This window comes from Salvelinus fontinalis, chromosome 4 (assembly GCF_029448725.1).
Source record: "Salvelinus fontinalis isolate EN_2023a chromosome 4, ASM2944872v1, whole genome shotgun sequence".
Classification (NCBI taxonomy): Eukaryota; Metazoa; Chordata; class Actinopteri; order Salmoniformes; family Salmonidae; genus Salvelinus; species Salvelinus fontinalis.
Window position 1 is genome coordinate 66739964 of NC_074668.1, and position 234071 is coordinate 66974034.

Here is a 234071-nt window from a genome sequence, read left to right on the forward strand (position 1 = left end):
GGGTTTGAGATAACAGCTTTTCAAAAAGGAACATCCTGTGAAAATGTCCTACATAAATGGAAGATTGTAAAGGGATGAAATGGAGACAAATGACTGAATGGATTAAATGAATTTAATTTATACATTAACGTTGGCCTTTCATCATCTCTAATGAAAAATCAACACTTTTCTAGTCTATCAAAGGGAAGATCATTTGAGTGTTCCAGATACAGTTAAAGTTGTAAGTTTACATACACTTAGGTTGGAGTCATTAAAACTCGTTTTTCATCCACTCCACAAATTTCTTGTTAACAAACTATAGTTTTGGCAAGTCGGTTAGGCCTAACTTCAAAATCAGTGCCTCTTTGCTTGACATCATGGGAAAATGAAAAGAAATCAGCCAAGACCTCAGAAAAAGAATTGTAGACCTCCACAAGTCTGGTTCATCCTTGGGAGCAATTTCCAAATGCTTGAAGGTACCACATTCATCTGTACAAACAATAGTACGCAAGTATAAACACCATGGGCGCACGCAGCCATCATACCGCTCAGGAAGGAGACGCGTTCTGTCTCCTAGAGATGAATGTACTTTGGTACGAAAAGTCCAGCTCAATCCCAGAACAATAGCAAAGGACCTTGTGAAGATGCTGGAGGAAACAGGTACAAAAGTATCTATATCCACAGTAAAACGATTCCTATATCAACATAACCTGAAAGGCTGCTCAGCAAGGAAGAAGCCACTGCTCCAAAACCACCATAAAAAAAGGCAGACTACGGTTTGCAACTGCACATGGGGACAAAGATCATATTTTTTGGAGAAATGTCCTCTGGTCTGATGAAACAAAAATAGAACTGTTTGGCCATAATGACCATCTTTATGTTTGGAGGAAAAAGGGGGAGGCTTGCAAGCCGAAGAACACCATCCCAACCTTGAAGCATGGGGGTTGCAGCATCATGTTGTGGGGGTGGTTTGCTGCAGGAGGGACTGGTGCACTTCACAAAATAGATGGCATCATGAGGCAGGAAAATTATGTGGATATATTGAAGCAACATCTCAAGACATCAGTCAGGAAGTTAAAGCTTGGCCGCAAATGCGTCTTCCAAATGGACAATGACACCAAGCATACTTCCAAAGTTGTGGCAAAATGGCTTAAGGACAACAAAGTCAAGGTATTGGAGTGGCCATCACAAAGCCCTAACATCAATCCTATAGAAAATTTGTGGGCAGAACTGAAAAAGCGTGTTCGAGCAAGGAAGCCTACAAACCTGATTCAGTTACACCAGCTCTGTCAGAAGGAATGGGCCAAAATTCACCCAACTTATTGTGGGAAGCTTGTGGAAGGCTACCTGAAACGTTTGACCCAAGTTAAACAATGTAAAGGCAATGCTACCAAATACTAATTGAGTGTATGTAAACGTCTGACCCACTGGGAATGTGATGAAAGAAATTAAATCTGAACTAAATCATTCTCTTTACTATTATTCTGACATTTCAAATTCTTAAAATAAAGTGGTGATCCTATCTGGCCTAAGAAAGGGAATTTTTGCGAGGATTAAATGTCAGGAATTGTGAAAAACTGAGTTTAAATGTATTTGGCTAAGGTGTATGTAAACTTCCGATTTCAACTGTATATACCAATATGAGTGTCCTGAAATGAAATACCAAAGCTGAGATGATACGTTTGCCTATATCTTCGTTGTCTACAGTGCACATTTCCTTGTACTTGTAGGAGCAGTGATTTAAGCCTACTGTATGAGAACACTTTGATCTTACACTATGTACAAAACATTACAGCAGAAACATGAACCACGGAAGAGGATAGAATGTGCTCTTACAGTGTGTCAAATCAGCTAGTAAAATGGTCACATTTCAATCTAACCAAACTTTATCTCCACTCCTGTCCAGTGGCATGTCAATAGAATCCACAGATGAGGAATCAAAACCTCTGTTCCAGTTGCGCAATGCTGCCATGATTTACGGTTGCTTTGCTACCTGTCGTGGTCACTTAGATGAGAAAAGCAGCTGCGGTAGGGAAGCAGCTTACCAGTGGTGGTATTAGGCAAACCGGACAAAATCCTGTAACTGTTAGATGTTAGAGCATCATGAAATTATGAAATATTTAATCAGTTTGTTCTGGAGTCATCAATGGCCTTATAAGATTATGGAAACTTTTTCAACAATTGACATGAGTCACCATATGCCTAATTATGTAATTACATATAATCTATCATATCATTGGCACAAGGTAATGCAGTTTCTTATGCCAAATAAAAAAAAATACTTTATTGCAATTATTTAAAGGCCCAGTGCAATAAAAAAAAAATCTGTTTCTACTGTTTTATAACATATTGCACAACAGCTGATGAAACTACAGTAACACTGTAAACGTGTGGAAAAAAATATTATTTCTTGATAGTTGCTGGTTGAAAATACAATCTACACAGGACCTTCTAATCAGCAGGTTTGCATGGGCGGGAGTTTCGCCTTTCCATGGTGACATCGGTTTATAGACCAATAAAAAATAGAGTTCTAAACATTTCTCCCAATAACAGCTAGTTTTCATTTCCACCCTCCCTACTCAAACCACCCCAGACAGTCTTAGCAAAAATCTTGCTTGAGAAATAGGTTTTTGCTAAAAAACAAACAATTTTTGACCATTTTAATGGAAATCTATTACAGTAAGGTACTTAATTCTTACCCAAAAATGATTTGATATTGATGTAAAATGGCTGCATTGAGCCTTTAATGAGCATGATGGCCAATAATGAATGTACTGGTCAAATTACCAAATGCATAAAGAAAATGTAAACTGTTAGTAGAGATAGATATGTTTAATTTCCCCTCTGTTATGGGGCTGATGTTACATTTAAATTCTATGGTATTAGGCCAGGCCTGATCTGTATTGAGACCCAGGAAGGCAGTGGTATGGAAATAGGTGTCTCCCCCTAGAGGGACAAAGTGGTAAAGCTTCTTCTGATCTCTGTCCATTAGGTGTTAACTTCTCTGTCCCATCACTATGGAAAAGAAAGTGCTCGAGCTCAGGCATGGGTAAGGTCTCCTCTAAGCTTAATGAAGATAAATGACAACATTTAAGACTGCAATGTCACATTCTCATTTAGGTTCTTACGGCTTAAATGACACGTTTCATTCGTCTCAGAATCTATGTGGCAAACCACGTAAATGATCCATAGATCATTTAAGTAATTTAATTCTTTGGAAAGTATGTCTCGTTGGTTGAATTTAAGAGTTTTCACAGCAATATTGAATCTTTCACCCTATTCAATATATGTTAAGGTTATATGCAAATGGTTTTCATAAATCAGTTGAAGGAGCAAAGGGTAATGGTTAGTGAATGATACTTATCAGACACCGTAAGTGCTATTTCCAATAAATACATAGAGCGGTTCATTCATATGGGGATTCAGGTCCTGATGGATATAGGATCATCACCTTGGAGTGATTCCAAGACAGCGCTTAAATCAACCTGTACATTGTCTGTCCCATAAAGGCTTGACCAATCTTTGAGGATAACACTTCTTAATGGAAAATGTATTTTATGTTACATTTTAGACTTCTGGTGTCACTGATTCATTCATCATGAAGATGTATTCTTGACAAGGCATCACAGTGCCGTCTCAGTTAAGCAAGCTTCTAGTACATGTTTTTTTTGTTGCTTTTACAAATTTGTAAAATGTGTTGTTCTAACATTTACATTTAAACTCAGTTTTTCACAATTCCAGACATTTCATCAGAGTAAGAATTCCCTGTCTTAGGTCAGTTAGGATCACCACTTTATTTTTAAGAATGTGAAATGTCAGAATAATAGTAGAGAGAATGATTTATTTCAGCTTTTATTTCTTTCATCACATTCCCAGTGGGTCAGAAGTTTACATACACTCAATTAGTATTTGGTAGCATTGCCTTTAAATTGTTTAACTTGGGTCAAACATTTCAGGTAGCCTTCCACAAGCTTCCCACAATAAGTTGGGTGTAATGAGGTGCGTACTGGCGGGAGAGAAGTCAGGCGCAGGAAGCAATAACTGATTTACAACAGTGTCGTTTAATAAACATAAACCACCGTCAACAGAACAATACATGAAATGGGTCAAACAAAACCCGGTAATCACCAGCATACCGTGCACAAGCACTACAAGAAACAATTACGGACAAGGACATGGGGGGGAACAGAGGGTTAAATACACAACATGTAATTGATGGAATTGGAACCAGGTGTGAATTTGTAAGTCGCTCTGGATAAGAGCGTCTGCTAAATGACTTAAATGTAAATGTAAATGTAAGACAAGACAAAACCAATGGAAAATGAAAAGTGGATCGGCGGTGACGTCGACCACCGAACGCCGCCCGAACAAGGAGAGGGACCAACTTCGGCGGAAATCGTGACATTGGGTGAATTTTGGCCCATTCCTCCTGACAAAGCTGGTGTAACTGAGTCAGGTTTGTAGGCCTCCTTGCTCGCACACGCTTTTTCAGTTCTGTCCACAAATGTTCTATAGGATTGAGGTCAGGACTTGTGATGGCCACTCCAATACCTTGACTTTGTTGTCCTTAAGCCATTTTGCCACAACTTTGGAAGTATGCTTGGTGTCATTGTCCATTTGGAAGATGCATTTGCGACCAAGCTTTAACTTCCTGACTGATGTCTTGAGATGTTGCTTCAATATATTCAATATATCCACATAATTTTCCTGCCTCATGATGCCATCTATTTTGTGAAGTGCTCCAGTCCCTCCTGCAGCAAAGCACCCCCACAACATGATGCTGCCATCCCCGTGCTTCAAGGTTGGGATGGTGTTCTTCGGCTTGCAAGCCTCCCCCTTTTTCCTCCAAACATAACGATGGTCATTATGACCAAACAGTTCTATTTTTGTTTCATCAGACCAGAGATCATTTCTCCAAAAAGTACGATCTTTGTCCCCATGTGCAGTTGCAAACCGTAGTCTGGCTTTTTTTATGGCGGTTTAGGAGCAGTGGCTTCTTCCTTGCTGAGCGGCCTTTCAGGTTATGTCAATATAGGACTTGTTTTACTGTGGATTTAGATACTTTTGTACCTGTTTCTTCCAGCATCTTCACAAGGTCCTTTGCTGTTGTTCTGGGATTGATTTGCACTTTTCGCACCAAAGTACGTTCATCTCTAGGAGACAGAACGCGTCTCCTTCCTGAGCGGTATGACATGGTCCCATGGTGTTTATACTTGCATACAATTTTTTGTACAGATGAATGTGGTACCTTCAGGCGTTTTGAAATTGCTCCCAAGGATGAACCAGACTTGTGGAGGGTCTACAATGTTTTCACGAAGTCTTGGCTGATTTCTTTTCATTTTCCCATGATGTCAAGCAAAGAGGCACTGGGTTTGAAGGTAGACCTTGAAATACATCCACAGGTACACCTCAAATTGACTCAAAGGATGTCAATTAGCCTATCAGAAGCTTCTAAAGCCATGACATCATTTTCTGGAATTTTCCAGGCTTGTTTAAAGGCACAGTCAACTTAGAGTATGTAAACTTCTGACCCACTGGAATTGTGACACAGTGAATTATAAGTGAAATAATCTGTCTGTTAACAATTGTTGGAAAAATGACTTGTGTCATGCAGAAAGTAGATGTCCTAACCGACTTGCCAGACCTATAGTTTGTTAACAAGAAATTTGTGGAGTCGTTGAAAAACGAGTTTTAATGACTCCAACCTAAGTGTATGTAAACTTCCGACCTCAACTGTATATGCTTTATATTGTAGGTCTGTGGGGCGTTGTGGCCTCTATTTTGATATTTTGGTATGTTTTTACAGTGCACACAAAAGATTGTCCACATGGAGTATGTCTATATTTAATTTGCCTGTGGAAAAGATGTGCTAAAACCTCTCCTCCCTACTGCAGAGGTTTTATGTAATTAGCGCTACCTGTACCATACAACTTTCCCATTCATAACAATTAAAATCTGTGTATTCACATGAACTTGTACCCATTTAATTTGGAGAGGGAAACATGAGGCTTTGGAGAAGTGATTGTTCACTGAGCTTTGGCTCATTCTCTGCTGGAGTGAAACGCCTGTATAGAAACTGTTGCACAACATTCTAGTGAGAAGGATCAGACCTTTCCTGCAATCTCTTAGCTCTACGCATACAGTCCTCCCTCCTTCGTGAGTGTTCATTACACACACAGTGCCGCAATCCATCTCACTAAAGCTAAAGCATACCATGGCACAGTAGAGGCCTGGGCTGAAAACAAAAAACAACCTTTCAGGAGGAAAGAAATAGAAGAGGACCATCCTGAAGCAAACTCTGAGACAAACACTGAGACAGAAATAGATTGATTAGGTATGTGAGCACTTTGAAGTTGATAAAAGGAATATCTTCTCTACTATGTGAGGGATGACAGACGTCCAAAACGTGGTGCTTGAGAGATAATGAGCTGTCTGAACAGCAGGTTGAACGTCCCTGTTAGTGTGGTTTGTTTCCAAGCTGATGTCCTTAACTGGAGGTTATGTCTGTGTGTCCCTGGCCTGCGCTGACGTTCCCCGTTGAGCTAACAGAGTGCCGTGATAAGACGATCACTTTTTCATCATCCCTTTGGAATGACTACAGATACCGACAGGCAGAAGGATTGTGGGAAAATCCACCCTGACATTTCAAAAGACAATTGCCAAGGGAAGGCTTCAGCGAAGGGTGCTCACATCTGCACAACTCCTCTCCTCCAAGGCGGCCTCTCGCACACACTCTGATTCTTAATCCCTTTCATTGGTCCCTTGGCCCTAGATCTCTTATTTTCATTGGGTCTTTGGCATATCAAATAGCAAATCTGTTTGCAAATGTATATGTGTCCAGAGAGCAAAGTGTTTATAATGCTCTTGTGCAGGAGCTGCATGGAGGGACCTAACCAGATGTATTGGCCTGTTATTGTTTGTGTTTTATCCTCAGGCCTACGTACTGTAGAAAGATACAATTGTCTTTCATGGTATGAATGTTAAGATAAACACTATTATTCAGGACATTGTAATAATCACCAGAAGAGCATCTCTGTTAACTCTGTTACTGCAGTTGCAGTTTAGTGTCTTCCTCCTCAGACATAACATAATGCTTGCACCAGATGCCTCGTTAAGAGAGTAAACTCCTCTTGTTTTTCACCATGAGTTACAACAGCAGCCTCGTCTTCGTCTTGCTGATAGTTAAATATGAAACGAGACTTGGGGCCTTCCCTGTCTGCCCTCCTCAGATCTCTGGCCAGAACGGAACTGTAAATTGTGCGACCTCATGAAATATCTGAGCAATATGTCAAAGCTGAGATAGCTGAGGCATGAATGTGGAAACTGAGCTTTGATGCAAGTGACTGCACAATATATTACTTCCCATGGCATTGAAACAAACACAGCCGAGCCAGGTTTTTGAGAGAAAAAAACTTTTTTTACTAAAAAAAGCTATGGTCCATTTTTATATCTTATAATTTCATAGTACATAATTGTATAAACATGAACATAAATGGACATCAATAAGAAACTTACATTATGATTAAAATACATTACTCCTCTTCTTAGCAGGTATGACTAAAATGTTTTAAGAGGTTAACCATTTTTGTTTTCACGTTTACATTGGTCATACGTTGACATACAGTGTTAAGTGGTAAAAGTTCAAATAAAAACATGAACAATTAGATATCAACAATTAAAAATTCTAATTAACAGTTTCAATGGACTCATCCATTAATTTCTGAGGTTGAGAGCTTCAGTGGTTTTAGAATGAGCTGATATGCTTCCATGAATGTTACCTGGCAAATCAAAGCAATGACACAAAGCAATGACACATAATAACATACAGTATGAGGTTTGACAATGATACCCCACAACACGACCACACTGCCTCCCAACACGCTACAATGATTAGCTGACATGGGGCAAAGCAGGGATGGAGGTGCGGTGCTTAAGTCTGTGAGTGTCCAACTCCTGGGGGTTAGGGGGGTTTTGGGGGGGACGTGAACAGAGTAGCCTCTCCCATCGTCTCTCCGAGTGCTTTAGTGTGGTTAGTGGAGGAGGTGGGTGATGGCAGTAGGTGGAGTAGAGGTTTGGTGTGAACTTGAGACCGCCGGTGTACACCGGGCTGATGGAGACAGCTGATGTTGATGTGAGGACTGCCCATGGGAGGTGAGGGAGAGGAGTGGGCAGGGAGTTCACAGCCAATAGAGTTAGTTGCCCAAGGTCATGGCTAGTTGGGATGATCAGTGTGTTTTACCACCACAGACAGACACCCAGAGGGTCAGTGGTGCGCCTCAGAGGAAGTCCTCCTCCACTACGTGTGGTGTGGCCGGCCGCCTTAGGAGTTCTTGGCTGAGATCTTTATGGTGATGGTCTTCACCTCTGAGTATTCCTTCAGGCCACAATCCCCCCTGCAAACAAACACACACAATGTCAGTTGAAACAGATTTCTAATGAACTGTAGCAAGCTTATTGTGTACAAAGCTTAATTTTGGAATATTTTGCAACCAAACTTTTCTCTATTGTAAACACAGTTTACAGGAATACTTGCTTGGCTTTAGTCACGCACTTTCAGACAGTGGGCTAGGAACCAGAAAATAATACTTACAATTCACGCCCGTTGCCAGACATTTTATATCCTCCAAATGGACACTGCGTGCTCAGCGCATTGAAACAGTTTATCCTAAATACACAAAACATACATCAAACATCAGCTTTTGATTCTTCTGCATTGTTTAAAAATCATGTTGAATGGTAATGCTGTCAAGACTGGTTAAATGAAGAGCATGCTGAGGGGAGTGTAGTTGAATACTGTATGAGCTATCATTTAAAAAGATACAGTAATATGAGTCAACCTTTTATGCGATCTATGGGGTTAACCAGGGACACATAGATCGCTATGACGATGAGAGGGTCTTACCAGACGGTGCCAGCCTGCATGGCTGTGGAGATGGTCATGGCTTTGGTGATATCGCTGGTGAACACAGCTGCCACCAGGCCGTACTCTGTGTTGTTGGCCCTTTCAATCACCTCATCAATAGTCTTGAACTTCATGATCTGCTGAACTGGTCCAAAGATCTGGAGTGGACAGTCAGCAGTATGTGTAAGATGACATGTTGAAACATTCCATGGTGACATCCTTGCTTAGTCACACCATTAAGTATGTGGGGGGCGAGGCCATTAATAGACATTTTAACTTATTTGGAAACCACCTTCCGTAAAATCATAGGGCATGGAAAGTCATACTGTGTTTCAGTCATTCTGGGAGTTTTAGTCATACTTTGTATCAGTCATTCAGTGTACCAGTCAGTACCTCCTCTTTTGCGATGCGCATGTCATCTTTGACATTGGAGAAGACAGTGGGCTCAATGAAGAATCCTTTCAGGCCCAGGGCTTTGCCTCCACATTCCAGCCTGGCTCCCTCACTGATGCCACTTTGAATAAACTCCAGCACGCGGCTCTGCTGCTCCTGGCTGATCTGGATTAAGAGAGAGATGGGGAGAGGAGAGGAGAGGAGAGGAGAGGAGAGGAGAGGAGAGGAGAGGAGAGGAGAGGAGAGGAGAGGAGAGGAGAGGAGAGGAGAGGAGAGGAGAGGAGAGGAGAGGAGAGGAGAAAGAAGATAGAAAAAGGAGGAAACAATAAGGAAAGCCAAAGGAGTATATTTAACATACAGTAAATCAAATACATTATATTTGGTCATGCACATATTGAGTCGATAGCTGATATGTTTTGTCATAGAGGGTATTGTTTGACTCCTCCTTCCTTTGCAGGGTCTATGGCCCTCTATCCTCACCTGTGGACCCTGCTCCGTGGTGGGATCGAAGGGGCTTCCTACTGTCCTCCTCTTGGCCCTCTCCACACTCCTGCGCACAAACTCCTCATAGATGGGCTCTTCCACGAAGATACGAGAGCCTGCAGTGCAGCACTGGCCTGCATTGAAGAACACTCCCTGGTGGGCCTGCTCCACAGCTAGATCCACTGAGGAAGAGGAAGAAGAAGAAGAGGGGGGCTCAGTATACAGTTAATTTTAGCGGTATGTGGTAGAATATTATAACATATTGAAAAATGTTGATGAAATTCCATATGGTTCTTATAAATTACATTAATTAAAAGTGAATATCATTAAGGTACATACACTACAAATGCACAAAATGTATTTTCCAATCATGGTCAGAATGTTTTCTACCACTGTGCAGCTATTCTCTGTGCTGTGCATTTGCTATCTGACACCTGAGAGACAGGCCCCTGCCGTGGCACGCAAGGGGTTAACGGAGCCTAGTGATTTATGGGTCTCGGGCTGATGCAGGCGGCCGCGGCAGGTTCCATTCCCCTGATTTACGGGCCTTGGGAGCCCCTCTCGCGGCTGCTGAAAGCATTTGAAAGCCCCGGCATCCCCAGTTCTGTGAGACACTTAGAGCTAACATGAGAGCCATCCATCCATTGGTTTTCACAGCCCTGTGAAGCCCAGCGGAAGCTTTTGAAGATGCCAGAGCTCTCACTCCATGTGGACATATCCGCTGTCTCATTTTGCATGTCAGACTAAATTATTGGACAAAACATTGTAAATATTCCCCCTCGACCCTCTATCAAGACAATGTCTTTAAGGCAGGGGTTCCCAAACTTTTGTCCTGCGACCCCATTTTGACATCAAAATATTTTTGCATCTTAAAAAAATCAATGGCCAATGTTAACTTTTTTAATTGGGGCTGTGACAGTCTATTACAAATCAGTCTGACAGTGCTTTTGACAGTATTTCAATCTGAAGGAAGTATGGTTTAAAGTTACTGAAATGCATTAGAAAGATATTGAAAAGTTCAGAAGATCATCAGGCATTCATTTTGTATGATCTTCTGTGTAGAGAAGATCTTCTTCTTCTTTTCCCCCCCAGTCTGATTTATTGCCTGGTCTTGTCCACTCTGTTCTAATGAGTCCTGCACGGCTTGTGGGCATTGCAGGGAAACAGTGACGGGCTCATAATATTTTTTGGCAGCTTAAAAGGTTCAAAAGATCGAGCCAAATTTTTTTGAAAAATATTTTGGAAAAAAAACTGAAATGGCTCTGTTTATTACAACTCCAATCTAGCTCATATTTTATATCATCGTTTCTCTCGCGACCCCATTTTCAAATCAGGCAATGCCACATAGGGAACCCCTGCGTCCATCTGGACGACCACCTATGGGGAAACGGGAAGAACTAATAAAACAGTGTTGTCAAACTTACAATCAGCGTCTGCAAAAATAATGTTGGGATTCTTTCCTCCTAGCTCCAGCGTTACTCTCTTCAAATTACTCTTCCCAGCTGCTTCTTGGATCAGCTTGCCGACCTGGGGAGGAACCAGGGCTTGGGTTTAGTTTACTCACGCAGACACAAGCAGACCTGTGGCCGGATCACTAAATGGATGCAGCCATTAAATAGCTTAGCAAGTTGGTTAGGCCCAAAACAAGGGACGCACCACTGGGCCCGCTGAAACACGAGTGTGCCAAACACACAGCCAAAATATCTATTACAGGTTCTGGGAGGCTTCAGCAGGAAAATAAAGTGATGTTTCAGCAGCGAACAGCATCTCTTGTTTAATCAAGCGCAGGAAGAAGCAACCACAGGTTGTGTGGGTGGCAGCAGCAGCCTGGGCTTGTGGCAAATTGAAGTACCTAACTGTGAAAAGTTGTAAAGTGGTGCCTGTTTGGTGCGACGTGGGCCTACACTGCCCTGGCTGGAAGCGCTGAATGCTGAGGATGATCTGAGGAGTTGGGAGTGTTTATCAAATAGCAGCAAGAGCTTTCCTTTCGACTTCTCTGTTCACAATTTCCCCCTCATCAAAAGTGCTGTTCTCACCATTATCCAAATACGGCTGAATTCCACAGCCCTTCCCCGTCTCCCTCCAGACTCACACAGTGGAGACGTGTAAAAACAGTGGTTCTCTAGTAATGCATGGCGTGAGCTCTGTGAAAATGAATCCCTTGCAAGTATTTGAGTCTGCCCAGCTGCTCTTATTATACTGATGTATTGTATTGACCCCAACATTATTTCTCAACACCATGAGATGAGATATACCCTTATTACATAGAGACAAGCCTGAGAAAGAGAGTGAGCAGCATTCATAACCATAAACTAACAAGCACACTTCCTGTCCACTGACACACATGATTTTATTTTCCAGGAGATAGTGAGAAGACCAGCGCTGGGAGAAGGTAGAGGGAGTCAAGGGAGGAGGAAAAAACACTTCTGAGACCCTCCCCAACAAAGCCCCCCCCCCCCCCAGTGGAAAAGAATGATGCCTCATCTCTTCGCACGAACAATGCTTAGCACTGGAATGTCTCCCTTTCCCAATATTGCCAGACTGCATTATTCTGTGTTAGGAAATGAGCAGGGCAGCCTGCTGAGTGTTCTGGTTGGAGTGGTAGAGCAGCTGTGTGATAGGGACAGCAGGACAAACCTTCCTCTGGCAGGCAGGCGGCAGGCAGGTAGCACGCTCTCTAAAGCCGTCCTGGCTGTCGCTGTCTTTGAAGGCGGGGCTCAAGGGGTGCTGACTAACATGACGTTAGCGTGCATTCACTGAAGTGCAAAGGAGACACGCTGGGTTGGCTCCCACTTGGGCCGCTACTGTGGAGAGTCACAGCCCTGAGTGTGTGTGAGAACAAGGATGAGGCACCACTGACGCAATGGCCACCTGAAAACACCCCCCCCCCCCCCTCCCCTACAAGCCTCTACCCATCCACCCCCTCTACCCCTTCCAGCCTCTCAGAGGATGCTGTGTCCACTGTCCCCTCTCGCCCGGTGTGACTGAAACCCAAGGTGACTCACAGTCTGGGCATCTACATTCTCTCACAGCAGCGCTTCATCCACTCTGTAATTGACTCCAGATCACAGGAAACAACAGAGAAAGCAGTTAAAGACAACTGGCCACTTTTTGGGGAAATGTTCTGGAACCGCCAATGGTAAAAAAAAAAGGGGAAGGCTCGTATGTGTGTGCTGCCTGGTAGCATGTAAAGTGATGGTGGAGAAAGCCCTGTGGATGTTCATTGGTTAGGTAATGGAGCATTGATCAAATGACTTAAGTTCAGGCTGCATGAATGGACTCTGAGGATCAATTGAAACCCTATTCACTCTCATTAACTTTATTACTGCATTCAGGTTCTCATTAATAACCGTTCAGATGATTTGGACATCTGAGTCTTTGTCATCCTTACAGTGCTTGACAGAGATGTTGCAACATTGATGTAAAAAAAAATATACACTGCTCAAAAAAATAAAGGGAACACTTAAACAACACAATGTAACTCCAAGTCAATCACACTTCTGTGAAATCAAACTGTCCACTTAGGAAGCAACACCAATTGACAATACATTTCACATGCTGTTGTGCAAATGGAATAGACAAAAGGTGGAAATTATAGGCAATTAGCAAGACACCCCCCAAAACAGGAGTGATTCTGCAGGTGGTGACCACAGACCACTTCTCAGTTCCTATGCTTCCTGGCTGATGTTTTGGTCACTTTTGAATGCTGGCGGTGCTCTCACTCTAGTGGTAGCATGAGACGGAGTCTACAACCCACACAAGTGGCTCAGGTAGTGCAATTCATCCAGGATGGCACATCAATGCGAACTGTGGCAAAAAGGTTTGCTGTGTCTGTCAGCGTAGTGTCCAGAGCATGCAGGCGCTACCAGGAGACAGGCCAGTACATCAGGAGACGTGGAGGAGGCCGTAGGAGGGCAACAACCCAGCAGCAGGACCGCTACCTCCGCCTTAGTGCAAGGAGGTGCACTGCCAGCGCCCTGCAAAATGACCTCCAGCAGGCCACAAATGTGCATGTGTCTGCTCAAACGGTCATAAACAGACTCCATGAGGGTGGTATGAGGGCCCGACGTCCACAGATGGGGGTTGTGCTTACAGCCCAACACCGTGCAGGACGTTTGGCATTTGCCAGAGAACACCAAGATTGGCAAATTCGCCACTGGCGCCCTGTGCTCTTCACAGATGAAAGCAGGTTCACACTGAGCACATGAGCACATGTGACAGACGTGACAGAGTCTGGAGACGCCGTGGAGAACGTTCTGCTACCTGCAACATCCTCCAGCATGACCGGTTTGGCGATGGGTCAGTCATGGTGTGGGGTGACATTTCTTTGTGGGGCCGCACAGCCCTCCATGTGCTCGCCAGAGGTAGCCTGACTGCCATTAGGTACCGAGAGGAGATCCTCAGAGCCCTTGTGAGACCATATGCTGACACATGCACATTTGTGGCCTGCTGGAGGTCATTTTGCAGGGCTCTGGCAGTGCACCTCCTTGCACTAAGGCGGAGGTAGCGGTCCTGCTGCTGGGTTGTTGCCCTCCTACGGCCTCCTCCACGTCTCCTGATGTACTGGCCTGTCTCCTGGTAGCGCCTGCATGCTCTGGACACTACGCTGACAGACACAGCAAACCTTTTTGCCACAGTTCGCATTGATGTGCCATCCTGGATGAATTGCACTACCTGAGCCACTTGTGTGGGTTGTAGACTCCGTCTCATGCTACCACTAGAGTGAGAGCACCGCCAGCATTCAAAAGTGACCAAAACATCAGCCAGGAAGCATAGAAACTGAGAAGTGGTCTGTGGTCACCACCTGCAGAATCACTCCTGTTTTAGGGGGTGTCTTGCTAATTGCCTATAATTTCCACCTTTTGTCTATTCCATTTGCACAACAGCATGTGAAATTTATTGTCAATCAGTGTTGCTTCCTAAGTGGACAGTTTGATTTCACAGAAGTGTGATTGATTTGGAGTTACATTGTGTTGTTTAAGTGTTCCCTTTATTTTTTTGGGCAGTGTACAAATGAACAAATCCTGTATATTCAATAAAGTTCTGGATTTGATTCAACTACACAATTTAAATAAATATTTTTCTCCATAGTATGCGAGTTTGCTTTGGTTACAGTGTTTCTGTTTGTACCCTTATCACCAAGAGCAATCTATTATGTCTGCACATGCGTAGCAGTGTTGGTGGGTGCTCAATTCCACACACAAACAGTCACTCTCCTCCCTTTCTCTCCAAACAGATCCCCAGAGTCAAAGCAAAGACACTATAAACTCTAGGGCTTCTCTAAACACTACAAAACCCTGTTTCATTTACGACAGATACACGTGAAATATACACAGGTCATTTCAAAACATATAAAACCCATCGATTTATGGCGCTTCATAATTATGTTAAGATTACTGTACGTGCTCTTACTGCCTGAGGGGGTACATTTGTGGTTAGCAATAACAGATGTTTACAAAATGATCTACATGAATGGAATTGGCTGTCATTCTGACTGATCACACAAGACGGAGGAATGCAATCCAACCACAACATCTCCTAGTGCTCACTGCCTAACACGGTGTGCCCTTGATCATTCCTAGTTTTCCATCAACATTTTTCCACTATGAAGGCGGCTGTTTTTCCTAGGGACCTGATAGACAACTCAATGTCTGTAAGGTACAGTAGCAGGTTGTCATTACACTGGCTGGGACACTTATGAACCAGTTTGTCTGTGACTGGTCTATGTACGTCAGTATATGTACAGTGTGTCTATGGTGTGTGTGTGTGTAGTGTACAGTGTATAGTGTACAGTGTGTACGTGTGTGTGTGTGTGTGTGTGTGCATGTGTGCGTGCGTGTGCGCGTGCGTGTGTGTGCGTGTGTGTGTACATTAGTGTGTCTGTGTGTGTGGTAAAGTCCAGCAGCAGACTGCTCACCTCTGATCCCCCTGTGGTGAGAAGTAATGACAGGGCACGCAGCTTATGTAAGCCCCCGTTTGTTTGTCATTTAGACTTCAATACAGGAACCCAATGTCCCCTAATTACACAGCCCTCCATCTCTGCTGCTCTGCACATGTTGGTCACTGTGTCACTAAAGAAAGCAATAGGGACAGTGGATTATCCGTCAATCGTTTTGTTCAGGGAAATTACCTCAGTTGATCCTGTGAAAGCCACTTTGTCTATGCCCATGTGCGAAGCAATTGCAGCTCCTGCCGTTGGCCCGAATCCTGGCAAAATATTGACGACTCCCGGTGGAAACCCGGCCTGTCAAAACAATATGAGAGGAAACAAGCTTTAGAGGAGAGGACAGGAGAGCCAAGCAAAACCACAGGCAGTGTGGGGGAATCCGGACCCAACCCAACCTCCCTACCAGCAGACCAGAGAAAATGGACAGAACATCAAAAAGACAAGAGGCGAGAGAGACACACTGTCTCAGAGAATGGGAGAGGCCGAACACAGAGAGAAGACATGGAGGATGTGGATAAAGAGGCTCTAAGGATTGGGTTACTGTGGTGATTGTGCTGTACTGTACCTCTTTGACCAGAGATCCGATGTACAGGCAGGTGAGGGGGGTCTGCTCAGCAGGCTTCAGGACCACCGTGTTCCCACAGGCCAGCGCTGGACCTAGCTTCCACGCAGTCATCATCAGTGGGAAGTTCCACTGTAGACACAAACACCCCCCACACACACAGGACATCAGACTCCTGACAAAGGGCGCTCACTCATACTCAATAACTCATCACTGCTTTCCCTGCTCTCCCACACATTCCGTCGCTTACTCACTCAGACTCTCACTTTCACTTGCCCAACATAGTCATGACAGGAAATGTTCTCTCGCCCTATCTATTCTCTTCCCACATCACTGAGAAAACAAGGAAATTGCAACACATGTGCAGTACTTAGAACGTGTCATGGTACTGCACAGGCTGGTGTTATTTCTACTTTACACTGAACCCCAGTAGGCCTCAGCACAGACCCACACACGCTTCCTCAAGCTCTTGCACAATCAATGCTCTGTTCTTACTTCTGTCCTCCTATCCCTTGTCTCTTTCATAGTGCCCCCCCCCCCTCTTTCTCTCTCTCCCCCTTCCTCCTCCCCTCTCTCTCTCTGAGCTTATACTGACCTGACAGTCTCTTTCTCAGCCTGCCAACAGATTTACCCAAATATACACTCACTGATAAGCATGTCAGAGACTTCCAGGAACCTGCACAATATGTTTTAACAAATGGGCTGACTCTGTCCCAGACCTCACAACCACCACCATCCCAACACCTTTCCTTCTATCCACCTCTCTCTGCATATTGAGCGGGAAGCTTTGCAGATGTGGGAGAGTGACTGTTTGATTTGTCCTCTGAGACTAGCCATCTGAATAGAAAACAAACTGGCACACTCACAGGGATGATCTGTCCACACACTCCTATGGGCTCGTGTCTAGTGAACGTAAGATAGTCTCCATCTGTAGAGGAACACACAAGAACAAGGCTCGTTACTGGGTTTGGGAAATGAGCTCTAGCTGGGTTTGGGAAATGAGCATGTATGAGACATTAGCAGAGCAATGACCGGATGACACATCATAACACCAGGTGTCCTTGTTGTGCTTTTTACCAACACAATTCATCTTGATCTAAAAAGGCAATACATCACACAGTAACATTCTTTTGTTACGCTACATTGAGCAAAATGATACGTTGTAATGATACTCTGTTTAAAGTCAGAAGAAAGCAGTGGGTATTAAGTTGGAAGGAGAGTTTCATTCCTCTTACATTACCAGAGTAAAGGAAGATACTCATTGAGGGTGTGCCATGTTTATTCGTTCCCTACAACAGTAGTAATAACAATCGCTATTTAGTGGTAGAAAACTCTATTGTAATAAACACTGTTCAGTTATGTGATGTTCATGAGAACAGGATGGCTAAGGCCTCAGCTGATGAAACATTGCTCCAGAGAGGAGGAGGAGGAGCTTGGACCTGGAACTATAGCCCAAGGGTGGACTGGCCAAGTGCTTCATCTTCCCTGGTGGCCAAGATAAGAACATCGCTGACATCTCAACATCATCCAGGCCACAGAAACAGGTCTGTTTGTTTGTTCTGTAACACTACTGCACATTGGAATAGTGCTCAAGCCAAATTCTGAACTAGCTGAGGACTGGCTGGGTTTGGTGAAGAAACACAGGAGGGGCTTGAAGAGCAACCAGACCACAGTGCTACTCTCAGGAGGTTGTCAGTACTAGTACTGCTTTCTTAGGTCCTCTGTTTTCTTGGCTACTAAACAATGACTTAACATGCCTGTTAAAAGAATGTGGATGACTTATATAGGCTTCCTAATGCCAGGCCCTCAATGACCAGACCCCATCTGGTCCTCAGGTGGGTCCCTGAGAACCAACTACTACCCCAACACCACCCCAACCCACCCAACCCCTCGCCCAGCTAATGGCTGCTCTATGAGAGAGCTGCGGAGTGGCTGTCCTAACTCCTATAGACTCCCCGTCGCGGCGTTTTCAAACGGCTAAATTAGGCAGAACAGCCAGCGGCCCTCGCTCTTTAGTCCTGTCACTGGGCTCCACTGGTGGCAGTCTCAACAGGAGGGCGACCATTAAGGCTCAGATTTACAACTGGCCAGGGAGCAGCCATGTTTACCCTCACATCACCTCTGTGCCCTCAGCACAGCTCATCTCCTGTCCCGCAAGCCCCCAGAGAGAAGCCTGGTGCTCCGCTTATCTGCTGCTAGCTAACTAGTAATCTTCACCTGGCATTGGCATCCACCACATACCTCTGACCTGTAACATTCTGCCTGGGTTCTAGTTTGTTGGAATTGAAGAGAATAAGAATTCAATGTGCTTTTCGCTACATAACCCACAGTCAGGAAGCCTGAGTTGGAATAGACTTACCCATTGGAATGGACGTTCCATGGATCTTGTCTGCGTATCCAGCATAGTATCTGAGCGTCTTTATGGTTCCCTGGAGGTCCACAAACAGGGTGGGCAGGAAAGGCTTCCCACTGTCCATGGATTCTATAGTCTGGAGAGAAATATATATTAAAACACAATCTGTCTTTTTGTTTTTTCCAAGAAACAGTGGGTCTGAACATTATCTCCGGGGGGAAACGTGATACTAAAATAACATAATGCTACAGTGCCTATAAGTTATAAATCATCCTTTAAGTCTTAGGCTTATTAGGTTGATTTAACACCATTATAACCACATGGGTAAAAACGTAATGCTTTTTTCCGGCATCTTTTAAAACACTCCCCTTGTTTTGACATCTCTCTTTCACAATACGTTTGTTTTAAATCTTTTTTTAAACATTAATTATTGGAAGCATATGCTTTAAATTGAAAACATCTATGTTAATGTAAAGTGACATAGGATGTCTAGAAAGGTGCCTAAAAGATACAAGTTATTATTATTAATATTTACAGTAAAACATTGACACATTTATATTTTAAGGGGGTCTGGTATTATGAAGATCCTTCTCTGATCTTCCGTGGTACATTACATGGCCATTAATATGGAGTTACTCCCCCCTTTGCTGCTACAACAGCATCCACTCTTCGTGGAAGGCTTTCCACTAGATGTTGGAGCATTGCTGCCGGGACTTGCTTCCATTCAGCCACAAGAGCATTAGTGAGGTTGGGTGTTGGACTATTTGACCTGGCTCGCAGTCGGCGTTCCAATTCATCCCAAAGGTGTTCGATGGGGTTGAGGTCAGGACTCTGTGGAGGTCAGTCAAGTTCTTCCGTACGAATCTTGACAAACTATTTCTGCATGGACCTCACTTTGTGCACGGGGACATTGTCATACTGAAACAGGAAGAGCCTTCCCCAAACTGTTGCCACCAAGTTGGAAACACAGAATCATGTAGAATCTCATTGTATGCTGTAGAGTTAATACTTCCCTTCAATGGAACTAAGGGGCATAGCCTGAACCATGAAAAACAACCCCAGACCATTATTCCTCCTCCACCAAATGTTACAGTTGGCACTATGCATTGGGGCAGGTAGCGTTCCCCTGGCATCCGCCAAACCCAGATTTGTCCGTTGGACTGCCGGATGGTGGAGCTTGATTCATCACTCCAGAGAACGCGTTTCCACTGCTACAGAGTCCAATGGCGGTGAGCTTTACACCACTCCAGCAGACACTAGGCATTGCGCATGGTGATTTTAGGCTTGTGTGCGGCTGCTTGGCCATGGAAAACCACTTCATGAAGTTCCCGACGAACAGTTATTGTGTTGACGTTGCTTCCAGAGGCAGTTCAGAACTTGGCAGTGAGTGTTGCAAACGAGGACTGGCGATTTTTACTCGCTACAAGCTTCAGCACTCAGCGGTTGCATTCTGTGAGCTTGTGTGGCCTACGACTTCGCGGCTGAGCCGTTGTTGCTTTTAGAGGTTTCCACTTCACAATAACAGCACCTACAGTTGACTGCGGTAGCTCTAGCAGGTAATAAAGTTGACGAACTGACTTGTTGGAAAGGTGGCATTGTAACGGTACTCGTCCTCGTCTGATGACGAGTATGAAAGATCGGACCAATGTGCAGCGTGGTAAGTGTCCATTTTAATGAAATCCAACTGAACATGAATGACAAAACAACAAAAGAGAATGAACGAGACTGAAACAGTTCTGTATGGAAAAAACAGACACAGAAAACAACTACCCACAACCCATAGTGAAAACAAGCTACCTAAGTATGATTCTCAATCAGAGACAACGATCGACAGCTGCCTCTGATTGAGAACCATACCAGGCCAAACACAGAAATACAAAACCTAGACTACAAAACATAGAATGCCCACCCCAACTCACGCCACACAATACCCCATAATGTCAAACCAAAAACAGGTTTTTCAGAAATGTTTGCAAATTTACATAAATATTCAGACCCCTTACTCAGTACTTTGTTGAAGCACCTTTGTCAGCAATTACAGCCTCGAGTCTTCTTGGGTATGACGCTACAAACTTGTCACACCTTTATTTGGGGAGTTTCTCCCATTCTTCTCTGCAGATCCTCTCAAGCTCTGTCAGGTTGGATGGGGAGCATTGCTACACAGCTATTTTCAGGTCTCTCCAGAGATGTTCGATTGCATTCAAGTCTGGGCTCTGGCTGGGCCACTCAAGGACATTCAGATGTTCTCCAATCTCTACAGAGGAACTCTAGAGCTCTGTCAGAATGACCATCGGGTTCTTGGTCACCTCCCTGACCAAGGTCCTTCTCCCCCAATTGCTCAGTTTGGCCAGGCGGCCAGCTCTAGGAAGAGTCTTGGTGCTTCCAAACTTCTTCCAATTAAGAATGATGGAGGCCACTGTGTTCTTGGGGACCTTCAATGCTACAGAAATGTTTTGATACCCTTCCCCAGATCTGAGCCTCGACAAAATTCTGTCTCGGGGCTGTACGGACAATTTCTTCGACCTCATGGCTTGGTTTTTGCTCTGACATGCACTGTCAACTATGGGACCTTATATAGACAGGTGTGTGCTTTTCCAAATCATGTCCAATCAATTGAATTTACCACAGGTGGACTCCAATCAAGTTGTAGAAACATCTCAATGATGATCAATGGAAACAGGATTCAACTGAGTTCAATTTCGAGTCTCATAGCAAAGGGTCTGAATACATGTAAATATTTTTAAATTATGATTATTTTTAAATTAGCAAGAATTTCTCTAAACCTGTTTCTGCTTTGTCATTATGGCATATTGTGTGTAGATTGCTAAGGGTTTTTTATTTATTTAATCAATTTTAGAATAAGGCTGTAACGTAGCAAAATGTGAAAAAAGTCAAGGGATCTGAAAATGTTCCTAAGGCACTGTATTAGTGTATATTTCTTTGAGCATGTTGCTAAAACGAAGAAGTCCGGGATCTGGACTTTGAGCACTGTGGTAAACTCACTGCTAGATAGGCACTGTCCCTCTCCACCAGGTCAGCCAGTTTAGCCAGCAGTCTACCCCTTTCTGACGCGTCCATCCTCCGCCACACTGAACCAAGGGTGAAGGCCAGCCGGGCCGCCTGCACCGCCTTGTCCACATCAGCCTGTAGAAGAGAAACAGTTTAATGATTGAATCAGCCTGAGGTAGAGAAACAGAGAAACCGTATCCAGTACACAGTTTAATGATAGAACCTTATCCAGTTAACAGGTGTTTCTCCACCTCCACTGAGACAAATAAAATGTGTCTGTCTATTCCGAATGATACTTAATGGATCTTCCATTAGCATGTTTAAGGCTTGTTCTGCTTCAGTTATTCCACACAGAGGTGCTGATTTAGGGAAGGAGAGGACGAACTGCCGAGCCAGAGAACCAAACCACATTAGACTAAACTCCCAACCCATTTGCTTTCCTTATTTTTTGGACACATAACTCACACATGGACAATGCATGAAGGAGGGGATGCCAGGGCAGAGGTGGTAGGAAACACGTGTGGAAAACCCAAGCGTAGCTCTGTATAACAAACATCTAATTCTCAAACACTCCAAGGGAAAAAACCTGTGTTTTCATTTCTGAAAATATAAGATATGGGGAATGCAGAAACTACAGATTTGTTTTTATTTTCTACAATACCTTCTCTGCTTCTTGGACCTCACAGATCTTCTCTCCGCTGGCGGGGTTGTAGACTGGGAAGGTCTTTCCGCTCACAGAGTCTTGCCACTCATTGTTGATGAAAATCTGAAGGGAGAAAAGATGCAGAGTTCAGTGCACAGGATGGAGAGGCCCATGTGAGAGGGAAAATCTGGTTCTAGCAGCAGCTCTGTTTCTCTCCAGACACTATTCAGCCATTCCTGCTCTAAAGAGGCACGGGGCCCTGGTATAACATATTAGTTGTGCAGTTTTCTCAACACACAAATTCTCAATCAAGACAGAAGTATTTATCTGATCAAATAAGAAATGTGCTGTTAAAAAAGATTATGTGTTTTATGATTTGATTATTGGGATCAGTTTGAGAGGGAGCATAATTGGAAGGTTGATGTCCAAAGTGAATCATTGGCATTGTGTGTTATATTATTCAATAAAAATGTATTGTTTTGTTACCGTGGCGCAACTAAACCAATAATCTATTCACTAACTAATTGTAGTTCCTGATAAAACAGTCTAGTGAGAGTGAGCCTGGCTCCTACCAGTGCGTCTCAGTTCTTGTGTAAGGGAGGGTGGGAGGCAGGCGGGCAGGGAGGGAGGGAGGGAAGGAGGTAAAGGGAAGAATCTGTGGAAATGTGGACAGAGATTCCTGCCTGCCCGGCATGGCTCTCTGGGGAGTACTCCAACATCCAGACAAAGAGTGGGGGAGAGATAAATCCCTATCAGACACTAGACACCCCCTCAATCTCTCACACACACACACGTATGTGCGCGCACACACACACACACACACACACACATACACAGAGAGACACACGTTTCACAACATCGCTGCTCGTTTATGAGATCATAAAACACGGGCCACACTTGGTTTCTGAGATGCGTTAAAGCAAGCCGTCCGTTAAACAACCACCTGGGATTCCAAACGGACTCTTTTCAAGCTCGATAAAGACCCAAAGAAAAATAAATGTTTAGACAAATAACAGAAATGGGACATATCTCAAGGAATTGACCTGAGTGAATATGTTTAATAACAGTCATCTGAGCTTTATTTTAAAAGCCCCCTAACAAACTGGTGTGATTTGATCATATAAATGTGATGGATGTCTTATGTAAGAGTAAGGTAAATAGAAGATGTCTCAGTCCCGTTGGCTTATTGACATGTTTGGGTCTATCACAGCGCCTCCTCAGACACTGTTTTTAATTGATGTCAGTCTGTCTGATAGATGGGGTGTTAAGAAAACATCTGCTGGCTTAAATCCTCCTGTATACACATCTGCTCTTACCATACTTTTATTTGAGAGGGAGAAAAGATACACTGAGAGCAGAACTGAAAGCAGGGTTCAAGTGTCCCGCTGGCCCAGGCCTCTCTAGCTCTACAACATGGTTACCAACGTAAACTTAGAGGCTTAAGTACAATTTAATTGGCTGTAAACTGTGAGGAGTGTTTACTTTAGGGCAGGTATAAAATGCCAGCGCGCTTGGAAACCATTGAAGACTCAGCACACAGACATCACTCTCACTCCCTTCCACTCACTCTCTCCTGCAGTTGGCTGCTTTACAAGAAGAACCTTGCACATGAATAACTCATGTTTGAGTGTTTTAGGTGTTCGGTATCTGCCTGTACCACTCTGTGGGCCATACCATACAGCCTTGTATAACACTTCAATGAATCTGCATTAGCCTGCCCTGAACGTTTCCTCACACACACAACAGATAGAAACAGGCCCACTGAGGGTCCTCGTCCAACACATCTAAGCACAGCACACAAAGTGGGCCCACAGCCATTTCAGACAGCAGAATCAACACAGGCCCCCAGTGGGCTCTCTCCCATTCACAACCCAGTCTTTATTAGTGGGCTCTCTCCCGGCCACAGCTCAACCTCCTCAGTGAGTTCTCTCCCAGCCACAGCCCAGCCTTGTCAGTGAGTTCTCTCCCAGCCACAGCCCAGCCTTGTCAGTGAGTTCTCTCCCAGCCACAGCCCAGCCTTCTCAGTGAGTTCTCTCCCAGCCACAGCCCAGCCTTGTCAGTGAGTTCTCTCCCAGCCACAGCCCAGCCTTGTCAGTGAGTTCTCTCCCAGCCACAGCCCAGCCTTGTCAGTGAGTTCTCTCCCAGCCCATCCAAACCAAGTGTTCTCAGGCGCCTTCCATCGGGGGCCACCTTTAATCTGACTCTCATTAAGAGCACTTCATAAAAGTGTCAGTGACGACGAGGAGCTGAGGGCCTGCTACAAAAACAGAAAGCCCTATAGAGCACGGAATTAGTTTTAAAATTTATAGGGGCCACTGTAGTGGAACGCCCTAAATCAGGGGAGCCCCCTGAAAGCCCTGACAGTCTGAGCAAGAATGCAGTCCATGGGTAGCTTTATGCACGGCGTAACCCCTCTCACAAGGCACCACCGAAGGAGAGGGGATAAAACAGGGGAACAGTGGACCAGGCCGCCATCTAAATCATGGCTAGGAAAGGACAACCATCAGCCACCATTTGGCTCGGCCCTCTCGGGGCTCAGGGGGCCCTCTCGGGGCTCAGGGGGCCCTCTCGGGGCTCAGGGGGCTGTTAGACTTTTGTCTCGTCCCATTCAGAGAGTTGATTAAGACGACAAGGCTGCACACTAAATCAACTCTCAACGTTTCTTAAAATTGCTTTTAGGTTAATTTAGAAACGAAGGGAAAAAAACTAAGATGGAAACTCAAGTGCAAAAGTGCAAATTTTGAAATTATGTGTGTTTTCTTTTTGGTTTTCCCATCCCCCCGTGGTGTCCTTGCTCTCACCACACATGGCGGTTTCATTTGTATAGAAATCATTATTCCCATATAAGTACTCACTGCATTTGATAATGAGCCATTATAAATAAATTGACCATGTCTTAGCCCCAATCAAGTCTAGCAAATTGAATAAAATTATGCGACAGTACTAGTCAAAAGTTTTACTATTTTCTACATTGTAGAATAATAGTGAAGACATCAAAACTATGAAATAAAACATACCGAATCATGTAGTAAGCAATTTTTTTTTAAACAAATCAAAATATATTTTAGATTTTAGATTATTCAGAGTAGCCACCCTTTGCCTTGATGCCAGATTTGCACACTCTTGGCATTTACTCAACCTGATTCATGAGGTACCTGATTCACCTGGAATGCATTTCAATTAACAGGTGTGCCTTGTTAAAAGTTAATTTGTGGAATCTCTTTGAGCCAATCAGTTGTGTTGTGACAAGGTAGGGATAATATACAGAAGATAGCCCTATTTGGTAAAAGACCAAGTCCATATTACGGCAAGAACAGCTCAGATAAGTAAAGAGAAATGACAGTCCATCATTACTTAAAGACATGAAGGTCAGTCAATATGGAACATTTCAAGAACTTTGAAAGTTTCTTCAAGTGCAGTCGCAAAAAAACATCAAGTGCTATGATGAAACTGGCTCTCATGAGGACTGCCACAGGAAAGAAGACCCAGAGTTACCTCTGCTGCAGAGTTACCTGCCTCAGAAATTGCAGGCCAAATAAATGCTTCACAGAGTTCAAGTAACACACACATCTCAACATCAACTGTTCAGAGGAGACTGTGAATCAGGCCTTCATGGTTGATTTGCTGCAAAGAAACTACTACTAAAGGACACCAATAAGAAAAAGACACTTGCTTGGGCCAAGAAACACAAGCAATGGACATTCGACCAGTGGAAATCAGTCCTTTGGTCTGATGAATCCAAATTTGAGATTTTTGGTTCCAACCGCAGTGTCTTTGTGAGACGCAGAGTAGGTGAACGGATGATCTCCGCATGTGTGGTTCCCACCGTGAAGCATGGAGGAGGAGGTGTGATGGTGTGGGGGTGTTTTACTCGTGACACTGTCAAGGCACACTTAGCCAGCATGGCTACCACAGCATTCTGCAGCGATACTCCATCTCATCTGGTTTGCGCTCAGTGGGACTATCATGTGTTTTTCAACAGGACAATGACCCAACACACCTCCAGGCTGTGTAAGGGCTATTTGATCAAGAAGGAGAGTTATGGAGTGCTGCATCAGATGACCTGGCCTCCACAATCACCCGACCTCCACCCAATTGAGATGGTTTGGGATGAGTTGGACCGCACAGTGAAGGAAAAGCAGCCAACAAGTGCTCAGCATATGTGGGAACTCCTTTAAGACTGTTGGAAAAGCATTCCAGGTGAACCCGGTTGAGAGAATACCAAGAGTGTGCAAAGCTGTCATCAATGCAAAGGGTGCCTACTTTAAAGAATCTAAAATATATATTGATTTGTTTAACACTTTTTTGGTTACTACATGATTCCATATGGGTTATTTCCTAGTTTTGATGTTTTCACTATTATTCTACAATGTAGAAAATAGTGAAAATAAAGAAAAACCCTAGAATGAGTAGGTGTGTCCAAACTTTTGACTGGTACTGTATGTCAGTCCCAAAGCCTGTTTTAAGATGATAACTGACATGGGAAAGCTATATGTTGTGTGTATTGTGCAACTAGGAAAGAAAACAAGTGGTGGGATCCAGACCTCTCACAGTACACCAACATGAAGACGACTGCTAAAAATGCATAGAACCTTTACACTGAATGAAATCAATCGATTTGTGTTTACAAGGAACTGCTTCAAGCTGTGTGGTTTCTCATTATTTGGTCAACACGCAGGCCATTTTGGTATTACAGAAAGTTGGCAGAGTTTGTGCTCCCGGTGCAGCCGTGACATCTGATCCTCCTACAACACAGAGAGAGAGAGCTGCCTGGCGTGGATGGGAACTGGACAGTCTGCAGATAGGTCAACACTTTATGTATGGGCCACAGGACAGCTGCAAACATTTAGCAACCCCCATGTTTTTCTGTTAAAACTGTCAATCTCACAGTGCTGACAGTACTTGTCTGTTTGGCTGATGAAATGATGAGACATGCGCGCATGAAGCCAACGATGAACATAAGGGCTACAGAATACAAGTTTCTGATCACGTCAGCGTGGCTCTATTATTCACTATAAAGGGCACAAAATTTCAACAAGAAAATATGCTCTGCTTATCTACAACATGCTCTCAATGCAATGGGACAATGTGGTTATCATCTCGACCAAGCAAAAGGTAGATATATAGGGGAGTCCCCTGGGAATACATGTGCAATCAGCAGACATTGAGAAACTAAAGAGTAATGTTCCGTCAGTTCAGTGAAGTCAAGGCGCAGTCCTGCTGATCCATTTCTCATCTGCCACTGTGCTCTCTCTGGAGGCTGCTCCACAACTGCACTTGGGAGTGAGGGCAGGCAGGGGATGCCAAAGTACTCACTGCAGCCAGCAAAACATCTGTTTGGCCTCTAGCGTCTTCTCATGGCTCACACGCTTAAGGAATATTTAATGGGACTCATTTCTTGTCCATTTTCGGGAGGCAGGAGAGAGTAAAAAACATACATATATGTTTATACACAACAGGCCAAGATTCCACAGCCAGACGGATCCCGATCAGGGCACCTGCAGCTTTTGTCTGCACAGGAAGTTTCATATCCTTTCCTATCACAGGACCTCTATTTCCGTTCTGTTTTCTGGATCTGTTTCAATACATTTATAATTACTACTGTTTCAAGCGAGGGGGGGTATGTGAAACTGGAGCCCAGTTGGTGTTTTTTCTCCAGTCCTCCTGACACCAAAGAACTTTCATGTTTTCCATTCACACACCCGGAGACAATGCCACCCTGCTCTCCTGTTTGTGGAGGGGACGACCCCGCTGTCACCGACTGGCAAACATCTTTGTCTTGACTGTGTGTGTGGTGAGAAAGTTGAATCTTTTCCCCTTCACTCCTTAATGCGAGAAACAGAAATTCAATAGGAAACTGTGTTTGAATATGAATTGTCATTTGTTCAAATGGATGGAAGATGTGGGAGTTGGAGTTGGGCAGCACAGCCTCTTCTAAGCAGCCATGGGGTGCCAATGTCTACAGAGTCTGAGATTGACACTTTCACTGAGGTACACTGAGTTTGTCTTTCAATCAGCTGTATCATCTGCGCAGATTTCAAACATAACATTTATCCTAATTAAATAAATATCTGGGTTAAAGAAATAGCCTAATTTCATAAAATAATATTGTGGATATCAAATCCCAGATTTTCATAAAGAGCATAAGCCTTTAAGACTGAAAGACTTAACCATACTTTTCTAAGGGTTCAAATGATCAAATTATTACATTGATGTAAGAATCTAATATTCTATGCTTCCACTACATTCTGTCAGTGGGAGAAATAACACAAATAAATGTAATCTGGGTAGAATATAACTACAGTGATCCACTAGTGATAAGGGGTGACTGGGGCCTGGTGACTATGACTTCATGTCTGGCAGACTTCTGCTCTCTGTGTATCTAAGACTCTCTAGAGGGGAGAGTTTTTTTATGGATATCAGAGGATTTATGGAGCCAGCAGTTTTTCACAATGACACCATAAGGATTTACATGTCCCATGTCAACCGGCCTGTAGACTTAAGGTATAGAAGTTAATGGGATAACCTCCCTGTCACCGGACTTCCTTAAAGAGTGATTAAGAGACAGGCAACGCGATGTTGACGCCTCTGCTCAGATGATAATTTACACTCACTGCACAAACAGCCATTTCACACCGACGGACATATTCATGGTACCGCAAGCTCACCCTGTCACAACCAGGGATGTGTATAACTACGTTTGTGACTGTGCGTCTGAGAGAAAGAAGGGGGAGAGTGTGAAACGAGAAAGAGAGGGAATCGGAGAGAGAGAGAGAGAAGAAGAAAAAGAGAACACTCGCTGTGCTAGTTGTGATAAATCATTCAGGCTCCCAGTATCCTCTACCTTGGGGTTTGTTTGATGTTCATCGCAGTAAGATGGTGGTTTTGAAGTGAAAAACACCAGAAGTGCAGGTCAGGCTTTGGCAAGGCAGGGCACTGACCCACACTGTGAGACAGGCCCATAATTTACAGCCCAGTGGACAGCACCTAGCATTGGGGAGCCCCAGCCTTCATCTGTACTATGTCAATCAGTGACGGATTGATGGGGCCTCTTCCATTCATCCACACTGACTGACTGACTGGACCTCTCCTCACAGATTAGTTTACGAAACTCTTCCTCGCTTCAATAGACAGGTTATAGGTTCCTATTAGGGCCAAAAGTGTCAGCAATTGCACAATGAGTTAATTTAAGCCAATCTGGAAAATAAAAGCCATTATTTATATTGGGAAGCTATATAATGAGCATCGCAACTGCGTCTAGTTAAAGTCTGGTATGTTTGAACATTGTGAAGATAGCATATGAATAGCTCTTCCTGTTTTCACTGCATTTGACACAGTTGAAAATTAAACCCTATTTGGATTACGGTCCAAATTCCTCTGCCAGGATTCACTGATTTACAGTCCTCATTCCCCACAGTCTATGTATGTTTACAGGTGTAGGATCTTAATTTGAGCAGCCTATTGCAGGAGAACTGCAATGCAGAAAATGTTAAACTTGTGGTGTATTTGAGGTTTTGAAAGGCTTCTGAAGTTTGTAATATCCACTTTGAAATGTTCGACTTGATTTTCCCTCAAGAAAAATTGATCAATCCCTACAAAAATGTCCATGAATTATAATTATAATTTTCACAAATCAAGATCCTACATCTGTATTAGTACACTAAACTACAACCGTGCTATGGTGACTCCAATTACCATTAACTTCAGTTACTTATGTCCTGCTGACAATGAGGAATCCCTGCATAACAGTTTTATAGTAAACAATGAGAGAAAAAAATGTCTATAACCTTGGCCGTTCAAACATTATTCAGTGTCATACACACTAAGTATCAATTCAAACACATTTTGTGAACTCAACTTTGCATTTCCAGGTGTCTCTCTCAACAACTTGAAGGAGAATGTGCCAGAAATGCTCCTTCCCTCCATCTCTAAAGATTTATTCTTCTAGGTGTCTGGTTTAACGACTCCTAATCATTGAGCGGTGTGAGAAGCCACCCGGGCCAGAGAAATCACTCACTAAAACCCTGAGAACACTGGCTCTGTCTCCATTCATTAACTATAGACCACACAGTTGATCCTTCTCCTCTCTCTCCCCGCTCTGCAAAAAGCTAAAATCATCAATAAATGCCCATCAGGGTAGGTTAATTTATGGCTTCCTTCGTGGCGCTATCAGCCCTGTGGACTACCTCACAGACGGAGACTCTAAAGCCGGCTCTAAAGCCGACTCTCCTGTGACCATTCAAATGCTATGTTTTTATACTAGCTTGGTGTCTTACTACCCAGCTGGTTTCAGGCCACAAGCTATGGTGAAGTGGGGGTAGGGTGGATGGAGGAACCGAGACCCAAGCACCCTCTTTTTACGGCTGTAGCTACAGGAGAGCGGGGGTGTGAAAAAGTGAGATTTTTTATAACAAAGCAAAGGGAGACCTGAGCAGACCTTGCAAAGTTTCACTGATCTGCACAATCCCACGCAGGGAGGGAGATAGCTTAACTGACACGTTCACACAAATGTCTCTTTGACGGCAAACAGTTCATGGCTCAGTGAAAGGGACAAGGGGCAAAACGTCTATGGCGATGACACCTCTCTATCTCACACCTCTCTACAGTCACTGTTGGTGCTAAACATACTATGGGCATATCTTCAGGGACACACTATTGGTAACCTTTGTGTGTAAAACAAAACTGTTGACTGGAAAAAATGCATGCCCAGTCATGGTGACTATCTTAAAGCGTATTCATATTCACTTATCAATGATCATGTTTAACAGTAAGTAGAAAAAACATCAACATACTCAAACTCATGTGAGACCAAGGAAACAATTCTAACCTGGAGTGTAAGGAGCTGCGTTATGAGCATGTTCATTCTCAGCTCTCTACTGGACGTCTGGCTGCAAAAGGCAGAGGCACATCACACAACTAGCCTACAAGGAGGGAAAGAATGTGTAGGGCTACACAGAGAGCATGCGCCCACAGTCCTGAAGGCCAGCTCTCTCCTAGCTATAGACTCTGCTCGCAGTGTTCATTCTCCCCCTGGCAGGCAGGCGGTGGGGTGGATAGAACATGAACAGGGTGTGAGGAGAGGAGCGCCTGCGTCAGGGGTGGCCATAAATCAGTGATCTCCTGCCCCCCATGTCCACCAAACCAACAGGGACTGGATGATTCAAATTCCTGGGGGTTAATTCACCAAGGCCTGCGCTCCCTAAAGGTTCTCCTATACATTCCACCGTTTGCGTGCATTCTTTTAAATAATACTAAGCATTAGGGAGGTAGAGAGAGGGAGAGAGGGACGGAGAGCTGATAGCATGATTGTCCACATAAGGCAGGCATGCTAAACCAGCTCTCCTCTTATGGCGAGTAGACCACTGTAAGTTGCTTGTTGCCTCAGCGAAGTGCCCTTTGAACTTACAACAACGAGGTGTGAGGCTAACACTGATTATAACACTGTACTTACATATTGAGCTGTTATGGAGCTCTCCTCAATAAGAAGTGCCCTTTACTCACACTCATGGCAATAAAAGCATTGAATTTCAAACTGCAGAAGCGACCATGCTACAGCAAACAGAAAAACATCCACATATTATACATGTTCAGATGGTGACTCTACAGTTAGGTCCTAGTGATTTGATTAAGTGTATACCAGCATTAAATAAAGGGGAGTTTAGAAATAGCCTATACTGACATCACAGGGCCTATATTATTCTCATTAATGTAATCCTCAAAATGCAAGCATAAAATATGTTAAAAATAATGACAAAAAATATGACACTTTCAGAGGACGCCCTTGGAGTCTGATTCCTGCTATTGCTGTGTAGGCCTAATTAAACGCCCACAGAGCCCATAATAACCAACCACAAGTGTAACCGCACAAAAAATACATTGAAATACCATTCAAATACAATTTATAAGCTATAGTGTACACATGAAAATAAAATATGTAGGAAATAATAGACTTGTGATTGAAATAGGTCTTCACATTTCATTGAGTGTTCTTGAAGAGTCATGCGGACTTCTAAGGACAATAATGGACTAGAGCACCAAGACTTTGCAATTCATTCCGTGAATCTAATAACTTATTCGGAATCACAGTGAAATTAATAGAATTTACAACATGCCTAAGGCGTTCTGAAACTAGTTAAATTGCTTATTACAGCAGGCAAAGAAACCAAAATCCTCCTCATTTTATGAGGAAGTTGAATAAAATTTGTTTAAATACATATTTTGAAACGAAAAAAGCACACTTAACATAAAATATTATAATATGGCTATAAAATGTATATCAGACCAAACCATGGATTTTTGCAACAACATAAATATCTTCCAAAGTGAATATTTTCAATTCAACCGTCTTTTGAAATTACAGGTGTGAATGAATCGACACTCATCACAGCAACACGGTAATTTTTCAAATGTTATGCAAGTGATATAAGATACCTGGGAATCATGTTTCTAATCAATAAATAGTTAATAACATGCGATTATTATCAATCACATAACGGCAGGTTAAGGGACGTTAATTCTATCTGGACAGAATTGCGTAACGACAACATTCTATCTGAAAAAATGCTGACCTTTACTAAATGACTGCTGTCACCTGTGATAAATACTATTCATTGTAGCCACTGCAGATGACATATAGACTACTTGAGTCATGGTGAATATAAAAGTGAAATAAAAACCACCTGTGCAATATAATTATGTTGGCAACACTGTTAATCATTCAACCATGCCTTGGAGATGACACTCGATGTGGCCGTATGTGATAACTTTTAGAAAAGTTTCACACATACTGTACGCCACATGTTGATGAGCTATATACTATGCTATGAGTTGAGTTGAGCAATGAATGTGAGCAAAGATCTGAAACAAATTTTACAACGGTAAATCCAGAACTTGAATGAACATTTTAAACCTGACTCAATCACCTGTACTGTGGGGAAAGGCATTGCCTGAATTGGGCAGTTCCACACTTTGAAAATGGTGCGCTATCTATCCTCTACAGACAAATACCTTTTGGGGGGAAATATTCTGCATACGAGAAGAGATATGATACATTGAACATAATATGTGACTCGGAGTAAAAGTTTAAGTTGTTTCACAGACCTTGGTGTACTTGATATCCGCGTTGGGCACCGGCGAGGGCATCAACTGGAGAGATGCCATGAGCGCAGCGGCATCGGCGTCGGTCTTCACTTCACCAGGGAGTTCGATTTTACTGGATGTCATCGCGCCTGCCTCCGTGTGTCTGTTGCAGATGCGTCTTCGTTTTTTTCTACTGATTTCTGATTAGGACTTTGGAATCCTTCCTGTGTTTATAACCAGGTGTCAGCCGCGGTCCATTTTTATTGGGTAGAGAACAGGGCCGTCCTCCTGGTAGAATTAAAATCTAGCTTAATTTACATAAACGAACCCAGCCATCCATGTTGGGGAGGGAAAGTACTTATCACAATGTCTCTCGTTATAAGTCAAAAGGAAACGCATTGAAATCGACATGATATCTGTATTGAATAGATAGACCCAGTTTAAACACACTGACTTACATTTAAGATATTATAATGAATACACTAATACAAAATGGGACCAGAGTAAGATGTTATAATTGAAGAAGTGGTGCTTGTGGTATTTACGAGATAATTAAACACCTTGGTAAATGGCAAGTGTGAAAGCAATTCCTTAAACGACTATTTAATAAAAACAACATGCACAGACTTGAGCTGTAAAGACTCCACCGTGCACCTTTAAGTAAACGAACCTTCTTTATATGAAACTTGTGTGAAAGAGAGATTCTGAACTTTTTTCTCTCCAGATATGGGTCTATAATAGGCAAATGTAGAGTATTTTTAAGTACCCGGATAATTATTGTGTAGCTAACACTTCAATCTATTAATGAAATATCAGTGACCTTATTTCCATTAAAGGTGATAAGAAGCATACGAATTAATCCTGATGCTGGACTACTTAGAACAAACCCGAATGACATAATGTATTTATTCTTTAGCTACACTTGTCATATTTAAGTGTGATTTCTTTGAATAAGGTCCGTTTGCCACATATTTCATCAACTCGCCTGTTACACCATCCCCACAAGGTCTTAAGATGTTATTTAGTGTGGATTTAAAGCTATCACTATTATTTCCTAGTCTGTTGATGAGAGGCATCTCTCCTGTGGTGATAATCCCCTGTTAGCATTCACTTCAAACTTCCCAATACACATTTGAACGATTTAAATCGGCTCAAGCAATGTCTCAAAAATAAAAGGAATTACACGGATATTTACACCTCGGGAGTGATGGTAGGCCTACTAGGCAATTGCTCACAGCTCAAGAAAGGCCTATAACAATTTTGGCCTAAAATAGTTAACTAATACAACCAAAAATGATTGACATCGCATTATTGCTATTGGGTCAAACTTTTTAAAACATTTTAAATGTATCAATAAATCGAGTGATTGGAAGCAAAGCTCTTATACCAGCATGAGTAATCTCTCATCACGGAGATTTAGGCATACGTCCTAAAATATAAAGTATATACTTTATAATGTTGGTTGGGTGAGTTTATTTGAACTCTCTCATGTGATTCCATGTTTTGATAATACATCTACCTGCTACATGAAATTATTTAATAAGGAAGCCTACTAGGAAATCCACAAGGCCTAAATGTAGAATTTCATTCTCTTAAAATACAATGTTCTTGATAGCTTTTTTTAGCAATAACATATTGGTTAATCCCACTTTTTATTTATTTATTCCAACCTAATGGCTACTTATTGATGAACATCTATCTAGTGGAGAAGATACATTCTTACTGTGACATGGCTTTCCACATGCCTTGAATATATTGACAATCCAAGAAGCGGCTGACAGAATAAAAAAAAGTGGACGGAGTTGTATAATTTGGAAATACCCCGCAGTGGTGCTTTTTCTCCATCACCACAGCTCCCTTTTTTCACAGCATGGGCGACACTCCTAAAGTGTCTGTTTCACATCAAAGACGACAAAGACGAAAAAGTGACATTGATTAATGCAACCAAAACATCCCATCCTCTACCTGTCGCCTCTCCTTTTAAAAGACTACAGGGAGCAGAAGATAAGACATACATGTAGACAGTGTCACTTCCCTGCTACCACTCCACTCATTATCTGTTCATTGAGCTCCCTCTGTTGGACAAAACATCAACTCGAACTGGGTCTAATACAGTAACATGCCACCCTCTGATCCTAGTAACCATTTAATTTGGTGGCAACTTGATTGATCAGAATATGATACCAATGTTTGACAGGTCAAACGCCTCGAGGGGATTTATATTCCCTATGAAATAAATGGCTATTGAATTATCTGAATAGCATTGCTCTACAGGTGTTTGAAGGAAGGTATCAGGTATACGTGCAGGCAGTCACCCCTGATATAAGTGCAGACATGTCACCCGTGATTCAAGTCAGTATTCAACATCCATCCATCTGAGGATGTTGGGAGATGACGTGGAAAACGGCCACTAGGGGCAACAGTGAGCGATGTTACATTTAATCAGGTTTCGTAAGCATCTGTGACTGGTTTCAAAGGTTGCATGTTCGAATCCAGCTATAGAGAGTTGTTTTGATATATATTTTTTAAGCCTACCCCAAACCTTTACAGTTACTTTAACCATTTGGAGTTAGTGCCTAACCTTAAGAATTCGGAGTTGATGCCTAAACTTAACCCTAACAAACATTCTGAGTTAATGCCTAAAGTTAACCTTAAACACTTCGAACTTAGACATTTGGAACAACTTCAAAATGTGATGTTTGAGAAACATGGATGAATGTCTAATTTTGACATGAGACGGTGAGAGTTTGTTGATAAGTGCCTAGAGTTAAGTGCCTAACCCTAACCCAACACTCTCAGAAGAGGACAGTGGTTGGCTCTACACAATATTGTCATTAACATCAAATGCATTCATGAAATTAAAATGGGTCAATATGATAAGACATGAATAGTTAACAACACATATGTATAGCCAAGTGAGTGACATTATCATACAGGCTAGGCTACTGCTATTCCATGGCATTCCCTCAAAATCCACATAGTTTTATGCTCAACATCCCACTGGGCACACCATGTCATTTCAACGTGGATAATTGCGAAATATTTTGTTTAGACATTGATTCATGAGATTACAATTTACCCACTCAAAAAGACCGCAAAAAATATTGTTGAATTTCCAATGTGTTATCATTAGGCTTTCAACCATCTAAAATCAACACCAAATTCCAATGCAAAAACAATGTCTGATTTTTGGTTTGTACAAGAGATTAATGTGTTATCACTGTGCTTCATCTAATAGCAGAACCAAATTACCTTGATGAATTGCAGTTGAGATTACATTAAAGTACATAGTGCAAGTGATCAATGACGTTCGAGAAATTGTGCAGAGTATTACAGCAATTGTGAAGATCTTCACAGACCTGTGATCACCTATGCAGCATTATATGATTACATAAGAAGACATTTATAGTTATAGTTACCTCAAAATGTGGCCATGGATGTGTTACTCATTTTAAGGTTGAATGTTACATTTGCATGTAAGACAGCCTTAACATTAGTCTATTTACTGTACTACAAAAGTCATATTGAATTGTGTTGACAATGCAACCAAAAATCTACATGTAATGGAGATGTATCTACTGCTTGCATAGCTCCATCTGAGCCACTGGCTTTAACACCTTCTTTAACTTTTATTTTTGGTTTAGTTGGAGATGTGAATCCAATATATCATTTTTTAACTTGTGTACAAGTTAATAGACTGTTTATTCATTGTATTTCAAAAGTGATATTGAATTGTGTTTGGTTGTCAACGCAACCAGATATCAACATTTGAAGGAGATGTATCTTCTGCTTGGATAGTTCCATCTGTGCCACTGACTTAGTCTGGCTTTAATATCAGTTTGTCTACAAATGAAGATATGTTGGATTCACGTCTCCATCTCAGCCAAAAATCTAAGTTAAAGAATTTGACTAAATCTAATCAAATCAAACTTTAAATTCACTTGAAATAAAGTTTGATTTGATTTAGTCCTATTCTTTAACATTTGGTTGAGATGGAGACGTGAATCCAACATATCTTCATTTGTAGACAAACTGAAATTAAAGCCAGACTAAGTCAGTGGCACAGATGGAACTATCCAAGCAGAAGATACATCTCCTTCAAATGTTGATATTAACTTGAAGATTACATTTGAAATCAACCAAAGTTTGAAACCGTAGGCCTATATGTATTGTGTATTGTCTATTTTAAATTTAACCCTGAGTTGAATTGAAATAATAGCTGTTTAACTCTGTGAAACCTACTCTTTGGAATGATTTCGATAGCAACAGTGAATTGAGTTATTAAGAGATCGCTCAATAATCATTCTCACAATAGCACATTGTTAGTAGTCAGTGACAAATATCAACGCTAAAATGGGCTTGGTTAAAACCCAGTGTTGGAGACGAAATGAATAGCTGTAGATAGATCAACTCTCCAGTAGGAAGTGCTGCTCAGCCTATAGTTTGTTTATAATAGTGGTTATAACTTTGAAGATCTGACTTTGTTTCAAATGTACAAATTCAACATATATAATACAATGTTTGTCTATGTTGAAAATCCGTTACAATGATTGCAAAATCCTGTGGTTGAAATTCCACCCTCAAAACAACAGTTTAGATTATTTACTTTTTTTAAAAAATCCAATGTATTTTCCACATAGATTCCACACCACAATTACGTTAAAACGTTGATTCAACCAGTTTGTGCCCAGTGTTATCAACCATATAATTACAATTTGAAAGAATTACTTTGTTGATCGAAAATAGACAAGTTATGAGTAAAAGCACACACTGTCTACAATTCGCGCGTATAAATGCGCACTGTCCACATTCAGTCAACTGCTGACCATTGGAGTCAATATTGACCAATCAAACACTTATTGACCAATAAAGCACTTAGATCCAACCAGTGCACCCCTGGCGGTAGCGGTGGTTATGGGGGACAGTTTCAAGGAAGAAAAAAGATTAACAGGTCACGTCTGTCGAGTGTACAAAATACACGTGTAGTAGGCTACTAAGGGGAGGAGGAATTACGTCCTAAACTACCGGAGAGACGCCCATGCTCAAGCTCACGCTGACACTACTTATCAACTCTCTGTCCTGACAAGACTGAGACATCAGATGTCCGCGGGAAATATGGAACTCGAGGGCAAAAGAAAAATGAAGGAGCAATGTGCCCTGAGGAAGGACATCATCAAAGAGTTCCTGGCAGAATTTCTGGGGATATTCGTATTAATAGTAAGTACATGGACACTATCCCTCATCACCTGACTGTCATTTAATAGCCTGCTTTAAAGCTGCAACAATATGGTAATAAGGTGTCAAAATTGTTCTCAAGGGACTTGATCTGTCAACAGGGATATCATGTTTTGACATGTTTAGATGCTGACTAATATATCCTGATAATGTGGCTTCTCTTTGATGTGCTCATCCATAATTCTGGTATGAGAAAGTCCTTGGGAGACAATTAAGACATCTAGAGAATGTTGTAATGGCAAGTTTGACAGGTGGGGGATATGAGGGGGAGAATTAATGGGATGCTTGGTGTTTTCAGCCATAAAGAAAAACATGATCAAATACAATAAACCTTTACTGGCATGCACCATTCACCATGCACCATGCACCATGCACCATGCACCATTTCATATGATGTATGATCATCAAAGGGATTTGACATTCATGTTTCTTTAGAATGTATCTAATCTGTGAATAAATAGACCCAATTTATGTAGCATACTGCACACCATTATATTTCCGCAAAGTTTAATTATTTGATGAACAAGGCTGAAAATCATCATATGATAGCATCAATATTTAATACATTTTTAAAGCATAACCCCCTATCAATTGCAATCTTCTTGCCAATGAATTCAGTGATTTTATATAGAATGAGAATAGATTTATATTACCCTGAATACAGAGAAACCATTAGCATAAGATAGACCACCTGGTCCAATTCACTGTTCATTTTCCCCTTATTCTTTCTCTCTGCATTATTACTGCGGTAAAAACACACACATTTCCCCATCATCACCAAGCTTGGAGGGAAACACTGTTTACTGAGGTGAAATCTACAGGGGTCCTTAATAAGCTGACCTGTCTTTTGCCTTCCACCTGTCCCCTCTAGGTTCACCTCCCCGTCCTGTCCTGTCTGTCTGAGTGGCACAGCTCAGTGGCTGGGCTTACTGAGGCTCAGTCTCAGTGGGCTCAGTGAGTCAGTGGTCATCCTGATCAACGGCACAACATAAATGGACTAATCCACTCCTCACAACAGAAGCAGCTATTTTTGGACAAAATCATTATTTCAACACTTTTGTTTTGATTTACTTGTCCTTCTAATAAAAAAAAATGAAAGGATTAATGATAATTTCCCATGCTTCAAATGGGACATCTTCTATGGCATTTTTCTTACAGGGTTCAGGGGGAACGCACTGATCTAAAAGGCCATCTAATTAGAAATGAAGGCTGTAGAACAAGAGGACTAGTCTTTTGTGCATAATTAGAAATGTAAAAAAACCGACTCTTTCTTCCTCCTGCCAACATGTTTTTGCTTTTGTTTTTTGTCTCTGTCTCTGTCCCAGCTCTTTGGATGTGGCTCGGTGGCCCAGACAGTGCTGAGTAAGGGAGCTCTGGGAGAACCCCTGACCATCCACATCGGCTTCACTCTGGGGGTGATGATGGCCGTCTACGTGGCTGGGGGAGTGTCAGGTGAATACCATACCTCCTTTACATAACTTTTGATTCACAACATCCATTTCTACAGTCCACTCTGCACATAGCCAGCATACAGTTTTCTAACACCCCAAAAAGTTGATTTTGCAGTATGATTGAAGTTGCAACACAACAAGTGTGTTTAGTGTTGAGACTTTTCAGTTGGTCAGCATCTCACTTTATAGGTCAGGCCTTTTTTATGTCATTATGTCCTCTTTTGTATATATCCTTTTATGTCATTATACCCTCTGTACAAAGGCCAAAACAAGTTATTCAATGGGTTCTCCTATGGGGACAACCGAAGAACCCTTTAAGGTTCTAGATAGCACGTTTCTTTTAAAGAGTGTACCGTTGCCCTTGAGTAAGGCACTTAACCCCCCACAACAACAGCTCCCTGGGTGCCCAGTGTGGCAGCCCCCTGCACCTCTCCAAAAACCTGCTCATGTGTGTCTCAGAGGGGTTAAAAGCAGAAGTCAAATTTTGTGGAATTGACCAATTAAAGGATCTTCATATTAAAAAGGGTTTTGTGTAAAATATGTGAGCAGGACTCAAAGGTCACCAATGGTTGTTTGTCTTTGATGAAACGGCTTTACTTTGCCATGAACTTTGACCATGGATGTCTGGCTCTCTTTGCTCTCAGGTACTAAACTCTTATTAAAGGACAACATGTACTTCCCACATGTCTGGGTAACTGTGTGTTATGGCTCCATGGATGTCCTCACATCCACATGTTCACCTGTTCATTGTTTGAAAAATGGGGGAGATGATGTCCATCCCTGTTGTCAGGTACAATTGAAGTCGGAAGTTTACATACACCTTAGCCAAATACATTTAAACAAGGTTTTTCACAATTCCTGACATTTAATCCTAGTAAAAATGTGCTGTCTTAGGTCAGTTAGGATCACCATTTTATTTTAAGAATGTCAAATGTCAGAATAATAATAGAGAGAATGATATATTTCAGCTTTAATTTCTTTCATCACATTCCCAGTGGGTCACAAGGTTACAAACACTCAATTAGTATTTGGTAGCATTGCCTTTAAATTCTTTAACTTGGGTCAAATGTTTCAGGTAGTCTTCCACAAGCTTCCCACAATAGGTTGGGTGAATTTTGGCCCATTCCTCCTGACAGAGCTGGTGTAACTGAGTCAGGTTTGTAGGCCTCCTTGCTCGCACACGCTTTTTCAGTTCTACCCACAAATGTTCAATAGGATTGAGGTCAGGGCTTTTTGATGGCCACTCCAATACCTTGACTTTGTTGTCCTTAAGCCATTTTGGAAGTATGCTTGGGGTCATTGTCCATTTGGAAGATGCATTTGCGACCAAGCTTTAACTTCCTAACTGATGTTTTGAGATGTTGCATCAATATATCCACATAATTTTCCTGCCTCATGATGCCATCTATTTTGTGAAGTGCACCAGTCCCTCCTGCAGCAAAGCACCCCCACAACATGATGCTGCCACCCCCGTGCTTCACGGTTGGGATGGTGTTCTTCAGCTTGCAAGCCTCCCCCTTTTTCCTCCAAACATAAAGATGGTCATTAGGGCCAAACAGTTCTATTTTTGTTTCATCAGACCAGAGGACATTTCTCCAAAAAGTATGATCTTTGTCACCATGTGCAATTGCAAACCGTAGTCCGGCTGTTTTATGGCGGTTTAGGAGCAATGGCTTATTCCTTGCTGAGTGGCCTTTCAGGTTATGTCGATATAGGACTCGTTTTACTGTGGATATAGATACTTTTGTAACTGTTTTCTACAGCATCTTCACAAGGTCCTTTCCTGTTGTTCTGGGATTGATTTGCACTTTTCGCACCAAAGTATGTTCATCTCTAGGAGACAGAACGCGTCTCCTTCCTGAGCGGTATGACGGCTGCGTGGTTCCATGGTGTTTATACTTGCGTACTATTACTTGGACAGATGGACGTGGTACCTTCAGGCATTTGGAAATTGCTCCCAAGGATGAACCAGACTTGTGGACGTCTACAATTTTTTTCTGAGGTCTTGGCTGATTTCTTTTTATTTTCCCATGTCAAGCAAAGATGCACTGCGTTTGAAGGTAGGCCTTGAAATACATCCACATGTACACCTCCTATTGACTCAAATTATGTCAATTAGCCTATCAGAAGCTTCTAAAGGCATGACATCATTTTCTGGAATTTTCCAAGCTGTTTAAAGGCACAGTCAACTTAGTGTATGTTTATTTTACATTTTTTTATTTCACCTTTATTTAACCTGGAAGGCTAGTTGAGAACAAGTTCTCATTTGCAACTGCGACCTGGCCAAGATAAAGCAAAGCAGTGCGACACATACAACAACACAGAGTTACACATGGAATAAACAAACATACAAATTAATAATACAGTAGAAAATCTATATACAGCATGTGCAAATGAGGTAGGATAAGAGAGGTAAGGCAATAAATAGGCCATGGTGGCAAAGTAATTACAATAAAGCAATTAAACACTGGAATGGTAGGATGTGCAGAAGATGAATGTGCAAGTAGAGATACTGTGGTGCAAAGGAGCAAGATAAATAAATAAATACAGTATGGGGATGAGGTAGACTGGATGGGCTATTTACAGATGAGCTATGTACATGTGCAGTGATCTGTGAGCTGCTCTGACAGCTGGTGCTTAAAGCTAGTGAGGGAGGTAAGAGTCTCCAGCTTCAGAGATTTTTGCAGTTTGTTCCAGTCATTGGCAGCAGAAAACTGGAAGGAGAGGCGTCCAAAGGAAGAATTGGCTTTGGGGGTGACCAGTGAGATATACCTGCTGGAGCACGTGATACGGGTGGGTGCTGCTATGGTGACCAGTGAGCTGAGATAAGGTGGGGCTTTACCTAGCAGAGACTTGTAGATGACCTGGAGCCAGTGGGTTTGGGTCACAGTGGTGGGTAGTATATGGGGCTTTGGTGACAAAACGGATGGCACTGTGATAGATTGCATCCAATTTGTTGAGTAGAGTGTTGGAAGCTATTTTGTAAATGACATTGCCGAAGTTGAGGATCGGTAGGATGGTCAGTTTTACGAGGGTATGTTTGGCAGCATGAGTGAAGGATGCTTTATTGCGAAATAGGAAGCCGATTCTAGATTTAATTTTGGATTGGAAATGTTTAATGTGAGTCTGGAAGGAGAGTTTACAGTCTAACCAGACACTTAGGTATTTGTAGTTGTCCACATATTCTAAGTCAGAACCGTCCAAAGTAGTGATGCTGGACGGGCGGGCAGGTGCGGGCAGCGATCGGTTGAAGAGCATGCATTTAGTTTTAGTTGCATTTAAGAGCAGTTGGAGGACACGGAAGGAGAGTTGTATGGCATTGAAGCTCATCTGGAGGTTAGTTAACACAGTGTCTAAAGAAGGGCCAGATGTATACAGAATGGTGTCGTCTGCGTAGAGGTGGATCAAATAATCACCAGCAGCAAAAGCAACATCATTAATGAATACAGAGAAGAGAGTCGGCCCGAGAATTGAACCCTGTGGCACCCCCATAGAGCCTGCCAGAGGTCTGGACAACAGACCCTCCGATTTGACATACTGAACTCTATCGGAAAAGTAGTTGGTGAACCAGGCGAGGCAATCATTTGAGAATCCAAGGCTGTTGAGTCTGCCAATAAGAATGTTGTGATTGACCGAGTCGGAAGCCTTGGCCAGGTCGATGAATACGGCTGCACAGTAATGTCTCTTATTGATGGCGGTTATGATATCGTTTAGGACCTTGAGCGTGGCTGAGGTGCACCCATGATCAGCTCAGAAACCAGATTGCATAGCAGAGAATGTACGGTGAGATTCGAAATGGTCTGTAATCTGTTTGTTAACTTGGCTTTCAAAGACCTTAGAAAGACAGGGTAGGATAGATATAGGTCTGTAGCAGTTTGGGTCTAGAGTGTCTCCCCCTTTGAAGAGGGGGATGACCGCGGCAGCTTTCCAATCTCTGGGAATCTCAGACGATACGAAAGAGAGGTTGAACAGGCTAGTAATAGGGGTTGCAACAATTTCAGCAGATCATTTTAGAAAGAGAGGGTCCAGATTGTCTAGCCCGGCTGATTTGTAGGGGTCCAGATTTTGCAGCTGTTTCAGAACATCAGCTATATGGATTTGGGTGAAGGAGAAGTGGGGGAGGTTTGGGCAAGTTGCTAGGGGCAGCGCAGGGCTGTTGACTGGGGTAGGGTTAGCCAGGTGGAAAGCATGGCCAGCCGTAGAAAAATGCTTATTGAAATTCTCAATTATTGTGGATTTATCGGTGGTAATAGTGTTTCCCAGTGCAGTGGGCAGCTGGGAGGAGGTGCTCTTATTCTCCATGGACTTTACAGTGTCCCAGAACTTTTTTGAGTTTGTGCTACAGGATGCAAATTTCTGCTTGAAAAAGCTAGCCTTAGCTTTCCTAACTGCCTGTGTATATTTGTTCCTAACTTCCCTGAAAAGTTGCATATCACGGGGGCTGTTCGATGCTAATGCAGAACGCCACAGTGTAAACTTCTGACCCACTGGAATTGTGATACAGTGAATTATAAGTGAAATAATCTGTCTGTAAACAATTGTTGGAAGAATTACTGGTGTCATTCACAAAGTAGATGTCCTAACCGACTTGCCAAAACTATAGTTTGTTAACAAGAAATTTGTGGAGTGGTTGAAAAACGAGTTTTAATGACTCCAACCTGTGTATGTAAACTTCCGACTTCAACTGTAGATCACAGGAGAGAAAGTAAAGAGTACAGTCATGGATCACTAACACTCTCCTGTGTGCTTCACCCTAACTTGTGTCCTGGGGAAAAGTCCACATACAGTAACAGAAATGGACTGTGGAGACCTAGGTCATCACTAGAGACTCAGCAACATGGCAAAATGATACAGAGAACATCATGTTAGTATTCCATAGCAGTCTGGACTCAACGTGGGTACCATTTAGTATTACCCTAACTGGGGGAGAGGCACAGAGGAAATGGAAGAAATATGTAATAGCTCGATTACCCATTCCTAATACCTGGCTGCTTCTTGGTGTCAGAGGATGAAGTGTGCCGGCTAGATTTACAAGGCTGGAGTTGTGTGTCCTCATGTCCAGGAGGACTTTATTGGGTACATTCCATAGAGATTAAAGCGAGGAGAGCCCTCTCCCTCTCGCTTCGGCAGCAACAATGACACAGAGGGATAACATTAGGGGGAATCACTTTTAAATGTCACACTGCCTTAGGTGAGCTTGCTGAGCAAGGTGGAGAGCGGTTTTTAATCATCAATCAAGCGAGGCTTTACGTAATGGGGGATGATGAGTTGTAATTTGAAATTTCCGTGGTAATTTCCATCACAATTGGGACATAAAAGAGCAACGACGTGATTAGAGCTTTTAATGCCCACCCCCAGGATAATATGAACACTGTAGCATATGAGCTAATATGAGTGTTATATGAGACATACTCAATGTGCTTTCATCTGAGAAAATCCAATGTTGGCAGAGTGTGAGCTTAGCCTTTGTGCTGTATCTCTAAAACTCAACCCAGGACCACCCCTCATCCTCAATGCCTGGTTTACAGCTACAGCAGATCAGACCAGAGTGTTGGGAAGCCAACATTTATGCCATGTTTGGAGGAGCTTCCTTGAGCAACAAATATATATATATTTTTTTAATTTAACCTTTATTTAACCAGGTAGGCCAGTTGAGAACAAGTTCTCATTTACAACTGCGACCTGGCCAAGATAAAGCAAAGTAGTCTGACACAAACAACAACACAGAGTTACACATGGAATAAACAAACGTACAGTCAATAACACAATACAAAAGTCTATATACAGTGTGTGCAAATGAAGGAAGATTAGGGAGGTAAGGCAGGCAGTAAATAAGCCATCGTGCCAAAATAATTACAATTGAGCAATTAAACACTGGAGTTGTCGCGCCCTGACCTTAGAGAGCCTTTTTATATCTCTATTTGGTTTGGTCAGGGTGTGATTTGGGGTGGGCATTCTATGTTTTGTTTTCTATGATTTTGTGTTTCTATGTTTTGGCTGGGTATGGTTCTCAATCAGGGACAGCTGTCTATCGTTGTCTCTGATTGGGAACCATACTTAGGTAGCCCTTTTCCCTCCTTTCTGTGTGGGAAGTTGACTTGTGTTTGAGGCACTTAGCCCTCGTGAGCTTCACGGTTGTTTTCTTCGTTTGTTATTTTGTTGGCGTCATTTTCTATAATAAAAGGATAATGTACGCTCACCACGCTGCGCTTTGGTCCACTTCCTTTGATGGCCGTGACAGGAGTGTGTCACGCCCTGGCCTTAGTATTCTTTGTTTTCTTAATTATTTTAGTTAGGTCAGGGTGTGACATGGGGAATGTATGTGTTTTTGTAGTGTCTAGGGTGGTTGTAAGGTTTAGGGGGTTTATTAGAGTAGTTGGGTTTATGTTTAGTATAGTAGTCTAGCTGTGTCTATGGTTGAGTGTAGGTATCTAGGAAAGTCTATGGTTGCCTGAATTGGGTCTCAATTAGAGACAGCTGGTTATTGTTGTCTCTGATTGGGAGCCATATTTAAGGCAACCATAGGCTTTAGCTGTTTGTGGGGAATTGTCTATGTGTAGTGTTTGTGTCAGCACTATCTGTACATATAGCTTCACGGTCGTCTGTTTGTTGTTTTGTTTCATTTTTCCTTCTTATAATAAAAAGAAGATGTATTTTTCACGCGCTGCGCCTTGGTCCTCTCTCTCTCCCTTTGACGATCGTGACAGAGTGATAGATGTGCAGAAGACGAATGTGCAAGTAGAGATACTGGCGTGCAAAGGAGCAAAAAAACAAACAATATGGGGATGAGGTAGTTGGGTGGGCTATTTACAGAGGGGCTGTGTACAGGTGCAATAATCTGTAAGCTGCTCTGACAGGTGATGCTTAAAGTTAGTGAGGGAGGTATGAGTCTCCAGCTTCAATGTTTTTTGCAGTTCGTCCCAGTCATTGGCAGCAGAGAACTGGAAGGAAAGGCGGCCAAAGGAAGAATTGGCTTTGGGGGTGACCAGTGAAATATACCTGCTGGCGCGTGTGCTATGGGTGGGTGCAGCTAAGGTGACCAGTGAGCTGAGATAAGGCGGGGCTTTACCTAGCAAAGACTTCTAGATGACCTGAAGCCAGTGGGTTTGGCGATGAATATGAAGCGAGGGCCAGCCAACGAGAGCATACAGGTATGGAGGAATAATGGAACTGAGGAAGAATGGAACTGTAGAACAAGAATCTCGTCTCCAACCCTCTTTGCTTCATTACAGACTAGCTGATCACTCTGACACAGAGGATCTAGATCCTGGTTCAGTGGGTAATGATGGAGACGGTATATAGCTGCAGTAGAGCAGTACTACAGTATGTGTGCTATTGTTGTTGGAGTGTGCTACAGTATATGAATCTTTACTGCATGATTGGGCCATTCAACCCTGGGGCCCATGTGTGGATGAGAAGCCTTCACACTGTTAGGTGACATCTCTGATGATGATCACAGGTATTGGACTAATGAGCTTTACGGGGTCTCTAGTGTGGAGGGGGGCGGGGCACTCTGCTTTCCAGCCTTCCTAGCCAGCCTCTAACAGTTGAACACAACACACTTCTGTTTCCTCCCGCTCCTTTTCACTCATATGTCGGCGATGCTGATTTACAGGCAGAGTAAACCAGCACCCTTGTTAGCGGAGGTGTGTCATGGCCGGGTCATTCCAACGACATGCGGTTTGCGCGAGTCTTAAGCAGATTTAGACAGATTGTCAGACCCAATTCCGATCGGATGTTTTAGCCGGCTGTTGTGGCCACAGTTAGTGAACAGGGCTGGGGATTAGTGTTTGGGGCACTCTGAAACCCCCAGCAGTGTTGCCCCGCGGAGGTCACCCAGAGCCTCAGTCTCCACTTTGGGCCCGCCTAGTGTTGTGCCGTAATTGTGTCTATGACTGAATCCACTAGATAAGGATAGTGGTTACAAATGAATGTGTCTCAGACTTTCTACATAAGCTTGAACCTTGTTTTCAATTCCAGTTTTGACCTTTGTTCCAGGGGCTCATGTGAACCCAGCAGTCTCCCTGGCCATGGTGGTCCTGGGCAAGCTGCCTATAAAGAAGTTCCCTGTCTACGTGGCAGCACAGTTCCTGGGTGCCTTCGCTGGATCTTGTGCTGTCTATGGGTTGTATTATGGTAGGTGTTACTGTCATCATGTCCATCACCATCATCATAATCATCATCATCCTCATTAAATGGAACCCATATTCATAGCATTTAGCCAGTGTGATATTTGAATGGAAAGGTATTGATCAGTATTGGAGTGGGAACATTATAGGTTATTATTAACACTAACATTATTGGGAAAACTCAATGGCTAATTCTACTATTCTCTTTTCCATAGATGCCTTAATGGAACACACAGGAGGAGTTATGCAAGTTACTGGCGTCAATGCCACAGCTAATATATGGGCATCCTACCCTGCCAAGCACATCTCAGTCCTTGGAGGATTCGTAGACCAGGTGAGAGATGCACCATCAATGGTTATCTAACCATATCCTAATACTCTTTGTTACTGAATGATATGAGCCGCACAGGCACACACCCTGAATTATGTTTGAAGTCCCTGAGCTAGAACATGCCAGTACATGTGTAATAGTATGAATATAAGTGAATGTGCACATTTTTTATTTGATTTAACCAGGCAAGTCAGTTAAAAACACATTTTTATTTACAATGACGGCCTACCCCGGCCAAACTAACCCTAAATTGGACGACGCTGGGTCAATTGTGCACCGCCCTATGGGACTCCCGATCACGGCCGGTTGTGATACATCCCGGGATTGAACCCAGGTCTGTAGTTACGCCTTAGAGCACTGCGCCTCTCGGTCCCCCGAATGCATTTAGATCAGTCATGTGCATGTAAGTAACTAAGCCTTCCCAACAATGCAGAGAGAGAGAAAATAGAGAAATAATAGAAAAGTAATAACACATAATAAAAGTAATAATAAATACACAATGAGTAACGATAACTTGGCTATATAGATGGGGTACCAGTACCGAGTCGATGGGTATGAGGTAATTGAGGTAGATATGTACATATAGCTAGGAAAAAAGTGACTAAGCAACAAGATATAAATAATAAACAGTAGCAGCAGCAGATGTCATGAGTCAAAAAGGTTAGTGCAAAAAGGGTCAATGCAGATCGTCTGGGTAGCTATTTGGTTAACTGTTTAACTAACTATTTAGCAGTCTTATGGCTTGGGGGTAGAAACTGTTCAGGGTCCTGTTGGTTCCAGACTTGGTGCATCGGTACCGCTTGCCATGCAGTAGCAGAGAGAACAGTCTATGACTTGGGTGTTTGGCGTTTTTTACATTTTTCAGGGCCTTCTTCTGACACCGTCTGCTATAGAGGTCCTGGATGGCAGGGAGCTCGGCCCTAGTGATGTACTGGGCCGCACGCACTACCCGCTGTAACGCCTTGTGGTTTGATGCAAAGCAGTTGCCATACCAAGAGGTGATGCAGCCATTCAAGATACTCTCTATCTGAGGGCCCATGCCAAATCTTTTCAGCCTCCTGAAGGGGAAGAGGAGAGGAGTGTTGGTGTGTGTGGACCATGATAGATCCTTAGTGATATGGACACTGATTAACTTAAAGGTCTCGACTCACTCCACTACAGCCCCGTCGATGTGAATGGGAGCATGCTCGGCCCTCTGTTTCCTGTAGTTCATGATTTGCTCCTTAGTCTTGCTGACGTTGAAGCAGAGTTTGTTGTCCTGGCACCACACTGCCAGGTCTCTGAACCTCGTGTTGAGGGTCAGCGTGGAGGATGTGTTGTTGCCTACCCTTACCACCTGGTGTCAACCGTCTGGAAGTCCAGGATCCAGTTGGTCCTTAGCTTAGTAATGAGCTTGAGGGCACTATGGTGTTGAATGCTGAGCTGTAGACATTGAACACCATTCTCACATAGATGTTCCTCTTGTCCAGGTGGGAGAGGGCAGTGTGGAGAGCAATAGAGATTGCATCATCTGTGGATCTGTTGGGGCGGTATGCGAATTGGAGTGAGTCAAGGGTGTCTGGGATGATGTTGTTGATGTGAGCCATGACCAGCCTTTCAAAGCATTTCATGGCTACAGATGCGACACGGGGTACGGGGTGATAGTCCTTTAGACAGGTTACCTTGGCATTCTTGGACACAGGGACTATGGTGGGCTGCTTGAAACATGTAGGTATTACAGACTGTGTCAGGGAGAGGTTGAATATGTCAGTGAAGACACTTGCCAGCTGGTCAGCGCATGCTCTGAGTAGGCATCCTGGTAATCCTTGTGAATGTTTTTTTATTTTTATTTTTATTTATTTTTTAAATTTTTATCCCATTTTCTCCCCAATTTTCGTGGTATCCAATCGCTAGTAATTACTACCTTGTCTCATCGCTACAACTCCCGTACGGGCTCGGGAGAGACGAAGGTCGAAAGCCATGCGTCCTCCGAAGCACAACCCAACCAGCCGTACTGCTTCTTAACACAGCGCGCCTCCAACCCGGAAGCCAGCCGCACCAATGTGTCGGAGGAAACACCGTGTACCTGGCCCCCTTGGTTGGCGCGCACTGCGCCCGGCCCGCCACAGGAGTCGCTGGAGCGCGATGAGACAAGGATATCCCTACCGGCCAAACCCTCCCTACCCCGGACGACGCTATGCCAATTGTGCGTCGCCCCACGGACCTCCCGGTCGCAGCCGGCTGCGACAGAGCCTGGGCGCGAACCCAGAGACTCTGGTGGCGCAGTTAGCACTGCGATGCAGTGCCCTAGACCACTGCGCCACCCGGGAGGCCCAATCCTTGTGAATGTTAACCTGTTTTAAAGTTCTTACTCAAATCGGGCAACGGAGAGCGTGATCACACAGTCGTCCGGAACAGCTGTTGCTCTAAAACATATATTGTGAGCAATACTGACTGAGCAAAAACAACCATCTGTGTTGAATACCCAAGAGCTGAGTGTGCACATGCAGGTTTGGTTTTGAATTGAAGGCACTGAGGGGCGGCTCCGGACTGAGGGGCGGCTCCGGACTGAGGGGCGGCTCCGGACTGGCGGGCGGCTCCGGACTGGCGGGCGGCTCCGGACTGGCGGGTGGCTCCGGACTGGCGGGCGGCTCTGGCAGCTCCTGACTGGCGGGCGGCTCTGGCGGCTCCTGACTGACGGATGGCTCTGGCGGCTCCTGACTGACGGACGGCTCTAGCGGCTCAGGACAGACGGGCGGCGCAGACGGCGCTGGGCAGACGGGCAGTGCAGGCGGCGCTGGGCAGACGGGCACACCTGTAGGGAGGAGACGGAGAGAGGGGGGAGACCTACAGGAGGCTTGGTGTTAGGAGGAGGCACCTGAAGGACCGGGCTGTGGGGGAGCACTGGAGCTCTGGTGCGCAGCCTTGGCACCACTCCCCCAGGCTGGAATACTACTCTAGCCCGGACCCTCCAGAGTGCAGGCACAGGTTGAACCGGGCTGTGGGTGAGCACTGGAGATCTGCTACTACTACATGCCTACTACACGCACCTCTCCCTTAGGCTCCACTTCCACATTTGCCCGGCACGAGCGGAGCGCAGGCATAGGACACACTGCACCCTCCCAGCGCCCGGAGACACAGCACACAGAGCCGGCGCAGGATAACCTGGACCGAAACTGCGTACCGGAGACCAGACACGCTGAGCAGGCACAATACGCCCTGGCTGGATGCCCACACTCGCATGACACTTTCGGGGGGCTGCCCTATAGCGCACCGGGCTATGGGCACGTATTGGCGACACCGTGCGCTTAACAGCATAACACGGTGCCTGACCAGTAACGCGCTGCTTATAATAAGCACGAGGAGTGAGCTCAGGTCTGCTACCTGGCTTAGCCACACTCCTCCTGTTCCCCCCCCCCCCGCCCCAAATAATTTGGGGTTGCCTCTCGTACCTGTCGCGCTGCCGTGCTGCCTCCTCATATCGCTGCCTCCAGCTCTGCTTTGGGACGACGATATTCCCCAGCCTGTGACCAGGGTCCTTTCCCATCCAGAATCTCCTCCCAGGTCCAGGAGTCCTGCAATCGCTACTGCCCGATACCACGCTGCTTGGTCCTTGGTTGGTGGGTGATTCTGTATGTCTATGTTGCATGTTAGCACATTGTTTATATAGCTTCACGTTTGTCGTTTATTGTTTTGATTAGTTTGTATAGTGTTCTTCGTTTTTCGTCTTCAATAAATAGAAGAATGTATTCTAACCACGCTGCGCTTTGGTCCTCCTCTCTTCCACCATACGACGATCGTGACAGTGTGTGTGTGTTAGCCTAGTGGTTAGAGCATTGGGCCAGTAACCGAAAGGTTGCTATATTGAATCCCGAGCTGACACTGTAAAAATCTGTCGTTCTGCCCCTGAACAAGGCAGTTAACAATTAACTGGCTAATAGAAGCAAACATTCAAGCAGTTGTTTTCCCTTCTATGAACAGGAATAAATGCAATAATTGAGTATTTTTAGCCCAAAATATGGTTTGCTCCTAATATATAACCATTTGGATACTGTTCAAAAGACTTCAAAGCTGCCTCATCTATCCTTCATCCAGGGGAAAGGGGAAGCCCCATTATAGGCTTAGGCAAAAGAAGTGAAGGCCACAGGTCATCACAGCAAATTAGTCCTGCTGGCCACAGACAGTCATTATAAAACCCAGACCATAACAACAAGCCATTCTCCCCCTGTCACTGTCTGGTATCCAACTCCTATTATCATCTACCATTACATAAAAAGCTACAAGGAATACCACTGTTATGCTATTATGAGAGGCTGTCTTTTCAATATTGGTGGAGGCATTACAGTGACAGCATGAGCAGTAGCTACAGATTGTTCATTTTGTAGTGATGATGAATATACTGAATACAGATGTAGGATTTTAATTTGATCACTCTTTTGTTGCTGTGAATTGTTCTGCACTGCAGGAAATGCAAATTTGCAGTGTATTCATTGTTGAAAAAGGCTGTTAGCATTTGGAAACAATGCCAGCCACTGCCAGAGAATCTAAACCAATGCATGGACTGCTGTCATACCTTGTTCATAGACTGCTTACAGGTTGAGTAAACCAATATGTAATTTTGTCATTTGGGCAAACTACTGGCAAACTATCCCTTTAATTATAATCTACATAATAATTCACATTTCCTGATGTTGCAGGATTATTTTCCTGCTGTAGCAAACTGGTTCAAATTAAGATCTTATATCTGTATGTCTGTCAATTATCTGTTTTGATCATTGCTATCTCAAACTCATGGTTGATGCCTTGTCTCCAGGTGATAGGAACAGCTGCCTTGATCCTGTGCATTCTGGCCATTATTGATGGGAAGAACATTGGAGCTCCTAAAGGGATGGAGCCACTGTGCATTGGCCTGATCATCATGGCCATCGGAGTGTCCATGGGACTCAACTGTGGCTATCCCATCAACCCTGCCAGAGACCTGGGCCCAAGGCTCTTCACTGCTGTGGCCGGATGGGGCATGGAGGTGTTCCGGTAATTTCCAACAATGCTTATACTAGAGAAAAGACCCACAAATGAGAGCTGGATGGCCTCCATAAGCACAGTAGAATTTCACAAACATTGTTAGATGCCTTTTGCCCTGAAACCCTTTGAAATTGAAAATGTGCTTTCTTCTCCAAAAAAATCAAACAGCCCATGCTCACTTTACAGTAGAACATTGAAAGATTCATAAAGACGCAGAAACAGAGTATGTGTGTGTGTGACAGGAAAGCCCCTCTCTGATCTGGGCGTGCCAAGCGGAGATGCAGGCACATTATTCTGCTTTTCAGTCCTCCTCCCCAGCAGTGGCTGGGAGTTAGGCACACCGTGTGAGAAACATGGAAGTGAATACCAGTGGCCTGGCCTCCTTCTCTCCTTCAGGAAGAGCAGGAGTATGCAGCTCTATCGCTCTATCTCTGCTCTTCTGACAATCTTAATCAATATTTTAGCAACCTCTTGTATCTCCTGCATTTTCAAAAAGGCTTGGAGATGTGAGCGGGCAGAGTAAGATTATTTCTCTGCACATAAATATTCCATGCTTCGTATAACAGAAAAATGTCATTAGTTACAATGTCTGTACTTTGCCATGCAAACTTCCATAGTACCCAGAGAAATCTGGGGGAAGCAAGCAGTTATTTAACAATGAGAGCTGGGCTAAAGAAGAGTTCCGTAAGATAAACGTGAAGGATATGGAGATGTGAGTGGGCAGAGTAAGATTCTTTCTCCGCACATAAATATTCCATATAACAGAAAAATGGCACCATTGTGTGTAAAACTGGCAGAGGCAGACTCCCTCTCTCTGCCGTCACTCCTCAAAGCTGTCCCTGGTACTTTGGGTCCCTGGTACTTCCGAGGCCTCCAACAGCTTTTAAATGCAAGTAAAACTAAGTGCATGCTCTTCAACCGATTGCTGCCCGCACCCTCCCACCCGACTAGCATCACTACTCTGGACGGTTCTGACTTAGGTATTTGTAGTTGTCCATATATTGTAATTGTCTGGTTAGACTGTAAACTCTCCTTCCAGACTCACATTAAACATTTCCAATCCAAAATTAAATCTAGAATCGGCTTCCTATTTCGCAACAAAGCCTCCTTCACTCATGCTGCCAAACATACACTCGTAAAACTGACTATCCTACCGATCCTTGACTTTGGCGATGTCATTTACAAAATAGCCTCCAACACTCTACTCAGCAAACTGGATGTAGTCTATCACAGTGCCATCCGTTTTGTCACCAAATCCCCATATACTACCCACCACTGTCACCTGTATGCTCTTGTTGGCTGGCCCTCACTACATATTCGTCGCCAAACCCACTGGCTCCAGGTCATCTATAAGTCTATGCTAGGTAAAGCCCTTCCTTATCTCAGCTCACTGGTCACCATAGCAACACCCACCCATAGCACGAGCTCCAGCAGGTATATTTCACTGGTCACCCCAAAAGCCAACACTTCCTTTGGCCGCCTTTCCTTCCAGTTCTCTGCTGCCAATGACTGGAACAAATTGTAAAAATCGTATATCTCCTTCTCTAACTTTAAGCATCAGCTGTCAGAGCAGCTTACTGTACCTGTACACAGCCAATCTGTAAATAGCACACCCAACTACCTCATCCCCATATTGTTACTTATCCTCTTGCTCTTTTGCACCCCAGTATCTCTACTTGCACATGATCATCTGCACATTTATCACTTCAGTGTTAATGCTAAATTGTAATTATTTCGCCTTCATGGCCTATTTATTGCCTTATCTCCCTACTCTTCTACATTTGCACACACTGTACATATATTTTTCTTTTGTGTTATTGACTGTACGTTTGTTTATGAGTAACTATGTGTTGTTGTTTTTGTCGCACTGCTTTGCTTTATCTTGGCCAGGTCGCAGTTGTAAATGAGAACTTGTTCTCAATTGGCCTACCTGGTTAAATAAAGGTTACATTTTTTTAAAATTTAAAATAAAAACATGAGGGACCTCGCTGCCAGTGCACTATAGACTTCTCTTCAGTAGATGGCGCTGTCTGATCTAATGGCCACAGTCAACAGTTTCCCAACCTGCACTTTGGGGAGCCCATGTTTGCACATATTTGTTCTATTCTAGCACTAGCACAGTACACCTGATTCAAGGGGCTGGTTGGTTAAATCACAAGCTGACTCAGGAGTGCTGGAGCTGGAATAGAACAATTGTGTGCAATGGCTGGGGGTACCCTACTGGGGTGGGAAACGTTGACATACAGTATTTGACCCTCTACTTTATACCGTGTTCACACTACATCTTACCAGATGTTTCGCATACAGATGTAGAATCTTTCATTTGATCACCCTGTTGTAGGAGAACTCTCCTGCAATGCAGGACATTTAAAACTTGTAGTGTATTTGAAGTTTAAAAAGGTTTCTAAAGTTTGTAATTTCCACTTTGAGATTAAAGACTGTATTACGCCCATATTTCGAAACATGTATGAACCCCTACAAAAATGTCCATGAATTATAATTTCCTGTTGCTGCAGGATTCCTTTCCTTCTGTAGCAAGCTGACTCAAATTAAGATCCTATGTCTATATGAGATTATCTATATACGTATACATTTAAGATTAGTTCTCTCTAATGCGCACATAAACCTGCGGCCCTGAGATTTACATCATACTGTCAAATTTGACGTAATCTGTCCGTTTGAAATATAGGTTTAAATACATCCCTTATATCTCAGATATTTTAGCAGCACACACAGCTGTAATCACAATGTTAAGATAGAGATGTCTAAGGGTGATAGTAGGATTTCAAGTGTATATTTCATCCACCATACATTACATCCACTGAATCTCTGTAAGGAAACTGAAAGCAATAGGACCAGGTACAGTGGCACTTCCCTTTGACATCAGTAGGTACAGTAGGAAGAGCTGGCAGGGTGCCATGTCCATGAGACCACATCGTGTGACCCAGTGTGTCTGTCCGTCATCAGGCCTAATCATGGGATATGGTTAGTCAACCTGGCTCTGCCCATAGATTACACACCCTAATCCACCAGTCCTGTAGTCTGCATCCATCCCCTGGTAGTTTAGCAGCTAAACACAGCCTGTTCAGACACTGTCTATTTTCCTACCTGGGCCTTGTCACGTTAATGCTGGTAATTCAGTCCCTTTCGCCCACAGGATCCAACCAGTCAGTTCTAGCAGAGGGAGGCTAATCTCTATCAGGGAGTTGCCCTGAGGTGATCAAGCGCTCAGTTCAGGACAGAATCAGGACATGTACTACATAGGCTACAGTAGCAGAGAGCTGTTTAGATTAGAGTTTGACTATTACCCGCTATTAAGATAACTAGCAAATTTGTAAAGCACAATTAGAATTAGGCATTTATAGAAACGGATTGGTGGGGAGTGGGAACAGATCAACTTTATGTATAGTTGGATCAATAGACTAGCAGGTAGATTAAGAGAGAGAGTAGAGTAGTGAGAGGTGGAGATTAGAGGGAGCCTATCCAGGGAGTCTTACTGTATAAATAAACAAAAGGTAGTAGTGGAATCTGCTCCCAATGTACCAGTGGAGGCTGCTGAGGGGAGGACGGCTCATAATAAGGGCTGGAACAGAGCAAATGGAATGGTCCATGTTTGATGCATTTGATACCATTCCACTGATTCCACTCCAGCCATTACCACAAGCCCATTCTCCCCAATTAAGGTGCCACCAACCTCCTGTGTAATGTACAGTAGCATACCCAAGACCATGTCACGTTCCTGGGTTGCTTTAAAGCCCCATGCAGTCTTTTTCAATTTAGTTTTAAATCATCACTGTATGTCTAATAAATGACTGTGTGTTTATTTCATGAAAATAACAGCAAATATATTTTTTATAATTTATTACCCTGAGCCTCCTTTTGCTATCGATTATGCTGTCTGATTGTGTGGGCGTGTTGATACAAATGTAAATATATTTTCATACACATCCCTGATTGGCGGATAGGATCCTCCCTGCTTACCCCTTCAAATTAGGAGGAGACATATGCAAGTACAAGACAACTGGTCATTGGTACGAATAATTAGATCAGATTATGATTTAATGCTGGCGGCCAAAAACTTCATCCCACCTGAACAGGCTGAAACTCCAAGCATTTTTTCAATAAGCTCTTACTCTTAAAGGGCATTATATCCTCCCGGGTGGCGCTGTGGTCTAGGGCACTGCATCGCAGTGCTAGCTGCGCCACCAGAGTCTCTGGGTTCGCGCCCAGGCTCTGTGGCAGCCGGCCGCAACCGGGAGGTCCGTGGGGCAACGCACAATTGGCATAGCGTCGTCCGGGTTAGGGAGGGTTTGGCCGGTAGGGATATCCTTGTCTCAGTATGTAAAATGTAATAAAATGTATGCACTCTACTGTAAGTCGCTCTGGATAAGAGCGTCTGCTAAATGACTAAACTGTAAAAATGCAAATAATAATTTTCACAATTTCAACCTCATAGTGTGGAGATATCATTAAAAAAAACTGGTAAATCATGTTTTTGACTACACTGTCTCTTTAACGCGGGTGACCACTATTTACACTGTAGATAGTGTACAAAACATTATTGAGTTGTACCCCCTCGCCGGGGCATGGACTCTACAAGGTGTCGAAAGCGTTCCACAGGGATGCTTGCCCATGTTGACTACAATGCTTCCCACAGTTGTGTTAACTTGGTTGGATGTCCTTTGGGTGGTGGACCATTCTTGATACACATGGGAAACTGTTGAGCATGAAAACCCAGCAGCGTTGCAGTTCTTGACACACTCAAACTGGTGCACCTGGCACCTACTACCATACCCCGTTCAAAGACACTTAAATATTTTGTCTTGCCCATTCACCCTCTGAATGGCACACATACACAAACCCTGTTTTCTCAAGGTTTAAAAATCCTTATTTTATTCCCTATTTTTTTACCCCCTTTTTCTCCCCAATTTCGTGGTATCCAATTGTTAGTAGTTACTGTCTTGTCTCATCGCTACAACTCCCGTACGGACTCGGGAGAGGCGAAGGTCGAGAGCCATGCGTCCTCCGAAACACAACCCAACCAAGCAGCACTGCTTCTTAACACAGCTAGCATCCAACCCGGAAGCCAGCCGCACCAATGTGTCGGAGGAAACACCGTACACCTAGCGACCTGGTCAGCGTGCACTGCGCCCGGCCCGCCACAGGAGTCGCTAGTGCGCGATGAGACAAGGATATCCCTACCAGCCAAACCCTCCCTAACCCGGACGACGCTAGGCCAATTGTGCGTCGCCCCATGGACCTCCCGGAAAAATCCTTCTTTAACCTGTCTCTTCTCCTTCATCTACACTGATTGAAGTGGATTTAACAAGTGACATTATAAGGGATCATAGCTTTCACCTGGATTCACCTAGTCAGTCTATGTCATGGAAAGAGCAGGTGTTCCTAATGTTTTGTAGACCCAGTGTATTTGGTATTAAATGTTTATTTTAACTTACTCACTACAAAGTCAAATGTAAACTCCTGAACCCCTGTATATATATCTCCTCTTGTCTGTGCAGTGCTGGAGGCTGCTGGTGGTGGATCCCAGTAGCGGGGCCCATGGTGGGAGGAGTGGTGGGGGCCGCCGTTTACTTCCTGTTCATTGAGCTGCACCATGCCGAGCCTGAGAAACAGGGGGAGAACAACGTCAAGGACAAATATGAGATGGTCACCCTGAGTTAGACAAAGAGGCCATGAGCCCCAATGGTACTGAGGCTTGGCAGCTTCCTACCCCTTTAACCCTCAACAGGCTAAACATTCACCTCAATGAGGCCACACTTGACACAACCTTCTCTGCTTGCACTAGAGTCATTTCCTCTGTCTAAGGGACCTGAGGTCAGGTCTCAGTCTCTGCACTCTCATGGACAGGTCCGCTGAAAGAATGCCAATTGAGCCAAAACATAAAAAACGCAAACACGTATGTAATGTTAAATTCACAATCACAAGCTGAGATCTCAGGCATGTTTACTAGCCCATGACATCATCATCAGGTGTTCAGACTGTCCATTCTACTCTGAGGATAGTTCCTGAGTACAGTGATTTTTAATCATTTATATTGCATCTCTTGTATAGGGCTATTTTTCATTGCAAGAGGAATTTGCCAAGTTTGAAACCATCTCATTATTTTCTATCTTTCAGGCAGTGGTGATGGTAAATGTTATTAACCACATAGAAAATAGCCAGGAACAGTTTCTGTGATGGAAGGAAGGAAGTGTATATTTTTTGTCATTGAGCTAGTTTAATGGTATGCTCTCTGGAGTGTCTTCCTTCTTCTGCTTCACTTCATCCATCTATTTGTTACAGTTGTGTGAATCCCTCTGCCTGCTGCGACTCACAGCCTCATCACTGCATGTGTGCTATAGCGAACACACATCTATGTATTTGTGCTTTGAAATGCTCATAGTCTTGTTTCCTAGCTATTATTTTTTAGAGTGCAGAAAAAACAGCCTTAATGTGTGTGAAATGAGCCTCGCACCGTTCTGTTTGTACTCTCTCTCTCGTTGAGCACAGAACTGTGTATCGTGACACGGGATCACTTCTAAATTATTTTTTATCTGACTTTTATTTCCTCTTATATAACGTTCCTGCTGTCATGTGCACACATTTTCATGGAAGCATGAGTAGGGAAGCCTAGTATCTACAGTACCTAGCATGAGTAGGGAAGCCTAGTATCTACAGTACCTAGCATGAGTAGGGAAGCCTACTATCTAAAGTACCTAACATGGACATGTTTTAATAAACAATATACTGTATGAAGAGTCCAATGAGAGATAGTTTACCCCACTGGCCAATGGCCATATGGGAATGTATAAAAACTGTTTGTTTATCGTAATCATTACGTTATTCCTCCAATGATGCGACTAGGATTTAACCACTGAGGAACTCCTACACTATGACCAATAGTGAACTGGACAATAACAGCAATACAACTTCCAAGAATAGAGCCCTTCAACTCAGACAAAAACACTCCAATTAACCAAGTCCTTCCATCCTAGTGATGTTATTTAGCCATGGGTGGGCAGAGGAACACTAGTTCCCTATTCCCAGAAGAGCCCTCACCAATGAAACACATAGCATTTTATAACCTGTATGTGGCTTACTACTGAACCAGATATAATTCGTAGGGAAAAATAAAGCTCTTTAGAAATGATTTTCTCTATTATTTTACACCTTTGTTACTTAGTGGTTTAGTTGCTGTAGTTTCTTATTGTAGTTAGTTTTTTGTTTAAAAAAATTGCTACATGTACTTCAGATGACGACATGATGCTAGCTTGATTCTCCTGAGATTCAACCTTTGGAGGAGTACAATGTTTTTTTGTTGCTTCACTTGGCTTAAAAAAAGATAAAAGGCACTTTTACTCACACAATTTTTCTCAGATGCTATTTGATAAAAGTTACTTCTTTGTGAAGATAATTTTGTAATTTATACAACTGTAATGTAGATTTTACAAAAATAAATATTTGATGTGTAATTCTTTCATAGTCTGTCTTGATCAATCAATCCACATTATTAATGGTCTACTGATTAAGGGAAGTAACACACATTCAATGAGAAACTATCACTAACCACTGTGTTCCACTATCACTGGAATAAGTGCATTGGTAGTAACTGGAAGGTATTCAATATTACCCGTATGCAATCCTAAAAATAACAGGCCAGAAAACCGGTCACGATCACTAAGTACAACCACGTGTTGGATTCACGTCTCCATCTCAACCAAAAATCTAAGTTAAAGAATAGGACTAAATGGAATCAGCCTTTTTTTTATTGCACATTAAATAAAGTTTGATTTAGTCATTTTCTTTAAACTTTGATGTTTGGTTAAGATGAGACATGAATTTCATTCAAGTCCGGGCTCTGGCTGGGCCACTCAAGCACATTCAGAGACTTGTCCCGAAGCCACTCCTGTGTTGTCTTGGCTGTGTGCTTAGGGTCGTTGTCCTGTTGGAGGGTGAACCTTCGCCCCAGTCTGAGGTCCAGAGCACTCTGGAGCGCTCCTCATCAAGGATCTCTCTATACTTTACTCCGTTTATCTTTCCCATGACCCTGACTAGTCTCCCAGTTCCTGCAGTTGAAAAACATCCCCACAGCATGATGCTGCCACCACCATGCTTCACCGTAGGGATCTTTTTCTTATGATCTGAGAGTCCTTTAGGTGCCTTTTGGTAAACTCCAAGCGGGCTGTCATTTGCCTTTTGCTTAAGAGTGGCTTCCATCTGGCAACTCTATTATAAAGGACTGATGGAGTGCTGCAGAGGCTTCCATCTGGCAACTCTATTATAAAGGACTGGTGGAGTGCTGCAGAGATAGTTGTCTCATGGCTTGGTTTTTGCTCTGACATGCACTGTCAACTGTGGGACCTTATATAGACAGGTGTGTGCCTTTCCAAACCATGTCCAATCAATTGAATTTACCACAGGTAGACTTCAATCAAGTTGAAGACACATCTTAAGTATTAACATGATGACATAATCGTTTGGTTGAAATTTCACCCTCAAAACAACGGTTGATTACTTTTTGCAAATCCAATACATTTTACACAGATTCCACTTCACAAATGACGTTGGAACAAAGTTGATTCAACCAGTTTGTGCCCAGTGGGATGTGTACTGGCATTGGACCAAGACAAATTGGACCAAGACAAAGCAGAATAAAGTACACCATGAGCCCAACTTCCAGAATTCTGCAAATACTGAGGTAAATACTCAGGTAAGTTGAGACAGAGTATATTGTAAAGCGGAACAGACAAAATATATGATTGTCAGTATGATTTCTTTGAAACTGATACCATTTTGGCAATTCGGCAGATTTTAGACCCAGAACAGATACTTTAAGTATTATGATTTTTTTTTTTTTGCCGTTTGGTGTTCTAAATTACTTTTGAAGAACTCAGCCACTAGCATAACGATGTATGCATAACCATAACCATAGTGATTTAGATAAGCACAGACACAAAGCAAACAGAAGTTGAAATAGTAAAACTAAGATTGTTAGTGCTTTAATCCCTTTTGTTGAAGAGATATTGATTCAAACTAAGACAATAGAGGATGAGATAGAACTGACAAATGAAGACATTTTTTCCAGAAGGTTCCAGTAAACTGAGGAAACACTAACAGGCACGGTTAACACTAACAGGCATGGTTAACACTAACAAAAGCTTGGGTTCATCCAGGATCTTTGCTTTCTGCTACAAAACCGTCTGACAATCAGCCCATTCTTCCACCCACCATAACACATCTATTCTAATACATACATAACACATCTGACGACAGCGAATCAGGACCTGACTTGTCTCCCTTTCCCAGGTGCCCCTGCTCCTACTTGTTCCTACTCTGAGTGCAAAGTGTTCTTTACTCTCTTCTCCAGCCAACCCTAACTTCATGAATCACCCCCTGCACATGTCTTCAGTAAGGGTCTCACCTCCAGCTCACACTCTGCTTAAATAATTCCAACTCCCCTCTTCTATTAGCCTTATTCAGCTGCTGTGCTCTCCACCTGAAGTGTGTGTGTATGTAGGATTACCTGGGAGTCTGTGTCGACACCATGGCTCTGGTACAGGTGCTCAGAGTCCTGTGCTGCCTGCTGCTCACTTATCACATGGGTGATGCCAGGAGAATCAAGGGAAGTGTAACAGGTGAGTGTCTGATTTGTCACTTATAAGGAACTTCAACCCTGGGTTGGGTGTTAATCAAAAATATGTTTAAGCCTTACTATAAAGACTACAGGCCATACTTTATAAAATACAAAGAGGTACTTAAATATATTTGCTGCCCCTGGGTGGAAACAATTGATGTATATAAACCCTGGATTGCTGATGCTGTGTATTGGCCATTGAGAGGCTTTGAAGCCACCGGTTGGCCATGTTGACACTCCCCAGTAGGAGCAGTCCTCAATAGGAATGAATGGAATTCTACAGTATTTAAATGACATGTTTCAAGGACAAAATGACACGTATTGAAGTATTTTTGTTGTAGTGGGGACAGTAACGTTAGTAATCTAAAGAAATTATACTTTAAGGAAAATGTTTTATGTTTTATATATTTTTTCATTTTAGATTATTTTGTTTAGGTCACATAATGTAATTTCAAACTATTAGAATATATGTGTTATGTATGTATAGAATAGATGTGTTATGTATGTATAGAATAGATGTGTTATGTATGTATTAGAATAGATGTGTTATGTATGTATTAGAATAGATGTGTTATGTATGTATTAGAATAGATGTGTTATGTATGTATTAGAATAGATGTGTTATGTATGTATTAGAATAGATGTGTTATGTATGTATTAGAATAGATGTGTTATGTATGTATTAGAATAGATGTGTTATGTATGTATTAGAATAGATGTGTTATGTATGTATTAGAATAGATGTGTTATGTATGTATTAGAATATATGTTTTATTTATGTATTAGAATAGATGTGTTATGTATGTATTAGAATAGATGTGTTATGTATGTGTAACGGTCATCTTGTGGTGAATGAGCGGACCAAGGCGCAGCGGGTGATGAATACATGATGATTTATTTAAACAAAGACGAAACACGAAGAACACTTGAACTACAAAACAATAAACGACGTGACCAAACCTGAACTAGAGAACTTACATAATACACGAAGAACGCACGAACAGGAACAGACTACACAAACGAACGAACAAACGAAACAGTCCCATGTGGTGCACAGACACAAACACGGAAGACAATCACCCACAAACAAACAATGTGAACAGCCTACCTGTCACGTTCCTGACCTGTTTTCTGTTGTTTGGTATGTGTTTAATTGGTCAGGGCGTGAGTTTGGGTTGGTAGTCTATGTTATGTGTTTTCTATGTTGGGTTAATGGGTTGCCTGGTATGGCTCTCAATTAGAGGCAGGTGGTTTTCATTTCCTCTGATTGAGAGTCATATTAAGGTAGGTTGTTCTCACTGTTTGTTTGTGGGTGATTGTTCCTGTGTCTGTGTAATCCACATGGGACTGTTTCGTTTGTTCGTTCGTTTTAGGTAGTCTGTTCCTGTGTCTGTGTAATCCACATGGGACTGTTTCGTTTGTTCGTTCGTTTTAGGTAGTCTATTCCTGTCCGTGCATTCTTCGTCTATATGTAAGTTTGTTTGTTTCAGGTCTGTTGCCTTCGTTTATTGTTTTGTAGTTTGTTCTAGTGTTTTGTCAGTGTTTTCGTCTGTTCATTAAAGTAAGTATGTATTCATCACCCGCTGCGCCTTGGTCCGTTAATACACCACCAGACGAACGTTACACTACCTTTATATGGTTCTCAATCAGAGGAAACGTCAAACACCTGTCCCTGATTGAGAACCATATAAGGCTAATTATCAATGAACCTAAACATAGAAACACATAACATAGACTACCCACCCAGCTCACGTCCTGACCAACTAAACAAAGTAAAACAAAGGCAAATAAGGTCAGGAACGTGACAGTATGTATTAGAATAGATGTGTTATGTATGTATTAGAATAGATGTGTTATGTATGTATTAGAATAGATGTGTTATGTATGTATTAGAATAGATGTGTTATGTATGTATTAGAATAGATGTGGCAAAAAACGAATGTACATATTAATATTAATAAATGCAATAGCTTCCAAAATATTATTTTACTGTGGTGGGGGAGTGCCAAGATGCATGGTGGCTTCAATACAGTGCCCCCTATTAGTCATCCAATGTTGTGAAATTGTTAGATATTACTTGTGCTTAGCAGATGTTGCTGCACTGTCGGAACTAGAAGCACAAGCATTTTCTGCTACACCAGCAATAACATCTGCTAAACACGTGTATGTGATCAATATAATTTGATTTGATTTAGGGTATATTTAAACCACCAGAGATTAATTCAATTGGTTAATATCTATTTATAGGGGCTGTGCTTATTTTCTGAATGCCCAAGTGCACGTTGTTCAAGTAATAACTGTCATATTTGGGTTGAAATGGTGACTGTGAAATGACCAATTCTGAGAATGAAGATACAAACAGTGCTAGTTAGATGTAAAATATATTACTGTTGTGAAGGATCTACTAAAATACTATCATTGTTGTGGCTGAAGTGACAACAATGTGGAGGGAAGTTTGGCGAAAATAAAACAAACACTGCATATAAAATATAAACAAATATTTAAAAAATAGGTATAAAAGATTAATATTAATATAAAATGAACAAAAAATACAGTCAGTTGTATGAACAAAAAAAATCTACCATCTCTAAGGGCTGTTTCCCAACTCATATTTCTTGCAATTACAAATGAAAGCTGGATTACAGCATCACCACACAAAGTTATACTGTATATTGGGAAGTGTCTCTAGTCTAGTGTCCACTCACGGTCAAACTAGACAAGGAATACACAGACTCTAGTCACAAATGAACACTTACCAGAACAAAAAATCAGTGCAGAGGTTGAGTGGACAGGGGAATCAATTCCTAAATCAATGAGTTTGAACCCTGTGCTGTTCAATAATCAGGTATGTATGAAATGCACATGCATGAAAATGCTTGTTCTACCACTCTATACACAATAATCTGCTGTTGTACTTCAAAAAACATTATTGTCAAATATAAAATCCTAAAACATTATACATTTTTCTCTATTATTACTCTGCATTGACCATGTTTGTATTTTGTTTACATTTGTAGTGGACCCAAAGCCTGTCCTGAGAATGAAGATGCCTCACATTACCAGCACAGTCTTCAAACTCTACTCTGATGGTGCTAAAGACATGGAGGACTGGTGCACGGTGGAGGCTTTCAGACCTCATACTCAGACCTCCTGTGGTTTCAACAGCAGTCCTCCTCTCATCATCATCACCCACGGATGGTCGATACGACCTGTTCTCTCCTCTCCTCCTGGCTCAACTAGTGATGACACGTACACAACATGGCCATTAGCTCCTATGTAAAACAAATCACTAATGGATGGTAGATGCACAAAATGATATACAGTGGAGGGCCAGATATAATATGGTGGCAGTTCTCCTTATTTTACTCAGTTGTTGCTCTGCACTTCAGATGCAGGCCGGTAATCTGATGGAAACTGTAGTAAGTTGGGGGAATGAAGTTATATAGATTTGTATGGTCCCTTACAACAAAATGTGAGCCAAATGATTAGGGTTGCAAAGCTACAGGTGAAAAGTTACCGGAATCTTCTATAATTTTGGTAATGAACAGGTAATATATCAAATCAAATCAAACTTTATTTGCCACATGCGCCAAATACAACAAGTGTAGACTTTACCGTGAAATGCTTACTTACAAGCACTTAACCAACAATGCAGTTCAAGAAGAAGAAAATATTTACCAAGTAGGCTATAATAAAAAGTAGTAATAAAAAGTAACACAATAAGAATAACAATAACGAGGCTATATACAAGAGGAATTGGTACTGAGTCAGTGTGCAGGGGTACAGGCTAGTTGAGGTAATCTGTACATGTAGGTGGGGGCAAAGTGACTATGCATAGATAACAGACAAACAGCGAGGAGCAGCAGTGTACGGGGGGGGGGGGGGGGGGGTCGTCAATGTAAATTGTCCGGTGGCAATTTTATGAATTGTTCAACAGTCTAATGGCTTGGGGGTAGAAGCTGTTGTGGAGTAACTGGAGTCTCTGACAATTTTTTGGGCTTTCCTCTGACACCGCCTATTATATAGGTCCTAGATGGCAGGAAGCTCGGCCCCAGTGATGTCCTGGGTCGTTCTCACTACCCTCTGTAGCGCCTTATGTTCAGATGCCGAGCAGTTACCATACTAGGCGGTCAGGATGCTCTCGATGGTGCAGCTGTAGAAACTTTTGAGTATCTGGGGACCCATGCCAAATCTTTTCAGTCTCCTGAGGGGGAAAAGGTTTTGTCGTGCCCTCTTCACAACTGTCTTGGTATGTTTGGACCATGATAGCTTGTTGTTGATGTGGACACCAAGGAACTTGAAACTCTCGACCCGCTCCACTACAGCCCCGTCGATGTTAATGGGGGCCTGTACGGCCTGCCTTTTCATGTAGTCCACGATCATTTCCTTTGTTTTGCTCACATTGAGGGAGAGGTTGTTGTCCTGGCACCACACTGCCAATTCTCTGACCTCCTCCCTATAGGCCATCTCATCATTGTTGTTGATCAGGCGTACCACTGTTGTGTCGTCAGCAAACTTAATGATGGTGTTGGAGTCGTGTTTGACCACGCAGTAGTAGGTGGACAGGGAATACAGGAAGGGACTAAGTAGACACCCCTGTGGGGCCCCAGTGTTAAGGATCAGCGTGGCAGACGTGTTAACTTTTGTAATTTATACTTGAATAACTTCTATAAATGTATTCATACAGTTGAAGTCGGAAGTTTACATACACTTAGGTTGGAGTCATTAAAACTTGTTTTTCAACCACTCCACAAATGTCTTGTTAACAAACTATAGTTTGGCAAGTCGGTTAGGACATCTACTTTGTGCATGACACAAAGTCAATCCTATGGAAAATGTGTGGGCAGAACTGAAAAAGCGTGTGCGAGCAAGGAGGCCTACAAACCTGACTCAGTTACACCAGCTCTGTCAGGAGGAATGGGCCAAAATTCACCCAACTTATTGTGGGAAGCTCGTGGAAGGCTACCCGAAACGTTTGACCCAAGTTAAACAATGTAAAGGCAATGCTACCAAATACTCATTTGAGTGTATGTAAACTTCTGACCCACTGGGAATGTGATGAAAGAAATAAAAACTGAAATAAATAATTCTCTTTACTATTATTCTGACATTTCACATTCTTAAAATAAAGTGGTGATCCTAAGACAGGGAATATTTTACGAGGATTAATTGTCAGGAATTGTGAAAAAATTAGTTTAAATTTATTTGGCTAAGGTGTAAACTTCCGACTTCAACTGTATATAGAATACATTTTTTATGTCTGTGTCCATATTATCCATGAGTTTCTAGTGGTTATGGTTCAAGATAAAAATGTTAAGAAATAAAATTAAGAAAAGCAACTAATCAGCAATGGCATTATTTTCAATTACCTCTGCAACTCTTCCAACGATATACTTTTTTCACAACTGCTACAAGTTTGGTGACAAAATACGTATTGACATATTAAAATAAATACAAGTGCGTAAAAAAATAAATAAAAGGATTTTTCATGCTGAAACCCTCATATTAAACACCAATGGTATTCACTAAGTTGATGGTTTATATTTATGATAAAGTTTAACAGCTTTGTCATTCTATTTTTTATTTCAAAACTATGTTGTTTGATTATTTTTTATATATTTGACATGTGATGAGGCCACGTAGCGGGCCAGAAATAATTACGTACACGTGTGATGATCTGGAGAACCCAAAAAGGCCACTAGATGTCATCTGATAAAATTCCCCCCAAAACCTTGAAGGTTATCAAAATTCTGTGAGTTTACTGGTAAACTTAGAAGGATTCCAGTAAGATACCCTCCCTTTGCAACCCTTCAAATGAGATTAAAACCCGTTTCTCTTTTTCCAAGATAAATGCTCTGGTGGAGAGCTGGGTGCCCGTTCTTGCTTCTGCTCATAAGACCAGTCAATGTGATCGTTACTGACTAGCTTTTACAGGCCAATATGAACTACCTTAACGCAGCCCAGAACACTAGGGCAGTGGGGAAGGACATAGCAGTCCTGCTACAGTGGCTGCAGGTGAGAGTCAGGAAAGTGTTCAATGTGTTCAACAAAGACTGTCATAGCAAAGTACTGTTTGTGTGACAGAAATGAGAAGACAACCTCTTTAGGAGATATAATATGTCTTCTACAAAAGACGATAATGTCACATCATCCCCTCCTTTTCACATCAACACTAAAATAATAACGATCTTTGTGTGTCAGGAGTTTTACCTGTTTCCTGCAGAGAAAGTTCATCTGATTGGATACAGTCTTGGTGCTCACGTCTCTGGATTTGCTGGAAGCTACCTGGGAGGACGTGGAAAGATTGGACGAATTACTGGTGAGGTTTTCTACTCTCTGTATATATTTTGTCACACCATTTCCTGGCTAAATAATGCATTAGAGTACAATTCTTATAGAAGTTTCCAAGTCTAATGGCACTCTGGTGAAAAGCCTGAGATCCTTTGTGTTTCTTTGTCCAGGTCTGGATCGAGCAGGTCCCCTGTTTGAGGGCATGGCAGCATCAGACAGACTGTCCCCTGATGATGCCCTATTTGTGGATGCCATCCACACCTACACTCAAGAACGCATGGGGCTGAGTGTGGGCATCAAGCAGCCTGTGGCACATGTTCACTTCTACCCCAACGGGGGTGACTTCCAACCAGAATGCCACCCTTTCCAGAGCTTAATGGAACATATCGCCTTGCATGGAATCAATGGTGAGTCTGTCACAGTGGTGGAGTGGGGAGGGAAGAGTCATTTGGCATGTAGAAAAATATTGGTAGGGTATATTAAGGAGAAGAGCTATTTTTGATCAAAGTAAACCATTACCATTTACCTTGCAGAGGCACAAACTAAAATAATAAGGCAGTATCGTGTGAAAGCAGTGCCTCATCTTATATTCACGCTGCTCTGCTGAATATGAATATAATTCCCAATAGTTAGAAATAAGTGGTAGTGGGATTTCGGGGGATTCAATCAAAAACGTTTTTTTTTCTTACATGAAAGACAGAAGCACATTATCTGTCATCCTCATGAGTTAATTAGCCAAATACATCTCCCTCAGCCCTGTCTGTCCACTGTGCATTCTGCCTCCAGGCTATGATGAGATCTCCTCAGGAGAAGCAGGCCTGAAGACAGGTCTCAGATCAGTCAGCGCACAGACATAAAGAGGTTGACAGGCCTTTTTACCCAGAGAAGTGACAGGACATTATGACAGATCTGTTTCAGGGATAATGAATCCCCAAATAATGACCAACTAAAAAGTATAATCAGGATCTTTTTAAGGCGTAGTCTGTATTCTGAGGAGAGGAAAAGATTGAAGGCTGGCACAGACACAGTTCTGAATAGCCTCAGTCCCAGTTTAGTTTAACCAGGGCTAGAATGATGCAGTGACCTGATCACAAAGAGGAACATTTGAGTCCAAAGTTTGAATGCTCAATTCATATGTGTTACAGTCTTATTACCTGCCCCCTTTTTAATTTCCACTCACATTTCCACTCTTTCTCTCCTAGGTTTTGAGCAGACAGTGAAATGTGCCCATGAGCGTTCAGTCTACCTGTTCATCGACTCCCTTCTGAACAAAGACAAGCAGATCATGGCCTACAGATGCAGTGATGACAACGCCTTTGAGAAGGGTACCTGCCTGGACTGCCACAAGAACAAATGCAACACACTGGGCTATAACGTCAGGAGGGTGCGCAGTGCCGCCAGCAAGAAGCTCTACCACAAGACCCGCTCTCACATGCCCTACAAACGTAAGTGCACACAATGGTGTCCCATGTCCCTTACAGACAAAACCCACTCTTCCATGTACTTAGGAAATACTGTAGAATGTCAGAACTCCTTCCTTAACAAGCAGGAAAGCGTGTAGTTGGCACAGGCAGGAGCCTAGAGTAATACATGTTAACTTCATGGCATTGTACTGTACAAGACCAGGAATAACATTTTGCATAAGAGCTTTCTGGAACACGAGTCAATGGTCAATAACGCCAAAAAGTCTCATGGGAAGAGACAAGCAGGGAATTGTAGGCATGTTACATTGTTTGATGCAAAGACCATATTAGTTTGACGCAAAGACCATATTAGTTTGACGCAAAGACCATATTAGTTGGGACACACTTTGATCAATATATGCCATGACAAGGTCTCACTAGGAAATTAGGGTCTAGGGTCTATTTCAGCTCAAGGGGACAGTTTTTGATATCTGTAGAAGCACTTTGTGAAAGCTGCTGATGTAAAAAGGGATTTATAAAATACACTTGATTGATTGATATGATGAGGTAAAGTCTGTGGAACTTTGGTAAGGTTGTCGTGACAGGAGCTTAGAAATCTGAGACTGTGGCTTTATTGAAAAAGACTTAATCTGCTGTGGAGCACAGCCAATAACAGCCACTTTAAAGCTTCTCCTCCTCTGAAGCCAATTAAAGTCCTATCCCAGCCTCCTTTTCACTTTTCTAACCTTTTTTTAACTAGGCAAGTCAGTTAAGAACAAATTATTATTTACAATGAAGGCCTACTGGGGAAAGAGTGGGTTAACTGCCTTGTTCAGTAGCAGAACAACAGATGTTTACCTTGTCAGCTCAGGGATTTTATCCAGCAACCTTTCGGTTACTGGCCCAACGCTCTAACCACTAGGCTACCTGCTGCCGACATCAACACCATCCTGACACCAACACCATCCTGACACAAACACCATCCTGACATCAACAACATCCTGACACCAACACCATCCTGACACCAACACCATCCTGACACCAACACCAACACTATCCTGACACCAACACCATCCTGACAACAACACCATCCTGACACCAACACCATCCTGACAACAACACCATCCTGACACCAACACTATCCTGATACCAACACCATCCTGACACCAACACCATCCTGACAACAACACCATCCTGACACCAACACCATCCTGACACCAACCCTATCCTGACACCAACACCATCATGACACCAACACCATCATGACATCAACACCATCCTGACACCAACACCATTTTGACACCAACACCATCATGACACCAACCCTATCCTGACATCAACACCATCCTGACACCAACACCATCCTGACACCAACACCATCATGACACCAACCCTATCCTGACACCAACACCATCCTGACACCAACACCATCCTGACACCAACCACTAGCTTCAGTGTCTGGAAAGTGTTGCTACAGCATATTACAACACTGCACTCATCTCTCTCACATTCACAGACAGACACTACCTGACGGTGAGATGCATGCGTGTGGACAGCAGGCTTTGCAGGTATGTGTGGAGTTTGAGTGCGCGTGTGTGTCAGAAGGCATGTGTGTGTGTGAGCAGTAGGTTAGTCTGTAACAGTAGCTGGTGTGTGTCAGGGTGTGTGTTGGTCTGTGTGTAGGTGTGTGTGTTGTAGGGTGTATAGGTGTGTGTTATGTCAGGGTGTGTGTAGGTGTGTGTGTAGGGTGTGTAGGTGTCTATGAGTGTAACATTCTCTACCGTCTCTCTACTGGCCTCTAGTCAAGAGCATGAAACTCGGCCTCCTGCCTGTCTGGCCCCGCCCAGAAGCTGATGTCATAAACAAAGCTCTGTGGAAACAGGGAGAAGGGATGGAATGGTTGGAAGTGGGGGTCGGGTGACCAGAGCAGGTGCAAGTCAGTGAGGGAGTACCATTATACTGCTGAACATTGCACCCCTTGTACACTGCTGCTGCTCGCTGTTTGTTCGCTACCTATGCATAGTCACTTTGCCCCCACCTACATGTACAGATTACCTCAACTAGCCTGTACCCCTGCACCCTGACTCGGTACCGATGCCCCCTGTATATAGCCTCGTTATTGTTATTGTTATTCTGTTACTTTTTATTATTACTTTTTATTTTAGCCTACTTAGTAAATATTTTCTTCTTCTTGAGCTGCACTGTTGGTTAAGGAATTGTAAATAAGTATTTCACGGTAAAGTCTACACTTGTTGTAGTTGGCGCATGTGGCAAATAAAGTTTGATTTGAGTAGACCAGTGACGCCAGGAGGTCAAGGTTCAGACACACACTGACGTCATCAGTGAGGTCATCAGCCCACAGCCGGCCTAGCCGGCCCATTGGCTCGGCCGCCAGCCACAGAGACCCCTGCTCCTCAGCCAGGGAAAGCCCGTAGGGGGTCAGCAGACGCTCCAGACTCTGCCGCAGGTCAGGGATTGACAGAGAGGCTTTGGGCCATGCTCCCCAGACGAGGAGCTGATGGAAGGCAGGCGGGGACCAGGGACTGATGTGAACTCTCTGAAAGACTAGGCCTCTCACACCATGCAGAACCTCCTCTTTCTCCCTGTATTCTCTCTCCTCTCTCAATATCTGCATCTGAGGCAGTAGAGAAGGACGCAGCACGTATTCCCCAACACCTATGCACTCCTCTCCCTCACCTTCACACACACTGACCTCTCCCTCACCTACACACTCCTTACCATGGCTGCTACAGTCTCTCTCCCTTCCCTCATCTTCTGAGTCGTAGGTTATGTGTGTGTCTGCCAGTAAGTCCACTAGTGTCTATGTGTTCGTGATCATCCGAGGGTGTGTGTGTGTGGGTGGGGTGTAGCCAGTAGCAATGTGTGTGTGTGTCTTGTATCTCCGGGCAACAGGCATTTAGTCTCTGGGGGAGGAGTGTATGACCAGGGGGAGGGGCTCTGTAACCATGGAGACAGGCCACTCCCTCTCCAGGGCCTGAACCAGAAAGTCCTGAACCAACCTGACTGGATGATTAGAACTAGAGGAGAGACAACCCCTGTGTATGTAATGTGATAGTTCAGCAGGTATGTGGTAGGTCAGTGTGTGTCCTCCCATCATGCGCTTCATTTATCACCTGATTAATTTAACAAAAGGCACATCTTAATATGTGGTCCAGGTATCCTCATGACATGGCAAAAGTGGGGGGGTGGGCCTTTCGTATTTTGTTCTCTATTGCTCCTCTATTGTTTCCTCAAGAAAGGGGGAGGCCGATGATACCAGAGGGCACCATCAGACCAACTCCTTGAATGGCCTACTCCTTGAAGTTTGCAGTTGTCTAGAAAACACTATTTTGCTTAAAACATAATTTTTTAAATACATGAAATACTACCTGCAAAACACCAGTCTCAACACCAACAGTGAAGAGGCGACTCCGGGACGCTGGGCTTCTTAGGCAGAGTTATCTGTCCAGTGACTGTGTTCTTTGGTAAATCTTAATCTTTTATTTTTATTGGCCAGTCTGAGATATGGCTTTTCTTTGCAACTCTGCCTAGAAGGCCAGCATCCCGGAGTCGCCTCTTCACTGTTGACGTTAAGACTGGTGTTTTGCGGATACTTTTTAATGAAGCTGCCAGTTAAGGGCTTGTGAGGCGTCTGTTTCTCAAACTAGACACACTAATGTACTTGTCCTCTTGCTCAGTTGTGCACCGGGGCCTCCCACTCCTCTTTCTATTCTGGTTAGAGACAGTTTGCGCTGTTCTGTGAAGGGATTAGTACACAGCGTTGTACGAGATCTTCAGTTTCTTGGCAATTTCTCGCATGGAATAGCATAGAATAGACTGACGATTTTCTGTAGAAAGGTCTTGGTTTCTGCCTTTTTTGAGCCTGTAATCAAACCCACAAATGCTGATGCTCCAGCTACTCAACAGTCTAAAGAAGGCCAGTTTAATTGCTGCTTTAAAAAGCACAACAGTTTTCAGATGTGCTAACATAATTGAAAAAGGGTTTTCTAATGATCAATTAGCCTTTTAAAATGATAAACTTGGATTAGCTAACACAACGTGCCATTGGAACACAAGAGTGATGGTTGCTGATAATGGGCCTCTGTACGCCTATGTAGATATTCCATTAAAAATCAGCCGTTTCCAGCTACAATAGTCATTTTCAACATTAACAATGTCTACACTGTAATTCTGATCAATTGATGTTATTTTAATGGACAAAAAATGTGCTTTTCTTTCAAAAACAAGGACATTTCTAAGTGACCCCAAACTTTTGAATGGTAGTATATATTGGAGCAGCTACATAGGTTCAGTTTCAAAACATTGTTTAGAGATGATGAAGATATTATGCACTTTTATATTTGGTATGTCTTGTCCATGTCGTCTTTCATGACTTCTCCTCTCGTATTCTCCCTGCAGTCTACCACTACCAGTTCAGGATTCAATTTGTCAACCAGATAGAGAAGACTGAGCCAACTCTCGCCATCTCTCTCACTGGGACAAAGGAGGACAGCCCTGAAATGCCCATCACTTTGTGAGTATCACACCACACTAGGCCCTGATATGAGCTGAGTTTTCATACAGACAGTACACTGGGGCTATAGTGTTCAAGTCTCTACATGCAGTGCCAAGTGAATGTCTACACACCTCTTGCAGTCTTCACATTTTTCTGCCTTAAAATTAAATCTAAAAAGTGATTAAATTAGATTTTTGTCTCACAGACCTATTCCACATTTTCAAAGTGAAAGAATATTAAAGAACATTTTCCAAATTAATAAAAATTATAAAAAATGAAGATGTCTTGATTGTATATGTCTTCACACCCCAGAGTTATACTTGGTGGAAGCACCTTTGCCAGCCATCACAGCTGTTAATAATTTTTAATAAGATTCTACCAACTTCACACAACTCTTAGGGCAACATATGTCTATTGTTTTTGATTAAATTGCTCAAGCTCAGTAAATTTGGTTGGGAATCATTGATGGACAGTAATATTTAAACTTTGACTCTGATTTTCAAGCAAATTTAAGTTAGAATGTAGATTGGACCAGGAACGCTCAACACCTCTAGAAAAGCCATGCTGGTGTGTCTTTGGCATTAACATTTGTGTAACATTTGTATGTTATACATTCAGAAAACTGACACAGGATGTCCGCTAACTTTTTATCAGAGCTTTGCTCCTTTCATATATCTTTTGATCCTGACAAACTCCCCAGTCCCTGCAGGTGACAAACATACCCATAACATGATGCTGCCACCACAATACTTGAAAATACAGAGGATCAACAACATTGCATTCACTCCACATTACTGGCCTGTATGACAAAGTGAAAAGAAGGAAGCTTGTGTTAAAAATTCCACTAAAAACATCCATTCTGTTTGCAACAAGGCCGTTAAGTAATACTGCAACACAACACTGCAAATAAAATAACTAAATTAAAAACTACAGGCTTGGGTCAAATCCAATACAACATAACGCAGAGTGAACCCCTCTGTAATGTTAAGTATTGTGGTGGCAGCATCATGTTATGAGTATGCTTGTCACCAGCAGGGACTGGGAGTTTGTCAGGATCAAAGGAAATATGAAAGGAGTCAACCCCAGATAAAAAGTTAGAGGAAAACCCACCGTAGTCTACCCTGGGATAGAGTTACATTATTCAGCTAGATAATTACACAAATGTTAATGCCAAAAACTCACCAAAATACCAATATATATTGAGTGTTCCTGAATGGCCCAGTCTCAGCCCTGACTTAAATCTGCTTGAAAATCAGAGACAAGGTTTGAATATTTCTGTCCATCAATGATTCCCATCCTAATTTACTGAGCTTGAGCAATTTTTACAAAATAACTATGGATATATATGATGCCATAGGAGCTGTGCAAGGTTGGTTGAATCTTATTAAAACGTATCCACAGCTGTAGCGGCTGTCAAAGGTGCTTCAACCAAGTAATAACTCTGGGGTGTGAAGACAATCGATACATCTTAATTTTGTTTTACTAATTTAGAAGACTTTCTAGAATTATATTGTGTAGATCTATCTAATTGAATCCCTTTTAAGATTGAATTTAAAGTCAGCTAAATGTGAAGACTGTACAAGGGGTCTGTAGACTTTCACTAGAGACTGCATCCAGTCAGCTCTCACTCTGCCCCTGTACAACATAGGGTAGCAGTAACGGAAGTACATGGAAACAGCTCATACCTCTGAATGAAATAGGACTATAAATGGAGAGGGATATATCAATAATTGATGTGTGTGTGCATCACAAAGGAACACTCTCCCTGCCAACCTACATTTTGATCCCATTCTGCTCTATATCGCCTAATGAATGATTCACGTGCATCTACACTAAGAGTAGAGAGTCACATGGTTTTTCCTCCCTACTGTCACACTTCTGGAGGGGAATGAAAATACTGTATTTCCTCACCTCCACCCCTGAATGTCCTTATAAAAGAGGCTGCCCAAGACTATGGTTATTTCACATGCACAGCTGTTTCAGCTAATAAATAACAATGCAATAGTCAAACCCTCCTTCTGCTTTTCAGGTTCATTACTTGCAGTCCACGTGTGAAAGAAACCTGGGAAAAAACCTGAGGAAATGCATCAAGGTGAATGTACTTCTCTCTAACCTCTCTCTCTTTCTCTCAGCATTGAGGAGATCTCAGGCAATAAGACATACACCTTTCTGATCACCCTGGACTCAGACGTTGGGGACCTGATGATGCTGAAGTTCCGCTGGGAGGGGAGTGTTGTAAACAATATGTGGAGCAAGATGCTAACCTTTAACTCCTGGAGCAGTGGGGGAATGAGGCCCAAGCTCACCGTGGGCAAAATCCGTGTCAAAGCAGGCGAGACACAAAATAGGTGGGTATCCATCTCTCTGAGGGGCAAGGAGGGTGTGAGATTGAATTGCATTAATGAAGATCAATAAAGTTAGTTGAGGAATGGGTGTGGGGGTGGGTAGGTGAGAAGGGAGCGGGGGGGACACTGAGAGCTCTGTATGCTAACGTGCCCGTTTGGCTCGTTAGTCACCCAGCTATGAACTACCAGAGGGGCTCAGCTTTCTCTGGATGGCAAGGTTATGTAACACTAATTGTGATAAGGCACGCTGACGACAGCCCTCGTTATATAACAAGATTAAAGATAAATAAATAATGAAATAGATAGTGAAAGGCACGTAATCCTAATGGGTATACACAGGCAGAGACAGGCTTGTGGGGCATAGTGGAGTCTTGTCATAGTGCCCCCATTATGGAAAATACACTGTATGCTACATGAGAGAGTGATCACAGAGGCACCAGTTAGCCTATAGGCTGTTGGATGCTGTGTTTTAGTTGTCAGGATTTCCATGTCATATTACATTGTAAATTAATTCAAGAGCACATTATAAATCTTAAAGGTCAAGGCTGTATAGGCTCCACTGCATGTGCAGCATCCATTCCACCCTTGAGATGCTGTGCTATAAATATCAATCTTTCTAACAAGCACCACAAAATACCATAATAATCATGTATACTATGAGTTGATCAATATCAGCAGTATACTGAACCACACAGTACAAGCATTTTTGTCTGTTTGAGGCCTACAGTATAGTATTTCCCGAAAAGTACTATTTCAATGGCAATTGACGCCCTCTGGTGTGTGAATTATGAAAGTTATCTATCGTGGATCTACTTTTCTCCTCACTTTGAATTTCAACGCATGTTACAGTTTTGGACTTTGATTCCGCCTAATCCAAACTGTTGATGTTGCAGATAGCACACGTTGACAAAGTGTCGCTGATTTTCAAATCTCACTCAAAATTACCGAGTTTGCTAGGAGCCGAACCTATAATCTTCTGATCCTAAATCAGACGCGTTATCCATTGGCCCACAAACCCGCTACTGAATGACAAGTCATCATAACTACCCTCTGATTGGTAAATTCTGGATACTTGGTAGCAGACGGCAATATGATTGGTTATTATGGTCATTGGTCGCATAAAATTTGCGGGCATTGAAGGGATTCGATTAATCTGGGCCAGGCGCCCGGTTATGGGTGTTTTGCACCGGGTGAAATTTGGAATCGGACTGCCTCCCTGGCGTGACCCCCGTTCAAAACCAACGCCGAAGTAGGCTCAAAACAAAAGTGATGTAATTAAGTACATCGAGGAATGAGTAGGATTCAGTGTTTTCACCTGCAAAAGTGATTGTTTTTTATTTTATGAATCTGCCTTCCCAATTAAAACTCCTTAGAAAATTCGAACATATATTTTATGGAAAAGTTATGTTGAATGTTTCTGGACGACGCACCATGCTGCCTTGTTGACAACATGATCGAGCAGCGTAGACTCGACTACTGTTCGATTTGAGATAGCCGTTCCTCCCTCGCAGCTTTTGCCCGTTCACGTCACGTGTCACAGACCGGTAACCCCGCGACTCAGCATAATCGAAATCCGCCCATTGATTCCGCATCACCGTTACTGGTGTATATATGAGCTATACATTTATGGTGCATATCGGCAAAGACATTCTGCACAAATTCACAAGATATCGCTAATTTCCAAATTTCATTCAGACATAGACAAAATGCACGAGCTTGCCAGGAGTCGAACCTAGAATCTTCTGATCCGTAGTCAGACGCGTTATCCATTGCGCCACAAGCCCACTGCTTGTGTGCATGAGCCACCGTACATTTCATCTCATTGGTCAAATATAGTTTCGTGGCGACGGACGGTAATTTTATTGTTATGGTAAGTATAACCAATAATTTTATTACAGAACATTACAACAGGCTTCATCATCAGAAATTACCCTGACGGAAACACACCTGATCATGTACAACTCTGTTTTTAGGACGGCTTTTTGTGCCCAGACAAGTGATGGAATATACATTCGGTCATCGCAAGAGAATGTCTTCGTACGCTGTGAAGAAAATGCTCAAAAACTGCGCAGAAGAAAAACGCATTTGTCATGAGTCGGATACTTCGATCAGCAGGGCCGGCTCTAGTTTTTTGGGGGCTCTAAACAAGATTTGGTTGGGGTCTCCCCTCCTCGCCGCAAAACATTTTAGTGACAGCTGACAGCTGAGAGGAAATGTTATGTTTTACAGTTAATTTCCTGCAGTTCTACACATTGTGCCATGGGCCAGAAAGAAAATGTTGCCATTTTATAACAAATGTAATGCAATTCTACAAATTTTGCCACGGGGCAGATATGTATATTTTTGCAGTTTCACACCTAATTTCCTGAAATTCTACACATTTTGCTATAGGGCAGAGATACATTTTTGCTATTTAAAAAAATAATTTCCTACAATTCTACACATTTTGCCATGATTTATGCCATGATAATTTGAGTGAGAATGACTATCAAAATCAATGGGGGTCCCCTGAATGCCCAGTCGGTATTCGATTACTACAAGTTTATATAGATTGGTAGTTAGTCTAGCCAGCTAAGAATTGACATGGGTAATTGTCAGCCAATCAAGTGACTGACATAAGTTAAAAACTGCTGATGCACAACCACCTGGTGTATTCTACTATTCTTACTCTCAAAAGTAAGTTGAGACACTGACTAAATAAAACATTGGTTTGTAATATTTCAATTTTCTCCAACAACAGTATCTTTTTTCCAACCTAATTTATATAAAAATATTTATTTAAAAAAATCTTGACAATCATTAATTTTTACTAAGATTCAAATGTTATACAGATATTTTCAAATGGTTGCAAAGAAGTAATTCTAAATATAATATTTTGTACAAATTAGGATTCACAACCTGTGTACACAAAGTCATATTCATACATTTTATTTTTTTATCACCAACTATACTAATGCCTGTTGGAAAAATATTCTGCCCCGGGGCCACTTTTCCTTTGTCCTGTTATGCCTAACATCTGGATGGAGCCTTTTCCATCTCAGTTTTTACTCACTCCCAATAGGCATGTAAATTGATGGGCACACTGCATCAGAGATAAATTAATCATTTGCAGCATCCCAAGACTTTGTTGGCCACACAGTATTTTCACACACTGAGCCCCACACAACAGCCATAGCCTTGGTAAGCAGACTGGGTGCAAAGACTACAGTCGAGCCGACAGTGTTTGAGCATCATCCTCTGTCCCTAGGATTCATTCACAGGCCTCCCTCTCCCTTTCTAATGAGACTCCTGCTATTTGTCTGACACCAGACTGGATCAGAAGGCCCAGCACACAGCAGGACTGCTCCCCCTGTCCCAGTTGTGTCTGAGGGAAATGAAATCCTATCCTGGACAAACTGTCCCCCTGGTTTCCCCAGAGAGCTTTGGCCCAGAGATAGCTCGGTGCTATGAAGCAACTGTGTATCTGCAGCAGGCCCCAATCAGACAGCCTGCCCCCCTTATGGGCTGCAGTGTTCAGGCATAAGACCAATCTGCAGAACAGGACACCGATTAGACAGGGACCATGGTTATATTTCACATAGCCGATAGCCCCTCATAGCTTTGCATACTGATACCCTGATTACATCCACTTGCTTATTTTACAGCCTTTTATAATACTGTATTATCAACCCAAACTGCATATACAAACACTTGACACACTTTCTGGGTACTTGATTTTGATTACCAATTCTGCTACAGTCCCATGGGATATGATACATGTTCATCTCACTAAAGCTATATATTTGCACAAACTTTTCAGTGTAAGAGGAGACATGATAAATCATCAAATAAATCAATGAATGGAATCAATTTAATGCTGAAGGAAGAGCCCTATTTAACATGTTCAAGTGACTGTTGGGCAAGATAAACATGGTGCAAAGATGGGGAGTTTCAGCACACAACTGGTGTGGCAGAAATGGAGAGAAGTCATTGTGAAGATTGGAATGCAGAGAGCAGTGTCAGGGAGGCTTTAGGCAATTACCTCTGCTCTCAGTGCTGAGGAAGTACAAAGGTAGCTGGGTCTACGATTTTACTAGAGCTGTGGCTACCTTGGGGCTGTGTGATATAGAAAACAGTGTTCCAACATAATGAGAAATATGTCATTAGTTGTAAGGAAAAAACCTTGGGAGTTAGTATTATATTATCCCCTATATTGGATGCTGCTGAGAAATGTCCCCATCACTTTAAACAATCCAAACTAGAGACTAAATCATCCACAGAAACCACTGCCAATATAAGAAAATTAGCATGATTTCCTTTTTTTTTTAACAATACAAAACATTAACATACAAAAGACAACATTTATACACACGAACATCAATGACATCACACCTGCCCAGCCTGAACCAGCTCTTTAATATATTTAGATAATGAACCATATGATTTTTCTATTGTCTTAAAGATGGAAAATTGGTATATTTCAAAAATAATTGACGAGAAGACTATCATCCACCCCATTGGGTATCTCACTACACCCTCATATGACAGGACTTGAAATATGAACCAAAAAGTACATCTACATTAAGACTTCTGACAGCCAACTTTCTAACTCCACCCATTACTTTTGGACTGTATTGCATTCCCAAAAGGTATGGATTATTGAACCATTGTTAGTTTTACACTTAAGACATATGACTCTCCTTCTGCTGTAGAATTTGGTCTCTTTTTAATACATTAGTTTACAAATTGCATGCATTTGACCATTTCTACATCGGTCAGTGCAAAATTTATTTTTAATTCTGTCAGAAATACATGTCCTATTATCAAATAATTTACAATTTCTATACCTTTTAGTTTTCCATGTTATTATCAGTACATACTGAAAAGCTATTCAAGGGATGTTTTTTTGCTAGTGAGATTGTTTCTTGTAGAATCCGTTTCATTTTCTTCCATATCGTTATAGTGTTCTTAACTATGAAGTTGTTCATGTTCTTAGCTTTATCCTTTGAAAAATAGACATGTGAAAAGATTCTGGGGGTGAGCATGCACATCTTCAATAATTACCCACAGTTCCTTTTTAGTGCATTTAACAATGTCTCAAGTAAAAGCCTTGGGTGGCGAGTTGATACAATTCCAAGTCTGGGAGGTTAAAACCAACCTCAGATTTAGCGAGATGTAAAACTTTTCTTTTTATTCTGAGTTTATGAGCTTGATTTCCTTGGAAGATAGCCCAGTCAAGCTGTGTGATATCTTGAAGTGGGCCTTCTGTCACTTTCAGTGGATGAGCAAAACAATGAACAAACCAACCATGGAATGACTTCTCAGCCATTCTTTTCCATTCTCTGAACATTTTTTGATCAAGTCTATTTTTATTAAAGCATTTCAAGTAGTTAAAAAAAACAAAAACATTTGCACAATACTTTCAGCAATTTTAGTAAAATGTTTAAATTTGAGTAGAACGGGAAACAGAAACAAGAAAGAAAAATCGTAAAGAAAATTGAAGATACTGTATAAAACACAGCACACTCTAAAATCAGACAGCAGTATTAGACTTTTCCCATTCTGGATTCTCTCAGTTTACATTTCAGACCACGCTCTTCTCAAAACTTTTAGCAAGACAAATTAAAGACAGAAATGTAAATCCCAGGCACCGCCCCGTATACACCCACCTATTACCTTACCACAGGAATAAAAACACAATGAGAAGAATGTAAGATGACCACACTCCGATGAGCCTTACTAAATGCCAAAGGTAATGAGAAACAATATTTTATTATCCAGCACAAACCCATACCCACCAGCACCAAACAGAAAGAACAGAGAAAGACATGTTAGAATCAAGGGAGGATCAGTTTTGTTTCCATTTCAGAGGCTCTCTTGTAGACATTGTATGTGGCTACATAGACAAGCCATTTTTCCTCATTCAATATTGACCAGTTTTGGGAGGAAACAATGAAGGCATAAATATGTGAAGAGGCCTGCTTGTCTTTAAGCTCCAGGACACACTGCCTAGGGTCTACCTACCTGATAAGGCATAATGGGCCAGAATGTCATAAAATATCAATATAGTCACATCATTTAAATGGGATAAACAAAGCCATCAAAAATAAAAGGACTTAGAGTTACCTCCTGACCTTGAGTACTAGTCTATGTTAATTCTGATAAACTCATTTGAGAGACCTTGGTAACAGGCTTCAAAAGACTTTCAACACCTGCCACACAAAGACAGGACAACAAACAGGACAGTACATTTATCCCACATCCTCTCCCTACAGTCAGTCAAGTTGACCTTCTAAAAGACACCTGAAGTCAAGCAGTGTCATTTTTTGCAATCTGTTTCCTCAAGCCTCCTGAGACTTCAGCACTCCAAGCTGAAAAACAGAGTCTCTTTGGATATCCTGCCTTTGTCCTGGTCTCCATGGCTCTGAGCCAGCAATACATTACAAACCCCACTGACCTCCAGACAGACTGTGGAGTTGAATGGGCTCAGGAGAATCAGACTCAACTCCATTTAGACACATTGTTTATGTCTTTACACAAACCACAGACTATGACATATAGGTCTCTTTTGGTGGAGATCATCCCCAGAGCAAAGCTATGTAATTCCAATAGAGATGTGGGGTTAGGGAGAGAGACAGGACATGCAACACAGATACGCATCATAGGAGAGACACGACATGGAAATGATAGCCAAAGGGAGAAAAGTTAGAGGTAATTGGTAGCCTTATCAATCTCAGTTCATATGTAACAGCTTGGCATAGCTGGACACTCAGACATTAAGCCATTGTAGGACTTTATCGATTCAATTCCGCCATATACAAATATCTGAATTGCTAAAATAAAATAAAAAAACAATCACATTAAAGCCATCCAAGATCTTCATCTGGCAAACCATTCATCACATTCCTAATGCATGCCATAAGTGTAGAAGATTCCTCAAGCTGCCTTCAAACTGGTATGTAACAGGGCATTCAGTTGTTCCCAGGTCAGCTCTTAAAGACTGTGCGTTTTATTAAGGTAACAACATTGGTGAGGGCAGCCGAGCTAGGTGAGAGCATGTCCAGACCAGTACAGTGATTGTCTGTGATGCCCTCTGTAATATTTCCCCTATGGACCCTGGCCTGTGTTCGCAGGCTCTGGCCAAGGCCCTGTGACTTGAAGAATATGATGTGACCACGTTCAGTGGCATAGTCATGAGGTGTAGCACCAGCCAGCCCTTGGACAGCCTTGTATGCTAAAGCATTGAAGATTCTCTCCTTTCTCCATCCATCCCTCACATGGAATGATCAATAGACAAGGTACATCTGCTGTATTTAGTGGTTCAGTGATTCACATCAATGCATTGAGTCAGAAAAAAATAGCTGAAGCGAACAATATGTCATAATTAAGTAAAAAATTTAAAAGCTACAGTTGCATCCCCAAACTGCACCTCTAGAAGCAAACCTGTCTGAAAATGACACCTTCCACCAGCCCAATAATATCATCCGATATCACATCCAAATATCACAACAGTCTCTACAACTCTGTTGCCTCTCTATACCCTGCTTTAATCACATTCAGCTTTATGTTTACATTCCCTCCATGTTCTGATAACCGAGGTCTGTTCTGATCCACCCCACAGCAGCTTCTAAATGTGACAGATAGGGCTGTTTTTTGTTTTATTAATCCTGAGAGAGTGAATTAAAACAGTAAATAATCTTTATCAGACAGCAGGAAAACAATCGATTTCATATGATACTAAGAAAAAAATCGATATCTCAATACCTGTACAATTGCACGCAGAAAGAACATGTATGCTTTGGAAATAAAAGCCTGCGCATTTTTTCTTATCATGTTTTGATTACAAAATAATAATTACATTGGCAAATTAGTCTCTTCTGCTGCAATGTCTCACATCCTGGCATTGCATAGCAGCAAAAACCCATGTGACCTGCAGTCCTGTTTTTCTGCTCAGGAGGGCAGCACTTCAGAAAGGAAAAACAGATGAAAGAAAGACGCTAAAAAGGAGGAGAGGAGAAGCTGCATTACCACAATGCTGCTGCTCTCCCCTGCACTCCAGTAAAAAACAAACAAAAAAAAACAACAGAAATCAGTCATTTTCTCTTCCCGTCATTGCCAAGAGCTTTCCTAAAATATTTTCTGCTTACAGCTGTGTGAAGGACAGCTCGGCTGGCTCCCAGAGCAGTGGTGTTGAGTGAGTCCGTTAGGTCCTGGAACTGTACGTCTTGTCTATTGAAATCAGTTCTGTTGCCAGTTAGTTTTGCAGATGGGTGGTTGCAATGAATGGTACAGGTAACTCTTTGGAGTGAAGTGTTCCCACTGTAGGCACTAGGAAGAACCAAGGCAAAGAGGGGCCCAGTGTCTTAACGTCTCATCTGACCCAACTGATAGTTCTCTCTGGGCTGGCGTTGGTTGCGCTGCTGCTGGGGCTGCTGGCCATTCGATTGCTGCCGTCTCCTCCTCTTCAACGTGCCTGCATGGGAGACACGAACACACTGCTCTCAACATCATAACACTCACACACATACCTGCTTGCATAAAATGAACCAGAGTTACACTTCTTCCAAACACATATGCTACGCTATACTATGCTACACTATACTATGCTACACTATGAATATTTTGTTTCCCCCACATCTTCAGTCTAGCTGGGGAGATATGTCCCCCCCCCCCAGTGTTGAGGAGTAACGTACCTGGCAGTGGCTTGGGTGGGGGCAGTTTGGGGTTGCTGCTGGGTGTGTGGACACTGCAGATCTTGATGAAACCAGCCATCAGCATGATGAGAGCAATGCCCATCAGCAACACTGCCCACCAGTGAGCCTGGAACACAGATTATGCAAAGTCATATTTTTTCAGTGTCTGACAACTTTCATATTGATACTGGTAAGAACATTTTATAAATTGAGATGTATTTAGCTCCTGAAAATGTTTTAATGCCAACGGGAGTGACAGTTTCAGCAGTAGGGTGAACTAATATTCTGAACAACACAGGTAACTACAGTACAACTAGGACATTGGCTGGGCCTGGGACACTAACCACTATCCACTCTGCAATGTTCTCGTAGAGCTCTGCGTTGAAGATGGCTTTCTTTAGCCTGGCCAGGGGGCCGTCTGCGTCCACCAGCCGGCACCTCATGAACACATCGCAGTAACCCTTGAAGTCGTTGCAGGGGGAGCCTGGCTGCAGCGTGGTGATCTTCTTGCTGAAGAAGCTGGCCCACTTCTCGGAGCCCGTGCTGCTGCAGGTGTCGGGTTTCACTGCAGGGTGGGGGAGGAGACGGGGAACACCACTGTGAGGTCACTGCTAACAGGACAGTCCCAGTCTTTGCAGGGTCTTGGTGGTTTAAGATGCATGTCATGTTGGGATGGATGGTCAATAATGGGCCGATGATAGTGGTAACAGGTAAATAACAGACACTTACTTCTCTCCTGACAGCAGACGTGGCACAGCTCAGTCTCGTCTGTTCCCTCAATACTGGCACAGGTACACACCTCCAGACTATACTTCTCACAGATGGAGCCAGAGCAGCCCTGGTCGACAGAGACGTGGAGAGGGAAAGGGAAAAACAGGGTGAGTGTCAGCTATGCTCCATTGTCATGATTTAAAGCACTTCAACACACGTTTGGTCAGAGAGCTAGACCATACCCCGTTGAGGCAGACTTGTGTCTCTCCATGGCAGGCGGTGAAGTTGGCCTTGGGTTCAGAGGTGGGGCACTGGGCAGTGCCTCCGTTACACATGCCCTGTTCAGCACACTCTGACTCCTCCCTACACTTATCATTGGAGCCCTTGAAGTTGCACGTAGGTGTACAGCACGGACCCTGGCTGGGACTGACAACACAGAACACACACCAAGTCAGCTTCAACTTCCTTTTTACTAAGTCAGAAATGGAAACAAGTTGAATACTATATTCAATAAATACTTCAACAGTACTAACCGTAAAATCAACAACATTTTGTAGTACATTATTGGCCACCTACCTGCAGATTTTGCCAGGCTTAAGTTTGCACTTGTTGCCGTCTGCCTCGTTGGCGTTGTAGCAGCACTCGTCTTTACACTGGTCACTGTAACCACAGTCACACTGCTCCCCTGTCTCCACCAGACCATTACCACAGATGGGCTGGCCAGACTCTGCACACACGCACACAGGAAGGAGTGATGAGATGCAGTAGAGGACACATAACCTTGGATGTCCATTCCAATGACAAGCGCAACCACACTTCCTTTGCATATGCAAAGATGGATGCCCGCAGGTGCATGTGCGGACACACACACACACAACCTCAGAAAGACGGCACTTACCCACAAAGCAGTTGCCCCTCTTCTTCTCCAGGACCTGGCTGATGTTCCTCACGCTGCAGATGGAGAACTTGTTGTTGTTGAGCTTGTCCCCTGACGTGGCCCGGGCGTACATGATGTAGTTCCCCTGCTCCTTCTTCTCCTGGGCCTTGGACTCTCCTGGGGTGCACTCTGTCCCAGAGTCATGCTGTCAAACCATAGGGAAGAGGTTCATAGGGAGTCAATGAGCATCCCTCTCCTCCCTCAGGAGGGCATTAACATAGACTCCTCCACTACTGGGACTTTAAACCAAGAGAGATCCTATGGTGAGTATCTCAACAAAGTGGTATTCAAGTATATACAACTGATTAGCATGTGCAGTATGATCTGGTTAGAGCTGTGCACTGAGATAAAAGACCAGACTAGAACCAGACAAGGCCCAGGACAGAATACTCACCGGAGAGCCAAAGTTGTGTCCAACCTCGTGTGCGAAGGTGATGTGGGAGACCTTGGGGGGGACGTGGGAGGCGTAGTTCTGCACCGTGATGATGCCGGTGTTCAGAGACTTCTTCTTCCCATCAGAGTACAACTTACTCTTCTCACAGATGCCTCCGGAGCTCCCTAAGAACACAGTAAAACCACTCATCAAGATTACATACAGTACACACCATGGAGGATTCTGTCTTTCACACTGTATCCCACCCAACAAACTAACAGGACTATGGTGAGGATTTCCATGGCATTGAGGATGTACTGTTTCCAACTCTGACACAAGTGACAGTGAAATGATGTAACACTCTTATTGGAGTAAATTAAACCTGATACACTGCCTGGAGTGAATAAGCAGAGATCTTTGCTTATTGTAGGGGAGCAGAGAGCATTTGGGCCCAGTGGTCACCCGTGTAGGTGAGACACAGAGACACAGACAGCAGCAGGAAGATGAGACCAGAGCAGCCAGGTGGTGCTGAATATGCCCGCAGGGGGAGAGTGGCAGCTCGGGCACAGCAGGGGACCTGAAGGGCGCTGCTTCACAGTCACTGAGAATGACAATTTAAAAACTTGCTCACTTACCCATTCTCAAAGAGAGAAACGCACTGTCTGGAACACACACGTCGACAGACATGGCCAGCTAGTTGTAAAGTGCAAGTGTGGAGCATACTGACACACCTAGATTTTTCTCAATCAATTTGGGAAACCTGGTTTTGATTGAATAGTTGAAATTGTTCAAAGTCAGCTCAGATAGTGGGAGTGAGCAGTGGCAGACAGAGCTGAGTCAGAACAGGTTCTGTCCCACCCTACCATATTATCAGATTCAGCTGGAACATTACCGGTCTGCCTCGAGGCTCCCCATGCACTATACACTCAACACTGCCCTGTCTGAGATCACAGTGAGTGAATGAGTGAGTGAGTGAGTGAGTGAGTGAGTGGTGGAAATCCCAGTTGCAGTAAGGTCCAATCTCTCCTACAACTGTGGACTAGAGGATTTCTATTTTCTAATCAGCCAGGCTAGGAGGACTGGCGCTCTGCTGGAATACCAGGCAGTGGCGACATCTTTATCTGAGAATAGCCTGTGTGCTTAGTCATAAGGAGGCCGCGCCTTTTAGACACACAGAGACATGAAACCAAAGCACTTTACAGTATAGGCACATATTTGTGTGTGTGTGTGTGTGTGTGTGTGGTGCGTGTATGAGGAATGCCTCCATTGAAGCCACTTATGAGTGTGGTAATGGATCAAATCCATTAAGAAAACCATTACCCAGCCCTGACTGGTGTCTCTAGTAGCCGTTTGTTGTCAGTCCACACCACTGGAGCGTTCAAGGCAGATCTTTTCTCTACAAGCCCACAGCTTCCCTCTACAGCTCTACAGACCCAGATTGATTCAGCCTGCTTAGAACATTGCTTATTTGCCTGTATTGATTCCTAGTGTTTGTTGTTGTTTTTCATCTTGGGTTCTGTGAGTTAGAGGTTAATCAAGATATGTGGACGATACCTGGGCCAACTGACACTGACCCTTCATTTAAACGTCACTAAGGAAAACACAGCCTGAACTCTGACCTCTGGGGCTGCTGCTCATTGAAAGAAACTTATAGCAGTAACATGTGAACGTGGGGTTCAACTACAGTACTGTCCACTCTCTCTACCTCTTGATTATTACTGTGAGGATATAATGAACCAGGCACAGCCGGTCACTGGAGAGCTCTGGGTCACCCCGGTCACTGGAGAGCTCTGGGTCACCCCGGTCACTGGAGAGCTCTGGGTCACACCGGTCACTGGACAGTGCAGCGCTCCAGTCACACTCAACTTCATATTATTCTAGTGTGAATAATTCATTCAGAGGTGTTGAGCAGGTACTTATTTGGCCTACTTGTGTGTGTGTGTGTGTGTGTGTGTGTGTGTGTGTGTGTGTGTGTGTGTGTGAGAGAGAGAGACAGGGCCATTTCTGTCTGTGTGCTGTGGCTGTCTCATTGAGTTCTCCCTTCTCACAGTCCACACTACTGACTGACTGACACTATGGGGTTGGTGGAGACCAGAGGGAGACCCAGCTGCAGGCTATAGAAAGAGGTGTGTGATCATCTCCATGGACTGTTTCACATTCTACAAACGTCTAAGAACTTCCTTCAGGAGAAGGACTCTGTATGCAGCTCCTTTGTCCTTGAGTGAACCTTGTTTGGAAAACGCTGCAGTTTTGACAAACACCCAGGGAGGGAGAAAGCGGAAATCACAAAACATGCTGAGTAGGCAACAATTCAACAACTTAAAAATGCATTTCAAGTGGAAACAGCGTGGAGACGATGCCTTAGCAAATCCAGCCCTCCTCGGCCTTGAAAATTAAATTACAGACATGCTGGTGGAACGAGAAAGAGGTGGGGGGGAGAAAGAGAGAAAGTAGGGATATTGCACTGACAAATGGAGCAGCTTATCAGAGGGCGTGTGCTGGGGTTAATGGACATACTGAGGTTCATTGAGTGTTCTGATAAAAATCAGCAGATTGCAGGTACTCAGAGGGCAGAGCAGGGAACCTGCAGCACAGCTTTTGCTTCCTCTCCTCTTTACAATGGAGCGATCCCATTAGAGATACTGGAGCCAGGGAGTCTCTCACAGACCACTGGTCACTTGGATGACTTCTTGGATGCTATACCTTCCTACTCTTTAAGTAGGCATAAATGTCCACTATTCTCAGTTTTCTTGTTTTAATTCTCAACTGAATTCCTACCCCGAGAGTCTTTATGCAAATGAGTGCAGTACACAAGTTCAATTGGTGTGTGTGCACGCGCGCACCTGCAGGAGCTCCGACCCAGGCCAGGCCCAGCACCCCGTCGTCAAAGTCCCTGTCACTGAAGACGTAGGCCAGGCAATAGTCATCATGGTTCTGTTCTGAGTTGAGCTCCAGGAATTTCTCCACCCCGATGTTAGCGAAGCGGAACGGATTGGTGATGTCCCGCTCATCACTGGTCGTGTTTATCTGAAGAGATGGAGAGGAATGGGCTCATTGAATAGGTCATGAGTAGGTAATCACACATACACGCTTATGTACACACACACACACACACACACCAGCGTTTCTATTTGGAAAATATTGCACCGGACATTTGACCAGCAGCATTTTAATTTATCGGACATTTGAGAAATCTACCGGACCCATTTACATTGGGTGCATAACCTGTTTAAGGCATCCACCCATGGTGCTCAGAATGACAGAAATTACATTTAGATCATGGTAATTCATATTAACAGAACATGCAAGTCAAGAATGCAACAATGCGCGTTCCTTCTTACTGAATTCTGATGTTAGAATAACATGTACTGATCCTCAGCCAACAAGACCAGTGACGAACAGCAGAATCCCTAGCTTTTGTCAACCTACTATCCCTCATAGTAGAAACGGTTACCCATTCTGATGGCCGGCTTGTGGAGAAAGAAATAGCCTGTTCCAAACAGACTCTGGGACAGAGAATAAAAAGAAAAAGCAATGAGTCTGATGCAATAGATCAGAACGTTTAGCTTAAAATGTTGAGGAACGTATTTATTTACATTATAAAACGCAGCAATGCGCACAAGGCAGTAGGCTGCGTGTGAATGTTTCTTCCATAATGCAATTAGCAGGAAAAACTCACCAGTTTCATGTGACCGAGATGAAAATATCCGTTAGAAATAGGGGAGATGTAATATGCAACAACTAGCATGGGTTGCTAATATGACTAGGATTGTGCCTTGGAATACTGGACAATTAAAGAAAGTTGATATAAAATAATTGCCTCCACGGATATGGTCTGATTTTGGCTCGTCTACTTTGAAGTAAGGTAAGACATGCCTCATATGTAGTAAAACGTTCAGGTTTCAAACCATTAAGTATATGTTTTCGAAGTGCATACGGCCTCCAGCTCATTGCAAAGTGGTGTGTGACGCGCTGATGAAGCCTGACTTGTGCTGTCTATGTATTTACTGTTAGAGACGCTGTAGCAGCAGCTCTCGCGCTCTGACAGATTTTCCACTCAAAGGCTTTGTGTCTGTATGCTGTAGGCTTGTGATAAATAAGGTATCCATAAAAAAACTAACATACTGTACACAAGTGCCAATTTAATTCCACTAAATTAAGCAAATTAACCTATTGACCGATAAATGTATTTACATCTACTGGTATTAACATAAATGCTAAAAAGCATTATTTCACAAATGGGATTGACCTGCGGCAATTTTATTTATCGGCTTTCAATTTTAAAAAATAAATAAAAATTAGGCCAAAAGCAGGCTATTACCGGCTAACAGAAACCTTGACACACATACAAGACAGGGGAACAGACGGAAGCTTTTTTAGGAGGGCCTACAGTAACAGGTCTCTGGGGTATTGGAGAAGAGACTTCAAAACAAAGGCCACTGTGTCTACAGTGCGGCAAAAAAGTATTTAGTCAGCCACCAATTGTGCAAGTTCGCCCACTTAAAAAAAATGAGAGAGGCCTGTAATTTTCATCATAGGTACACTTCAATTATGACAGACAAAATGAGAAAAAAAAATCCAGAAAATCACATTGTAGGATTTATAATGAATTTATTTGCAAATTATGGTGGAAAATAAGTATTTGGTCACCTACAAACAAGCAAGATTTCTGGCTCTCACAGACCTGTAACTTCTTCTTTAAGAGGCTCCTCTGTCCTCCACTCATTACCTGTATTAATGGCACCTGTTTGAACTTGTTATCAGTATAAAAGACACCTGTCCACAACCTCAAACAGTCACACTCCAAACTCCACTATGGCCAAGACCAAAGAGCTGTCAAAGGACACCAGAAACAAAATTGTAGACCTGCACCAGGCTGGGAAGACTGAATCTGCAATAGGTAAGGAGCTTGGTTTGAAGAAATCAACTGTGGGAGCAATTATTAGGAAAGGGAAGACATACAAGACCACTGATAATCTCTCTCGATCTGGGGTTCCACGCCCAGATCGAGGGGCTCCACGCTCCAAGATATCACCCCGTGGGGTCAAAATGATCACAAGAATGGTGAGCAAAAATCCCAGAACCACACGGGGGGACCTAGTGAATGACCTGCAGAGAGCTGGGACCAAAGTAACAAAGCCTACCATCAGTAACACACTACGCCGCCAGGGATTCAAATCCTGCAGTGCCAGACGTGTCCCCCTGCTTAAGCCAGTACACGTCCAGGCCCGCCTGAAGTTTGCTAGAGAGCATTTGGATGATCCAGAAGAAGATTGGGAGAATGTCATATGGTCAGATGAAACCAAAATAGAACTTTTTGGTAAAAACTCAACTCGTCGTGTTTGGAGGACAAAGAATGCTGAGTTGCATCCAAAGAACATCATACCTACTGTGAAGCATGGGGGTGGAAACATCATGCTTTGGGGCTGTTTTTCTGCAAAGGGACCAGGACGACTGATCCGTGTAAAGGAAAGAATGAATGGGGCCATGTATCGTGGGATTTTGAGTGAAAACCTCCTTCCATCAGCAAGGGCATTGAAGATGAAACGTGGCTGGGTCATTCAGCATGACAATGATCCCAAACAAACCGCCCGGGCAACGAAGGAGTGGCTTCGTAAGAAGCATTTCAAGGTCCTGGAGTGGCCTAGCCAGTCTCCAGATCTCAACCCCATAGAAAATCTTTGGAGGGAGTTGAAAGTCCGTGTTGCCCAGCAACAGCCCCAAAACATCACTGCTCCAGAGGAGATCTGCATGGAGGAATGGGCCAAAATACCACAACAGTGTGAAAACCTTGTGAAGACTTACAGAAAACGTTTGACCTCTGTCATTGCCAACAAAGGGTATATAACAAAGTATTGAGATAAACTTTTGTTATTGACCAAATACTTATTTTCCACCATAATTTGCAAATAAATTCATTAAAAATCCTACAATGTGATTTTCTGAAATGTTTTCCCTCATTTTGTCTGTCATAGTTGTAGTGTACCTATGATGAAAATTACAGGCCTCTCTCATCTTTTTAAGTGGGAGAACTTGCACAATTGGTGGCTGACTAAATACTTTTTTGCCCCACTGTACATCCCTATAATCATTGCTAAAGGTAACTATGCTAATGTGTGTTTGAAGAGAGAGTGGGAAAAGGCTTTAGACAGATAGAGAAATCATTCTACTTAAAAAGTTGCCAGCTCATTGGCCCCAGAGAAACCTTTTGTGAGAGTTGTTTTGAATTGATTTTGGAATGGGGCCCAGAGCTCCCTACTTTAAATGGCAGCTGGTGTTCACCTGAGGATTTTAAGGATTTATTAGGTCTTGGAGTGTGGTGGAATACTGATGAGTGAGACAAATAGTGGTGCTCACCACCCACACACCCCCCCAACCCTGAACACAAACTCACCCTGATCCTTTTGACCATGAAGCTGATGTTGCGGATGCCCAGGAAGTCAGTACCCTGGTAGATTGAGTCAATGGCCTTTACATGGCTGGAGATCTAGAGAATAGAACAGTCACCATTAGATTATGAGAAGTGTTGATGTTCTCTCTGCACCGCAGAGAGAACATCAGATAAATCATAGCACGGCATTAAAGACATGACATGTCCGTTACCCCACCAATGAACACATGAATAATATCTCTAACTACAGAATCATTGCGTTCAGCCTATTGAAATCAATCTGTTGAAGATTTGCACCACACTGTCCAGCCCATCCTATAAACAAGCCTCTAGTCTCAGAGCTAAACCCCAATCCTAACACATTTACTTCATCACACTGAACCTTTTTTCTTTATCTCACCTATGGAGAGAGTGAGTGTCCACAGAAATGACATTTTAATCAGCTAGTCTCTCCTTTAACTGGACCCCTGTGAAAGGCAGCATTTCCTCTGCATCTGATTCGTTAGGCTATAGAACTCAGTCAGGAGGAACAAGTCTGCGATGCTGGGCGGGCTGGCTGAAGGAAGGAAGCCAACAACAACAACAACAACAACTGATCAGACCTACAGACAAACACTATTCTGTTTGTAATCCATTTCTCCTGGCGGAATTGAAGGGCAGGCCCTGGTTTTCCCACGCTGAATGACTCAGAGTGTGTGTGTATTAGGGCTGACCCCATTTAGTCGATTGTTTGGTCGATAGGCTGTTAGTCGACCGAGATTTCATTAGTCGAGCAATTGCAAATTGATAAAAATAATTAAATGGTGCACAAGACACCGGTCTGATTCGCACCGGTCTCAGTGGACTAATCCATTGCGGAAGCCACTCTAAGACATGCTACTGAAATTGTAAAAAAGCTATACTATGTAAGAATAATGGCGCAACACTGATAAATGAAATAATATTATATAAATGCGCTTTCTCCCGTGATGGATAGCGGGCGCTGTCCACGGTTCTGAAACGTAATCTTCAGTGAGCCATTGAATTGGTGCCTTTCCCTAAAGCCAATTCCTCCTTCGGCCGCCGTTCCTTCCAGTTCTCTGCTGCCAATGACTGGAACGAACTGCAAAAATCACTGAAGCTGGAGACTCATATCTCCCTCACTAGCTTTAAGCACCAGCTGTCAGAGCAGCTCACAGATCACTGCACCTGTACATAGCCCATCTGTATATAGCCCATCAAACTACCTCATCCCCATACTGTTATTTATTTTTCTGCTTTGCACCCCAGTATGTACTTGCACACTCATCTTCTGCACATCTATCACTCCAGTGTTTAATTGCTAAATTGTAATTATTTCGCCACTATGGCCAATTTATTCCCTTACCTCCCTTATTTGCACACACTGTATAGACTTTTTTTCTATTGTGTTATTGACTGTATGTTTGTTTATTCCATGTGTAACTGTGTTGTTGTTTGTGTCGCACTGCTTTGCTTTATCTTGGCCAGGTCGCAGTTGTAAATGAGAACTTGTTCTCAACTGGCCTACCTGGTTAAATAAAGGTGAAATAAAAAAGATGTTGCTATGTGCATAATAATGGTGTTGAGAACATTGCGACGGAGGCAGTAGCGGAGTGAGGAAACAGGGAATCAACTTAATTAGGTCTATAACCAATAACCTAACTGTTAAACGTGCCTGGCTTTATAAATCCTCCATGTACATCTTCAGAAATAAGACAGGTCCTGCTCCTGTTGACAGTTTGAGTGTTTGTTTAATAGCCTACTGATTGCGTGAGCACCAAGCCTCACGCAACTGCAACACAAATTTGTTTTTTTTTTCAATCTTTGCTATGCTATAATAAAGGCTTTGCAATTTTTTTTGTTATAAGTAATACCAGAGTCTGTTCTATTTTAGATAGTGTTGTTTACACTTCCAAACGGGCAGGGGAAAAGTATAATATTGTACTCCAACAGCACCTGTTTGCCACACAATACTCATTCAGAGCTTGCTCCTATATCCTCCTTTATCTTTATCTTCAATAGTTTCCACGGCTAAGTCAAATGTCTTCCACACATCTGACTTTCCTTTTCCCTCCTACGCAACCAGTAAACATCCAGTAAACATGTCCTCCTCATCCATTTTGCTGTCACGTGTTATGGCGTTCAGAGTTTGTTATAACCAATATATTGATGTGATTATGATAGGTTATAGGTCAGACCCTGTTGGTCAAGTGCACGCACTGCATACATGTTTTACGTAAAGAGATGTTTTTCCTAAACAAATTAGGTATTTCGGTTACAGAACCTCAGAAACAAGACAGACAGGAAATGGCTGTAATTATGTTGCAGCTTCGGCACAGACAGCGGCGATAAACACTTGCTGTGCTGGGGTGCCTGTTTGCTGCAGCAGGGAGGAGAGCGAGACAACGCTCACCAGTCACACAGGCTCCCGCTGTCATTTAATTTTAACACAGCACGGCCATCGGGCTCCCTTCTTGAGTCATTTGTGTTTCTTATTTATTTAATCTAACAGTGAGCTTAAAGCATCAGACAAGCTCAGTGCATATAGTTAATTTTATTCAAAACACTCCGGGTGTGTCTATATATGGAAAAATACACTTTTAAAATGTAGACCAATAGAATAGTTGAAAGAACAGATGACTCTCGATCAACCAATAATTTTTTTCCCGTCTGGGACAGCCCTAGTGTGTGTACAGCCTCAGTACCTGTGCGATGACAGCCTCTCTGGTGCCGTAGTACTTGAAGAAGAGGTGGTCAGTCTGGATGAAGAGCTGGCAGGTGTTCTTCTCTATCTGAGCTGCTCTCTTCTTCCTCAGGATCACCGGACCATGTCCATGGGACCTCTCCTCTTCCTCCACCACACTGCTGGGATCCTGCAGAGACAACAACCAGAGGAACGACTACCATTAGTCAACTAGGAGGGAGAGATGGATGTGAGGGAGAGTGAGGTGGAACGAGGGGAGCTGGAAGAAGAGAGATAGGGGAGATAGATTGAGAGTGGGAAGCGGGAGGTTAAAAAAAAAAGACTAAGAAATGACATGAGAAGGTGACTAACAGGAATGTGTAAGGATTTCTGCCATTTTGGTCGGGGAAAAACCCCATGTCTTCAAATGTGGAGAAAGAGGGCCCTGGCTTCTGAAGGGAGGTCTTCCAGAACATAGGGAAATATTTCCTGACACACCCCTGGTCTGGTCTGACTCATCCCTGGGAAGAGAGAACACTAACTCCTCACCCTGCCAGATGATCTGATCACTCATCCAATGTTCCACAGAGCTGAAAGGGATAAGAACCCAGGAACAATAAGAAGAATCTGGCTCTCGTTACAGCTCCAATAACAAGTTTGACTTAATCACTTCCATGTTTCCTTATCATGCTAACTGTTATTTTACCATGGAGCAAGAAGATGTGAGGTGGTTTGTATGGTCCTCCAGTACTGTGTCCAGAACGTTGTTGTACAGTATTGCTGAGTGCTGTATAGCTATAGGGTTGGTTTCACAGTGGGGTATTATCAGCTCACCTTGAGAGGCTCCTCCATAGCCGAGGCCTGGTACTTCTTCATCCTTTCAAACACTGAGTGGTCAGCACAGCCCCCCTCCGAGCCATACTTATGAGGGTAATCTGGGAGGAGAAGAGGAAACCATCAATATGAACTCAACCGTATTACCAGTAATATTGGTTCTCAGCTTCAGGCTAAACCTGTTTAGAATGGGAATGAAAAGGGTTGTACACAATAGCAGCCACAGTGTGGTCTCATCTACTCTATACAAGGCCCTCTAACACATACCAGTGTAACCTCATCTACTCTATACAAGGCCCTCTAAAACGTACCAGCGTAACCTCATGTACTCTATACAAGGCCCTCTAAAACGTACCAGTATAATAACATTACTATTCCAAGCAGCAACATTCTTCTGAGGGTGGAGATATCTTTCAGAGCATTATATGTCACTGTTCATTAGGACAGAAAGAAGCTGTAGATAATATCTCTCGCTCTCGGTGTGTCTGTCAAGGCCTAACACAGTCTCTCTCTCTCTCTGTGTGTGTGTGTGTGTGTGTGTGTGTGTGTGTGTGTAACAAGGCCTAACACACAGACTGTCTACGCTAACTGAAAGAATGAGCCTCTGTTCACCGCTGGCGTCTCCTTCTCCAGGCTGGAGAATAACAAAGCAGTCTTCCTCCCAAATTACATGTCACTTACTCACTCACTGCTTGACTTTCCTCTACTTTCCTCTCCCAGAGGCTCTGAAAAACACCAGCTCAATAAGGAGCAACACTACTACTTGCAACTACAGTATCCAGAAAAGTCCAGTATTCAGCAATACACCTTCACAATTACTAACACAGATCATGTCAAAGGACGGTCTGAAATACCACAGATTTTGCCACAGAGTTCAGATTTAAACCTACATCTAAGCAGTGACCGTGTCCTTGCCCTCTGCTGCCAAATAATGCCATTGCCCAGAACAACATGTGGTGCTGTGTCCCTCTGTGGACTGGCTGGCTGCTGGAGCATTCCCAATGGGACCAAATCAGTAAAAACAGACACCGAGCTGGGTACATTACAACCCAGCTAACATGGTGATCATCAAGAACACAGTTTGTTCACAGGCATCTGTCTAAAGCAGGTGCACAGATCCAATTTCCTCATTAAACGGAACATCATTTTGATTAACGCATCCAATTCAAATCTATTGACTCTTGTGTGATGTCACCAATTGAAGAGCAGCCAGCAAGCAAGTTGGAGAGCACCCTCCCTGTCATCACCATCCTGTTACTAAATGAGCCAATAAACAAGCAGTCTCACCATAGTACAGAGCTCCCCTGTAGAATGAGCTCAGCGATCACTATGCAGAACACAGAACTGCACAGTGAAACACTAATGAAAATGAGTAAACCATAGTGACACAGAACTCTTAGCAAAGAGCCATAATTGCCTGTGGAAATCTGAAAACTCTTATAATGGGTTTTTGTAATCTACACTCTTTACCTTCACAGCAGGCGTGAATGCTAATGAACTCCAATTACGGCTGTGTGTTTAGTCAACAGAATAACACAGGGCTTTCTACTTCTTCCCTTGTTGGCTTTATCTATTCACAGCAAACTACTTCTGCCATCTCTGTCTGATGTCAGTCCCTACAGAACAAAGCCATTTGTTCCAGGACGAAGACGCAGGGTTGGGAACAGGTATGGAGGACACACAGGGAGGCAGGCAGTTACTTTTTCCTGGTTAGGTTACGTGGCCATGGAAAACTTCTGACCCGTATTATATAGGAGAAGGAGGTAGGCAGAGTAACATATGGATATGCTGTTTTGGGTTTGGGCAGAGAGAGGTGAACTCAGGGGCCTCAGGCGGGGCTCTCTGGGCCTGGGGAATGGTGCAGTGTCAACCAGGCCTGACAGCTCTGTTGCTGTCTCAGCGGGCAGCATAACTGAGCAAGCAGGGTGAGGAGGAAGATGCGGTGTGTGTGTGTGTCTGTCACTAATGAGGACTCTGGGATAACAGAGCCATCTCTCCCTCCCCTGGGCTCCGCTTCAGATACCTGAGACAGGACTTCAAAACACAGGCCAACACAATCCCACAATCAGCACTTTGAATGTTTTAACCTATACACCGCAATTCAACAACCCTGAATACACAGAATAGCTGAATGCATATGCCATCAATCAATCAGGCCGTTACTGTACAATGTGCTGATAATAAAACAAGGTCAGGTCAGACTGCTCTGTGATCAGTTCCTAGCAGAGATATTATTCTCTCCCCAAGTTATCCCCAGATAGTAACAAGAGGTGAGATGGAGTCAATAACGCTGACTGCACGCTTCAATAGAGGTCTCCTCTCTCCACTGCATCTTTTCCCTAATGTACACAACACACAGTTGAGGCCACTGCTCTAGTCAATAGCGAAAGCCCCCCTAATCACAACAAAAACACACACCAGTAAACACAAGCAATCAATCTTACAACTAGGATAATGTAATTACAGTACATGTATGCATCTCATTTAGTCTACAACAAATCAGCACTCTTACATCCATCATAACCAGAGCCACCACAACATACTGGCATAGAAATGGACTCCAAATGGCTTCCCGAGTGGTGTAGCAGTCTACGCCACTGCATCGCAGTATTGAGGCATCCCTACAGCCTGGGGTTCAATCCCAGGCTGTGTCACAGCCAGCCGTGACCGGGAGTCCCATAGGAAGGCACACAATTGGCCCAGTGTAGTCTGTGTTAGGGGAGGGTTTGGCTCATCGCGCTCTAGCAACTCCTTGTGGTGGGCCGGGCGCCTGCAAGCTGACTTCAGTTCAACGTTGTTTCCTCCGACACATTTGTGTGGCTGGCTTCCAGGTTAAGCGAGCGGGTGTTAAGAAGCAGTGCGGTGGGTGGTGGGTGGTGTTCGGATGACGTATGACTAGATGTTCGCCTTTTCCGAGCCCGTTGGGGAGTTGCAGCGATGAGATAAGATCATAACGACATATTGAATATCATGAAATTGGGGAGAAAAAAGTGGAGGGAAAAAAATACAAATAATATTACAAGATTTTTTTTTTTTTTTTAAATAAATAATATTAAATGGACTCAAAAGACATAAATAACACTCAGTACACAGTCCTATTCTTCAAAGTCCTTACAGGCATCATTTAGACGTATTATGAGTGAGACTTAGTCCTCTTGAGTGGTTAGTCCTCAAAGCCCTCAGGCTGAGTCTGGCAGTGCTGGGAGGACATGGTGCAGCAGAGCTGCTGTTATAAGCCTCCCAAATTAACCTGTCGGTCACCAGCCTGCATGACGGGAGCAGAAATGCCACCGCCACAAGCCAACGGGCATGTCACACTGTCTGCCAGCGACAGCAACGCTGTCACCTCCTTTTATCACACACCGGCGCAAAGGAAAACACACTCTCCAAGGAAATTCAAGGAACATACACACACTCAGCTCCCAGAAACACAAACACAGTCCTAAAGAACACGCATCGCCGTAATGAGAACACAGTGCCGACAAATACACCTCAAAACTTGAGGAAAACACACTCAGTCCCAAAGAACACAAACTCAGGCCGAACAAAAGCACACACATACACACAGCTCTGCGACATACAAGTAAACACTACACTCAGCCAGCGTTTCACATTCCCTCAACCTTCCTAACCTCCTCTCCTCAGACAAATTTGGACAAACAGACATTTTAATTCACACTCTTCGATGGCAGAAAAGTGGTAAAGGAATTATTTTGGCACGTTATTTTATATTTCGCTTTTTTAATCAAAGTCAAGATAAATGCTGCAGGGTCAGGATGGTGTTCCTTAAAGCCTGGCCGTACTTACAGCACTATTGACTGACCGCAGTTAATTTGCATTCTGCTTTGCATATCATATGATGAGTCACCACAAAGCGCCACTAGTGGGCAGTCAGGTCAACCGGTTGGAGGGGGAGAGAGTGGGCTCAGGGTCAACCTGTCCCCCTTTGTCAGTTGAGGAGAATGGCTCTGTACTGGACCGACCGAACAACAAAACGTTCTGCCCTGACAATGTGTTCTCTATTTCCAGACAGAAAGCCGTCATTGTCCCTGCAGTGAATGCCCTCATTCAGATGCCAATCAAAAGGCCTTTGCGAACAAGAAGCGAAGAAAGACAAAGTTGTGAAAGCCGGCAGAAATGGGAGTCAGAGTCAGTCACGCCTTTTCATTCTTCATTCCATCCCTCCACCATTTGTCCTCTCGCTCACCAACCCCGGCTTCAACAGGAAAGAGAATTCTAAAATTAGGTGCCAGTTTCTTCAAGGAAAAAAGCCTCTGCCGCAAAATGAACCTGTTTGAAGTGCATTTGAAGTGTGTCTTTGATGTCTGAAAACATCCGAATGCAGACAGGATATCTGTGAGGAGAGACTCATTAATGGGTTGATAAAGACACATTCCCAGGAACAGCAGCTTGACTAAAACAACTGCTGAAACCTGAATGTTACATTGAACAGAATGCGGCGGCAGGTAGCCTAGCGGTTAGAGCTTTGGGCCAGTTACCAAAAGGTCGCTGGTTCAAATCCCCGACCCAACAAGGTGAAAAATCTGACAATGTGCCCTTCAGCAAGGCACTTAACCCTAATTGCTTCTGTAAGTCGCTCTGGGTAAGAGCATCTGCTAAATGACAAAAACGTAAATGGAATGAAGATCTCAAACAGGTCTAATTGAAGATTGTCTTTACTCAGTCCCCTTGTATCAATATGGATTTGATACTTCATTGTGTTATAGGAATGTAGCCAAAGTCAGATTAATAAATGACTCAACTATGTGTTAATGTACTGCTGATAACATGACACGCTATGCAAATATAAATATGATGCACCACAAGGAGGCAGTGTGGAGCATGTTAACCCATAGTGGTGCCTAGTAGCACAAATGAGGTAAGAGTGTCTTTATAGGAGAGCTTCCATCAGCGCTATGACCGGACTTCACACGGCAGCATGACTTGACAGAACTTCTCTGTTTGGGGCATTCGCTTCATAGAGTAGTGAAAGAAAAAATATGAAACGTCATGTAATGTCTCAGGCAATATGATCTGCTAAGGAAAGAAGAAGAAAAATGTGAAGAGCACAAATAATAGGTAGGGCATAACTACCTCAAATCCGGTACTGTGGCAGTCACCAAGCCCTGCAGTACTATTGAGGGGTTCAGATGACAGCCTGTTATTGGATGACACTGAGAGACAGAAAGGGAAGAGGAACAGAAAGGCTCTGTTCACACCTTCAGATAAACAGACAGAAAGAAAAAGGGATGGGAGGAGGAATAGAGGGTGAGAGCTTTGACACCTCATACATACATAGAAAATTAAAAGGGAAAGGAAAAAGAGAGAGTAGGCCTACATTGTGGAGACGAAGCGTGAGAGAAAGGTTCTCTGATTGCAGGCTCATGCTGGGCTGGTTGTGCCTGTGTGTCAACAGGCAGGCTGGCTATGAATCAGACCCATCTGAGGAAAAGAGGACCAAGTAACACAGGGTGGGCCTCCACGATGCTTCCTCCCTGAGGTGGCTGCTCTCTGGCCTGTACTGGGATGAGAGCGGGGTGTGGTCTCTGGAGCTTAGCCAACACCCACACCTCAGATCAACCTAGAATTGGTGGGCTGGTTGCGAAGGAAGATGACTCACTCCCTGGCACTGGGATTGACGTCTCATCCTGACTCCACATCAATCATCAGGGCTCAGCCTAACCCTAACCGTGTGTGTCTTGCCACAGTGTTCCAGTGCAACCTTCCTCAGCTCCCCTTCCTCTGGCTCATTCCACAGTTAATCTGACATGACCTTAACTTGACCTTATTCCTGGCTAAATGACCAATGTAAACTCCCCTTGGATAGACCTCTCCTCTGACAGCTCTGCATTGTATTTGAACCGTAGATCTCCACTCTGCTCAGTATGCACTCCACAGCCTTTAAGACCTTACCTCTAAGCCTAGAGAAACCTGTCCTGTCCCACCCCCCATCCTTCAGTCCATTTAGGCACACATTCATCCATCCATCATCGTCCATATCGTTGCTCTCAAGAAATAACTACAGCAGAGAATCGCCTTTCAGTGTCACTATCTAAAGTCCCTGTCCTGTCACAGTGTGACGCCTACTGTTCTCTATGATAGGGAGGGATGTGTGTGTAGCAGAGGTGGAGAGAGAAAAGCTGGTACAGACGAGCCAGCATGGATTAGTCACTGCTGTCAGTGGCTGAACACAACTGTAATTAAAAAGAGCACAGTCATGGTACAGCTATTTAGAGCTGCTCCAGCCAATTCAATCCATTTCATGCTCATGACGGAAAAAAATGGCTTTTCAAAGCGAATAACACTGACAATACTGTGGTGTTAACAAGCCATCCACTGTGCTTCCAATAATAACCATCTTTGCCTGCACAAAATATGTGTTATTTGGAACAAAATTTTATTCACACTGCTGAATAGGATAACGAACCCCTAATTTCTAAAGCTATAACCCTAAAAAATGATCAACACTTATACGCACACCCAGAGTCATACGGTATGGGCAATATTGTCTGAATCAATATAGCAAAAGCCTTAAAGAACATGTCCTTTAAGTCTATAAAATATGGCTGTCATTAATTTAATAGGTAGAAAACATTTTAGTGCTGTGATGTTGGCACCATTACTTCAGCAGACCTGCAGGGTGACTGGCAGAGGAGAGCAGTGAATCAAGTATACTCACTGATGTCCCCCTCGTGGTAGATGACTGAGTGGTAGGGCACATCCTTGTCTCTGAGGTACCTCTCCGAGGGCTCCACGTAGTACATGCCCTGGTGGGTCTGGATGAAGCCCTCAAACCTGCCGTTCACCACCGAGCCGTGGGTCAAAGTGCCCTTCTCACCTGGAGGAGAAAGACTAGGTCAGGAAGGGTGGTCAACTCAACTCTATTCAGTTGGGGGTAGGAAGAAAGTCAATGCTCAACGTGTGAGAGAAACACACTCAAAACATACAGACCAATGCAAGCTGACAAACAGAACATAATGCGGACACACACACACAGCTCTAGACATTGAGCAGATGGTAGACCGTGAGCTGTTCCTGGTGGGAATACCGTCTTGGACAGAGTCAGGGTGGGACGCAGCATATCCCTGTCTGTCTGGATCATAAAGACTCATCCCTGCTCCCCTCATCTGACCTTCAAATCAGACAAATAATTACTTAGTAATAAGAGCTTGTACTGGTTAGTGTCAGGAAAAATCAAAGAATAGTTTCTTACGCAAAAGGCACAACTAAAGCTTGAAGAATCAAGGAACCAGTGAGAAAGAAGGATAAAGGGAGTAAGAGGGAATAAAACAAAATGCTGTCAGGGCATAGCAGAGTCTATTAAACATCATCCGCCTTTGAACCAAACAGAGAAAGTTTGGCCGGCGAAAAGGAATGGTTTTCATGCGTGTCAAGAGCAAGCGTCTGTGTTACACAGTTAAACCTGTGTTATAAAAACAGCACACTCCGGAGCGCTATAATTGAAAAGGACATGATGACTGGCAACTCAATGGGAGAAGATAACTAAATCAGGGAGAGAATAAGACTTGTTTTCCTCAGGATAGGGAAGCCCAACTTAATTTTATCGGTCTCTCTTCAGTTCTGTATTGGTTGCGAAAATGTTGGAGCATTTGTCTCATAGCTATCCTGAGGGACCATTGCAGTTTAACGTAGACAGAGAAACACAGCCAACCAGCCAGCCTCTCTCCCCAGTTAGGTTTGTGTTTCCAGAGGAAAGAGGCCCAGTAGGCCCGCTGGGGGCCGTCTGCTCCGCTCTCCTGCTGGAGATAACGAGAGCAGCAGAACACACAGCTGTCCCATGGAGCATCCAGCTCTTTCTCCCTAAATCTCTGTCTGTGTTCCAAGGGCCCAGAGTCCTCTCTGGTTTTTCCAGGCCCTAGCCATGCAGTTCGTCAGAAAACACTGGGAAGGGACACTAACTGGTATTTGTAGCAGTTTTGATAATGAAAGTGAGAAAAACAAAGTGCTTTCCATTAATGCTACTGCTGTACATTATGCACATATTAGATTAGAGTAATAGCAAACCACAGTCAATAACAGAGGTGCTTGCTCAAAATAATACTGTACTGTAAACTATATTACCTCCATCTAAACAAAATTAGCAGGATACTAGGGAAAGGAATGTTGAGCTATGCTGAGACCATTTATTGACAGTAATAACTGTCACTTTAGATGACATAATGTGTCATTTCTGCTGTCCCATTTTCTTCATAATAATACATGAATAATACTTTCCCCACGGACAGCTTGGAGATCAGAGTGAGGACCAATTTAATCTGTTGTTTTATACTGGGCAGCACTTGGTAACATTAAAGAGGGCCCTATGGTTTTGATTTAATTTCAGGGACAGATTCTCCCTTCTGATCTCCAGAAGGCACAGCTTGGGCACTGCTCATTTGCCCAGAGAGGAAGCCCTTCATCTGGGCATGAAAGGCCAGTGCAGAGGGGTTTAGACCCATCCTCTGCGCACATATGGATCAAGTCTGATTATTGTGCCAAGGAGTGCTCAGAACTCAGACACGGATACCCTCACAGCCTCAGCAAAGGGAGAACTAATAATACCTAGTTTAAGTCAGGAGAATACGCCGCTTCCCAAGGGCAACTGACAAGACTTTTATATCAGAGAAGGAGAGAAAAGAACACGCAACACTAATGAGAGCTGGGTTAATGTGGCAGTATAGACAGTGGAAATTGAATATTCTTTACCCCGGTACCTAATCAGAAACCCTACTGCAGTCCAGATACAAGCAGCTTCACTCCAATTATGGGAATTCCACTAGACTGGGACCAAGGTAACCAACTAATTTAGTTCATGAAAATGCCTGGTCCCCAAAGTGCTAAGTGGGCTAATGTAAAGTAAGGAGAGTGGAGTCTGCTGGTCTTTGGGGCAAATGAGAAAATGAATGTATAGGCCTATCTGATCACACATAATAGAGAGGTCTGGTCTCTGGCTCTCTACTAGCTTACAGTACTTCACTAGCAGCTGGGTTCTACTCCCATCCCAGTACAGACAGCTATTAGCTACAGGTGGAGGAGAAAGGGACTCAAGGGAGAATGGGACTTGGGATATGACCTATTTATCTCCAGTTCATGGTTCTTCGATTATCAGGCAGAGGCCAACTGATGAGCAACTGCATTTAACACAACACACAATGCCGGATATGTACAGTGCCTTCAGAAAGCATTCACACCCCTGGACCTTTTCCTCATTTGGTTGAGTTACAGCCTGAATTTAAATTTGATTAAATTTATATTTTTTGGGTCACTGGCCTACACACAATACCCCATAATGTAAAAGTGGAATTAAGTTTTTAGAAAGGTTTGTTTATTAATTAAAAATGAAAACCTGAGATGTCAATAAGTATTCAACCTCTGTTATGGCAAGCCTAAATAAGTTCAGGAGTAAACACATGCTTAACAAGTCACATAATAAGTTGCATGAACCAACTGTGTGCAATAACAGTGTTAAACATGATTTTTGAACGACTACTTTATCTCTGTACCACACACATACAACTCCCTGCAAGGTCCCTCAATCAAGCAGTGAATTTCAAACAGATTTAACCACAAAGACCAGGGAGGTTTTCCAATGCCTCACAAAGGGCACCTATTAGTAGATGGGTAAAAAAAAAAAGGAAAAAAAAAAGACATTGAATATTCCTTTCAGCATGGTGAAAGTTATTAAATTGCACTTTGGATTGTTTATCAATTAGGGATGCACGATATATCGGTGAAGATATCAGAATCGGCCGATATTAGCTAAAAATGGCAACATCGACATCGGCCTGATGTCTAGTTTAATGCCGATGTGCAAAACCGATGTCAAAGCTGACGTGCATACTTATATAACGTAGGTACATGACGTAATGACGCCACAAAAAAATTAGAAGCTACACGTGCAAAACAGCATTCCTAACCTAGCCCACAATGTCTGCTGTGTGGCTCGAGCAGTGAACAAGCAGTGTCTTCTGCTGTTTCGGTTAGTTATTGTTTGATTTCACTGTAGAGCCCCTAGTCCAGCTCAACATGCCTTAGATAGCTCTTTTATCACACACCCCACACATGGGGAGACCTCACCTGGCTTAGCTGGTGTCTCCAGAGATGCAAGCTCTCATCGTCACTCAATGCCTAGGTTTACTCCCACTGTACTCACATCCTACCATACTCGTCTGTACATTATGCCCTGAATCTATTCTACCACGCCCATAAATCTGCCCTTTTCATTATCTGTTCCCAAAGCACTAGACGACCAGTTCTTATAGCCTTACCCGTACCCTTATTCTACTCCTCTTAACCCAGGCCATCATGCCTATTCCCCAGGCGCTCTCATTTGTTGACTTCTGTAACCGTAAAAGCCTTGGTTTCATGCATGTTAACATCAGAAGCCTCCTCCCTAAATTTGTTTTACTCACTGCTTTAGCACACTCCGCCAACCCTGATGTCCTAGCCGTGTCTGAATCATGGTTTAGGAAGGCCACCAAAAATTCTGAGGTTTCCATACCCAACTACAACATTTTCCGTCAAGATACAACTGCCAAATGGGGCAAAGTTACAATCTACTGCAGAGATAGCCTGCAGAGTTCTGTCATACTATCCAGGTCTGTGCCCAAACAGTTCGAGCATCTACTTTTAAAAATCTACCTTTCCAGAAATAAGTCTCTCACTGTTGCCGCTTGTTACTGTTGCCGTCAGTTACCAGCTGTGCCCTGGACACCATATGTGAATTGATCTCCCCCCATTGATCTTCAGAGTTCATACTGTTAGGTGACCTAAACTGGGATATGTTTAGCACCCCGACCATCCTACAATCTAAGCTAGATGCCCTCAATCTCACACAAATTATCAAGGAACCTACCAGGTACAACCCTAAATCTGTAAACATGGGCACCCTCATAGATACCATCCTGACCAACCTGCCCTCAAAATACACCTCTGCTGTCTTCAACCAGGATCTCAGAGATCACTGCCTCATTGCCTGCGTCCGAAATGGGTCCGCGGTCAAACGACCAGCCCTCATCACTGTCAAACGCTCCCTAAAACACTTCTGCAAGCAGGCCTTTCTAATCGACCTGGCCCGGGTATCCTGGAAAGATATTGACCTCATCCCGTCAGTAGAGGATGCTTGGTTGTTCTTTAAAAAACTGCTTTCCTCAATCTTAAATAAGCATGCCCCATTCAAAAAAAAATTGAACTAAGAACAGATATAGCCCTTGGTTCACTCCAGACTGGACTGCCCTTGACCAGCACAAAAACATCCTGTGGCATACTGCATTAGCATCGAATATCCCCCGCGATATGCAACTTTTCAGTGAAGTCAGGAACCAATATACACAGTCAGTTTGAAAAAGCTAGCCTTAGTTTTCCTAACTGAAATTTGCATCCTGTTGCACTAATTCCAAAAAGTTCTGGGACACTAAAGTCCATGGAGAATAAGAGCACCTCCTCCCAGCTGCCCACTGCACTGAGGCTGGGAAACACTGTCACCACTGATAAATCTACGATAATCAAGAATTTCAATAAGCATTTTTCTACAGCTGGCCATGCTTTCTACCTGGCTACCCCTACCAACAGCTCTGCACCCCCCACAGCAACTTGCCCAAGCCCCCGCCCCGCACTTCTCCTTCACCCAAATCCAGATAGCTGATTTTCTGAAAGAGCGGCAAAAATCTGGTTCCCTACAAATCAGCTGGGTTGACAATCTGGACCCACTCTCTCTAAAATGATCCACCGAAATTGTTGCAACCCCTATTACTAGCCTGTTCAACCTCTATCGTATCGTCTGAGATCCTGCCGCAGTCATCTCCCTCGACAAAGGGGGAGACACTCTAGACCCAAACTGTTACAGACCTATATCCATCCTGCCCTGCCTTTCCAAAGTCTTCAAAAGCCAAGTTAACTTCTTATGGCTGCAGGAGCAGTATTGAGTAGCTTGGATGAAAGGTGCCCAGAGTAAACGGCCTGCTCCTCAGTTCCAGTTGCTAATATATGCATATTATTATTAGTATTGGATAGAAAACACTCTGAAGTTTCTAAAACTGTTTGAATGATGTCTGTGAGTATAACATAACTCATATGGCAGGCAAAAACCTGAGAAGAAATCCAAACAGGAAGTGGGAAATCTGAGGTTGGTCGATTTTCAACCCAGCCCCTATTGAATACACAGCGGGATATTGGTTATGTTGCACTTCCTAAGGCTTCCACTAGATGTCAACCGTCTTTAGAAACTTGAATGAGGCTGCTACTGTGATGTGGGGCCGGATGAGAGCTCTTTGAGTCAGAGGTCTGGCAGAAAGCCAGGTCACGCATTTCATATGATAGCGACCTGCATTCCATGGCTTCTCTACAGACAATGAATTCTCCAGTTGGAACGTTATTGAAGATTTATGATAAAAACATCCTAGAGATTGATTCTATACTTAGTTTGAAATGTTTCTACGACCTGTAATATAACTTTTTTAACTTTTCGTTCAACGTTCGGCTGGACCTGCACGAGCGTTTGGATTTGTGTAGGGCACTGCGTTCATCCACCTCTGGCCTGCTCGCCTCCCTACCTCTGAGGAAGTACAGTTCCCGTTCAGCCCAGTCAAAACTGTTCGCTGCTTCTGGCACCCCAATGGTGGAACAAACTCCCTCACGACGCCAGGTCAGCGGAGTCAATCACCACCTTCCGGAGACACCTGAAACCCCACCTCTTTAAGGAATACCTAGGATAGGATAAAGTAATCCTTCTACCCCCCCCCCTTAAAAGATTTAGATGCACTATTGTAAAGTGGTTGTTCCAATGGATATCAAAAGGTGAATGCACCAATTTGTAAGTCTCTGGATAAGAGCGTCTGCTAAATGACTTAAATGTAAAATGTAAATGTATTAAACGCCCTAACAAAAGTAGCTACTTGGACATAAATAATGGACATTATCGAACAAATCTAACATTTATTGTGGAACTAGGATTCCTGGGAGTGCATTCTGATGAAGATCATCAAAAGGTAAGGGAATATTTATAATGTTATTTCTGATTTCTGTTGACTCCAACATGGCGGATAATTATATTTTTTTCCTGAGCGCCGTTCTCAGATTATTGCATGGTTTGCTTTTCACGTAAAGTTTTTTTTAAATCTGACACAGCGGTTGCATTAAGGAGAGGTATATCTATAATTCCATGTGTAACAATTGTATTTATCAACATTTATGATGAGTATTTCTGTAAAATTGATGTGGCTATGCAAAATCACTGGATGTTTTTGGAACTAGTGAACGTAACGCGCCAATGTAAACTCAGATTGTTTAAAATATTAATATGAACTTTATCAAACAAAACATACATGTTGTGTAACATGAAGTCCTATGAGTGTAATCTGATGAAGATCATCAAAGGTTAGTGATACATTTTCTCTCTATTTGTGCTTTTTGTGACTCCTCTCTTTGGCATGAAAAATGGCAGAATTTCTGTGACTTGGTGGTGACCTAACAATCGTTTGTGGTGCTTTCGCTGTAAAGCCTATTTGAAATCGGACACTTTGGTGGGATTAACAACAACATTACCTTTAAAATGGTATAAGATGCATGTATGTTTGAGGAATTTTAATTATGAGTTTTTTGTTGTTTGAATTTGGCGCCCTGCACTTTCACTGGCTGTTGTCATATCGATCCCGTTACCGGGATTGCAGCCATAAGAAGTTCACCGACCATTTCGAATCCCACGTACATTCTCCACTATGCAATCTGGTTTCCGAGCTGGTCATGGGTGCACCTCAGCCACGCTCAAGGTCCTAAATGATATCATAACCGCCATAAATAAAAGACAGTACTGTGCAGCCGTTTACGTCGACCTGGCCAAGGCTTTCGACTCCGTCAATCACCACATTCTTATCGGCAGACTCAATAGCCTTGGTTTCTCAAATGATTGCCTCGCCTTGTTCACCAACTACTTCTCCGATAGAGTTCAGTATGTCAAATGGGAGGGTCTGTTGTCCGGACCTCTGGCAGTCTATGGGGGTGCCACAGGGTTCAATTCTCGGGCCGACTCTTTTCTCTGTATATATCAATGATGTCGCTCTTGCTGCTGGTGATTCTCTGATCTACCTCTATGCAGAAGACACCATTCTGTATACATCTGGCCCTTCCTTGGACACTTAACAAACCTCCAAAACAAGCTTCAATGTCATACAACACTCCTTCCGTGTCCTCCAACTGCTCTTAAATGCAAGTAAAACTAAATGCATGCTCTTCAACCGATTGCTGCCCGCACCTGCCCGCCCGCCTAGCATCACTACTCTGGACGGTTCTGACTTAGAATATGTGGACAACTACAAAAACCTAGATGTCTGGTTAGACTGTAAACTCTCCTTCCAGACTCACATTAAGCATCTCCAATCCAAAATTAAATCTAGAATCGGCTTCCTAATTCACAACAAAGCCTCCTTCACTCATGCTGCCAAACATACCCTCGTAAAACTGACTATCCTACCGATCCTTGACTTTGGCGATGTCATTTACAAAATAGCCTCCAACACTCTACTCAGCAAACTGGATGTAGTCTATCACAGTGCCATCTGTTTTGTCACCAAAGCCTCATATACTACCCACCACCGCGACCTGTATGCTCTCGTTGGCTGGCCCTCGCTTCATATTCGTCGCCAAACCCACTGGCTCCAGGTCATCTATAAGTCTTTGCTAGGTAAAGCCCCACATTCTCAGCTCACTGGTCACCATAGCAACACCCACACGTAGCACGCAGGTATATTTCACTGGTCATCCCCAAAGCCAACACCTGCTTTGGCCGCCTTTCCTTCCAGTTCTATGCTGCCAATGACTGACACGAACTGCAAAAATGACTGAAGCTGGAGACTTATATCTCCCTCACTAACTTTAAGCATCAGCTGTCAGAGCAGCTTACCGATCACTGTACCTGTACACAGCCCATTTGTAAATAGCACACCCAACTACCTCATCCCCATACTGTTATTTTTTTTTTTTCACCCCAGTATCTCTACTTGCACATCATCATCAACACATCTATCACTCCAGTGTTAAATTGTAATTATTTCTTGACTATGGGCTATTTTTTGCCTTACCTCCCTAACCTTACTACATTTGCACACACTGTACATAGATGTTTCTATTGTGTTATTGACTGTATGTTTGTTTATGTGTGACTGTTGTTTGTGTCGCACTGCTTTGCTTTATCTTGGCCAGGTCGCAGTTGCAAATGACAACCTGTTCTCTACTGGCCTAAAAATAAAAAACAAGTCGAGCAGTCATTTGAAAGAGTAAGACAATTTCAGCAAGACAACTCAAAGCGAAATCCATTAAAGCCAAGATAATATATCGGTGAACATATTGGAATTTGACGATATTAGCTAACAATGCCAACGTCGGTATAGGCCGATGTCTAGTTTAACGCCGATGTTAAAAACCGATGTTAAAGCAACCGTGCATACCTATATAAACGTTGGTACATGACGTAATAACGGCACGTAAAATTTGGCACTACACGTGCAACACAGCATTCCTAACCTAGCCCACACAATGTCTGCTGTGTGCATCGAGCACTCAATTGAAAGAGTAAGAACATTTCAGCGAGACAACTCAAAGCCAAGATAATGGAATTCACTGCCCTTAACAATCAACCGTTCTCTGTCGTGGGTGATGTTGGCTTTCGTCGACTGGTCAAGCACCAGTACACACTACCAAGTGATCTATTTTTCAGATGTTGCCCTACTGGAGTAGTGGCAGTAATAGCGTCACTGCTATTAGCTTCATGACTGACATTCAGACCAAGGATATCAGTCCCATGAGCATGCAGAGTCTGACAGCACAGTGGGTCGTCGAGGATTTCGTACTGAGGAAAGTTGTATTTCATGCTCATGAATGTGCTGGTTGTCATACCGCTGCTGCCATTTCAACGGCATTTGAGAACATGTTTGAAACATGAACCCACTAACTAGCTCCATTCGAACAACTGACTCGAGAAATAAGCTCATCAACTGCGCCTGCAGCAGACGTGATACCCTCTGTCATGGCATTGAAACGCATGCTTAACAGGCATTCTCTCTTTACTATGCCGCCACCATGCTCGATGCAATGTACAAGAACCGATACTTCGATGCAGACAAGAAACAGGGTTTACGTGAAATGTTACATACACAGCTGGACAAGATAGAAACGGACACAGTGACAGTGCGCACCAAGAAAGAGAGGCCACGGGCAGACAGAGCTGAAACTTCACTGCTTGACATGTATGATGAAATCCTGGAAGAGAATGAAATGACTAAACAAATGAACAACGAAACAGCACAGCAAGTAAGTGAAATAAATAGGTTTTGATTATGTTTTACGGGTAATGGGGATATTCGTAAATGCCAACAAAATAACTTTTTGGTCAGAGTGTGTGTGTGTGCAACCTTTATTTAACTAGGCAAGTCCGTTAAATTACAAATTCTTATTTACAATGACAGCGTACCTCAGCCAAACCCGGACGATGCTGGGCCAATTGTGCGCTGCCCTATGGGACTCCCAATCACGGCCGGATGTGATACAGCCTGGATCCGAACCAGGGACTGTAGCGATATCTCTTGCACTGAGATGCAGTGCCTTAGACCGCTGTGTCCATGTGTGTGTTAAGCATTATAGTACAGTTAAAAATCCGCAAAAATGTTTAATATCGGTTTCATTTTTTCCCCAAGAGAAAATATAGGATATCATTAAATCCGCCAAAAATGTAATATCGGTGCATCGCTAGTAGCAATACACCAAGCCACTACAAAAGATACAGGCATCCTTCCTAATTCAGTTGCCGGAGAGTAAGGAAACCACTCAGGCATGTCACTATGAGGCCAATGGTGACATTAAAACAGTTCAAGTTCAATGGCTGTGATAGGTGAAAACTGAGGATGGATCAACAAAATTTGAGTTACTCTACAACACTAACCTAAATGAGAGTGAAAAGAAGGAAGCCTGTACAGAATACAAATATTCCAAAACATGTTTACAATAAGGCAATAAAGTAAAACTGCAAACAACGTGGCAAAGAAATTAACTTTATGTCCTGAATACAAAGCGTTTGGGGAAAATCCAACACGACACATCACTGAGTACCACTCTATATATTTTCAAGCATGGTGGTGGCTGCATCATGTTATTGGTACGCTGGTCATCGGCAAGGACTAGGGAGTTATTTAGGATAAAAAGAAAGGGAATAGAGCTAATCACAGGCAAAATCCTAGAGAAAATCCTGGTTCAGTCCGCTTCCCAATAAACACTGGGAGACAAATTCACACAAGACCAAATATACACTGGAGTTTTCTTACCAACACTACCTTGAATGTTCTTGAGTGGCCTAGTCACAGACTTGACTTGAGAATCTATGGCAAGACTTGAAAATGGCTGTCTAGCAAAGATCAACAACCAATTTGACAGAGTTCGAAGAATTCCAAACCAAATAACGTGCAAATATTGTACAATCCAAAAGCTCTTTAAGACTCCCAGCTGTAAACGCTGCCAAAAGGTGATTATTAGATGTACTGACTCAGGGATGTGAAATGTTTGTATTTCATTTAATACATTTGCAAAATTTTCCAAAAACATGTTTTCACTTAGTCATTGTGTGTATTTAATACATTTTTGATTCAGGCTGGAACACAACAAAGCGTGGAATAAGTCAAAGGATATGAACACTTTCGGAAGGCACTGTATAGGACAGAAAAGGGTTGAGAAGAGAAAGAGAAAGATGTTGCCACTTACTGCAATTCAACTCTGAGTGCAATCTTTATCCCTAATTGCAGTATTCTAGAGTATTACATTTTTGTAACACTTTGTTATTGAAGCAATTATGCCTTTGGCAAGCGGCCTTGCTTGCTGAAGCGTGATGATTACCCGACCACTATTTCTCTGAAGATTAGCAACTGCCAAAAAGCTCATAAAGCTTGGGGAACATGGTCTTTGAGGACAATATTACGTGTTCCTTGCAGCGTTTCATCTCTTGTATGGAAACTGTCCACATACAAAAAGAATGGGGGGGGAGCAAGGTTTTAGATTTGATTTTGCAAAGCCTAAGGTTCTCTGTCATACATCAAGGCCTCGGTAAACAAACATCATCTTCTGACTATTCTAATTATTCCCTAAGTAAGCCAGAGTGAGTTTGGCAATTCAAGTTATCAGTAACCACGTTTCCATCCACAGTTTTTATGCGAGTAAAGGCATACCGTGTATATTTAAAAAAATCACAACAGCTGTGATGGAAACTGGAAGTTTCGATACAAGTTTATAAATGCCTACAGATCATGCGTTTGTTCGACAGGTGGGATCTATGTCTAAAATTAAATATGCACGAAATGGCAGTAGAAACACCATTATGCGCAAATATTGATATAATAACCATCATATAGAAGTAAGCTTGGTGGCACGCGATGATATGGTGTGTGTGGTCCTCCCACTACGACTTAGGAAACCATGAAGTTTATTAGGCTGCTAATGAACTTCACAGCGTGGTGAAAGGGTACCAGTGATGAGTTTGATGCTCCTTTCCAATAAATATCGAGGGTCTTATTCTGGTGACATGATGATCGATGCTTGACAAAAATTCTAGCTCTTATTCTTAATCATCTCATCATGTGGACTTGCCTACCCGCATTGTAGACCATCTGCGAGACCAGAGTAGGCACATTTACCTTTTATCGCACCAGTTTGTGACAAAATGATCGCTAGAGTTGAAAATGCACTGGAAACACATTGAACTAGGGATGCGCGATATAGTCGGTGAACATATCGGAATTGGACGATATTAGCTAACAATGCCAACATCGGTATAGGCGGAGGTCTTGTTTAACACCGATGTTAAAAACCGATGTCAAAGCTGCCGTGCATACCTATATAACATAGGTACATGACGCCACGTAAAAATGTTGCGTTACTCGTGCAACACAGCATCCCTAACCTAGCCCACAATGTCTGCTGTGTGGATCGAGCAGTGAACAAGTCGAGCAGTCATTTGAAAGAGTAAGAACATTTCAGCGAGACTCAAATCCGAAATCCATTAAAGCCAAGATAATGGAATTCACTGCCCTTGACAATCAACCGTTCTCCGTCGTGGGTGAAGTTGGCTTTCGCCGACTGGTCGAACACCGGTACACACTAAGTGCGCTATTTTTCAGATGTTGCCCTACCGGACTTAGACAGTAATAGCGTCACTGCTATTAGCTTCACAACATACATACTATGGAATGCCGTTTGGGTCTTTGCGTGTCAAAAAAGATACAGTAGCACTGTCAAATATGTTTTAAAAAAGTCTGCAAACAAGCAAACACTGGCCACGAACAGAGTTGGTAATAAAGCATAATTTGTTTGACCGCAACTTCTGGGGTAGCTAGCGTTAACATGGTACCTAGCTAGCACTAATTACAACCAGCCTGAAAACAATGACCATTTTAATTATTCTTAGCAAGGATTTAGGAATCCTTGTGAGTAAGTATTAGCTAGGTTGCCACTTGTTGTTCGCCTATTGAAATTGAACTTCAGTTCATGAAAACAAATAGCTAGCCAGCTACTTAACCCTGTTGCCCAAAGCTAACGTTATAAGCAGCCAGCTAGCCTCATCTGTCTAGTGAGGCTCGACCGGACAGGGTAATGTGTTGTGAAGCTAGCCACAATAAGGATTAGGCTCAAGTGGAATTTGCAGTTTGCCTTCAAACTAAAAGTATGTCATTGACAGTGATGCAAATGAATGCAAATAGAATTATGCCATACTTTTATTTTTTGAAGGCTAACCGCAAAGTCCAATATTGTGGCTAGCTTCACAGATGGGTCTGACTACCAATAATCAAATAAGAACGGTCTTATAAATTAGGGTTATTTTAGATTAGCTAGCTAACTACAGCTATTAGTTAGCTAGCTAACTACAGCTATTGAAACGGATTATGTTGTGTTATTTGACACGTCAAATAGTGTTATTTGTCACGTAGTGTTATCTTTTGACGTGTATCTTTTTTGACACGCAAAGACCCAAACGGCGTTCCATATAAATCCTGGTTGAAAATGAAACGCTTGAACAAATGAACATCATAACAGCACAGCAAGTAAGTGAAAGAAATAGGTTTTGATTATGTTTGACTGGTAATGGGGACATACGTAAACCCCAATAAAATACCATTTTGGTCAGTGTGTGTAACCTTTATTTAACTAGGCAAGGCAGTTAAAAACAAATTCTTATTTACAATGACGGCCTACCCCAGCCAAACCCGGGCGATGCTGGGCCAATTATGCACCGCACTATGGGACTCCCAATCACAGCCGGATGTGATAGAGCCTGGATTCGAACGAGAGACTGTAGTGACGTCTCTTGCACTGAGATGCAGTGCCTTAGACCGCTGCATCCATGTGTGTGTGTTAACTATTTAACTGTACTAGAATGCTTAAAAGGCCGCTAAAATTTGAAATATCGGTTATAGGTATCTGTTTTTTTGGCAAGGAAAATATCGGATATCGGTATAGGGTAAAAATGTAATATTGGTGCATCACTACATTGAACATTTGATTTTTATTTGGTACATGAAAACTTAAAATTCACAGATTTTTATCTGCAACAAGTAAGTTTGGTGGAAACACACCACTGGTGGGAAAATGTGCACATTTTCTTCATCCAGATTTTTGAATATTTGCATGAAATATTCCAATTGGATGGAAACTTAGCTAGTGCACAGCAAATGAGTGGGGCTTTTATGACATCACTGTAATAGGATCTTAGCAGACATGTTAAAATGTCTGAAAAACAGGAGAAAAGGAGGTTCTAAAAATAAGCAGTGCCGCTTGGCAGGGTCGTTTTTCAGGGAGAACGCATAGCTCTCGACCTTCACTTCTCCCAAGTCCGTAGGGAAGTTGCAGCGATGGGACAAGACTGTAACGACCAATTGGATATCATGAAAATTGGAGGGAAAAGGGGAAAAAAAAAAAATATATATATAAATTAATAATCTTTTTTTTTTTTTTAACACTTTGAGAGATATTAAAGGTGACACAAATAGTATGGCCTTCACAGCAGAGCACAACTACAGAAGTACAACGTTTAGATTTCTGATTCTGAAATTGTGCAAATAAATGAATATATCAGTGCGGTAAATGCACAGTTATTCTGACTTAATCTAAATTCCACCTTTGAATGTCCACCTTTATTATTGACAAGAAAAAGCTTGCTGGATTTTTTGTCTGGATAAACCATTCCATTGCATTACAAATCACATCTGAGAAATAGGCTACAACATCGTCGTCCTTGGAACGACACAGTGCTGCTTCTCTAAAAGGAAACAGATCTCAAGATTTCCATTTGATAGAGATGAGAAGTGCTGCTCCAGTGGAGTCTGATTTGAATTACAGTCTGTTCAGCAGAGGAGAAGAGAGATGACAGCATCTGAGAATGATGAGGTGGGAGTGGAGATGAGCCCGCTGGGATCTGAGAGCTTCACACAAACACACCATGTCACATGACCGGACAGACACACCTTGGCCTTGTTTTCCCTTGTGTTAAATGTGAGCTCTGCTGCGGGCATGGGGAGGATCCTGAGGATGTGAGGCTGGAACGTGACTAACACATTCTCCAAACGTATACACACACACACGAGTGGAGAATGATATCCATTAACAACGTTCAAAAGCACAACTCCAGCCCGCCAACGCTACCAAACCCACAACACACTGGCGCACACCCACACATCAACGCAAAAGCAAATAATCAAATTGGATGCGAGAAGCGTTTCCCTGGTAACTATTGTAATTGTGTCTGTGTGCACAAGGACTTTGCCGTTCCAGAAATAATTGCTGGACTTACCAAAGATTTCTCCAGTGTAAATGTGGGAGGGGTCGTAGTGCACCTCCACTCCTGATACCTCTACCGTGAGGTCTGGAGAGAACAGGCTGGTGTCCCTCTTCATCCGCAGATTGAAATGTCTGCAAGAGAGGAACATGAAAATACATTACTACACAGACCCCGTTTAGTACCTCCAACATTCCTGCTCATGGTTCAGTAAAGATCTATGCAGCCAGAATGACAGGAGAAAGATTAGGGCAAGTAACGACGCCAAACCCAGTGTCTCCCAACACTGACAGACTACTTGGCTGTAAGACATTTCATTTGACATAGGCTCACAGCAAATGAAAATAAAGGTTAAATAAATAGACATATAGGGCCTTCATCAACTTCTCTCGGTGGAGACAATAGAAAGTGGTTGTTATTTGAGAAACATCTTAAAATGGATGGGCAAATTCTTTAGATAGTTCAGCAGCACAAGTCTATTGTTCAGGAAGAATATTTCCAATAAAGTCCTGATGACTCAGATGCCTGGGCTGGGACCTTCAGAGAATCATACCAGTCTCTTATCAAAACACAGGTCAAGTAAATCATTACTCCATATTTTTTAACTAGGCAAGCCAGTTAAGAACAAATTCTTATTTACAATGACGGCCTACACCGGCCAAACCCAGATGACGCTGGGCCAATTGTGTGCCGCCCTATGGGCCTACCAATCACGGCCGGTTGTGATATAGCCATAGGGTTTGATTAGAGTAGAAAGGTAGCCAAAATCCTGCACAGACTATAGGAATTTAGCTGTTTTATGCCACCATTTTGCTTTCCCAGACAAAATATCCATGTCGTGGGCAAATTCTTAGGTTGTAAATGACTGTCAGACGTCTTGGCTCGTTCAGTGTGACAGGGTCTAGGTCTGCCGATGAAGTACCACTACGTTCGGTCATAGCAGGCCACCAGTGCCCGGTCTGGAGACAGAAGTCACGAGCGCTGCTGGTTGGTTCCAAAAGCCCAAAATAAAATAATGGAAATAATGGATAAAAAAAAAAAAAAAAAAGCCCTGGTCTACAATAGAAAGCCTTTGTAAATTACATTGTAATTGTAAATTACGTTTTGGGCTCTAAATTGTGTATATTATGATTATGTTCGATCCCATATGAATTACTTTAAAGTTCTGACAAAACTTGTCGTCACACAGAACTCCATGCTGTCACCAATCACGGGCTGGCAGGCTACGAGGAGGCTCGCGCCATCATGCCATAGACATTAAGGTTGACTCGAGCCGGATAAAAATGGACTACTGACCATGACTCGTTGCCAGTTACGGCCACTTTCAACATGATCCTTGGCGATGTTTTGGTGCCATTCAGCCCCATGGTGCATTTCAAATACTTTCCACTTCATGCGCCATCAGGAGTTTTCCATAGGAATATGTGGATGACTTCAGCACTATCTACTGGTTTTCATGTGTATGGGTCGTAGGCTCCGACAAAGTTCTCACAGTGGCAGAAATTTAGTCTTTATCGTTTTGTGTGACTGGTGTTACGATCAGCCACACAATAATATGACTTTTGAAGTCAGTTTAATATACGTTTGACAAAATAAACATTCTCTCACAGCGACCACGTTATTTTGGGGAAGTTTAGGACATATGAAGTTTGTATGTGAAAACTATTTCTATGACGCATACTTACATTTTTACCAAACTCACTTCATTACCGCATAAACAGAGTGAGGCTTGTGCTGCTGGTGCTGGCACATGCACAGATCAAAAATACAGCTGCAGGCTGACACAGCCTCCTCACAAGCCAATCGCAGAATGTGACGACAGAACTGAAGCAAATCATAAAATCTGTCAAGTTTGATTTCAACATTTTTTACATTGCACAAAGAGTGTGGGAAGGCCTTATGTGAGACACTATTGCTCTGTTTCAACAACCATTATTCAGGATGAGTCATGAATCATAATATTAATATCCTGGCCCTTAATCCATGTGAATAGGATATGAAATGGAACAGATAGGTTACATCTGTGTGAGTCCATAAAGATGAGCCTATTGACTGTGTCAATAAATGAAGTGAATGCATACAGGATTGTATTTGAGCACCCCAGTGTCGCAGCGGTCTAAGGCACTGCATCTCAGTGCTAGAGGCGTCACTACAGACACCCTGGTTCGAATCCAGGCTGTATCACAACTAGGATTGCACATTTTGGGGAATATTCAGAGGTGGAAACTTATCGTGGGAATTAACAGGAATTAACAGAAATATGCAAATGAATATGAATACCATTTAAATGTACAGTCGTGGCCAAAAGTTGAGAATGACACAAATATTAATTATTTTCAAAGTCTGCTGCCTCAGTTTGTATGATGGCAATTTGCATATACTGCAGAATGTTATGAAGAGGGATCAAATTAATTGCAATTAATTGCAAAATCCCTCTTTGCCATGCAAATGAACTAAATCCCCAAAAAACATTTCCACTGCATTTCAGCCCTGCCACAAAAGGACCAGCTGACATGTCAGTGATTCTCTCGTTAACACAGGTGTGAGTGTTGACGAGGACAAGGCTGGAGATCACTCTGTCATGCTGATTGAGTTTGAATAAGACTGGAAGCTTCAAAAGGAGGGTGGTGCTTGGAATCATTGTTCTTCCTCTGCCAACAATGATTACCTGCAAGGAAACACGTGCCGTCATCATTGCTTTGCACAAAAAGGGCTTCACAGGCAAGGATATTGCTGCCAGTATGATTGCACCTAAATCAACCATTTATCGGATCATCAAGAACTTCAAGGAGAGCGGTTCAATTGTTGTGAAGAAGGCTTCAGGGCACCCAAGAAAGTCCAGCAAGTGCCAGGACCGTCTCCTAAATTTGATTCAGCTGCGGGATCGGGGCACCACCAGTACAGAGCTTGCTCAGGAATGGCAGCAGGCAGGTGTGAGTGCATCTGCACGCACAGTGAGGCGAAGACTTTTGGAGGATGGCCTGGTATCAAGAAGGGCAGCAAAGAAGCCACTTCTCTCCAGGAAAAACATCAGGGACAGACTGATATTCTGCAAAAGGTACATGGATTGGACTGCTGAGGACTGGGGCAAAGTCATTTTCTCTGATGAATCCCCTTTCCGATTGTTTGGGGCATATGGGAAAAAGCTTGTCCGGAGAAGACAAGGTGAGCGCTACCATCAGTCCTGTGTCATGCCAACAGTAAAGTATCCTGAGACCATTCATGTGTGGGGTTGCTTCTCAGCCTAGGGAGTGGGCTCACTCACAATTTTGCCTAAGAACACACCCATGAATAAAGAATGGTACCAACACATCCTCTGAGAACAACTTCTCCCAACTATCCAGGAACAGTTTGGTGATGAACAATGCCTTTTCCAGCATGATGGAGCACCTTGCCATAAGGCAAAAGTGATAAGTGGCTCGGGGAACAAAACATCGATATTTTGGGTCCATGGCCAGGAAACTCCCCAGACCTTAATCCCATTGAGAACTTGTGGTCAATTCTCAAGAGGCGGGTGGACAAACAAAAACCCACAAATTCTGACAAACTCCAAGCATTGATTATGCAAGAATGGGCTGCCATCAGTCAGGATGTGGCCCAGAAGTTAATTGACAACATGACAGGGCGGATTGAAGAGGTCTTGAAAAAGAAGGGTCAACACTGCGAATATTGACTCTTTGCATCAACTTCATGTAATTGTCAAGAAAAGCCTTTGACACGTATGAAATGCTTGTAATTATACTTCAGTATTGCAGAGTAACATCTGACAAAAATATCTAAAGACACTGAAGCAGCAAACTTTGTGGAAATTAATATTTGTTATTCTCAACTTTTGGCCACGACTGTAGATGTTTGTTGCAGTGGATATATTTACCATTTGAAGACAGAAACATAAACCTTAGACATAATTGAAAATTATTAAATCCTTCCAACAGAAATAAAAACAATTTACTTACGAATTGAACTTTAATTAAATGAGTTGACTCTTCACATGGGATGATTTCACTGAACAACAAAATAAAGGGAATATTGAACAATCCCCAATGATCTATCGCATCTCCCAAAAACGTTTAACATAAATCTGTAAAATGATAGTCTAGAAACTAAAGCTTTGGTTGTCTTCCATGTCTTCTCCCTGGACCTCCTCAATGTCCACCTCTTGAACATCAGACGGAGGCCTCATCTTCATTGTCACTTTCCAACCTTGTTGAGGACAGCTTGTTATCAGGCTCAAAAAGACCTCAAATTTGCCTGGATGGCCACCAATTTTTCAACACTTGTATTGTTCAACCTGTTGCGTGCTTTGGTATGTGTGTTCCCAAACAAGGACCAGTTGCGCTCTGAGGCGGCTAATGTTGGTGGGATTTGGAGGCTGATGGAGGTAACAGGGTAAAGAGCCTCAGCTCCACAAAGTCCCTTCCGCTAGGTGGCTGATGAGATATGTTGGCACGAAGGCCATATTGCATCTCCATCCCAAAGCCCTTGCTTGGAAGTGTACTTCGCCAGGCTGCCAAGAACCTTGCCCTCATACAGGCCAAGGGGGCGAGACATGGTAGTGATGACGCCATAGGCTTTGTTGATCTCTGCACCAGACAGGATGCCCTTGCCAGCATACTTGGGATCCAAAATGTATGCTGCGGCATGTATGGGCTTCAGGCAGAAGTCTTCACGCTTTTTGATGCATTTCAGAAGTGCAGTTTCCTCTGCTTGGAGCAACAGTAAAGTGTGCAGGGCAGTACGGATGTCTTCTCTCATCTGCAAGCAGAGTGAACAGCAGACAGGATGCATTTTCTCTCTCAATCCGTGCAACGTCTAGTGCTATAAGTTTGTCTGCTTACCACGCTCTCCCAAAATACATCCAGGAGGATAGGATCCTCTTCATTGGGCTGTGCATATCAGCAGACTGTGATATGGCCATTTCTTGGAGACTTCTTCCCCTTCAGGAGACTGTCGAACATGACACCACCACCCCACAGGTGTTGCTGGGTAGCTTCAATGTGGTGCTCTTATTCTTCTCACGTTGCTGCTATAACTTGATGACCCTTCACATACCTAACCATTTCCTTGGCTCGCCTGTAGAGTGTATCCATTGTTTTCAGTACCGTGATGTCCTTGAGGAGCAGATTCTATGCATGAACAGCACAGCCAATGGGTGTGATGTGAGGGTAGGACGCCTCCACTTTAGACCAAGCAGCCTTCATGTTCGCAGCATTGTCTGTCACCAGTGAAAATACCGTCTGTGGTACAAGGTCATTGACGACTGCGTTCAGCTCATCTACAATGTAGAGACCGGTGTGTCTCTTGTCCCTTGTGTCTGTGCTCTTGTAGAATACTGGTTGAGGGGTGGAGATGTAGTTAATTATTCCTTGCCCACGAACATTCGACCACCCATCAGAGATGTTTGCAATACAGTCTGCTTTCTATGATTTGCTTGATCTTCACTTGAACTCTGTTGAACTCTGCATCCAGCAAATGAGTAGATAAAGCATGTCTGGTTGGAGGGGTGTATGCTGGGCGAAGAACATTCAGAAATCTCTTCCAATACACATTGCCTGTGAGCAGAGGAGAACCAGCTGCATACTCAGCTCAAGCAAGACATTCGTCAGCATTTCTGACTCCATTCCTCCATTGAGTCAACAAAAAAACACTTCTGATTCCAGAAGGACCATGAGCTATTGCTATCGATAAGGTGTCCGATTCATCATTTTCACCTCAAATAGAAGTAGAGGGACTTTTGTCAGAGGTTGCTTGTTGTGAGCGAGGGAACGTTATGCACTTGGCCAGATGATTCTGCATCTTTGTTGCATTCTTCACATATGATTTGGCACAGTATTTGCAAATGTACTCAGCCTTTCCTTCTACATTAGCTGCAGTGAAATGTCTGCACATGTCGATAGTGCCCGAAGCATTTTCCTGTAAAGATTTAAAATTAAAACACATACAATTCCATGTACAGATAAATAGTTAAGTAGTTAGATTAAACTACTCCTTTGTAAGATAAATGTTTTAAAATGAAACGTATGGAAACAGGAGAATTAACACTCCTCAGTTAGCAGGCCCAAGCTAAAACCCACATGGTAGCAAAAAACTAGCAGAAATTGTTAACAAGTTAGAAATGATTTAAACACTTTTCTGTAGGCTACTATTTACTAGTTAACAAAAAAAATGTATGTCATATAAAATATATTCACCCCACCCAGTATTGTAATCAAAACTTATCAGAAAGCATGTAGTCCTTGGCTTAGACAAGATCTTGAGAATCAGCTATACATGTGATGGAAGAGTGCATTGCACGTGATGGAAGAATGCACTGTGCAGGCAGAGGGTTGCAATTCCATTGAATTGGGGATAGTTTAACGAAAATATGCCACAAGACCTAGAATTGCCTTGTGTATTCCACAAAAAAAGGTTCACTGTTAAGATAACTTTTTTGATGAATTTAAGCAAAATTCCTTAAAATTCCAGGGCTTAACATCCCATGGAAAATTTCTGGAAATTTACCGGAAAGTTTCCGACCCTTTGCAACCCTAATCACAACCGGCCGTGATTGGTAGTCCCATAGGACGGCACACAATTGACCCAGCATCATCCGGGTTTGGCCAGTGTAGGCCATCATTGTAAATACGAATTTGTTATTAACGGACTTGCCTAGCTAAATAAAAAGGTTACACATTATATTTCCCAATAATGACATGGGGAACAACATTTGGGGAAAATCTCTCATATTTGACAACATGCATCTTTAGTGAATAAAAGTAACCCATTGAGACTGCAACGATTGGACAGTGAAAATGTCTCATCATATTTCTCGCTTTGGATTTGTAAATACTGAGAACAAGACAAATAAAAAACTACTGACCATTTCCCCTCTGTACATCCTGAACTAATAAAGAACAGCTGGCCATCTCAGGTTAATCACAGCTACAGCACTTCACAACAACGGCCCTCCTAATTTGCTTTGTTGATAACAGAGGGAGGCCCAGGCCCTCTCACTGGGTAACAAATGGCAGCTGTAATTGACGTGGGCATCCCTGCCCAGAGCAGCTCTCTGATTAAGACTCCCCTCCGGGCTGATGGGGTGTTAGCGGACACATGGTTGGTTACACAACTAACCCAGTCAGGAGAGGATGACGTGATTCACACACAACGCTGGCAACAATAGGAGTGAAAGGGAAGAAAGATTGCATATATATATATATATAAAACTGAAATATCATATCTTGTGACTACTGTCTAGGCCTGTCAAAGAATATGTATAGACTAATCTGTTGACATTCACACAATATTGCCAACAATCAAATTCAGGAATGTTTGTTTTTGTCATTCAAACACACTCTTGACTCATAACCACTTCCCCTAAACCACACCCTAAGACAGTCTTAGTTACTGCTTAGTAGGGCTGTACCCACCACAAAAAATATATCTTTGTCGACCGAGAGTCTGTTATCAACCACATTTTTCAAAAGTTTGTGTATTTACATTTATAGACACATCCCATGTATTTTAAATCAAATCAACTATATGCAGTGAGCTTGTCCCGCTCTTTAAGCCCATTGTTTGATGAAATAATATAAAAAGACACAAATAGAGGGAGTCTGACCGCAATTGATTTGCTTGTGCCAGGCTCAGACTTGCGTTATTTAAATGTTTTTTTACAGCAAGTGACTGTGTGACTTAGCACCTGTTGTCGCTCTCTCCTCGCTGCTGCAGCGACCACCACAGAACATTATTGTTTATCGTGCTGCTAAAGCTGCAACGTAATTACATTCATTTCTGACTAAAGTTATGGAAATCCCTAATTTGTTTAGGAAAAACATTCCCCATTCCCTCAACCCTTGCTCTCTTTACGTGACACATGTATTCATCACATGCACATGACAAAAAGGGCCTGACCTGTAGCATGTTATAAACACATCAATAAATTGGTTATAACATACTCCGAACACATGTAACAGCAAAATGGATGCAGAAGACGTGACAAACTTGAAATGGGGGAACGTTTACTGGTTGCTCAAGAGGTAGAGGGGAAGTCCGACGTGTGGAATAAATTTGACTAGTTGTGGAAAATACTGGAAATAAAGAAACAGAACGTAAGAATATGCACCCAGTGCTTGCTCATGTGTGCCAAACAGGTGCTGTTAGATGACTATAGCTTTCTGACAATTTGGAACAAAGTAAACACTAAACAAAAAAGCGTACCAGAGAGTACGTTAATGTTATTTTTTTTTTGTAAAGCCTTTATTACAGCAAAGACTAAAAACAGCCGCATGCATTTGAGAATGCAATTGCTGAAATGGAACGGTTTATTTATTGTTAACGCTAATTATTCAAGGTTTGCTTTGCTATTGTAAAGTGGCTGTTCCACTGGATGTCATAAGGTGAATGCACCAATTTGTAAGTCGCTCTGGATAAGAGCGTCTGCTAAATGACTTAAATGTAAATGTTTTAAAATGAAAATGCTTGATTGTATTTCAAATCATGAATGACTCGTGATGACATGAATGAATGATTGATACAGTCACCTATATAAAAGTATTGAAATATAGGCCAAAGTAAGTTGCGGTATTAAGATTAAAAAAGGGTGCACTTTTAGGCCTACAGCTCGATGGTGGTTATACAAGTCTGCTATACTAAGCCTACTAATGATAATGACATTACTTATTATAATAAGAATAATTAAGAAGGAGGAGATCAAGAAAAAGGAGGGTTATTAATTATAAATATAATTTCTGACTATTTGGAACAGTGTTAACACTGAATTAACTATAAGTAATACCAGAGGATGTTCTAACAAGAAAAAGTGTAAAGCCTTTATTACAGCACAGCAAAGATTCAAAACAGTCGAATTTGTGATTTAAAAAAAAAACTGAAATAATGTCAGTAGGCTATTAAAACAAACACTCAAACAGGCATAGAAGCAGGATCTATCATATTTCTGTAGATATACAGTACCAGTCGAAATTTGACACACCTACTCATTCAAGGGTTCTTTATTTTTGCTATTTTCGATATTGTAGAATAAGTGAAGACATCAAAACTATATAACAAGTATGTAATTCTGTCGTAACCAAAACATTTTTAGATTCTTCAAAGTAGCCACCCTTTGCCTGGATGACCGCTTTGCACACTCTTGACATTCTCTCAACCAGCTTCACCTGGAATGCTTTCGCAACAGTCTTGAAGGAGTTCCCACTTATGCTGAGCACTTGTTGGCGGCTTTTCCTTCACTATGCGGTCCAACTCTTCCCAAACCATTGCAATTGGATTGAGGTCAGGTGATTATGGAGGCCAGGTCATCTCAAGCAGCACTCAATCGCTCTCCTTCTTGGTCGAATAGCCCTTACAAATCCCGGAGGTGTGTTGGGTCATTTCCCTGTTGAAAAACAAATGATAGTCCCAATAAGCGCAAAACAGATGGGATGGAGTATCGCTGCAGAATGCTGTGGTAGCCATGCTGGTTAAAAGTGTGCCTTACACTCTAAATAAATCACAGACAGTGTCACCAGCAAAGCACCCCCACACCATCACACCTCCATGCTTCACGGTTGGAACCACACCGGTGGAGATCATCCGTTCACCTACTCTGCGTCTCACAAAAGACCGGCGGTTGGAACCAAAAATCTCACATTTTGACTCAGACAAAAAGCACAGATTTCCACCGGTCTAATGGCCATTGCTTGTGTTTCTTGGCCCAAGCAAGTCTTCTCTTCTTATTGGTGTCCTTTAGTAGTGGTTTCTTTGCAGCAATTTGACCATGAAGGCCTGATTCACACAATCTCCTTTGAACAGTTGATGTTGAGATGCGTCTGTTACTTGAACTCTGAAGCATTTATTTGGGCTGCAATTTCTGAGGCTGGTAACTGTAATGAACTTGGATCTTCCTTTCGTGTGGCGGTCTTCATGAGAGCCAGTTTCATCATAGTCATGAGAGCCAGTTTCATCATAGCGCTTGATGGTTTTTGCGACTGCACAAAGAAACTTTCAAATTTCTTGACATTTTCCGTATTAAAGTAATAATGGACTGTCATTTCTCTTGGCTTATTTGAGCTGTTCTTGCATTACTATGGACTTTGTCTTTTACCAATTAGGGCTCTCTGTATACCACCCCTACCTTGTCACAACACAACTGATTGGCTCAAACGCATTAAGGAAAGAAATTCCACTAATTAACTTTTGAAATGCATTCCAGGTGACTACCTCATGAAGCTGGTTGAGAGAATGCCAAGAGTCTGCAAAGTGGTGATCAAGGCAAAGGGTGGCTAATTTGAAGAATCTCAAATATATTTAGATTTGTTTAACACTTTTTTGGTTACTACATAATTCCATATGTGTCATTTCATCGTTTTGATGTCGTCACTATTATTCTACAATGTAAAAAATTGTAAAAATAAAGAAAAACCCTTGAATGAATATGTCTGTCCAAACCTTTGACTGGTAGTGTATATGGATGATTTACAAAGCCAGGCACATAACAGTTATGCTATTGATTATAGACCTAATTAAATTGGGGTTTCCCCTCTCCTCACTTTTCTTCGATAATCAAGCGCTGTTTTCTCGTCTCCTAACTCCGCTGCTGCCTCCGCCGCATTGTTCTCAACACCAATATAAGGTTAACTTTGCTATTATGCACATAACATGGTCTAGGAAAAGGCATTAATTCCACAGCATACTCATATTTCAGAACCGCGGGCAGCAACCGGTGTCAAACGTGGGAGAACACGCATGTCTTAAAAAAGAATCTTATTTTTATTAGTATTGCACCATTGTCCTTAACCATATACAATTTCAGTTGCACGTCTTAGAGTGAAGGACTGTTCCATCCCCACGGCCTCCACAATGGATTAGTCCACTCAGACAGGTGCAAATCAGACAGGAGTCTTGTACACCATGAAAAAATAAATAGGTTTTTGCAACTGTTGGACTAAAGAAATCTTGGTCGACCAGCAGCCTATCGATCAAACAATCGAGAAGTCGACTAAATGGAGTCAGCCTTACTGCAAGAAGATGCAGCCTGCCTTATGATAGTGGTACTTGAGACCACCATAACAGAATGTATGGGGGAAGAGAGTTAAACACACGTCCATAAAGTGCTGTCAGATGGAGCAGCCTGAGGTTGCTTTCATTTCCTTTCAGTCCAGCACTTAGAACACTACTTGACTAGACCAATAACTACCATCAACACAGAGCCTAACTGACTTTGTGCCAAAAACGGTCTCTCTTAACACACAGACAGACAATATACAGTCCAAAATGAGACGGCGACGTTTGACAGGTGAAGCGGTTGGCCCTCTCTGTTTGAGACCCTTCAGAGAGCAAAGCATTATGCTAATGTCTGTTACTGAGTGACTCAGCCAGCCATTAGACAGACAGCCACCTCCACCACCAGCACCCACTGGGAGAACACACTCAATTACCACACAACACTTAACCTTGGCACACCAACCTGGAGACACACTCCACAGTGTAATCAAACAAGCAGTGGCACAGGGACAGGTGTATTTCATTTCCGCCCCTTCTCTAATCTATTCAGGAGAGAAAGCACAGGCGCAGAACGTTGACTATATGTGACACTTCTGCAACCTGTACCACTGTAGGTACTATATTCTATAGGATGTTTTTCTTCAGCACTCTGCACCACTGGTAGAACATGCCCCACAGTACAGCCAAGTATTGGTCTCCAGATTCCCTACTCAGCACACACCCAAGCAGACGGATGGCCACCAGAGCATGGCTGCACCAAATTAGCCAGATTTTTGGACATTTGTTTTCTAAAATGTGAAGCAGTATTTTTAGAGTGGTAATGATGGCAAAGAGGACAGCTGTGTGTGTAGTGAGCCTTTACTGCCAGCCTCAGCAACCAGACAGAGCACACAGGCATACTGAATACAGGGAGAGAAGGGGTGGGGGCTGCAGAGCGGTGGGGCGCCAGGATGGTGTGAGAGATGAGTCAACCCTCTACTTCCAAGAAAGATTTAACATACTCTCATGGGTTAGGGCTGTTCCCCTCAAAACCGTGCATAGGCCATGGATCTGCATCTATGGCCACAGAATGCTGTAGCAGGTCTGTGCATGAACTGACAATGACTGTTACAACATCTCAAATAAAGGGCCAGGGAAAACAGCTAGGCTATATCTACAGCTATACTGAAGCATTCTGCTGGTAAAAGACAGACTATCAGTGTTACATTGTGGAGCAGGAAAATGGATCTGTTTCTATCTGACAGGCAGGCAGGGGAGATACTGATAGAGATGTGATGAAGTGCAGTGACTGTGAATGACTGAAATTACCCCATTTCTGGTTTCCAGAGGACTACATTATCAACACAGTAATACACCTTCTTGAGCGCAGTCTGGCTTTCAGACTGGGCAGCATCCCATTGTGTCAGTCAGTCCGTGCCACTGCTCAGTAGAACCTCAGGGTATAGACTACCCTCCCTCCCTCCATCATCATCACACACACTGTACAGCAGGCTCCCAGTCAGTTACTGGAACCAAAACAATCTAATTATGATGTACTCAGGACATTCAACTCTAATAATCCCACTAAATGAATGCATCCTCATGCCTTCTGTCTCTATGAAATAGAAATTCTTATACAATGTAATTATGCCCGTAGGAGTATTATCATGCACCTTGCCCCCCAGAATAAAACAAATCTAAATCAACCCTTTTTAAATGAAAACTGAAAAGCCACAAATTTATTACAAAACTATTTCCAGCAACATGACTTCATAGTCATATGACTGGAGTTAATGCAGCAAATCTCTGCACTAGGAGGGGGGAGTAGGGGGGGCCCGTGGTGATGGTGAGGGGGGAAGGGAGTGTGTGTTAGGGAATGAAAGAAGGAGAGAGCAAGATGATCCCAGTAACGTCCCTATAATGTCAGGCGAAGTAAATCACCACACTGGAGGAACGTTATAAGGAACTGAACAGATCCACATATTACACAACTCCTTCCTCACCTGAGCAGTATCGCTGGCTGGCGTACGTGCATGCGTACGTGGGTGCCAGGCAGGCTAGGGGGATGGTCTACCGTGAGGCAGCCAGGGACAGGTGGTCACTCCGCCTCCACTGACACCCAGAAGGTTTGGCACACAGCAGGTCACACTGCATGTAACTTTCCAGCCTAGCAGCTTGTGATGAGAGAGTGTGTGGTGAGCAAGTGTTTGTGTTACTATCTCTCCTGGCTTAACTTCTGGGCTGGCAGGATACACTCTGGTTAAATTCTGCTCTGATCCTCCCCGCTGTCGATAGAGAATGCCTCTAATGGATCCTGTTGCCGTGGAAAAACATTGTCCCTTCCCCTTCCTGTGCTTTGTGAAGATCCTGGACATCAAGGTCCTCTGAGTTTATCAAAGTCCCACCAACCAGCCTCCCTGTTTCTCCCACCTAACCGGTCTGTGGACATGTAGATCAGCCTGTCTCTCTGACCTCTAGCAGCCACTTTCTCATTAAACCCTCTTAAGGAGGTTAGCCAAACACAAGGCCTTTCTCTCCACAAGCGTATCACCAGCAACCTGACCAGCTGCAATATTAATAACATCTCCCTTCATGTTCTCTCTTCCTACACCTCCTCTCCGCGTGTCAGTGAGTTACAGAACATCCCCTCCTTTCTCCAGTCTCAGACAGACTTGCTAGAAGTGTGAGTGGAGATGGGTGCCGGTAAATACTATAGTCCTGGTACACCAACAAAAACAACAGCTCTATCTAGGCTGCTTCGTTTCTGAAACTCAGGTGCCGGGGGATGTTGGTGTGAAATGATCCGTCAGACTATTTAAAGGGGGTTGCGCTCCATTTCTCTCAGCTTCAGTGAGCCACAGCAATCAGATGCTGCCTGAAACAGGGCTGGAGAGTGTAATGAAATAACTGTTATGAAAGTTAGATGAGTAGGGCTGGCACAAAACGTTTAACCGACGGATATGGATGACTATTGTCATGAAAATAACAGTCGTATCTGTAGAAAAAAATGTGATGTTAATTTTTGGGGGAAGAACAGCTGACTGAAAAACAGGATTGGCGGGCATACGTGCGGTTTAGTCTGTTTCTGCGGTAACATGGACTCACTGTGGAACGCTTTCGACACCTTATAGGCCATGCCCCGAAGAATTGAGGCTGTTCTAAGGGCAAAGGGGGGTGCAACTCAATATTAGGTAGGGGTTCCTAATGTTTTGTACACTTAGGCTATTCATGGATTCCATATCAGATCAGACGTTGTAAAGCAGAGGTGAGAGAGAATAATACAGAGAATTTGAGTGAAAGGCAGTGTTGTGTATTCACATGTCTGTGTGGCTAAATGAAACACTACTCAACTCCAGAATCATTTGAACCACTCCAATCCTGCTGCAGGTCCCAGTAGAGATTTGTTTATTCCAGTCTCTATGTGGATGTGGGGGACAGAATGTGATCTTTAAATCGCACAGCAGGCTCTGAGCTAGGGTTCACCAGATGACCGGAACAAACAGAACACAGCAAAATATCAACAGGACATGTGTAGACCAAAGCCGAGACTCTGATCCCTGCCAATGGCAACAACAGTGTAGGCTGTGACTGTTACTTCAAACATGCTTCCAGAGAGGTTTCAGCAGTTAGAATAGTTCCTGAAGCTCACCATATCGAGCTGAGACGCTTAGTCAGTACCAGTCCCTTTCAGCTCCGCTTCTCTGAGATGACAGACACATAGGACAAACATGGAGTCTCTGTGTTTAACCATCGCCTTTGAGAGAAACGCTACCCAAAGACGTTATCGTGAAATACTACACATCAGTGGGCAAAAACATGAATCGGGCACAGAGAGGGAATGTGAGTGAGGGAGTGGTGGATATGGAGAACGAAATTGAGAGAGACCTTGCTGCAGGGACACCCTTAACCAGTAGAAATGTCATTTTGAACTTGTGAAAGTTGTTTAAAAAGGCAGAGGTGAGTGAAGGAGGGGATGATACAATGCAGAACAGATGAAACCGAGGCAGGGGGACCGTATGGTGGGGTACACAAGCACAACAGAAGAGAAGAAGAATAGGGAAAGAGGAATCAGGCCACAATATGTCTGGAACAGCGATGGGAACATAAAAACAAATGACTGATGCATTTGTTTCAAGCCTTATGTTCATGATGTTATGAGTTCAAGCGCGGCAAGATGATAAACCTCTATAAAAACTCATTAACAGGCGGCTGTGAAGGATCTGACTTTTGACAGGAAATTATCTTCTCAATTCAAGATGGCATTAATTCCTCTAATATACTCCCAACGTCCCAAACGCACCTCAATGAAACATCAAACACCCAAATGTCTGTGGGTTAATCATATTATTTAGAGCTCAGAGCTCCATAGCCACTCAGCTCATACTTTAAACATCCTGATTAATTGCAACCCGAACACTGGAGACGGCTTACTGCTTCCCAGAGTGCAGTGTGCTCCCATATCAAATATAGCCATTCTTCCCTCTACTCGTCACTGAATGGAATACATCTCTATATTATTCATAGACAGAGTTTGTGTAATCCTGAGCTCTGGAGAACAATCTGTATATCTCAGTCAGAAGGGAACAGGAAGTGCTTAAAGTTTCATTATGAAGAATCTGAGCAGATACGGCATTTGAATATAGAATAAAAACAAGCGACCCGTCATCTCCTCCATAAAACTGTCTGGCGCTAGCACCACATCTCAAAGTAAATTCTAACACCTCAGCTTTTGTCAGCACTCCAGGAGTATAGAGGTGATGTGACCGGCAAGTCTTTATATAATGGAATAGTGCGAAAAGTAACGCAAAAATAATTCTGACACCATCTGCTGTCTTACAGAAAGTGAAAAGTAGGTGTATTAGAGACTTCCAAATAGTCCCTAATGAGTTTATACATTATTAAAATACATTCCTACTTCTCCAGAGGAAACAAGTAGACCTAAAAACTGACGGTTCATTTCCTGCTCAGGTAAACAGAAAACTACATTTATGACAATTTCCAGTACCAGACTCCAGAGATTGAGGGTGTTGATCATATAGTTGCACCATGTAAACACATGTGCTTCTCTCAACACGACAGGCTAACAGCCCCATGCTTTCAAAAGCCCAACAAAAACCTTCTCGCTCCAACCATGATACATGTCTCTACTTGCCCAGTGGAGTCTTATCAGCACATTAACTCAAATGGGACTAAAAAGGAAACAGGCACATGACAGTCAAGTCTGATTATAGAGCCCTACTCCATGGGACAGATCTGGGTCACTGCAGTTCATCAACATTGCATCTCTCACATGGTGTCTGATGGCTATCCAAGGCTGTGTTCAGGCTATAGGCTACTGGTGATAGATCAAGCTGATAAATCAAATTAGGATCTACTTGGTCTAGATTTCCGGCTGACCGTTATAACGTGGCACACATCCGACCAATAGCAAAATACTAGGCCATTGGCAGGAATTAGCCTATGTATTTACTTGCATAATCCTCAAAATCAGATTGATCAGGGAAGCGAGAATGATTTTTAAAAATGTATACAGTAAAAGGAGCCTAAAGGCATGCTTGTATAAACACAGTAGGAGGACAGCAGATCAATTCCACAGATCAAACCACTGCTGACTACTGTTCACCTTCAAATGTCAGAGTGGGTGTGTCTAATAAAGACTAGTTATAGCCTACTACAATAGAGAAGAACATTAAACACTATGAACAATGAAAAGCGGGATTCATCTAAAAAAATAAAACATTTCCCTCATATTTCTCTCCTTGCTTTGATCCCCAGCCAGCCAACTACCTCAGGTTGAGCATGGCTGATTTAAAACCAAATAAAATATGCAGCAGTACAGGCAGTGTGTCATTTCAAACCACACATTATTCAGAGCAGAGGAAGGTAAAGTACTGCGGTAGAGGGCTGCACTTCCCGACAGGGATCATTGTGGCATGGGTCTGCATTTTTCATGATGCAAGCGGGAGCGAGCTTTGGGATGATTATTTTTTTTTTGTCCCCAGATTATTTGAAAACGGTCATCTTTCTGCTTTGTATCCGTTAGCCTACCTATTGTATTAAAAGCACCTCTGTTGCATTATTCACACACAATCTCAGAATTCGCTGCTTCCAAGTTCAATAGCCTATCTCTCCTCTCCTAGATGGCATCCAAGATCAAGCGCCTACAATATTTGGTCTCAATGAAATAGAGTAGACTGCCTATGAATGGGCAGAGAATCATGGGGCAGTTATCTTTCAAAGAAAGATATATGATTAGGCTATAGTTTACTACAGTGTCTGTATATAAATATTGATCATGGAAATAAGCGGAGGGAGCTCAACCAACGTGAGTTGAAGAGCAATAAAAAAAGACGACTTGAAAAGGAAAGGGCACAATGAGAAAACCATGGTGAGTGAGCGTTGCACCTTTCCGTTTTCAATAAATATTGATTACCCATTTATTTGTCTCTGCCGGCAAATCGTCACGCTCCTATAAAAAAGGTAGGCTACATCTTCTATGCAAAACGTAGCTCAAGAGAAAGTGCAAGTGTCAGCTATCATCATTCTTGCTGCTTTAAGTTCAGTAGCCATGTGTGTGAGATCAGGTGCGCGTGTGGTCTCAATTAGAGTAGGCTGTAGCCTATCCATGGGTGGAGAAGCACGGGGCACTTCTCTTTCCAAGGAAATGAACTTCTGAAATTGAATTAAGCTATAGTTTACTACACTGCCTCAAAATAAATATTGATCACCCATATTGGTCTCGGTCTGAAAATTGTCCGCTCCTAAAAGGTAGGCTATTAAACCTATTATGTTGCGGGTCAATTTGACCCATTTCCACTTTTTCTCCATGAAATTAAATGACTTTTCCTCATTTAGGGTCATGAACCTAACTTCAAAATGTCGTTGTAGATTTTGTATACAAACATGATGTTGTGGGTCATTTTGACCCAGAGGCTTTCATCTATACAGATATTTCCACAGGTCCAAAATAAACAAGTGTCTTTGAGTGGCGCAGTAGTCTAAGGCACTGCATCTCAGTGCTAGAGGTGTCACTACAGACCCTGGTTCGATTCTAGGCTGTATCACAACCGGCCGGTATTGGGAGTCCCATAGGACGGTGCACAATTGGCCCAGCGTCATCCGGGTTATGCTCTCATTGTAAATAAGAATTTGTTCCTAACTGACTTGCCTAGTTAAATTTGAAAAAGTACAGTATTTTTGTTTTGACTGGTTCTGGTTGCACTTTTATAGTTGCGTTTGGGTGAAAAGGAGACTTCCCAAGCTTCTTCTCCTTCTCAGTGCGAGAGCAGCAGACCTCTGCTTGTTTGTGAGAAAGGAAATATGTTTAACAACTGGTTTTTAAATATAAAGTTTTTGAAATGAAATGTTATTGTATTTCTTCTTTCTGAAAGGTCTGACAAGACAAAATAAAGTTGGGCTGTTTTTACTTGATTCTTTGTCTTGAGTGTGTTTAAACAGTGCGGGTCAATCTGACCCATACCACAATAGATGTCATTTCCCCCCCAGCAAAGCACAAGGGTAAACGTAGCTCAATAGAATGTGCAAGTGTCCACTCTCTCTCCAACTCTGCTCCTCTTCAAACTAAGTCTAGCCTATTGGCTGATATAGCCCAGTAATACTGATAGCCTAACATAATGGAGAATGTGAGAATCTCTGGAAATGTTACTTATTTCGTAGGTTATTTTTGGGCATTTTGATATTGCCTATAGGGCGCAAAATTGCTGGGACCATGGCGGGCAAGCGATCTGCGCCAAATAGCCTACACCTAAAATAATATTGCAGGACTGTGGTTGGGTGGGAGTCGGACAGAAAACCAGCGGGGGGGGGTGGGTACAGGTATGAAAAGCTGCGGGTGCGGGCGGGATGAAGAAATCAGTCCCACCCAGACCTCTATACTGCAGGCCCCACCCTGTGATAAGAGTGGACTCCAAACTCACTTCACTGAACAGGCTAATCACTACACTGAAGGATTCCCATAGGGATAATAATAACACCTGCCTCTCAAGCATGGTATAAGTAAAGGCTGTATGAGCGTACAGTGTGTGTTTGTTGCATTCCCTCCTCATGCTCCTGCTCTCCAAGCACGCTCTCAAATTCTGAAAGGGCGACCTAGCACCACATGAGCTGCATATGACCCAGTCACCTCCCAGAAGACTGAGTTGTTCTGTTCACTATAGGCTCCTTCCCAACAATCCTAGAGACATTCCATCCGTCAGTCATGACTCTCACATGGGCCGCTGCACTCCAGCCCACACAAAATGAGTCACTTACTGATTACATCACTGAAGTAGCTGTCTATATATCTATCTACAGAGAGGAACACACATTTCTGTGTATCTTTAATTCACTACAACCAATTTGTAATCCACACTGTACTCAAAACAGTTGACAAAGCAAAGTACAGGATAATTTCCTTCCAAATGCAGAAGTGTTTGATTTCATTTGCCATCATGTGTTTACAGACCCGTCACCTTCCCATAATCCCCCTGCAATGCAGCCCATTATCTGTTCATCACACCCCCCCTCCTTGAGTCTGACATGAGCACTGACATTTGGGGACACAGCCACTGACGCAACACACACCTTGTTATTCCTGTTACGAACACTGACCAAACTGTCACCCTACTTCCCGCTGTGTGTGCCCGTCTGTCCTACGCAATCTCCCTGGCTGGCAGTTCTCCTTTAAAGCTGAAGTGGCGGGCCGTCCACCATGTCACAATGATTGGAGATCAGGCAGGAACACTTGACAGCCCGGTGGGGTCAGCCTCAACATCTAGCCTGAGCCTGTCATCTAATTGTGTGATGATTAGGCTACATGTGGACTGAAATGCCTCAAAACTAGCTTCTCATTGTCTGCCTAGTTTCTGCTATGACTGACTCAGTTGAAGCCAACGGAATCCCTTAGCATCCACCATATACATCTTCTCCCACCTGCCCCTGGTTTTCAGTCAGTCAGTCAATCCTGTGATGGGCCTCTCCAACCTGCCCTGTCTGTTACAGCAGACCAGGTAAAATATGTGAGGGGACCCTGGATAGGAGAGGTAATTCTTCCTGAGCTACTCAGAGACTTAGCACACTATACAGGATTTTATGTGAGAGTTTGTGTAGAGAGAGTCAGGGTGGGAAGGGCTGAGAGAGGGAGAGAGAAATGAGAGAGAGGGAGGGAGAGAGAGAGAAAGAGAGATCTACAGAGCGTGAGAGAGAGAAGGAGAGCACCTGTGTATTCAACCAGCAGCCCTCCAGAGATAATCGGAGGTTAGATTTACTGCTTGTTATTCCCTCTGGCACACCCAGATGCTTTCATCCAGAACGATTTAAAAGGAGATATTAGGGTTGTGTGTTTTCACCTATTCGGCCCGGGGATTTGAAACAGCAACCTTTCGGTTACTGGCCCAACGCTCTAAGTCACAAGGTCTTGATATGGGGCTGAAACATTAGGCCTAGATCCTGTCCTACACAGGATAAGCTTTCTGGCATATCATCGTCATCAATGCTACTAGGAATGTGCTTACTGAAATCTGTTATGAGTGCCCATGCAGTGTCATTAAATCTAAAAAGGTTTTCTTGGTAACACAAAAAGATTACAAAAAAGACACAGGGTTACCCTGTGCACTAAGATGAAATTAGTTGATAAGGCTATCTGGTGGGACAGTGTGTGTGTGTGTGTGTGTGTGTGTAAGTAAGCTTCCAATGGCAGTGGAGAGAGCGGGAAGCTGTGCTAGTCAAGTGGGTAATGTTGATTAGGGCACACTGTAGCAAAAACGTTTTGCAATGAAAAACAAAACCCTGGGCCTCCCGAGTGGCGCAGTGGTCTAAGGCACTGTATTGCAGTGCTAGCTGTGCCACTAGAGATCCTGGTTCGAGTCCAGGCTCTGTCGCAGTTGGCCTGCGACCGGGAGACCCATGGCGACCGGGAGACCCATTACTCTGACACATGGGGCATGTTCTAGTCCCATCGCACACTAGCGACTCCTGTGGCTGGCCGGGCGCAATGCACGCTGATACTGACGCCAGGTGTACAGTGTTTCCTCTGACACATTGGTGCAGCTGGCTTCCGGGTTAAGCAGGCTTTGTGTCAAGAAGCAGTGTGGCTTGGTTGGGTTGTGTTTCGGAGGACGCACGGCTCTTGACCTTCGCCTGTCCCGAGTCCGTACGGGAGTTGCAGTGATGAGACAAAACTAACTACCAATTGGAGAAAAAGGGGTAAATAAAACAAATAATATATCAATAACCCTGGTACTGGTAGACCCAAAAAAGGGATTTAATAGCAGGTCAGTCTATATTGTGCTCATAAACCAACTGTTTTATTTTACTGCCTGTACTACAGACTACAGTTGAGCCAACTGTGGATATCTATCTAGCAGATTAAATTAAACTATTTTCTAATTGCAAGTCATGAATGGTTTCAGTGCACACAGCTCAAAGTGTATGAACTCAAACACAAGGGAAATAAACACACTTTTGGGAGAAAAATAAATCTCTGTGGTCAAATACGAGGGGTGAAATGTATCTAGTTTGGGGTGATTTGAGAAGATTTGTCATTCAGTAACATTCAAAGCAGTCAGTAATTAAACACCCACATCCCAAAACCCCATGGACCATAAACACACTAAAAACTAACCCAAATCAAACCATTGTCCGTTTGTCATAGCAGTGTAAGATAACCGTCTGTCACACTACTATCGCCTTGGCTGTGTCTCACTACTTCAAAGTAGCTTCCTCCCCTTGTCTCCTTTCCTTCATCTACAATGAGAAAAACTTTAATGGTAGTACTGAAACACACACCTCACCGTCACCTCTCCCTAATCAAATCCAAAAGCCTAGAACAAATACTGTATAATATTCTCTTTGCCTTTCAGTTGCTCCCACTGAGCTGTAGTAGAGGGGTCCAGCCAGCAGAGGGTGCTGGTCTGTGGTGTGCATGTTATTGTGTGGTCCTAAAGGCCTTTGTTGAAGAAGACAGGAGACGTGTACGGACTGCTCTGTCGTATCTTCTCCTGAAGATCTGGCTCCAGGCTGCTCACTGCCATAGAACTCATATGTGGGAACAGGGCACAGCACAGAGGAGTGGCAAACACCAAGCACAGACACACCAGTCCCACCTGTACTGAGGCGTTTAGGACTGGGAACTGCTTCAGGAAGGGCTTTCTTCCCCAGGTGTTTTCATTACCACAGGGGGCACAGCCATAGCTGGCACAGCCATGCCAATCGTGGACTCCACCACCTGGATGATGCCTGACTTAGCAGCGGTGACGGACTCTCCTAACCAGTTCCCATTGGTCACTGGGATGCCGTATTTCAGCTCCCTCTGCCTCATGAAGGGGATGTTGATACAGTTGACAGCCGCTACAGCAAAGGGGCCGAACCGTCTCATGACGACTGGAAGGTGTTTGGCTAGAGTCCCAGGGCTGTGACTACAGCTCCTGTGCTTGTGCTGACGTATGCAGCAGCCAACTGATTATTAATGAGCACTATAACAAATCAATATGGCCTCATCATTTGAGCCATTTCCTCATGACTAGACAGACCTTTTTGCCAGGCATCAACCACGGTTCTTTCACAAGGATGAACACGGCAAGCTGGAGAAAATATCTTTAGTATTACTGTAGAGGGTTTACAGGGAAGCCTTACCTGAACAGCAGTAAGAATTGAAACTACTATGATAGTTGTCAGTGCAATGTTGATGACTCAGTTCACACAGTGATAAAACATGGGGTGAAATGTTATAAAAAAAATAAAAATAAGTGTACATCTCTACATAGTGCAGGATAGTAGCATGAGCTCCAACACCACCACGGTCTCCCTCCACACCATCGTTCCCATGACTCATGGATCACTGGCCTTTAGACAAACTACACTGATAAAGAGAAATGCAATTACACTGTTCAGGTTTATCCGTTTGAACTTGGTGTCATCGATGGAGCAGAGGTAGGTGGGATCAGACACCCATAAACCCTAGGAGTGTGTGATCAAACCAGGGATAAGTGCTGGGCCGCTGGGTACCAGAGACCCAATCCAACACACGGCCAGCCTGCCTGTCCTCAGCTGCTGCCAACTGGGATAACCTCAGACTGCAACTCCATAAAGGAGGCTCTCAGACTGCTGAAACTCTAATCCAATGTAGCAGTGACAATCCTCCAGGATTTCAGGAGACTGTCAGAGGTCTCACAGGGACCATGGCTGTCTACACCCTGCAGCCTCCCAGGGATGGGTGAGAGAGAGGGTGGGAGGGAAGGAGAGACCATGATAGAGTGTGTAGAGGGCATAGTGTAGATATGTAGAAGACAGGGGGGACAAAGCGAGAGAGAGACATTCAATTGACCCATGATAATAATCTCTCCACCCCAGTGAAAGTGAGGATCTGAGTTGTGAAAGCTGGTCTTAACCCTCTTGGTGAAACATACGGGAGTTTTCTGCACCGTTATGTGAAACCATTTCCCCTCTGTTTAGCAGAGCTAGTTTTACAGGTAGTCAAGAAGCACTACAAAGCCTGTCTTGTAGAAACATCAGTAACAACTGTCAACAACAGATGAATGTCATCTAAGTTCAGAAACGTTTTGCATGTAGAGCAACACCGGATAATGAAAGCGCTTATTTACAAAGGCTTGCCAAATTTGTGCTTTTTCAAACTCTCAAAAGTATAGGCTTGCAATTTTGTTGATTAAAGAATAAAAATATTTGTGATTTATCCTCTTAAAAATAATATTGCTTACATTTACAAACAGCAGGGCTTAACATTAACTTTTTAAGCCACGTGTCCTTTGGACAAGTAGGACAATTTTTTTACTTGTCCGAAAGTTTAAGACAAAAATAAAATATGGTCAGTAACACAATTTTTACATCATTATATGATGCAAGGAACCAATTTACAAAAAATACATTATCATTACCATTTAGAATCAGACAAAAATATATTAGGCAAGGATACACTCTGCCTATTGTCTTCTTTCTCAAAATACAACACTGCCCCTTTAAGACTCTCCTGGAGGATAGTTGACCACCCAACCTGTTGAGGATGGGGGCGCTGTTGAGACTATTTATGCTAATTGGGTAATTTTTGAAACGGCTTCCCACAAAATCCTTGATCGTACAATATGCATATTATTATTATTATTGGATAGAAAACAGTCTATAGTTTCTATAGGAGTTGAAATTTTGTCTCTAAGTGGAACAGAGCCCATTCTACAGCAATTTCCCTGACATGGAGTCAGATTTCAGAAATGTTGGCCACTGTTCTGAAGTCAGTTAAAAGGGCACTGTTATTGCTATGACTATACGGACACTTCTTACGTCTTCCCCTGGATGCCTTTACGTGATGACGATTCCAATGGGGTCGATTGCGCGTTCACAGGCACTACAAATGAAAAAACCCTGTAGCTAGCAAGTCTTTTCTTGGTGCGTAACGCGCGTGGAGGACACCGACCGCTCCTGTTCCAAGCGTTAGTTTAGCCTGTTATATTTCTCCGGTCATCTTTTCACTCGTTATAGGAGTTAAAAACATCATAAGGTAGTTCATTTAAAGCGTTTTATCGCAATTTATATCCGTTTAGTGCGATTTTGGGACATTTATTTTTGAAACGATGTGAATAGCTGGGCACGCTTTTCAGTTCATCCCGAACGCAGTTGGCATTTCCACATGGCAAGAGGACAGCTTTCCACCAAAAGACGATTACTCCCAAGAAAGGATCCTTTGCCCAAGATACTGATGGAAGAACAGCTCAAAGTAGGACATTTTTATTATGATAAATCGTGTTTCTGTCGAAACATTTTAGTGGCTTAGGACGCCATGTTTTTTGACGTAGCTTCGCTTGGCGCAAACTGTATTGAAAAGTAAGGATAAATTAAAAAATGTAATTCCGCAATTGTATTAAGAATTAAATTGTCTATCAATCCCTGTCCACCCTATATTTTTTAGTCACGTTTATGAGTATTAATGTATAAGAGTAGATCACTGTCTAAGTGGCGCAAGGACATTTTCTGACCAGCTGAGCTACATTTCACATTGTCTAACCATGATTTTGGTGGCTAAATATAAACATTTTCGATCAAACTCTATATGGATTGTGTAATATGATGTTACAGGAGTGTCATCGGAAGAATTCTGAGAAGGTTAGTGAAAAAAATTAATATATTTTTGGCGATGTTGACGTTATCGCTCACTTTGGCTAGAATCAATGCTGGGCTGCTATGTGCTATGTTAATAACGATTTATTGTGTTTTCGCTGAAGACACTTAGAAAATCTGAAATATTGTCTGTATTCACAGGATCTGTGTCTTTCGATTCGTGTATGCTGTGTATTTTTACGAAATGTTTGATGATTAGTAAGTAGGTAAACACGTTGCTCAATGTAGTTTTTCTATTCCATTTGTGACGGTGGGTGCAATTGTAACCTATGCCATCTACCTGAAATATGCACTTTTTTCTAACAAAACCTATCCCATACCATAAATATGTTATCAGACTGTCATCTGATGAGTTTTTTTGTTGGTTAGGGGCTATAAATATCTTAGTTTAGCCGAATTGGTGATGGCTACTGGTGTTGGTGGACAAATAAAAGATGGTGGATTATGCTAATGTGTTTTTAGGTAATAGATGTACATCTTTACATATTGTGTCTTCCCTGTAAAACATTTTAAAAATCGGACATGTTGACTGGATTCACAAGATCTGTGTCTTTCATTAGCTGTATTGGACTTTAATGTGTGAAAGTTAAATATTTTAAAAAAATATTTTTTTTGAATTTCGCGGCACTGGTTTTTCAGTGGGGGGGGGGGGGGGGGGGGGGGGGGGGGGGTGCCGCTAGCGGCACGCTGATCCTAGACAGGTTAACCTGCTGAGGACAGAGGGCGCTGTTTTCACTTTGGGGGAAAATCGTGCCCAATTTAAACGGCCTCGTACTCAATTCTTGCTCGTACAATATGCATATTATTATTACTATTGGATAGAAAACACTCTAGTTTCTAAAACCGTTTGAATTATATCTGTGAGTAAAACAGAACTCATTTGGCACAAACTTCCTGACAGGAAGTGGAAAATCTGAAATCGATGCTCTGTTCTAGGGCCTGCCTATTAATGTCCTTGATATTTATTAGTATAGATGCACTTCATACGTCTTCCACTAGATGTCGACAGGCAGTGAGAGAAGAAATGAGTGTGTAACTTGATCTGGGGTCGAATAAAAGCTCTCGGCATGACGTGTCACCAGCTTCCTGTTTTCTGGAGAGCGCGTGAAGGGACCTGGATTTGCCTTCTGATAAGCTGTCGTTACGGACGACTAATATCTCCGGCTTTGATTTTATTTGATACATGTGACAATATCATCGTAAAGTATGTTTTTTCAATATAGTTTTATTAGATTATTGAAATTTATTCGGGACGTTAGGCGTGTTGCGTTGTGTGCCTTTGTTCAGGAAGGAGAGCTTTGCACCACTTTGCTAGCTTTCCGTGCTAATTGACTGGAGAAGAGGACATTCTAAATCCAAACAACGATTGTTCCCGACAAAGGACCCCTTGTACAACATTCTGATGAAAGATCATCAAAAGTAGGACCCATTTTATGATGCTATTTCATATATCTGTCGAACATGTTGTACTAGTCGTTTGCGCCCAGATTTTGGGTACTCTCTCGCTATCATTTCCTATACAACATGTATTTTCTAGTAACGTTTATGAATAGTTATTTGGTCAGAATAGTTGGTGTCATAAAAATATCCGCACATTCTGGGAAAAAGATGCCTCGTTAGCACAATGTATAACCACTGATTTCAGCTCTAAATATGCACATTTTCAAACAAAACATAAGTGTATGTATAACCTGATGTTATAGGACTGTCATCTGATGAAGGTTTATGAAGGTTAGTGAAAATTAATATATTTTGCTGGTTTATTCCCTATCGCTAACGTGCCTATTGCTATCGCTAACGTGCCTTGATGAATGAATGCGGTAGTGTGGTAGGCTATTGTAGTAAGCTAATATAGTGCTATATTGTGTTTTCGCTGTAAAACACTTTAAAAAAAAAAGGGAAATATTGGCTGGATTCACAAGATGTTTGTCTTTAAATTTGCTGTACACCATCGATTTTTCAGAAATGTTTTATGATGAGTATTTAGGTATTTGACGTTGGTGTCTGTAATTACTCTGGCTGCTTCGGTTCTATTTCTGACGGTAGCTGTGATGGTAGCTGCAATGTAAAACTGATTTATACCTCAAATATGCACATTTTTCAAACAAAACATCGATTTATTGTATAACATGTTATAAGACTGTCATCTGATGAAGTTGTTTCTTGGTTAGTTAGGTTGGCTTTGTGCATGCTACCTGTGCTGTGAAAAATGTCTGTCCTTTTTTGTATTTGGTGGTGAGCTAACAAATATACGTGGTGTTTTCGCTGTAAAACATTTTAAAAATCGGACATGTTGACTGGATTCACAAGATGTGTATCTTTCATTTGCTGTATTGGACCTGTTAACGTGCGAAAGTTAAATATTTCAAAAAAATATCTTTTGAATTTCGCGCTCTGCCTTTTCAGTGGAATGTGGGAGTAGTTTCGCGCTTCTGCCTGCCTCAGTTTGGCTGGCAGCTAGGCGAACCAAACACGTGTCCTGCATACAACCTTAAAAGACCTTCACTTGAAAAACTAGGGGGGAAAAAGCGTCAATAATACTGTTTGTCCAGCGTGAGACGCCGTAGGCAGTATACACTTCCACAAAATAATCAGACTTAATCAAAGATCCATTTTTATGCTTTTGCCAAGGAGATCTTAGTCTTGCAATTTTACATCTAAGATGTTTGGTGCAGTATTTCTCAAGTGAAAAATGTGCATGAGAACGAGTTGTCTAAGTGACAACAAACACTTAAATTGAAGACTCAATACTGTTGACCAATCACAGACGAAGGGGCGTAGACTTCGGCTTGCACCAAGATGTTTGTGTGTGCATGAACAGCCAGAAAAAACCTTGCCGAAGAACATAACTAACAAACGTCATAATATATGCAATGAACTGTTCCGAACGGGAAGCATGCAGACGCCTTCAGTATCCTATAACATATTGCAACATTACAATTAAATACGTTGTCTTTATAAAATAATTCCCTCATTCAATGAATCAGCGAACAAATGGCTAAGGTAGGCTACTCCAAAGCAAGGTAACTAATTAAGGCATGTTTATCCATAACCTTGAAAGGCTAAAATATTCAGGTTTCTACTGACAATATGTGAGTTTGTTAGAATAGTCTTAATATAATTTTTTTTATGTCGTCAGAATTACATGGCCAATGATGAGGAGGGCAATCCCAGCTCTCCCACGGTGTCAGATTGTATGCAGGATTGGTTTATTAACGCACCCCGTTCATCAATTGCGTGTCCGCCATTTGTGGGAGTGCCAACGCAATACAATCCCCTCCGATGAGCTCTGCAGAAATTGAGAGAACAGTGTGCAAAACATCGCATCCGGAAGACACTGATCCAATTCTGCTGAGTAATTGTTTGATATTGTGATGTGTGTTTTTACTTGTCAAGCGTTAACGTTAAACCCTAAACAGACTCATTTGAAGTGTTTGACTGTGTTAATGTTTAAGAGCCACTTTGAGCCTTCCCATCAAATTGTTTTCATACCAACACAGAACTTCACTGACTAAATGGTCACAGGGGGTTTCGACCTAGAAACTAAACATCTAGAAAGTAAATAAACAAAACGACTGAATACAGAACAGATCTTCCTTCCTGCTGCTGGTTCTCAGGAAAGATCTGAACAACTTCCTGATTAGTTCTGAAGTAACAAGGCGCTGGGAGACGGTGTGGGCTGAGAGGACCAGTACTGAGTACCACTAGCTGTGCACTGAAGGTCCACCTGAGAGAGATAAATGCTTGTTCTTGATCAAGCACCAAGCTCTCCTCAACAGTCTGACCTCGCAGAGGGCTCATGGGAGCCATAGAGCATTGTGGGTAGCTGTGGCTGGGGCCGGCGTAGCGCTGCGTTCCATCTCTGCCACTCTCTGTCTAGGTTGCTCTGACATCATTAGTGCTCCATGAAACATTCATCCAAGGGCAGAGAAACTGTTTTTTCAACAGCCAAGGCTATGAAACACACACAAACAGTACACGTACACACACCGGCGTCCATGATTAAACAGGGCTGTGTTTCACAGTGGTAGAGGAGGTTTTTATAACCAATAGAGGTGCAGTTAGACTAAGGGTAGCAGCTGACTGATAAATGATTCAGTGCCTGACTGAGCGTCTGACAGTCATACAGCTGGCCTCTGTATTCAGCACAGCCTCAAACCCACAATCAGACCGCCAGTCAGTGGGACTAACTTTCACACTCCCTTATCTCCTGTCCAAACCCCCGAGACAGACTGGGGAACTGGATGAAGGAAAGACTCCAAACTAACCAGGCATGAGATAATGCATTATCACACAGACAGGTATAGGCCCGAAGACAAACACACAAATGAGAACCCACACCTACAAAACACTACAGGCTATATATGCAGCAGCAGAATCGTCCATACATCTAGGCAAATCCAGTCATGGCAGGCAGTTCACTGCAAGGCCAAACTCACCTTAGAGAGATTGTTTTTTTAAATGTATTGATCCGTTATTTTACCAGGTAAGTTGACTGAGAACACATTCTCATTTAGCAACGATCTGGGAAATATTTACAGGGGAGAGGAGGATGAATGAGACAATTATAAACTGGGGATTATTAGGTGACCATGATGGTTTGAGGGCCAGATTGGGAATTTAGCCAGGACACCGGGGTTAACACCCCTACTCTTACAATAAGTCCCATGGGATCTTTAATGACCTCAGAGAGTCAGGACACCCGTTTAACATCCCATCCGAAAGACAGCACCCGACACAGGGCAGTGTCCCCAATCACTGCCCTGGGGCATTGGGATATTTTAGACCAGAGGAAAGAGTGCCTCCTACTGGCCCTCCAACACCACTTCCAGCAGCATCTGTTCTCCCATCCAGGGACTGACCAGGACCAACCCTGCTTAGCTTCAGAAGCAAGCCAGCAGTGGTATGCAGGGTGGTATGCTGAGATTACAGTGGCAGGGTTCATGTTAGTTGACCTGTGGCATGTAGCTTAACATGTAAATCCCAGTCTTGGGTTGGTAGATAGATGAGCAGGACAATCACGCTGAACACACGCTTACTCTCACACAAACAAACGGGCACCCTGGAATAATTCATGTAGGGGGTTCCCCTCTGAACCAGACCACTGGGGTGTACTGTTTGGGAGGTGACGTAAAGGTGTAGGCCTCTCTCTGAACCATGCTGTCCTGTCCCCTTACTAAAAGGAATGCTCTACTGTAGCGTTTTTTTGCTTCAGTTAGCTAGGAACCTTTATTTGATCCCATGTGTCCTAGTGAGGTGAAATCTCTTCTAAGAGAGAAGCCGGTGCCCACTAATTCCCTTAGTCTCTCCCCTGGCACTGAACCCTTGGTGTATACTGTACTGTACCCTGGCATGTGATCCTACACTGTACAAAGCCTCAGAATTGCCCTATCGGGTACCTTGATCTAGCTGCTCATAGTGTTGCAGTGGGAGGAGGGGAGTGGTAGTGATGTGAGTGTGGGCATACAAAACGGCTTTTCTGTGAAGAGCCTCATAATCAGACACCCCTGCCTTGGCTGTGACGGAGGCGGAGTAAGACTGCATGCTCAACACAATACAAAGGTCACACAGGGAGGAGGAAACAGTCAACAGTTCAGTCTTCACTTACAGAAGTCAATATCAGCTGGGCAGTCTGATTCTTAACCCTTCTACCACAAGTCTGCACTCGTTCACACTGGATGTGAAAAGAAACAGACTGGTATAAGTCAATTTCAGTACATTTGGTAGAAACTCCCTCCAGCTCGTGCTAGATAGAGAAACATTGCGGGTGGGGTACGGAGGCTGAATACCGCCCTTGGTGTCGCCCTAGCTCAGACGTTACTCTCTCGTCACATGTTCTCAGTCATAAGGGCGGTGCTCAACGGCTGGAACGGAGATCTGAAAATACCTCAGAACTATCCAATCCAAACATTCAATCATTCCACTACCATTATTGGAATGCCGGTAATTCAGGGAAATGTTAGATGGACTGCCCAAAAAGGGTGAATGAATAAAGACGTGTACTGTTTTACACCATCCTCTCAATCGTTTTTCTTCACAACAGACACTCACCTGGCCTGTTAAAGCCCTTGATGTATCACACTACACTCCAGGATGAGACAGAAAACTGGTGAAGACATCCCAGCAGAGAGCAAAGGGCTTGCAGAAAAGACATGGCTGAGGAAAACGTTCACATGAAGTTAACGTTAGCTGTGACTGCCTCCCACACAAGCAGCTCCTGCTGTTTCCATAGGGCTAATAATGATTTGACGCAGAGTGTAAGCAGTACAGTAGGGGGTATTCTGATCAGTCCCCCACACAAAACCTTCAGAAGACAGTGGTGAAGAAAGGAGGGCACCTGGGATAGATTATTTTTAGGTCTCACAACACCCTTTCACACACACACACAGCAGGCCACGGAGAAGGAGAGAGAGAGAGAGAGAGAATGAGACAGAGGGTGAAACACCTTTTCTAATAGCTGGGACAGTGACGCAACCACACTGGGATCACACACAATGAGAAAGACTGTTTCATTGTGTGTGTTTCATTGTGTGTGTGTGTGTACACGTATATGGATGTACATTTGCAAGTAGAGTGTGCATGTGTCCCAATTTGAAAGTGTTGGTTGGTGATAAGCTCGTCCGAGGCACAGCGAAGGGTGGGAGGTGTACAAGACGAGCCGGCTCCAGAAAAGCTGCATGTTCCCCTTCATGTCCAGAGGCACAGGGTAATTATGAACTCTGCTCTACACAGAGAGGCAGTGTTTTGTGACTGTTAACTGACATACTAGCCCATTCCACCCATCTGGTGTAGCTACTGGGAGACAATGTGAACACCTGCAGGGCTATCTCCAGAACAAGCAGTGAATGAAACGGTCCTCTGAAACAGACTGAACCAGGAAGTGACCGCTGCAGCCTGTTCTCACCATCCCTGGGAGACCACAAACCTGCTAGCTGGAAATACAGATAGCAGAAACTCTAAGCTGTGTTATCACTAGAGGTCGATCGATTAAATATAAATATATTTGTAATAATGACAATTACAACAATACTGAATGAACACTGATTTTAAATTAATATAATTCATAAATAAAATATATTTAATCTCAAATTAATAATGAAACATGCTCAAAATGGTTTAAATATTTGCAAAAACAGTGTTGGAGAAAAGTAAAAGTGCAATATGTGCCATGTAAAAAAGCTAACGTTTAAGTTCCTTGCTCAGAACATATGAAAGCTGGTATTTCAATATTCCCAGTTCTTCAATATTCCCAGTTAAGTTTTAGGTTGTAGTTATTATGATGCGTCGACTATTTCTCTCTATACCATTTGTATTTCATATACCTTTGACTATTGGATGTTCTAATAGGGACTTTAGTATTGCCAGCCTAATCTCAGGAGTTGATAAACAGCGCTGGGCTTCAAGGATTGCTAAGAGCTGCTGGCAAACGCAGTAAAGTTTGAATGAATGCTTACGTGCCTGCTGCTGCCTACCACCACTCAGTCAGACTGCTACATCAAATCATAGACTTAATTATAATAAACACAGAAATACAAGCCTTTGGTCATTAATATGGTCAAATCCGGAAACTCATTTAGAAAACAAAAAGGTTTATTCTTTCAGTGAAATACGGAACCGTTCCATATTTGATGGAATGGGTGGCAACCCTAAGTCTAAATATTGCTGTTACACTGCACAAGCTTCAAATTTTATGTCATAATTATGTAAAATTCTGGCAAATTAATTACGGTCTTCAAACAGTTCGCAACGAGCCAGGCGGCCCAAACTGTTGCATATACACTGACTCTGCGTGCAATGAACAGAAGTGACACAAATTCCCTTGTTAATATTGCCTGCTAACATGAATTTCTTTTAACTAAATATGCAGGTTTAAAAATATATACTTCCGTGTATTGATTTTAAGAAAGGCATTGATGTTTATTGTTAGGTACATTCGTAAAACGATTGTGCTTTTGTTAAATCATCACCCGTTTGGCGAAGTAGGCTGTGATTCGATGATAAATTAACAGGCACCGCGTTGATTATATGAAACGCAGGGCAAGCTAGTTAACCTACTAATATCAACCATGTGTAGTTAACTAGTGAATATGTTAAGATTGATTGTTTTTATTATAAAGATAAGTTTAATGCTAGCTAGCAACTTAGAATTGCTCCTTGCTGCACTCACGTAACAGGTGGTCAGCCTGCCACGCAGTTTCCTCGTGGAATACAATGTAATCGGCCATAATCGGCATCCAAAAATGCCGATTACCGACTGTTATGAAAACTTGAAAATCGGCCCTAATTAAATCGGCCATGTCGATTAAAATCGGTCGACCTCTAGTGATCACCCAAAGTAAATGTTTCCAAAACATAAAATGGTGCCATTATGAAAGAGAAACTAGGGTCTACTTGAACAAAATAGGACTGACGTGATTTAAGCCGGGGGATGGGTTAAAACTGACATGAATATCATCATTTGACAGGAAAGTGACATGCACATGATGTTGTACATGCACAAAAACCATATCTTCTAAAGAAACATGGTAGCCTAAGTGACAAGAGTCCTCTGCCCAGTAGCTTTGGGATTAGAAGGTAGGTAACACTATAGCAGAGATAGTTTCTGTAAACAACTCTTTAACAGATAGGTCTAGCTGTATTGCAGCTCCCAAAAGAACCTCTACTCTACAGTCTGCTCTGCCTGCCTCCGCCTGAGGTGCTGCTGGTGTCTGTTACACAAGAGGACGATACCCCCTTCCCTTCACTGGGAGTGAATGCACACAAAGGTCAGGACTCCGCTCACGTGACAAAGGGGAGAGAAGGAGGACAGAACTGGCAGAATAAATACACAGTCCTGTACTGACGGTTTGTGTACTGTCAGAGGAGGACAGAGAGGATTTTGCCCTGTTGGGAAGGTGAAGGTCATCTTAGTTAAGAGACAGTCTTACTGATTTTGGGACTGGCAGTCCATGTTACCACCTATCTACCATCTGAAATAGAAACAGCAGATTATGTAAGTGTTTCCCCCATTCCCCAAAAAAAGCATTTTTGATTAACCAAAAACCAGACAGCAGCTCTTCTCTTAGCTGTATGCACATCTTTTCTATCTCTTCATATTAACCTCTAGGTTTGTGTTTTGCCGAGATGTGATTTGGAAAAACTCCTTGGTGATCATATCAGTCAAGGACAGAGATAGCTGGAGACTACAATTGTCTGGATTTAATAACCCAATAACCATCAACTCATCCCACATACAGACAGGTACAGAGTCAGCCTAGGACAGAATACTAAACGTTTGGTAGGAATAGGTGGGGGCCTGTGAAGTAGTAGCTTGCTGCAGGCTGATATAACACTTTAGGCCTGGTTACCAGAGAACACCCTCTGTCTTCCAGTAGGCTATCCCTGCACCACGCTGGTGTACAATGCCATGCCAGACTACCACACTGCTCTCAATGTCCCAGCCAGTGTGGGAAATACAATGTTTTCTCACAAGATTCCAGCGGTCAGGATGTTAAGATATTCCTGTAATCCAAAACCCCACACAGACTTCCTTGGGCGATTCCTCCCTTGAAAAAAGATTTTACTCATGCAGGAAAACACGTCACAGGTCAGTTATTTACTACGAGCATCGACAGGTTTGTTGAGTTGGGAGTGACGCTCGACTTACCTGGAAAGCAGAAGCCAGATCTGTTCCTATTCTATCCAACTCCTCTGACTGACATTGTCATGTCATTCAATAATTGGTCAATTAATGGCATGACAACAAAAAAATCTGATGAGTTGGCTAAAGCACTACAGATTTGGCAACCAGGCTAACGCTAGATCTCTTATGAACTTTTAATGTACAGTAAACTAAAGAGTGTGACGTACCTTCCATGTGCGTGGAAGTCAAGCTGCAGGACCTTGTCCTCGTGGGAGACGGCCCTCTTGGCTCTCTGGTGGTTGCTGTGCAGGGCCTCGGTGTCGTAGGACAGGCCCTCATAGTGGCGGATGTACTTGTTCAGAGGGTTTCCATACTGACCTGCAGGAACCGAGGTGAAAACAGGCTTTAAATGGCCAATTAAAATGTCAAAACATCTCATTCCTGATCGGCATGGGGTGCAGTGACAAAACTTCAGAACAGCACTACCTCAAAACGTCTAAGGAATTATTTTTAACCCGAGACCATGACACATAATCCCTCATTATGAAAGCTTTAGCCTTCCTTAGATTCACAAGTATGTTATGAATAATACAACGGCAGGCTGTGTGAATTTCTCTCATTCTCACCATTGATTTAGACTTACTGTGTGTGTGTGTGTGTTTTCCATTTCATCCTTCCTTGGACAAAGATGTTACTTCCTCAAGCACTATTTTTGGAACTAAGAACAGTTGCACTTTTGAAGGACACCTGCGCCAACAAGATAGTACAAAACTATAGAGGCCCAATGGTTATCTTCAGCTTAATATTGGCTATATTCACTTTTCCCTTCCCACTACCGCAAACACATTTTGAATGCATTCTTTGAGTGTGTGTTAGATATTTACAGTGTTGAAATGCTGGGGGGGGGGGGAAACACCTTCCACAAATTGAGTAGATGATAAGCACAAGACTGCAGTGTGCTGCCAATGATATCCCCACTCCCCTTCCCATCATAGGGACCTAGAGTGATTCCCATCAAGAGCAGCTAGCTAGACACCCTTTACTCTGCCTCCTGCTGACTCAGACCACTTTATTATCTGACACAAACACCATTCTCATCATTTCCAGCTCCTAGCAGGGGTTCCAGGCATCTCTACACTGATGTGATCCAATCCCCAGCCTCATCTCCCCCCCCCTGCTCTCAGAAACACATTACAGCAGAGAAACTCCACCAACACAGAAAAATGGCCATTTGTCAAACTTCAGAGAATATTTTTTGTTTCCCTCTAAATTTTGTGAGATATATATTTTTTTAAATACATTTTAAATCACCAGAGCATTGTAATTTGATGTACTGGGGGGGGGGGGGGAAGCAAAAAAATATAAAAGCCTAATTCATACGTTCGCTTTACACGACACCAACTCCATCATCAAGTTTGCTGACAATCAGGCCGTCGATGCCCCCTTGTGTGGCCGTCATGCCCCTAACCCTAGCTGCAAAAGTGACCGTTGTGCTTTTGGGCTGAATATAATGATTATAAATTCCCTTCTTCCGGCTGCTAATCACCATGCTCCGAAGCACCTCTCACTCACATGGCTCGCTCAGATTCCTAAATTCGTATTAACCAATGAACGTCACGTGATCGGGTCCTTCTCTCAGGCATTGCAACTCCAAAGTACGCTACCTAGTGAAGACACACAATAGGCATGCTGCTGCGCGCGTCCCTCTTATCAAATTCCGAGGCGCATATTGAAGACGTTAGAAGAACTGTCCACATTTACCGTTCGTCAGCCAACAAGAATGAATTAAGAACAGCAAAATCACTAGCCTATGTCAATCTACTATCCCCCATGGGTAGAAAAGTTCACCTATTCTATTGGTCAGCTTGTCCTGTGCAATAAATATGTATTCCAAAACGTACTCTGGGACGCGATAGAGCCCAATTTAATACAACCATTATACATCAAAAAAACGTTGAAAAGAAATTAGGCTGATGCAACAGGTCAGAATGTATACATTAAAAATGTTGATACGCTAATAGTTTATTTCTTCACATTCATTATAAGCGCAGCAAGTCACACATGGCAGTAGGCTATTGGCGCAAATTTTCCAAAATGCAATTAGAGGGAAAACACCGTTCTCAAAGTGCAAATGCTAGCGGTTTCACATGACAGAAATGAAAATATGAATTTAGAAAGAGGTAAGATCTAAAGACAGACACAACAAGCATGGTTTGTTAATATGACTAGGATTGTGACGTTGGCTGCTGGACAAGGAAAGAAAGCTGAGAACATGTGAAACAGGTTTCAATGGCATGAGGACGTGTTAAACGAAACCCCGGAACATCCATATGGTCAGAACACAGTAAGACATGCTTCATAAAATGAAAAAAATTACTTCCAGATTTTAAACAATTAAGTTTACGGTAAAATAGTTACAAAATGTTGACTGCATCCAATTAGATTGCAAGGTAGGTGATGTTGCAGTGTGCAACAAGCACTGGCACTTCTCTCCTATCTGAAGGAACAGTGCCTGAAGTATGTCAGAATCAAGCCAATAGCTATTAATGATCCTATATTATATTTGCCAAACATGACCTGCGTTTAGCACACACAATTAAAAGTCATTAAAGTTTAGCTACATTTTCAGGGGCCTCCCTTATGTCAGCATTGGTCTGGACATGACAGCCTATGTGCATTGGCTACAGCCTATCACCTACACTTTAACATGTAGGCGTGAGGTTGTTATCCATTTCATCCTTCCTTGGATAAAGATGTTACTTCCTCAAGCACTGTTTTTGGGACTAAGAATATCTTCACTTGTGAAGGACACCCACAAGATACTACAGAGACCCAATGGTTATTTTCAGCTAAATATTTGCTAGCTATATATATTTAGCTGAAAATAACCATTGGGTCTCTGTAGTATTCACTGTGTAGTATTCACTTTTCCCTTCCCATCTAAAACTGCTGCAGCAATAGTAAAAAAACGCAATTGAAACAATTGGCTACCGCAAACACATTTTGAATGCATTCTTTGAGTGTGTGTTAGATATTTACAGTATTGAAATGTGGGAGGGGAAAAAAACACCTTTCACAAGTTGAGTAGATGATAAGCACAAGACTGCAGTGTGCTGCCAATGATATCCCCACTCCCCTTCCCATCATAGGGACCTAGAGTGATTCCCATCAAGAGCAGCTAGCTAGGCCTCCCGGGTGGCGCAGTGGTCTAGGGCACTGCAGTGCTAACTGCGCCACCAGTCTCTCTGGGTTCGCGCCCAGGCTCTGTCGCAGCCGGCCGCAACCGGGAGGTCCATGGGGCGACGCACAATTGGCATAGCGTCGTCCAGGGTAGGGAGGGTTTGGCCGGTAGGGATATCCTTGTCTCATCGCGCTCCAGCGACTCCTGTGGCGGGCCGGGCGCAGTGCGCGCCAGCCAAGGGGGCCAGGTACACGGTGTTTCCTCCGACACATTGGTGCGGCTGGCTTCCGGGTTGGAGGCGCGCTGTGTTAAGAAGCAGTACGGCTGGTTGGGTTGTGCTTCGGAGGACGCATGGCTTTCGACCTTCGTCTCTCCCGAGCCCGTACGGGAGTTGTAGCGATGAGACAAGGTAGTAATTACTAGCGATTGGATACCACGAAAATTGGGGAGAAAATGGGATAAAAAAAAAAAAAAAAGAGCAGCTAGCTAGACACCCTTTACTCTGCCTCCTGCTGACTCCGACCACTTTATTATCTGACGCAAACACCATTGTCATAATTTCCAGCTCCTAGCAGGGGTTCCAGGCATCAGAAAGTTCCTGACCATTTGCAACCCTATTACTACGTCGCCCCCATGTGACCTACTTGTTGTGTATGTACTGACATGTATGGGGAACTGATAATGCGCACACACACACTGCATGTTAATGTTCTTAGAAATGTATGTCAATTGTGAAGTCTTTTGTAACTTATTTTTCATTATATGTCGGTCCCCAGTAAGACTAGCTGTCACCATTGGCATCGGCTAATGGGGATCCTAATAAATCAAATCAAGTTACTAATCTAGGCAGCCTAGTGGTTAGAACATTGGGCCAGTAACTGAAAGTAATCGAATCCCGAGCAGGTAAAAATATGTTGTTCCTCCCACTGTTCTCTGGTAGGCTGTCATTGTAAATAAGAATATGTTCTTAACTGACTTGCCTAGTTAAGGTTATATATATATATATATATATATATATATATATATATATATATATATATATATATATATATTTTTTTTTTATCTATGCTTAACCACCTTTGAGGGTTTACACTCATTACCAGTTCTCAGGCTGACTTTCTCTAGTCTGTTTCCCACAGTTCAAATTACAGCGGTCTTCTACAGTACATAGAAGGGAAAAAAAGGTTTAGTTTCCTTTTTTTATTTTTATTTTTTAATAACAAATGGCTAAAACCATGTGCATTTTGTTTACCATCTATGGGGAAAATCAAGGATTTTATGCAGTCAGTTTCACACAGGGAAATGCGTATGAATGTCTTGCTTGAGCTGTGTATGCAGCTGGTTCTCCTCTGCTCACAGGCAATGTGTATTGGAAGAGATTTCTGAATGTTCTTCGCCCAGCATACACCCCTCCAACCAGACATGCTTTATCTACTCATTTGCTGGATGCAGAGTTCAACAGAGTTCAAGTGAAGATCAAGCAAATCATAGAAAGCAGACTGTATTGCAAACATCTCTGATGGGTGGTCGAATGTTCGTGGGCAAGGAATAATTAACTACATCTCCACCCCTCAACCAGTATTCTACAAAAGCAAAGACACAAGGGACAACAGACACACCGGTCTCTACATTGTAGATGAGCTGAACGCAGTCGTCAATGACCTTGCACCACAGACGGTATTTTCACTGGTGACAGACAATGCTGCGAACATGAAGGCTGCTTGGTCTAAAGTGGAGGCGTCCTACCCTCACATCACACCCATTGGCTGTGCTGTTCATGCATAGAATCTGCTCCTCAAGGACATCACGGTACTGAAAACAATGGATACACTCTACAGGCGAGCCAAGGAAATGGTTAGGTATGTGAAGGGTCATCAAGTTATAGCAGCAACGTGAGAAGAATAAGAGCACCACATTGAAGCTACCCAGCAACACCTGTGGGGTGGTGGTGTCATGTTCGACAGTCTCCTGAAGGGGAAGAAGTCTCCAAGAAATGGCCATATCACAGTCTGCTGATATGCACAGCCCAATGAAGAGGATCCTATCCTCCTGGATGTATTTTGGGAGAGCGTGGTAAGCAGACTGAAACTTATAGCACTAGCCGTTGCACGGATTGAGAGAGACAATGCATCCTGTCTGCTGTTCACTCTGCTTGCAGATGAGAGAAGAAATCCATACTGCCCTGCACACTTTACTGTTGCTCCAAGCAGAGGAAACTGCACTTCTGAAATGCATCAAAAAGCGTGAAGACTTCTGCCTGAAGCCCATACATGCCGCAGCGTACATGTTGGACCCCAAATATGCTGGCAAGAGCATCCTGTCTGGTGCAGAAATCAACAAGGCCTATGACGTCATCACTACCGTGTCTCGCCACCGTGGCCTGGATGAGGGCAAGGTTCTTGTCAGCCTGGCGAAGTACACTTCCAAGCAAGGGCTTTGGGATGGAGATGCAATATGGCAGTAGTGCCAACATATCTCATCAGCCACATAGTGGAAGGGACTTTGGATCTTTGGGTCTTTCCCCTGTTGCCTCCATCAGCCTCCAAATCCCACCAACATTAGCCGCCTCAGAGCGCAACTGGTCCTTGTTTGGGAACACACATACCAAAGCACGCAACAGGCTGAACAATACAAGGGTTGAAAAATTGGTGGCCATCCAGGCAAATTTGAGGCTTTTTGAGCCTGATAACAAGCTGTCCTCAACAAGGCTGGAAAGTGACAATGAAGATGAGGCCTCAGTCTGATGTTCAAGAGGTGGACATTGAGGAGGTCCAGGGAGAAGACATGGAAGCCTGAGAGGAAGACAACCAAAGGTTTAGTTTCTAGACTATCATTTTACAGATGTATGTTGAAAACATTTTTGGGAGATGCGATGGATCATTGGGGATTGTTCAATATTCCCTTTATTTTGTTGTTCAGTGAAATCATCCCATGTGAAGAGTCAACTCATTTAATTAAAGTTCAATTCGTAAGTAAATTGTTTTTATTTCTATTGGAAGGATTTAATAATTTGCAATTATGTTTATGTCTCCATATGATATGGTAAATATATCCACTGCAAAAAACAAAATTGAAATGGTATTAATATTAATTTGCATATATTTCCATGGAAAGTTCCCACTGAATAGTCCCAAAATGTGCAACCTTACCTGTGTTACACCACAATTTACATGTTTGGCATTAAAGAAAATCCTCTGAGTTCTATAAGATAGCTCTGAATCCACGATATGACAGAGGTTGAAAAGCCATAACACAAGTTCTCAACAACAGGTTATGGTCAATCATAGCAAAGGCTGCAATGAAATCTAACAGTACAGCTCCCACAAAGACATCAGGGATTGTAACATACTCTGTTTCAAAGAAACATGGCTCTCAGGATATGCTGTCAGTCGGTACAGCCACTGGGATTCTTTGTGCGTCGCGCCGACAGAAATAATCTCCCCGGTAAGAAGAAAGGTGGGGGTGTATGTTACATGATTAACGACTCATGGTGTAATTGTAACATACAGTAAGTCAAGCCCTTTTGTTCACCTGACCTAGAATTCCTCACAATCAAATGCCGACCTAATTATCTCCCAAGAGAATTCTCGCCGGTTATTGTCACAGCCATGTGTAGATCCCCCCTCAAGCCGATACCACAACGGCCATTTTCTCCATTTTAGTCCTCCTTTCCTATAGGCACAAACTCAAACAGGATGTACCCGTGATAAGGACTACTCAACGCTGATCTGACTAATCGGAATCCACGCTTCAAGACTTGTTTTGATCACATAGACTGGGACATGTTCCGGGTAGCCTCAGAGAATAATATTGACTTATAAACTCACTCACTGAATAATCAGTACATAAGGAAGTGCATAGGAGATGTTGTACCCACTGTGACTATTAAAACATACCCTAGCCAGAAACCATGTATAGATGGCGGCATACGCGCAAAACTGAACGCGTGAACCACTGCATTCAACCATGGAAAGGTGACTGGGAATATGGCCGAACACAAACAGTGTAGTTATTCCCTCCGCAAGGCAATTAAACAAGCGAAATGTCAGTATAGAGACAAAGTGGAGTCGCAATTCAACGGCTCAGACAATACACGTACGTGGTAGGGTCTACAGACAATCACATACTACAAAAAGAAAACCAGCCACGTCACGGACACAGACGTCTTGCTTCCAGACAAACTAACACAATCTTTGCCCGCTTTGAATATAATACAGTGTCACCGACACGGCCCGCTACCAAGGACTGTGGGCTCTCCTTCTCCGTGGCCGAACGTGAGTAAGACATTTAAAAGTGTTAACCCTCGCAAGGCTGCCGGCCCAGAGAGCATCCCTAGCTGCGTCATCAGAGCATGCTCAGACCAGCTGGCTGGTGTGGTTACGGACATATTCAATCTCTCCCTATCCCAGACCGCTGTCCCCACATGCTTCAAGAAGGCCACCATTGTTTCTGTACACAAGGCGGCAAAATTAACTGATCTAAATGACTATTGCCCGTAGCACTCACAACTGTCACAAATGCTTTGAGAGACTAGTCAAGGATCATGTCACCTCCACCTTACCTGTCACCCTAGACCCACTTCAATTTGCATACCGCCCCCAATAGGTCCACAGGCGATGCAATCGCCATCACATGGCCCTATCCCATCTGGACAAAGGAATACCCATGTAAGAATGCTACTGTTCATTGACTACAGCTCAGCATTCAACACCATAATACCCTCCAAGCTCATCATTAAGCTTGAGGCCCTGGGTCTCAACCACGCCCTGTGCAATTGGGTCCTAGACTTCCTGACGGGCAGCCCCCAGGTGGTGAAGGTAGGAAACAACATCTCCACTTCGCTGACCCTCAACACTGGGTCCCCACAAGGGTGCATGCTCAGCCCCCTCCTGTACTCCCTGTTCACCCATGACTGCGTGGCCATGCACGCCTCCAACTCAATCAAGTTTGCAGACGACACAACAGTAGTAGGCTTGATTACCAACAACGAGACAGCCTATAGGGAGGTGGTGAGGGAACTCGATTGTGTGGTGTCAGGAAAACAACCTCACACTCAACATCAACAAAACAAACTTGTTCAGTTGGGCTACCTGGTTAAATAAAGGTGGGGGGAAAAATAAATGAATTTTAAAAAAAGAGATGACCGTGGACTTCAGGAAACAGCAGAGGGAGCACCCCTCTATCCACATCGACCAGACAGTAGTGGAGAAGGTGGAAAGTTTTAAGTTCCTCTGCGTACACATCACTGACAATCTGAAATGGTTCACCCACACAGACAGTGTGGTGAAGAAGGCGCAACAGCGCCTCTTCAACCTCAGGAGGCTGAAGAAATTTGGCACGTCACCAAAAACACTCAAACTTCTACAGAAGCACAATTGAGAGCATCCTGTCGGGCTGTATCCCCACCTGGTACGTCAACTGCGCCGCCCACAAACGCAGGGCTCTCCAGAGTGTGGTGCGGTCTGCACAACAGATCACCTGGGGCAAACTACCTCCCCTACAGGACACCTACAGCACCCGATGTCACAGGAAGGCCAAAAAGATCACCAAGGACAACCACCCGAGCCACTACCTGTTCACCCCGCTTCCATCCAGAAGGCGAGGTCAGTACAGGTGCATCAAAGCTGGGACCGAGAGACAGAAGCTGTTTTTCAATCTCAAAGCCATCAGACTGCTAAACAGCCATCACTAACACAGAGTGGTTGCTGCCTACATACAGACTTCAAATCATTGGCCACTTTAACAAATTGATCACTAGTCACTTTAATGCCACTAATGTTTACATATCTTGCATTATTCATCTCATATGTATACTGTATTTCATACAATCTATTGCATCTTTCCTATGCCGCTTGGTCATTGCTCATCCATACATGTATATGTATATATTCTTTATTCCATTCCTATACTTAGATGTGTGTATTAGGTAGTTGCTAGATTACTTGGTTAGATATTACTTCACTGTTGGAACTAGAAGCACAAGCACTTTGCTACACTCGCAATAACATCTGCTAACCATATGTATGTGACCAATAAAATTTGATTTGACAAACTTATCAATTTATTTCCACCAATCATTTGTGTCAGTGCAGTACATGTTGAGTGGTCTTCTCTATAAGCATGCTGAAAGTCTGTCACGACTAAGACATGAAAAAGGCTTACATACTTTTCAATAAAGCTGAGGAGTACCACCATTACTAACCGACTGTTATCAAAACCCGGTCTTCAGTACACCACACTCCAGAGTACGGCTGACCCAATTTAGTCAACTGCTGTAAAAAAGGCCTTTAAAAAAAATGACTGGTACACATTTATTTTGTTTACATTGTTCCAAACATTCACAGAAATTCTAGTCATCTATACAGCACCTGTTTGGCACATATATGCACGTAGCACTTGCTCCTTACCTTCTTTTTCTTGATCTCCAGTATTTTCAACAACTAGTCACATTTATTCCACACATCTGACTTCTCCTTTACCTCCTGAGCAACCAGTAAACATGGCCCATTTCAAGTTAATTTGTCACAAGTTTCTTTTAAGTCGAGGACAGCCCTACTCCAGAGTGAACCATACCATTAGACCAAAAAGCCATCTTCCACTCTGAGCTAAGGGAGTTTACTTTCTAGATTGTCAAGGTTGCTCATAAGGCATGGCAAAGACTTGGTGCACTCCAACAGTTGTACTACTTATGTGTATGTTTAGCCTATAGGCATATAGCCTAGATCAGAAGCTAGATGTTTCCAGTTCTTTAGAATTCTCCTTACAGTGATTGTGGTTGAAATGAATGAGGAATACTCCTTCACAGTTTGTGCAAAGCAAACCTGCACAGAGTAAAGAAAGGAGAAATCACTAAAATCTTTGTAGTCATCAGCAGCGTTAGATGGAGTTTTCTCCCGGAGGCAGCAGCGGCGCGGCCCCTGCTTCCACCTGCTCGGCTGTGATAAAACTCTCCACTTATCTAGTTCTGGCTAGGGGATAAACGCTGCTCATTAAGAGTGGGACACTGACAAGCATCGCAATTCCGCATGAGGCTACTCTCTCTCTCTCCTGGGCGTCTGTCACCCTGTTACATTACAGGAGAGTGAGGGGACATTGATGTAGAAACAGGACGCTTTTAAAGAGCTTTTAGATGCAACAGTCACAATTTTAGCAATCAGCACGGGATGGAAGCAGCCATCACTTATTCATTCAGTTCTTTTTCAGGTTAAAATTAAAGCTAGTCCCATAGGAACAGCACACTGGCTCCTGCTCAGATGTAGCTCAGCTGTTGGCTGACTGATGCTATGCTGGCTGGTTGCAGTGTTAGAGCCTTATTGAGACTGTCTACTATACTGGATGATGCTAACTTAGAATATCCCTCTGCCCAGACAGCTTGGCAACACTGGGCAAATGGTAAAACTGCTCCTCTCACTAGTCAGTCTGGACAGTAGGGCTGTGTCTCCAGAGCTGCCCATTGGTGGGAACATGATCCCACTTCATTCACACTGAGGGGCTCCTTAGGATCCTGCCGAAGTGGAAAATACAGCCTCTTCCCTGACAGCTGTGTACTATTAGAGTTGAGAGCGTTTAAACATTTGAAAAGGGCTCAAGAAATGAGGGAGGAAAAAATTTATAAAATAAATCACATCTTGCTAGACGAACACAAAAACACTTTTGTTAAGTGCACAACAGTGTGGCAAAGGAACAATGCTTTTCTATGAAGGGAGAGCATTGACAGCAGACCATTCCATCTGCGGAGAATAATACTTCATCCATATTTGATTTTCCTCTTACCTCCAGAATGCGTCTGTAGACTAGAAGGCAGGTATGAATGTCTCCCAGACAGTCCCACGACTAGTAAATGAGCTAATCAACCCAGTCTCCAAGCTCTCCGCTGATGAAACCCTCAGTTTGCAAGTCAAGAGTACGGCTAAGTGTGACGGTGGAGAGAACTGTGGAGGCAAAGCATAATCCTGAGAGGAGAGAACTCAGCTGCATAAAGACAGGCTCAGATTTAGACATAGGCCATCAATTTCATTAAAGCGCTGTGACACTGAGATGCTAAAGAGCACGCTCTGGCAGTGTGCCTCCACACAACTCTGGGTAATGAAGACAGAGCACGGCCAGGGAGGGAATGGCTCTCATAGTGACACCAGGGCAGCGGCTCAACTCTCTACCACGAAGCGTGGTAGCCACGCTAAACAGGCTTACACACACACACACAGCTGGAGCGCGAGACTCACCGCCACACAGAACAGCTTATCCACCAAGCCTTATCATTGGTCCACTCCTAGTCAACAAAGGCTTTAAAGAATGGTCAGATACCAACAGTCGAACACACCTGAGGATAGGAGTCAAATAAGTTGCTGTTTAAGCAGTCCACCTGCTAGCTGGCTGTATACTGGTTAGCTGACAGTCATGAAAACAATGCGCATGCTTCAATGGGGCAGAAGGCCATGTTGTGATTCTGGATGGCCAGATAGCTAGCAACAATGACAAGAAACTGCCATGTGGGGAATCATAGGTGGTTTGTTTCAGCAAGTTTTATCTTGATACCATGTCTTGTTTTGAGGTGTTTTTACTGATGTCATAACTATGCTAATATGGCTCAAATTCACTAGCTAGCTAACCAACAAACTGTAACGATGTATTCGAGAGACAACATAAATACATTTGCACAATGAGCTTGTTTTCATTAAACATTGGAGACTAAATATAGTTCACATGCTGTTAATAATCTAAGCCAACCCGGGTCTGTCTTTCCCCATAGTTGACCGCGCACTGGTTTTGTTGCTGAACAACCAACCCATCTATAACATCATAAGCAAGGAGACCACGAAGTCGCCACACAAAAAACATATTCAAAAGAGATTGGCTGAGATGACTGGTTCCTTTCAGAGATTCTCACAGCTGTTGATGTGTTAGACTACTACCTGAGAAGCTATTTTAAAACACCATTAAGAAATGTATGGTCATCAGCTAATGCTGTGTTTGATATGAAGGGGACACCCCGTGCTTCACAGCTCTGGGAATAATTACCTAAAGAGAGGAGCTCATACAGTGCTGCTGGGGTAATGGTCCCACAGACAGACACAGACACAGAGACAGACTATTGTCATGGTGGCCCCAGTGTGAAGGAGTAAACTATTCAACAAGCAGGGGCCACACCCGTTCTGCCATGACATGTTCATGAACGAGTCAGGGAGAAAGTATTCCGAGATTTACACTAGCTTTTCTTAGCCCTCCCCCCAACAAATGACTAATGACAGTGGGCAATCTAGACCGTGGCACACTGATGGACAGAAACACATGAGCTGGTGGGCTTTTTAATGTGAGAACAAGGTTAGAAGATTAATCAAATCAGGAAACAGAGGGGCCTTGTATGAAAACAAAACAGAGCACGCTCAGATTGCCTCCATCAACCCCCATACATGAGCATGACATCTCCTATGCATTGTCCAACACAGCCTATTAACATGCAACACCAGTGGAATAAAGCAGAATAGACAAGAGAGAAATGCAATTATTTTACTAAAAAGACAGCTCATTGTATATGGCTCAATTTGGCAAGGGCTGGTATTTCTAAGAAGTGATACACATTAAATATTGACAACACTATCATGCAAAACAGCCTTTAGTTAATTGAAATGTTTGGTTAAAAAACAAGGTTAGTCCTCGTTTTAATATTTGCTCAGGCCGAGATGATACCAGTATGGCGATACATGTTAGTACCATGGCAAGTAAACAAAACACGAAGCGGATTTAACTTCTTTAGGAAAACAGCCCCAATGTTGGAAACAAACATCATTATGTTGTCATTCAGAGTCACATTTATTTATTTTCCAAGCTATAGCACACAACTTAAATACAGCAGATTGTTAAAAGACCAAAGAGGTTGTCTGCTTCGTGTTTCCATTTTTGCCATGGAAAAAAATATTGTGATACTGGTATCATCACAGCCCTAGTAATTGCAACACTGAACGTTTCTAAGAACTGATGTTGCAACAAAGTAGATTTATTCACATTTACAAAAAATAAGAAAAAGAAGATATCTTAAAACTTCATGACAATGGGACATATTTTGCCCTCTATTAGTACATGTACAGTTTCAGGGGATATGCCTTCAAGTGATACTCATTTTATCATCAGTTGTTAAACCTCTGTCCTAAAAAGGGAAATATTTAGCCTGTTATGTACAAACCCACTCTAGCCCAGCCTACAGCAGCCAAAGCTGCAGCAGGATGAACGGAATCAACAGGGTAAAGGTCAACTCAGAGGCTGTTGGTTAGAGATAGAGTATGGCAGGCACACCCCGGTCCCTTCAGCTGTCAGACCACATACGACTCCAGTGGATTCATGGATGTTTTCATTGAAAAAAAAACATTGGGAGGAATGTACGACTAACTGTTACTTTCCTTTCCGTATCAAACCACGTGTGTAGGGTCACTGTCCGGAGGATGGGAGGGGCATGTGAGGACTGTGACCCCAGTGCTGAATATGCCAGCATAAGGAAGTGTTTTCATGACATAAAAAAATAACAGGTATAATTAGCAAGTCATTTATTAACAATTTCCTCCCTTATCTAGCAGCCACAAAAAGTTAATGTAAAACCCTCTGGAATATTCAAATCGAGAAACAATAGGCCTATGCCTAGCCAATACAATATTTTTGTTTGCCTAGTCAATCCATTTGAAAAGTTTTGCAAGCAGTCACTGACTTTGAATTAGTTGGCAGGGTAAAGGACTAGGAGGACTAACACTATTTGCAAGAGAAAATGTTGGCTACTCCTTATATTGCTGGAATGCACCTGCTAGCCCAAATTGCCAGAGCAGTCAATGACAAGTGGTGCATGTGGGCTTCATACTGTAGGCTTAGTCAATAGTATTTCAGTGAAGTCTTCATCCTCACTCACGGAGGTGCCAAGCTTGAAAGATAGAACCCCTTGACAGTAACAGAGGAAGTGGAAACAGCTTGGGTCATGATGACTCACGTTAACATGCTGGGAAAAGGCAAGTTGTTTGACAGACAAGAGGGCTCAGGGCGCCACCACTTGTTCTCCTGGTTGCTATTGCACCATACAACAACACTGTGAGTGATGGGTAAATCACTAGCCTACATCCCTGACAAGACATCCAGCCATTGACTACTGAGGGGTGGAAACAACATGGCATTGTGGTGTGGACCAATGCCATGTCCACTAGTCCTTGTGGCTAGCTGCAGCCTTTGACCACTGAGGAGCTACTAATCTGATGGGCAGTGGTGGCAGTACATGTTTTTGGACAAATACGCTTTTGTGTTGGGTCTGGGAGCCGCAGTGCTGTATGGGCAATTGTCAAGGGAGGGGTCCGAAATACCAAAGCATGATGTAGCTAGTAGGGCTGGGAATTGCCAAGGACCACACAATATGATATTAGCACAATACTTAGGTGCCGATACGATATGCATTGTGATTCTATACTGCAATTTTATTGTGATTTCATGTTCCAAACATATTGCTCACTATATGTCTGCTGCAGAGAGACGAGAAAATCAGTTTTGATCAGTCAGGGAAATAAAAAAGTGCTGAAAACATGTTGGCTCACCATTCTTTTTTAAAGATCGAGAACAAGCTATAAGATGAAAAATGCCAGAGTTTTCGCACAGGTACAGCAGACTATCTCTAGCTAACGCTGCCTGCAGTAGCAAAACAAAACACAATTGGAACTAGGGGTGCGCAATATATCGGCCGATATTAGCTAAAAATGCCAACATGGGTAGGGCCCGATGTCTTGTTTAACGCCAATGTTAAAAACCGATGTCAAAGCTGCCGTGCATACCTATATAACGTAGGTACATGACGTAATGACGCCACGTAAAATGTTGCGTTACTCGTGCAAAACAGCATCCCTAACCTAGCCCACAATGTCTGCTGTGTGGATCGAGCAGTGAACAAGTCGAGCAGTCATTTGAAAGAGTAAGAACATTTCAGCGAGACTCAAAGCCAAAATCCATTAAAGCCAAGATAATGGAATTCATTGCCCTTGACAACCAACTGTCCTTTGTCGTGGGGGATGTTGGCTTTCGCCGACTGATCGAGCACCAGTACACACTACCAAGTGCGCTATTTTTCAGATGTTGCCCTACCGGAGATACACATTGATAGCGTCACAACATACATACATGCATACTATGGAAAGCCGTTTAGGTCTTTGCGTGTCAAAGAATATACAGTTGCACTTTCAAAGCTGTACAAAGAAGTCTGCCAACACCGGCCACGAACAATGTGTTTACAATACTGCGTTGGTAATAAAGCAGGGGTGTCAAACATACGGCCCGCGGGCCGGAACCGGCCCCCAAGGAGGTTCGATCAGGCCCGCAGGTTAATTTGAAAGTGGAAAAAATGCATAAAAGACATGGAATTAATATTTTTAATTCGCTGCAATTCATGGATTATCCGCTAAGGGGCGCACTCTTTCCATCAGAGTAGAAGACAAGCCGCATCACTGAGACAGACTGAAAACAGCAGACGGTATCAATGCGCCATCTGCTGCTTGTTACGACGTTGTTAATACCTTGGTCTCTACCTCTCCGCTACACCCTCATTAGCCAAAATGTCGTTATCCAAACGGAGAAAAGTAGATAAGGAGTGTAGAATTTTCAAAGAAAAATGGACCACGTCCTATTTATTTACAGAGATGCACGGAAAACCTTCGTGCTTGGTGTGTTTGCAACAAGTTTCGGTATTGAAGGAATATAATATTCGACGCCACTACGAGACTCATCACAGCGAAAAATATGACGGCTTGCAAGGACAACTGAGAAGAGATAAGATTAACGAATTGCTGGCGGGTCTGAGGAAACAGCAGTCAACTTTCATCCAGAGCCGAGAAGTCAGTGAAGCAGCGGTAAAAGCCAGCTACCAGTGTGATGCAGATTTGAAGGGCAAATTTGCCTCTGTAGGTCTGGACAGATTTTATCAGTATCTACTACCAGGGTACCCCAAATTAACAGCCCTGGCTGCTAAAATTTTGTGCATGTTTGGGACAACCTACCTTTGTGAACAAATTTTCTCAGTGATGAATATCAATAAAACAAAAATGCGTTCAAGGCTCACAAACAAGCACTTAAATGACATTCTGAAAGTGACAGCTAGTCAGGACATGACACCTGGTGTTGATGCACTTGTACAGGCCAAAAGATGCCAAGTTTCAGGAACAAATACAAGTCCAGACTAGACTAACACCTTTAAAATGCTGCCTTAGATACTGTTTGCATTGAAAGAATACAGCTCTGTGAAGATGAATCCTTACTGTGGTGATTTAAAAAATGTGCACTTTAATGTTAGTCAGCAGCTTCAAAACAAAAGTTGTGTGATGGAATTCTACTGTTCATACAACTCCATAAATTTTCAGTATGTATTGTATGTGTATGTATGTTTCATGTATGAAGTTTACAGATTTACAGGACAGGCGAACACTTTCTTCATTACACATTTAAAATCACTCTCCTTAGTTTGTAAGGTGTACGCAGGGATTACATTTAGATTTTATATGCGTATATGTAAGTGGTTTAAAAATTCCTTTCTTTAAAAGTCTCATTTAATCTTAAAGTGCATTACTATATTTTTCAGTACCAATTAAAGTTTTGTGCCTTTGTACAATCAGTGGGATCAGTTGCAATGCATATTTGTGAATGATAAAAGTAAATTGCACATTTGTCTAAGGAAATATGAGGTGTTTCATGAAATGTTTTGTAAAAGGATAGTTCATTAAATTTCAATATTTTCCTAATGTTCTTGTGCTTCTTTACACCAAAACAAAGGAAAGACATGATATTTTGGTTATTTATAGCAGAGTATGGTATAATTTTAATGGTCCGGCCCACTTGACATCTCCCTAGGCCGTATGTGGCCCACGATGCGAAATGAGTTTGACACCCCTGTAATAAAGCATCATTTGTTCAACCGCAACTTCTGGGGAAGCTAGCTTTAGCTTGGTACCTAGCTAGCACCAATACAACCAGCCTGAAAACAATGACCATTAGAAACTGCAGTCATTTTCATTATTCTTAGCAATGATTTAGGAATCCTTGTGAGTAAGTATTAGCTAGGTTGCCACTTGTTGTTCGCCTATTGAAATTGAACTTCAGTTCATGAAAATAAATAGCTGGCCAGCTACTTAACCCTGTTGCCCAAAGCTAAAGTTATAAGCAGCTTGCTAGCTTCATCTGCCTAGTGATGCTCGACCAGACCGGGTTATGTGTTGTGAAGCTAGACACAATAAGGATCAGGCACAAGTGGAATTTGCAGTTTGCCTTCAAAATAAAAGTATGTCATTGACAGTGATGCAAATGAATGCAAATAGTAGAATTATGATAATTTTATTTTGAAGGCTAACTGCAAAGTCCACTATTGTGGCTAATCCTTATTGTGGGAAGCTTCACATATATTGGTCCAACCACCATCAATCAAATAAGAACAGTCTTATGAATTAGGGTTATTTTAGATGACACCTAGCTATATTAGTTAGTTAGCTAACTATATAGCTACTGAAACAGATGTCGTTTGCTTTGTTTTTGGGGAAGAACACCGTTTACATCCATGAGTTAGCAAGCTTTTTTTGAATGACCAGCACTGTAGGTGCGCGAGACAACTTGTTAAATTGTGACATGCAGTCATATTCAGATCCTGATTGGTCAACAAGCTAATTTGACACGTCACCTTTTTGACACGCAAAGACCCAAACGGCGTGCTATAGAAATCCTGGTTGAGAATGAAACTGAAGAAATTAACAACAAAACAGCACAGGAAGTAAGTTAAATAAATTGTTTTTGAGTACGTTTTACTGGTAAATGGGGACATACATAAATGCCAACAAAATAATGTTTTGCTCAGTGTGTGTGTGTGTGTGTGTGTGTGTGTGTGTGTGTGTGTGTGTGTGTGTGTGTGTGTGTGTGTGTGTAACCTTTATTTAAGTAGGCAAGTCAGTTAAGAACAAATTCTTATTTAAAATGACGGCCTACCCCAGCCAAACCCAGGCGATGCTGGGCCAATTGTGCGCCGCCCTATGGGACTCCCAATCACGGCCAGATGTGATAGAGCCTGGATTCGAACCAGGGACTGTAGTGACGCCTCTTGCACTGAGATGCAGTGCCTTAGACCGCTGCGTTCGTGTGTGTGTTAACTATACTAGAATGCTTAAAAAGGTCGCTTTAGGCAAGGAAAATATTGGATATCGGTCAAGAATGTCATATCGGTGCATCACTAATTGTAACTATGTATTTTTCCCCCATCATTAGTAGCTAGGTACAATGTTCCTCCTCATTCCATGCATGCTTAGAAGAGGTTCATCTGAATTAATGTACAGGGTGTGGGGTCCATTGCTCATGTGATGCTAAAATAATTATGAAGCAGCTTATGGCCCACACAGCACAATGTCTGCACATAATTCTAGGTTAGCCTACTGTGGAAAGTCACGTCAGAGGCCAAAGGAGATTGTGATGTGAAGGCATGTTTCTAGGTGCTGAGGGTTCAGCACAAAAGTATAACTAGACTAGGCCCACACACACACACACCTAAAAACATTGCAGTTTTGAGTGGATTTCTAAATTCTAGTCTAACTGCTCAACATCCACTTGAATATGATGCAGAGAGCAAAGAAACAAGAGGCAGAGCAAGTTAGTAGTCTGTGTTACCAAGCAAAGAACCTACTGATAATGAAGTCAGAACTGAATGTGATGCTGCTTACAGCTCCCAGCTGAAAGAGATATCGCTGTGAAAGGAATAGTGATTTGACACTGGAACACGATTTAAACGTAGGAACCATTTTCAGGTCAATGTTAGTTTACTATTGTCTTTCAAGAAACTGATTGGCAAGTCAAAACACTAGCGGTAGAAGAACCATGCACTGAAAAAAGCCAGAAAAACAAACTGACAGGGAATGTAAGAACACAGTCATTATAGAAATACAAATGTCAGGCACCATGTCACAAGTCTCAGAATGAACAAACTAGCCAACCATGTCACAGCTTCTCTACAAAAGAAAGCAACAGAGGAAACGGTGCTTCAACAAACCAATGTGGTGAGTATGATAAGCAATGACTGGTAAGTAGGTCCCTGTCAGTAAAACATCACTGGTAATCGTGATTGTTTAAGCTTGGCTACATGTTTCAGTTCCTGAATTGTTGCTTGATGCTGTCTTCAGAGGGCCTAGGCCTAATGTGACTAGTACAGCGGTTCCCATAGTTTTTATAGTCCCCTAGCCCATCAAACATTCTACCTCCAGCTGCGTAGCACCAGGGTCAGCGCATTCTCAAATATTGTTTTTTGCCATCATTATAAGCCTGCCATACACACAAATTGTACGAGACATTTATTAAACATAAGAATGAGTGTGAGTTTGTCGTCACAACCTGGCTCGTGGGAAGTGATAAAGAGCTCTTATAGGACCAGGGCACAAATAATAATAATCAATGATTTTTCTCTTTATTTAAACATCTTACATATAAAACATTATTTGTTCATCAAAAATTGTGAATAACTCACCACAGGTTAATGAGAAGGGTGTGCTTGAAATAATGCATGTAACTGTAATGTTGGGTTATACTGGAGAGTCTCAGTCTTAAATCACTTTCCACATAGTTTGTGCCTGTATTTAGTTTTCATGCTAGTGAGGGTCGAGAACCCACTCTCACATAGGTACGTGTTTGCAAAAGGCATCAGTGTCTTAACAGTGCGATTTTCCAAGGCAGGATAGTCTGAGCCCAGCCCAATCCAGAAGTCTGGCAGTGGCTTCTGAATAAATTCAATTTTCACAGAACCGCTTATTGCAATTTCGATGAGGCTCTCTTGTTCATATATTGTAAGTGGACTGGAGGCAGGGCATGAAAGGGATAACGAATCCAGCTGTTTGTGTCATCCGTTTCGGGAGAGTACCTGCGTAAATTGCGCACCCAACTCCCTCAGGTGCTTCGCTATATCACATTTGACATTATCCGTAAACTTAAATTAATTTGCACACAACAACAAAAAATCATACAGTGATGGAAAGACCTGTGTGTTGTCCTTGTTAATGCAGACAGAGAAGAGCTACAAACTTCTTAATCATAGCCTCAATTTTGTCCCGCACATTGAATATAGTTGCGGAGAGTCCCTGTAATCCTAGATTCAGATCATTCAGGCGAGAAAAAACATCACCAAGATAGGCCAGTCGTGTGAAAAACGTCATCATGCAAGCAGTCAGACAAGTGAAAATTATGGTCAGTATAGAAAAATTTAAGCTTGTCTATCTATTCAAAAAAACATGTCAATACTTTACCTCTTGATAACCAGCGCACTTCTGTATGTTGTAAAAGCGTTACATGGTCGCTGCCCATATCATTGCATAGTGCAGAAAATACACGAGAATTCAGGGGCCTTGCTTTAACAAAAGTTAACCATTTTCACTGTAGTGTCCAAAACGTCTTTCAAGCCGTCAGGCATTCCCTTGGCAGCAAGAGCCTCTCAGTGGATGCTGCTGTGTACCCAAGTGACGTCGGGAGCAACTGCTTGCACGCGCGTTACCGCTCCACTATGTCTCCCTGTCATGGCTTTTGCGCCATCAGTACAGATACCAACACATCTTGACCACCAAAGCCCATTTGATGTCACAAAGCTGTCCAGTACTTTAAAAATATCCTCGCCTGTTGTCCTGGTTTCCAGTGGTTTGCAGAAGAGGATGTCTTTCTTAATTGACCTCCACAAACGTAATGGACATATAGCAGGAGCTGTGCCAGGCCCGCCACGTCTGTTGACTCATCCAGCTGTAACGCATAGAATTCACTGGCTTGTATGCGAAACAGTAATTGTGTTATGCATTTCGCTAGTATCTTTGCGTCACAACATTGAAGTGTAAGGGGCCTCCAGTTTTTTAGATATAAAGACCCTGTCTATTTGCCATCTGGGTCTTGTTTTAATAAGAGAAAAATCAGACCTTCCTGCTGAGTACCTAACAGACTACCATTTCTATACAAGTAGTTAAAACAATCAAAAAAGGCTTGATATTCCTCTACCGGTATGCTATCAAGCCCTGGGGTTTTTCCAGACTGAAAGGATTTAATAGTCTCAAACTTCTTCCTCTGTAATTTGGCATTCGCACTGATCTTTCTGTACATGTGTTAATTTTACATTTTTAGATTATTTGGAAAGAATTCCTTACTGTAAGTTTCATTCAGTGGGAGAGGTTGAGATGGAAAAAAGAACATCTGCCTAAAATAATTAGCTTCCTCTTTTTAAAATATAATTCGGAGAATCAGAGATGACTCCGTCTTCAGTAACGAGTTTTTGCAAATTATCTTTGTTAGCATTCCTGCATTGGAGATTCAGGAAGAATTTTGTGCATTTTTTTCCATATTCATCCAGTTTGCTTTATTTTTGTCATAGATTATATTAGATCGTTCTTGAATAAATTCAAGTTCTTTTTCCTCTAACTTGTTTTTTTATCTCTGTAGTATTGTTTTTATTGCTATCTACCTGTACTATTAGTTCATTGATTTCCCTTGTTAGTCTTGTCTCTTTAGCCAGAAACTGCTTTTTTATTATTGATGAAAATTGAATTGAATGACCTCTGAAGGTACATTTAAAAAAGTATCCCAAACAATAAGGGGATTTGCTGAACCTATATTATACTGGAAAAATCAGTTCTAAATTATTTTGTCTTATTTTTAACTAAGTTGTCCTCCAGTAAACTTTGATTACATTTCCAATATCCCCGTTCACGTGGAAAATCTATAGGAGTTATGTGAATGCCAATTAGATGATGATCCGATCGGATTCTCTCTCTTATTAAAACATTTTTAACCTTTGAAGCAAGAGAGAACGAGACAAGTAGTCAAGACGACTAGCTTGATTAAATCTCCATGTATATCTCACTAGGTCGGGGTTTTTTAGTCTCCAAATATCCGCTATTTCTAATGTGTCCAAAATATTTGTGACTTCCTTAAGGGAACGGTGATGATAGTTTGTAGAGTGATCACCTTTCCGGTCCATTGAGGTACTTAAAACTGTTATAGTCTCCTACCATAATGATATACATATTGATTTGCTATATTCTCATCCCATTCCTTTACTAGATTGTGTGTATTAGGTTTTGTTGTGGAATTTGTTAGATATTACCTGTTAGACACTGCTGCACTGTCGGATCTAGAAGCATAAGCATGTCGATACACATGGTTAGCAATGTTATTGCAAGTGTATGTGACCAATACAATTTGATTTCCCTGTGTTTTTCAACCTTTCAAACACACACACACAGCAAAGCACCCATTTCCTGTCATGACCCATTAATCTTACAGTGCATGTTGTTGATGCACACACACTACTCTGTCTGCTCACCCTGGGATGGAACAGAACGGAAACAGCTCCGCCCATCATGTCACTGTGTTTACACTACTGCAGCACCACACACACTACAGCTGAGAGCGGGAGTATCTTAATTGACATTTCCAACCCTACATGCACTACAGTAAGAGCATGATAAAATGCAGCTGTGGGTTAATCATGGCTTATTCAGAGGCTTAAATTAGAGAAGCAAAGAAAACGATTGTGTGAATCACATTTCCTCCTAAGGTGAAGAAATGTCATATTGCCTTGGGTATCAATACTACGTCACCACTAGACAAACTTCCCTGAATTTCGTACATGGGGCCTATTTGTTTATAGCCTGAACATTAGGCTACACCTGAAACATGGAAAGGATGCCCTTGAACAGGGGGAATCCAATTAAGCAATCTCTGACCTTGGTTGACAATACACCAGACAAGAACACTAGCATTTTCACAACTTGGAAAATGCAACGAAAATAAGAATGTTGACAACAAAGAGGGTGAGATGGGGGAGTGCTGGGGGGAAAGAGATAGCTGCCAGCAGAGTGCACTTTATCTGATTGGATGAGTCAAGGACAATCCTTTGTGGACACATACTGTATGAAGTGTGATACCAATGGAGAAAAAAAATATCTAAAGTTAAAGGCATATTTTCCCTGTTGACTTGTTTTGGAAAAGATTGGGGCAGCTTTTTCTGTCAAGAGCTTTCAGGGGCAAATATGGAAAATCTAGGGGCACAAAGCCCCTCTGCATTTCTGACACTGACATTGCACATCTTGAATATGGTCAATATTTGCCTTTGAGTGTGAATATACTAGAATGCTGCTCTGCATGCTTCAAACTAACAAAATACAATATTAAGTGTTAATATAACAATGTCAATTGTGGAAACTCATTGAAGTTCTTTGGACATGTGAGGGAAAATATAATCCGGGATTACATATTTTTCCCAAAACCCCAGATTCTGAAAGGCTTTGCTATGCCTCCCTAACAAGCCACTGTGCATTACCAAAGCACAGGACTCCAAAACACTGTTTTATTCTCCACATACAAGCAAGGCCTTTCGGCAGAGTCTCTCTCTCAGAGTCTTGCTGACATCTTATCAAATGCTGTCCAATACATTCAAATGTCAAGGGAAGTCACACACCCCATGTAATGTCTGTGTGAAACAGCAGAATGGAAGATAATGAAACCGGTGTGTGTAGTGCCACAGCGCTAGTGAAAAGACAGCATCTCAACAAGTGAAGAGAATATGATCAGTTGGAATATAGGGATGTTCCTAGTCAATTAACATGGTTGCCTACTCTACTTCCTCTTTAGAAATTATGGCTTTTGGATCAGTACCACCTAAAAATGCTTCTCTCAACAAGAACAGATTAGCCAGATCTCCTGCTTTCCCTCTATGAATAATTAATTTCCAAACCTGGAAACATATTTGAGTCAAAAGGGAAGAATCTGTTTCCACAAACCCTAACAAATCATTAATATCCACCCATGAATCAAGTCTATGGTTTTATGACAACATCTCACATTCATTATTCATTTGCGTGTGGCATCTGGCATTGAATTATAGATTTTGAAACCCAAATACTGATAACATAAATTTGCCTTTCCAGTAAAATGTACAAAACATTAGGAACACCTGCTCTTTACATGACATAGAATGACCAGGTGAATCTAGGTGAACGCTATGATCCCTTATTGATGTCACTTGTTAAATCCACTTCAATCAGTGTAGATGAAGGGGAGGAGGATTGTGTATGTGTACCATTCAGAGGGATTTAAGTGCCTTTGACCGGGGTATGGCAGTAGGTGCAGGCACACCGGTTTGAATGTGTCAAGGGTTTTTTACTGTTTACCGTGTGTATCAAGAATGGTCCACCACCCAAAGGAATTCCAGCCAACTTGACAACTGTGGGAAGCATCCCTGTGGAATGCTTTCGACACCTTAGAGTCAAACTCAATATTAGGAGGGTGTTCCTAAAGTTTTGTACACTCAGTGTACAATGATCTGAGGCTCTGAGCATATAGCCTAAGCCTAGAGGACAATTAATTGCTATAGTGGTGACCAATTTAATCGCAAACTCTCCATTTTCTTTTTTTACCCCCTTTTACTCCCCAATTTCATGGTATCCAATTGTTAGTAGTTACTGTCTTGTCTCATCGCTACAACTCCCGTACGGACTCGGGAGAGGCAAAGGTCGAGAGCCATGCGTCCTCCGAAACACAACCCAACCGCACTGCTTCTTAATACAGCTAGCATCCAACCCGGAAGCCAGCCGCACCAATGTGTCGGAGGAAACACCGTACACCTAGCGACCTGGTCAGCGTGCACTGCGCCCGGCCCCCCACAGGAGTCGCTAGTGCGCGATGAGACAAGGATATCCCTGCCGGCCAAAACCTCCCTAACCCGGACGACGCTGGGCCAATTGGTGCGCCGCCCCATGGGCCTCCTGGTAGCGGCCGGCTGCGACAGAGCCTGGGCTCGAACCCAGAGTCTCTGGTGGCACAGCTAACACTTAGACCACTGCGCCACCCGGGAGGCCCAAACTCTCCCTTTGAATACAAATCTGTGCTTTTAAAATTGTGTTTGGAGTGGACATTGGCGGACTTATCTTCTTAGTTTATGAAAGAACATTGTCGTGGTCCTCTAAGAGAACTGTTTCCTCAGTAAACATTTGATTTCCAGTCACATAAGGCAGTGCTGGGTCTGGCTCATATCCTCTTTTCCACAGAAAGCAAACATCATGGTGAACCATCATGGACTCTGGGCGGCATCCTCTCCATTCACACACTCTGTTGGCAGCAAACACGCCTTTAAGGACATACCAGGGAACGTGTGCCTCACACAGAGCTCTGCTGCTGCTCTGTTTAGTTCTGCCATTAGTCTGACATCAAGATTACTATCTGACCCAACATAACATTGGGTGAACCAATCAAACCACATGAGAAGAGTAATCACCATAATGACAGTTGAAGACAGGGAGGAACGATGTACTTTTACAGTATTAGAATTTGAGCATATGTCCCAGTCCCTTGTATGGATTGGAGTCATTACTGTACTAAAAGACAAATAGGAAAATGAAAGGCTCAAACTTGGCCATCATGAATAACATAACTGAGTCAACAAACCCCCATAATTAATGCAAATGAGTGGGAATATTAGCTCACCGAGGAGAGCCATGAAATATGGTTCATTCTACTTTATGAGCTAATGAGAGTTCTCAAGTGGAATCAACAAACAAAATAATTAATTAGGATGATAAATTATGCACTAGTAATTTCAATATGGGGATTTGACAACACAATAACAATTTATGAGGAGCAAATAAAATCCAAGTCCTGTTAATTTAATCAGACCTAGCCGTCTCTGAAACAACACTTCATCTGCAGTGGAATGTTTCTGTTTCCATCATTGAACAAACAGGACACCAGTTAGGAAATGCAGGGGAGCTCAATGTTCAGGGGGCTCAGGGAAACACAAGGCCCACAGCAGCTTCAGGCAGATCAATTACTCACTTTGTGTTCACACACACTAAAAAAAACAGACCGTCAAAGCAGGTAAAAAACAGACACGGCATATGTCTTTTATCCCATGGCAAACAGGAGAGGGAAATGAAAAATGCATTCGATGTCAGACAGATGAGGCGTATAGTCAACTCCACAGTACTCAGACCCAGATGGAGTGGGACCTTAACAGGGCGAAGAATAATGATGAAGTCAAACATTTGATGCCATGTTTGTGAAATAGCCTACATGGGTCAGTAAAAGTCTATTCTAATGCACGCTACTACATCACAGGGGACATCCTGTCTATATGTGTCATGTTTTCAGAAGGTCTGAGTGCTGAATGAAATCAAATTAGAATGATGAAAATACAGATCACTAACTACATGTAGCCTACCATATAAATCAAGTAATGTTTGCATCAGAGCCATAGAGATATAGCTAGGCTGTGTACATATAAAGTACAAAAAGAAAAGTCAGTGAGTGGGCATATCATGAGAATGACAATTGTAATTTACAGTGTCACAATGTCACCTTTTCCTTTCTGTCGAAATAGCTAGAAAATTCTGTACATTAGCATGTAATCACTTTGCCAGCAAACATCTATACAAATCAACTTGCTACTTGACCAGGGGTTCCCAAACGTTTACTGCACAAGACCCTAAATTGACACTAGAATATACAGAGGACCCCATTTGGAAAAAGTATACCCCCCAACGTTAGTTAATGCTGTGTGTTCATATTTACTCAATTTTAGGTCCTGCCGGATGTCCAGAACTATGAAAGTACATTCTAATAGCGTAAGAGGTCTTAGTCGACACTAACAAGTTGTATACTAAACCCAGTTGAAGACAAAAAAAAAAAGTTAAGATCACTTTCTCAGGGGAACCCATTTCACGTTTGGGAACCACTGTACTAGACTCTCAGAACTAGCAGTGCGTGACTGAAACTGCAGTGATGAGGACTAGTATGTTGATACTATATAACTTTTAGTAAACATTACATTCTAGATAGTTGAGAATGTCTTAAGAAAAATATCCTCCACAGTTACATTCTTATTTCACTTCGGTGGACCTCTCGTAGGCTCTCGATAAAGTCATAGCGGAACCATAAATGTAAAGAAAAGAAGAAAAAACAGGAGCTGGACCCCTCCCAGCTAGGTAACGTTAACGCTGCTAGCCTAGCTCGCTTGCTACCATTTCCTCAATCCGATTAGCGAGCTAGCTAGCGATGAAACACTTTTCTTGCTGTATAAATCAGAATGCCCAAACTTACCTTTAATGGTCCACATGCCATTAAACAGCAAGAATTGTATCAAGACCATATCGATTAAATTCATTGTTAGTACATTGACACCGCGAATGCTTTACTGTTTCGATTTGCACTTCTTAAAGGCGCAGTCTGCGCGCTGTTTATGGCAGTACCTTCACAACCGCCTTTCACCGCTTGTCTCCAACCGCCTTACGTCAGGCGCAGGCAAGTACTAGTCCCTCCTACCTCACTAGCGCAACAAAACCTGTTTGCTTTTATTTGATAGGGCCGTTTAGATTTGTTGAAAACAACAATTCAAGTGCAATAAATTCAACAACGACAAGCCAAGCCACTTTTCAATATCAAGTTAGCCTACAAATTCATATTTTTTCTTTATTAGGACCCCATTAGACAACGCCAATGGCGACAGCTAGTCTTGCTGGGGTCCGACATATAACGAAAAAGACATTACAGACAAAATACTTGACATCTATCAGTTGCACATACATGTTAGTACATTCAAGCAACAAGTAGGTCACATGGGGAGAGGCGTTGTGCTGTGATGTGTAGCTTTATTTGTTTTTGAAACCAGGTTTGCTGTTCACTTGCGCTATATAAGATGGAAGGGAATTCCATGTACTCATGGCTTTGTATAATACAATATCATGTATTGACAATAATGGATTTGTCTTGGGCAGAGTTAAAAAAAAATATCCCTGTACCCTGATTTAATGGAATACGATTTCAGTATTGAATACAGTACATCACTACAGTAGATTCCACCGTGAAATGTCAATGTATTGGGGGGAAACATTTTCAAACATTCAATGAAAAATCGATATAGTGGTGTGTGGCCCCACATGCATTTGCACTGCTCAGAGACAGCTATTTGTGTTGAATTCATTGTGACTTTGTTGAATGTGCCTGCATAACATGTCCTGGCTACCTACACCTGCCCTGCACTTGCTTGTTCTCTGCATTTGTCTCTGCACTGGTCGTCTTTGTTGAGATTCCCTAAAAACAAGCCACTTCCATACAGCTACAACCAGAGGTGACTGTTTTGTAACAGGTTAGGATAACTTACACAGCAGGTTAAGAGAATTAACGTAGCAGGTTAGAATAATTAGGTTAAGGTTAAGGTTAGGAAAGGGTTAGGGTTAGCGAAAACGCACTCTTTGTAACACCAACTATTGACTGCAAAAAACATTGTATCTCTTATTTCCCATAAGACATACTGTACATCAGACATACAGCGTTGATCTTTTCACTGTGTAGCTTCTGCCACTGTGTGGCTAAAAAAAGCCACTACACTGACTGAACTGGAAACCACATAACAACTTGTCAGTCTGCTGCTGCTACCAGATACAAGGTGATGAAGACCCACGCACCTCTTCCTTCCCTGTGCACGCACACACACACACACACATTTTGTGAAGATAATATTACTTCAGCCATTAGGATTCTATCCATATAAAAATGAAAATAAATTAACAAGGCAACAGTAAATATGTCATTCGCATGAATGATGCAGCGCCAATTGAGATATTGTGTGTGACTAACTCAATTCAGTTAATTACTATAAACTCCTGCATTGGGCCAATCGGTATAATTTTGTAAATGCCAGATTTCTAAGGCAAGACGCATCGTTAATCCAAGTTTTGTCAAAATCGGGCCAGTGCTGTCTGAGATATAGGGTTTGACGAGCATAGGAATTTACAGATGGAGACAGATCCACAGTCCCTTCCCCAATTTCATCGTGGGGGACAATAAAATACACAAGAATGGAGTTATATACAGGGAGTACCCGTACCAGATTAATATGCAGAGGTATGAGGTACAGTAAACATGTAATCCCCCACGAATAATGCAGCACCCCCCTTGGGCCAATCAATGTAATATTGTAAATGACGGATCTACATGGCAAGACGCATCATTCGCCCAAGTTTCATACAAAGTGGTGTCTGAGATGTTGCGTGTGACTAACGTACGTACAGTTGATTACTATAGTGCCCCCCTTGGGCCAATCAGTATAATTTTCTAAGTGCTGGATCTCTATAGCAAGACGCATCATTCACCCAAGTTTCGTCCAAATCGGACAAGTGGTGTCTGAGATATCATGTGGGTTAGCTAGACTCACATCCCTGAGCATGTGTGCCACATTTCAACGCTCTGAGTCAAACAGATGAAGAGATAAACACTAGCACCACTGTTTAGTCGATATGAATGTTCTTGTAGTGATGGGCATTCCCGGCTCTTTCAGTGAGCCGGCTCGTTCGGCTCAGCTCACCCAAAAGAGCCGTCTCTTTTGGCTCCCAAACGGCTCTTTAAAAAATATATGTTTTGTATTTTTTCAAGTCAAACAGTTTGCGATAGATTGACTATGATTGGTGTTAAAACAATTCTAATTCAATTATTAAATGAAATCATACTCTACCTTAACCACAATGTATTTAAAAATGCATTGGTTTGTTATGAAAAATACTGCTATTAAACATTTGCATTTAAAATATAACTTTTCAATGTATATAAACAAAGTGCATATAAATCTAACCATTCAAAACAAATACAAACTGAACAGCATAATAGAATATTGCACCATATCAAAGAAAATAAATAACAATTTGCAAAACTGCAGCATCCCACAAATTGAAATGAATGTAAAAAAAGAAGGATGCTATTACACATGTGCATTTAAAGTGTAACTTTTTTAATGTATATAAACAAAGTGCATATAAATGTAACATTTCAAAACGAATACAATCTGAACAACATAATAATAGAATATTGCACCATATCAAAGAAAAACAAATAACAATGTGCAAAACTGCAGCATCCCACTTAAAACATTAAACTGGTCCCTCTTTTCTCTCTCTTCTTTATTGCCATGTTATAACCAGCAGCACACAGCAATGCTGACCATATTTTGCTTTTATGAGAGATTTGCATTCAGAAAGGAGGGAACGGATGTGGCCGCCAAGACAGAGGCCTTGTTCTTCCACCAGCTCAGAGGATCCAAATAGGATTGGACCTCCATTATGGCATTCCTTTGGCCGCCTTTCCTTCCAGTTCTCTGCTGCCAATGATTGGAACGAATTTCAAAAATCACTGAAGCTGGAGTCTTATATCTCCTTCTCTAACTTGAAGCATCAGCTGTCAGAGCAGCTTACTGTACCTGTACACAGCCAATCTGTAAATAGCACACCCAACTACCTCATCCCCATATTGTTACTTATCCTCTTGCTCTTTTGCACCCCAGTATCTCTACTTGCACATCATCATCTGCACATCTATCACTCCAGTGTTAATGCTAAATTGTAATTATTTCGCCTCTATGGCCTATTTATTGCCTTACCTCCCTACTCTTCTACATTTGCACCCACTGTAAAAATATTTTTCTATTGTGTTATTGACTGTACGTTTGTTTATGTGTAACTCTGTGATGTTGTTTTTGTCGCACTGCTTTGCTTTATCTTGGCCAGGTCGCAGTTGTAAATGAGAACTTGTTCTCAACTGGCCTACCTGGTTAAATAAAGGTGAAATAAAAATAAATAAAATTGCATCTGCTGAGGGATTCCTTCGTGCTGCATCCCCAGTTGCTCTCTCGTCAAACAGCATCCAAACAGCAGACGTTTGTGGCACTACTGCTGGTGCTTCTGCTCCATCTGTTCCCTCTTCTTCCTGTTGCCCTGGTGCCTGAGCCAGCTGACTGCTGGGGCTGTCCCTCCCTGCTGCTGAGGTTATTCTTTGAAGAGTCTCATCAATCGCTCTGGCATCACTGAAAGCTAACTTCTTAAACCTGGGGTCAAGTGCAGCGGTTTCTGATAGCACGTGATTATATTCCATTCTGTGGAACTTTCTGTCCATTGATGAACATAGGGTGTCCATCAACACTGTCACATGTCCTGTGGTTACATTTGTTTCTCTCTGGTGGCTGGCTGTGATTCGCTGCAGACCCTTAAACAGGAGTATCACTTTTGAGGCTGTCACATAGCTGAAAAGAGAGAACAGTACTCTTATTAGTTCAGGTTCATGTTTTGTCTACTGATACTACATTCTCATCTACTGCTCATATACATATATAATACTGGATTAAATAATGATGTAGTAATAACTGTTTACTGTACCTCTCTTCACTGATGTCCACAGTGACCTGCTCAAAGGGTTCCAGGACTCTGCACACTGCCTCCACCACCTCCCATTCCTCTTGGGTCAGAGCATCAACAGGTGCACATCTCTACCTTGACAATGGCCAGGGTAGCGATGATGGCATCCTTTGACTCAAGAAACCGCTTCAACATATAAAATGTTGAATTCCACCTTGTAGCGCAGTCTTGTTTAGGCCTCAGCTCAGGCAATCCCATCTGGCTTTGTGTAAACTTTAGTTTTTCAGTACCTACTGTGCTCCTGTGGAAGTATTCCACAGATGCTTTCACTTTGTCCACACTTTGTCCGTCACCTTCAGAGCATCTCTTACAATCAGGTTGATTGTGTGGGCAAGACATGGATGATGGATCCATTTAAACATTTTCATGGCTTTGGTTATGTTAGCTGCATTGTCGCTAACACAACATACCACTTTTCCATATACTTGCCATTCTCTGGCCACTCTCAACAGTTCCTTAGTTCCTCTCAACAGCTCTGAGGTGTGTCTGTCGCTGAACTCAAAGCAGTTCAGAAGACAGCTAGACATCGAAAAATCTTCAATTAAGTGACATGTAACCAACATGTAAGAAGTGGTTACCCTTGATGCCCAGCAGTCATTGGTAAGGCAAACTGCAGTAGCTTTTTGGACTCTTTCCCGCACTGACGCCTGTGTGCTCTCGGGAAGTTGTGGAATAAGTGATTTTGAAAGGGTTTTCCAGCTTGGAATTGCATACATTGGATTTAGAGCATTGCTATAATTTCTAAAACCTCTGTCCTCCACAATCGAAAATGGCTGGAAATCGGTGGCAATCATTTTAGCCAATGCAATATAAATTTGGCCTTGTTTTGCTACAGACATAGACATTGGCATAAACTGGTCCATAGAGAAGACTGCGTTGCTGTGTGTCGTGGAGTAGGCCTACTTGACTGAGTGGATACATCTCCACGTGTGGAGGTGCTGGCTCCACCACAATCACTAGCAGGCCCGCTAGTTTCTTGAAGCTGCGCTACAGCTAGCTTCACAGTTGGGTGCACAGTTCGCATATGCCGGTGTAGGTTGTGCGTAGAACCATCTTTTTATGAGATTTTGTTTTGGCAAATTCTACACTGTGCTCTAACATTGTCTACATTATTAAAATGCATCCAAATGCTACTGTGCTTCCGACTCATTTTCCAGCTGTTGTTTTCACAGCTGTCCTTACTCACATTGTTCTGTCTGCTCAGACTAACAGCCTCACATGTTGTTCCTGTCAATCAGACACGCAGTGTCAACCAATGAACCAAAGATGCGCGAGGGAGGGCCGAGCCAACTCACTCACAGTCACACACTAAGAACGAATGTGTGTGCTCTTGAGAATTTAGGCCTTTATTATTTGATTTATTTTTTCGTTCTTTGAATTAGTTAATTCTATTAATTTAAATCTTTTGATTATTTATAACTTCATTTTTTGTATATTTTTATAAATAGATTCGGCTCTTCTGATGTGCGAGCGTGCTCCCAACGTTCACCTACAAGAGCCGGCTCTTAGAGCCGACTCGTTCGCGAACGACCCATCACTATGTTCTTGCATATGTTGAGTCTTGACAGTGTTTGCAGCATGTGCAACAAATTGTGTTGCAATATGAATATCCTTGACTGATGTATATGCATTTATGTGCCAGACCATGCATAGGTGAACGTTTATTGGTCAATAGTGGCCATGTTGTTTTCGGTACTAGTCTGGAAAATATTGCATTAAGAGACCTTTGTCCATAAATGCAATATGTAAAGTTTTGTGCAGATCGGCCATTCGGTGCCAGCAGAGTAGCATTTAAGTGTTTTTCACAAAATTCTAAATTGCGAAAAATCCATCGTGGCGGTCCTTATGGGTTCCTGGTGCAAATGTGTTCCTTGTGAGGAGAGGGGCCTATGTACCGAATTTCATGACTTTAGGTCAAACAGCTTGAGGAGCGTGACCTTCAAAATGTGCATTTTCAATCTCTTATTATAGCCACCATCTGGCCAATCAGAGTAATTTTGTAAATGCCTGCTCTCTATGGCAATACTCATTATTCACCCAAGTTTCGTCCAAAACATATAACATATAAACGAAAGGATGGAGACAGATCCACAGTCCCCTCCCCGATTTAATCGTGGGGGCCAATTAATATTAATGTAAAAATGACAGGAAACCATGCCGAGAAAGCATGTGTATTTTGTTGCAAACGGATTAAAAATGTACACAGCACACCCAAATTATGAAAATCAGCACTCGCATCTCCAGTTATTCTCTACTGCCTCTCCTTGGCCTGAAGAGGCATTTCTTCCAGAACTCTGTGGGCCCTTCTACAGTGACGTCACTGGCAGAGATGTCATGGCGTCTGTGGGGCTGGAGCTGGAATTAAGCTAGCTAAAAGCTGTCGACAGTGTGTAAATCGAAATGGAGAAAAATGCAAACCTGCATCGAGATGTTGGAGGAAGTACTCTATGTGCTACTATTGCAGGCGAAATGGGCGATATTAAAACAGTTGGCAGAATGAAGGGAGCGACCGATACGTGCAAGAATAGTGAGCGTTCTCTCAGTACTTTGGTTAGTTGTACTACTAGCTCCAGTAGTGCCCCTAGCACTGCTAGTAATGCTATCTCCAGTGTTGAGAAATTAGATATGGCAGAAATGATCGAGTCTCTCCCGGTGCAAGAGAAGAACATTCAATCGAGTGGTTGGTCGGAGACATTGTCCTCTGGATCTGGAGATCATTTGAGTAACGGGATGGGATATGGCACGCAGCTGGCTACAGGAAATAGCGAGGGTGCCACCTCAAAGTTAGTAAACAATAAAACGGATGGCGAGCCTTCCTCAATGGGGGCAAGGATTACAGATGGTGAAGCTGAGGTGTTGGGGTGTGAGTCAGTTGAACCAGTGAAACTGGCAAAACCGACACACCTATGTTCGGACAAAACAAATACGGATAACGTCAAATGTGGAGTTAAGATTGACAAAACCATATGCGAGGGTTTGCAGAGTGGGAGTGACCCGTGCATCGCGGCAGAATCTAGGAGCGCCGACTCACTTGAGTCCTTCTCGAACCTCAACTCCTGTCCCAGTTTCGATCTCAACAGTGAAGGGTTGGAGGACAAGGGGTTGGCAATAACACTACAGAGCGAGTATGGGGCTGATGGAACTAAGATCCCGTGCACCAAGGACCGGGGCGCTGGCCAGTCCATATACCACATCAAGTGGATCAAGTGGAAGGAGGAAAACACACCTATCATTACCCAGAACGAGAACGGTCCATGCCCATTGCTGGCAATTATGAATGTCCTATTGCTGGCATGGAAGGTAAATGACTGACATCATAACCAGACCTCTGAGACAAGTTTACATGTGGTGTGTATGATGCCATTTGGAACATTTCCACATATATTATTTGTCAATACTAATAGAGAAGTACATTTGAAACTGGTCATCATAACTACACTATCTGTTGTATTATCAGTTTAAAAAAAAAATGGAATGATCAGTAGTAAAATAAGCTATTGTCACCTGCCAGAATATAGAATACCATGAAAAGTTGAAGATTCATAATTAACATTCCTTCATTTGGGGAGAATTTAAGGTAAAGTTCAAATTATACCACTCGTATGCATTCATCTTTATTTTCTCTTAATACTCAATTATTGTAATTTTATGATGGAGTTTGTTGACAGGTCACATTGACCAATTATACCATAGACCCAGTTGTATATATTTTCCCCATGCTGCGGCCTTGGCAGCTCAGTAGCTCTCTTATAAGTAGTCTCTGAGAGCTTCCAATTTAGTCATTTTTTAAGCCTCTGGTTTAATTACATCATAAAGATAATGTTTATTTAATGTCAGTGACAGTTGGTTGGCAGGCAGTGGAGATTCTGATTCAGTATGTGGCTTCACAACTTAAACTGCAGCTCTGTCTGAAACCTTCCCTAAAACTTCACTACCTACTGTGAAAATGGGTGACATGAAAGTGACTGTAAACAGAATTCTTTGCTTCAAACGCCTGTGTGTGCTGACAGTTGTGCAACCGCTAACAGTGCACTTCTGGTGACTTTAAACACAGTTTTCCACTTCCCAGGTGTGGGTTGATTTACTGTGAACCATAATCATGGGGGAGGGAGATTCCTGTCAGCCAGGTTCTATTGGCATGACTAACTTTAGTCATATTGTTTGGTTTGTTAAATAATATATGTGGTTCCATTACAGGTGAAGATGCCACCAATGATGGAGATCATAACTGCTGAACAGTTGATGGAATATCTTGGTGAGTATAAGTGAGAATCTGTTTACGAAACCAAAGACCCAAGTGTCATTTAAATCAGTGACCTGTTCTTTAGTTGCCCTCCTGGAGGGTGAAGTGTACAGTTTATTCCCGGTCTCTAGTATTTCTCTAAGTTTACGGACAGTTGTGACCTGTTTTTTTTAAGCCTGATAGAAATTCAAGCCACCTTGACAGTGCTCAAAGGCAATGGGAAATACTGAATTTTTCTTTGGTTTTGAACCTGCCTGGAAGGTCCATGTCACATTGCTAGTCTGGCTGTAACTGTAGTACACCAGTGCAGTGGAGCATTGAGCTGTAGTAGAAACTAGCCTGGGAAGTGCAATGTGACCTTAATGACAGAGTACTGGAGGGCTGTAATTATGTCCCACTGCCTGAGAAGGCATTACTGTGTGAATAATCACAGGACCTGCCTCACTGCTTGCCTGGCCCTTCAGTCTTATTATACTCATTTCCTCAACTCCCTTCAGTAGACTGTGGATTTGCTGCCTCTCCTAGCTTTAGGATAAATTGCTATATAATATGGATTTCATATGATTTAAGCAATGGCACACAGTAATTGCATAGCTGCTGTGAAATCACCAATATGCCAATATTACCAGAGTTTTCCTTCTAAAATAACAAAACCTCCACTTGATTTTTAGCCAGTGAATACAATGGAAGATTCTGTAATAAATTCAATACTGTACCTGGATCATTATACGCATTCTGGTCGTCACCTAGCTGCTAGTCCTGCACTCAGAAGAGTGCATATGTACTTGTATATCCATTAGTTATATGCCTGGAGTCCCCACAGATGTTGTGGGTGGGTTTAGGGTCATAAAATATTGTATGGATGAAGGGCGGGCGAGGTGAGTAAAGAGAAAACAATGCATAACAAATCCATAAATGTGCAATTCATATCTATAGACTACATTGAGGTTTTCATTTCATTTTTTCTGTCTGGCGTTAGGCCCTAAAGCTTAGGCTACACACTAACTGTAGCGACCTAAATACACGGCAATTGCCAAATGCATTTGGGAACTTGGGCAGAAAAGTTCAAATCGATCCAATGAGGCAAAAAGGACAATGTCGGAGTTTAATTCAATAATAGAAATCTGCGAACTGGAGAGTTGATGTTTGGGGAAAATGTAGAGAAGTGGTAAAAAAGGATGATAGCCAGAACTGCTATGTCATGTGTGATGATTCCACAGTCTCAAGACGGGGAATTCAAAATGGCACAACAAGGGAACTACTGTTCAGATGGGTTAAATTAAATGGTAGCCTAACTGAAATGTTGATTGACTGTAGGTCTATAACCTCTCACAATCACCTAGTATAATATTAACTCCTGCAGAATTAAGAATTATTATTTCTTTCAGCATCTTGAGAGAATGAATGTGCGGTTAGGAACAGTCTATAAAGGTGGCGGTGCTATCTATATCAGCATCATGAAAGTGTAAGCTATCACTTTATCTTTATTATTATTATTTAAACCACATAAAATATGCATCCAAGCCGGACTGAGATCTTATCAAAAACATGTTGAGCTGTTTTAACAGGTTTTAATTTCCTAACCGGTGAAACTGATGTCATTTGGACATTTTTGCACGTAAAATCTTTCATGTCATTAAATTTTCTCCTTGGTCCCAGAACGTATTTGCTGTGTGAGAGAAGCAGAGATGAAAGAGGAAAGAAAACAATTTTAACAATGTCAACTATACTGGACAAAAATATAAACGCAACATGCAACAATTTCAACCATTTTCCTGAGGTACAGTTCATATAAGGGAATCAGTCAATTGAAATAAGTTCATTCGGCCCTAATCTATGGATTTCACATGACTAGGCAGGGGCGCAGCCATGGTTGGGCTTGGGAGGGCAGGCCCACATGGGAGCCAGGCCCAACCAATCAGAATGAGTTTTTCCCCACAAAAGGGCTTTATTACAGACAGAAATACTTCTCAGTTTCATCAGCTGTCCGGGTGGCTGGTCTCAGACGATCCCGCAGGTGAGAAGCCGGATGTGGAGGTCCTGGGCAGGCGTGGTTACACGTGGTTGTGAGGCTGGTTGGACGTACTGCCAAATTCTGTAAAACAATGTTGAAAGTGGCTTATGGTAAAGACAATTAACATTACATTCTCTGGCAACAGCTCTGGTGGACATTGCTGCAGTCAGCATGCCAATTGCATGCTGTAGCATTGTGTTGTGTGAAAAAACTGTACATTTTAGAGTGGCCTTTTATTGTACCCAGCACAATGTTCACCTGTGTAATTATCATGCTGTTATTCACCTTCTTGATATGCCATACCTGTCAGGTGGATGGATTATCTTGGCAAAGGATAAATTATCACTAACAGGAATGTAAACTCATTTGAGGGAAATAAGCTTTTTGTTCGTATGGAACATTTCTGGGATCTTTTATTGCAGCTCATGAAACATGGGACCAACACTTTACATATTTTTGTTCAGTATAGATTGAAACATTAACACTATTGATTTCTAACATTCTGGTAAGCAAAGGTTTATTTAGTCTTCTAGGACAAGAAGTAATTACAGAAGAGAAGCTGCCTGTATCTAATTATAGACTAACATAGGCCTACGTTTCTGCTTATAATTTCTGACATTTTGTTAGGCTATCTAAAAATGTTTCCATCTCAGTCTGCACAACGCATTTTCTGTATTTGTGGGTTAGGTTCGGGTGAGGGCCTCAGATTTTCATCAGCGCTTGCGGATGAATTATTACCAATTGTGAGCGGGTGCGGATGAACAAACAGCTCACCCGCGCATCGCTAATACCCATGTGAGGTCAGGTGGTATGGTCCAGTATAGACTGACCAGGAGGACTGAAGAATCCCTGTGGACCAAGCTCTGCTAATGTCAGGGAAACAGGAGCTGTGTTCTTTCTCCTTGCGTGGCACGCTGACCCCACTGCCTCCCTCCATAGCTGGGTGCTGTTATGATGAAGAACCAGGGGTGTCCTGTTACTAAAGGCATTCTCATCTAAGCTATAGAGAAAAAAAATATGTCACTATAGCCAAGCCCTCTTTTCATGCAGTGGTCAGTTTGGCTTCAATTTGACAAGCTCTATAATTCTTTGACTGGTGCTATGACTAGTGTCCCGTTTTGAGTGTGTTCTAGCTTAATGCATCATATAATGACTGTTAGGCGTCAATAACAACTCTAACTATAAGAGAAATGGAGTCACCAGCTGCTGAGTTCTGAGAGACGCCAGAAGTCCTGAAATGTATCCACATTAGTCATGCCATGGGAGTTGTTTACTTTCATATGATCATTTGGGAGTTTGGTATAGAAGTCAGTTTGCACTAAAAGACTCCTGACTGTTTGTGGTACATTGTCCTACATTCTGCATGTGATTAGCAGATTCAACTGGTTTTAATTGAATCTATATTAGTCATTATGGGCCAAGACACAGACTCGTTAATTTATGGCTAAGGATATTTCTCACCATGGTTTAATTACAGTGTACACTGTCGTGCTTCATTGGGGGACAGATTAGTTAGTTAGCTACCAAGAATGTAAACAGCAAAATGTGATTGGGAAACAGAGGGATGATTCTTCATTGTCAAGAAATATATTTTTGATGTCAGTCATGCGAATATTCATTACAGTTCTCAGTTTGCTGCTTCTCTTCAAGTATTTTTCATTAGGCCTAACTCAAATGTTGTATTCACGTCTCATTAGTGTGTTTTGTACCAGGGGTAATAATGATTGTATGCAATAATGTTGTTACCTTTTGGTTAGATGTTACATTTTTAGGATGCGTTGGCTAGGAAAATGTAATTTAGAATTAGTAATTGTGTCTGTTGTTGAACTCTGTTAATGGGATAGCCTTGTGTTTCCTCCCCACAGAATCTGCCTCTGTGAGTCCAAAGCGCTTGGTGTCCATGACTGATCAATTATAATTGAATTGCATGCATTAGAGTTTGGTTCATTTTGCTGGAAGAAAAAGTATCATCTACAGTGTGTGCATTTCATTGTCAGACTACACTATGACCAGGCAAATCTAATTTGACCTTCTCCAAATACTTTTTTAGTAGAGAGGAGGCTAACAAACTGTAAACTGTACTCTGCTGGTCAACTGACATGAAACCCTGAGAGAGGAGACCATTCAGACTGACCCAAAGCATTAGCACATTGAGAGACACACAGTTGCTCATCTTTAGATATTTTAGAGGTAGCCTAGTGTGTGGGTCTGATGGAACACAGAACTCACTCCAACCCCATAGCTCTATGATCAATACCAGTAAGAAGCCACAGAGAGGCCTTTACCCCCACTCCCACTCACTCAGGGCCCTCTCCCCCATTGTGCCCCAGATGGAGTTCCCTAATTGCTCCCTCTGTCTGCAGCTCTGCACCTTGCTCATCTGCTCCTACAGATACCCATGGTTGATTCCAAGTTCAGTGTAAAAACATTCCCTGTCTCTTTTGAGCACCCTGACTCAGTGAGCACTTCAACCCTTCTGCAAATCACAGGTGACAAACGGTAATGAAGCACAGCGTTTTCATTTCATGTAACGTCTGTTTTTCCGACTGTGTCGTGTTAGATTTCCTCGGAGGAATGCTCATGGTTGTAGCCATCCCTATTCTGTACAATAACGACCTTTAACTGCGTTATGCAGGCTGTGTGCACGTATCATCACAGATATGCCTCTGAGCCGTCTCCGCTCTTCTTTCACAAGTGCCCATAAATTGCTGCTCTGTGTTTGTGGAGACGGCTTTGTCTTTACTCCAGCTAGTGGCTGAGAGCTCATAATGAATGGTTTGGACCCTGGTCAAACATACATCTTGTGTAATGTCCAGGAACAGGCAGATAGGCCTGTCTCCTAGCCTCACCATTGCACTTCATTACGCACAGTTATTGTTTCATGCCCAGACAAAAAATAATGGCTTGTGAAAAAGAGCTGCTCACAAAGAGCCCCATTTAATGTGGGCTGATTCAGACGCTGTATTAAAAACTACTGTGAGGCCCATAGGGGCAGAAGTGGAGGAGATGTATGTTGTATTAAAGAGGCTACTGGTTGATGTTGGGATTTAGTACTCTGTGGAGCATGCCAGTGAATCATCAACAGCAGCAGTAGAGGCCCAGGCAGGGAGTGCACAGTCTACAGTCAGCTGGCAGGGAACGGGGCAGGCGGAGGGAGGTAGGGGGGGTATGGCCGGGGGTTCCCTGGGCATAGAAATGTCCGAGTCAGTTGACTGGCCTCAGCTGGGTGCATTCATGGCCAGGGCTGAGGAAGCCTGTGTCTGAGGAGAGGATATGGAGATCGAATCAGAGTAGCTCCCCGGCTCTCAAACACACTGACTACTGGCTCACTTTGTTAAAGTAAGAAAGCAATCGTTGGGTTATGAGGAAAAAGTAGGCCTATTTTTTTTGTTTTTCAGATATAAAAGTCTCAGAATCATTATCTTGTAACATAAAATATCTCGCAAGTGGGTATGTTTTTGACAGCTAGACACTGCCGCTATGTGTTGCTCAGAGAGGGGAGGGTGAAGTTGGGTGCGATGTTAATGGTTGGATGACAGGTGCACTGTGATTAGCACCACAGGGCTCTTCACAAGGCTCTCCCTGCCTGCCCCAGTGGCTGCTCTCCCTAGGTCCTACACTAAGCCCTTAACACCTTTCTAGCGGCTCCCCACTGGCTAGGGCTTGACTGACCCCGCATGCCTGGCCGAGCCCTTCCTGGAAAAACAGCTGGCCAGCGCTTAACACTCAACATCCCCCTTCTCACTGAGGATTAGACACTTCTTATGAAATCAGAACATAGTCGATAATATCACCTCTTCACTTGGGATTGACGTAAGCAGGCTGTGATGTCACTGGTGAGCGGGCAAGGCTCTACCCTGATGATATTTTCCCTCTCAGCTCCCCTGTGTGTCTGTGGCTGCTTTACTTGGCCTGTATCCCCAGGTTCTCTGATGTTGCTTCCTCCTCTCTCTCTCCCTCACTCTCTCTCCCCTGCAGGAGACTACATCCTCGATGCCAAGCCGAAAGAGATTTCTGAAGCCCAGCGGCTAAACTATGAACAGGTAAGGACTGTTGTTGCCTAAACATTTACATTTACATTTAAGTCATTTAGCAGACGCTCTTATCCAGAGCGACTTACAAATTAACACAATCAGTAAGGGCAGTTATTCACTGATCATACGCATGTCTACCGGTCCATCTCTCTTTGTGTTTGTCTGTGGCTCATGTTGGAGAATCAGACAGGCATGCAGGATGAGGCAGCCAGGCTCTAGGCTGTTGGGCACCCCCCTCTCCCTCTTAGATCTCTGATGGCAGAGCAGCAGCCAAAAAGTAAAGCAGCAGCATCACACTATTAACTCGCACCACGCCAAGGGGATCACTTGTTCTCACTTCCCAGACTAAAATATCCCTGCCTGCCATTTAGTGACTGCAGTTCCTGTCCTCTTCTATCCAGAAATATATCATATTCTAATGGGCAACGATGCAATGTTAAGATGATGAGTGTTTATACGGTCATGTGCATTTGCACAACATTTGCATTGGGAATGAATCTCCAGAAAGACCAATGAATGTATATTTATGTAAGATGAAAATAAGCAGCATGATGATTATGGTTATATGGAAAAACAGCCCACTGCCCTGGAGCTACGTTTAGCCCATATAAAGGTTACATAAAAAACAGCTCACTGCCCTAGAGCTACGTTTAGCCCATATATAGGTTACATAAGCCGCGTCTTATCAGGCCTACGGCACAACATGGTCATGTGGGGCAGGTCATGTCTCTTCACATTGCTGTGGGAGGGTGCTCAGGGATGCATGGCGGAGTTCAGATCGAGGCCAGTGCTGGGGGCTCTGAGTGGTTCACATGGCCTGTCAGGGATGGCTTTCTCATTCCCACTCCCATCCACACTCCCATCCCTATCCATGCTGCCTGGAATGTGGGTGGGGCATGGCCTTTCTTCATCTCCTCTCCACTCTGCTGTGGCAAAGAACCAGCACATCTGTGAATGTTATTCTCTTCACGGACGTCATCGCTCGGGGAGAAGAACAGTCATGTGTGCGTGTGTACATACCAGAGTCTCGATTACTGTCCAAGGAGAATGTTCTGACTGCCGTACAGTCGTAGCTCTCCAAGCTCCTGCCTAGAAAGCCAGCATCCTGGGGTCGCCTCTTCACTGTTGATGTTGAGACTGGTGTTTTGCGGGTACTATTTAATGAAGCTGCCAGCTGAGGACTTGTGAAGCGTCTGTTTTTCAAATTAGACACTCTAATGTACTTGTCCTCTTGCTCAGTTGTGCACCGGGGCCTCCCACTCCTCTTTCTATTCTGTTAGAGCCAGTTTGCGCTGTTCTGTGAAGGGAGTAGTACACAGCGTTGTACGAGATCTTCAGTTTCTTGGCAATTTCTCGCATGGAATAGCCTTCATTTCTCAGAACAAGAATAGACTGACGAGTTTCAGCCATTTTGAGCCTGTAATCGAACCCACAAATGCTGATGCTCCAGATTCTCAACTAGTTAAAAGGTGGCCATTTTTATTGCTGCTTTAATAAGCACAACAGTTTTCAGCTGTGCTAACATAATTGCTAAAGGGTTTTCTAAAGATCAATTAGCCTTTTAAAATGATAAACTTGGATTAGCTAACACAACGTGCCATTGGAACACAGGTGTGATGGTTGCTGATAATGGGCCTCTGTACGCCTATGTGGATATTCCATAAAAAATCTGCCGTTTCCAGCTACAATAGTCATTTACAACATTAACAATGTCTACACTGTATTTCTGATCAATTTGATGTTATTTTAATGGACCAAAAATGTGCTTTTCTTTAAAAAACAAGGAAATTTCAAAGTGCCCCCAAACTTTTGAACGGTAGTGTGTGTGTGTATATATATATATATATCTCTCTATAAACTCATCAAAAAAAGAAACGGAGGCATGAGTACTGCAGATGTGGCCAGGGCAATAAATTCCAATGTCCATACTGTGACACACCTAAGACAGCGCTACAGGGAGACAGGACGGACAGCTGATCGTCCTCGCAGTGGCAGACCACGTGTAACAACGCCTGCACAGGATCGGTACATCTGAACATCACACCTGCAGGAAAGGTTCAGGATGGCAACAACAACTGCCCGAGTTATACCAGGAACGCACAATCCCTCCATCAGTGCTCAGACTGTCCGCAATAGGCTACGAGAGGCTGGACTGAGGGCTTGTAGGCCTGTTGTAAGGCAGGTCCTCACCAGATATCACAGGCAACAATGTCGTCTATGGGCACAAACGACAGTGGGTTTGGTGTGTTTACGGACATATTCAATCAATCCCTGTCCCAGTCTGCTGTTCCCACATGCTTCAAGAGGGCCACCATTGTTCCTGTTCCCAAGAAAGCTAAGGTAACTGAGCTAAATGACTATCGCCCCGTAGCACTCACTTCCATCATCATGAAGTGCTTTGAGAGACTAGTCAAGGATCATATCACCTCCACCCTACCTGACACCCTAGACCGACTCCAATTTGCTCACCGCCCCAATAGGTACACAGAAGACGCAATCACACTGCCCTAACCCATCTGGACAAGAGGAATACCTATGTAAGAATGCTGTTCATCGACTACAGCTCAGCATTTACCACCATAGTACCCTCCAAACTCGTCATTAAGCTCGAGACCCTGGGTCTCGACCCCGCCCTGTGCAACTGGGTCCTGGACTTTGACAGGCCGCCCCCAGGTGGTGAGGGTAGGAAAGAACATCTCCACCTCGCTGATCCTCAACACTGGGGCCCCACAAGGGTGCGTTCTCCGCCCTCTCCTGTACTCCTTGTTCACCCATGACTGCGTGGCTGTGCAGGCCTCCAACTCAATCATCAAGTTTGCAGACGACACTACAATGGTCGGCTTGATTACCAAAATCATCGAGACGGCCTACAGGGAGGAGGTAAGGCCCCTCGGAGTGTGGTGTCAGGAAAACAACCTCACACTCAACGTCAACAAAACAAAGGAGATGATCGTGGACTTAAGGAAACAGCAGAGGGAGCAACCCCCCCCCCCCCTATCCACATCGACGGGACAGTAGTGGAGAAGGTGGAAAGTTTTAAGTTCCTCTGCGTACACATCACTGACAAACTGAAATGGTCCACCCACACAGACAGTGAAGAAGGCGCAATTTTATTTTTTTATTTTACCGTTATTTTACCAGGTAAGTTGACTGAGAACACGTTCTCATTTGCAGCAACGACCTGGGGAATAGTTACAGGGGAGAGGAGGGGGATGAATGAGCCAATTGTAAACAATAGTGCCTCTTCAACCTCAGGAGGCTGAAGAAATTTAGCTTGTCACCGAAAACACTCACAAACTTTTACAGATGCACAATCGACAGCATCCTGTCGGGCTGTATCACCGCCTGGTACGTCAACTGCTCCGCCCACAACCGTAAGGCTCTACAGAGGGTAGTGAGGACTGCACAACACATCACCGGGGAGAAACTACCTGCCCTCCAGGACACCTACACCACCCGATGTCACAGGAAGGCCAAAAAGATCATCAAGGACAACAACCACCTGAGCCACTGCCTGTTCACCCCGCTATCATCCAGAAGGCGAGGTCATTACAGGTGCATCAAAGCTGGGACCGCTGTCAAACAGCCATTACTAACATTGAGTGGCTGCTGCCAACATACTGACTCAAATCTCTAGCCACTTTAACAATTAAAAATTGGATGTAATAAATGTATCGCTAGTCACTTTAAACAATGCCACTTCATATAATGTTTATACACCCTGCATTACTCATCTCATATGTATATACTGTACTCTATACCATCTACTGCATCTTGCCTATGCGCATGGCCATCGCTCATCCATATATTTATATGTACATATTCTTATTCATTCCTTTCCACTTGTGTGTGTGTGTATAAGGTAGTTGTTGTGAAATTGTTAAATTACTTGTTAGATATTACTGCACGGTCAGAACTAGAAGCACAAGCGTTTCGCTACACTCACATTAACATCTGCTAACCATGTGTATATGACCAATAACATTTGATTTGATTTGGACCAGACAGGACTGGCAAAAAGTGCTCTTTACTGACGAGTCGCGGTTTTGTCTCATCAGCGCTGATGGTTGGATTTACGTTTATTGTCGAATGAAGGAGCATTACACCGAGGACTGTACTCTGGAGCGAGATCGATTTGGAGTTGGAGGGTCTGGGGCGGTGTGTCACAGCATCATCGGACTGAGCTTGTTGTCATTGCAGGTAATCTCAACGCTGTGCGTTACAGGGAAGACATCCTCCTCCCTCATGTGGTACCTTTCCTGCAGGCTCATCCTGACATAACCCTCCAGAATGACAATGCCACCAGCCACAGTGCTTGTTCTGTGCGTGATTTCCTGCAAGACAGGAATGTCAGTGTTCTGCCATGGCCAGCATAGAGCCAGGATCTCAATCCCATTGAGCACGTCTGGGACCTGTTGGATCGGATCGTGAGGACTAGGGCCATTTCCCCCCAGAAATGTCCGGGAACTTGCAGGTGCCTTGGTGGAAGAGTGGGGTATCATCTCACTGCAAGAACTGGCAAATCTGGTGCAGTCCATGAAGAGGAGATGCACTGCAGTACTTAATGCAGCTGGTGGCCACACCAGATACTGACTGTTACTTTTGATTTTGACCCCCCCTTTGTTCAGGGACACATTATTCCATTTCTTTTAGTCATATCTGTGGAACTTATTCAGTTTGTCTCAGTTGTTGAATCTTATGTTCATACAAATATTTGCACATGTAAAGTTTGCTGAAAATAAACGCAGTTGACAGTGAGAGGACATTTCTATTTTTGCCGAGTTTATATATACAGTTGAAGTCAGAAGTTTACATAGTTAGGTTGGGGTCATTAACTTGTTTTTCAACCACTCCACAAATTTCTTGTTAACAAACTATAATTTTGGCAAGTCGGTTAGGACATCTACTTTGTGCATGACACAAGTCATTTTTCCCCAAAATGTACAGACAGATTATTTCACTTAGATCTGTATCACAATTCCAGTGGGTCAGAAGTTTACAGACACTAAGTCGACTGTGCCTTCAAACAGCTTGGAAAATTCCAGAAAATCATTCCATGGCTTGAGAAGCTTCTAATAGGCTAATTGACATCATTTGAGTCAATTGGAGGTGTACCTGTGGATGTATTTCAAGGCATACCTTCAAACTCCGTGCCTCTTTGCTTGACATCATGGGGAAATCAGAAGAAAATGGTAGACCTCTACAAGCCTGGTTCATCCTTGGGAGCAATTTCCAAATGCCTGAAGGTACCACATTCATCTGTACAAACAATAGTATGCAAGTATAAACACCATGGGACCACGCAGCCGTCATACCGCTCAGGAAGGAGACGCGTTATGTCTCCTAGAGATGAAAATACTTTGCCGCGAAAAGTGCAAATCAATCCCAGAACAACAGCAAAGGACCTTTTGAAGATGCTGGAGGAAACCGGTACAAAAGTATCTATATCCACAGTAAAATGAGTCTTATATCGACATAACCTGAAAGACCGCTCAGCAAGGAAGAAGCCACTGCTCCAAAACCGCCATAAAAAAGCCAGACTACGGTTTGCAACTGCACATGGAGACAAAGATTGTACCTTTTTGGAGAAATGTCCTTTGGTCTGATGAAACAAAAATAGAACTGTTTGGCCATAATGACCATTGTTATGTTTGGAGGAAAAAGCGGGATGCTTGCTAGCCGAAGAACACCATCCCAACCATGAAGCACGGGGGTGGCAGCATCATGTTGTGGGGGTGCTTTGCTGCAGGAGGGACTGGTGCACTTCACAAAATAGATGGCATCATGAAGGAGGAAAATTATGTGGATATATTGAAGCAACATCTCAAGACAGTCAGGAAGTTAAAGCTTGGTCGCAAATGGGTCTTCCAGATGGACAATAACCCCAAGCATACTTCCAAAGTTGTGGCAAAATGGCTTAATGTCAACAAAGTCAAGGTATTGGTGTGGCCATCACAAAGCTCTGACCTCGAACCTATAGAAAATTTGTGGGCAGAACTGATAAAGCGTGTGCGAGCAAGGAGGCCTACAAACCTTACTCAGTTACACCAGCTCTGTCAGGAGAATGGGCCCAAATTCACCCAACTTATTGTGGGAAGCTTGTGAAAGGCTACCTGAAACGTTTGACCCAAGTTAAACAATGTAAAGGCAATGCTACCAAATACTAATTGAGTGTATGTAAACTTCTGACCCACTGGGAATGTGATGAAAGAAATAAAAGCTGAAATAAATCCTTCTCTCTACTATTATTCTGACATTTCACTTTCTTAAAATAAAGTGGTGCTCCTAACTGTGACCTAAGACAGGGACTTTTTACTAGGATTAAATGTTAGGAATTGTGAAAAACTGAGTTTAAATGTATTTGGCTAAGGTGTATGTAAACTTCCGATTCCAACTGTATATGTATGTGTGTGTATATATATATATATATATATATATATATATATATATATATATATATATACATATATATATATATATATATATCTTGTTCTTGACTTTTTGTTTGATATTGTCTGCTACATATTTGAATAGTCAAGCTCCTTTTATGATTTTGAAGAGCGTTGAACGAGTTCATCATAAGAGTTCTATTTATAAATTCTGGGTTCAAAACATCAAACATCATCTGTCGGAGGATATGAGGATTAAAATAGCGATTGCTTGGCTGTTGTTAAACAGTAACTCAGAAACTGGAGCGATTAGTAAAGATTTATTCCGCAAGGACTGGTCTTGGTAATGTTCCCATGATAAAGGGCACTCCTGAGAGTTTGCACACTGTAGCACAATTCACTTGACAGCGCTTTTATGGTTATACGATGTAGAATGTTCTATTTTATTGAGTTGGAGATGCTCCTAAAAAATAATGTAGCAGGATGGGAGTGTGTCGCTGTATATATACATGATTGTGGATTTTAAGAGTGCACAGTTGTAGACTAAAATGCAGACTTAAACTAACGTGGGCTACTGATGGATTCTATTAAACTGTAACATGTTAAACTGTAGTTTTTATCCTGTTTAGTGAATGATTACTGTGAGTATTAATGGAGTTTAGGCCCTGAAACTGTGTGTATGCTAATTTAGAAACCATAACCCAATCAGAGAAGAGGAAATTGCCTAGGATCAGAGAGCAGGGTCAAGCCCAGAGCAGAAGATGGACGAGGTGGGATTCTGACATCTGGCTAAACAAAGAGAGGACCATGGACATTCCACAGGGGAGCCAGAGGGAAACTAATTGGGGTCATAAAATGTATAGCTGGGGAGGTGACAACTACAAGAGGGTGGTAAAAAAAAAGGAGGGAAGAGTATAAGATGTTTTGTGAACTTTCTAAATATGTGCACTCAGCTGACTGTATCCTTGGTATTAAACACTTGGAACTTCTCTTGAGCTTTTGGTCTCAATTTCTTATTGCAAAGAGGTTGAAATAGTGTTTTTCTTTTTAACACTACCTAATAAAGTTGTGTGCCAGATCTCCATAATACTCGGGGAGCTGTCCAGTGTGCCATTGACATGAAAGCTGAAGCAAAGCCTGTGTGTCAATCAGTCTGTCAGTCAACTTCGTGGTCCTATCAGCCTGATTTGCCAGCGGATGGAGGTCTGGAGTCACTCACCAGTCCCAAGTGGAAGCAGAGCGTGTGTGAGAGAGAGAGACCTGCTGGTTTGAGCTGGCGGATGAGCGTGTGTGTGTGTGTGTGACTGCTGTGGGAATTAAATGTTGATCTGGCTCCCAGCCTGCTAGTGGAACATGTGACAGGAAGGCCGCCCTGTTTATCCAATCAGTCTCCCTCTTCCGTAAAAGCTGGAGTGGAACCATTGAATACTGGCCTTCATTGTCCAGTGACCAGGGAATAGTCTACTGTACATCATCACATGCAAATACCACAGGCTCTGTGTGGATCCCATATTCAGCATAGAATTTATGATTAGTGTGGTTAGGGTGGCATTACTTAGATGTAGTCAGGTCATAATCTGTAGACTGTGAGCGGCTGGAGCCGAGTGGAGCAGGGCTTGGCCACACAGCAGGAGGGCATGGGTGTGCAGAGCAGGCAGCATGTTGGGCACTGGGCAGAGCGGGAGCAGTGGGCGGGCACGTTCCTGATCTCTTACTGTGCTGCCAGCTTCGCCACCCCCTAGACAGAGACGCAGTGCCCACACGTTTGTGTGTGCACTTGTCAGTGTGTGTGTTTTTTGCTTGTAGACACATTTTGTATATACAGCGCTGACTCACGTTTGACTTGTGCTTTAGCACCTGTCCTCAAGAATACAAGTAGGATAACAAGGAGGATAAAGCAGAGAGAATCCTCGCTGTGTGTCTCAATGATGGACTACATGACCCCCCCAAAAATTCAGACCATTATTCCTCCTCCACCAAACTTTACAGTTGGCACTATGCATTGGGGCAGGTAGAGTTCTCCTGGCATCCGCAAATCCCAGATTTGTCTATCGGGCTGCCAGATGGTGATGCATTATTCATTACTCCAGAGAATGTTTCCACTGCTCCAGAATCCAATTGCAGTGAGCTTCACACCACTCCAGCCGACGCTTGGCATTGCACATGGTGATCTTAGGCTTGTGTGCGGCTGCTCGTCCATGGAAACCCATTTCATGAATCTCATGAATTTCATGAAATTTGACGAACTGACTTGTTGGAAAGGTGGCATCCTATGACGTTGAAAGTCACTGAGTTCTTCAGTAAGGCCATTCTACTGCCAATGTTTGTCTATGGAGAGTGCATGGCGGTGTGCTCGATTTTATACACCTGTTAGCAATAGGTGTGGCTGAAAGAGCCGAATCCACAAATTAAGGGGTGTCCACATACTTTTGTGTATATATAGTGTAAACAGCAAAGCAAAGCACTGTGGAAGTGGATGAAGTCCCCCGCTTAGTGAGGTGCTAATCAGTAGCTCTCAGGGGGTTCATCTGATGTCATGTGACTGAAGCTCTCTTCCCTTGGAGTGGAGCAGCTGCATGGTCTGTTACATGAACCATACTAATCCTCCCCACAACTGTCCACAGGCGTCCTAATCCCCCCCCCCCCCCCCCCCCCCCCACACACACACACACACACAGATCGTCCAGCGAAAGGCTTTTCAACGACTCACACCGCTAAGTGCGAAAGCTGGAGAATCTCCCTGCTTTTGGGAATTTATTTTCCCTCTTATTGACAGGTTATCCTCTTAGAAAATTGAGAAAATACACACAAAGTCACCCACTATCACCTCTCTGTGCGTGTGGGGACAGCTGCAGAGGCTCCCTGTGACACAGACCAAAGCAACGGTCATCAAAATTGTTAAAGGTTTTGAAAACAATTCTAATAAATGCAGCAGTTGGACAATAGTAATTTTTTATTTTTTTTTATTTTTTTTTATCCATCAGGATTGACTGAATTATAGCACATAAAACATTTTACTGGCACTGAAAAATAATGAATGGCATTCAGGGATTTTGTTGGGAATTCAGGTGTTTATTTCTTTGGGGGGGGGGTGCACTCACCATTTTATTTATAGATATATATATATGTATATATAAGTCAGGTATTTCTTTTATATTTTATGTTAAAATAAAGAAAATGTGTACTTGAAACAGTTGCATAAATACAATGGATGTATTTGCATAAATGAAAACATTAACATAAAGGGGTGGAACAGGGCTGCAACCACAAACACTTCCTCTGTCTTGGACTCTCGGTCTACCTGCACTCACCTGTGCTGTCTAGACTGCCTAATTAATGACTGTTGTCACATTCTGTTGCATAATTCAACAATTGTGACAATAGCAGGACACCCTCGGATTAAAAATCAACACGCTTGGCTATAGATTACACCTATCTATACATACTTTGAATTGTTTGCAAGTTCAGACATAATATCACTATAATCCGAGTGTTCATTTTCAGAAGTTGCTTTCATTTCAGTGCATTTAATTTGTCAACATTTCAACTGTAGCAAATTACAACTTTTTTCAATTCCACAAAAAAATGAACACCCATCAAAATAAAGTGATCATTCTTGTGTTGAGATGTGTTACATTCTCGAAAAGAAGCTTTAGTGTTCTTATAGATGCAACGGAAAGACAATGTATTCCATTCAGCCCATTTCAGGCGTTACCGGAGTGTGTTTGACAGGTCATTACAAATATTTCCGCGGTCATAACGTTAATGAATAAAAAAGACAGGCACAAGCAAAAGTATGATGGAGTCGTAGAAGTAAAGTTAAAGCAATAAATTCAGAAAGATTTAAGTTACACGTGGATTTTGCACCCCTCAAACACAGGAAACAGATGGCTGAAAAAGACAGATCCTCAGGTGGGCGGGGCATGCGCATTGCTACAGACGGGTCTTGTTAGTCTTTTGTGTGTCTGAGGGGGGAACGACAGGAGGGAGTGATGAGTACGGTAGACAGGAAGTTCCTTGGTCAGGACACTTTCTGATTTGTACAGTTTGTATACTTAACTGATAGTACAAACTAGCAGGTTTCTGTGGGTGAGTCTGCTGTTTTTCTAGCTGTAACTGCTGTAGTATGTGACAGTGGTTAGTTCACTGTCCTCAACATTTTTTCCAATGTCAAATCTTATTTCAATGCCATACTTAACAAGAATTCTACAAAGACTAACATCCCTGGCTAAAGACCTTGAAAAGGAACATGACTTTCTATTTGTTGTCCCCCAGAATATGAGTGATGCCATGGCGGTGCTGCACAAGCTGCAGACAGGGCTGGATGTCAACGTGAAGTTCACAGGGGTGCGGGTCTTTGAGTACACCCCAGAGTGCATTGTCTTTGACCTGCTGGACATCCCTCTCTACCACGGCTGGCTGGTGGACCTGCAGGTGAGAACCCTTCCCTCTCTCAGCCCCCTTTAAAAGTAGACTCAGCGAGTTGACATATATGCACAAAGAAAACAGCAGTAGTGGGTCAATATCCGCAATAACTCAGAACGTTGAAGCCTGAGGCTGGACTTCTCTGCTGTTTTGGTCCTGTATTTACCACGTTGTAGCGGCGTGAAGCAAACCCGTTCACATGCCCAGATCCTCTGTGTGACTGTGAGAGCAAAGTATTGCATCGCACTCATTGCAGTAACTACGTTGCTGCTCATGGCAACATCATAACGCTAAGTCTACCTTTTTAACCCATGTAGCTATTGCTATGATATACAGGCAAATATATTGTTTAAAGTCACCTTGTCCTAGAGAGATTTACACTGTTATCAAAACGTCACGCCAGGGTAAGCCTACACAAAACACAGCCCTTATTTTAAGTGTTTCTAAAATCCCCTGTGGGAAAAATTAATGGTGGAAAAACGATTGGAACCATTTCCCTGTTTGACCACTAGGTTTTATGGGTATTATAACTCATACTGTGGTACTCTATAGCCGTTTGTCATATAGACAATAAACCAACTCCACACATTATTTATGAAAGAAATTACTTCAGAATGACTGGTTAGCGTACAGCTCCTCTTGAGTATTTTTCTTTTGAAAACATGACAATATGCTCTTGTCGCTTGTTCTTCACTGCATAATAGAACACAACAATGGTTGATGAATGCCCTCTCCTCTTTTATGTTCCCTCCAGATGGGCGACACAGTGAAGGCAGTGGGTAACTGCAGCTACAACCAGCTGGTGGAGAAGATAATCTCTTGCAAACAGTCGGCCAGCAGTGAGCTGGCTGGGGAAGGTGGGTGGACCGACCGACTGGGGGGATGTGTTGCTTGCTTTCTTTTTCGCTGCCTCTCCACTACACATCCCAGGCTGCTTGATAAGGCCGACATTTCCTCCTATTGCGCTGAGAAGATAAACGGAGGCCTGGCCTAAACATTCCTGTGGACGACTGACTTTAGTTGAGCTCTATTCCTTTCCCTCTCTCACGCTGCTCGTATTGCTCACCCAGGACAGTTCAGATGTATTCCTGTCATAGGCACGTTTTCTTCTGGGCTGAATGTTTTATGCTTTTAGCATCAAGTTTAAGTTTTATTAGTCGTATATACAGGATACGCATGGTATACATCGTCCAATGAAATGCTTACTTGCAGATTCTGCAACAACAATAAGAAAGAATAAAATATAAGAATACGAACATAAAGTAAAGGCTCAGTAGAATAGAATAAACATTTTAGCATCATCACATAAATAAACAAATAACGAAAGAGTGAGTCAGTTAGCGTGGTGAAGAGCTGTGTCTCAGTTTCCTCTCCAGTGCTTCTCCACGGTCTGTCTAGTTGTCTCCTCGTCTTAGTTAGAATATCACCCTGTCTCTTCGTGTCACTCAATACAACTCTGTCTATCTCACTCTCTTTCTCTCTGTGTCTCATTCTATAGGTCAGTGTGTCTATCCTTGTTCGTCTGTACATCACTTTATATCTCTATATCAGTCCCTAAGTCTTTGTCTGTTTGTCAGCCTGTCGGTCATTGTCGGTCTTGTGTGTCTGTCTCTCTCTCACTGACTCGCTCTCTATCTCTTGTCTTCTCCCTCCCTCTCTCTCTTTCTCCCTCTCTCTCTACCTGCAGGCTTTGTAGCCGAGCAGTTTCTGCACAGCACGGCCACCCAGCTGACGTACCACGGCCTGTGTGAGCTCACGTCCACCGTGCAGGAAGGAGAGCTCTGTGTGTTCTTCAGGAACAACCACTTCAGCACCATGATCAAGTTCAAGGTGAATGACCACTCAAGTCATTGACGAGACAATATCCACTGTTTCATGGTTATGACAAATGGGGCCTTGCAGTACTGTTTACTGTGAATGGGTCTTCCTTACTTTCCTCTGCTACAGCGTCCCAAAACCACCATCCATTATGAACAAAAACAAGTTAATTAAGTCTGCCTTGTCCTCTTAGTAGTGGGAAAGGATGTTATATAAATTAATTGCATAATGTTACCGAATTCATGTCACTCAGTCCCAGATAAACCTTTATTTCAAATGTATTGCTAGCTTCCGGATCAGATCACCCCATTCTATGTATTGTAGGTTGTTGACACATGGGGACTTTCTTTCATCCAAGTCTTTTCAACCATCTGTTAACAGCTGAGCACTGTTAGTGCGTTCCCCTTCTCCCTGTCCTCCCCCTCCCAATAGATCTCCCCATATCCCAGGCCCAGGTGATCTAATGTTCAGTACACAGGGTTCTGAAGCTGGTGTGAGGGCATAAATACAAATGCCCCAAGGAGCATGGTAGACACGTGATGGGGACCTATTCAGCACCTCGAGTCTTAATGCTATCTACGATGGTTTCAACCGCCTTGTGGTCCCTCCACTTATCACTGCAGCTGGGACAGGCTCTTCCTGTTATCTGTAGCAGGGGAAGTTGAGCAGGCCTGTCTGTGTGAGAGTGTGTGTGTGAGCATGCTTGCCAAGTGAAGCAAGCTGTGTGTAGCACCCATGACCCCAAGTGTGAAAGTGTGTAGATGTATAATGTGTGTCTCTGTGTGATCAGGGCCAGCTGTACCTCCTGGTGACAGACCAGGGCTTCCTGACGGAGGAGAAGGTGGTGTGGGAGAGCCTGCACAATGTGGACGGGGATGGCAACTTCTGTGACTCTGAGTTCCGCCTGCGACCCCCGTCAGACCCAGAGACGGTGTACCGCGGACAGCAGGACCAGATAGACCAGGTCAGACCACTACGCCAATTGGGCCCTCTGATCCAGTTCCACTTCATTAATGGGAGCAATGACAAACAATGCTGAACACCCATCTAGCTGACTCATGGCAGCCATTTCGCACTGTTGGGTGCACCACATATCTCTTGCAGAGGATGTATACCATGGAGAACAAGGTGCTCAGTCACACCTAGGTCAGGGGGAGTCACAATCAGAGTGTACCTGATTGTGGTAGCAGGTAGCTAGTGGTTAGACCGAAAGGTTGCAAGATTAAATCCCTGAGACAAGGTAAAAATCTGTCGTTCTGCCCCTGAACAAGGCAGTTAACCCACTGTTCCTAGGCCGTCATTGAAAATACGAATTTGTTCTTAACTGATTTGCCTAGTTAAATAATGGTAAAATAAAATAAAAACAGAGTGGATTGTATAAAGGGTACAGTAAATATTACACATCCCCTCTATCTGGGCTCTGTTTTCCCCGTGGCTTCCCAGCCTGCTCCATCTGCACTCAGCTCTACTCTGGAGAAGTAGTGGGGGAAAGTTCCTCAATAATATATGTTCAAAGCTCATCTGCTCTGTTTGAATGCCTGATCAGGAAATGACCGTGACATGTGGCGCCTCCCTATGTACTGCGCTGCATCTCGCTGCACTTCGATTGGCTGTTTAATAATGCATGATGTGGTTTGTGTCCCCTGTGCAGACGACAGCTGATTGGCTGGCCCGTTAGGCCTGGTGGCAGGGCTGCCCAACAGCTTGTCCATCTGCCAGGGTCCATATTCACCACCTCACCCAATACAGAGAGGGGGGGAGGAGTCATCTCTACTCACACTCTCATCCACCCAGACACTCTTATGCTTGAGAGGTCATATCATAGCCGACAATTAAGACAGTCTGATGCTGCACTCAGGAAAATATTTTGTTTCACTCTACATGAGGGTTATGAATGAAGAAAGAGGTGTGTAGCCCTGACTTTAAAATGGGTGGTGTTTTGTAGCTTACAACTAGGCTTACTTGGCAGTGGCACATTACTCTGGTAACAGTGTAAACACCATGACGTGAGACTCATTGATCTGGTTCTATTCTCTTTTTTTCTCTCTCTCTCTCTCTTTACCCCCCCCCCCCCCCCCCCCCCCCCCCCTATCCTCTCTGTATGCAGGACTACCTGATGGCGTTGTCGCTGCAGCAGGAGCAGCAGAGTCAGGACCTGCAGTGGGAGCAGCTCCCCGAGGGCATCAGTGACCTGGAGTTGGCCAAGAAGCTACAGGAGGAGGAGGACCGACGAGCCTCCCAGTACTACCAGGAGCAGGAGCAGGAGCAGGCTGCCGCAGCACAAGCGCAGGTCATTTAACCCAACCCCTCTGAGCAGGAGGGGAACTTGTGAGAAGGGGGAGGGAAGATGCGAGGAGTGGAATTGAATGAGGAATATGATGAGAGAAAGATGTGTAGGAAAAAAGGAGGAATGAGGATGAGAAAAAGGGTAAGGGTTGTCAGTTTATATAGATATAGCAGTCAGGGGCTTAGTCAGATAGAAATGAAATATATAGCTGACATGATTCTGTTGTACACAATACATGTTCTATCTGAATATATCTCTATGTTCAAATACAGCTCTGGGCTGTTCTTATGCACGGCGCATAGCAGAGTACCTGGATACAGCCCTTAGCCGTAGTATATTGGCCATTTACCACAAACCCCCGAGGTGCCTTATTGCTATTATAAACTGGTTACCAACTTAATTAGAGCAGTAAAAATACATGTTTTGTCATAGCCGTGGTATACGGTCTGATATACCACGGCTGTCAGCTAATCAGCATTCAGGGCTCAAACCACCCAGTTTATAATGTTGCTTATTCACCCGCTTGAATAAGCAACAGGTAGGTATTATGGTTGACACTCCTATTCCATCCTGTCTGTGTTGTGCAGCAGCCAGCAGAGGGAAGTGACGAAGCAGACAGAGCAGAAGCAGCATCATCATCATCAGCTGCAGCTGGAGCCACGCCCAGCCCAGGGAAGCAGCCTTCTGCCGGGGAGCGCAAACCCAAAAAAGAGCCCAAGGATAAAGACAAATGTGTTCTATTGTAACATAGGATGGTTGTGTGTTTGTGTGATAGAGAAAGAGGGGGGCAGCATTTTTTTTCACATTGACCTGACAGCCTACGAACAGCCACTTTTGAAAGCGAGAGATAGCGATGAGACAAACTGAGGAGTTGCCATTCCCAAGCCACTGGTGCCTGCCATCCTCTACCCTCAGTGGGCCCAGACAACAGAGGAAAGGACGCTATGACAACTACCACTAATCTTTTGTACAGTTGGCCAAACTTTGTTACAAGTCGCACAGTGCACTATATTTGTGATCTGGGGTCAAGGTTAATGGGGGTGGTTTTATAGCAAAATGAGAACCATTCCAGAAACAGGATGCTGGGAGGGAAAGAATTCAGAATCTGAAATATCTCCTCTCATGACACCAACGTTTTTCAAGGAAATCGTTTTCATTCATTTTCATTATTGCAGTTGATAAGCTATTTTTTTTTTTTTTTTTTTACAGCACATGTATAGATATGCCTGCTTTGATTCAGTTCAGTTTTTGAGCGTTAGACTTTTCACTTCGTTTGCTGGCTTTTGGTTGGTGGGGGTAATTTAGCTCCTTCCAATTGGAGATAATCAAGAGTGTGTTCAGAGTCTTATTGGGATAGAGATGAGGTGATAGTGACATCAGTGAGTGTAATATCTAAGCACTCCTGTCTCTTCGCCACGTTAATGGATGCCAAATTACTACTTTGCGTGTGTGTTTGCGTGTGTTTGCATGTGTGCTTGTGTGTAAGAGTATTTTAGAGAACAAATTTCTTTTGGTATATACTTAAATTGAAAGGGATTAATTTGTTTTTGCCGGTTAGAAATGAATGTAAGACCCTGTTGTGACAAGCCTTTTGTATATCTCTCTAACACTACCCACATCCCTGTTCTTCCTGAGAGACCTGGAAGTCAGTGCCATACTCTGGTAAGGGCTGTCTCTACCAACCCTCATCTGCCATTTAAGACTCGCCCTATCCAGATTGGCTTTACCAGAGTATGGCAGTGTTGAATTCTGGTGTGTGGCATTGGTGTCTACAGTGTGTATGTGTGGCTGATATGCTTAGCTGCATTGATTTATGCTCTTAATTTCAACTTGCAAATAACCTAACGTCAACAACAAGAATGTTTTCCGATGTATATGAGAAGTTGGATTGAAAGATATGCCATGTATTTAATTTCTCATATTTGCTGTATATGCTTCACATCCAGTAGAGTCTGGACAATCACACAGACAGAACCATGGAAACACAGGACGGTGCACCTAATTTGACTTCTGTCACTCACTCCCTGAGAGACTTGGCAGGTTATTGGTTATTGGCTGCAGAGGAAGAGTGATAGTATCCCACACTAATAGTCTTTAGTGCCCAATGTCACACAGATCTGCCGGCAGTTATGTTGTCAATATGGGATGTTGTCGATATGGGAAGCCTCGTGACCTAGATGAGTTATGGAAGTAGGATTTTCTAATGTAGCCATGTTTGAATCCATGTGCTTCTCCTACATCATCTGACTTTCAAACAAATTTATATACATTGTGTACATACCTAATGCACATTTATGACAGAGCTAGCTAGTAGTTTGCACCATTGTCCTACTATGGTACTGCCTCCTGAGAGATTAACTGTTTTCTATCTACACATTCCAGCTGGTTGCCTTGACTCAAGCCTTGTGTTGTACGTCAGACCTAGAAACACAGTTATAGGGGAGACTCCTCGCAGTGCTGCTAGTTAAGGGGTCTCCCATTTTTGGCTGTTACATTTTGTTCTCATTGTCCAGAAATGGACAACCCCAGCCTTCAAGGACAAGTCCAGTACTTAGTATTTATTTTTGCCTGGCTACTGGCTGCAGGCTACCTGACAAACCGGTAGTAAGGCTTATCTGCAGGCTGGACTTGAGGACTGGGGTTAGCTCAGCCTGTATACGGTCCTCACGAGGCCACACTTACTCTGTATATAAAATGCCTTACAACATTTACAATATCTTTTATAAGAATAAACGGAAACAGGTGTATTACCAGAATGAGACAATCTGTAGATTTTAAACTAGACATCAGAAATACTCTCAGGCCTTCTCTGAAGGGACATATCCTTGAGTGTCTTTTGTAAATTGTTTGTGTATTAGCTGCCTTGGCAACAGCAATGATTGATATATACCATTGTAAAGTATTTAATATACCTTGTAGTAACTCCCTCAAGAGAATGTGTTGTAATGTAAATGTGTAACCACGTATATGTATCAGTAACAAATTTCAACACATGGTATCTAACTAGGTCGACTTCATATTATCAGGCTGTGCATAATTATCGCTAGTTATGTTCACGGATGGCATAACGATGGGTTTCTGAGCTTCTCTCAGGCCTACCTAGTCAAAGGAATTCACTATGACTTTACTCTAGAATAAGTTTGCCCCTTGTAATGGAATTCAAGGCTGCTTTTCGAAAGTGAATTAAACTGCTGCTGCTTGTATGTTCACAATGACTACCCAAAAAGTAATATATGGCTGAATAGACAGGACTTAAAGAGAAACATCTATGTTGAAGCGAGCGTGTACATCCTGTTTATGGTATGCTACAGTATGTCATTATTGACTAGTGATTTTGTGAAAGGTTGGGGTGATGGAGGATGGGCGAAGGACCACGTCCCTTTGAGTGTCAGGGACACAATCCATATTCTTGTTTCTTTTGTAAAATAACATCCATTTTAAAGTTACCGTCACACTGCAGCTTGAATTATACTGGCCTAAACCCATTTGTAACGATGTTCAAAAGGCAACTAGTGAGTATTATGATGAGAACCTCAGAGGGCCACTTTATCTAATTACTTTGAGGTTTTTGGGGGAGCAACAAGATGTTAAACACATGCGTCACACACATTTAAAAAAACACATTGCATTATTTACCAGGATCTAGATATTGTTTTATGTGTTTCAGCTTGAATGTTGTTCCTCAAAATAATTGATAAGGATTTTGTTTGTGGAATGTCTCGAGTGAATATGTGTAAGCCTTGTTATAGTGCTGGGGCGGTAAATACTGTACAAACAATAGTCTGTTAACAAGGTAGTCCTTGAACATATAGTCATTGTAATTGGTTTTGCACTGTTACATTGATATGCACTACCAAGGCTGTGTTTGGACAGGCATGTTCTTTCCAAGCGCATCAGATCTGATTGAAGACCAATTAGTGAGAAAAAAGATCAGAATTGGTCTGCCTGTGTAAACAGCCTAAGAGAAGAGAAAATACCTCATTTTATACAGAATTAGAAATTGTGCAAGAGTGCTTTTGTTCTTTGGGTACCTTGTAAAAATGGAATACTGTCTAGAATTGCTACAACAGTAGCTCTTCCAACAGTCAGTTGAATATGAAATGCTTAATTGTTTCTTTATGACAAAGGTATGAAAGGGCTGGTTAAATGTTTTGGCTAAAAGTATATTAAGTACTGTGTAGCCCTTTTCAATAAAAGTTGATGCAACTTGACCTTCAGGTAGCTGTTCACCCGTTTATCTGCTAAGGCCAGAATTGTTTAATAGCATTTGCGTAGCTTTTCACACAAAAATATGTCACTAATGCCGCTGGCTGGTCATCTAGAGGGAAGGGATTTTAAAAGTTGGTTATTTCGACATTGATACTGTATAGATTGGAGAAAAGTATTAGTAGTAGTTTCATATGGGAAATATGTAAAATCAGATATTCTGGAGCACAGAACATGAACGCAATCCACCATATTGATTTAACTTGTTCTGTTGAGATTAAATGCAATTATATTAATCCCAATGTTATTCTGATGCATAATACTGAATGCAACAAATGCATACTAATGACATTTAGCAGAGTATAATTTCAATTATGTATTATGTTAATATTTTCACTTATGTTTAACCACACACAAAAAAGGTCAATCCTCGTGTTGGAAGGTTCAAATGTTTATCTATATACATATGACCAAATAATGTATGTAGCCTATCACAGTACCTTTGCAAAATGTAGATGGTGTTTCTTCTGTAACAAAATGCCTTAGACGAGGGATATTCAGCCTGATTATTAAAGTACATGGACAATAAAAAATAAAAAATTGTTCTCTTTTCACAACCACTCAATGTGTGATGTCTTGTATATGTGCACTTGAGTCAAATGTAGGAGCGAAGACAAAATGAGCAAGATGTATCATTTAATAACCTTCAGAAGCACCAGGGGCATAACTAAAAATGATGGTTAAAGAATACATTGATCTGCTTACATTTTACATACGGTACATGGAGTTTCAGTTAGGGGAAGAACAGTTAACATCAAACTTGTTACAAATAACTAAAGCTGTACAATTCTATTCTGAAGGTAAGTTGAACATTATGTGCACAGGGTTTAAGTCACAGCACAACTGTTAGGAAACCATACATTGAGGTAACCTATACAGAACAAAACATTTCTATATCAACCTTATGGCTAGAAACCAGCCTCTTAAAACACAATACTCAAAAGATATACTTAATACTTTAAAAAAAATATTTTTGAAAAATAAGCTGAAGCTGATCTGGGGAGAGTTAGAACCGTCGGGGTGCTCCTTTGAAGGGCTTGAATCCGCCAACACTGGACATGGAACTGTTGGTGATCTGCACGATTCTGTTCATTGCAGACGAAGAGTGGCTGGAGAAACAAAAATACATTTCTGCCTAAAGGAGCATACAGTAAAGACATAGAAGCTCAAATATGGCTTCTACCAGAATAGATTTTTACTTATAAAAAAAGTACCATGTGTATATATATTTTTTTTTATACATAATATCACACATTTGGATTCATTGGAGTTTTTTTACACTTGGATTGATAGTTTGATTGGGCGGTATACCGTATACTGGAATATTTGGAAATAGCCAAATATACCGCCAATACTGTTGAATTTGAATATTTGTAGCTACTTTAAATAAATACCTGCAGTCAACTTGTGCAATCAGTAAGGATTGTCACAATTTGTTATTATGAAGTTTACTGGTAGTCCTCAGTCACATGGTGTTTGTTTATAAGCACAACAACAAGAGACCAGAGCCTTGATTTTTTTCATTTGTTTAACCTTTATTTAACTAGACAAGTCAGTTAAGAACAAATTCTTATTTTCAATGGCGGCGTAGGAACAGTGGGTTAACTGCCTTGTTCAGGGGCAGAAAGACAGATTTTTACCTTGTCAGCTGAGGAATTTGATCTTGCAACCTTTCGGTTACTAGTCCAACACTAACCACTAGGCTACCTGTAAGTCACTCACTTGTGTAGCATACGCCAGGTGATCGAGTTAGTTATCTTATACCTATTAACTGTCTCAGTTGTGATTTGGTTTGCTAATTTAGAAGCTATTTAGCCATCTAGCTGAGTGGTTAGCTTCTTTCAAAATCAAGCTTTGCTTGGTAACAGCAGAGAATCCTCTCCTGGATCAAGAGCCTTGCTAATATTTGCTTTGTGGATGCAGCAAACTGTGGAGCATTTTTTAGTTACTTGTATAACTTTGAGCTGGTTTATCTGTCCTGCAAATACTTTAGGTCAGAGACTGTACACAATGTCCTCTTTAGTATTTAGTTAGCATTATCAATGGGATTTTACATCTACTTGTTAGCATTGCTAACCTTCAAATTACAGAAGATCCAGTGGGGTTTGAAAATAGTGCTCCTTTTGTTCAGTGTAGGTATTACGGTGTATTACGGTATATCCCGGCATGGCACAATGACGGTATGGAAATATGGATACCACCCAAGCCTAATTCATAGTGCTCAGACAAGTCCAGTACACATGATATACACTGCTCAAAAAAATAAAGGGAACACTTAAACAACACAATGTAACTCCAAGTCAATCACACTTCTGTGAAATCAAACTGTCCACTTAGGAAGCAACAATGATTGACAATAAATGTCACATGCTGTTGTGCAAATGGAATAGACAAAAGGTGGAAATTATAGGCAATTAGCAAGACACCCCCAATAAAGGAGTGGATCTGCAGGTGGTGACCACACACCACTTCTCAGTTCCTATGCTTCCTTGCTGATGTTTTGGTCACTTTTGAATGCTGGCGGTGCTCTCACTCTAGTGGTAGCATGAGACGGAGTCTACAACCCACACAAGTGGCTCAGGTAGTGCAGTTCATCCAGGATGGCACATCAATGCGAGCTGTGGCAAAAAGGTTTGCTGTGTCTGTCAGCGTAGTGTCCAGAGCATGGAGGCGCTACCAGGAGACAGGCCAGTACATCAGGAGACGTGGAGGAGGCCGTAGGAGGGCAACAACCCAGCAGCAGGACCGCTACCTCCGCCTTTGTGCAAGGAGGTACACTGCCAGAGCCCTGCAAAATGACCTCCAGCAGGCCACAAATGTGCATGTGTCTGCTCAAACTGTCAGAAACAGACTCCATAAGGGTGGTATGAGGGCCTGACGTCCACAGGTGGGGGTTGTGCTTACAGCCCAACACCGTGCAGGACGTTTGGCATTTGCCAGAGAACACCAAGATTGGCAAATTCGCCACTGGCGCCCTGTGCTCTTCACAGATGAAAGCAGGTTCACACTGAGCACATGAGCACATGTGACAGACGTGACAGAGTCTGGAGACGCCCTGGAGAACGTTCTGCTGCCTGCAACATCCTCCAGCATGACCGGTTTGGCGGTGGGTCAGTCATGGTGTGGGGTGGCATTTCTTTGTGGGGCCGCACAGCCTTCCATGTGCTCGCCAGAGGTAGCCTGACTGCCATTAGGTACCGAGATGAGATCCTCAGACCCCTTGTGAGACCATTTGCTGACACATGCACATTTGTGGCCTGCTGGAGGTCATTTTGCAGGGCTCTGGCAGTGCACCTCCTTGCACAAAGGCGGAGGTAGCGGTCCTGCTGCTGGGTTGTTGCCCCCCTATGGCCTCCTCCACGTCTCCTGATGTACTGGCCTGTCTCCTGGTAGCGCCTCCATGCTCTGGACACTACGCTGACAGACACAACAAACCTTTTTGCCACAGCTCGCATTGATGTGCCATCCTGGATGAACTGCACTACCTGAGCCACTTGTGTGGGTTGTAGACTCTGTCTCATGCTACCACTAGAGTGAGAGCACCGCCAGCATTCAAAAGTGACCAAAACATCAGCCAGGAAGCATAGGAACTGAGAAGTGGTCTGTGGTCACCACCTGCAGAAACAATTCCGTTTTTGGGGGTGTCTTGCTAATTGCCTATAATTTCCCCCTTTTGTCTATTCCATTTGCACAACAGCATGTGAAATTTATTGTCAATCAGTGTTGCTTCCTAAGTGGACAGTTTGATTTCACAGAAGTGTGATTGACTTGGAGTTACATTGTGTTGTTTAAGTGTTCCCTTTATTTTTTTGAGCAGTGTATATTCATTTCAGTCACAACTATTACAAATTAAATCCACCCCTCGGCTTCTCTCAGCCCATCCCACCTATCTCCATAGACCACCTGCTCTTGATTTCCTTGTGCCAATTCCTTTTCAACTGTTCTGTGATGTTTTACACAAATTCTCAAACCTTTCTAAATGGGATATTATCAACAGATGTGAATAAAAAATATTTTGTTGATTGATTACAGCTTTCCTGATCACCCAACAGTGCTATTTGTAGGGCTCATTTTGGAACAATGTTATGACTGTTTAACCACTCCTGAACCTGTGACCAGAAACAGGCTACACAAGAGCAATACCAGAATAAGTGGTCAAATTGCCTTTTTGCAGCAAAATCTGCATAGCTGACATGGTTGTATGCCCCATATACATAACATTCTTCTTTTGTTGGCAAGAATTTTGTATAATAATTTAAATAGAAAAACTACATTTTGAGGCAAGCGTTGTTTTGTGTATCAGTTTAAAAACCATATGCTATGGAATTAGCACACTGGAAATCTCTTCAAGTATTTTGCAACCTGTATGGTGCCATGGTCAACATTTTGGTCCTCAAATAAAACTGGTATATTTTTCTATTCATGACAATTCTCTTTCTCCAATTTTGCTCTTTAATAAAAGGCCAGACAAACAAGCTCCCCTTCTCCCCCTTCCACTTGCCTCCTCCATTTTTGCAGTAATGCACCAATCAGTTGGTTGTAATTCTATATAGAGCTAACAATTCCACATATTTGTGTCAACTGCACGTGACATAACTCCACCTCTCATATTCATAATATCATTAACAAATATATTTTCCCCCATAAATAATATTTTATTTACATTTTGATCAATTAGTATATTTGAGTTTAACCATAACAGGGAGAAGTACAGTCTTAATGCAACGGCAGTGAATACCTTGAGTGTGGGGCCATCATGCTGCCACGGCTGTCTCCCATCCTGCGGCTGTCTGGGAAGCCCCCTCCCTGGGATCCAGCCCCACCATGCCACTCCTTCCTGGGGGCCGGCTGGTCCCGGCCATGCCGCTCCACCACCACCTGGCGGCCAGAGCTGAAATGCTGGGTAGAGAACAGGGGAGATTGTAGTTATGAATTCCCCATCTGAAATGTAACCAAAATAGAGGAAATGGAGGGTATTGAATGTGTAGATTTAGCTACGGGGGATTTGTGAGGTGCTGACCTGGTCTGCCATGACCATGGGTCTTCCTCCATCCCGGCCACTGAAGTTGGATCTTCCTCGGCTGGCTGAGGAGCTTCCTCTGAGAGCAGGCCCCTGGCCATCTCTGCCCGAACGCTCTGGCCGCATACCTCCGGTACGCACAGCTCCACTACATAACCACAGAGACATGATTATTACCACACGGATAACAACAAAAGGCCATTGTCTACAACTTTAATCAAACAAGCACACTAGGCATCCATCCATTCTCACCGTATGTCCCCCTTAGGTGCACTCATGCCGCCGTCATTCTTCCATCCGGCATGCCCAGTATGAGTAGCATGACCAGCGTGCCCGGTGCCTCTGGGGGAGCGGCCGGTATGAGACATGCCAGGCATGGGTGCTCTGCCCCCTGCTGGGCGCTCAGGCATGGGCGCGGCCCGGCGCTCAGGCATGGGCGCGGCCCGGCGCTCAGGCATGGGCGCGGCACGGCGCTCAGGCATGGGCGCGGCCCGGCGCTCATCCCTGTCCCGGATCTCTCTGCGGTCTGTGTCACGGATGTCTGCGCGTGGAGTTGGAGGAGGCTCGGCCCTGCGGACAGTCTCAAAGTTCTTGGTGTAGCGCTCAAACCCAGAGCTGCGAGCAGCGGGGCGGGACTTCTTGGCCTCAGGCTCACTGTTGAAGCGGTTACGTCTGAAAACCCCCCACACCCAAAATGAATTGTCAGATTCTGTCAAGAGCTGAATGTTACTGGAGGGGGATAGACATGCTAAACTGCTATGTGGGCTGTGTGTAGCTTGCTCTTTGCCGTTTTAGGTCCAGGTTGCTTTATTTACAAAAAGCACTTATAAATAACAGGGCCTACCTCTCAATGGTGTTGGGCTCAACGGCTGCAGCCTCGGGGAAGCCTCTGCCTCTCTCCCGGGGGCTGAACTCAGTAAAGCGGTTCTGCTGGCGGTTGTAGTCCGAGCCCTGGTTGACACGGCCCTCAGACTCTGGCTGGATCTTCTTGTTTCCATTCCAGTAGGGATCATCCCTCCGGCTGAAACATTCAATGGAGAATATGCTTTAACTGCGCGACAAGTAAACTGGTGTGGAATACCACTTTTTGAGCTTGGTCAGATATGATACCAAATTGTATCTTTCACTTTTCAGTTGATGGTCAAATTGACATCTGCTGGTCATGTCTGAGACCAAGCATCCCTGTCTGCCGTAGCATGCAGACATACCAGGATAGTATGGGAGACAAGTCTGTGTGCAGGGACAACGACAAAGCAGTACTGTAACCTATCCTGCAATGTCATGGACATAATGGTGGAAGCTGGTTGTCCACGATCAGAGCCTCAACTACACAGAACAAAACCCAGACAAACATCCCATCCCCAACTACGGTGTGGCCTTGTGTACCTGTGGTCCACATCGCGGCCTCTCTTTAGGTTGTTTCTCTTCTCCTGCTCGTAGCGGAGCTGCTCCTGCTGCCTCCTCAGCTCCTCCCGCTCACGAGCCATACGCTCCGCCTCTTTACGCCGCTCCTGCATCACAGCGAGATAACGTCAGCATTACATTATCAATCCACTAAATGGTTTGCTCAAAATGCTCCTGGGAGCTGTTGACAGATCACCAGGATGAACAATGAGTAAACAACTCACCTTACTCCTGTCGTTTTTACAACAATCAACTAAGGTACAGCCTAGTTGACTAAACATCCTTAATGATTTGAGTCCAAGCACCTGCTCTATGCGGATCCTTTCCCTCTCCAGCCTTTCCCTCTCCATGCGCTCCCTCTCCAGTTTCTGCCTCTCCACCTCAAGCCTCTGACGTTCCCGGAGCAGGTTCTCCCTCTCCTCCCGCTCCCTAATCAGACAGATACGCTCACGCTCCCGGCGTTCCCGCTCCGCTATCTCACGCCGCCTGACGGGACAGTAAGTCACAGAAACATTAGTACCCAGCATCCTCACAGTACTACAGAGTACTACCTAGTACAACAATTAGAGTAGGAGTTTGTTTCAGGCTGACCTGCGAAGCTCCACAGCCCTGCGGACGCGCTCCAGCCGGACCATACGCTCGCGCAACCTCTGCTCTTTCATCTTCTCAAAGGGGAGGATGTCTTTGCTGCCTCCCTTGTTGGGGAAAACTCTAACTCTATTCATCTCCATCTAGGAAAGACAAGCATGTAGAGGTGAACATTGAAAAAGAAAGTTCCATGATCAAACTTTGTCAGATAGGGAAAAAAACTGCGACAAACCTCTTCGGGAGGCATGAAATATCTGGGTCTCCGCTGCATCATGTTGTTGTTGGTGGTGAAACCCGGCTTGTCAAATCTCCCCCTCCTGAATGGTGGTCTCACTTTGTTCAGGTCTCCTTTGGCATGATCAATCACCACCATCTTGCCAGGGCTCTTGGTCCCTACAGAAAACAGGACAGAGGTTTTAATTTTTACTACACTACAACACAATACATCAAAAACCTGAGAAGGAGCATACATACTTCCACCATGCTTTTTATCATCTTTCTTGGAGGCACCTGGGCCTGAGCTGGATGTTGTGCTTTTAGACTCCTGCTTCTTGGATGAATCCTTGCCGTCTTTGTCTGATGGCTTGTCGGACTTCTTCTCTTCTTTTTTGGAGGATGGCTGGGTTCTTCAGGGGTGAAAAAAGAACAGAAACAGAAATGAACATTTCTTTCAAATGTCCCCCTTCTGAAAAAGACAGATTTTGTGTTTCTTCCTCACATACTTGCTAGTGCTAGTCTTGTTTGTCAACGCACTACGTTTGTCACTCGATTTGCTGGAGCTGGTTTTGTCATCTGATTCCTTCTTTGAAGTTTCTTTCTTGAAGGGATCACTTTTAACCTAAAAAGACAACAAATACTCCGTCACAGTATTTAAAGGCTCCGTCACAATTCTGAAGCAATGGAATTTAAATTAATTGAGGAACAAAAGGACCTTGAACCTTGTTTCTCCCTACAATGAAAATTACAGAGCGCATGTTGGCTCAATGGCTCAGAAGAGAATGTCAGCCAATGTTGTTTTGCAACAACAACAAATAAACTCTCAAAATGGAATCTTAGAATTGTCAAGAGTTCTGGAGGTTTTATGACATCACAAAAGATAGAAGTCAGAGAAAAGATTCTGTACTGTAAAATTGTAATCGTGCTCTCAACATTCTAGCTGAACAATGTGCAAAACAACTGTTTGTCAGCTTACCCTTTCAACAGATATCTGCTGGCCGTGGAGTTCTGTGCGGTCCAGGTGGGAGATGCACCTTCCCACCTCTGCACTGGAAGACATTGTCACCAAGCCATAACATTTGGCTCCAGGACTGCGAGCATTAGTAACCACTTTGGCACTGAAAACCTGTGGCGACAGGAATTTGTTTAGGGGCGGAGCAACTACATGTTGCTTGTAGAGGGGTTGGGTTAAACGCGGAAGACATTTCAGTTGAATGCATTCAGTTGTACAACTGACTAGGTATCCCCCTTTCCCCTAGTAAACCAGTAAATTGTTTCCATTAAGTCAAAGCCAAACCATGACAACCATACAGTAAGAAACATCAAACCCAAGTACCCCACCACAATAAACAGTTTATGGATGTTTTAAGCTCTAGGCTTACCTTCCCATATTTGCCAAAAAGGTTTTTCAAATCAGCTGCTTTGGTGTTGGAGGACAGGCCGCTCACCCATATATTTCGAGTGGAGCTGCTTGCACTACTACTGCTGATACTTCCTGAAATAGAGTCGTTTCAAAACATACATGCACTGTAGAGGCTTTTACATGTCTACACATTGTACAAACTAATCTACAACAGCCTAATGTTACATACATTAAATGTTAAAATGCAGGTGCTTTTGACTAAATTAAATCATTTCAGACACCTTTAAAATGCCAAAGAAATTTACTTTTTAGATATGTGAAGAAAACTGGGTAATACACAGATTACACCAGTGGTACTGATCAATTCTGTTTGTTCTGACACTTGAGAATATGCCATTTTGGCTGTCCAGTCAATACTGCACATTGCTTACATACACTACATAAAGGCCAATGCTTACCCATCGTCTGATCATTAGTAGTGACGACTTGAGAAATGTATCTGTAAAATGCTTACCTTTGTCATCTTTTGTGGCCTTTCCATCTCTGTCCTTTGAAGAACTACAAAGCAGATTTAACAACAAATAAAAAGAAACAAGAGATGAGTGCCAGTATATGAAAGCCCCTGCGGAATATGACGTACACCAGGGTAAACCTTTTTTTATTTTTTAAGAAACACTTTGTTTTGATGCATTTTTTTTTTATCCCCACGGGCAAGGCTTGCATTTGGACAAAACTCCCATAATGGCCTTTTTCATTGCTTTTCCACAGGTGATATGGGTCATGTTCTCAACCAATTTACTCCCTGGACCAATGAAATCTTCAGTATTGCGTTCGACTTCACAGCGAATCATTTCATATGTTTCTGACAAACTGACATCACAGGGACTACTGCCCTTTTAAAAAGCCCTACGTGGGAACTGGAAAAGGCAAACGTGCTGGAAAGGTGAAAGTAACATCTGTTTTCAGCTCCTGGTTAATGACACAAATTACCCAACTTCAGGAAAAACAACCAAATGAAAGCAACAAATGGGAGGCTCATTAGGTACATCAACGAACATTTCTCATTAGGAAAAAAAGCAAAAAAATCTTGAGGCTACCCACAATGCTGCGTTCACAGTGAGCTGGAACTTGGTAGTAGTATCTTAAAGAACTGACATAGCTAGAAAGACAAACCTCTTTCCTTGACCTGATGCCCCAGTAGACGAGGGGCCTTTCTTCCCAGAATCCTTGTCTTTGTCACCCATTTCAGTTTTCTTCGAGGCCTCTCTGCTTTCCTTCTTAGAGGAGTCAACCTTCGTCCCGTCATCCTTCTTACCATCTTTATGGCCTTCCACTTCCATCTTCATGGCATCCTTGGGGCTCGTCTCAGCAGAGGCCTCTGGCTCGTCACAGCCCTTGTCTGCCTCGGAATCTGGAAGTTTCACATGTTTACCTGTTTCCAGGAGGTCATCACCATCAACATCCAGCGTGATGGCATCTTCATTCTGGAGTGTGACGGATATGTTATCGTCCTCGTCTTCTTTAGCGGAGACGGCAACTTCAGTTTCGATCTCCTCCACTTGTTCGGCCTCCGCCTCAGCTTCTGCCTCAACCTCGGTTTCTGGGAGGCCGTCCTCACTGGGTGGAGGTTTAGAATTTTCGCGAGTACCATCATCTGTATCAGTTATATCTGAGGGATTTAATAAGGATAAAACATGGCAAAAAAAACACAATGTTTAACATTGACATGTCTGTTACTTGACCTAGGAAGTAGAATAGAAAGCAAGTTTAGTATTAGTGGTCATCGAAGGGTAGAAGACCACAGGAACACACAAAACATACATTCCTCATTGAAAAATGATGGTGCGGATCAATAATCTTCATGTCATTTTCACCACCAATACTTCTTTTGCGATCCTTACAGTTATGTGTACTGTACAGTGAAGTTACTCTTCAATGCTCCTGTCATTAGGAGCTCCAGTCCCGTTCATCAGTTTGAAGAGGGGGCATTTGTTCAAATGAAAGGAAAAGGCCATCTGTCCAACTTCTTTCGTAACCAAAACAATTATCTGTGCCCAAAGCCATAGAGGTCAAATTCAGTCTCATATTATGGCCGTTCTACTGCCCAGGGCTCTCCCATCATAGTCTTTATGGTCATCTCCCATGTCTTCTTTCCCGCATAAAAGTCTGTCTTAAGTGACTTGGGACGGTTGACAAAAAAATTGATGTCATCTTTAATCGTCCTCGTGACTGTAGTAACTGGCTCAAGTCCTTAGCAAATGTGTCCTCTAGTCTGTACATCATGTCCTGGTTGGTCTTTGAGCATTCTCAGCGATGATTTCTTCTCTCCGCCTGAGACATCTGTACTGCAGTTGGGGTGCTACAGGAGGATGGGCCCCGATGGGCAGGAGTCCCCCATGGTATCATCAGCACACACTGGAACTCCCTCTAACTCAGCTTGCCTTCTTCAGTGCAAACCTTTCCCTCACCTTAAAGAAGCCTGTTGATTCCTGAGCTTTTTATCTTGAGGGAATGTACTATGCAGTCAGTATGGTTGATGGAGCCCTCTTGCATCTCAGGCCTGGAAGAGTAGGTAACATCCCATCCTCAAAAAAAGTACTGTGACAAAAAGAAGCAAGTCCTCCACAAACAGGATGTCCCTTCTATGTTGTATTCATGAACAATGAGTCCTGGATAGATGGCTGGCTGGGTATCCAGCCAGGAGACAAAATAAATGGAAGGCATAAAGGAGGGGGCATAGCAGATTCTTACCTTCACGCAAAGGGGGCTACCTGCAAATCCCCCCCCCCCACAAAAAGTAATCAATTCAATAGGGTGTGGGCACAAACATACCTTCTTCAACGTCATCCTCGTCTCCCTCCTGAAAGAGACGAACGTGAAAGGTAAATACACATATAAAGATAGTGTCAGTCTAATGCCTTACTTAAACAGGGTTAACCGATCTGAATAGCAGCATTTAATTTTAAAAACAATATCTGATCTGGGTATGGTAACCTAATGATCTCTAGTCTACCGTGAGAGTGGGGTAAACACAAACATACCACAAACGTAAACATATTCATGTGACACTCACCTTGGAAAAATATTTGTTTTCCTTGGTAGCAGATTCCTCTTCCTTGGTAGCAGATTCCTCTTCCTTGGTAGCAGATTCCTCTTCCTTGGTAGCAGATTCCTCTTCCTTGGTAGCAGGTTCCTCTTTCTTGGTAGCAGGTTCCTCTTTCTTGGTAGCAGGTTCCTCTTTCTTGGTAGCAGGTTCCTCTTTCTTGGTAGCAGGTTCCTCTTTCTTGGTAGCAGGTTCCTCTTTCTTGGTAGCAGGTTCCTCTTCCTTGGTAGGAGATTCATCTTCCTTGGTAGGAGATTCATCTTCCTTGGTAGGAGATTCATCTTCCTTGGAGAAGGATTCATCTTCCTTGGAGAAGGATTCATCTTCCTTGGAGAAGGATTCATCTTCCTTGGAGAAGGATTCATCTTCCTTGGAGAAGGATTCATCTTCCATTGGATTGTCAGTGTCAGAGTCCACTTTCTTTCCTAAAGAAGTAATGGAGTCATATCATCCAAATTGGAAACAGAAATATTCAACAGTAATTAAAAAATATTAGGAATGTCAAATTACCTTTAGCTTTTTTTCTATTAGGAGTGTCTACTGGGAGTGGAATTTCAATGGTCTCTGGATCTCCACCTTCCTCCTCAATGGCCTGAGAAAGTATAATAAAGATTTTTAAAAATTAAAACACTATTGTAATTACTAGTCATTTATCTGACATTAATTTAGCTGCATGTCCCGCCCTTATATTTAGCCTCACAATGAAGTGTTTGACCATTTTCTTTTCAGGACAACAAGAAGAACACAAAACAATTTGACATAAAACAGTTGCATTCATGAGTTTCATTGACAAACCTCGAGAGAAATAATTGGCCCGCCAAAGCATAAACCTGATGAAAATTAATTTATATGAATGCTGTAAGTACAGAAATTGTTTGCTCACTGTGATATGAATATCCGACTAGTCAGTGACAACAACTATGTGAGCTTATTACAGTATTATAGAAACCATGTCACTACGCTCTTCTAGGTAGAAGTAAACCTTACCCTTCTAACGACTCTCATGTAGCCTGTGAGCGTCATAGAGCAAAACATGGAGTCTCACCTTTTTAAAGATTATAGTTTGTAGCTCAAACCATTCGGACTCCACAGACATTTTAGTAAAAAGACCCAGTCCTGGGCCCCTTCGGGATCCGCCCTTGCCTCAAACACCGCTTTAGCCCAGCCCCCCTTAATCACACAGAAGTACGTAGTTCAAACACACTACGTTTAAAAGGGGTTCGAAGTCCAAAACGCACACCGGCGTTACGGTGGGACTCATCAAGTTAAAATATGTTCATTACTCACCAAATATGGAGTTTTGAATAGCAACTATCTTCATTTACTGCCAGCATGGCCAGGATGTACGTCCAAAAAAGGTCTAAATAAAAAGGTACAAGCAACTGAAAAAAATGCCTATTCTGCACCTCCAATGTATATCACTCACGTCAGAAGGATCGCTGATAGCACTAACCTTACTGCTATGAACTGGTCGGAAGTCTACAACAGCTCAATATATTGGAGCTGCCTAAGAGGCATTGTTTAGGCCTACATACCAGGTTGTCACTAGTTACCCCAGGCTCAAAGTCATAAACCCCACCTATTTCTACAATATAACGTCTTAAAATCTGATTTTAAACCTAGCAGCTAACCCTAACCACACTGCTAACCTTACGCCTAAACTTAAATCAGTGGTGGTCGGTGCATTTAAGGTGATGGAGGGCAACAACAACAAATTATGAGCATGGACTTATTTCTATTACAGCATATTTTATGACTGTCATTCATATTCCATTCACCCAGCTCAATGTAACATCGATATGTTTAGGCTACTACATAATACCTGAATATTCCCTATATCCATCATGAGGTTGCTACAACCTAGCCTATGAAGGAAAGTTTACAACATAGGTGCACAGGATCAGAGAAAATTGAGTAATCAAGTTGACAGACAGTGACATTCAATACAAACAGCACGATCATATCATTTATGATATAGACTATTTTGACTTTATGGCTGTGATATCTAGTGGAAACCTATATACCGGCTTATTTAATGAGTAACTAACGTATTTTGACAGGATTCAATTTGAGAAACTGATGAATGGCTGCTTCCTGGGTTTAAATGAGATTCACCATATCAACGTCTCCTGTCAAGTCAGATTATAGTTAATTATATGTATAAAAAAATTACTTAAGATAATATTTACAAAATAAGCTAAACTCTTATTGTTCTTAAAAACAAAAATTAGATTTTTCATTTGAATTATAAACGTTAACTCTGATCAAGGTATTTTGCGAAATGTGTGTGTGGATGTGATGTGGGCCTAAAGCAACCTAATTTTCTGAAGGAGACATATATGCCATAGATGTCATGGCCAGCTAACATTAGTTAACAACGCCCCCACATCGACTGCATCGATGCAGGACCATGGGCTACCTTGTCAACCTGACGCTGCAAAGACAGGCCGCGTGCACGCAGTATCGCAGTTGGAAAACGAGACACCATCCAACAGTAACGTTAGTTACCAACTATGAAAATAGCAAGCTGTACATTGATACACATTCATCCCATAACAAATTGGATAGCTAAGCTATCTAGCTGGCAGCAGTTGAGGACGGCCTCAATCAATCAAATTCGTACAACTGTTTGGTAGCTAACATTAGCTAGGCTAGTGGTCGCTAGCTTTGCGTTCGCCAAGTACAAATAAATTGAGTTCGTTACCTGTTTCAGCCTGGCAATTAGAACATTCTTCACACCTGTGACATCTAAATTCCTTCGCTTGAGTTCAGATTTGAGATCTATAACTCGTAAATCTGTTATTTTCTTTGACTCCGTTGAAATGGCACCCGACGCCATTTTACCTTGTTGGATGTGTTGTTGTAAACTTGTGTGTGCAGAAGGGAAGCACGCATGCTCACGCAATGACCCCAAAGTTATTCTCAAAATGTGTATTGGCGGATCGCTTCCAACTGAAATATGCATACACTGCCACCTACTGGAGTGGGAGGCTGGTCACGGCCTCATTATTAATCTATCTTCTTCTTCTATGATATCATGGCGGTCCGCAAACAAACGTTTAAAGTGCATGCCGCCACCGTATTCATCTATTTCTCTTATATAGCCCTTTGTTTCTACCTACTGTTCTTGAGTGCAAATTCATTACACTTTGTGACACAAAGGGGAAGAAAAATCACTGTACCAACTAACCCTACACCCATTAAAACCTCACCCCTATTCCACTACTTGGCCCTATCTGATCCTACACCAGACTGACAGCCTGGGAGGACTGGACCCTATCTTTCAACACACCTTGTCCTCTGCAACAAAATATTGTACACCCAAGTACTTCTCTGCAGTTGCCACCCCAACATATATTTTCTGTGATTCACGTTCCATTTCTGCGATACAGTTGATAACCATGGATATGAATGCTAAGAACCCAACCTTACTGAAACCCATGTTATTCCTATCATTTCAATTCAAATGGGCTTTATTGGCATGGGAAACATGCATTTCCATTGCCAAAGCAAGTAAAATAAACAAAAGTGAGAAGACACAAAACAACAACAAAAAAATATTCCAATTTAACAGTAAATATTGCATTCAAAAAGGTTTTAAAAAGATAAAGACATTTCACAGTGGAGGCTGTTGAGGGGAGGACAGCTCATAATAATGGCTGGAACAGAGCAAATGGAATGGCATCAAACCGTGTGTTTGATGTATTTGATAGCGTTCCACCTATGCCGCTCCAGTCATTACCACGAGCCCATCCTCCCTAATTAAGGTGCCACCAACCTCCTGTGATTTCAAGTGTTACTATATATTATCAGCTATGTACAGTGTTTTAGCAATGTGCAAATAGTTATAGTAAGAATATAGTACGGATTTTTGTTGATTCTTTCCAGTGTGTCAAATAGTTATCTTTTTTGATTGGGTCTAATTGTGTTGTGGTCCAGGGGCTCTGTGGGGTCTGTTTGTGTTTGTGAACAGAACCAGCTGGCTGAGGGGACTCTTCTCTGGGTTAATCTCTCATTAGGTGAGGGCTTTGTGGTGGAATGTGTGGGCATTGCTTCCTTTTAGGTGGTTGTAGAATTTAACAGCTCTTTTCTCGATTTTGACAACTAGCGGGTAACGTCCTAATTCTGCTGTGGTTTTCTGGATCTCTGTGCTTTTGGTTGGATATGTTTCTCAATGTGTTTCTTAGGGTTTTGCATTCTTCATCAAACCATTTGTCATTGTTGTTAATTTTCTTAGGTTGTCTGCTTGACACTTTTAGACTTGATAGAGAAAATGAAAGGTAAAATATACCGTTTAGGCTTTCTACTGTCAAGTTTATAGCTTCACTATTGCAGTGAAATGTTTTGTCCAGGAAGATGTCTTAATGGGATTGGATTTGTTGTTGCCCAATAGTTTTGTGGTAGGTTTCTTCTTTCCTTCCATCTTCTTAACAGTATGCAGTTTGGTTGGCTTTGATACCTCATGATAGAGTATTATTCTGTTCAAGTAGGCTGTGATGTTGATTTGATCTGATAGGGGTGTCATTGGTATGACTGTGAACGCTCATTGGTCTGACTGAGACTCTAGGTTGAGGTTTGTGATAAAGTAATCTAAAGTACTACAGCCAAGGGATGAGCTGTAGGTGTACCTAGTGTTGGAGTCCCCTTGAAGCCTACCATTGACTATGTACAGACCCAGCGTGCAACAGAGCTACAAGACTTGTGACCCATTTTTGTTGGTTGTTTTGTCGTAGTTGTGTCTAGGGGTGCATATTTGGGAGGGAATACTGTCACCTTCAGGTAGCTGTCCGTCCCCCTGTGTGCTGAGAATGTCAGGTTCTTGTCCAGTTCAGGCATTTAGGTTACCACAGACTAGCATGTGTCCAGGGCCTGGAAATGATTGACCTCTCCCTCTAGGATGGAGAAGCTGTCTTCATGGATATAGGTAGCACACAGGAGGACATTTCACTCTGTTAAGATAATTTCCTTTAGAATTTCTAGCCAAATCTAAAATGTTAAATGTCTGCAAGCAATGCAGATGTAGAAGCACGGTGGCTAGGAAAAACTCCCTAGAAAGGCAGGAACCTAGGAAGAAACATAGAGAGGAACCATGCTCTGAGGGGTGGCCAGTCCTCTTCTGGCTGTGCCGGGTGGAGATTATAACAGTACATGGCCAAGATGTTTAAACGTTCATAGATGACCAGCAGGGTCAAATAATAATAATCACAGTAGTTGTAGAGGGTGCAACAGGTCAGCACTTCAGTAGTAAATGTCAGTTGGTTTTTCATAGTCGATCATTCAGAGTTAGAGAAAGCAGGTGCGATAGAGAGAAAGAGTTGAAAACAGCAGGTCCGGGGCAAGGTAGCACGTCCGGCGAACAGGTCAGGGTTCCATAGCCGCAGGCAGAACAGTTGAAACTGGAGCAGCAGCATGACCAGGTGGACTGGGGACAGCAAGGAGTCATCAGGCCAGTTAGTCCTGAGGCTTGGTCCTAGGGCTCAGGTCCTCCGAGAGAAGAGAGAAAGAGAATTAGAGGGAGCATACTTAAATTCACACAGGACATCGGATAAGACAGGAGAAATACTCCAGATATAACAGACTGACCCTAGCCCCCCGACACAAACTATTGCAGCATAATTACTGGAGGCTTAGACAGGATGGGTCAGGAGACACTGTGGCCCCGTCCGACTATACCCCCGGACAGGGCCAACCAGGCAGGATATAACCCCACCCACTTTGCCAAAGCACAGCCCTCACACCACTAGAGGGATATCTTCAACCACCAACTTAGTACCCTGAGACAAGGCTGAGTATAGCCCACGAAGATCTCCCCCACGGCACGAACCCAAGGGGGGCGTCAACCCGGACAGGACGATCACGTCAGAGACTCAATCATTGAAACGCAGGTAATTCATCCTCACTCTCGTCAAGTAAAAATGTTTTGCAACCGGTTGCGTTTTTTTCTTTTTGTACTTGATGCCAGTCTTCCTCACCACACAGCTTCCCTCTACACTCAACTGCTTTCTTTCTTCCTTGCTGTTCATTCCCACATCTCCACGCTTTTCCCGCACCTTCATCCGCTGTAATAGCAAACGGTTTAAATGGTTCTTCTATCTTGAATTTGTCGAGTCAACTCAAAGCTCTACCAGCCGCCATTACTCCTCACGGCTCGCAATATTGACGTAGCTATCGTGCACTATCACCAATATCTATACATACCGGGATTTTGATCACCAGTCAACCTACTGTGTATTGACATTCATATTGCTATGTATTCCCTTACCTATGGATCATCATCTTGGGTCCATGCAATGGGGTATCAGCCTACTCAGTGACACCCACAGAACACAACTGTGAAGAGTTCACACAAATACTAGCGTCGTAGCTTTAATTGCAAGACTTTGACTGTGGGAAATCCCCCCCCCCCCCCCCCACTGTACATTGCAATATGCATGTCAATACGCACAATAGGCTGGATAGTGAGGTGATATCCCACAGTTAAAGTCCCACAAGAAGAACAACAACGCTAATATTTGTGTAAACTCTTCAGAGTTGTGTTCTGTGGGTGTCACGACTAGGCTGATACCCCAGTTCATGGACCCAAGATCAATAGGTAACCAGCTTATTGTGCGTATTGACATGCATATTGCAATGTACAGTGTGAGCAAGACAAAGGAGCTGATCGTGGACTACAGGAAAAGGTGGGCCG

General features: G+C 43.0%; 6 protein-coding genes, 1 non-coding gene and 1 pseudogene across 10 annotated transcripts; 3 read left to right on the forward strand and 5 right to left on the reverse strand.

Moving 5' to 3' along the window:
- Positions 1–7390: 7390 nt before the first annotated feature.
- On the reverse strand, positions 7391–33611 carry aldh1a2 (aldehyde dehydrogenase 1 family, member A2). The gene is made up of 13 exons (XM_055921075.1): positions 33372–33611; positions 22290–22394; positions 21623–21763; positions 18626–18755; positions 17133–17194; positions 16270–16398; positions 15888–16001; positions 11182–11284; positions 9755–9939; positions 9275–9439; positions 8882–9039; positions 8570–8644; positions 7391–8372 (listed from the first exon to the last, which is right to left on the reverse strand). The coding sequence occupies exons 1-13, from the start codon at positions 33492–33494 to the stop codon at positions 8300–8302; spliced, it is 1563 nt and encodes a 520-aa protein (XP_055777050.1). The 5' UTR covers positions 33495–33611; the 3' UTR covers positions 7391–8299.
- A 4665-nt stretch (positions 33612–38276) lies between these two features.
- On the forward strand, positions 38277–60647 carry LOC129854255 (aquaporin-9-like). Its single transcript, XM_055921077.1, has 6 exons — positions 38277–38567; positions 39911–40037; positions 48035–48172; positions 48381–48499; positions 53289–53506; positions 59017–60647. Exons 1-6 carry the CDS (start codon positions 38451–38453, stop codon positions 59177–59179), a joined length of 882 nt encoding a protein of 293 aa, XP_055777052.1. The 5' UTR covers positions 38277–38450; the 3' UTR covers positions 59180–60647.
- Positions 60648–62944: 2297 nt separating this feature from the next.
- Positions 62945–80410, forward strand: lipca (lipase, hepatic a). Its single transcript, XM_055918455.1, is given in 10 exon segments — positions 62945–63138; positions 66149–66342; positions 68978–69030; positions 69032–69146; positions 69333–69450; positions 69593–69829; positions 70625–70867; positions 75245–75359; positions 77474–77689; positions 79660–80410. Coding segments are annotated over 10 exon segments (1509 nt in total). The 5' UTR covers positions 62945–63041; the 3' UTR covers positions 79781–80410.
- trnar-acg (transfer RNA arginine (anticodon ACG)) lies at positions 79398–79470 on the reverse strand. Its single transcript has one exon. It is a non-coding gene; the product is annotated as a tRNA-Arg (tRNA).
- Positions 80411–82051: 1641 nt separating the features above from the next.
- LOC129854256 (disintegrin and metalloproteinase domain-containing protein 10-like) lies at positions 82052–182264 on the reverse strand. 2 transcript variants are annotated; one of them, XM_055921079.1, is made up of 16 exons: positions 182224–182264; positions 155022–155172; positions 120105–120223; positions 104967–105125; positions 98288–98388; positions 97476–97643; positions 94774–94866; positions 91223–91406; positions 88401–88564; positions 87968–88151; positions 87646–87796; positions 87312–87495; positions 87088–87196; positions 86703–86923; positions 86359–86485; positions 82052–86138 (listed from the first exon to the last, which is right to left on the reverse strand). In XM_055921079.1, the coding sequence occupies exons 3-16, from the start codon at positions 120205–120207 to the stop codon at positions 86029–86031; spliced, it is 2058 nt and encodes a 685-aa protein (XP_055777054.1). In that variant the 5' UTR covers positions 120208–120223; positions 155022–155172; positions 182224–182264; the 3' UTR covers positions 82052–86028. The 2 variants fall into 2 exon arrangements, with proteins under 2 accessions (XP_055777054.1, XP_055777053.1); XM_055921078.1 differs by lacking the exon at positions 182224–182264 and adding an exon at positions 182075–182217.
- On the reverse strand, positions 141923–150716 carry LOC129854630 (sideroflexin-1-like; annotated as a pseudogene).
- Positions 182265–188522: 6258 nt separating the features above from the next.
- Positions 188523–216249, forward strand: mindy2 (MINDY lysine 48 deubiquitinase 2). Of its 2 annotated transcripts, none has more exons than XM_055921082.1 (9): positions 188523–189513; positions 190411–190468; positions 196449–196513; positions 207169–207327; positions 208073–208175; positions 209006–209148; positions 209927–210100; positions 211244–211426; positions 212011–216249. In XM_055921082.1, the coding sequence occupies exons 1-9, from the start codon at positions 188614–188616 to the stop codon at positions 212167–212169; spliced, it is 1944 nt and encodes a 647-aa protein (XP_055777057.1). In that variant the 5' UTR covers positions 188523–188613; the 3' UTR covers positions 212170–216249. The 2 variants fall into 2 exon arrangements, with proteins under 2 accessions (XP_055777057.1, XP_055777058.1); XM_055921083.1 differs by having other exon boundaries at positions 212014–216249.
- Positions 216250–216308: 59 nt separating this feature from the next.
- LOC129854257 (SAFB-like transcription modulator) lies at positions 216309–230265 on the reverse strand. 2 transcript variants are annotated; one of them, XM_055921080.1, is made up of 19 exons: positions 230088–230265; positions 227894–227975; positions 227354–227808; positions 227113–227140; positions 225454–225949; positions 224795–224838; positions 224300–224412; positions 223894–224043; positions 223424–223539; positions 223176–223327; positions 222934–223094; positions 222705–222844; positions 222419–222599; positions 222096–222220; positions 221554–221730; positions 220962–221381; positions 220710–220857; positions 220428–220588; positions 216309–216798 (listed from the first exon to the last, which is right to left on the reverse strand). In XM_055921080.1, exons 1-19 carry the CDS (start codon positions 230220–230222, stop codon positions 216696–216698), a joined length of 3387 nt encoding a protein of 1128 aa, XP_055777055.1. In that variant the 5' UTR covers positions 230223–230265; the 3' UTR covers positions 216309–216695. The 2 variants fall into 2 exon arrangements, with proteins under 2 accessions (XP_055777055.1, XP_055777056.1); XM_055921081.1 differs by lacking the exon at positions 230088–230265 and adding an exon at positions 228671–228746.
- Positions 230266–234071: the final 3806 nt, after the last annotated feature.

Excerpts from the sequence above, each read along its gene's own strand:
- aldh1a2 (XM_055921075.1), bottom strand. The coding sequence starts at position 33,494 with ATGACATCCAGTAAAATCGAACTCCCTGGTGAAGTGAAGACCGACGCC. Across the intron at positions 17,195-18,625 it reads TGGAACGTCCATTCCAATGG|ATGGAGACTATCTTACGTTC; the intron begins GTAAGTCTATTC and ends GTTCCTCTACAG. Across the intron at positions 9,440-9,754 it reads CCACGGAGCAGGGTCCACAG|ATCAGCCAGGAGCAGCAGAG; the intron begins GTGAGGATAGAG and ends CTCTTAATCCAG.
- LOC129854257 (XM_055921080.1), bottom strand. The coding sequence starts at position 230,222 with ATGGCGTCGGGTGCCATTTCAACGGAGTCAAAGAAAATAACAGATTTA. Across the intron at positions 227,141-227,353 it reads AAAACAAATATTTTTCCAAG|GAGGGAGACGAGGATGACGT; the intron begins GTGAGTGTCACA and ends CGTCTCTTTCAG. Across the intron at positions 222,845-222,933 it reads ATTTCATGCCTCCCGAAGAG|ATGGAGATGAATAGAGTTAG; the intron begins GTTTGTCGCAGT and ends TGTCTTTCCTAG.
- LOC129854255 (XM_055921077.1), top strand. The coding sequence starts at position 38,451 with ATGTCCGCGGGAAATATGGAACTCGAGGGCAAAAGAAAAATGAAGGAG. Across the intron at positions 40,038-48,034 it reads CGTGGCTGGGGGAGTGTCAG|GGGCTCATGTGAACCCAGCA; the intron begins GTGAATACCATA and ends CCTTTGTTCCAG. Across the intron at positions 48,173-48,380 it reads TGTCTATGGGTTGTATTATG|ATGCCTTAATGGAACACACA; the intron begins GTAGGTGTTACT and ends TCTTTTCCATAG.
- LOC129854256 (XM_055921078.1), bottom strand. The coding sequence starts at position 182,138 with ATGAATTTAATCGATATGGTCTTGATACAATTCTTGCTGTTTAATGGC. Across the intron at positions 120,224-155,021 it reads GACTTCCACGCACATGGAAG|ACATTTCAATCTGCGGATGA; the intron begins GTACGTCACACT and ends CCTCTCTTGCAG. Across the intron at positions 91,407-94,773 it reads TCATGGTCAAAAGGATCAGG|ATAAACACGACCAGTGATGA; the intron begins GTGAGTTTGTGT and ends CCATCTCTTCAG.
- mindy2 (XM_055921082.1), top strand. The coding sequence starts at position 188,614 with ATGGAGAAAAATGCAAACCTGCATCGAGATGTTGGAGGAAGTACTCTA. Across the intron at positions 208,176-209,005 it reads CAGTGAGCTGGCTGGGGAAG|GCTTTGTAGCCGAGCAGTTT; the intron begins GTGGGTGGACCG and ends CTCTACCTGCAG. Across the intron at positions 210,101-211,243 it reads AGCAGGACCAGATAGACCAG|GACTACCTGATGGCGTTGTC; the intron begins GTCAGACCACTA and ends CTCTGTATGCAG.